General features: G+C 45.6%; 11 protein-coding genes across 13 annotated transcripts; 6 read left to right on the forward strand and 5 right to left on the reverse strand.

The window, feature by feature from the left end:
* Positions 1 to 2,908: 2,908 nt before the first annotated feature.
* Positions 2,909 to 18,011, reverse strand: NitFhit (ntrilase and fragile histidine triad fusion protein NitFhit). The gene is made up of 11 exons (XM_075668989.1): positions 17,861 to 18,011; positions 17,436 to 17,650; positions 16,720 to 16,875; positions 15,912 to 16,115; positions 13,267 to 13,377; positions 10,701 to 10,802; positions 9,488 to 9,662; positions 8,137 to 8,253; positions 6,625 to 6,770; positions 5,572 to 5,670; positions 2,909 to 3,114 (listed from the first exon to the last, which is right to left on the reverse strand). The coding sequence occupies exons 1-11, from the start codon at positions 17,862 to 17,864 to the stop codon at positions 3,022 to 3,024; spliced, it is 1,422 nt and encodes a 473-aa protein (XP_075525104.1). The 5' UTR covers positions 17,865 to 18,011; the 3' UTR covers positions 2,909 to 3,021.
* A 102-nt stretch (positions 18,012 to 18,113) lies between these two features.
* SerRS (Seryl-tRNA synthetase) lies at positions 18,114 to 39,528 on the forward strand. Its single transcript, XM_075668990.1, has 11 exons — positions 18,114 to 18,343; positions 18,555 to 18,625; positions 19,002 to 19,085; positions 20,154 to 20,312; positions 21,490 to 21,630; positions 23,178 to 23,333; positions 27,308 to 27,517; positions 29,642 to 29,771; positions 33,636 to 33,793; positions 34,164 to 34,293; positions 36,412 to 39,528. The coding sequence occupies exons 1-11, from the start codon at positions 18,208 to 18,210 to the stop codon at positions 36,531 to 36,533; spliced, it is 1,497 nt and encodes a 498-aa protein (XP_075525105.1). The 5' UTR covers positions 18,114 to 18,207; the 3' UTR covers positions 36,534 to 39,528.
* Positions 39,236 to 40,871, reverse strand: LOC142557276 (non-selective voltage-gated ion channel VDAC2-like). Its single transcript, XM_075668992.1, has one exon. It carries the CDS (start codon positions 40,582 to 40,584, stop codon positions 39,736 to 39,738), a length of 849 nt encoding a protein of 282 aa, XP_075525107.1. The 5' UTR covers positions 40,585 to 40,871; the 3' UTR covers positions 39,236 to 39,735.
* A 302-nt stretch (positions 40,872 to 41,173) lies between these two features.
* Sec6 (Exocyst complex component Sec6) lies at positions 41,174 to 72,928 on the forward strand. The gene is made up of 9 exons (XM_075668988.1): positions 41,174 to 42,006; positions 45,361 to 45,690; positions 47,501 to 47,632; positions 49,351 to 49,529; positions 50,306 to 50,684; positions 53,296 to 53,565; positions 57,239 to 57,529; positions 67,855 to 67,948; positions 69,773 to 72,928. Exons 1-9 carry the CDS (start codon positions 41,707 to 41,709, stop codon positions 70,066 to 70,068), a joined length of 2,271 nt encoding a protein of 756 aa, XP_075525103.1. The 5' UTR covers positions 41,174 to 41,706; the 3' UTR covers positions 70,069 to 72,928.
* Positions 72,929 to 74,380: 1,452 nt separating this feature from the next.
* On the reverse strand, positions 74,381 to 75,386 carry LOC142557277 (uncharacterized). Its single transcript, XM_075668993.1, has one exon. The coding sequence runs from the start codon at positions 74,810 to 74,812 to the stop codon at positions 74,381 to 74,383; it is 432 nt and encodes a 143-aa protein (XP_075525108.1). The 5' UTR covers positions 74,813 to 75,386.
* A 418-nt stretch (positions 75,387 to 75,804) lies between these two features.
* On the forward strand, positions 75,805 to 105,099 carry GlnRS (Glutaminyl-tRNA synthetase). 2 transcript variants are annotated; one of them, XM_075668994.1, is made up of 17 exons: positions 75,805 to 75,968; positions 76,187 to 76,340; positions 78,268 to 78,453; positions 78,905 to 79,035; positions 80,977 to 81,046; positions 82,100 to 82,150; positions 84,510 to 84,670; positions 86,984 to 87,170; positions 88,293 to 88,480; positions 90,959 to 91,320; positions 93,317 to 93,404; positions 94,710 to 94,795; positions 95,541 to 95,802; positions 97,546 to 97,673; positions 100,760 to 100,826; positions 101,830 to 101,955; positions 103,320 to 105,099. In XM_075668994.1, the coding sequence occupies exons 1-17, from the start codon at positions 75,834 to 75,836 to the stop codon at positions 103,368 to 103,370; spliced, it is 2,433 nt and encodes an 810-aa protein (XP_075525109.1). In that variant the 5' UTR covers positions 75,805 to 75,833; the 3' UTR covers positions 103,371 to 105,099. The 2 variants fall into 2 exon arrangements, with proteins under 2 accessions (XP_075525109.1, XP_075525110.1); XM_075668995.1 differs by lacking the exon at positions 82,100 to 82,150.
* Positions 105,100 to 106,928: 1,829 nt separating this feature from the next.
* On the forward strand, positions 106,929 to 109,564 carry LOC142557279 (RING-type E3 ubiquitin-protein ligase PPIL2). The gene has a single exon (XM_075668996.1). It carries the CDS (start codon positions 107,095 to 107,097, stop codon positions 108,655 to 108,657), a length of 1,563 nt encoding a protein of 520 aa, XP_075525111.1. The 5' UTR covers positions 106,929 to 107,094; the 3' UTR covers positions 108,658 to 109,564.
* A 6,299-nt stretch (positions 109,565 to 115,863) lies between these two features.
* LOC142557280 (uncharacterized) lies at positions 115,864 to 140,836 on the forward strand. Its single transcript, XM_075668997.1, has 10 exons — positions 115,864 to 116,051; positions 120,801 to 121,020; positions 122,102 to 122,250; positions 125,065 to 125,182; positions 131,001 to 131,059; positions 131,774 to 131,890; positions 135,470 to 135,547; positions 136,495 to 136,561; positions 137,417 to 137,503; positions 138,925 to 140,836. Exons 1-10 carry the CDS (start codon positions 115,986 to 115,988, stop codon positions 138,981 to 138,983), a joined length of 1,020 nt encoding a protein of 339 aa, XP_075525112.1. The 5' UTR covers positions 115,864 to 115,985; the 3' UTR covers positions 138,984 to 140,836.
* A 36,153-nt stretch (positions 140,837 to 176,989) lies between these two features.
* Positions 176,990 to 268,146, reverse strand: LOC142557285 (uncharacterized). 2 transcript variants are annotated; one of them, XM_075669008.1, is made up of 2 exons: positions 267,887 to 268,146; positions 176,990 to 180,006 (listed from the first exon to the last, which is right to left on the reverse strand). In XM_075669008.1, the coding sequence occupies exons 1-2, from the start codon at positions 267,966 to 267,968 to the stop codon at positions 179,699 to 179,701; spliced, it is 390 nt and encodes a 129-aa protein (XP_075525123.1). In that variant the 5' UTR covers positions 267,969 to 268,146; the 3' UTR covers positions 176,990 to 179,698. The 2 variants fall into 2 exon arrangements, with proteins under 2 accessions (XP_075525123.1, XP_075525122.1); XM_075669007.1 differs by lacking the exon at positions 267,887 to 268,146 and adding an exon at positions 183,825 to 185,768.
* LOC142557904 (uncharacterized) lies at positions 201,036 to 214,155 on the forward strand. Its single transcript, XM_075670106.1, has 2 exons — positions 201,036 to 202,531; positions 213,376 to 214,155. The coding sequence occupies exons 1-2, from the start codon at positions 201,036 to 201,038 to the stop codon at positions 213,962 to 213,964; spliced, it is 2,085 nt and encodes a 694-aa protein (XP_075526221.1). The 3' UTR covers positions 213,965 to 214,155.
* A 2,298-nt stretch (positions 268,147 to 270,444) lies between the features above and the next one.
* On the reverse strand, positions 270,445 to 278,563 carry LOC142557281 (uncharacterized). Its single transcript, XM_075668998.1, has 2 exons — positions 277,392 to 278,563; positions 270,445 to 273,277 (listed from the first exon to the last, which is right to left on the reverse strand). The coding sequence occupies exons 1-2, from the start codon at positions 278,561 to 278,563 to the stop codon at positions 272,278 to 272,280; spliced, it is 2,172 nt and encodes a 723-aa protein (XP_075525113.1). The 3' UTR covers positions 270,445 to 272,277.
* Positions 278,564 to 288,358: the final 9,795 nt, after the last annotated feature.

Here is a 288,358-nt window from a genome sequence, read left to right on the forward strand (position 1 = left end):
CATTGAAAACAAAACTGTGTGTACTTGTATGCCGTAATGTTTTCCTTTGCCTTTACCTGTTACTAAGGGCTACAAAACACATCTGACATTCTCCATACATCAGATTGTGTCGGCCTGCTCCAGTTCAATCCCCTCATTACAAGCACAGTACCGGCGCAGCACACCCACAGCAGAGAGGGCACCCTGGAGCATCGGGCAAGGCAGTTCTTTACAAACAAGGATCCAACTGCCAGCGGGGGCATCTGCTTGTAGCATTTGCAAAATCTTGGGTAGGTTTGAGGCAGTGGAAAACATAGGACTTCCGAGGAGTGCGAGAGCTCCATTATCTAGCTTAGCCGTCTTTGCTATATAGGGCGTTTTATTTTTTAGCTGCACCAAATCTTTAAATGTTGCCTGTGGCAAATAGCACAATTCTAACCCTTGAACTAAATTACCCAGTGAGGTGGTCACTACAGTCGAACCACTGATAACAATATTCAAGTGCCACGAAAATTCCATTGTTATAACCGATCATTCTTATAACCGGGTTGCATAAAAAATCAAAATAGGGGAATGGCAGAGCAGGTGTGAGAAAACTGTAATGGTGGGTAGGCCAGTGCCCCGCCCCACTGCCTTCCTCCATCTGGCTGTTGATTGCGTTCGCCCGTTTAACTGCCTCCTTGGTGCTCCGATCGCGTGTAACAAGCCGTGGCTGTCGGCGTTAAAGAATGGCACTGCTACAACAACTACAAAGAGGGGTCAAGGGCGGCAAGCGATATGCAAGCGCCACCGAGATCGCTTTCGTGGCCCCAAAAGGGGCCTTTTAAAAAAATGTTAGAAGGTTGCTGTGGCAGCTTGTCAGCTTGAGAAATCCAGAAGAAACGCTGAGGTGAGATCGCCACAAGCACCTCGCTACGTACTTCTCACTGGCTTGCACGAGAAAACTCTGTCCATCAGCCTTGCATGCTTTACGCGAAGCTTGCCGACACCCTTCTCCAAGGCATCCAAGTGCTCCACGGAAGATTCCTTGCGAAAATGAAGCCCCGGAGGGAGGGACTGAATCATCTGCCGGGCCTCCTGTGAGGACAATGTTGAGGCAGCCTGCCCTACTGTGTCATTGCTACCGCCGTCGCCGTCGATATCCGATGCAAGCACATTCTGGACGATCACCTCATTGGTTAGGAGCACTTAGTTTCAAAATCTATAGCCGCGTGCTTCCTTTTCACCGGCAATGTCATGCACTGCTGATGATCAGCGGGCGGATCAGCCATTTGCCATTTTAATGGCGAGTGAAACAATGCTGAGAAACCACATGGCCAGGAACAATCTCGACGCAACCAACAAAAATGAACGCGAGCAATTACAGCTATTTACAGAACTGCGCTGAATGAGGATCCAGCAAGCAATCTGGGACCAGCCCAGTTGGCACAGTCTATTCGTGTTTCAGAGGGGTGGAAGGGCGATGGGAGAGAGGCACGCAGAGAAGGCTGGAAAATGAGCGCGCAGCAGTTGTTCGGGCAGCAGGCCATCGTTCAGTGGTTCAAATTTTTTGTTTTCCTTTTTCTATTTTCAAGGATTTCGTATTTCACTACCTTTCAGTACGGACACCCAGCAGCCAGACTTTATCATTATAACTGATAATGCGGCATCGAGGCATTGTAGTAAGCGGGTTATTTCACCATGGAAAACATACAGAAGTTGATGGTGCAGCAGCTTATCATTGTTATAACCAATATATTGTTAAAACCGGTATCGTTGCGAGTGGATTCGACTGTACTTCTACGAGAAATCAAAATGTCTAATTGATTAAATAACAAAACCACACTGATTATTTTTAATTAATTCTTTTTTAAATTAATTAGTTCACGGCACATATTTCAATTTACACATTTTGGCCAGTGAGCTCGCAAAGTGTACTTAATTAACGAATTCTCAGGTCTACATCAGTTTTCAGATATTGATTTTGAATGTGTCTGATGAAATGCACCGGTCTTCCAGTTACTTTTGTGATGCAATGCATAAAACAACATTTTCTTGAAAAAGTAAATGGAACAGCGCATTCTTGCTGCAAGTCTGACAGCACATATCTTGAAACCAATGCCATCCTCAGAATTAGCTGTAAGTCAATATGCCTTGTATACTCACTATACTCGCGGACAACTTTCTGTGGCAATGAAGGGAAAGCTACAGAAGCGTAACTTCTGCACACGTGTTAACGTGCCAAGTAGTCCGGCAGCGTTTGACAGTGCTGTTGGTTACTCGGAACAGACGCTGAATCGGCACAGCTCCCACATGCGACGGTTTAGTGTTTCCCCAGACGTGGAAGGGGAAAGCCGCAAAATAAGTAAACCTTCACGCTCAGTGGTGTGTTCCGTGTCTTATTTACCTGTTGTCAATAAGGTGTTTATGTTTTCTCTTTCTCAGCCTAAACTAACGCAGATTAATACGCGGGACTCTTTTCACAAGTGCTCTCACTTGTGCCCGCTTTGCCCCTGCAGCTTTCTCTTCATAGCCACAGAAAGGCGTTCACAGGCATAACTACTATTCCAGAAGTAGCTGTTGCTGGGCTAGTAGTAACTAGCAGTAGTATAGTAGTAGCTACAATTTGTAGATCAAAATATGTGCCATAATCTAACTAATGAAAAGGTTAATTACCATATATATATATATATATATATATATATATATATATTCATTATTTGATTAAGCATATTGATTTCTCATAGAACTAATGGCCACCTCATCGAGCTATTTAGATTAAGGGTTTGAATTGTGCTATCAGCCAGAGGCGATTTTTAGAAATTTGGTGCAGCTAAAGAACCTATCCTGAAATTTATTTGCTTTGATATGCATACATGTGCAAACGCTTTTAGCAAATGCTACACACCTGCGTTCACCTATTGTACAACAGAGTCCTGTAGACTGAAAATTATTTTGAAAAGCCTTTAAACCACTTTTATTTACAAGCATCATATATATTTGTACGTTAATGTACAAATGCTTCGGAAATAAAGCACAGATCCTAGAAGTTGCTAATATTGGTCATTGAAATAATGCCCTCAGCAGCCGTGCCTCTTCTGCCATCTCCTCAGCAGACCTTTTTGGCTTCTTGTCGTCCTTGTCGTGTTCTTGAAGCTGCAAGGTTGCACGAGAAACACCGTGAACAAGAAATAACTTGGAGGGGAAGGCTTGTACTGAACAAGCTAACTATACTCGGTGTCCCATTTATTGTGTTTAAAGAAAGCAAGCAAATCCTTCTGTACGGTCGAAACCAACCATACATTGTCGGCAGGCTCGAGGAGAAGCATCCAGTATTGTTTATTCTCATAAGTAGAGTTCTAAAGAGATTTATTTACTGGGAGCTAACAGCTAACACGACGGGAACAGAACTCAGAATACAAGCTCAAGCGGTGATCTTGTGCCTGGTGCCGGTGCTGGTGATTGGACAGCACTCCTTGTGTTTGCTCCAGAGTGGTTAACACTAATTATTAAACTTCTTAATTACCAACTTTACGGCCACAATGAATGTCCATGCGAGGCCTTGTAAAGCACATTTCAAAATATCAATTTCATACATTTGCAACACATTAAAGTTGCAGAGCTTCTTTTTCTATGCCTAAAAGAAAGCCTGAGATGTTATTAAAAACCGCGACAGCCTGCTGCTTGGACACCACATAAGCCTTCAGTATGCAAAAACAAGCTATGCAAACAGAGAGGTGTCATAGGAGTTCATAAGATTTCATATGCAAGAACTTGAGAGAGGAACAGGGAAATGACAATGTCAAGTGGAAGAAAAATTTAAAGAAATTGAGCAGTAACCATCAGAGGATGATTGTCACAATCAAGCAACAGCTTTTCAGTAGCTCTTCTTATATGTGCAAATGGGACAATTATTAACGCTGCTAGTTAATGCTATGAGGCGTGTGGGAATGCTGCAATGCACTCGTCAGGTAGTCTTCAACCTCACCATGAAACGAAACGAGAGATGCACCAATGTACATATTCATTTCTCTTGTACTCATAGTTACCAGGTATACTGAGACGAGCATCTCACAAAGCATTGTCCGAGTTGCAAAGTGCTTTCTTTTAATCCTCTGTTCACATGCCAGTGCTCCAGCAGGGCACATCATGTTCACCAATGTGTGGTCCACACAGAACGGCAATTCTGCGTTTTCCTTTGCTGCTAGAAGCAAGAAGGTGATGCCAAAAGCACATGCACAACTAGAGTGTCTCTATCATTGTTCTTGCAATCCAAAAATCTTTTAGTCCTATGTGCAACCACAAAACAGTAAAAGCAACCCCTGAATCTCCTTATCGGACCCTCGAAACACTAAACTCGTAATCTTGCAAGTAATCTTCCAATATAGTAATCTTGCAGTGACCTCCCAACGACCTTGTTAACCCTTTGATGCCGGGCGTCTTTCTGAAACGCAACCAATTCAATATCTGTCCAAGTAACACATTAGCAAACTTTAAATACAAATGCAATCATAGGTGAGATGCTAGTAAACAACCTACATATATTTTCACAGAAATGACAATTAATTATTTTAACTAAGACGATTAGAATTCCTTGGGCAACAGGGACTTTTTGTTGCTGCCATTGTCTGTCCCTTGAAAACACCTCATACTGAATGTTAAGTCCCCTGATTCAGAGTTGATAAGAATTTCATTGAATTTCTGCATTGTTCAAAAAAATGCACTGGCTTTTCGTGCCGTTCCGCTACGTTAAAAAATGAGAGACGTAAACAACTATTCCAGCTGATAAGCTTAGTTGCACCACCTGTCGCATAAACACAAATCCTCCCATAAAATTCTTGTTTAACCAACTTCTGACTAGACGCTACCAGTCTATGGATGTTTCAAATTCGCGAAATGTCCAGGGAACATTCAGGGGTATGCATCAGAAGCCAAACAAGCATTACTCAGGAAAATTTTGCAGCCCCTTCCGTTTAAGAAAAATCCATCTCCACTTATTTGCATAAGAAGTCAAATTTAAATATAACAAAATTTTGATGTAATGAAGCAACTTGCGTCTTTTACCCATTCTGATTTATTGAGGTTTAGCTGTACTATTGTACCACTATAACATCAATGATTCAATATTTGAGACAATATTGGTTCTACTGAAGAGAGTATTCGTTTGCCTGCAGTTTACGTATGCATTCTGGTGGCAAAAATGTCAAGTACTCAGCACGAGCAACTTGAAACAGCATCTCCTGGATGCACATGCAGGCACTGGCCAGCAACTTGGCTTGACTGGGCTGCAGCTTGGCTTGACTGGCCGGCAGCTGGCAAGCCAATGTGCTGGTCCCATGTGATAACACCGATCACATGACCATGTCCCAACAGCCATGCAAAAGGCGTCAAAGTCGGCTAGTTGGAGGCATCGGGCCTGCGTTTCTTTTGAACATAGTACTTGACGACAATAATTTCTTTTGTCTATATCACCATGCACAATTCTAGTGGATCGGTGAGCACATGTTATCAGATATAATGAGGGGACTTGCATGTCAGGTGCGCTTAACAAGGTTTGACTGTATGAAAATTATGACCGGTTAGAACTAGAATTAGCTTGGCCATGGAACTGACCTTGACATAGACATTGTCATTGTGAGAGAAGTCACCCGGTTTCCTCGGAAGTACGTGCACGTGAATGTGGTTTATTGATCTGCCGGCATCAGGGCCATCCTGAAAAATTAAAGTCATTGTTAAACTTTACACAGTACGTTATATATTTAGTCTACAACCAAACATGCCCTGCAGTATCTGAGTGGACTTTTCCTCTTTTCTTTTTTCTACATTAAATAATTGTCCTGGACCTTGAAATCGAGGAAAGTACACTAGTAAGCCCCAGAGCGTCCTAAATGATTTATTGCAGTAGAAACTCGTTCATACGTTTTGGAAGAAACCGAGAGAAATAACATACTAACCAGGAAAACGTACTATCTGAAGTAACTAAAAAATTTTGTCAGACTCAACTATTGCTGACATCTACGTAATGCGAAGCATCGCGTGGATCGTTGCGACACGAGATGACACACGTTGAGCTGGTGGTGCTCCGGCACCCCGAGACGCGTTTTGTTGTTTTCTTATTGCATGGCATTATAAGAGGGCGGCGGGAAACCGGCACAAAATCGGGCTGGTGGGCGACGCCCGATACCGCCGAAGCGAAACGTGACGCCCACATCGTGCCGCCTGCAGCAGGGAACAACAGCGCATTTGGATTATCGCCTACTAAAAGCATGCAGTACGCTATCAATGGCGCTATGCACCATGCGCTGTGAAGCAGGTAGGTGAAGACACTTATCGCAATAGGTTTGGTGGCGACAGTCGTGAATTCGGCGTGCAACGACCGGAGTGGAGATTTGCTGGTACCGCAATAAGAAACTGTGCACTGTCGCTTTCACGTGAGACGGCGGCTAGATCGCGCGCGCCTCGCATCTTTTTTTTTTTATGGCATCTTGCGACCGAAAAATTTATACGATTGCGGTCTGCAGTAGGGAACGGCAGTGCGTTTCGGTTATCGCTTGCGCTATGCTTCCGACGGCACCACATGCTGTGAAACACGTAGGCGAAGATGCTTATCACAATACGATTGGTGGTGATAGCTGCAAATAGATGCGGTCGTGACAGCCAACTTGCCTGTATGGACACTGTGGAAGAAGAGGCACCAAAGTGCTTCTCTACGGCCCTCTGCACCTTTTGGACCACTAGGAAGAGATCTTGAACTTCTTCGCTCGACAGGTCGCTCAGCCGAAGTGCTGGTCTGAGTGGTGCTACCAAGACGTCTGATGGAGGTAAAATCATGGAAAAAGAAGCTGATGCAATGACATATCTGAAGTGTTGTGAAATGAATAACTAATGTGCAATCGAAGAGGAAGCTAGTGTTAATGTCTCTGTACTTTCGTGACTCGTGTCATAAATGCGAGTGAGTTTTGATAGTCAACATGCCCCTATGTCACAATGCTGTGTGCGCTTTATAAAGTACAAACATGCTTAGTTAAATTAATCAAACACAATAATGGACAGGCTGGATTACATGCAGAGAAAGAGAGAGACATCCAAATGTTCATGCCCATCTGCATACTTGCGATCGTCTGTAGTCGATCACGAACAGACAAACAGAGATACAGACACGGCAAGCATTTATATATACTCACACACAGGTTAACTAATACAATAAAGGCACATTACAAGCATAGCTAACTGTGCTGACGCAGTCCATAACACATGCAAATTATCGAGAAATGTTCCTTCTGACCGTTCTGGCAGTCACTGATGTAATATTCGCCGACGTGACGGTGACACACTGTACCGGCAGTTTGTGACGATCCAGTCTCAAGGTGCCGTCACCATGCAGCTCGTGGCACATAAAGCACCGGAACACTTTAAATACACTATGGCAGTGTAGGCAAGACAGTGCGTGGTCGGCCATGCCCTCAGCAACCCGTTTACACTTAACTAGAATATATGGGCGGTGCACCGACCACAGAGCGCCTCACCTTATCATGCTACTCATAGCAGTGGCGTTATTGATGCTAGCTAGTATTGACCATGTCTAGCCAATCACAGCTCTACCCACTGCTGGTCTAGGCCACATGTCTGCTACGACGCCAGATGCATAGTCCAGATTGACCATGCCCCCGGCGCACTTTGCCGTGATGCCCCTTCAATAGTTGGCAAAAGCAGCGCCACTGCTGTTGGTGGCACAAAATGCATCAGGCAGAGAAGCGTGGTCAGGGTGCTCAAACAGGGTTCTGGTGGTACACTCTAGCCTGGTTGTGCTGGACCCGCTCCCGTACCATCTGGCCTGGTAACACCAGCCTGGTCTGTCGAGTTTCCACAGGCTGAACACTTATATGCCCTAACTAGCCTGGTAGCGTTAGCAGGCTGCCTTGAAACAAGAAGATTATGAGCTTCCCCGGCGGCAAAGGCAGCTCTAAAGTTTCCTAGCGCCACCCTATAAGTCAGGCCACTGCATTCCAGCCTTCTCCTCTTTTTTTCCTGCACACAATTCTTTCTTCCTGGCTTTCCTGGTCTTGGTTGTTAGCTTCACAATGGTTATAATGCAATGCTATGGCACGGCCCTTTGAATGTCTCTCGAAGCAAACACAGCTACGATAAACAACAAGGTAACATGAAGGTCAAGGATACGTCCTGGAAGCACAGGCATTTTGTTGACAAAGGCCATAGACAGGGAAGACTTGTAAAATAGCTGCGATGCCTCCAACGTCACCTGGCCAAACTGGTACTGGTCCTTGTCTGGTACTTCTGTTAAAAGCATAAATAATATTGGAGTGTCTTAGAAAGGAAACGGCAAGCTGCAACTTCTCCAAGTGAGCAGATCGCAAAGCGTGCTTTAGGTCACTGACTCAGAGCTAGCCAGAAAGTGAGAAACAGCCAGCAAAAGCCGAAAGTGCCAGGTCACATGGTAGCCCATGTCTAAGAGGGAGCTGCTCCGTCCACGTTTAAGTTGGTAATCCCTGAATCTCATCTCTCAGAATTCGTCCCACACTAAAAAATGCAAACCAGGAAAATATGGCAAGAACATAAGCCATACGGAGCCTGCTTGCTGCAATACTGTCCATGTTGTGCCATATGTATGCCTGACACCACCTGCAAAACATGCAAGTTGACAATTTATGTCCTGCACATATATTAAGAGGTACTCAGCAGCTGGGTTCTGGGTGAAGAAAGCAAAATGGATGACCTAAAATCATGTTGGAACTGTTCATTACAGCCAAACTTGCCTGTATCAAACTTGCATCTAGCACGGAAATGTTTTTTATATCTGGTATTTGTTATAGGCATATATTTGTCACACAGTAATAACAGAAAGAAAAATGTGATATTTATTCAATTTATAACTAATTATTCATTATATTCATGTTATGTCGCTGTGTAGCTGTGCAAGCAGTTCTAACAGGCACACAAAATTGTAGTGCTGCTCCAAATCTTCTGTTCCATACAGGTAATCCTTCCAAACTATGCTAACACATGCATATAAATCTCCTATTGCGTGCCAACCCCTTCTCTATTTTGCACAAATAAAAACCTTCGAGTTGCAGTTAAAGATGCTTGTAAGTGTGGCTAAAACACCTAGAGTTAGTTTCACAACAATTGTTACGCTATGGTAAAATTCGTGTACTACTTTTGAAGAAAGCTGAAGTGGATGGTTTTTTCAGTTGGAATGTAAACTGCCTTGCACTCTATAGCAAGTTATAATATGGTAGGTGTTGCAGGAATGGCAACTCCTATTTCTAACTCCAAGTTGATGCAGACGCCCAAGTTTGTTGGTGTGTCCAGAATCACCAGAAAGGCTGTCGACAGAGTGCCTTTTTTCACGTTGGAGATTGTGACATGACTCGTTCTTGTACAACTGCAACTGATGCTGAAATCCGGCTTTCTCTCACTCGAGCATTCGGTTCCAAACGACTCAGATGCTCAGAACCGGTATGTTTCAAAATCTCGACAAGCATGTGGACTGATGAGTGCCAGTACTTGCCATTGCTTTTTGCGCTCCAACACGGTGAGAGGTTTCCGTAGAGGTCAGTCCTTCGGTGATCCCAAACGGGAATAGCACGTCGCACCTTCTTGATCAGATCGTGGTTGATCTCAGCCAATGCCAGGCCGACCGTGTCCGAGCATTGAGCCACAACACACCCCCACGGGTCCACCACCTGATGGGGAAAAAAAAGAAACGGATTTGCACGTCATCCCAGCACTAAAGGGGCACACACTAAACAGAAGCACCGAATCGCCTGAGACTGAAGGATCATTCTTCTAGAACTTTATATTATTTGACAAATGTAGACAAAATCTACAATGCCACGAAAAGCCGGTTAGATGGCATCGCCACCGACCTTTCATTTTTAATTTTTTTTGGTGGCCAACCAAGTTTCCACAGTACTTAGCAGGCAAAGCTGCAGAAGCTATGCACATAGCGCAGTCATGGAAGTCTTGCTCAATGCATTTCGCAGTGCAATTTCTTTTTTCTGCAACAATCTACATGCAGTAGCTACAGTAGAACCTTGGCGACATGTTTTCAAGAAAATGCAGCAACAATACGAGACAGCAGGGAAAACATAACCACCAGGACGGCAGCAAATCGCCACACTAATGACAGAAGCAGCTCTGAATGGCTGCCGGCGCTCATACTGAGACAGGGGACCGAGTGCGTGCCTGCATATAATTAAGGGCCACGTACAATGCTCCACGACAGTGGCCCTTTTTCAACTCTTGACATGCTTCACCGCATAACACAACTGTATTGCGGCAAAGATGACTGAAGAGAACCAGCGATTATGCAACACATATGTTCGTGAAGCATATTGTAAAACACAGGAAACGAGTGAAAATTCTGCCATTGCTTTACTCGGGTATGGAAAGAGGTGCGCACAGGCACCCAAGACAAGTTTCCTGGGTCACAGCACTAAACCATGTAAATTGCTCAAACACAGTTGCACATCAAAGAAATTTATAATTTGCTCACCATTTTTTCTAGCCATGGTGAGCACATTTCTCCAAAAAAAGATGTTATTGAAGTGGAAAGTTAATAAGTAATCAATTAATTCTGAATTGGTATGCCTAGCTATCTGCAACGGACAACAACATACCGAAATACAAGTTACAAAAAGAAAATTATACGAGTTATCATAACACAGCGTAACAAAACTCTTCCTTAAATAATCAAAAGCTTTAATGCGACAATAACTCACCAGTGCATGACCATAAGAAGACCGTTTGGAATTGTGCTGCCCAACTTGTGCGGCAGACACAACGTAGCACTGGTTCTCAATTGCACGCGTTCGCATCATTGCCTGCATCCACAAAAACCAACGAACAATAAAAGAACATTTAAATAATACTACAGGCGGCGATTCTTAATTGTTATTAATGATTTCTTTTTAATCCATGCGCTCGTTCCTCAGCATGTGCTCCTTACGAGTGGGCATGCTCAGCAGTCACACACCAAGTAAACAATGGCGACAGAGAACACAACAAGAATAGCACAGAAAAGAAGAATGCAAGAATGGAATGTGTATTCTTATGTAACAAGGAAGCGATGGAAAGAAAGAAAAAAATGAAAATCTTAACATCGCAAGGAAATTATGGAAATGCTCAATAATATGCAAAACTGGAGACAATTGTGCTCAATAGATGAATATAAATAGATTGCAGCTAGTTCTCAGAATTTCTGTTCTAACAAGGAGGCCAGTTACCCCACCAAAGCAAGTGAGCTGATGAAATTGTTCATTTCCTTTAGAGCATCGATAGTGCTACAGAACCCATGAGAAATCAAGCATGTTATATTTTAAAACTCCTCTGCACCTCTTACTAAAGCCGTTTTGCTTCCACTGCATAGTACATCAATTCATGTAGGCAAAAAATGTACACTCCCCAAATGCCTCCTTTCATTAAACAAACTTTTTTCTTTCCCACACATAAGACACGATATGAAATATAAGCACGAACATCATCGCCTTTTCTGCAACGGCAGTTGCAAACTTGAAACCCAGTTTACCACGGCTGTTCGTCCTATCCGTTATGCCTGTTCACCCTATCCATTAAGCCAATGATGAATGTTGTCATCACTGTCAAGTCGCCGTTATCGTATCATCAGTAGGCCAACTCTCCATTCTCAGTTACAGCCTCACCATGAGGTGAAATTATTGCAGGTGAGGGACCTTGTACAACTCTTCCTTCTCAGTTTCAGCCTCGCCATAAGGTGAACTTATTGTAGGTGAGGGACCTTGTAATGGTGGCACCCAAATATATTTCAACTACCTGGGGTCCTCTAAGGTGCGACCTATGTACAGGATTTCCTCATGAGAAACAAATCTACAGAATAAAAATGGGTTAACATGTGCAGGGCAGTACCAAGTAATGACAGGTAGCTTGCTGCAATCTTCAGTGAAAAACAAATGTGTAATCGCTTTCTACCAGTACTAATGTATCAGGCAAGAACTTGAGGTTTTTAACAAAAGAGGCTTGAGAGGAAGTTAAGGACCATGAAACAAGCAATGGAACAAAAAATTCCAGCAGTAACTTTAGGATGCAGGAAAACAGTGGTGTAGATTAGAGAGTAAATGGAAGTAGCCAATATCCTAGTTGACATTAGGAGGAAGAAATCGAGCTGGGCAGGCCATGTTAATGCATGTAGGGCAAACAACTGGTGGTATATCAGTCGCAGAATGGGTGCCGAGAGAAGGGAAGTGCAGTCGAGAATGGCAGAAAACTATAGGCAGTGCAATGAAATTAGAAAATTTCCATGTATAAGATGGGGCCAGCTGGCATGAGAAAGGGTAATGAAAGATCACTGGGACAAACATTTGTTCTACAGTGGACACAGACGGGACAACGATGATGAATGCATATGGTACACGAGCACTTTTGTGTAAGCCATAGCGCAAATAAAAACTATATACTTTTCCCACCACCGACACTGGGTAAAGGCTCCCGTTCCTGCAAAAATGTGCTGTTGAGTGTTGGATGCGCCAACAACTTCACTATTACGTGGCATTGGCGCAATGTACTCTGTAGAGGGTGGCAATACAGGCTTATTGGTTGGTCACCATGGAATGGTATCTGGGTAGCGCAGCAAAACACGGACATAAGAAGAAACAAAGACATGCACTTGTCTTCGTTTCTTCTTGTGTCCGTGTTTTGCTGCATTATTCGGATACCATTTCATGGTAAACCGTAGGGTTCACTGTATAGGAGACTCTGAGAGTGACAGCGTCTGTGCATGTATTTTGGAGGCCAGAACGGGCAATGCTGCCATGGACGAGGGCAAAGTTATGTGCATCACAAGGACGCTGTTACTGAGAAGATGGCAGTGGCTGATGTGAGAGACTGCTGCTGTTGTAGCCAAACAAGTCCAGAGCTAGAGGTATCACTAACATGCTGATATATATATATATTTTTTTTTTCTCAGTAACAAACAGCTAAACCATTGTGAAGGGAAGTGTATGGAAGTGAAGTGTATGTCAATGTCTGCTTCGATTTAAGCATAGGCAGACATTCTGGGTTATGAACAGCTGAGCTGACATTATGTCTCAGTTAATCAGTCCTGATGAATTCACAACTTTACTAAAACCACCAGATGAGTTTGGTCTGACAACACGCGGCAAATACTCCTTCATACATGAAATGTGATATCCAAAAGCAACATTCAAGTAGAATTTGCAAACAGAAAGAAAAGAAAAAGAGAATAAAAAAAAGAAATCATACACATTCACAAGGTTTGAGCAGACACAAAATGCATACAGCAAATAAACCCACCTCCCAGTGAGCCATTCCGGTGGGCACAGTAAATGCTGAAGGGTACGTCAATATCTCAGCACCCATTTTTGTCAAGCTGAGGGAAAATTCTGGAAACCTGAGGTCATAGCAGTGGAGTCAAGTAGTCAAGGAAACCAATACATCCGCAGAATCTCTTCTTGCTGGTTGTTATAAGTTAAAGCTGCACTAGTTTGTCTTAGGTACAGCCAATCTGAAATTGAACATTGCCTGTGAACAGCAGAGACATAACGTGTTTCTACATGGTAAACAGTGGTCAAACAAGGGATGCCTCAGGCCACAGCTGACATAACAACATAGTGACATGTCTTCGTCAGGGCAGTCTGGTGTTTTGCGCTAAAGTAATTATGGATTTGCACCAACTAGCCCGCCAACGCATTGTGTAGTAACTGCACTTTCTACTTTGCTTTTTTTTACTCTTAAAGGGAGACATCTTCATACAACTCAGTTTCTTTCATAGGTCGGCATGCCGCACATGAGTACAGTGACTCATACTTGCTCCCTACTCATTTCACAGGCGTGAGATTGAATGTTAATGAGTGGCAAAAGTGGTGAATGGATGCGAGTATAAACAGGAGTGAGTGCCTGTTAACATGAGTACGAACAAAAGTCAGTGAGGGTGATTTTGAGTGGACTTGAGCTGTCAACGTGAACGACTGTCAGCCATTGTAAGTTGATGTGAGCATTTATGGGAGTGCCAGCAACTGTTTATCGAAGTGACCATAAATCTGAGTGAGTGCTGGTGAACATGGGTGGGAACACAAGTACTTATCCTACGAACATATTGGTGCGTAAGTATCTGCTTATCCTATCAACCTATGGTTTCCTTGAGCCCCCCTTTTCAATATTCTTTTCCCTTTCTTATACTGCTCGTTTTTGAACTGTTTCCTTAGTTTTGGGAAGGCTAAGCCCACTAGATTGACGACGCCCACGTACATGTGAAGAGCGCTCTGCTTTTGTCGCCCCCTGCTTGTTGAAGGAATCTGCAGTGCAACCCCTCGCAGGTGTCTTCTCTGTCCCACCCAAAACCCCCTTTTCAACATGCTGACTTGCCTCACCCTACCGACACCTACATTCTCCTTCTCAATCAAGGTGGAGGAAAGTGAGCTACAAAAACGCTGCCAAGGAAAGCATTTGTTGCTCTGGGTGTCGGTTACTTCCAGGTCTTCACCTGCTTGTGAACCTCTGCCTTATTCGTATTCGTAACTGAATGCAGCAGCAGCGCTTAACCTGTCAACACTTAAAGCAATGGGCAACCATTCAGCATTAACCATACCTACATAAGCGGTGCTCCATATAGCGGCACATGCTGTGCCCAGTGTGGAAGCTGCAACATGGGAGCATGAACACTTCTTTTGGACATGTTTGTAAACTAGCCACAGCTGAGCTCATCAAGCACATGCAATAAAGGGACAGACAACCGCTCAGAACATGACTCACGATAACACCGCTAATGGAAAGATGGCTTATCGTATTGGTTAAAATGAGCCATGTCTTCCTCATAAAACATGAATTTATATTCTTAAGTCTTCACTAAATGTCACAAAAAGTGACCTTTGGCACTCCACGTGGCAAAAACACGAAGATGCATAAGAGGCCTATCACGTGACCTTCTATTAGTGTACGCAGTTCCTGGTCTTCTATTAGTATTAAAATGCAGCACACTTTTTTTTGTTATAATATTTTTCTGACTTAGACTGTACAGATAGTGATAGTGAGTGGAAAAATGCTGCTGCCTTCGCCATAATTTTTGAGGAGTTGGCATGGTTTGTCTATCGACAGAATAATGACGGCGGGGGCCAGCCAGCCATGACATAGGCGTATGCTTGGGAAAAAATGCAGTACAAATGTAAGAAAGGTCGACACAACGACACAAACTTATTGTACCTGCTTTTTATTTTCAAAAGTGGTTGAAAAGGTAAAAATGTAGACAGTTAACCCCAGTTGCACTCACTCCTGTGGAAGCAGAATGACGGGCAGCTTTCACAATTTGCGATGCAGGCTATCGATATCGCTCGAACTTCTCAGCATTGCTGGAGGACTCTTACTTTTTTTAGAGGCTGCTCAGATCGAAAAATTCTGCTTACAAAATATACATGCGCTTTTGGGAGTAACTGCTGCAGGCATAAACACTACCTGGGGTGAGCTTTGTGTTGTGCCATAAAACATAAGGTCCTTGAAAATCAGTTGTCAGTCCCTTTAAACAGGTGCATGCATGCAACACACTTCATTTATAGCTGCTTGTCTCTTGGGAGGAACCCACATCAACTTGCGCTCGTAATTTCGAGCAGAATACTGAAGTTATCCCCACAACCTCCGGCTACAGCAGATTCCCTATGCCACAGTTCTCAGTAGACATACAGTTGGCCAGAAGGGTTTACAGGACGCGGGTCCAGAAATCGGTGGCTGTGTAAAATATAAATTATACATAACAATAACGGCCATCTTGAATTATGAACCTCAGCTACAACAAGTGAAGGAGCGGCAAGCAATTCAAATTGACTGTGGCAAGACAGTAAAGAAAAAAATTTTGAAGCTTTTCAATATAGCTCGGCATGTTAAAAACATACAACGTACGCACAGCTGTGCCGCGGACTGTGCCTCGTTTAACAAAAACAGAAGGATATAATTCCGAGGCCAACTTTTCCAGCAGGTGTTGCGACAGGTACGGGAATCGTTGACCCTGCAATGGTGTAGTCTGACTCCCGGCTCCTGACCGTCCCGACGTCAACATCGAAGAGATGAACCTTGCTGTACGTTCCCACCGTGTCCCCTGTACTGTTGATGACCACATGTGTGTTGTAAATGCGGCTGCTCGGTTCATTTACGTCCTGCAAAGTTTTATTCTTGTCAGAGGAAATTTTTGTTCTTGGAGAAATCCTGTCCTTGCTTCACAGAAGAACATACAAAATGGCTTTTCAAAATTATCTCTTGGAAAGTGAAGATTAACAACTAAAACGAAGAAAAAGGAATGATAGATGCCCAAAGTAGTGTGTGAGCTTGACAATGTATTCCACTCACTGTCATTAAATGGCCAAGCACAAGCTTTCATACATATATTGTAGTGAGAGTATTCGTTCCAAATTGTGCAAAAACTTGTGCACAGAAAACAGTTTTCATTTACAAAATATTCCACTGAGGCTGGTTTGTAAAATGTGTTATAGTTCGTCACAAAGGTGAAATACACTTTTGTAGCCTCATCTACAAATGAATATGTTGAAGCTGCGCAAAACTGCTTCAACAAGAATGGCTTTATTGTGCTTTCTTCTAGACTTCGGCGACCACAGACATTTTGATAGGAAATGTAAATGTCATGCCATGAGGCGCAAAATGCAGACAGAGAGTATGCCATTGTGGATATGCCTATGTATTCATCTTTCAAGCCCTATCTACACAATGCAAGTCCCTTATATCTTTAGAAAGCTTAGAACACACCTTAACATGGACACTGCCAAGTGATAGCCAAACGCCTAGCTTCCGTGCGAGTTCCTTGTACTTGGTAACAATTGGACCATCCAGTGGCTCAGCCAATTCATATGCTTGTGCCTTCTTTTCCGCTATGAAGTCAACTGCTTCCGGTAAAAAGACCACCTAAAAGACAACAATAATGGTTAAGCAAAATCATAGGATGCATGCAGTTATATATGAAAGCTCTACTGTAAAATCACATTGCATATGGTAAATTTCCACCAAGTACCGTGTTCCGTAAGCAAGCAAGCTTAGTAAATGCGGACGCTGTACATTGTTTCGCCGTAGCTGTGACAGATGGCACTACCAATATGTTGCAATGAAATCGACACGTTTTGTCGGTGGCGTCGCCCCAGACAACGCGCACTTTTTATTTGTTGTGAACGAAACAGTCAAGTGATAGATGCAAACTAAATTTACCAGGCAATGCTAACTCTGTGCTAAGTTTCAGCTCGAACAAGCAAACAGTTTTGCCAGAAGAGTCATGTATATTTGGTGCTCCTACCTACGAAACGTCTGAGCAGTAGATGCTAGTGTTTTAATACAAGAGTCCACAATGTGAAGGCAAATATTGTCAAGGCGGCGCTAACGGGCTGTACGGCCGTCGTTACGCAGAAAAATTTTCAAAATCAACAAATATTCCAGCTTCTATTTTGCTGCAATAAATGCTCTCGAGCTCTCACCTGGGCACCTCTCTCCCGAGCTTTTTGGATAAGCGCGGAGCACGTCTCAAAGTTAGCCGCCTTATCCGAAGTGGACGTCACTTGGCACACGGCGATGAGGTTTCCGTTTGAGGAAGTCGTGCTAAACATCTTGCGTGCCGCTGATGGACGTACCAACGATCTCACGATCAGCTCGCTGAGCTTGCCTCGTGCGGTGCGAGATATGGCGGCCAAAGCTGGCGGAGAAACAGAAAGTTGACAGTCAGGACAAAGCGGAAATTACAAGCAATACGGGTGCTCGCAGCGATCCTATCAGCCTGTTCTCTCGGTCGGCGATTGCACGTGCGTAATTGCGCGGTCGCCACAGCTGCGAGCGGCCGAGATCGGACGACAATAAACTCAATGTCCAGTAACAATGCGAAATAGCAGCAGTGAAGCCGACGTACCCATTATCGTAGGACGCTTGGCAGCTCGACAATTTAAGTTCCCACGGTTGTTTTTATAGTTGGTTTCGGGTGCGAACGGCGCATTTCGCGCTCGAAAATAACGCCGACAAGTGATAAAAAGCACCTAGGGACACCTAGAGGTAACAACAAACATAGTTGTAGTTCTCCGATAGAGTAATAAAAGTGGCCAATCCCCAAGTAATAGTGTCTGTGCTGCCCTCGAGCGTTCAAAAACTGCCACGCGTTGCTTCGCAAGCATTGCTCCAAGCCGGCTCTCTGCCTGTGCCTCGCCTTACCAGCCTCGCCAACTTCAGAGTTTACACATCGACCAGCCGGCAAGAAGAAACATGGTTTTGGACCTAGAACTTTTCCGCGCCGACAAGGGTGGGGACCCCGAAAAGATACGGGAGAACCAGCGAAGACGTTTTAAAGATCCCGGACTCGTGGACAAAGTCGTCGATGCCGATACAGTGTGGCGAAAACGTGAGTTGTGTGTGCGGTGCCTTGCGTGCGTGTGACAAGCGGCTGGTAAACCACGTTTGCCGCTTTGCATGCGCGTGGCGTATGCAGCAATCGTGGCCCCTCGTTTCGTCACTCGGTTTCTCGGAGTGTTGCAGAATATAAACTTCGCCGGAAAGAAATTTTTTTTAAATATGAAGTTTGATATTTCGTTGCCGTGCTCCGTTTGTCGCAGTGAGGCATCAACTGGACAACTGGAACAAGTTGAAAAACCTGTGCAGCAAGGAGATTGGCCAGAAAATGAAGGTAAGGCGAGGACAGCTAGTCGAGTGCAAATTGCCGCGTTGCTTGAATGGGGCGACCTGCTACAAATTTCACGCTGAATCGAACCTGAAACGTAACTCAGGTGGGCATGGCTTCAGAAGTTCGTGGTAGGTTGCTGGTGTGTCTTATCACGTGTCGACTTGAGTTTCAACGTCGGACCGATGTCGCCAGCAAGGTTTGCCACGAACATGTGCCGCCTTCAGTGTTTTTTTTTTTTTTGTTCTTTTATAATGTTCCGGAAAACTAGCTATTGTAATACTGTCTCGCAGTATGTTGCTCCCGTTTCATTGTTTTGTCATGTCTTGGCGGCCAGCAGGGCTTGTTCATTGTTATCTCTCGGTATTTCTCCCGGTTTCAGAAAAAGGAGAACGTCGGCGAAGGCGACCACTTACCTGACAGTGTGGTTGAAAAGCTGAGCGAACTTACTTCGGAGGTGCTACAGGTAAATCACAATATCACCTTCCTAATGAGCTTTTCACAAGCTACTGGAAAGAACTTTGCAGTCCACAGCCCACTACATTTCCACACCGACATCCCTAACAGTGAACCTTGGCCTGTTACTGATGAAGTGAAATGAAAGAAAGTTTCATCTCGTAATTATGTGCACCAACAGTTTTGACCCAGTTTTAACCCAGTTTTAAACAGTAGTTTTTAAACGTGCGTGCGATGCTGTCATGCATTGACAAATTTTGTGCCCATTGTTATGACGTATTATGCTCATTCGCACTGATTAGTTGCTTTGCCAAGAAAATTTGACATTAAAATGACATCAACCAGGCAACACAGGCTGAACCTGTTAATGCATGAGGCTGGTCAATCGATCAAATTGTTTTGACATTCTAGAGGTTTTCCTGGGCCATGAGAGATGCTTTACGGACGGATTTGAGGTTATTTTTTGAGCCACATGTGCCTGTTAACTTGCACAAGTTGCCATTGCTCCCCACTGTACTACACCTGTTCTGCACCTCCATCAGAGTACATATACAGCGTCTGGGAGCCAATTGCACCACCATATGTTCAGCAGCTGAATAGCAACATCATGGCAGCTTGGTTGTTTTGATTTTGGTTGTTTCGTGCTGCGCTCATTACTGGGTTATTTGCCTTTAACAAGCACAGGGGTGCACATATTCTCTTATGTAATAAGGTGAAATCGAGTTGGCTGATTGCGTTATTGCAGTTTGTACAGTTGGCTGATGCTCTTGCCTGTTTTGAGGTACAGGCCTGAACTCAAAGCTATGACTAGACTTGCCTGCTACGTGTTTTGCCTTATTCATGTATCTTTGTCCATCTTGTTTGTTCCTCTTTCTTGCCCTGTTACAAAGTAGCTGGCTAGAGGAATGTACTTCAAGCTGACCTCTGCCTTTCTCATCATGAAACTTTTCTCAACCTCACACTTCACTTGGTTTCATAGAAATCACAGCATTTATTAAATTTTGGTGCTTTTCTTTCTTGCCATCTCTGTAGGGAATTTTCAAGCCAGACTTTGGTGCTTCTGCTTCTTTCTTTTCAGAGCCTCACTGTCAATCAGATAAAGCGAATTAGGGTACTCATCGACGAAGCCATAGTTCAGTGCAACAAGGACCTCGACACCTATGAAGCGGAACGAAATGCTGCACTCCGTGAAATGGGCAACTGGCTTCACGAGTCGTGTGTTGTCTCCAATGATGAGGTGTGCGTCCCTTTCCTCCTCCTCTTCTAATACTCTGGTCACACGGGGCACTTTTGGTCGCGATCGAGCCTGATAGAGACTGAATTTTTCAACTGTGATTGACACCTTTCTGCAGCTTGCACCAATGATCACATCATTATTGGTTAAGTTTATCTTGATATTGCTTGTTTGCAAAAGTGACCATATGTCTGGGGTTGTCAGGCTCTGAAGCATTGATCGGATTTAAAAAGATTATAAAACATGGAAAGGTTAGCAGAGAAAGTATACAATACTGTGCAACAAAGTGAGAGCAGTTGCGAGAGCAGCTTAAGGGCTCCAAATTCTGTTTGTCCTTTCTGTTGCGCTGACGATGACAGCCATTGTCGTCATTGGGTTATTGTCAGTCATCTCCCCAACCTCAGCTTTACCCTAGCTATAGGGCAAAACCGAATAAACTTTGTCCACCACTTCCCCTTAGATTCATGCCCAGCTGCAATGGGCACCTGGGAGCTTGACACGCTAACCACTGTGCTATCATGCAGCTTTGACACTTGGCAATTTGTGCAGTGTTGTATGCATCGCATAGACGAGGATATCACCATGTGTATTGCTAATTAAGTGAGTTCTTGAGTAGATAAAGGTTCCAGTTGTGGGAGCCTGCTACTGTTGCAGTAGATGAGTTCAGAGCCAGAGAAGTCTTGGAAATCCACTGTATTTTTGTGTGTATGTGTGTGTTGTGTTCTTTCACTTGCTGATGATGTTTGGTTGTGGACCTTTAACATTACTATAAGAAAGGAATAGATTTCTTTAAATTTTTATGTTGGAGTAGAGCTCTCGAAAGTTTGACGGAAGGGCTAAATGAACAGATCATTCAATCCTATGACATGTCCAACTCATATTTTATTCAAATATGAGAATGTAACCCACATAATTTTGCCATGTCACTTGTGGTATTATTATTATTATTATTATTATTATTATTATTATTATTATTATTATTATTATTATTATTATTATATTGTTGTTGTTGTTGTTGTTGTTGTTGTTGTTGTTGTACATCATTATTCGGAAGCAATCATTTGTCTTTGGTTGTTGTGATCTTGCTGCCGTAAAATACCATACAATTCCAAATTCAGTGGTGGTAGAGGCAGAAATTTCCTCTGCTCTGAGTGACTGTCGATTTCTTGTTTATCTCCAGGATGAAAACGCTGTGATAAAGACCCACGGAGATGTCGAGACAAAAAAGAAGTACTCGCACGTCGACTTGATTGTCATGATCAATGGAATGGATGGTGATCGGGGCTCGGTCACAGCTGGTGGGCGTGGCTACTACCTAATGGTTGGTTTGCAATTACATTTGGAGAGAGTTTGGGGTCACTGTTTGTGGTCGCTGTATCATTCATGCAGGAGAGAGAGAAATAACGTTTGTTTGCACCCGCAAAAATAGCCCCGAGGAGTCAAGAGTCTTCCTGTCTCTTTGGCTTGCTCCTCCCTTTTCAGATGGCTGATGCTCCTTGGAGCTCAGTGGTGTCCAAAGCCATGTGGATGACTTCTGTTTGATCATCTTCCTTCGAGCAGGTCATTAAAGTCTTTCAGGATTGTCTATACCTATCTGGTTTATTGTATCTAGGACACGTCCATATTACGTGGATGCAGGAAATTACCTGAGTGTAGGAGGGGTAGGGAAGCTGCTGGCAATGACAGACTCTGTGTCAGTGCCAGGAGCCACCAGCGTGTTGGACAAATTTTTTGTCTTGTCGTGTTGCAGTTAAGAAGAAGCTTTAGCTCGGGCCCAACTCCGACGCGGCCTATTCAAATACATGTAAAACGCAAAAACGTTTTTCTGAGATAACCCGTCGACCAATTTTAATGAAATTTGTTGCATTTGAGAGAGAAAGTTAAATTCTAGTGACTGTTGGAAGCGGAATTTCAATTTAGTTTCTGAATTTTGTTACAAGAATTTTCAAAAATTAGAAAGTCTGAAAAAAATAGAAGCACGAAATTTACAAATTCATAGCTCTGCACCAAGTACAGATATTACGTTGTTTACAAGGGTTTTGCAAAAGCTGTATTTGCATATTACTAAATTTTTTTAGATTCATGTGTAACATATAAATTTTGTCCGCCTTAGATGCGCTATTAGATGCAATTCACAGAATTGTATTATCATATCTTTATTGCTGAGTTACAGAGTTGTGAACGTGTAGCTTTGTATTGTGAAAATTTTCGATTTTTTCCAATTTTAATAAAATATTTATGACCTAAATAGAAACTACGAAACCTACAGTCACTAGATTTTAAGATTTTAAATGCAACAAGCCTCGTCAAATTTGGTGCAGTGGTTGCCAAGAAAAATGAATTCTCCTTTTACATGTATTTAGATTGGAGCACCCATGCTACAGCTTCTTGACAAAAGGAAAGGCGCCTGGCTAACATGGTTACCTATAAGAGAGAGGTGCTGTGAACAATTAGGGCCTATAACAGAACTAGAACCAAGACAAAAACAACTTAACCATTATGTTTATGAGAATTCCAGCACAAGACTAAAGAGAAGAATGTGCAAATGAGCTGTCAGGCATTTTAGGAACGAAAATCTGGTCTATTTATTGTTAGCCAGAAGGAAAAGAAAGCAACAGTCGGGACTTTTGGGCCCCTCCGACTGGGTCAAGTCAAGACTCGGGGACATTTACTGCCTAAAAAAACAAGACTGTCTTGCTGAATTAAGGATGGTTGGCTACCCTAGTCAGTACTCCTTTAAGGTAGACAAAGTTTACCAAGCATTATGTCACTTTTTACAATGTGAGCTTACCGAAAGACATGTTATGCATAGTTTTGGATATTTACAGTGTGCTTGAGAACAGGTTGCTCCCTTGCTGATGTGTGCAGAATGCAGCTGTGTTCTTGGAGCAAGCCCTTCTGCAGCTGTCGCTGCAGATGCTGCACGCCAAGGGCTACTCGCCCCTGTACACGCCCTTCTGCATGCGCAAGGAAATCATGCAGGAGGTGGCGCAGCTCAGCCAGTTCGACGAGGAGCTCTACAAGGTGGGCGGTTGAAGTGGTGTGCGCACACATACTTATGGCAGCAGCCCCAGTTGAACCTTTTTAGCCCTTTCACTACCGCTGATGAATATAGTCATCACCGAAATTTGTTCCAGTATAGCCGATGACGAGTATTGTTTTGTCACAAGGAACAATACCTTGCAATGTGAACCAATAACGAGCATGATCATCAGCTTACTTCTTGTTGGTGTTTTTTGGCACTAAATGGCAGCTTTTGTTAACATTAGTAGGCTAGTGCTGTGTTTTTTTTGTTGCTGTTTTTTTTTTTTCTCTTTATTATGGGCTGCTTGAATGCTTACATGCAAACATGGTAGCCTGAGTGCCACATTTTTAGGAAGCGTCTGGTAAATTTGGCACAATTTTTGTCATTCTCTGCAAGGTCGATCCAGATAGGTCACGAAGCTTTGGACGAAAAGCAGTTCAGAACAATTTGTCACCGACATCAACTATGGTGGTTATGGTAGCAGCAATTGAAGCGCGACTTTGTTTAGAGGGAACAAACATTGGAAAAGAAAAAAGTGTTTTTTAATTAAAGGAAACGACAATTAAATTCATTCACCGAAAATAAAATTACCATTCAATTTTATACATGTGTGACGAGTAAAGAAAAGACAACTCTATTTAATGTTGTCATTATCAGTAATTACCTTTCTTTATGGCCCATCGTAAGAGGGATTGTTGACTCTGTTATCACTTACACACTCTAAAAACAGTTTGCACCCTTTGGGGTGTATATTTGTCCCACAACAATAATCGTCATCTGCCTTGCTTGCGTTTCCTTTCTTGAAAACTCGGCGCTCGCTACTTTCCTGTCGAGAATGCTGCGTCACACTGATAACGCGCATGCCGTTCGTGACCGGGAAGTACCGGGCTCGCAGCGTTAAAGAAATGCGAGCAAGACAGATGACGATTATTGTTGTAGGACAAATATACACCCCAAAGGGTGCAACTGTTTTTAGAGTGCAGTGCAATGCAGGTCTTGAAGTGTGCAGAAAGGTACGCTTGTAAAGTTCACCTATTACAAGACGCCCCCCTCAGACGTTGTGCTGGTTTGCTTGTTGACGTTTGTCTGAATTTGTTGACGCGGGTAGCTTCATCGTTTCTTAACATGTTCAGTCAAAAGTAGTGAGTTGCGACCACCAGATGATTGTTTACTTTAGTTGTTTTCGCGCGACTGCGCTGGTCGATGGGCTTGGCATCCGACGATAGGACCAGCACTCTACACCTAAAGCTTTCGTCGACCTCCAAAGAAAGTATGTTTCGTGCAGGGGTGTGATTTCGACACCCATACGGCTGACCTTCTGCTGCATCACTTTCCACACTGAAAGCTTGAAACGCCCATAAAGTCGAAGGGCGCGACATTTGAATATACAGCTCTAATGGCAGGCCATCAAAACAAATTTCGTGCCTTTGAGAACAAAATGATGTCACTTCTATTTTTAACGGATCTGGCATTACATTATTTTTCTTCCGCCAGAAGTGTTCCCTCATTATACAGATGGCGCTAAGCCCCATGGACCACCATGTTTTGAATGTATGGGCTTCTATGTAAGCTTTGCTACCAGGTATATTTATATTGTTTTTTGCTGTATGGAAAGGTTGAAGAGGTGCTAAAGTGGGATGTTTGTACCTGTCAACATTTACATTTTTATCATAAAATGTCCAATTTGTAGAGTTTGTTTATGGCTGTTGTATTGTCTGCAAGAATTTAGAGGTTTTTCACTTGTAGTCATTTCAGGCCGAATCTCACTTCAGAAGAATGCAGATACAGTTACCTTCCGATTTTTCAGAGGCTGAGTTTTCGGACCTGCTCGCTTATTAAAATCTACCAGCAGCAGTGCCACGTTTATTTATAACCTATGCATAACAGCAATCGAAATTTCAGGCACAGTTTCAGTAATATTTCATGAATATTTCTTTTGCCTGTGGTGTAGAATATTTCTGCTCTGACTGTGGAACATGTCTGTTCACAGCATCCCTACACAGAAAGAAGTCACTGATTTTTTTTTTTTTTAATCCGCAGCCAACATCTTGAGCATTCAAATAATTTTTAAGGATTTTTCACCAAATTTTATCAACTTTAGCTTCATCTGCAGTTTCTTCACTTCAAACTACTATAGCGTTCCTTTTTAATCTTTTAATTTTTGCAAGTAACAGAGGTAATAACCGTGTAACCGTTCACAGATTGAGGGTTCTTTTATGAAGCTGTGGTATCTGGGCTAGGCCGAAGCATTAGGCCATCGTAACCCTAAATGGTTGGTGCAACCGAGCGTCCATCTGTCACCAGCCATGAACCACCTCAAGTCTTTGCAACCTGCATGCTTCCGCAAAATCGTTATCACGGAGTCAGGACTTCGTAAGTAGATAGTGCCTCAGATTAAAGGGACATTAAAGGCAAATACTGAGTCAATGTGTATTGTTTGGATACCATTCCAAAAACCTCGCAATGCTTGTTTCGTGCCAAAAAAAGACTTTGTTTACAAGAAAAATTGCATCTGAAGGGTCTGAATGCCTTTTTCGAAATTCAAATCTCCCGCCACCCAACTGGTGGAGTGGTCACACTGCATACACCATCACCACCCTTTGCTGTAGTCGGTGAGTAAAGTGGCGCCTGGCAGATGGCGCTACCGAGCCAAAACAGAGTGGTTGATTCGCCGATGCAGCTGCTTTTGGTCAAGTGGCGTAGATCGTTCGGGCATCTCGCATCATCACATGGAAGTTGAATTGTCTGCTACTTGCAGTTTGTGCGTTTCGTGCGCCAGCATAACCATCGCAGCACTACGTGATAACGAAAATAGTGAAACCTGAAGGCGTGGGCGGTGCGGAGTCGAGCGAAAATGAAACCTTTCGACCGCTCACGTGGTTGTCAAGGGTGACTTCAATGAGTTTTTTTGAAAAAATGAAATAGAACTGGACGAGTAGCACATTATTTCGTCTAATAATACAATACAAGGATGTTTTTTGCAATGACTGTCCGAGTACTAGCTGCAAAATTTAACTGAGGAGTGCTTTCGTCATTGGGCCAGCGCTTGAATGTCCTGGGGGAGTCTCTAACCATGTCCTGCATTTACCTCAACTTCTCGATTATTAAGGCCTTGTTCGCGATAATATTGATGCCTTAGAGATTCTCGAGCACGAATCTATCACTTTAGCTTGACTTAATATTTGCCTTTAGTATCCCTTTAAATAGTTTTTTTGCTAATGATCACAATCTTTATTTCAGTTCACATTTCTTACTTTATTCTAACAGTCTAGCTCCCAAAAACTTTCAGACACTATAAACTAATGTGGCCTGACATTCAAGTTCAGTACAGCCATGCTTTCCTTTGGCGGCACTGTTGAACTGCCTGAAGTGCTCACTGACATTCAGAATCAGTCCGCTTCGAATTGCAGGGCTGTGTGGCTGCATGTAGCTGGTCATTGAGTGACCACTGGTGGCCAAAGGCTCCATTGTGTAAACAGTATTCTTTACCCAGTTTGCATTGTGGGTGGTGCAGCACTAGTGTAACACAAGTGGTGAGGGAAGGAGCACCCTGCCCTGTATATAGGTACTGTCTTTTATATTGAATGTGCTGACAGAAGTCATTCGATATAGGCGTAACAGTCGCGACTCTTCTGTGCCATTATGTCAAGTTTTCATGGCCATCCTTTCAAATAAATGGTCCATTCATTGATAAGGACATTTACTGTGTTCACTATTTAATACTTTAAAATATTCACGTGGTTCTTGAGGGACATCTGGTGCAGTGACTCAGTTCCATTTACTGATTGAACAAGGTCTCAGGTTTACTGTGCAAAAACACTTGTGTACCATGCTTTGGGTGGATGTTAAGGGGCCGCCTGAGTCGAAATTAATCTGAAACTCTCCGCTATGATGCTTTCCATAACCCCTGTGCTGTTTTAGGACGTCAAACTCTCAACTATCAATCAGTCAATGCAGTCTCTCTAACAACCAGGTGATTGGAAAGGGTGGCGACGGTGCGGTGGACGAGAAGTACCTGATTGCCACCTCGGAGCAACCCATCGCAGCCTTCCACAGGGACGAGTGGTTGTCGCCAGAAGCTCTGCCCATCCGCTATGCTGGCATCTCCACCTGCTTCCGTCAGGAGGTCGGCTCGCATGGGCGTGACACCCGCGGCATCTTCCGCGTCCACCAGTTTGAGAAGGTCAGTATGAGAAGGTATGGCAGCACATTGGTTGGTGCGCGTCATTTGCAGCTGTGCAGATTAAGATTAAAAGGAGGTAGCCGATATTCTAGTTGACATTAAGAGGGAAAAAAAATGGAGCTGGGCAGGCCATTTAATGCATATGGCAGATAATTGATGGTCTGTATTAGAGTTACCAAATGGGTGCCAAGGCAGAACATTGGGGGGTGCACGTTGTTGGCTGGTGCATGCCTGTACCCAAATGAGTAAAATTGTATCGAATTTGCAGCTGCACAGATTACAGAGCAAATGGGGTAGCCACTATTCTATTTGACATTAAGAGGGTAAAAAATGGAACTGGGCAGGCCATTTAATGCATAGGGCAGATAACCGATCTCCTATTAAAGCTAATAGTGGGTGCCAAGGCAAGATATCGGTTGGTGCCTGTCATTGTCTGGTGCGCGCCTGTATCGAAATGAGTGAAGTTGTATTGTATTGTATATATGCAGCTGTGTAGATTAGAGAGCAACTAGGGTAGCCAATGTTCGAGTTGACATTAAGAGGGAAAAGAATGGAGCTGGGCAGGCCATGTAATGCGTAGGCCAGATAACTGGTGATCTATTAAGAGTTATAGAATGGGTGCCAAGGGAAGGGAAATGCAGTTGAGGACGGCAGAGAACTAGGTAGTGTTATGAAATTAAGAAATTTACAGGCATAACTTGGAATCGGCTAGCACAAGCCAGGGATAGAAGACAGGGAGAGGTCTCCGTGCTGCAGCGGACGTAGTAGATAGGGTGGTCATGATGGTGATTTGTGCCTGTACAGTCGTTAGTGCTTTTATCTAGAGCACTTGAGCACAGGGTTGAAGAGCAAAGGAGTAGTAACGACACAGCAAACAGAGCAACTGTTAGGCTCAAGGTATTGGGCTGTATGTTGCTTTGCCCTAGCGTCCTTGTCTTCAGCTGGTTACAAGCATTGTCTCCGATATAGGCCAGCATCTAGCAGATATCAGTTTCGTTGGATTGCAGGGCATCGGTTTAGCTCTCTAAACAGAGGCTTTTATGACTTTGTGTTAGTTTAGTCTAATACATTGTGATGCACATTCATGTGGACCTTAGCGCATGTGCAGGCGGCCTTGCTCCCATCAAAGGCACACACTCTTGGCAAATTGCACAGGATGCTATGCTAAAGCATCGTATATTAAAGCCAGTGGTTATGATTGCGTGGCATGGCATTAGTTCATGTCATAGACCAGGGGGTTTATATTGTAAGTGTCCAACTAAGTGGACTGTCCATTTCAGCGCATGCTGAATGGATAGAGCTTGAGAGCTGGCGGTGACTATTGGCGCCTGCCTGTGCTGCCAGCTTCAAGCTCCATCCGATCGTCCAATCGGTGCGCACTGAGATGGACAGTCCACTTAATGGGACACTTACAGAATACCCTTCCAGGTCTTTGAAAGCCTCCGTATCGTTATATTCATGATTGCATTATGTTGCAGAATCTCAATGATATGATCATGGTGGATCCAAATTTTGTGGTGGTACAAATATTTAGAAACTCCTGTCTAAAAGCCTTGGAATGACTCCAATGCTCTACTGGGCTGCAATGGGTGATAAGAATTTCTAAGTGGCCAAGAGGCCTGTCAGTGTAAGGGGAGTATGGCCGCTGTATCCAATTGGAAAGTCAACGTACTGAACTTGTGTGTTCCGTGATCTTGGCAGCAGTGTATGTACTTGAAAAGGGCTCGCTGCAGCATGCAATGAGCGCTGGCTATCTAGGCAAAGGAACAAGTGGGAAGTTATGCATTCCAGCAGTGTCTACTCCAAGGTCACCGAGAACTCCTTCAATTAAACGTAATCACTATAAATAAACAGGACTGTCTTACCTTTGCTTTGCTGCTCTGATTGCGGTCTGTTATAGATAATTAGAATTTCAGATGATACAAATATCTTTTGAGGTCTTGAGAAATTCTTGCCACCATTATACTTTATTCGTGCACATGCGTAAATGTTTACATGACTGTTACAGCAAGCCCGATGGCCTATACTTATGGTTTATGAAAGAGGCAGCTTCTTTGCAACTTGCGCCTTGCATCTCCAGCTCGTGACGTCAGCCGATCTCATCACTGAATTGCTTTCCACCAGGTGGAGCAATTCTGCATCACTTCGCCGCACGACAACAAGTCGTGGGAGATGTTTGACGAGATGATTGGCAATGCGGAAGAGTTCTGTCAAAAGCTGGGCATTCCTTACCGTGTGGTCAGCATTGTGTCAGGTGAGAAGCTGTTAATGAGTCGCAGAGTTCTGATATAACATGCTCACTCTGACTTAACATTGCGATGTAGACACTGTGGTCCCGTCACTAGCACCAATGACATGTGTGCTTTGAGAGTGGTGGTGCGATTGGCAATGCGATTGGCGGTGTGATTGGCAGTGCGATTGGCGGTGAGCAACATGGGTACTTGAAAAGCGTGGCTAAGCACTTTCTTAATTATATTGCCTCAGAATGCTCTATGTGTATTCCATGCTGATATTGGCATACTCTGAGTTATGATATGTCATGTTTTTATGCACAGACAGTGGCTTTATGGTCTCAGATTACTTTTCTGCATTTCACAATGCATGGCTAGTGCATTGCAGTTTTACTCATATCAAAGTACTGATTACATTGAAATTCTTTTGTGATTATATGAATTGGAGTTAATGAGAGTTTAGCAAAGATAATTTGTAATAGATAAAGCATTTTATATACTAGGTGATCACATTTTGCAATTTATTTAATGTTAACATCTGGCTTCTTAAGTAATCTATACTCGCAGACAACTTTTTGTGGCAAGAAACGGAGAGCCACTAAGGCAAAGCATGTACAATTAATAGCACTCCTTTAAAAAGTCCCATATTCTCACCTGTATTAGCTGGAGAAAATAAAAAATCAACATTGGCAGAATAAGATAAAATAGATCACAGAGTGTTAAATTTGACTTTTCTGCTTTTCCTCTCACGTATTTGTGCAATTGTAGAATGTCGGATGTGGAAGCTGTGCCGATTCAAAAGTTGACAGTCACTTTGGCATACGCTAAGAGGATAGAAGCGGAAGCCTGCGCACTCGCAAGACATTCATTAAATTAGCTGACATTCTCATTCGAACGCGTTATTCCCTATTACTTCTTTTCTCCCACCAAAGGTCGTGGGTTCGAGTGCCTTAATTAAATGTATCTTAATTAACGCCAACGGTCGTGGATTTGACTCCCGCGAGTGGTCGGGGATTCGACCATCTATGGTGGCACCATTGAATTTTGGTCCCACCTAAGGTCGGAGGTCCGAGTGCCTTAACTAGGCCTTTTTAATTTCACCTTAACTAATACCAAAGGTCATGGGTGTGACTCCCACAAATGTTAATGGGTTCGACCATCAATGGTAGCATCATCAATTTCGGTGCCATGGAATTTTGGTCCCACCAAAAGGTCGAGGGTTCGACTCCCACCGAAGGTCATGGGTTCAAATGCCACCAGTGGTCGTGGGTGGCACCATCGATTTTGGCGCCATTGAATTTCGGTGCCATAATGCCGAATGGTCAGTTTTTCAATAACTCTGGACTACAGATTTTTCAACCTAGGAGCCACTGAACGCTTTCACCTTAATATCCCTTCCAAGAAACTAAAAGCAACGTAATACGCTACCAGAATACTTGGTGCAATAACACGTGCAGAAGCTCCAACCTCACAGCTTTCTCTTAATTGCCATGGAAAGTTATCCACGAATAGAGTGAGCTGTGAAATGAAACCTTTTCGTAATTGTAAAGCTAGCTTTCATTCTATTCAGTTTGCCAGGCTAATAACAGTGGTGCATTCATTGTTGAAATCTGTGCGTATGAGCACAGTTTGTCTTAAAATATGGAAAATGTAGAACTGCTCTTGTGAGGAAACCATGTGCCAGAGGCAAACCCCAGTCTGGACAGCTAACACTTCGACTTCGCTTGAATCACGACTGGTGCTGCAGCTAGTTGGACAAACATGCAACGCAGAGAAGTGTACTTGCAAACTAGGAAAATGGCCTTTGTGTAGCCCAGGCAAGGAACACCCACTTGCCATTAGTAGCAGAAGTTGCATTACCTAAGTTGGACAGCTCCGTTGAAGGCCAGCTGCAACAAAATTTCACTTTGGCTAAATTTATTATATAAGTTACTATTACTACTATACTATTGGAGCAATCTTGGCAAAGTTGCAGGGCTAGTAATTGAGTAATTTTCATCATCATCATCAGCCTATCTTTTTTATGTCCACTGCAGGATGAAGGCTTCTCTTTACGATCTCCAGTTACCCCTGTCTTGCGCTAGCTAACTCCAATTTGTGCTTGCAATTTGCATATTAGTAGCCTTTAAGTGGTTCCTAAGCAGACGACGCATGCAGCTGGTGGTTATTATATACAATCGAATCTCGGTAATTCAAACTCGAAGGGGCCCTAAGGTTTGTCCTAATTAAGGGGAGTTTGAATTAAAGGAAGCTGATTGAATGTAGGACTTATGTGCAGCACCTATATGTAGGTGCACTAAGCTAGCACATTTGTAACGTGTTTCAGAAGTTGTGGCTTCATGGCAGCGCGTCACATACTGCCATGAAGCTGCACTTTTAAGCAAAATTATCGCTGAAGTGAAGTCGCACCCCTGTCTTTACTGTTACATTTTGTGAACTTCTGGTGCCGGCTATATAAGCAAAAATACGGTACTTGCAATGGAAAATGGGAGCAGCAGCCAGAACGCGGCCGCGCTGCCAGTTCGGAAGTGTCACCGCCCGAGTTAGTGTGCCACTGAGAGCGCAGATGGGGCGGCATGGTATGTTCGAATTAACCTTCGCAAGTGCTTACGCATTCAAATTGTTGGGTGTTCTGTCAAATATAAATGCACGTCATTTTGACAGGATCATGGCATTAGTTTGAATAAACCTGAAGTTCTGATTAAGCATGTTTGAATTAATGAGATTCCATTGTATGACGTATGTCTCAGCATGTCACTTCCCAAGTTTTTCAGCATGCCGTGGGCAGCTGTGGGTGTAGCCTTACTTTGGAGGTCATCTTGAGGAGCTGTGCTGCTTCTATATGTTGTGGGTCGTGTATTATCTCTGAGTAGTGAAACTGACAGCATTATCTTATAAGTTTCCGTTATATAAAACGTTTATTTTTGCTAGCATTTTGTGATGCATCTACTCATTTCAAATGTAATATTTTTCGTGGATGCTGCTCAATAGCTATGCTATCTGAAGCTAGAATTTTTATTCAGTCCAGTACCATCAAATTCCGTTAATTCAACTCTGACAGAACCGATGAAATTATTGAATTATATATTGTGTCGAATTAAACAAGTTGCAGAAAGAAAACGCCATTCATTTATGTGGCTGTGTTTACCCAATTCTGAGATTCCTCAAGATGAAATGTGCACTGTTCACTTTCTGTGTGTCCAAAGTAAAAAGTTAACGTAGAAATGACATTAGAGCTCCCAAACAAGTCATAAATCTAATACGCGCCCGATTTTCTTGCAAGAAAAATGGGCAGAGGTCTAACGCGTGTTGCCAGTTTCCTAAAGCCAGCTTCACAACAATATGACTGTGTTATGCTATAAAGTATGCAAATGCCATAAAGGCAGTTATGGTTTTGTATCCAGTTGCACTACGCAGGCAATTCTAGCCCCAATTTTTATGCAAAAAAGAAAGGCACGTGTTATAATCAGGTAACTTATGTAATCGGACATTGTGAGCTACCATAATTGCTCGAAAATCTTACAGGCTAAAAATAGGCGTTTTCAACAAGGGGCGACTTGCGTTCAGCGCATTCACTGTCTCCTAAGCTCAGCTGAGACATGCTGAGACTCACAAGTCCACTGTTAGGATCACCACAGGGTTCATGCGCGCGTGCCGACTGGTCAAGTTTGAATTATCCAGCAAAGACAAATGTTAGGATTGAAATAAGAGAACTTTGGTTCCGTAAAGACGCATTGGGACCTTTGGCCGGCATCAAAATTGACCGGAGTCTAATAAACGGAAGTCTGCTGTATTTCGTTGCAGCCGGCCTCTAAGCCTTACAAAGTGCATGATGGTTTGCACTTCCTGCACGCATGCATCATCTGTCCAACTTCATCGCTTTCCAGGAGCGCTGAACAATGCAGCGGCCAAGAAGCACGACCTGGAAGCGTGGTTTCCCGGATCGGGTGCCTTCCGAGAGCTGGTGTCCTGCTCCAACTGCCTCGACTACCAGGCACGTCGCCTACTAGTCCGTTATGGCCAGACCAAGAAGATGAATGCACAGGTGACGACTTTTTGTTCGGTGCTGTGCAGAATGCACCGAGTTTCCTGCAAAAGTTACTAGCGGCAACTCCGGTGCTGTGATAGTACGGTTACTGTTGGAATGATGATTAGTATGTGTATTTGTCTAATCTTCATGCTTCAGACATCCTTGCAGTGGTTCTTTTGGCACGTGCCCAATCTTTACTGACGACATAATATATAACTAAGTGCCAGTTTTGCCAACCGTTGTGTTGAAATTAAACTGTGCTTGTATGTCCGGCTACGATGCATGAGAATCGGATGTTGCAGTACTTGAGTGGCCTCTACAACACATCCACATTAAGACAGATGACGGTATTGTACATAGATACACTTTACTTTTTTTTTTCTAGACTGAATACGTGCACATGCTCAATGCAACAATGTGTGCCACAACTCGTGTGATCTGTGCTATCCTGGAGAACAACCAGACAGAGGAGGGTGTCGTCGTGCCTGAGGCGTTGCGGCCATTTATGCCACTTGGTGAGTGCTTACATGTCATCACCAGTACTTCAACTGATGCTCCGTGCATGCAACGTGTTCCACGAGCTGTTCTGAAGATCTGAAGCAGTGTACTTTCGGTGATACAGTCGACTCCCGCTAATCTGACTTTGGTCCAAATGACTTGACCAAATCGACCAAGTCTGAAGATTTGGTCGATTTGATCAAAGATGACTAAACCAAATCTTCAGATTTGGTCGAGTCATCCGAAAAGTCAAATTTACAATCAGCGGCAAAATCAGCAGATTCAAATCTTCTTAGATTCAAATCTTCTTTTATTGCTTGAAGTAATCTGTAGCGCCTTTTTGTTCCTTGCTTTTGAAATGCGACTCAACCAGCATGAGACGAAGAGCCTTCTTTAGATTCAAGTTGTCAATCTGAGTTTCCAAGTAATTCGGATTTTTCACAGAATCCCTGGTCTCCGCACAGTTTTGTTAATGGGTGTACAGTTCTCAAAGATTGAAACGTGAAGAGCAACAAACACATTTTGTGTGCAATTACACAACAGTGTGATGTGCAATCACTCTGCTGCCAGTTTCTAAGCATGTAGTAGTTACCGTAAAACCGAACTATAGGTCGGACCGGAATGTAGGTCGATTCCCCAACTAACGAATTATAAAAATGAAAAAAATCTTTTTCAATGGCTAAAGTACCGAAATACACCCTTACCTTGAAACAAATGCGACTCATGCACAATAGTGACAGTATTTATTTAAATGCTGCTTGCATGTGCACCCAGCCAATTTTTAACAGTATCGCGCGACCATCGACCCGCGTGCTTGTCAGCACCTTATTAACGGCGCTGAGCAGCGAAACAAACGAGATACGCGCATGTGTACACGTGCGCTTACTTTCGCTATTTCGCCGCTCTGTGCCATGATGACAAGGTGCTGACAAACATGCGGATCGATGGTCGCGTGATATTGTTAAAAATTGGCCGGGTGTACAGTACACAGAAGGGCACGAAGTGCACAAGCGCTACTCCGAACCAGAGCAACGCCTTTGATCAGAGTCGTCCGAACTAGAGTCGGATGACGAGTGCTTCTTGCTGCCCAGCCCAGAGGTGCGCGCGATCTCTACCGCTTTCAAACGGATGCATTCGGCAGTCACAGGCAGCGATCTTAAACGCAGCTTCCGGACAAACTCAGCAACCTTGTCTTCCAGTTCTGCGGTCAGCCCACGAAATGACGTTTTCTTTTGGTTTGCTGCTTCTGCCTCCGCCAGTACTGAATGCTCTTTTCGGATACTCCAAATTCGCGCTGTGCCGCGAGGTTGCCGTGGGCTTCCGCGCACTCAATCGCCTTTTTCTTGAAGGCGACGGTGAATTGCCGTCGGCTTCCGCTCATTTTGAAACAAAATGTGAAAAAGCAGCCTTTAACCAATATAACTTTGTGACAACGTAAATGCAAATTGGCAGTGCCACAATGTCGCCACGCCACGCTGCTGCTCATGGCGATGGCGAAGGCGGCTCTTTACTTCATCCGCCCATTGTTGCAAGACTTTCGTAGTTTTTCCGCAAATGTCTGGTATAAAAGACGAAGGTTGACTTTTCGCAATGGTTTCTTGAAAAAAGTTCAACTTATATTCCTGTTTTTACGGTAGCCTCAAGTGTATGTTTTGGAGTTCGAATTAAGCCACTGTTACAAATTAAGGGGATCATGGAAATGGTACAATGCATTGGAATAGTTTCCGAATTGTTTGCGTTTAAATTTTTGAAATTGTACGTTCAGCTTTGGCAGGCTTTCTCTGGCTCCAAGCTTGACAAGGCTCTTCAAAGGGCCAGATCCAGGGTACCCTCCATGGGGGAGAGGACTCATTAAAGAATACAGTGAAGGAGGAGTGGGGGAGGGGGGGAAAGAGAGAGCGACTTGTTCCACGCTCATTACTGTCAGCTGGCATGCCTCAAAGGCGGCCCGGGCCACCAGGGCCTCCCTTGTGGATCAGCCAATAGCTCTACATCGCTGAAAACCAAGTTTTAGCGCAGTAGTAACCAGCGAGATGTCAAACCAGTCAACTAAATTTCCTCGTCTGTGACAGGCGCATTCGCCTTTGCCAATCGAATGAGGGCTTTAAATGAGTCATGTTTGCTCATGCTTGCAGAGTACCGGGAACTCATTCCATTTGTGAAGCCGGCTCCAATCGACGAGGCCGAGACGAAGAAGCAGCGGAAGCATCGGGAAGGCATGGAGAAAAAGGGCGGCGAGGACAAGAAAGAGGAATAGAAAAGCATGCTCTCCCACTCTTGACAAACTCTCGTGCTGTCCTCATTGCTTTTCATTTAATGCAATTGGCATTTTGTGAGAACTTCACCCAGTTTGCGATATGTTTGTATCTAACCTCTTTCGCTTAACCAGTGACCCCAGTTGCCAACTAGCTTGGGCCCCCGGTTGTGTATGGTGTGGGTACGTGCCCGTTCTTGGCCGTCCCCCAGAATGAATGTGTCAGGGTGACACGAGGGGTGCGTAGCCTTAAATAGGTTAAAGCTGTAGCACCCCATCTGCAGCAGGCACCTCCGTGTCGAGCGCGGCTGCTTGACGGAGAGTCATTGCAACAAAGTTGCAGGTAGGATGCTGGGGATAGTGGGGGTTGCCATGGAGTTCCTACTCGGATTTCAGCACTGTGGAGTTTCAACGACGACATCAACTGTGTTGTGGTATCATTCGGCATTGTGGTTGGCAGTGCGATCGCTGTTTTCACAGTTCACAGATGGCAAGGGGGGATATAGCATGGAGATGCAATAATCATCGTAACATGCTAAACATCTTAACATGCAAGACATACCATCACCATTTGCACATCCACCATACCAAAGATTGTTAATCGCACAAACATTGCCATTCATCTCCAAAGGAAGGTGAGCCGCCAACTCCTTGCATTAACAGATCCTTAGAAGTAAGACTAGTTCATGAGAGCTGAAACTTGGAGGATGACAAAGAAGCTTGAGGAGTAGCTAATGGGACTGTATCACAAGTGATGGATTGTAAAACAATAGGTGTAAGGTTAAGCAGGCCAGTAGATGGCACATTGTTATTGCTGATATTCTTTGCGAGGTTGATGGAACACTTGATTGCCAGTTTCAAAGAACTGCAGTTGTGCTCCAGAAGTTGATTAGGACAGCAACTAATGCCCCAGTCACAGGAGCCACTTTTGATCACAATCGAATTTCTCCATCTCGATTGGCCTCCTTGTGCAAGCTGCAGATGGGAGCCAATCGCGATAAAAAATTTGATCCCAATGTGGCTCAATCATGATCCGTGACTGCTTCTTGCACAGCTTCTGCTGTGTTGTCTGCTAAGTATGAAAAGAAGTACGATTGGATATTGCTGGCAGGAACCTTCATCCTGCATTGGACATAAAATAGGCTAATGATGATACAATGAAAGAACACATGGAAGGCAAAGCCGTTTTGACATTTATGAAGAGACTCAAAATAGGAACATTAGACAAGCTACATGTCTGTGAACAAACGGGCGTTGTACAAGTGAATATAGGAGATGGCTTTTTTAGTTCTCTACTTCTTAGTTGTTTGCCACTTCGAATAATACTCTTTGTAATAAGTATATCGAACTCTGCCAGACTACTTGGAACCACAACACATGTACAGAAGCTTGCAGCCTTCTGTTCGTTGCCATAAAAAGTTGTCCATAGGTATAGGTTCTTCCTCTCTGCAAAACTGAAAAAACAGTTAACATTGCCCAATATAACAAATAAGCGCTATTAGTTGTGAAACAAATGTAGTTCAACATGGAGACACTGTGTCGTCCTTCTGCTATGTACACTCCTATGTAAGTATTGTTTTGTTTGAAGATTGTACGGTTAAAAGCAAAAATTTGGAGACTATGCCATCAGCAAAAAATAATTTCTTCTAACACATCTTCGCAATGTGTAATTGCTTCAATACATTGCATTGCCCAAACACACACAGGAAAGCTGAACTATTTGATCTCAATTGGCATGCATATATATATATATATATATAAAACAGGCTACAAGGAAACATTTTTTACACCACCATGGTCTCCAAACTTTTTGCTTGAAACTGTACAAGATCAAACCATGCAGAGAAGCCATCGGCTCCATGGGGAAATTCTTCGGCTGAAGTCCAGCAGGTAATTTGCACTATGGGGTCTGAAAGACAGCTCAAGGGTCTGGATGACGCAAGAACAAAGCATGCTTGCCTGACAACTGTGACTGATGAGGTTATTGTAGGACTTTTTTTTTTCCTTAATGCTATTTGCCCATCCTAATAGTACTTCAATACAGTTCTTGTTTCAAGCCTTCCCTGCAAAAATCCTCACATTCTTCGATAAATCATCCATGCTCACAGAATAACATTTTGGTGCCTCGGACACCAGTGATACTTATGCTTTAATGACCAAGGAACACTAGAGCTATAAGATGGGGTGGATTCAATAACCCAAAGTTGCACACAGCGAGCTATGAAGGACACGAGTGATGCAGGCCTTTAAGCAAATTTTAACTGTGCACCCAAGGCACAGGCACATGAGGTTTTGCATTCTATACCCATCTGCCACTGCGACAGGGAATCCAACTTGCGACTTAGTGTCACCATAGCCACCAAGCCAGTTTTCTATGTCATTCCAACACTTTTTTTCTCGCACCTTTAGAGGGATCATGTGCCAGTTGCAACGTGGAGCTCCATGCTAAGCAATCGGGTAAGCTTTTTAGGCTGAGCAGATGTAAAGTGTGGCTCGGGTTAGAATTTCACCTTGCCGATGCCTTGTAGCTTGCTTCTGGATGTGGCACATTGCGACATAAAGTGCAACAAGCATGAAATTTCAAGCAAAGCTTCAGACAGCTTCCACTGCAAGCTCTGACACTGGACACTCAGCTTATGCTGACTGCACCACCAAGCATGTCATTCAGCAGTGAGCAAAGGGAGGTTTTCAAAAGAGCACACAAGTTGTTGCTGAGCTTAGCCAACGGTTTTTATTTGCTTTTTTTTTTCTTTCGGTGCTTCTCCTAGGAGATGCAACAAAATAAATGTAATGAAAGAAAGCACAAAGTGAACACCTAAAGCTTCTTCAGTCACTCAACTAGACTTCACTATACTCACTCGCAAAGACACCTGAAGGAAAAAAAAAAAAAGAACGGTACAGGGTATTACACGTTTACAAGTCCCGATGATACAAGACTGTACACACCCATACGCACTCGCCACGTGACGAGATGCACAAACACTGAAGGAAAGAAAAAGGGGGACGACCCTCAAAATGCAAATAACTGGTTTCGCTATTTCGTAGTCCCAATGGTTACTCGAGAACTTTTACTCTCTCTCCCCAGACTAAAAGAAGAAATGTGGAGGGGTCGGTCGAGACATGCAACGTGGTGCGTTTGTTGGGCCTAAGCAGCAGAAAGTGTTGCACCGGCGTGGCGCGAGAGGTCAAGGAACTGCGGCGTAGATCACGCCGAGAGGTCCAGTCCGAGTCCGAGCTTGTGTCCGCCCTGGTTGAAGTTCTTGCCGTCCAGCATGGTGGACAGGGTCAAGCTGATGCCCGGTCGCAGGCGGTGCGTGAAGCCGAGCCCGATCTGGCCCGAGTTGTTCACCTTGGCGCGCACCGAGGTCTCCTGGTCCAGCTCGTAGACGCAGCCCAGACCGAAGCGGGTCGCGTTCGTGCCGGCGGTCCACGCCAGCTGGACGCCGGTCTGCAGCTGCGGGTTGACGCGCTGGAACACGGAGCCGGTGAACTCCTGGCCGTCGTTGACGCTAGTGTGGAGCACGAAGTCGCCCGTCTGGAATCCGACGGCGAAGTTGGTCTTGCTCAATCGGTTCTTGGTCGTGTCGAAGGAGACCTGGCCGCCGGCGAGCCAGCCCTGGTAGTGCAGCACGGCGGCGCCGTGGACGACGGGTCCCGGGGGTCCGAGGTCGACGTCACCGTTGAGGTGGACGTTTTCGAGCTTGTAGGCCGTTCGCAGGGCACCCGACTTCTTGCCCGTCTGGGGCGCAAAGTTGGCGTGGAAGGCCACCTTTACGCCGCGAGCGAGCTTCTCCTCGGTGCAGATTTCGGTCGAGAGCGTGTTGTCGGTGTTCCATTTCTCTTTGAGCGTGAGGCCGTATTCGGGAACCTTGTACTTGGTCTCGAGCGAGGCGTTCACCTTGCCGGTGTCATTGAGGCTCGTACCGCTCACGTTGAACTCGACGCCAGTCTGGGTGGTGGACCTGCAGTCGAGCTTCACGACGCCAAAGTGGTAGTTCTTGTTGAACAGGTCACGCGCCTGCTTGCCCAAGTCAGCGTAGCACGGTGGAGCCATGGCGATGAGTGAGGTTTTATGCGGCGTGGAAAGCGGCGTGCAGCAGCGAGGCCTGTTCCGCGAGCCGAGATGGCGGTGCGAAAGCTAAAGATGGACGCCGCGGCGAGGAGAGAGAAGAAAGGAGCGACGTTGCGCTTCAGACGCGGCTTCGTACAGGGCGTGATGTGTCTGTCGCCGCGTAGACTCTGGAGACGCGATAAAATGCGGACAAGGCAGCCCACGGCCGTTAAATACCTGGCTAGCAAACGCGCTGTCTAAAGTACTGTTAAAGTGCTACTGGTGAAACGCTTTTGCAAAAGCGAAATAATCGGTTATGTCACGCTTAAAAAAAAGCCCGCAGAGTCGTGTGTTCAGCAACATCATTATTTGGTTGCTGTTCACTTACAAGAAACTCTTATTTGCCGCCCCATATTTGCAGTCTTGCTTAATTTAGGCGAATGTGAACTAAACATGTTTGTGAAGCAGTATTTCATTATCACCATCATTTTACATATAGTGTATAAAAATGTATTGTACAAGAGGTAAAAATGCCAGTCTCCTTGCGAAAAATAGGCTGCGGCGGCGCTTGTGTCGCTTGTTTCGTAAGGTAGCTGAAGTCATTGTAAAGCTTTCTGAAGGAATGGTGATTCTTATGGTATCATACTTTCTAAAAAGAAACTAGTAGGGAATTACAACTAAATGGGATCTACCATTATCAGCCGAATCCAGCAGTACGGTTACAGTATTACGATTCTGCTGTGTAAGCTCAAAATGCGACACGAGCGCCCCTTACGTCAGATATATTTTTGATCCACTTACTAGAGCGCGTTGGATAAACTAAGGTAATCATAGGACGCACCGGCATATACGCTTTGCTGGGGGCGTTGGGCTTGTGCTTGCCGTCGCTTCCTGCTCTTCTATTTATTAACCACGTCGTAACTTTTAAGCTGCGTTATGTCTATCAGGTGACACGAGCGGGAAGTTACGGATTTAGAAAGGCAGCCCGCACAAATGGCGGTTGCCGATAGGACAGCGCGCTGACACCGTTCAACCCCGGAAGAGGGGACGTCGCGAGCAGACGCTCGTTCCATTTCCGAACCAGGGCTACAATACCTAATTGAGTAACGTGGGACTAGGACAGCCATGGACGTGAACGCTTTGGAGGCCGAGGCCAAGGCGACGGCGATCAAGCACATCGTCACGATGCTGCAAGTGCCCGAGCAGCTGGAAAAAGTGCAGCAGTACAAGAAGCGCGTCAGCCGCAAGAAGGCGTCTGTCGAAGCCATGCTCAAAACGGCGCTTCAGTCCCAGCTCGACGGTTTCCGGTCCGCCCTGAATCTGCAGAAGTCCATCCCTGACGACCTGCTCGAAGTTCAGCGCAACCTCAACGAGGATGTCCAGGAGATCTTCAAGTCGTTGCCAGGGCTCACCGAACGACTGCAGGTATACATTGACAGCTGTAAAGTTAGCTTATAAGCGGCCCTGTCACCTTCGCTTATGGTGATAGCTTTCAATCCTCATCATCCTATTCCTTTGCGCGCGCGCGCGCACACATAGCTGAGGATTAAAAGTACGAAAGCACTGTGTGTTGAAAGCAACGCACTGACATCGCGATATAACCGAAAGTGCCTCAAAACGCCTGGTCTGGCTAGAGCACGGCAGCAGGCAAAAATAACGCATAAAGTGACGTTCAAGAATGAAGTTTCTTAAACAAGTATGCACAATTATGTTTTGAATTAAGACAGTGTTGCTTGCTTGCCCCTATTCGTCCTTCCTTTCTTTCTTTTTCTTTTAATGACAAACTATATATAGGTCCTCAAGGTTCATCTGTTGACAGTGGTGCGTAGGATACTGGGTATAAAAAAACAAAATATTTTTGTAACCTTTGGTTGCATTTGATACTGTGTAAAGCATATAATCGCTCTACAAGACATCAAAGCTTCATGTCTGGAAGAGCCTCATGGAGTCTGAAGTCAAGAAAAAAAAAATGAAATCAAGTGATAAGTTCACTCTTGCGAATCTTGCATACAGGAACTTTTATAACTTGGCAATTCATGCTTAAATTTAGGGGTGTGTGAAATTTGACCCAAATATAATTGAACTCTCGTTGAGACGAACTCGGTCAAGCCGAAGTCTCGCATATCCCAAACGAAATGGGAACGTTTGTTTGCTTTGCCGTAGACTCAATGCAAAAAAAAAAAAAAATCCGCTTAAGACATGTTCTTCGATTCAGACGAACATTTGGGATGACCGCTGCCGATCTGCAGGAGAGGGTGCCTCGATGCGCTGAAGACACGTGCATCGAAGCACCCTACTGGAGACCTGCAGCGCACCTCACCCGTGCACAGAGGCAAAAACAAGAGGAGAAAACAGAAAAAGCCAGTGACGTTTCACTTCATGAATGCGGATGATGCACAAAAGTATGGGTGCTACAGCGCACATGAAGCTGTTGGCCTTCAGTGCACATGGACTGTCCACATCGCAGATTGTATTCAAGATGGGGCTTGCACGGCTGCACCATATGGAGCAGCTGCCGGAGCAGAACACCTCTTTCATTTGCTTATTAACTAAATTGACAAGCATGGCGACAGCACACACAGGTAAACATGAACACATCACACTCGATGACCACGAACACTTGCTGTCAAAACGCTGGCGTGAGGAATCGCAGCAGCAGCGAGTGAAGGGACCTTCGGCCTGTCCATCGCTTCAATGCAACCTGAATGACGTGAACACGGCGCATGCAAAGCTACGAGCCATCGGCCTACCTAGACCTTGCCCCAAAGCATTTCGCTTTCAAGCTAAAGCTTACACGACTGCGTGCAGCCGAAGTAAAACACCCCCCTCCCTCCCCTTCCCGGTTCCATGCATGCAACGGAAGATGACGTGCTTCCTCACCCCCATTTCCTCCTTTGCTTACGCGAGATTGACCTGCCATCATTGGCTCACCGTCGCATGCCTTCACTCACACATGGCATGGCATGCGAGGATAATATTACGAGACAAACCCGGTACATCTGTATTGCAAACATAACCTGTAGCAAATGCCAGAGGAGGTCAACCCAGCGCACCTCTGCCTACCCTCTTTCTCGGCAACTCTTCGCCTCATTTCTCCTTCCCCACTTTGCTCAATGTCACCTAGATTTTCCTCTAGCTAGCATTGCTTCGCCATGTGCTCAGCGCGCTCCTTCGTACTTACGCTAGCTCGGAGCCTGCACTGATGACCTGTGAGGCGGCATATGCCTAGTGAACTTTTTCTGGCAGCATGAAGGTCATTAGGCAAGTTGACATTGTTTGTGGCTGCTCGTTGATTTGCGCAGAAGCGCCAAACATCCATCACGGACTGGATGAAACCAAGCAAGCGTACCACTTGAAGACAGTTTTCTATTAAGTTCAGCTAAATAAATGCTTTTTGTCATTTTTTGCCCCCGTTGTAAGTCTTTCATTTACTGTTTTGAAGTAAGATATCTGCACGCACCTAGTCATGTTGCCAATTATTCTTGTGATAAAACAAATTTTCATGGTCCCTTCGAGTTCGCCTTAAAGGGAGTCTGCTGTCCTTGCTGTTCAGTTCGTATTTGAGTAAAGAATTTGACATTTGTAATTTTAACTGTGACCACTGAAAACTATCATTTGGCAGGATCTGCCATGTAGCACAGAAGGATTGCAATTGCTGCCTTCATATCAGCACCGGTGACCAAAAGTCAAGAGAAGGGAGACTAAAGCGGTGCCTCTCACCCTGGTTCGCAGAAGGTGTCTCATGACTTGTTCTGTCGTGTGCAGTTACTTTGACATACAAGGCTCTGAGGAAAGTGGAAAAGAGCTGCGAGTGCTCAAAAAGCAGGTGTTAATATCAATGACTTAAGAGAATTCCAAGATATAAATTAGTCGTTATTTCAGTCGAGCGCCTCTACAATGAGTGCCTCCACAATTAAATTACCTGTGTAACAAAAAAGTAATTCTGTCCTGGTTCTATTGTGAGCAGTGCGGTGTGCAGCCTTTACAACGAAGTGCCATGCATAATGAATGATTTTGGGGGCCCTGAGCACTTCGATATAAAGGTGTTCGACTGATTGTTATTAATGCCTACGACTGCCCCCCAAAAAAGTTTTTAAGATTGTCTAACCACCAGGTAGCGATAACGGGTTTTACTGACTACGCTTTCAATAGACTGCTGGCTGCCTATTCAACTTCAAGTAAGGTTTTGTGTGAGAGTGGCTTTTTGTGCCATCAATAATGCTTCCACAAGCACTATTGGTTGTTATGTATTACCTCATCATGCATTCTTTTTCCATGGTCACCCAAAAAACATGTCAACAAGGTTCTCTAGTTCAGTGTTCCACTAGCTGCTCACAAATGCAAAAATTTGGAGCAACGATGATCGGTTTATCTGAAATGGTTCTTAGAAGTTTGCATGTGGGGAAATCATAGCTGTGAAAGTTACAGTGCGAGAGAGAGACAGAAGAAAGGGGAAAGGCATGCAAGGAGGTTAACCAGAGGGGAAGATCCGGTTTGCTAATTACGCTGGGGAGAGAGCGGAGGGGAGGTAAAGTGAGAGGAAAGTAGAGAGAGAGGGAGGAATAAAGGGAGCACCAATACGCAGTTGCAGTCAGTCATTGTGACCACATACTATCATTGTAGAGAACTGCTTGTTGGCCTAGTTGGTGCTTGCTAAAAGACAGGTCTTTTATCATTGTACAGCACAGTAGCACTTGTGGCCCCATAAACATCAGTGCAAAATTGCAGCTTGTGAAGCGGGCGTTATCTTTTTTGTCTTCCTTCATCCACATCTTGCAGGAGGTGAAAGAAGAGAGCATCCGCCACTCTCAGTACGGAGCGGCCATTGAGAACCTAAAGCACATCTTCAACGTCCCGGGCAGCGTGCAGAAGACGCAGGAGTTGATTGCCAACGACAAGCTGCTGCATGCGCACCAGGCCCTGTCGGAGCTGGAGAACTCGCGTGACGACTTGCTCTACGAGCTGCACAAACTGCCCAGCCAGAGTGTGACAGACCGCAACATGCTGAAGCAGTACTTCGTGGATGTGGAGAAGCTCTCGGATGACTTGGGCAAGCAGATCTGGCTGGTGCTGAAAAGGACACTCAACTCGGTGCGCAAGGAACCGCAGGTGGGTGACTGCGGTTGGCGCTGTACCTGGCACTGCTGGTGCAGTTTATGGTGCAGTTTTCATGAACTCGGGAATTCACAGAGCAAGGCAACAGACGGAGGTCCACCATCTTGGGTGCAGAGTGAACCGAGGTTGTGTGCAAAAGCCGCACACCGCACTTGCAGGGTCAAAGCTTGTTGCACGCCCACCGCAGTAGCTTAGCGGCTATGGCATTATGCTGCTGAGCTTGAGGTCGCAGGTTCAATTCTGGTTGCGGCGGCCACATTTCAACGGGGACAGAATGCAAGAACATTCATGTACTTATATTTAGGTGCACGTCAAGGAACTCCACATGATCAAAATTAATCCAGAGCCTCCAACTACGGCATGCCTCGCTATCAGATCATGGTTCTCACACGTAAAACCTCAAAATTACCTACCTTATTTTTTTTTTTTTTTTAGACTTATCGCACTTGCAGGGTCAAAGCTTGTTGCACGCCCACCGCAGTAGCTTAGCGGCTATGGCATTACGCTGCTGAGTTTGAGGTCGCAGGTTCAATTCTGGTTGCGGCGGCCACATTTAAACGGGGACAGAATGCAAGAACATTGATGTACTTATATTTAGGTGCACGTCAAGGAACTCCACATGGTCAAAATTAATCCAGAGCCTCCAACTACGGCATGCCTCGCTATCGGATCATGGTTCTCACACGTAAAACCTCAAAATTGCCTACCTTTTTTTTTTTTTATACTTATCACAACACCTGTGATGACTGCATAGTCCGCACCTCTTTTTTTATTCTGGGACACTTGAGATCTGCTTTATTGTGAACTAAACACATCTGAGCTGTGGCAGCTGTTTGTTTCCTTCCCACTGAAAAGAAGTAATGCGTTGCTTGTGCTGAAATGCTGTCTGATGCAGAATAATTCACTGCTGTGCATAGAACATTGACACCATTTGTCAAAACAGATGCCAAACAGCAATTCTGCACAAGCAAAATATGATCTGATCTATGCACCAAAAGAAAGAAAAGCAAGAGGGACTAATTTCAGAAGCGATTGTCTGAGCATCGGTCATCAGAGAAGGTGCCAACTGTGGTGATGCAGTAACTCCACCTACTCAAACGTTGCTGGAAAGCGAACAGTGCAAATGACAAGGGACGGTAGAAGGTGACAAAAACAAGCGTGACATGCAACTGAAGTGTATTTTGGAAGAATGGTTGCTGTATAACACAAGAAATTGCTCGTGCGTACTATGAGCTGGTAAAAGAAAAGCAATAAGAATGGAAACACAAAATATAAATCGTGAATCACATTATTCGCAGTCAAGATTCATGCTAACTTTTTTCATGAAGGCTGAAGCTTACTGAAGACTGGTCATTCTTTCTTATGACAAGGTGTGCACTGTTTAAGACCAGAAAGTTCTTTTTGTTTTCGAACAATGGGTTTGCAACCGCACTGCAGTGCATCAGCAACAACCGATTAGACGGGTTTTCAGGCAACAACCTCTTATGTTGATTCAATCTGGTATTGACGCAGCATTGCTTGGCCCTTGTAAGGTTTACCGCATGTGGTAGGAAACTGACACACAGCACTCTTTGCTCACGGCACAAACATGTCCAACTTTGTTTATCTGGGTGTTAGTGGCAGCTCCTTCGCGCTACATAGCTGCTTCTTGACTCACACGACGTACTCGGCGGATAGAAATTTCAACGGGAAACAAACACACAGGTATTCTTGTAGAAATGTGTACAGTCGCTCTGTTGATATCGACCTGTGATGCCTCTTGGCAGAAATATCGTACCAACCCGTGCCGTTTGCCAATGCGCAGGTGGTGGTGACCGCGCTGCGCATTATCGAACGCGAGGAGCGGCGGGACCAAGCGGCGCTGGAGCGTCAGAAGTCCTCGGGCGGTTTCCTGCCACCGAGCAGGCCCAAGCAGTGGAGGAAGCGCTGCTTCGAGGTACGGCTCGTGAATTGCGATGCCTCCATTGATAAGCAGGGTTTGTATGGATCTGGGGAACTCGCATTCCTTGAGACGATGAGCAAAACGAGAACAAGGTGAAAGCAGGAGCCAACGTTTCGACAAGTGGACTTGTCTTCTTCAAGGCGACATATGCTTTGAACTTGCCTTGAAGAAGACAAGTCCACTTGTCGAAACGTTGGCTCCTGCTTTCACCTTGTCCTCATTTTGCTCATCGTCTTGAATTTCCATCTCCCTCCTTCCCCATGTTTCCCCTCATATTCTTTGAGGAAGACGTATCATTCCAGGACAGTGTGGGCGAGAGGGTAGTTTGGTGAGATCTGAATAAGTTTCAGCAGCTAGACATTCAAGAAAGTGAGCAGGTTCCGTTACTTTTTTAGCTCCTCTTAACTCGTTGCTTCTTGATGACTGCCTCACTCGCTGTGGCTTGGAACGTAGCTGAGCAAAGGCTGTCGGTCGCATTGCAAAACATCTTTGCCTTAAAAGGACACTAATGAGACAAAATAACTTGAGCTGTATTAGTAATTTAATGTTATACAATACAAAAAAAAAAGACATGCTTACTGTTTAAGGAGGTGTTTTCAGCCTAAAAAGGAGCAAAAACGAAAGAGCGGATGCAACGCTGCACTGATGTTTTCTCGCCAGCTCGCCATGGCATTGTAGATTTATATGGTGTCTGCTCACGCCTAGTTAATTTTATATTGTCGAAGATGGACAACATAGTATTCTAAAGGAGCCAAAGACCAGCGTTGGAGATCTTCAAGAACTTTTATTGGCCCCACAACGAGCCAAAATACGAGAAGATACTGTGAAATTTGTGACACCGCACTTGTGTGTTGGCTCTGTGGTCCTGGCGTGAAAATTTTCAGAAACCGGAGCTTGGTCTTCATATCTTCTTTTACGAAATAATGAAAATGGAGATCATAAAGGTTTTTCTATCAGTCTAAGCTTATTTGGTGCATCTCTTTCGTGTTCCTTTAAATAATAGAGATCTTTAGCTGAACATTGCTTATGTGGGGGGCAGTTTGCTCGGCTCACAGTTTATGCACTGTGGCACTGCTACGAATTGCGTTGAGCGGACACTTTCGATAAGGTCAGCTTGGCTGCGCAAAAACAAGGAAGCCAAACGGGCACGCTCTCACACGTCGCCAAATCTCTGTAACAGAGCAAGAGCAGCATTTTGCCTTCTGGTGTTTATGTATTAGCATTGTGTACACACGCACTAGTGTATCCATTGAGCACCTGTATGCAAGTTAAGATGCACTGGTCCTAGTGGAGCAGACTATAAATGCTCAGCTAAAACTCTCTCAAGTAAGAGCCACAGCTTCTCTCTGCTTGCTTTACTTTCAGCAAGACATGAGCAGGGCAGGGTTGTTGTTGTTGTTGTCAACGGCCACTGATGGCCAAAGAGCGTGAAGCAATGGTGTGAAGTATTTGATGATGCAGTCAGTGACAAAGGGTAGCTGTAATGGGTTTGCATAGGGGCTTGAAAACAGTCGCTGTAAACTGCGTAAAATGTGTACACATTGAAACAGTGACAATGACTTGCGAGCTGTACTATGAGCATAAAACATCTACTCAAATGGACATGATAAACAAAAAGAATAAATGCATCCTCAGTGGATCCAGCTTTTTCGATGTTCTCACAATTCCAGGCATATTTTATGGAGGCGTGCTAACCCCGTACCTTTGTATAGGTGCTGGAAAGTGCAGTCGAGGACCGCATCGAAGGCAACCAGTTTGAAGACCGGCACGAGAACAAGATGTGGCTGGTGCGGCACCTGGAGGTAACGAGGCAGATCGTCCTGGACGACCTAAGAACCGTCAAGACTGTCTGCGCTCCCTGTTTCCCACCAGAATATGGCATTTTCAACAGGTGCCCACTCACTTCAGACTTTCAAGCAGAATAAGTGTAGGGTAACACTGTAGAGCTCGCTACTGGTGCGCAGTAATGCCATCACGGATGCTGCTAACACATGGCACATACTATGCACATCCATTTAGTAACAGCTCTTTCATGAGTGCTTTAGTGTAATGCATTAAGTGCAAGCATTGGGTCAGTATAGGATGTTGTATAACCCGATTCTCTCTCCCTCTAGAAGTATGTAGTTCTTGCTGAAACAGCTGATGCATGTCACCTCAGTGTAGCTAAGACACTGGCATTCTGCTGCTTACTTTAAAGCTACGAGTTTGATTATCTGCTGCCGTGAAAGCGTTCTGATGGGACAAAATGTGAGAACTCTCATGTGCCTATGTGGATTTAAGTGCATGCTACAGAATCAAAGGTGGTCAGAGTGATTCTTCACAATGGCACCTCTTCACTGTGACATCTCTCATAGCCCGAGTAATACTTTGAAACATTAAACACACATAAATCTACACAGTACCACCCGAGGGTATTGTAAAGCTACAAATTGAAACCCCAATACAAGTTTCTCAGAAAGAAAACTTCACAGCTAAAGAAATGCATCCTGCTCCGGTGCTCAAACTTGCAACTGATGCATTTCCGGGACAGCCACCCTACTATATGATCTCAAAAAGCTAAACATCCTCCTCTTGCAGATTTTTGCACAACTAACTTGCCAATACTCGCTGTCCTCTTCCGAAGTGCCCTGATTTGTCTCTTTCTTTTCTTGCTGTGACGCACGGCAGGTATGTGCGCATGTACCACAGCTGCCTGTCGCGGCACCTGCAGAGCATCATCGCCAATGAATTAGAAGGCAACGAGTACATCACGGTGCTGGGCTGGCTGACGGTGTACACCAGCGAGGAGCTGATGGGCCACCCCGACCTGGCGCTGGACAAGGAGACGCACGCCCTGGAGCCCCTTTTGGGCCGGCAGGACGTGCAGCAGCTGATCGACAAGTACCTGGGCACCCTGGTGGCCAACTACCAGGACTGGCTGCGAAACGCACTCCAGTCTGACGTCAAGGACTGGCACCGCGAGTGCGAGCCGGACATGGACAGCCGGGGCTACTACCACACCTCAGCGCCCATGATCGTCTTCCAGATGGTCGACCAGCACCTGCAGGTGGGCACCCACTCTATAAGTGCAACATAGGTGCTATAATCAATGACGAGTCAAGGATGCAGAAGCTCCTCTAGCAGAAGTGTGCTGAGCCTGCCCTTCTTATTCCTCTGCACTCACACAGAAGTGCTTGTACGTTTCTTGTAGACATGAGGAAAAGCGTCTGCCATTACACATCAGCTTGCTCATTTGTAAGCAGAGTTGACTGTTAAGCTAGTTGGGCATCCATATTTGAAGCAGTAGCTTAGCGCAAATAAAACCACGGACACAAGGAAGATGGACAAAGACAAGTGCTTGTCCTTGTCCGTCTTCCTTGTGTCCGTGGTTTTATTTGCGCTAAGCTACTACTTCATTTGTAAGCAGACCAGCCAGAGCCAGTCAAACTAAGCTAAGCCAGGCACACACACCCAAGAAAGGCAGTAACAAGCAGCATGGACTGAAAACTCGCTTGCACGAACATATGTGCAAAGCGTGGCGAATTGTCGCAGATGTAAGCAGAGGCGGAGGTGCAACACACCAGGACAAGCCATCGAGGCAATGCAAGCATTTTAGTCTGTGCAACAAGCTCGTTGGGACTACGCAATGGGTGAAGGAACAAAAAATGATAGGTGTAACATTAAGGGACAGGAAAACAGCAGTGTGGATTAGAGAGTTAACAGGGGTAGCCAATATTATAGTGGACATGAAAGGGGTTCTGAACCACCGCTCGGGTTTGGTGAATAAACACCGTCCGCGGATAGCATACGCGCCTGTGAGCATCTCAGCCAAGTTTTGCAGTTGTGTGTGGCACATAGAGTTCGCAAGCAGAGCACAAAGTTGCCTTTCTGTCATACGCCTTCTTTTCAACAGAAGTCTGCTCCTCACTCTTTTCTGGGCACTTCATATTGTATTATAGCAGATTCCCATACGCAGCTTCTATTGGCCAATAGCTGACATCAATCAAGAAGGGTGTCTGGATCAGTGTGTTTCTTCCTAATGTTACTGTGTATATTTATTGACGCAGTTTAATAAACAGGCTGTAGTGAATGAAAATCTGCCTTCAAATTTCGGTAAGACTTGCATACTTACGGAGGTAGTTGACCGTTGTTTGCTCACGCTGGGCCACAGCCACCTGTATAGGAGTTGAACTGTGGCCACCCTGCTTATCGGTGTCTAAGCCGTCTGGTCTCGCTAATTTCGACTAGCATTCTTGAACACTCAACTAGCCTCGAACCAAGCGAAACTTGAGGTCAGATTACAGCACACTTGCCAGTGAGTGCCCACTCCTGGCTGCTCCTGGTTAGATGCCTTGGCAGACTTCGCTTCGTATTGAGCTATTGATAGTGCTTCAAAACGCACAAGTTGGATGTGGCTACTATCTGCCATTCAAGCTGGTGCAGGACCATGCCGGTCTGCACCATGCAGCACGGCCAGACTGGAGCATATGAGTGCAAGCACTGTCGAGCACTGATGAAGGCAACCAGTACCTATGCTCCGAGGCAGGGCATGGGTACTGCGGCTGCCACAGGGTGCCACGACAAGTCCACTGGCTGAGCACACTACAGCTCGCTGAGGATCACCACGTTTGGAAACGTTTGGTGCATTGTAAATGTAAAAATCTGAAGTAGTGACGTCTACATGAACATCCAAAATCAAAATTGAACAGCATGCCACGGTGAAGTTCAGTAGGCAGAGCATTGTAAACACGCCCTGCTCCGCTGTAGCCTTAGCAGTGCAAGGCATTGAAGGAGTGACGCGCGCACAGCGAACGGGATCATAGGCGACCTTTGATGGCCAATAATTGTGCTTCTTAACGTATTGAAGAACTCCTTGCGGCAAAGTATTTCTGAAATAGTCTATTTTAACTTTAAATGCATTTCTTGACTTCAATAAAAAGTGGTTCAGGGCCCCTTAACAGGAGACAAATGAAGCTGTGCTGACCATGTCATGCATAGGGCAGATAACCAGGGCTCTATTAGAGTTACAGATAGGGTGCCAGGAGAAGGGAAGTGCAGAATGATGGCGGCGAACTAGGATGAGTGATCAAATTGCGAAACTTGCAGACGTCACCTTCAATCAGCTGGAGCGAGACTGGGGTAATTGTAGATCATTGGAAGGTGCATTTGTCTTGCAGTGGACATAAATATAGGTTGCTGATGATAACTAAATTAATCAGTTCTGAATTACTGTTATGCTTACATAGAATTCATACATTCTGTATGAATTCATACTACAGTATAATCTTGATAAAACGGAAATTGCTTAAACGGGACTGCTGCTTAAGCGGGACAATTTTGTCATGGTTAGTTGGTTTTGTATTCGTGCAGTGCCCTCTGCAATGACTCTCAGTAAATGAAACTCCTGATAAACGGAACCAATTTCCCTGTTCGCTTGAAGTTCCATTTAAAGAGAGTCCACTGTATTACGCTTACGTGGACGCATTACATTGTTTCTACATAGAAGTCAAGCATGCTTCACTTGATTTGCATTCATGTCTTCACTTTATAATGTCTCACATCACTTTGCTACACTGTGTTGGAAGCTCTTTTGAAGCTTCTGACATTCTGCTGGCTTCTTTCGCTTGTACGGATCGTGAGGGCTTTTGAGGTTTAAAGGACTGGTCACTGAACTCCAGGTCGCCAAAACGGTGGGGCCCGACCTGGTGCGCAAAGTGCTGACCATCAGCCTAGAACAGACGACCAAGTTTGTGGCCTCCTACATGGAGGCAGTGACTGAGTTCCGGGACCGTCACTTCGAGAACCGCAATTTGCGCAAGTTCTTCACACACTACGTCATAGGCGTGGCCAACAACTGTCTCCAGTTCCGGCAACTCTTTGAGAAGTCCTACAGCGACTGCTGCAGTGGCCAGGGCGCCCTGGCCAAGGGAGACAACGAGGTGTCTCAGGTGAGCACCCTGCGCTCTTGCCTGTTTTGCGTGCGAGGCGAGGCCAACTTAGGTGACACCTTTCAGAGCGAAATGAAGGGTATATCATAGTGCACAGAACTGAAATGTGCAGGTAGGTAGCATTACTGTAGGAAATAGCCACATAATTTCATTGGAATTTTATAGCTTTAGGAGATGAAAACAATTGTTTTTGGCAGATCAGTCCTGCAGAAATCTGCAAGAGAGAGAGAGAGAGAGAGAGAGAGAGAGAGAGAGAGTGAACTTTAATGAGAAGCAGCAGTTTTGTCGACTGGGCCTAGGCCTCCCTCGATGGGACATCGAGGTCTTGCCTCTTTGCCGCTTCGTAGGCCTGCTGGGTCACCCAGAGTGGGTCGTCGAGATGGGAGCTGCGCAGGGCGGCGTGCCAACTCGACGTGAGCGTCACGGGATTAAGGTGTGGGTATTGATGTTTGCACTCCCATAGCATGTGGGGGAGTGTTGCTGATTGAGTTTTACAGATCTTGCACGTCTGGCTCGGGTAGATGTCGGGGTATATGATGTGATAGCATGCGAGGGAGGGGTATGTATTGGTCTGTAACACACAAAGGGTGGTTGCCTGTGCTCTGTTTAACTTGCGGTGAGGGGTGGGGAAGGTTCATCTTGCGAGGTAGAATGACTTCACAAAGTTGAGGCAGATCTTCTTTTTACGCAAAAATTATCATCCACCCTAGAGTAGCTCTAAGCTACAAGGGAACCTCATACGAGTTTCTCAGAAAGAAAGCTTTGCAGTTAGAGAAGCTACTCTCAGTTGGCTAACAATTTTAAAGTGAAGCTTTCTTTGCCTCTTTTTTTCAACTTTCTTGCTGCCTTCATCTTGCCAAATCACTCGCATACAGGATGGTGCTCCTATTTTTACTACACCTACTTGTGATCGTTCCTCCATTGTCATGTCGTCATGGTCGTTCCATCGTTGTCATTCTGTCGTAGTGTTTCAGACGTCATCATCTTATTGTCATCACATTGTCAATGCATCATTGTCATCCCATCGTAGTCATCCCATTGTTGTCATGCCATCGTCATCATTCTAACTCTATCGTCCCATTGTCGCACAGTCACTGTCATACCAGCATTGGCAAGATGTCATCCTGCCATTGTCATGTTGTCGTGATGGTTCCATTGTCGTCATTTTGTCATAGCGATTGTGTTGTCAAGCCATCATCGTCATTCCATAGTCATTGCATCGTTGTTGATACAGCTGTCATCATGCCGTCGTAGCTGTTTCATCATTATCCTTCTTTTGTTGTCATGCCTGGCATGTGCATAATCTAGTGCCGTAGTTTTATGTTGAACGAGGCACTAACTAGTGAAAATGTTTCGAACCAGGTTGTGTGGTCTCTACTGCAAGTGGCTGCTAAGCCCGAACCGCATTCTTCACTCAAACATCTATGTAGGCTTCACTTAAATCAATTCCCACATCATGTGGGATGCGCAGATTTTTCGCCTTTCACGTTTAATGCCCTTGTGATTGTTTGCCCTATTGTGTTGTTGTTCTTTTGTCCCAAGAGCATTTATTGCACCTTTCATACACTAATGCCTGCTAGCTGACTCACAACACATAGAACATTCCAATGGGCATGCAACAAATCGAGGAAGTCCCACTCACCGCGACCGGATAGGGAGCTAATATGTTTGCCCCCATGCTGGACACCAACTATTTGCATCTACGGTCATGTGAACGATGGCACGTTCGAATGATCGTGTTCGTCCATTCCAGTGTCGCGCGAAGCGGGTCAGTGCATGCGCAAAACACCGCGGTGCATGCACACCGCTCACCGACCCCAAACCCAGGAGGAAGTGCCTCCTCCATGTCGCGCCCCACTAACCCCGCCATCAAGTGGCGTTAGCAGCACAAAACTCGCACCATCTCTCGTGACATATCGCAACCACACCGACCGCCACCGGCGCTTAGCTATGGGGAGAAGCCAGATTACAGGAGATGCGACAGCCATGCGGGGAAAACAACATCACGAGACGCGTGAGAGTCGAGCATCCCCACAAGTTACAGCCCCTGCGGGATAATTGTGCATTTATGCATTCCTCAAATTGCAAAATGGCATCTGTGTCTTCAGGTCACAAATTGTTGCGTGCTGGCTCTGCTCAGCTCATGCCCCAGAGGGTTATAACAAGTGTCAGCAACAAATAAGTGTTGCAACGAACAAAGAAAATGGTGCACAGCATTTATGCTGATTTAATTGTGGCTGCCTTCGTGGAACTAAGTAGACTGCAGAGTCAGAGAAGCCAAGAGAGCAGTGCGAGACCTAATTGCAGAAGACCCCTCCTCCTCGCAGCTTTGCCTTCATAGCCAGAAAATGTAGTCCACATGTGTAGCCACCACACCGTTGTGAAGTCAAAGAAAGCACTATATTTGCGGCTGAGCACACTAATGATAACCGAGCACAGCACTGCAGTGCTATGGTGTTGCACTGCTGAGCACAACGTCCAGTGAATGACCCTGGCTGCGGCAGCCACATTCCAGTGGGGCAGAAGGCAAAAGCGCTCGTGTACCATGCATTGCGTGCGCAGTAATGAACCTCCATGTGGTAAAAATTAAGCCGGAGTGCTCCACCCCTACAGCATCGCTCATAACCTGATGTGCAGTTTTAATATGTCAAACTCTTTAATTTAATAACAAAGAACCAATAGTTATATGTCTTATGCGTTGCATGGCCAAAGTTAACAAAATAGGATCGCTTTATGACAGGACATAAAGCAGATGAGATTTAAGAGCAGGGACATCATTTTTGAGCGGTCGCTTTCGGGGGTATGGTCACGTCTGCAAGATTTCACATGACTCTGCGCCGGACATGTTGACGGATACATGACTGGCAGCACTCCCGGCGCTGTGACAAGCTTGCTAGCCTTGCACGGTGAATGCTATATGGCATACAGCATTCACCGTATACAGGGACACGTCCTGTGGAAGTTTGCGTGAAACCTTGCGAAAGGTAGTTGTAGTATCCCCAAAAGTGCTCACTCAGGAATACTGCCGTGAAAGAGCACCACGCAATGTGTGTCGTCTGCTTCACGTAATCTGCGGTTGAAAAGTACCGTTTTCTTTCGTTCCACCTAAAGAACAAAAAGGTGTTTGATATGTAATCACTCAAGATTTTACATGCAATAGCAATTTATACGTCTAGTCTGAGGGATATGAAATGAATACCAAGAACCACTAACAATAACACCCATTTTAGTCACATTCTGTGCTATTAAAACACAAAGATGAAAATACTTTCACAAATTATACAGATTAAATTTATACACCACTTTACTTTAGGAGACAATCCACTTGTGCCCCTTATCGCACTATATTTGTCCGCTTACAGACATCCTTAAGTCTTTAGACAACACTGGCTCGTTAAATAAGCCTTACAGTAATGCAACTAGAACTGCTTCTATTTTTCGTTTATATTTATCACCCTGTGGTTGGTGCAGCATAGCCTTAGTTGCTTTCGTGCCATTAAGCCGTAAATGAACCAACTAACATCGTGTCTGAGGCCTCTTGTGTGTCATACGCCTTGCAAAGTGTCTGCACCTTCCTTCGCCTCTCTTTCTCATCGGCAGTTAGAACTTTTTGCTACTCGCATCTCGTTCACAAGCCGCATTGCCCACTTGCTTACAACTGCTGTCCTCGCAGGTCTACCACCGGCTGCAGCAGAGCTTGGATCGGCTACAGGAGCGCGCCCTGGACTCGCTGCGCGATGAGCTCTTCCTGGACCTCAACAAGGAGCTGACGGACGTGATGACTCGCAAGTGGCTACTCACGGGTTCCAACATCATCGACACAGTCGCGGCCACACTCGACGACTACTTTCGCGACTACACCCGCCTGCAGCCCAGCAACCTTGAGACGCTGGCCGCGAAGGTGCAGTGGGCATTGGCTCGGTCGTACATGCACGCCATCCTGCAGCGCAAGATCACCTTCAAGGTGGGTGCGTCTCGCCCTTGAGGACTGGCGTGAGCGAGTGGGAAGGGGAAGACAGCTTTACGAAAAAATTCAATGATTGCGACACTTCCTAATACAAAATTTGAATGCAACTCTATACGTGTTATCATTTCGCAATATATTGGCTGGTGCGGACTATCTGGCTTGTGCGGGATATTGCGAATGGAGTGAAGCGTTGCGAAACAGGTAACACTCAAGCACTACAATAGCGGCTAGCAGAGTAGGCGATCGTTGAAAATCTGATCTGTGGGTCAAGCGTGTTGGCTTTTATGCGTGGTTCTTCGATGGTACCAGCTTAATTGCATGGCATCCAGAAAGTACTACATAATTCGCTTCGCACTTACCAATCAGATTACAAATACTATGGTGCCATCTCGTAGTCTTGTGAGGCACTCTGCTTTCCTCCTCACTCTTTTGTCACACACTCATCCTCCACTTTCTGCCTCATGCTTTCACTGTAGCCTCCTCCTCCACTTTCCTCCTCACACTCTCTTCTTTCATCTCCCTCTGCGCTCCACGTTCGTTTTCATTTTTCGCTGTGCCCGTTCGCTCAGTTACGCCAAGGCACGCCAACGCTCAACACGGGAACGGGGGCCTAGAATAGTTTCTGTTAGTGGACAAGTTTCACTCGACGGCCTCCAAACCTTCCACTGCAAGTCTGATGGAGGACCCCAGATGGGTACTTTATTCAAACAAGTCTATAAAGACAATTTTCCTAAAGCAGGCAAAATTGGCAATGGCAAAGTCGTAGATTACTTGTCCATAGCAGTGAGCTGCTGAGGTCGAGGTTGTGGGTGTGATCCCGTCCAAGGCGGCTGCACTTCGATGGGCATGAATTTCTGAAATGGTCATGTACTACTCGGGTGCATGTTAAAGAACCCCAAGTAGTCAGAATTAATCTAGAGCCCTCCACTATGGCTCACTTCATAATTAAGACTGTTGTTTTCACATGTAAGACCCCAGAATTTAATTTTGGTATTGTCAGTCTAACAGCTAAGTCACTGAAAAATTGCTGTATTCTAAAAATAATGTGTTGCTTGTCAGTGCTTGCTGTTTCAAGTTTGCTGTGCCTAACGTAAATCATTAGGAAAGTCCATGTGTACCCCACAAAAGGCGACCTTTAAAGCAATATGAGTGCTATTCCCCCTACCTCTCGTCAACATCATGCACAAGAGATTGTTACGAATTTTGAGCTCACAGGTCGGCAGGTACGCAAACACATCATGAATAGAAAACCATTTCTTTGCTCCATTGCAGGGCGGGCACCAGTGGCCCTTGATTGAAGTAATTGCTGCAATTTAGTAATGCTTATAAAAGGGAATGATTGTCATACACCTGGAAAGCAGCACAAAGCTAAAGGGAAAGCCCATGCGAATTTATCAGAAAGTTATACAGTTGAAGAAAAATTTGACCTGGTGTGGGGATCAATCGGCGATCTAAACTAGAATCAATACCATGCAAGTGTTTTTTTTTTTTTGCTATGAAAGCTGTGTGGGTTTCGTTCGTAGCTTTGTGCTGCTTTCAGGTGATGCGGCCAATTTTGTTGTTGTTGTTTTATTGCAATAGCGATTGTGGGGTCTCTCACACCCGTGCTCTTGGGACAAAGGAACGACAACACAGTAGTGCAAACAATCACAAGGGCATTTATTGCACCTTTCATAGATCAGTGCCTGCTAGCCGAGTTGCTATCCACAAAACATGCCGATGGGCGCGCGACAAATCTAGAAGTCTGACTCACCGCGACCGGAAGCGAGCGAATATGTTCGCCCCATGCTGGATCCCAAGGCCTGGTCGTTCGCGTGTATGGTCACGCGAATCGTGGCGCGTTCGAGGGCGGCCATGCGAGGTGGTCTCGCAGAAGCATGGGTCGGCGCGCACGCGGGATACGTTCCCGCCGCGCGCCGACCGGGCAAGAGGGTCGCTGCACGTGCGGCACGACCGTCCCCTTGCTGTCTCGAACCCAACAGCCCGAGCGCCTTGTCTCCCGACGCCCGAGTAACGCCGCAGCGGCGCGACGCTCGCGCCATCTCTCGCACCGCGCTTCAACCACATTGACCGCCGCTGACGTCACGCAGGCCACGCGGCGAAGTGGGATTACAGGAGACGCGCTATGCGGGAAAAACATCAGGGGACGCGCGAGAGTCGCGCATCCCCACACGATCACACGATCACTTTGCCGTCGTCGGGCTGTGATGGAACCCACACGCATGCGCAGTGCGTTTGGCTCCACAAGCGAAGGAGCCACGTGGACACACCGTCGCACTCGGCTCGGTCGGCTCTGCCAGAGTGAGGGCAGCATCCTGGCTTCCACTGCTGGCACCCCGCAGGGGCGTCTGCGTCAGCAGGCGTTTGGTGTGTTGCGACACCACGGACCCGAGCACACGAGGGTTGGACCCTCCCGCGTGTAGCCGTGCGCGGCTTAGCCGTGTCTGGGGAAAAGGGGATCCTGGGGGTTGAGCCGATGCTGGGTGTTTTGGACCATTAAGGCCCCCCGGCGGAGGCAACACACCTCTTCGGCCTCAGCTTCACATAGACGGCACCTCCAGACTGACCCACCTGGAGGAAATCGGCAGTCGCCTTTTCCTGTCTCTCTCTCCCTACAACCTTCGTCTTTCCCTTACTTTCCACCTTTCCTGTCTCCTTCTCTCTTCTGTTTACTTCCTTTCTCCTTGGCGGCAAGGGTTAACCCTGTGTGGCTACCCAACCTTGGGTACACCATATTTGGTTATAGTGGCGGCGTACGACTGGCGTCGTGCAGACTTGCATGCAAGCTCTGCCGCGTCCCCTCGTTGGGCTCCGTGGTGGGCGGTCGGCGCTGTTGCCGAATTTTTATACATCTTCATGGAAAACTCCTTCCCCAAACTTCCTGATCGCCCTCAGAAACGAGGGCGCACCGAAGATCTGTTTCAATTTTTCGGACGACAAGTCCACAACTTTCCTCGATTCCACGTGATTCACTCAGAAAAGACAGACAAACTAGTGCGATCCATTTCACCATTCCTTGTTTCCAAGTCCTTGACCGAAGTTTTCGGTACAGGATATAAGGTGTCGAGAATGTCAAGTGGTGATCTCCTTTTGGAGCTCCAAAATCAGAAGCAGTATGAGAAGCTGCCGAAACTTGTGTCATTTGGGGAGACCCAAGTAACAGTAACCCCGCACCGTACCATGAACACCACCCGTGGCGTTGTCTCGGATGATGACATGCTAGAGCTCACTGAAGCTGAACTCTTGGAGGGCTTCAGTGAACAGAATGTCATAAATGTTAAGCGAATTAAGATCAGGCGAGACGGTAAAGAGATCAATACGAAACACCTGATACTCACTTTCGGTTCAAGTGTCCTCCCCGAGTCCATCGAGGCCGGTTATATCAAACTTCGTGTTAGGCCATACGTGCCCAATCCTCTCAGATGCTTTAAGTGCCAAAGGTTCGGCCACAGTTCACAGAACTGTCGAGGCCGGCTGACATGTGCCAAGTGTAGTGACACTGAACATTCCTCCGAAACATGCCAGAAGACTCCACATTGTGTCAACTGTGATGGCGAGCACGCCGCATACTCGCGCGCCTGCCCGTCCTGGAAAAGAGAAAAAGAGATTGTGACAATCAAAGTAAAAGAAAATATATCTTTCAAGGAGGCACATAGGCGGGTGTCATACCTGTCTAAGAGCAGCTTTGCCGATGTGGCGCGTAAGGGGGCAGCGTCACAACGGCCTCCGGCGGCTGTCCGACCCACAGGCAGTGAGTCGGCAGTTACGCCATCTGCCCCCGCGGCGGTTGCAGCTAGCGCTGCTCCGTCAACCGAGGAGAAGGGACCATCCACCCCGAAGGTGGGTGCAGCCGAGGCTGCCCCAACCTCCGAGGCCCCTTCCAGCGCTGGCAACGGCCAGCGCAGCCAAATCCCTCAGGGAGCCCCATCGACCTCCGGGCAGGTGGGCGCAGGGGTCTTGCCTTCCGGGGCAGGACTCTCTAGGAAAACCTCTCGCTCGCAAGAGCGCTTGTCCGGCGTCTCACAGGAGCCAATGGACACTACACTTGTCCCCAAGGCGCACCAAACGCCTAAGGAGCGTCGAGAATCGCTCGAGCGCTTCAGAAAGAACAAAACACCTATTACAGGGCCTCGAAAGGGCTCTGTAATATAAGGCATCCACTCCTTTTCCGTAAACACAGCACAAATTTACCTTAAACATGGATACACAAATAATTCAATGGAACATCAGAGGTCTCCTTAGAAACCTTGATGATTTGCAAGAACTCATCCACCAACATAATCCAAAAGTGCTGTGTTTACAGGAGACACACTTAAAATCTAAACACACAAACTTTCTCCGTACGTATGTTACGTTTCGAAAAGATCGCGATGATGCCGTCGCATCATCGGGTGGTGTTGCGATTCTTACTCATAGAAGTATTGCGTGTCAACCTTTACAGCTACAAACGCCCCTTGAAGCAGTGGCGGTTCGAGTTGTCCTACTAAACAAACTCATCACCATTTGCTCCCTTTATATACCCCCACATTACCAACTGAACAAACATGAATTTCACTCCTTGATCGATCAATTGCCAGAACCTTATGCTGTTCTTGGCGATTTCAATGCGCACAGCTCCCTGTGGGGCGACTCGTACAGATGCGCGAGGTCGCCTTGTTGAACAGTTCCTTTTTTCTTCTGGAGCGTGCCTTCTCAATAAGAAAGAACCCACATATTACTCTCTTGCAAACCGATCCTTTTCGTCAATAGATCTTAGTATAGTGTCTCCGTCTGTACTGCCTGAACTTGAATGGGAAGTTACCGACAACCCTTACGGTAGCGACCACTTCCCTATACTGCTAAGATCATATAAAGAAAACGAATATCCACCATACGCTCCTAGGTGGAAGATTGAGACAGCTGATTGGGAGAAATTTCGATCTCTAACTAGTATCTCATGGGCTGACCTGTCTTCGTTAGGAATTGACGCTGCAGTCGAGTTTTTTACAGCATTCATAATAGATGTCGCATTTAAATGCATATCAGAAGTAAAAGGCTTGGCCTGCAAACGGCGTGTCCCATGGTGGAACGACGATTGTAGGATCGCTCGTAAAAAACAGAACAGAGCGTGGGGGTTGCTACGCGCTTCTCCCACTGCAGAGAATCTAGTTAACTTTAAAAAAGTAAAATCCGAAGGCAGGCGAACCCGCCGACAGGCCAGACGAGAAAGCTGGCAGAAGTTTCTATCGAGTATTAACTCGTTCAGAGATGAGGCGAAAGCCTGGAACAGGGTCAATAGGATAAGAGGGCGACAAGCACATGCGCTCCCTTTGGTAAACACACAAGGCGATACCCTACAAGATCAGGCGGACTCACTTGGGGAGCACTTTGAGAGTGTATCAAGCTCAAATCATTATTCGCAATCCTTCCTAAAATATAAACAAATAGAAGAATGCAAGCCACTCATCAATAAATGCCGACAGAATGAACCGTACAATTGCCCTTTTAGTGCTGCCGAGTTGAAAGCTGCCTTGAGCGCATGCAAGAGTTCCGCACCAGGATCTGATAGAATCATGTATGAAATGCTCAAAAACTTACACAATGACACGCAACTTACACTACTCACACTTTTCAACACCATCTGGGATGCAGGGTACCTTCCAACCGCCTGGAAGGAAGCCATTGTAGTCCCTGTTTTGAAACAAGGCAAAGACCCTTCCTCAGTGGCAAGTTACCGCCCGATAGCCCTCACAAGTTGCATTTGTAAGGTGTTCGAAAAAATGATAAATCGGCGACTCATTCATTTCCTTGAACAGAGCAAAATGCTTGATCCTTATCAGTGCGGCTTCCGAGAAGGGCGCTCCACAACCGATCATCTCGTGCGTGTTGAAGGGAATATCCGGGACGCATTTATACATAAACAGTTCTTCCTATCGATATTTCTCGATATGGAAAAGGCGTATGACACAACGTGGCGTTACGGAATCTTAAGAGACCTGTCAGAAATGGGCATCCACGGTAATATGTTTAATATAATAAAAAGCTATCTGTCAAATCGTACCTTCCGGGTAAGTCGGCAATGCACTCTCACGTCCTTTTACGCAAGAAACGGGTGTACCCCAAGGAGGCGTGCTCAGCTGCACGCTATTTATCGTGAAGATGAACACACTTCGTGCTTCACTACCACCCGCCATCTTTTACTCTGTCTACGTGGACGACATTCAAATAGCTTTCAAATCTTGTAACCTCGCAGTCTGCGAGAGACAGGTACAGCATGGCCTGAACAAAGTGTCAATGTGGGCAGACAAGAATGGGTTTAAGATCAATCCTAACAAAAGCTCTTGTGTTCTTTTTACAAGAAAGAGAGGACTTATCCCAGATCCTTGCATAGAACTGCGTGGACAACAGATACCTGTAAACAAAGAACACAAATTTCTAGGTGTCATACTTGACTACAGACTCACTTTCGTCCCCCACATTAAACATCTTAAAGAAAAATGTCTGAAAACAATGAACATAATGAAACTTCTGTCCCAGACTACGTGGGGTAGTGACAGGAAGTGTTTAATGAATCTATATAAAAGCCTCATTCGATCGCGACTAGACTATGGTGCCGTGATTTATCACTCTGCCGCCCCGAGCGCACTAAAGATGCTAGACCCAGTCCACCATCTAGGAATCCGACTGGCCACTGGCGCTTTCAGAACGAGTCCCATACAAAGTTTATATGTAGAATCAAATGAGTGGTCACTTCATCTGCAGAGAACATACATCAGCCATACATATTTTCTGAAAGTCCACTCAAACCCCCAACATCCCTGTTTTAGTACCATTAATGACATGACATGTGCTACACTCTTTCGCAATCGTCCGTCCGTAAGACAGCCTTTCTCGCTGCGTGTGAGGGAGCTTAGCGAAGAAATGCACGTTCCACTCCTCGAGCTTCGCCTAATGCATCCAGCCAAGCTGCTACCTCCTTGGGAGTGGCAGCTCATACAATGTGATATATCGTTCGTGGAAGTCACAAAGCATGCCCCAGAGATTGAAATCAAGATGCATTTCCGGGAACTCCAGCACAAATACTCCTGCACGGAGTTCTACACAGACGCATCAAAGTCACACAACGGGGTATCCTATGCAGCCGTCGGTCCATCCTTCTCGGAATCCGACGTACTGCACCCGGAAACTAGTATCTTTACGGCTGAGGCCTACGCACTTTTGTCGGCTGTGAAGCATATCAGGAAATCAAAACTCCAGAAATCAGTCATATATACGGACTCCCTTAGTGTTGTAAAGGCCTTGATATCATTCTCTAACCACAAAAATCCGGTAATTAACGAACTCTATTCTGCTCTGTGTAAAGCCCATATAGGTAATCAACATGTCATCATATGCTGGGTGCCAGGTCATAGGGGCATCGAGGGAAACGTTCTAGTCGACCAGATGGCCACATCAATTTCATTGCATGCAGTTAACCCTACTGCTTCGGACCTCGTCACAGACCTGAAGCCCTTCTTACGGAGGAAACTACGGAACCACTGGCAACGCCTATGGGACGCGGAAACAAATAATAAGCTCCACGGGATAAAGCCACAGTTAGGATTCTGGCCTTCCGTAACAAAATCACGCCGGACAGATGTCCTATTCTGTCGTCTAAGAATAGGACACACATTTGGCACACATAACTTTTTACTCACCGGAAACGAGCCTCCAACCTGCGGTAGATGCGGGGAGAGGCTCACCGTCCTCCACGTCCTTCTGGAGTGTCCGAAAGCCGAATACGAAAGAAAGAAACATTTTCCCATAGCATACCGGCAGCAGATCCCCCTTCATCCAGTAATGTTACTCGGCCCAGAACCGCTATTTGACACCAACGCGGTCCTAAGTTATCTGAAAGATGTTGTGTTTCATGTTTTTAGCCCCACATGTTCGTAGCGTCTCCTCTCTTCAGAGGATGGCGCTGTGATAACTATTTTGAATAGCACATGCCTCTAGGCCCTTGTGGTTCAAGGGCTCTGGCGAGGCAGCAGTGCTCCAAGAAATTTTACCATCTTATATATTTTATATTTTGCATCATCCTTCTACGATGGATTTTAATGTTCATAGTACTCGTCATTAATCATCGCCATAATTTTATAGCACATAGATTTTACGCACTTTACAGCGACTGTTTTTAGGCCACTATACAGCCAAGTCACATCTTCGTCACAGAACTCATCATTCCACCGCGAAATCACTAACACTGTCTTGGCGCTCTTTGGCCATATCTGGCCCTTGCGCCACTAAACCACATACATTCATTCATTTCATTCCACTGCTGGCATGGGCGTTTTTCCCACGTGCATGAACATTCCTGCCTATGAGCTGTGTGCATACCACACCGCAGTGCATGCACTGGACTGAGAGGAATGGACAGTAAATTTCAATTTAAATCTATCCAATCCCTTCATTCAGAACTGACAAAATGCCGGCTGGTTTTTGTTGGTCTCATCTCGTCCTCCATTGAGGTGCGATGCCTGTGACACCGCTGACGGTGCTCCCTATGGCGCCTTCAGCACAACGCTAAACCTCACTATTGCTTTCAGGGCTTCACCTTCAGGTAAAACTGATAATTTTTATCAAACTTTCTCCGCCTTGTGGATTTCTTCTGTGCTGATTTGCTGTATTCAGTAACGCTTCCTGACAATTTTTTAGCTGTAATTTTATTATCGGTTACATTAAAGACATTTGAGGGGACACTAAGCACAGACGTTAAATCATGGTCGAAGGTGAGCCAATGACCTTGCATAGCTCCACCTCGCCTCAGAGTCAAATTGGATATGATACTTGCAGTCAGCCTCGTTCGTTGAGGTTGAGGTGCTTTTGGTCTTGCCTCAGCTTTCCGCCACAGCCAGTGACCTCGCCTTGACCTATCTCAACCTCGTTATTGAAGTCAGTCAGGTGCTCACCGTCATTTCTCAACATTGTTTCAAGAATTTCTTGACGATTGCAGCACCTGCTGTGAAAGCTTGCGGTTTTCGCAATAATTTCTTCTGATGGAAATATATATGTAGTAGATGGGTTGCCAAGTTGAACATACATTGTTGATTTTACATTATAGCAGTACTATTACAAAGTCATCGCTCATATTAAAGCCTTGTGTGGCTGAATGGGATGGTGAGAAGCATTCATGCCCTTCCAGTGGATCATTGGATTCTCATGTGCTAAACGTTTAGAAAGCATCCGCTGCTTTTACCACCATAATTTAAGACAAAAGCCACAGAGAGAATTGAGATCTCCAGCTCCTCGCTTTTCTCTGCTCTGTTCAAAGCGATGCTGGCAAAGCAAAACCAGTTGACACACTCCAACTGGTTCAGATTCAGAATGTGCCTATGGTACATTTGGCTGATTCCTACTGGTTTCCAACTCAAATTGCAATGCTGTGGAGAACGATCAAGATTGGAGCCAGAGAAGGCGTTTGTTCAGCCACTTCCCAAAGCAATATAAGGCTGGAAGCAATATGAGGCTACAAGCAGTGACACATCACTGCTGCTTCGCTTAAGGAAAACAGTCAGCACCTAAAGCAGCAGAAACCATGTGACTGGTATTCTGGCAGATCTTTAGTTGTGCTCTACGAGGCATTACTCTTGGAACGATCACATTCGAGAATACTTTAACTTTCGCGAGAGATTGCATGACTAGCACAGGATGTGTCTCCGTCCACAAGCAAGGGCGTTCCTGGCACTGTGCTACTTGTGCACTGTGCCTGCTTGGTACTGCGGCAAGAAAACTGCCACTCACAGACGACAATGCATCCGGCGTGAATCACGTGATCTCTCGAAATTGATTGTCCAAGAGTATTGCTCCAGGATGAAGGCGAGAGCGCCTCCAAGTGCTCCGAGTAGACCAGGAGAATGTGTTCAGAGTGGTCAGCTTCGGCCAGTCAACAGTAAAGCAAGCTGCAAGCGCATGGGAGCAATGAGTGAAATGACAGTGCGTCACCCAACTGGCTAGTGGCAACTCTAGAATTGCACGTTATTGGGGTGTTGCTGACGACCTGACACCTTCCAAGAGGAACTAGTGTTTTGTGCCTTGTATTTTTCTTTATTTGTTCTTTCTCTAATTTTTCTTTCTTCTTTTTCCTTTTTTAAGGGATTTGCAATTATTGAGTTAGTTGGTAGGGGTTCATGCTAGAAAGAAAGGTAGGCATGCAGGCACAAATGGGCAACACAACAGGTCATGCTGTCCGCTTCCCACGACTTGTGTCCATGTCTGTGCCCCCACCTTTTTCATAGCGTGAATATTCGCTCCCCTGGTCACCTAGAGGACACCTTATAAGGGTGCCGCAACTCTTAACGTTGCAGGGTTACGAGGAGCGTAAGGATGCAGCCGAGAAGATCAACCGAGAGAGTGACAAACTTGCAGAGTTTTTCAGGAAGGCCACACCACCGTCAGCAGGTGAGAGAGAAAGTATAAACGGCTTATTGTGAACACTTGGAACAAAGCAAGGGCAGCTGAACGTAGACGTAGAAAAGCAGTTAGTGTAAAACACTTGATTTTCTGTCACTGTCCAAATGCGTATGCACTGCACAAAGCTCTTCTTATTTCTCACTTTTTTCTGATGCTTACTTTTTATGCATATATATGTCTTTGTATAGCTAAATATCATTGGGAGTAAGTAAACAGTGGCAGTGACAGAGTGGAGGTGTATATATAAAATATGTAACAAAAGAAAGTACTTGATGCAGGCTTGGGCTTCATTTGATTAATTAATGAATCGAATCATGCCAAATTTCACATACTATACCCAAACGTTTTGCATAGTTTTCTTCAAATGAGCAGTTACTAAAATATGCACTAGTGCCACAGCAAACTCAGCTTTATCAAGGAATGCAGTATCTGCACCCTGCTCTAGCGCGTTTGTCTAGGCACACTGTAGTGGCAATTGGTGAGTGACAGCACATGATTAATAGAGTCTTATAGTGGTAAAATTTGGAGCACAATAAAACTGCACAGTATTTTGAGCCAGTTAGCATGTCATTCTTTTTTCTTCTGAAAAGACCTCTGGACTTACAATACATGTTGGACCTATGGATTGAGCTTAATTTTATGTTAAAATTTTAGTGTTTTTGCCAGCTTACCTGCATATATTATAATATATATATATGTATATATATATATATATATATATATATATATATATATATATATATATATATCTGGAATGAATTTGCCTGTACAACGAAGGAACTTGGCACCCTCGACGACCAATTTGTTGCTTTACTATGAACAGTATGTAGCCTTGCCACCACGTCCTTCCGCAGATGTCGCCAAGGTGTGCTCCGTGCTGACGTCAATGGCAGTGCTAGTGACGTACTTGGAGAGCGTGCCGATATAAGTGCTGGACTGCACTGGGAATCGCTCAACTCATAGTACACTGCGTTTCAGAACACATGAACGGGTGCGATGGCTGACGAATGCATCACAGTTGATGGCGACATGGTGATGCAGTTGTAACTGATGACCAATGTCTTCAAAGCCGTCTGAGGCATAAGATGTGAATGTAAATTAAGGCAACGATGATGAAAAGATTGTGTAAACGAACAAAAAATTTTGATAGCAAGGGAGGTGATGGCGGCATTTGACAATCTGCAGCTTTATCTTGCATGTTTCCGGCGTTTTGCCGCAGCAGATGCTATCAGCCTAGGTGCAGTGAGGTTGGCTGAAGTCGCACAGCACAGAAAAAGTTGCCGACTAATTTTGCCGAGTTTCTTTTCAGTTCATCTCGGAAAGGTTTTCTTTTTGTCGAATGTGCTTAGCCTGCGCTATTGCGAGCGGTACGGTGCATGACTTTTACAATGAAGTGGCCTGAATAACGAAGGAATTTTGAGGTCCCGAGCACTTCGTTATAAAGGCATTTCACTGTGCATATAAATATATATAATTTGCAAGTGGAAGTGCTACGAAGTCAGTAGCAAGACTGCACAGACATAAGCCAAATGCTATGGTATACATATTAAAACAAGGTGAGGTTACATAACAGTTCGTGAAGGCAGTAATGTGAAAATTGTATTGGATTGATAAGTAGCCACATCAGGACATTGAACCAGATATTTTTGCGCAAGATTTTAGTGTTCTCTGATTGAGTGATTGATTGACTGTGGTACTATGTTACAACAACATGTACAACATGTGCAAGAGAGACTTGAACTTTCTGTTGCACGTCCTTTCAGTCACAGTTTTATGCAAACATCTGGTGTCTTTCTTTTCACGCCTGCACAGCGAGTTCGCGTAGGGGTGGCAGCATGGGTTCACACGGTTCCTCGCCACTGGACGCCCTTCCGCTGCTCGCGGAGGTGCTCAAGATGAAGGACACGAGCCTGCTCAGCCTGGAAGTGTCGGGACTCATCAAGCGCTACCCGGACATCTCGGGCGAGCACCTGCAGTCCCTGCTGCTGCTGCGCGGCGACATGTCGCGCAACGAGGCGCGCACCCTCGTGGCAGAGATGCGCTCCGACGACCAGCCCCTAGGGATCGGCGCACCCAAGAGCGTCTTCTCCGACATTGTGCTCACGTAGCCCCTGCACAGGACACATGGGTGGACTTATTTCGGCGCGTCCGCGGGTGCATGTGCTAGCGGAGACCACCTGCGGAGCAACACCTCTGGGCGACGGACTAGATCCTCGCCCCAAGGCAAATGGGAGGCCAACAAGATACTGCTCACAGGATCAGTTCAGTGGAGTAGCAGGACACAAGTATACACATGTGCCCACGTGGGGGGCGTCAGAGAGGGCAAATGCCAACCTCCTGGGCCATGCCCCTCGTATCTGCATCCCCCCCCTTCCCCTTATTCCTGCCTCTGTACGTCACCTTGTTTCATACTAGGTACATGCCGATTAGTTGGATAGTTGTCAAGTATCTCGGATGAAGTCACTGAATAACGTTCCAACTGAAATGATGGTTCAGTATTGGGCTTATTGATTAATCGCTGGGCTCATTATTTAGCACCCTGAGTCTTCACCATGATGTACAGTTGGATGTACAGGTGGCCACAAAAGTTTAATAGACACGGGATTTGCAAGAAAGCTGAATTGCCGCAAAGCCCGGGCACGTAGCCTCAAATCGACGAGTTTTCGTGCGCAGTAGCCTTCGTGACCTACGTAGTTATTTATTAAACTAGAACTGCTATGCCTTAACAGGAACAGCGGTTCATATCTCTCGCGCAGCCCGTGTCCCGCAAACATCTGTGGCCTGCTGTACGGGACGCTGTTATGAATTGCCCGACATAATTATTACCGAGTGATTCATGCGATGAGACAAATCTGCAGCCCCTCCCATGGGCTCTGGGGTGCCTTGCCGCTTTTGCACCCTCGCACCTTGTGTGCCTGCCTATACAGTAATACTGGTAATGATAATAAATGGACGTAATGCAATGCATTGCAGTGCAATAAAGTTACGCTTACACACAAGTTTGTGGGCAGTCTACATGATAGTGCGTCCTATTGCAACATTGGTTACCATGATGCACTATTCATGTTACTGAAAAGCAGTAATGTCAAACATCAATTTAACAAAGTTGATATGACTCAATAAACCCTTTCGCTAAATTGTAAACATTTACACCGTACACTTATTGTAAACCGTACACTTATTGGAGAGGAAGAAAAAAAAATCATTCTTTTGCCTCCTTACGCATTAATCTTGTGGAGCCCACTTAGCATTCTTAGCAGGTCAGGAGCATCCGTCACCTGAACTGCTCCCGACATCAAAATCTGTTGCACCTATGTTTTCCCAATACTTTGTCTAATTGTGCAAGACTTGTCGTTCATTGGTTTGAGCATTTTAATGCATTAGGCTCTACGATTGTGTGTCGTGAAATGAAAAGCACTTCGTAAAATTGTTTCATTAAATGGGAGGTCTGACTGTACTATCAGTAAAAGAAATGGAGAGAGCACGGGTCCTGCAAAAAGAAAAAAGAAACTGTTTTTAGTTAAAGCTGGAAAAAACTGCAACAAAAAGTTATCAAAACCGAGAGTTCTCACTAATTGAGTCGTTCCCAGCCAGCCATGCAGTATTTTTGCGCAGTCTGGCTTTTCAAACTGTGGAAAAAAGAAAGTGACATTGTGTTTGTTGTACATGCTTGCATAGGATGTTACTGTAAATTCCTGCTAGCATTTCTGGGAACCATGGAAATTCAGCTTTCTCCTGAATTTCATCTTTTACAAGCTTTTAACACCAATTGTATGTGGCAGAACACTGGTATAAGTCATGCTTGCTATACCCAAGCAGGAGTGGTTTGCACAAAAGAGCTTAGTGTTACCTTTTGGTGCAAAATTCTGTGTTGGTAAACTAATGCTTTAGGTGGAGGTGTGAGGGGGGCCAGCTATGGAGCTGCGGAAACAAAGCCATGCGTTCAATCACTTGTTCACTGTTTCGGGTGTCTCATTGCCTAAAGATACATTTCAAAGAACAAGGTTGTAGGTTTATGTCTGTGTTACCAGTGGCAAGCTAGATAATCTCTCACGAACAGCTGCACTGCATATAGCTTAACTCAATCACAATGATTCATTGATTTCATAGATGTGCTCGGAATAACCAACTCATAGAACCAAACAGCCTAGTTTGTGCATTCGAACCTAGATATAGCAAAGTAAATAAAAAGATTTTCTAGTTGCCATCAGCATACTATAAGAAACTGCGTATGTGCTTTACAACAGATAATGTAATAGAGCTATTTTCATGTTCGGTGCAATGATGTTTGCTTTTCTTAAAAGCAGCCTTTACGGATGAATTCTGAGTGTGGCCTAAAAGAAGGTAATTTGATTTAAAGCTGCACAAGCTTTCCAAATAAAAGTTTAGTAGACCACATCACTTGACTATCGAGTCATGCGTGAGTGACAATCTAGCATGCTTGTTTGCCACGTGCCATACCTCAGACATTGTTGGACGCTTAGCTATCGACGGATTGCAGGGCGTGCCGAGGTCAAGCATTCAGGCCACAAGCGAAGCAAGACAGAGCTTGTCGGAGTGTCGAGGGTGCTCCTTAGCTGTACTTTGTTGAAGACAAAGCAGCGTCGGCTGTTTCAAATTGCCACACACACCATAACATCGTTTTACAGTGTCCAACAGCTATTCTGTCGCTGCAATCTGTATGTACATGAATTTAGCATTAACATTGCTTGCTTCCTTGAAGCCTCTTCGAAATTTGTGCGTGTGTTGCCGTTTATTTTGCTGTATGTGTGTACAAGACTATGTGTCATGCTTAATATATTGTTCTTGCTCGCCAGAGCACTCCCTGTGCAAATCCTTCTTGACATGCTTCATTAAATGGCACTCTTGAACAGTAGTTTCTCTCTGACATTGCAGCACATTTACCAACAGTCACTATGCTGTGTAATGGAAAGTCGCCTATTAAAAATGTTTTCTCGAAATTTTTCATCTCGCTGTGCTGATGTGTTCTATAAAACTCTACGAAAGCTTTTTTTTTTTTTTTTCTTTAAGTCCATGGCTTACTTGTTGCAATGGCTACATCGCTTTGCTGGTGAGTTCGAGAGTTCAAATCTGTACCCTGGAAGCACTTTTTGCATTCTGCTGGGGATAGAATGCCAAAAGTACTTGTGTTCTTCGATTTAGGTGCACGTTAAGGATCCCCTCGTGGTCGGAATTAATTTGTAGCCCTCCCACTGCGTCCTGCACGGGTCCAGTGTTTTAGGATGCTAAACCCCAGACTTCGATGACAACCACTGGCTTGCTTTGGTGTGAAAAAGCTTGGCCTTGCAACACCCTTTACTGGCTTATGTGTCGTCACAAAACAAATTGCATAAATTGAGCCTTGTTCAGTTTGGCTGTCTGAAGAGGTGGGCATACTTCTGGGGCAAAATGCATTGTCCAGGTGGTGGATTAAGAAATTATATTAACTTTTCAATGGTTCACTTTAGCACATGTGCTGAAATTGAAGCCGAGCCGTCTGCTCATCAGAAGTAAGACTAGCACCACGTTCGAGGCATCCATGCTTAAGATGTGCTATGAAATGCAATGGCGTTCCAGGCGACACTCTAGTGAAAGCTTCCCTCTAGCACTTTGGAATGATATTAACTGGAATGCCAGCAAATCCTTGGGAATTGATATCATGAAAGTGGTATTCTTGCAATATCTGCTAAGCAGTCATGACATCACAACTCCTCAGTTTCTATGTAGAAATTTCAACATGCGCTCTTAGGGGAATATAACAGTTAATAAATACATTCAGTTAGCTATCTGGACATTTCAATTCATCATGGAGGTCATTTCACTTCCAGCAATTTACCTGAAGTGCCAAAGCAGTGCTATCTCAGGCATTTTTTTTTTATCACGTTTAGCGATGCGACTCTTATGCAAAAAACAAGATGCTAATTTAAGGCAATCTACATTTGCCAGGTTTAACGACGTGATTATGCAAAAAGCAAAAGTTGCTTACGGCTGGCAGTAGTTGATATCGTTCAAAACGGGTTTCCAAAAGCCACGATCAAAAAAGCACTATAAGGAAATGAGTGTACACTTGTACTATGCAAACGCCCAGGCAAGTGTGTGTGTTTTTTCTCGAGCACGCCTAACCTGCAAACTTTCGCGTGTCCCCGCAAGCTCCAGCTCTTTGTTCTGCGCCCCAAAGCTCCTCAGCGCAAGCAATTAAAAGGCAGACGTATTTTGTCAACACACTATATATAGCCACCAGACGAGCTATAAACGAGCCGGCAGCATTTTTTTAATAACTTCTGCCGCCTATGAATACACGCGCACGCCAAAACGAGACGCGGACGAAAAGGGGTGGGAGGACCGAACAGTTGTAACGTTGCGACGACCGACACGTTGACACGCACACAAACCACGCACGCTTTTCACTGTCACCGTCTCTCAGACGGGCACGACTCTGACGGGCAAAATGCGACAGTGAACGCCTTCGATGTCGACCTCTCGCTTCCCGATGAGGAAGTCCGCCTCATCCACCGTCCACGTCTTGATAAGATGCACGTAGGCCACCTTCGTCCGGGCCCAGCCGCCGAACTTAACTTCCGGGCAGTGATCGATAAATTTGCACAGCTTGGGCCATATCTCGGGGCAGTCCACGTCGAACTTGAAGATGACCGTCGTCGACCAATCGTAGTCGGCGGGAAACGCCAGCGCCTGGTAGAGCTCGTCGTCGGTCAGGAAGTGCGTGATGACCGAGTCCGACGGCGTCGAGATGTCGCCGTTGAGCCGATACACCCTGTCGATCCACGGGTCCGTCTCGTCCAGCCACGGATCGAAGTCGTCCTCGAGGCAGTCTCCCTGGTACAGGGCTCCCATGCTTCTTATACGTAGAGCGGAGCAATTGAAGGGGTATTTCGGGACCGCACCTGCTGATTGTCTCGCGATTTGCTTTGCACCGGCAAAACGAAGCCAACTAATGCTCTTGTTGTTCAACAACGCCAGCGCAACGCCGCCATACTCTCTCTCTCTTTTTCTTTTTTAACAGCAGACAAACAGCAACAGCTGCAAACTCGACCGAGGCCGTGCTTGCGTAATGACGTTTATCCGTTTATCGACCGCTCTCGCGCTACATCAGAAGGACAACTTCGCTTAAACCGTGCATTAAGAGCTGCAGTCGTTGCAACAAGAGACAAGAGCTTGACATTAGACTTATAAAAGCCTTCGCTAGCAACTTTTTCTTTTTTGGCTTTGCTCTAGTTTTGGTCCCAGCCTGTGAAATTGAGCAAACTTGAAGCAGAGTGTAGAACTGTTGCTGTGCAAAGCTGGGCCGCTATGCTATCCGTGTCGATCACCAGAAGGTGAAACTCCAACATCTAGAGACAGGAAGCTAATCGATAATAATGCGATTGCCTAAACCCATGTCTAAACCGTAACTTGGACGTGAGCACGTGCTGAGCACCTAAATGGGCAAACCTAACATTCACCTATCGTCACCTCGTGGATGAAATGCAAAACAAACACCGAATAAGGAAGTACCAGGAAGTACGTGTGCACTTCGTGTGTATTTCGTTTTATTTCTTTCCCGGTAGATGGGGACTCTGTCTACTGAGATGTGTCGAGTTTTGGCTCTCTCGCTTCTGACAGTCCACAAGCTTTTATACCTAAAATCAATTACGCGCTTAGCGTTCTTTGCATTGTGCAGTTAAATCTGTTGAATTCACGCGTGCACGAGACAATCCCAAATTCAAGGTTAGCTCATGACGTCATTCCCTCTCTGTATCGCCATCGCATCTGCCTGCAGTACGTCTAGGAGTAATTATATAAAAAAAAGAGGAAGCGAAAAGAAAAAGAAACTTTTCGTCGTCTTTCAGCACTTCCGGTTCTTGTTCTGGCCAACATGGCAGCTTCTGCGAACGCGTCGATGAGCGACCGCGAGCTCAAGTTTGTTCAGATCGGGCTCAGCGAGCAGAAGGCGAAGGAGACGGCGAAAAATGCGACGCTTTCGCAGGGCCTCTTTGACGCCATCGTCGCGGTGAGTCCCGAGAACAGAACGTACCCTGCCGAGTTGACAGCTTTCGGGCGATGCCGGCTCGCCGGCACCTAGCTCCGTTCTCGCACCGCGTGCGATTTTGCATCATCCGTGAAACCTGACACTTGTCAATCTGCGATGGTGCCGCGCGCTTTGCTTTCGTCGCCTGTAACTCGACCGTTTTGCGGCAATGTGACGCGTTTCTTCGATTTCTTTTACAGGCCGAGGGAAAAGCGAACAAGCCGATCACGAAAGCGATGGGCAACCTTCTGTACCATGTCGTGACCAAGATGAAGGGACAAATAAAACAGTACGAGCTGCTCCTCGTCGAGTACGTCGCCAAGGAAAAGCTCGACTCCGAGGCCAAGCTGACAGGTATACGCATGCCGCGTCGTGAACGAGCGCCATGTGTTTTCGCCGCTTGTTTTTTATGTCTGTCGATCGTGCGTGGCCGGCAGATATCCATCATCTTGCTTACGTGCGCTTGTCACAGCTCGCAGAGAGCAGTCTTTTCTCTCTCTCTCTCTCTCTCTCTCTCTCATTTTTTTTTCTCGTGTCTTTCTTGGCTTTCGCTCACCAATTAACGTTGCAGGCATGCCGACTGCCAAAGGCGCGTCTACACGACATAACCTGCTTAACTGAGCGAAACCAAAGAAACTCGGAAAAATTAAGAAAGAATGGGAAAAATCCCCTGGAATGACTCCTCGCGTCTCCCAATAGTGTGTCCCTAGTCACCTAATCAATAAATAAATGCTGACAGCGTGTTGTTTCAGCAATCGCATACTATTTGAGGGAAAGTTCCATCATTTTGCTTACGTTCGCTTGTCACAGCTTGCTGGAAACCGTTTCTTCTTCCTTTTTTTTTTTGTGTCCTTCTTTGGTTTAGCTTACCGATTGGTCTTTGTTGAGGCTGCTTAGGTGCTGAAATGTGTTCGAAAATTCCAGGTCGTGTTTAACCAGGACAACCCACCTTTGTACCTTTGGCATGTTAGTACTATGCTGAACCACTGCATCACTCAAGAAGTACTTGTAAGGCAGTGATGGCGTGGTAATTTCGTGATCAAGACTAATGTAAAACGCACCTTAACCCCCAATATGCCCACACAGTATGCTCACCTACTTGTAAGGCCAAGCAGTTAAATTCTACATTGGTGACCGTTGTGAAATTTACTGCCCCGTAAACATTTAAAGATTACGCTCAGAGAAAGAACCAAAAGAGAGTGTGGTAACACAAGTTTACTACTATCACACTTTGAAATTGTTTGCTGATGTGAAAAGGCGGTGTCCATGTGTATGTCTCACACCACGACACCGCCTCAGCTTGGTCATAAAGGTAGGCACAAGAAATCCAGGTTGTACAGGCACCTGCCGCAGTGGGCTGTGGCATTTTGCTGCTTAGTTAAAGGTCGTGAGTTTGATTCCCAGCCACAGTGGCTACATTCTAATGGGGCCAGAACACAGGTAAATGCTTGTGCGCTTAGTTAGAGGCACATTAAAGAAACCGATGTAGTCAAAATAATCTGGAGCCCCCCCCCATCCAACCACAGTATTTCTCATAGCCAATATGTTGCTTTGGAACATTAAACCGTGTAATTGGTTTTGTTTTGATAGAGGTATATGTCCTGCCCAGACAAAAAAGAAAGACTTATGTACCTCATTATGAGCAGTAGCGGACGAGGGCGACAAGAAGTGACAGGACACACTCCTCGCATTTTTCTCGCTTGCAACACACTTGTAATAGATCTCCGACAAGCCCAGACTGTCACCTTAGTGAAGTTATGTGCTCCAGGACTAAAACTAAGCATGAAAACAACACACCAAGAGTTGGAGCGAAAGACTTCCAACAACTTTATTTGGATTAGGGCAATTCAAAATTGCCCATTGGAATACTATACGCCGTATGTCATCATCTGACCTGTTGTCACACATGCCCTGGGGATCATACAGTGGAAAACAGCAAATGAATGCAACCTATAATTCTGCACGGGTTTTGAAGCTCTGTCTCCTTGTGTGTCTTATTTATGTGTGTTCTAGCAGTGCAGTACTAGCAAATCCAAGAATCTGCACTTGTGTGCTCGGTTGCATGGTAGAGAACCGACGTGGTCAAAATTTTTTTCACAGTACCCTTCTGTGGTGCCCCTGATTGCCCACAGGTCAAAACTGGCACCTTGGACCCTATCAATTTTTTATTTCATTCTGCATTGACTGGTGGTGCTGACCTTCTGTGTCACAAGATGAGGCATAGCTGCAGCCAATTCTCCAGCTGATTTGTACTGTTCTCTCTCTCTCCCATCTCGCGCAGCTGCCATGGACTACCTGCTCACCCACCCGGAACCCCCGTTGGACACAAAGGCGTTCGAGACGTACAGTGGCGTTGGTGTTGTTGTCTCGCCTGACCAGATTGAAAAGGCTGTTGAGGACGTCATCAACAAACACCGGGAGAAGCTGGTGGAGGACCGGTACCAGTTCAACGTGGGAACTCTACTTGGTGAGAAGAGAACCCGCTGGTGTGACTCAGTGGCTATGGTGTCATGCTGCTAGTGGCACTTATTAGATTCTGGAGCAATATTCCTGTTGTAGATGGTTCAGCAATCCAGTTACTAATTATTAACTACTGTGCTATTCAACTTGTACTCAATGTTTCGTTTTCTTTTTTTTTTTTCATTTCTTTCTATTTTATGTCTGGACATTTAGTTGTGATCAGTATTACACGCATGCGCCAATGTGTATAAACCTGATTTATTTTTTCCAAGCGGACTTTGCACGAACCTAATATTTCATATTGCTTTAGATAAGAGAAAATCTTTGACCCAATTTGGTGGTCATGTTTCCCGAATATTATTCATATTCAATTTGATTTGGAAATTTCAGCCATTCGAACACTGCTACTGATAAAATTTGACCAACTTTTTCAAATGTGTTCTTTTTCTTTATTGCAGCGGAAGCTCGCTCGAAGCTGCCCTTTGCGGAGGGCAAGTTCATCAAGAACGAGGTGGACTTGCAGGTGCTGCACCTGCTTGGCCCTAAGTCAGACGCTGATCTCCAGAAAGCGTCTCGTCCTAAGACCAAGGTCGGTAGACGTACCACAAATGCAGGGAAAAGGAATTTCGGTCGCTGTCATTCTGGCCCATCCACCAATCATTGAGCGTGCTGGTGTGTTTATGGTGGCTTCATGGATGGTTTTTCTTTGGGATAGAGAAAACTACTATATTGTTGTTACTGCATTCATTTAGAAAGGAGCAGGAAAGTGAGAATTACGAGCTTCAATTTTTCTGTTTCACGTATTAAACGGCAAACACAAAAGATGCATCATATGTGTCGCACTACAGTTCAGTGCAGATTGATTATAGTTGGACTGGTCCAAGATTGCAGGTCAGTAGAATAAACAAAACTCAGTCAGGCTAACATATAGAACATGTCTTTAGCTAAAGCCTTACTTGGACTTTCATTCACTAGATGCTGCCTGGCTCACTCGAACTCGTACTAACCAAACTTGCACCCCACCAAACTTGCTCATCTCCAACTCACTAGAATCAGACTCGTGCAGGCTCGCTCAGAATCACAGATATATACTCCCTCTTGCTCATTCAGGTCTATGAAATCCCCGTCTCACTCAGACATAAGGTATTATCGGATCAACCTCACTGGTGGGTACACAAAGTCAGGCTCACTTGTAATCAGACCAAGTGGACTCAACCTCGCATGAAGTCTGATGTTAAAATCACATGTGTTCCATACTCAGTTGAACTCGCTAAGACTCGCACAAGCTTCAATTCACTTGAACTCAGTCTTACTCGTGCTCTCCCTAACTTGGACTCGCCTCAACTCGCTCACACTCAAGCTCATCATCATCATCAAGCTCATCATCACACTCAAGCTCGCTGGTACTCGCTGAGGCTCAGGCTTGTAGGTGTCCTTGAGTCTGAGTCAGTTGGCTCATGCATGAGTTCAGTGACGAATTCAGTTCAGTAGCTCAGAAGTTCAGTAGCCCAGTCACGTGCTAACAATAATAAGGCAAGCATTTTATTGGCCAACTAGTCTTTGTTCAATGTTAATGAAAGTTTACTGCAGCGAAGTGTATTCATATTTCTGCACATTATTTAAAATAACTTTTTTTGTACCCACGACAGTGGCTTAGTGGCTATGGCATTGTACTGTTGTGCACGTGGTTCTGCGTGTGATTCCGGACTGTCGCTGCTGTGTTCCAGTAGAGGCAGAATGCGACCATGCGTCAGGTGCACAGTAAAGAACTCCGCACGGTCAAGTTTGATCTGGAGCCCTCCACTACAGCATCCCTCATAAGCCACTGTGTAGTTTCGGAATGCTAAGCTCCACAATTTAATTTTTTTTTTTCACATGAATTCTTGAGCACTGAGGACACTAATGCCACAGTTCACAATTTCACAACTTTTCCCTGCACATTCTCATCCACAGTGGGGTTACTTCTTCACAAATAGCTTGTGTTCTTTCATGTGAGACTTGCTCTGATGTGTCTCTGCTCTCTTAGCTAATCAAAGTGCTGAAGCTGAACGAAAGGCTGTTGGAACTGTGTGACATTTAACAGTAATGCATAGATAACAGCTGAACTAGCAGGTGTACAGTCTTATGTGCAGTAGGCAACGAATGAAACATGATTCAAGTGCTTAGTATGTAGCATGGTTTCTGCTGCGATACTGTGTGCATGAGTTTGGTAGTGGCTGAGACAGACAAGTTTCAGATGTGCCTTCGCACCTTTCAGCCTGGATTGACTTCAGCTGAAAAATTTGTCCACATGCCTCGAGGCAGTGGAGAACGTGTCAAAGGCCATGCTTTTATATCACGCCATGCTTCGTTCATTCACATCTCAACCTCGTGTTTGCATTTAATATTTTAACATTTACGCTGCGTTCTTGTTTCCAGTCCAGTCACACTGATGGGGACCTCCTCCTGTAGTATGTTCAGTTTTAGTTAGAATTGCTGCGCTCGAGTAAAATACTTGAAGCTAACGAATCTAATGCATGTCACCTTTTAGGGAGGCAAGGAGCGCCCGAAAGCCTGCACTCCTCGGGATACGCTGTCAGTTGACACTCAAGTGAATAGTGGTGAGAGACCAGCTCCCTCAGTAACTTTTTTGTTTCCTTTCTCTTTCTAAAGTCTGTGTTGCATGTTTGTGTGGAAATTGATGTGGTACTAGCTGTTTTTTTTAATCACTGAAGTCAAACTGTTTCATAATAGACACTGTGATGAGAAAGTAACCCATGTTTCGTTGCACACATTGGCACGCTGGCCAAAGGATCTTCGGCCAACTGCAGTTAGTGCAGAACAACATAGGAAAATAATTTTATTTGTTTGTTTGTTTGTTTCTTTCTTTCTTTGTTTATAAATAAATACTGCAGTCCTCAATGGGGATTTTCGCAGGGAGGTTATGAAAGTTACGAGATCCAACAGATTGGCAAGTTTACAAAAAAATTATAAACTTGGCAGTTTGATTTGACTTGCAGAGATAGGCATTGACAGCTTAGTGCATTGAATCATGCTACCATGCTAACCGAATCTGCATCACTTTATTGCCTGCTGTGTCTTTCAAGGAGGGGTGAATCCAAGTTGAAGGGGGGTCACACCAGGCACATGCTTCTCCCCCCATTTCGTCTAGTCAACTACCCCTAAAGTTCTGCATCACTGCTTTCAAGCATGGCTTCTAATAATCACTCGGCTTCTGACAAAGGGCAGATTTACAGGGTCTATGTATCCTTCGTGTTCTTTGCCATGTTACATGCTGATGTCAGCATCAAACATATTACATTATCTTTGTTATATTCAATAAATCATTATATTGAAGTTCAACTCCCTGGCCAACGGCGGCAGTGACGGCAGCACAGAAAATGTGTGTTTTCCAGGGAAGAGCAAAAAAATATGCATAGAGAAAAGAATTGCGACTAAGCCTTGCCAGCAGCCTCCCTTTTTTTGCAAAAGCGCACTCTTTGCATTGCTCTCACTGGTTGCGCATGCCTGCTTTGCCCGCATATACTGCTTTCTGCCTCACAGCATCACATTTTCATTTTCTCTTCCCTTTTTCCTTCAAACCGCTGTGGTCACGTCGTGCACGTCCGCGAACGCTTTGCTGCATGCTGTCTGACTCTGGTTCGGGCGGGCAGCAAGGTCAAGTATCAGTCATCCCCGAAAGGCACTGCATTCAACTATCTTGGGTGAGAGAGGGCTCTCAAAGTCTTTCTTTCTTTCTTGTGAGGAATGCTGTACCTCGTCTCACCAAATTCATGCAGTACAGCGAAAGCTACAGGTCATGTCAGCCAACTAAAATAGACAATCAGAAGAAAGGCTCCTACATTGTCTGCCTTTGAACAACCATCGCTCTGTTATGTGCATATGGAAAGGGAAGGTTTGTAGTAGGTTTAGGGCTCACTCATGCTTGTGACTCACAAAGGTTGCATGACCGAGTTGGTCACAAATGGTTACTTTGGTCAAAAAGCGACTGTTTTGAGTCACTCGCTTGGCTGCTTGATTTTTCACTTGCATACTACTGAACCAATCAGCGGTGCAGGATGTCTGCATTTACTGGCGCTCATTTTACGGACTAATGGCAGTGTGAGCAGACGGTGAGTGGCATCGATTGCGGGACATCTCTGTGTGGTGACGGGCAGGTCGCACTTGCCGATAGGAACAACCGGTGCCGTGAGTCGCTGCTTGGTTGCCATTGGTGGTCGATTACCAGTCGCGATCGGTTGCGTGACCTCTGTCAGTCACCATTGTGAGTGAGCCCTTAAAGGCGTGCAACAGGCAAAGGCCTTCCTCCCTTCTCACAGCATGCAAATGGCTCTCGTTGCTGATTGACTGGGCTCACTACAAAGCTGGGCTTGTTACACGAACCCGAGTCTATCTAATGAGCCCCACCCAATTTCTAGGGATTCTGAGCTGAAGCATAAAGATAAACATTTAGATTAGCAGATTGTACTGCTTCTACTCCAAATTACATAATTCTTGCTTCATTCATGCAACAAAAAAAAAAAAGAGTAGCACCGGGGGTTACACTGCCTCCTAAATTTCCACAGCAGCTGGCTGCGACGTCACACATTTGGGTGACGTCACTACGCTGAATTCGTATTGTGCATTGTTGTATTCTTATGCCACTCCTGCTAGGGCCCGCTGTGAGGGCCTGCAGTATTCGATAAGTAAAATAAATAAAGTGTATAGCCAAGTCTACTTACCACTTTCTTAACAGAAAAAAATTTATCACACCAGGAAAACAATATTTTTCAACCTGGTAGCTATTTCAGAACATTTCCTTGTGCAAGAAAGAAAAAAAAAAACAGGTACGTAGACATCATTATGAGGTTGTGTGCACCAGTGGTTTTTATTTTCTTCGCCAAAGAGCAGTCCTCTCTTTTGAAGACTTGGCATTGGGCACCCTGAAGTGTATATGGCCCACAGTGCTCTTGGCACTGTGTGTAGATAGTGATCAGCTTGGAACAGCAGCGGAAATACTGTCAGCTGAGCCAGATGTTCACGAGCAAGTTCACTGCCAAGTCACGTGAAATCTCGCAAAAGTGAAATTACCTCTGAAAGGGATCTCTAAAGAACGCTACCCCAGTCGGCAGGTTTCACATTCACGAATTATCATCTCAGGCATGTCCATGGATGTGCGTCAGCAGCCAGACGAGTGTAGTCAAGCACGGCACTTGAAAGGTTAAGTCAATACGCTCGTCAGCAATGTGGAAAAGACCAAGCGTAGGCAATGAATAGAACGAATGTGCAGCATAGACACACACAATTTGGGCCTGCACGGCTCACATATGCTTGCATTTGTTAATTCATTTCTTAAAGTGCTTGCTTGTGGTGACAAAGGCAGAGCCAAATTGCGCTGTAGTCATGCTGGTGTGCAGTAAGGCCCACTGTAAAGGCAACACACAGTTTCATATCCTGCTGTCAGTTATCAATGATATGTGGCATAAAGACCGATGGATGAATTTGTTGTGCATAAATTGTATGTCCATTTGATTAACTAGCCACTTTCTTCTGATAAAGACAAAAAAATGCTCCACTTATATTGGCGTTATTACTGCTTGGCTGTGCCCCTTAACAGTGAACAGTGCTGTACTTCAAAAAAATTTCTTGAGTTCAATGTATCCACTTTCGACACACGGCGCTGCGGCTGATGACACGCTGACATCATGAGTGCCAGGCCATGTCCCATTCATCAGACTCAAGAAAAGTTCAGCAGTCGCTTTCTGCTTAGAAAAATTGATGACTGGCCAACGTATGTATAAGTACAAGAGGAAAAGGTTCCAATTATGATTCACAATCCATCAAACACTGTTGCACATGGCTGCCGACCACCTCTACCCTATAAAGGTGGGAAAGGAGGAGCATCCTCGCCACCCACCTATTCCTGCACAGCCAGCACTGCATAATCAGTTTCACCACAGATGTTGGTCGTTTCTGCGAATATCTTTTCATCGTCTCTGTAGTCAGTGATGGCGGTGCCAGAGCGCTCCCAATTGAGGTTGTCCTACTCGATAGCAACAATGCTGTTGGCTTCGATTTGGCCAGATTGCATATCTGCCGACACTGGGGCCAACACGATGGAGGAACTCTTCCGGACCAAAGTGCACTTCCACAAGCCTGGCGAGAACCACAAGACGGAAGGCTACATAGTCACCCCAGCCACCATGGCGCACCTCAAGAACCACCTCAAGGTCACCGGTGGCAAGGTGTGTGCTTGTGCTCAGTTTGATACTCAAAGCTCTGTTTGAAGCACGGTAAACCTGACTCGTAGTTTATAGTCACCTGGCGGCCATTGCAAGGTGCTAGCAGTGCACTGGTGGTCTGGGCCACCAATGGCGGCTGTAAGAGCAATGGCATCGGATGCAGACGACCGGACGAAGCGCACACGGTTTTTCCGGTGGCTTCTCACTGCGGTTTCCCAGGCCTGATGAACTGGAAGATGCATTTTCGTGTGTCTGCTATTGAGAAAGGTTGCTGCTTGTACGAAGCAGGTCATGTCCATGGAATCAGGTTGTATATATAAAGCTGAAATTGCAATGCAAATGCACCCTGCAAACAGAGCTTACCGTGACAAGCTAGGACGAGGAAATCCAGCAGTTTAGGTAACCTTGCTGTGCACACTAACCTATTCCAGGATTTAATGCTTGTAGATTGGCAAAGCAGCACGAAAATCACAAACAAAAAAGAAAGAATTGTCTCCTTTTCTTTCTGTTGCTTTTTCATTTTTGCTTTGTGGGCGTGTGTGTGTGTTTTGCGTTGTTCGCTGATCATTCATGTGTCAGGACATTCCCATTATCTGTCCATTTTCTCTCTCTCTTTTTCCGCTGCTTCGTTGACCTTAACGCTCTAGCACCTAGCCCAGTCTTCGTTCTTGAGCTGTTTCACGTGTGCATGGCCAGACAATTTTTCTTGATGCAGAACTGTGTTTGCGCAGTATCATCGCCAACCAATAATTCGAATACCGATAATTCGGACTTGATTATTTGGACAACTTCATGGCACCACCACTAGCTTCGTAAACTTCGTGTGCAAGGATGACCGAAATTTCGGACGCCTTACAGCACGCCATGCAACGATTCGGACTCCGACTGCACGACCATGTGCTAATTTGGCCATCTAGTTGAGCAGAAATGGCAATATTTTCGGTTTAATACATGACCGGCATGGTCATTGGCCCTGTTAGCGGTGCCTCCTGAAACCGAAACTAACAAAGATTAATCGATCTAGTAGTCACCAATGAGTATTCTGTGCATGCATTGCCTGTACTTTCGTCTATCTGTAGTGAGAGCATGACAATGGTCGAGATAGGAGCCGCGATTTTGTAGTGATGCCTTCCGCTCGATTTTATGCCACTTTTATCCCCGGTTCATGCCCGGCTGCCTCTATTGATAATCTGGGCATGGTGTCGCACTGGCCACTGATAAAGGGTGAAATTGTGTCAAAAAGAATTGCATAAAAGGCATTGCTAGAAAATCATGCCCACTGAATGTCTATGCCAAAGGCAAGCGCATGTGCATGCAGCAACATGTTGACAAAGTTGTGTTGTATTCTTGGATGGTTACTTTTGAATAGGGGTGTGCAAATACTATCAAAATTTTTGGATAAGAAATCAAATACAAATACTTAGCATCGAATATCGAATAATGATATGAACATGCGTTTATTAGCAAGTTGGTTTACCGTAACATGTTGGAACATTGCAATTGCATCGTCATTGGTAAAAAATTAAGCTAGTAAGCCGTCATACTAAAAGATTGTGTGCTTGGAAAATGAAGTAATTTCTGCTAGTTGTCTGTTCTTGCCAATGTCTTGTTGTACCGCATCGATTTTCCGTAAACTCTGAGGCATTTGACCCTGTACCAGCTATCACTCACCGTCTTTGCTGTCGAGCAATAAGCTCAGGATTGGGGGTGGAACCTGCAAAAGAGTGCACCCTCGCTGTTCGCAAACCCGTGCCCTTTGCCACTGAGAGGCTGGCTTTTTTGCAAAGCTTAGACGTCCAATGGCTAAGCGTGTTTTACAGGCAAAATTTTGCCAGCAGCATGAAATTATCAGAAGATTAAGCACAAAATCAGGCACACTTTCTTAGATCAGATAGAAATAAATGCTAAGAACCATGTTTGCTTCCACGCAGCCAACAATAATTCGATTTGTTTCGAATATTTCACCCCTACTTTTGAAGATACTTTCCCCTTCGTGATATTTTGCATGACTAGCATCGGATGCATCGATGGGCGCCAGCATTTCTGCACTGAATAGCAAGCTTGGCACTCTGCAAAGAATACTGTCACTTGTAGACTCTATTGTGTTTTGCATTGGTCACGCGCAAGATTGCATGTTTGACATAGTGTCAGAATTGCGGTCGCTTGTAGACACCAATTCACCTCACGTTGATAAGTTTTGCACATGTCATACCAAATTGAAGAGCTTACAGTGGAGCTTTTTTTTTTTTTGTATGCAAAGCTGTTTGAGTAAGCTGTCCCTGGAACTCCCTAACGTGTTCTGTGTGATCCACTCAGGTGCGGACACGGTTCCCTCCCGAGCCCAACGGCATCCTGCACATAGGGCATGCCAAGGCCATCAATGTGAACTTTGGATACGCCAAGGCACACGGTGGCGTGTGCTTCCTGCGCTACGACGACACCAACCCCGAGAAGGAGGAGGAGCGCTTCTTTGCGGGGATCCAGGACATGGTGCAGTGGCTAGGTGAGAGAGCTGGAGGTGGCAGTCACGATTCCCATTGCATGTCGCTGGTCTGCTTTCCAATATTTTCATACTATATACTTGTGGACTACATCCTCTGGCACTGACGGTGTTCCAATACTTGCCGTAGACATCTGGATGGGTAGCAAAGAGGGGCAACTGGCAGCTTAAGTCTTGTCCGAATTGGGAGAAATGTGGCAAAGACACCATCGACATCAGGAATGATGCAAGCAACCTCACTGGCTAAACCGGATCGCAGCTTAGCGGCCTGCTTGGAAACCTGACCAGAAGGACACCTGCACAAAAGGATACGTCAAGGTTGTGCACTTTGGCTGCATTCACACTTGGGTAGCGGCAAATGGGCTGAAAGGCCAAGTGGATGGAAAATCTTTTCCCTGCATGTCCAAGTTGTTCACATTTCATTTGCTACCACCACCGCTGCCACTTTTGCTCATATCGATGTAGTCTGCATATGTTTGTCCGCGTGGTGGTGCTCTTCATTGCACTATTTCAAGCGGCACGTTCATTTATTGACCAACCTCTCATCAAAAGCAATCATTTCGTGCAACTATATGTGTCATCTCCTACTTCTGTCTGCCATGGAAGAGGAAGAAGAAATAGTTTTGGTACTTGTAGCTAGTAGTTTCCTAGAAATGGACAATAAGCAGGAGAAATGGTGGTGGGTTTGTCAGGCTTTGTAAAAGCACGAAAAGTTTGATCACACCAACACTTTTTTGCCTCACCTCCTACCTCCTGGTCCACAACATTGAATACTATCGTGAGTATTGTTGACAGTACATTTTAGTACGGCTCTTGTTGTAGAGCACAATGTGGTTCTTGATTGCGTTGATCAGCATCGCAGCCGGCACTTTTGGTGCCATGTTCAACTTTTCGACTGGATGTTTACATGCTAGCGCAGCTTCCAGTGGAGCGGAACAACTTTCTGCTTCGTTGTGGTGAAAACATTGGTCAGAGACTGGTCGAGCTCGCCACCTGTTCTTTTAAAGGCTTATGCTTAGATCAGCTGGCACATGAGAGGGGTCACTAGATATTGCTGGTAAGGCGGTAATTTATTAATGTGCTTAATTGATGTGAGGGTGATCACGACATTGAAAATTCTTGCAGGCTACGAACCATACAAGGTGACCCACGCATCTGACTACTTTGATGACCTCTACGTCTTGGCTGTGCGGCTGATCCAGCGTGGTCTGGCCTACGTCTGTCACCAAACCGCGGAGGAGCTCAAGGGATTCAACCCGCCGCCATCGCCTTACCGGGATCGCACCATCGAGCAAAATCTCCGGTTGTTTGAAGTAAGTGTCCTTTTGTCCTGCTTATCATCTCTCATCAAATGTATCTATCAGGTGTTGTTCTCACCTGAACCACGGCTCATCCACCATGCCCCTCCAAGGTTACCGTTCCCTCCCTGTTGACGAGGTAGCGTTTATTCTTGGGGTGAAAGTCATCAATTGGAATTTGATGATGATGTGTAAGCGGCATTGTGGAAAGGATCCTTTCTTGAATGCGCACTTGAGTGCTCGGTTTTTTAGTCTGTTTTTCTGTTCTCCCACATGTCTCGTTTCGACAGGCTGATTGCAGTGCATTCCTATACTTACTGATCAAGTAGAATACAGTAGACCTTGTTTGTACAGTTTGGAAAAAATGTGGAGGAATACATACTGCCGGGAAAACTTATGATCAAAAATCACAAAAATATTTGGCAAACTCAAGTGTAATTGACATCAGCATAATGTCAAGTGTTGCATGAAGCACGAGATGCCACTGCGTGAGCTGGAGGGAGCCCTAGCAGCTCGAGACTCTCATTTCTGTGGCTTCGGCAAGCTCACGCTTGCTTTCCTTGAATTTGACTCAGCTCACCAGCTCATTAGTGTGAGGCATTTTGGTAGGAAGTTTTGACGTGCTTACTCAGTACTCGTGCTGGCATGAGACACCGGTGCGCATGGAGCCGCTTGGGCCCAAGCTACCTGAGAGCTGCTCTGTTGTTTTCCTATTGTGCTGTGTTTTATCTTTGAAGGCCGCGTCAGGAAACAAACAAAATTGAGTTGGTGGGCAACACTAGTATGTGATGCTGCCAGGACGAAACATGACACTCACTTTTCACCGCCTGCAGCGAGGAACAGCAATGTGTTTGGCTTATCGCCTATTAAAAGCATACAGTAGTAAGTTAAGATGCTTATTGCAGTAGGGTCGGCTGTGATAGCTGTGAATGCGATGACTCGCAAGGAAATTTGTTCTGACCGGAAGAGGAAACTGAGTGGTTTCTGGCATTTGCACATCACACGGGTTGGTGAGTACTGCGGGGAAGCAGTCGTGGCGGCCCCTACTGCTGTCGATCACGCATGCCTCACTTCTTTCCTCGTTGACATGGGATCTAGTGGCTGCAAAACATATCATATGATTGCAGGTTGCCGATATACTGAGCGTTGGTGCTGAAAGATCTGGTTTTCCAGGAACGTATTAACCAGTAACTAAGAAACGTATTGGGTCATTCTTGCGTTCCCGATTGCGAACGTTGGCACCGGAAAGTCGTATGCAATGGGGATCGTATCAATGAGGTTCTTCTGTACGCATTCGTTAGTTTGTGCTTGCCCGCATGTCGTGCATGACCTTTCCGTGCATTCTAGTTGCTCAATAGTGCATTTCAATTCAACATTCGTAACCACTTTGTTGCAATTGTGTTGAAATATTATTATGTTGCTTAAGACACTAGAGAGTTTTAGAATAGGGGCCCCGAACGTTTTGGGGCTCCAAAGAAATAGCGTCGAAGCCACAGCATGTGCGCGAGATGCAAACTGCATTTGGGTTTTGCGTTGGGAACGCTATTTCACCGATTTCGCGGAGCACAAATAGCGGCCCCAAAAACTTTGCGTCAGCAAACATGGCGGCACCCATCGAAGCGACGGCTCTAACCTAGCACCAAATTGGGTTCGATTCGTGGTTACGCTTGAAGTTCGCAAGCTAGGAGAAGCGACTGCGGTTATCGCTTTCTCTCAACTAGCGTGTGTTATGAAGATTGATTCATTAGATGCCACTGATTCCGAATTTGATTGTGGATTTTATGGCTCGTTGGCATAACACGCTAAGCTTGGCTGGTGAAGGACCGTAAAGTTTGTTTGCTCAAAACTAAGCGCAACTAATTCTTTGCTACTTACAGAATAACCTCTAAATTGTAATTAAATACTAATACAAGCAAGTCAAAATGGCTGTTCCTATCATAAAATGGTATATTTTATTTAATTATTTCTAATAGCTTTTCTTTGACGCCGTAGTGGCGCTGTCAGTGCAAGATGCTATCTGCAAACGTAAAGCCCTATTCTAAAACTTTTCACTCCTGCGTGCCCCAATGCTAACACTCGCAAAGCTCTTTGGGGCCCCAAGCTATTGGGGCCCCTATTCTAAAGCTCTCTATTTTTCTGTACAAAACATTATTTGTATTAGTTTTCAATGAGCTCTTATCTTGAAAAACATGAAAGTGTGTGCTTGTACCTGTGTTGTAAGGCCTTTATGTCAACACTTCACACATTTCTGTAACAGTGCACCAGCCTTTCCACTGTTGTCTGGGAGAATGGAGCTTTATCAAGCCGAGTAACTTTTGGGACTTCTTGTGGTACACTATTTTCACCTTGTACTATAGTTTGTGGTAAAAATAAAACCAGATGATGAAAAAGACGTTAGCAGAGTCAGAGCGAAGTTTTGTTGCAGTTGGCCTTTAAATCAAGGTTTGACTGGGATGCTTTTCTCTCTCTCTCTCTCTCTCTCTCTCTCTCTAGGACATGCGCAGGGGAAAGTTCAACGAGGGCGAGGCCACACTGCGGATGAAAGTGACCCTGGAGGAAGGCAAGCAGGACCCCGTGGCGTACCGGGTGCGGTTCGTACCGCACCCGCGCTCGGGTGACAAGTGGTGCATCTACCCGACGTACGACTTCACCCACTGCCTGTGTGACTCGCTCGAGCACATCACCCACTCGCTGTGCACCAAGGAGTTCCAGTCGCGGCGCTCCTCCTACTACTGGCTCTGCAACGCCGTCGACGTCTACTGCCCCGTGCAGTGGGAGTACGGCCGGCTCAACCTCAACTACACCGTCGTCTCCAAGCGCAAGATTGCCAAGCTCATCGAACAGGGCGTCGTCAGGTGAGGCAGGCACAGATTACTTCACATTGACTCCTTCGGGCACTTGTAAACACTGTTGTGCACGCCAAAGTGTCTGGCACTGAAGAGCAATAGCACTGATGAAGATAGTGGTACATTAAGCACCCGTCAACTCGAAGCTGTAAAAGCCAGAACATGTTTCGAGATTTGTGGATTTTCAAGATAAACGAAATCGCAGAATTAGGAGTCCCCTGGCTGCGCCAGGCCACACGGAACCTTTCCAAAATGCCAGCAGTAATATTCTCGGTCAATTTTGCATGCATTGGCACTGTACACTGAGTCAGGACGATTTATCCCTATGCACTATGTAAAGCCAGTCATCAGAGTATAACCTGTTCCAGAATGCAAAAAGCTAACACTTCTACTTTCTGCATCGTAATGAATTCTGAACAGTTTCACTTCAAAAACCGAAATTGAACAGCGGAATGGCACATTTGTCGCACCTTTAGCAGACCCCAACGAGTGATGCTGCATTTGCAGCGTCACGCAAGCATAAAGCAAGCATCGTTATCAAGCGTGATCTCGCTGAAACGCTGTGGGTTCGCATGCTGGCTTCTTTTGAGTGCTGTCCCTAGGCTGATTGCACCTGCTTTCACACTTCCACTATGTCTCGCCTCAGCTCAAAACTAGTGCCCATACACCTCACCATCGCATGTGTTGTGTGGGGAAAACTAACATCAGGGGACTCTGGAGAGTCAACTGCTGCTACAGCTTGCGCTAAATATCAGCAACGTGCCAGGAGGTTACTGTGTACCTGACTGCGTGTAGTTGCTTGGATGACAAGAAATGGACTTGTTTTGCTGTGCAGGCTCTCTATTTCTGTCTAAACAGCTAACCCCCGTGTTCTGGAAAGTTCCTCCGCTCACTGCAACAGCTTGACTCAAGAAAGTGGATGGCAATGCCACCCTTTGACAGAAGTGGTCAGTGCGCTTCGGTGACAGTCCACTGCAATTCTTGAGGAGTGTAGTGTCTTCTTTAGTTGTGGAGCGGCACTGTGCTCAGCTCAGTTGAGTGGAGGAAAAGCTTTTGAGTCAAGGATCGTTGGAGGATATGGAGGCAAACAGTCTAACAAAAAGTACAGTTGACTTTTATTAACTCATCCCTGACGAAATAAATCGAGTTATCCGGCAAGTCGGATTAAACAAGTTGCAGAAAAAAAATCAAGACACACCACTCATTCAGTTGGCAATGTTTGCCCTATTCCAGCAAGCCCCCAATCAAATGCGCGCCCACTTTCTTTGTGTTTGAAATAAAACCGAACGTATAAATTACATTGAACCTCCTAAACAATGTAAACGTCTAACGTGCGCCTGCTCTTTTGGCAAGAAAAATGGGCAAGGGTCTAATGTGTGTTGCACATTGGCGGATGGTTTGCCCAAGTTAGTTTCTACGCATGTTTTACGGTCAACTTTGCCGCAATACGTACGTGCTACGCGGTAAAGCGCGCGCACGCTGCGAAGCTGGGTTTCAGTTTTGCATCAAATTGCACCGCGCACGCAATTTTCGCCCCAATTGTCTTGGAAAACAAGAAAGGTGCGTGTTGGATCGGGTAAATACCGTAAACATGCATTGTTAGCTGCGGTTTTTCCTTGAAAATCTTCCTTGGGTGGCAGGCCCGAAAATAGGCATTTTCAGTGGGAGATGGCACGTGTTCAACGCATCCACTGCCCCATAACCTCAGTTGAGACAGACACTGCTACTATTGGAGTCATCATAGGGGTCACGGGCATAGGCACTAACTGGCCACGTTCGAATTACCCGGTGAAGGCCTGCTTCAGGATCAAATTAACGAAGGTTTGGACCCGTAAAAACGCATGGGCGTCGACCGGGGACTTTCAGCCAAAATCAAATTAACTGAAAAATTGAAATAACCGGAGTCAAATTAAAGTCTACTGTGCTAGTTAATGATTTGAATGGTTTACGGCTTTCCAATGAAATTGGTTTTGTCTTTATCCTGTCTCTTTATTTTTTTTTCCAGGGACTGGGATGACCCACGCCTGTACACACTGACAGCACTGAGGCGGCGTGGGTTTCCTCCGGACGCCATCAATAACTTTTGTGCCAAGGTAAGGCTAGTGCAAGTGGTTTAGTTTAACCACATTAACTAACTGCCATGCCCATAATCTCAATAAACAGCATGTGACTGTTTTGCATGTATATACATTTGGGTGCCTCTACAACGAATGCCTCTAATAATGAAATTACCTGTATAACGAAGGAATAGTTCTGTCCCAGTTCTGTTGTGAGCTTTGCGGTGCGCTACTTTTAAAAAGAGGTGACCTGTATAACAAGTGATTTTGTAGGCCCCAACCACTTCGTTATAAAGACGTTTGACTGTAACATAATGTAATGTGAACTCAGAGATTTAGAGGGTGGAAACATAAAAAAAAGGAATGTATCGTAATCACAAGGCGGACCTGATGTTGCATGCATGACCAACACCAGGATCCTAAAGGAATGAAAACCGCACGTTTGTAAAAACTTCATTTGTAGAAAGAGTTGTTTGTGTTATGCTTCGTTTCTGCTTGGCCCCATACCTCCTGCATGCCGTGTGAAGTCGACCGATCCCCCTTGCCAACCTTGCCTCCTTTGCATTGCGTTGCACCACTCTGCATACTCTGTGTGTGGGAAAGGCCACTTACAGAACAATGCATGACGTTTAGGTGACTGCGGAGAATATATCTGGTTACTTTTGTAGTTTCGCATTGAATGTATTGCAAAGCACTACATTCAAATGGAGAAAGCAAAAGCCTTATAGAGTAATATGTAGTATTGCTAGTGAGCTATTGTTCCTGTAGTTAAAGAAAAACAAGAGGCTTCTGGTCCTTAAGCAAGTCAAGTTTAAATTACATTTTGGATCAGCTACAAACTGGTATTGTGTCGTTCGGAACAAGGAATGCGTGTGGGTTCGAAAACAGCAATTAACCATTGACTTGGTCAGTTACCAGAAGCGTTTGTTTTTTCTTATATGCCATTTGGCCAGATGAGTTTTTGTAAAACTCTTTACTATGTTTCACTTCTGGTTATTATTTTCCTTTAGTGTTTGAGCACGAGGGACTAGTAAAAGCAGGTATGATCGTAGCGCAATCTAACACTTACATTCGTCTTGCATATTGAGCTTGATACAGTCTTGCAGGAAATAATTTCATTTAAGCATAATTGTCCCGCTTCTTCTTGTGCCGTAAATCCATGTATCATTACAGCAGTTGCATGCATAAATGAATGTAAGTGTATTGTTTGTCATTCGCTTTGCAGGTAAAGGGTCAAAAGGTTTTGAAAAAGCTACTGTGTGTTTGGCACAAATGTGGTACTCACTTCATATTGGGGTGTTCGCACACAAAACTCACTTTTCAGTTTCTTTACCTTTGCAGCTGGGCCTGACGGGGTCCCTCTCAGCTGTAGACCCTCAGCTGCTGGAAGCCTGCGTTAGGGATTCGCTAAACCTGACAGCACCGCGGTGAGTCACGGCTATAGACTGAACAAGTAGACAGTGCATACCTGCCAACTATCCAGAATTTCTTGTGAAGATTGCTAATTTGTGCTCGTTCTACAATCTTACATTTAAATGTTGTGTCAATTTTTTTACAAAAAATTAATTCTGTTCTTGAAAAATGTTTAAGGATGTCGAAAGATGAGGCAGCGAAAGATTGCGAAAGTTGTGACAGTGCCTGCGCCACTTTCTTTTTTCTCCGCAAGGCACCACTTAATGCGAACATAGCCTCCTGTATACCTTTCCATCCTGCGCTATGGCCCAAGAGACGTGGTCATTGAAAACTGCCAGCACACACCGCTGGGGCCGAAATGTACAGTGATAACAAAAGCTTAAAAGATAAGCGCAGTTAAAGCCAAAAGCAAACTTTGTAGTGATTTGAATCCATGACTTGCACCAGTTCATAACTTATATGACCGTGTTAGTCTTTGTGATAAAGTCGCTCTGTTCACTTTGGAATCGGATAATATTGTCGCAATGTGGAACAGGACGTGCAGACAAGAGACCACAACGAAGAAGTGTTGTTGCTGGGGCGCTTCGGCCGCCATGTTATAGTGTCAGCTGGTGCCTTCAGCATTCGCCTTGCATAAACAACATTTGTGCTTGTCTCCACCTCGCAACAATATTATTAGGTGGTGTTTGACAAACTCCTCATACATGCACTATTGCATGTGAAACATTTGTGTGATGCTGTCCCACTGCACTAACCCAGGGTGATGTGCGTGGTGGAGCCACTCAAAGTGACCATCACAAACTTCCCGCACGGTCAGGATGCCGAGGTGCCAGTCACAGTGCCCGACTTCCCAGCCTCGCCTGAGCGAGGCTCACACACGGTCACGTTTGCCAGCGTGGTGTACATTGAGATGGCCGACTTCAGGGAGACCGCCGACAAGTCCTTTCGCCGCCTCACGCTCAAACAGTCTGTTGGCCTACGGCATACTGGGCTGGTCATCTCGGTCAGCAAGGTCATCAAGGTCAGTAAGGAGGAAAACCGCATTAGTTTCAGCTTATTTGAATTTCGATATAGATTAAAATTGCTGAAAGTGGAGTGAGGGCGGCGTACCATATTTTTGTGCATATAAGCCGCCACCGCATATATTCCGCCCCCCCAATTACAACAACCCGGAAAGAAAAAAAAAATATCCCTGCGTATAATCCGCGCAAGTAACTGCATACAACACTGCTCAAATCTTAGCAAAAACAGTTTCCATTTGCGGATGCACCACTCATCTATGTCGCATCTTCAGCCAGTCGCTCTGCTCCTCTGTTCCTCGGCGATGCTGAGAAAGGTGGATTCACAAGTTGGATGTTATCGCGGACGAATCAGTCACATGATATCTGACGTGAATCGGATCACTTCATAGCTAGCACTCGCACGACAGTGGATGACAGCTCGGATGGAGAAGCCTTTGCATCGGCAATGGCGATAGAGCAAACGCAACCAAGCCGAAAATCCCAACGGTGATTTGGCTCACTGCTGTATCGCGAAGCACTTTGCGCATACTGAGGGAGCGCCATAGCAACTGGTCACAAATGAGCGCCACGTGCGCTATTCGCTTGCTACTAAACGCAAAATGGCGACCCGTAAAGCAGAGAAAAATAGGCGGCCGTGAAAGATGGATGAAGGGAGGTTCAAAACGCAAGGGTGGGGAGGAGGTGGGGTTCCTTGGGAGATAACGAAACTTTGAATGGCAGAGAACCTTGCCTTGAGGTGTGGCTTAATGGTGAAATTCGCACATAATCCGCATCCCCACTTTGCTGTTAAAACTTTTTGAAATTTTAGTGCTGGTTATACGCACAAAAATTCGCGAATAGTTGTTTGTGGACTAGCTTGGCGGTGTAACTGGTCCCATTGAAGCATTCTGACATATTCAGAATGCTGAAAAACAAGCAAATACACAACATGAAGAAGACAGCATACGTGCTGGCCTGTTTTGTGCAGTGCCCATCATGTCTTTTTCAAACTGTTTCTGTGTTGCATTTTCTTCTCTTTCTTTCTTCTTCTTTTTTTCCAGCACTGTATGTACCTATGTCAGAATACTCAAACTAAACTAGCCCAACTTTTTGCCTTAACATTGCAAGGTTTTACTGTTTAAGAGTAATGTACGAGAAGGGACATAAGAAATCTAGTTGTTCAACTTTTCCTAATAAAAAAAAGCTATGTGATCATTCCGTGAAACTTGCTGTTTGTCAGAGAAATAAACTTTGTTAAAGAGATGGATAAATGGCGCATAGGCAGGACACGGAGCAACAAAGCGATGCATGCTTGCTGTGTCTCATCCTTGTACTGTTTATCCATTATGTAGCTCTGCACCAAACGAGCCATATGTATGCCATCCTGTTCCTAATGAGAGGCTGTTTGACATGGTAGCTTGCAACCGTTCAAGCTAATAATGGAAGAGGACAACATCTTTGTTTCTGGAACACTTACTGTAATGCACACAGTGCTGCGGAGGATGCACTGGACATCACTGCTTTTGCAACTCGTTTCTGCATTGAAGTTTGTCTTACAGGGGGTTATCAGTGAATGGACTGAAATGTCGGGCAGATTATGCTTAATCTTGTGATAACAGAGGATGGTAAAAAGATTATGGCAAGGGACTATTTCCTAATAGCCTTCTCTTTGCATTTTTTTATGATTGAGATTCAAAATTATCCCATGATACTTTGATCCTAGTCATTTTCCTTCCCACATGCAATGTTTTCCCCATGTGCAGGATGCCGCTGGTGACGTTCAGGCGTTGGAGGTGACATGCCAAAAAGCCGAAGACGTCGAAAAGCCTCGCGCATTCATCCACTGGGTCTCCAAACCAGTCACCTGCGAAGTGCGGTTGTACGACCGGCTGTAAGTTTGGAGTTTGACCTGGAACCTTCCAAACCCCGTGAAAACATACAAGAGCAGCTTTTAAACTGATGGTGTGGCATTGGGGGAGGAAACGTTCGCGCTCTATTTCATACGTAACAGGCAGCACGTGAATGGTAGAGAGGGCTTCTGTTACAGCTCACATTTGTGACTAAAACATTGAGTGCATCACACACGAAAGAAAGACATATGTATGCATCATGTAACTCGATGTAACATATTATATTTGATACTTTTATGTCACAAAACATGTCAGGGTGTGCAGATGCGAAATTTTCAAATTCAAAACGAGTTTGAACGATTAGAAACAAGTGCGAACCGAATTAAATATGTATCGACTATTGGTCTTGCAAAATTTCAATTTTTTTCACCAACTAGAGGCGGCCGCTGGTTGATACATGGAAGTCAGTTCAACGAATTTGTCAACCATAACTGGCACAGTCAAGAGAAATGCACTGATGCACACACACACAGACACCACCAGCGTCTCTCACACCGAGGCGGAGAAGGTGCGAAGGCACACACAAAGTGTAACCATCTCACTCACTGAAGGCAGACAGCAGTGACGCACACATACAGACATCACAGTGTTGCGGGCATCAAGGAGAAAGAGGCGTGAATGCATGCACAAAGGCATGCATGTCTTTTAGCCCTTGCGACCTCCTAGGCTTCTTGCAACGGTTGCGAGCGGCTGGGCATATTTTAAACGTCCAGGCTTTCACCGTTCCATTTTTTCATTCAGCCTTTTCTCTCATTTTTAATGCCCAAGGCTCTCTCTGGCAGGATAACTGCATCTAGATTGGAAACTGTGGGATCGGGAACTTTGATATATTTTTTATGTGCATTTTCACTTGCTTGCTAGTTTAGATCTTTGAAATCTCGTGGTGCATAAATGCAATTTGACCTGTTCAGATTAATTACCTGAAGAGTCGGACAATGCACGCACAATGAATTGCAGGGGCCAGGTAGCTAATCAAAAAGGAAAATAGAAACCATTTAACAATTTCTTAAGACCCTGCTTCTGAAGATATTAGCTGCAACAGCAATGCGTTCTTTAGTAGTTTTTCGTAAGATTGTACAAATATTCAATATTCTTTAGTATCTGGTAGAATATTATCTTATTCAGTATTCATTCCAGCTTTAATTTTAGTATTCAAAACGAATGAATATACATACTCTTCTGGATATAAGCTGCACCCTGAAATAGAACACCCCAAAAGAAAGAAAAATCTACACAAATAACATGCAGAAATCATTGTATGCAGCGGCCAAATCTTTATGAAAGCAGCCTCCATTTGTTGATGCATGAGTCGTCCACATCTTTCCATCATCCAGCAGCCCTGTTCCCCACTCTTCGGTGACACTGATGGTAGAGAACTTTGCCTTAAAGGATCTTTCATGTCGGTGCAGCTCGTGCTGCCATGAAACCACACTTCAAGAGAAAATTTGCATATAATTTGCACACCATTTTTCGCTGCTAAATTTTAAAAAATGTTTGGTGCATCTTATACATGCAAAGAAATTGTAAATTTTAAAACATGTATAATCGACAGCTTTAGTTTGGCTGAGCAAGTCCCATTGCATTGCTCATAGCCAAGACAAGGCAAAGTCAAATTTGTTTACAGTCCTATACTAATTTCTGCACCTTCTCAATTCTTCAGGTACTTTGTTCTCCGTGGCCGTACGGTCACTGTGAATAGATTTGTGCCGACGCAGCAGTAAACTGTAACTTTGGTGCCTGACACCCGGCAAAACAGCGCTGGTTAGGCCTAACAGCTAAGGCGGGCACAGCGGCAGGAAGTTCGCCTCTCATTGATGACCGGTCCCCAGATAATGTGCACAGGCTAAAATGAGGACCACAAAAGTGGCGAGCATGCCTGCAAGGGTCGTCTGTGCAAATGCAGAATGGAACAGGTTAAGCAACACAGCATAAACTGCCTGCATTGCGCAGTCAAGACCACACTTCACAGCATCACGGCAATGCACGACAGGTGAACGCGAAAAGTTCCCATGGCCTGTGCTGGAGTTGTGAGAAAATGTCTTAATAGCGGCGCTTTGAATGTAAACTGGCTCCAGAGATGAACCTGTCTTTTACTAGGAAGCAACCAATTTTCTTAGATTCATCAGATTCACCATGGTTGCTTAGTGGTTATGGTGTTGGGCTGCTAAGCACAAGGTCATGGGATCGAATCCCAGCCCTGGCGGCCGCATTTCGATGGGGGTGAAATGCGAAGAACACCGGTGTACTTAGATTTAGATGCACATTAAAGAATCCTAGGTGGTCAAAATTATTCCGGAGTCCCCCATCATTGCGTGCCTCATAATCAGATCGTGGTTTTAGCACGTAAAACCCTATAATATTTATTTCATTTTAGATTCATCAGCATCTGACTTTAGGTCAAGATTTTATGCAAATCTCACAACTCTAAGAACTATTTACTTTGAAATTGATGCTAATGACTGTTTGCTTCAACATCACTTCAAACCAAAAAATTTCTAAGCTTATTGAAAATAAATATTTCAAAAGTGATGCTAGTCAAATTTTCACTAAGCAATCATCTCTGCTACTCAATTTGGGTCTCGTAACTTTGGTATGTGTCATAAACTGAATAATTAATTGCATTCTTGAATCTTTTTAAAATGTTACCTGGACATGACATTACCTCGCGTCAATAATTTCTGCCTCATTTAGAAAGCCCACTGAAAAAGGTGAAAGAGCACTGTCACAGGCAATTTATTGAAGCGAGCTAACTTTAAAAAAAAAAAAAAAACAGGAAGGAAACAGCTGGTGTATTCTCTGTGGTGAGGCCTTAGTTTCCCCCTCTAGCAAGTGACCAACAAATGTGAACTCTTCTTCACAAGAAGGTGGCACTTTCAATCTCCTGAACTTAAAAGTGTGGCTACACTTAAAATCTGTGAACGTATCACTTGTAGATATTGTAAGTTTTGGATGCAGCTCACTCTGGTTCTAGTGGGGCAGAAGTCTTTGAGTGCTTTTTGTTGTTAGTTTGTCGACTTTTCTGAATTACAGCTGTGTGTTAAGGATTTCCTTTTGCAACCTTTTTCAGATTCTTCCATAAGAACCCCGAAGACACAAGCGAGGCAGCCGGTGGCTTTCTCAGCGATGTCAATCGCGTAAGTTTTTCGTCCCTGTAAGCTGGTGAGATCTGGGCCCGTATATTTGCGAGAAGTGCTCCCGCATAGATGACTTCCATGGCTGATTATCACCATGCTGATAATATACCTATGACGCTGACTGTTGCCATAAATGGCAGACGTCCGAATGCTTGCCAATGAGGAGATGCTTTTACGGAGGAGCTGTTTATTAAATGCAGGGACAGACACTTAACAAGACACCAATTTCTTTCCCCTTTCAGCACAGATTTGTGCTTGTCTTTGACATTCTTGAAGAAACAAATGCTCCACAGCTGTCAATCCTAAGTCGACAAGCACAAAAGCAGGTTAACAGTACCCTTAGTTAGTCGCAAGGCATCATTTATGAGGCATGTGTGTGTGTGCATGTGTGTGTGTCTTGAATACTTCAACGCTGGATCTTACAACCCCTGGTGGATGGAGATATTGAAGCATGGTGTCAGGCATCAAAGACAGCACATCTCGGCAAAGTTGAGATGTGAAGTTTTTAGAGGTGCCTGGACCTTTCACTGTGGGCCTTATTTTGGTGTCTTACACACCAAAATAAATAACAGTGGCACCTACGTGAACATCCAAATCAAATTTGAACTGCGCGCCACTGTTCAATAGGCAGAGCATTGTGGACATGCCCCGTCCCACCATAGCCTTCACAGTGCAAGCCATTGAAGGAACGAAAGCGTCGCTAACGCGATGTTTTTTTGCCAATAACTCCAATTCTGCTGAACGCATGGAAGTACTTTATGTGGCAAAGTATTTCCGAAATTGCCTAATTTACATACAAATGCATTTCTCAACTTCACTAAAAAGTGGTTCAGGGCCCCTTTAAAGATTCTTTTTGATGGGCTTTTCATTTTGCATGTTTCATTGTCGGCCGTTATAATGTGCTTGCCCGAAAGGACTGCGGGTAATTTTTCATTATGCCTTCTGTCATCTAAATGGTAAGAAAGAAGTCTTGGAGTAATAACTTTGCACTTTCCATCTCCAGGAGGCCATGACAATCTGCAACGACTCGCTCATTGACCAATCACTGGCTAGCTGTTCCGTCTTGGATAAGTTCCAGTTCGAGCGCCTCGGATACTTTTGCGTCGACCAGGACAGTGCTCCAGAGAAGGTGAGACTCCAACTAAGGTGTAATGGATGCTGTCTTTACGCAAGGACACCTCCAGTCATTGTATGTGAATGTTGTAGTGGCTAATTTTTGATGAAGGCAATAACCAGTGTGGCTAAAATGACAGATCGGAAGGTGTTGAGGTATACTGACATGGCAATAGGTTGCAGCGAGCATCGAAGCACTCTTACGTAATGTAGTACTTGTTTCCACAAACCAGGTTGCTTCCGTGCCCAGGAGGCAGATGCACCCTCATGTCACGACACATTGGCCGTACTTTGACTATTTTCGGTACATTCAGAGGAAAAGCTGTGTTCAGGCGGTAATAATTAAAATGGAATCTCATTAATTCGAGGCAGCTTAATTCGAACCTCCGATTTATTGTAACTGACGATGTGGTCCCGTCAAAATTTTGTGTATTTCAAGGTGCGAAACCGCTCGGTAAATGAAACTCGTAATCGTTTGTGACGGTTAATTCGAACATACCGCGCTGCCGATCGTGCTCTCTAAAGTGCGCCAACTCATTCGGTGGCGCTTCCGATCCAGCAGTTTGGCAACAGGCTGACTGCTGCTTTCACCTCCCGTTGCAAGTATCGTACTTTGCCACGTATACTGGCACCAGAAATAAAAAATATCTCACAGTAAAGTCTGGGTGAAGGCTATGTGCGAATTTTGCCTTGAGGTGCGGCTTCAAAGCAGTGAAAATTTTGCCTAAAAGTGTGGCTTCACGGTAGCACGGTGCGTGCTGCCGTGAAGCCACACTTCTGGAACTCCTCACTCCTTTGTTAGCCCAGTACACATGCGCGGCCTAACGCAGCATTGCAAGCAAGTCCTCTACTCAATTAGCTTCCTTAATTCAAATCCATTTCTTTTTTAAACCAATTTTCGGGCCCCTTTAAGTCTAAGTTATCGAGATTTAATTGTACGATGTTCAGTCAGTACAGCTCTCAATCTATTCAACATTGTAACGTTGGTGTTAGTTAAGTGTTGTGTTTACTCAAGAAGTGGCAAGGGTATGTTAGAGGTCCGCACAGCCCAGTGTCCAAATTAATTTGATTAATAATACCTGGTTTGTTGTTCTAGCTGAAATAAACATTGCGTGATCATTCTCACTATTAGCTTACCTTTGGTAACTGTTCCAATGACACTAACCAGTATTAGGTGTGTATCAAATATATTTGGCATTTGGTCAAGCTTAGTAGGCAGGCGGGGTGTGTCAAACAAAAAACTGATTATGCGCAGCATTCCGTGGCCAGTCCTCAAATTGTGCCACGATCTAACACACATAGCTGAAGTCTCTTTGAATGGCGCTTAATTTCAAGTAAATATTGCATTTCTTTTTCTATCTTCATTTTTCCCTCTTCCAGATCGTGTTCAACCGGACGGTCACACTAAAAGAGGATTCTGGGAAGAACTGACACCGTCGACACTGTCATCCTTAGGTGCTCCTATTCTTCAAAGTGTTGTGAATCACATGCAACGACGCACAAGGATTCTATTTTTTCAAATTTTTTTGTACAGTCGACAGTTGTTGATGACTTCTATGTGCTTCTTCCCGGCCCCTGCCAAACCTGCCAAAGCCTCATTCACTCTACACAGCGATTGAAGCAAGCGCCAAATGAAACACATCACTGATAACGGCTCCACTCTATGCACTGGGCTTCGGCACTCCTCGTGCAAATAACTCCGGCACGAATGAGAAGAAAAACAATTGATGGGTGCAGTGATGCTGTAGCCCAAGTTCTATGCCTTGCCGAGGATATTTTCTTAGTTACTCGCCTTTTAGTATTGCAGAAAGGCAACTTCTGACAGGACTGGCATACAACTTTGTGTAAAGTGGCGTGTCAATAAATTAATTTAAATGTGTTTTGGGAGGGGGGGGGTCCTCTGTGATGTTTGTTTAATGACGGAGCTTATGCATAAATGATTTCTGTCTAAGCATTATGCCATGGCATATGAATAAATTAACTTGAAATGTGTTCCGTGAGGGGTTTTCTTGGTGATGTTTGTATGTTGAAGCTTGCACATAAAGGCTTTCTACCAGGAAATTTTGCCCTGCAAGGTGTTTTGTGCATGTATGTTATACGCAAAAGTGGTGCAATCATGTGTTTCGCTGCTCAGACGAGATATAAACCATGGTTGTGGTAGGTTTCTGATAGTTGGTGCAATCTTTCTTAGCTAAATATACAATTTTCCGGATGTTAACTTGTGTTCCTTGTTTTCCTTTGGTTAAAGATAATTATTTGTCTGTATATTTCTTGGTATACCTGTAACCTGTCTTTTTTTTAATTCATGCAAATTCTTTCGAAATTTGCCTCCACCCTTTCAGTGGAATATTAGGAAAAGGCAAAAGTCACTGACATACGGAAGTGAAGTGTACAGGTAGTGAAAAGGGTTCTCTAACTTTTTTTTATTGTTTACTTTAGGGCACAAATGAAAAGCTAAACCTAAACTTCGTGAAATTGTGTCTGCTTAGCCTAACACTAGTAACACTTCTGAGACTTCCTTAAAATGTTGCGAGTAGTGCATTGGGATTCCAGTTAAGATGATCCCAAACTGCTTGTGAGACGCTTTTGGAAAACTTGACTGGAAAGCTGCAAATGTATGTTGTAGCACATATTGAGGGCTGGTATCTTGAAAGGTGTGCCGGCCTTAAGATTTCTGCTAAGCAGACATGATCTCACGAGTACTGTCCAGCTTTAATTTTTAGCGTGTTGCCTAAAAAGAAATATTAAAAATTGAAGGAGCACTTAGTTATCCCTTCGTGAATGAATGTGAAAGCATTCAAACTACCGCACGATGTCTATACTCTTTCAATCGTCTTAGCTTCGCCTTAACACCAAAGGTCGTGGTTTCGATTCCCACCAAAGTTTGTACGTTTGAGTGTCTTAATTAACTGTCCTAAATAACTTCACCTTATTTCACACGAAAGGTTGAGGGTTGGACTCCCACCAATGGTCGTGGGTTTGAGTGCCTTAACTTTTCCTCAGTTAACTTTGCCTTAATCCCGAAGGTCGTGGGTTAAACTCCCACCAAAGGTCAAGGGTTCGTAGCCTTTTTGGACCATCCTGTGGTCATGCCAACACTGGATTTTTTTCCTCATGAGCCATATGATGCTTTTGCATTAAAAGTTAGTCTTTTTAATTAGCTACCTGGCTGTTGCAATTCATTATGGAAGTGATGCCCACCCCTCCATGCTCCAGGCATTTTAATCTGTTCAGAAAAAGGGGGAAGAAAACTAGATACTGTTGTGCCTTATCATGCTTATCACTTATCAAAGTAGGAAGTGAATGCAAGATTGAACATATATGCCAGCTAAGTCCAGCATCCTTAGCGAGACCTAAATCTATGTTAAACTACACTGTGAAGCTCATTTTAGTGCAAATTGTTCAGGAAGGATGTAGTTTGGCAACCTGTTAATCAATTGTTAATACAGTTGTTGTTGGCATCAATAGAAAGCTGGTATTGTGTAGACACCTCGCCAAGGAAAATAATGCCATGCCAACGTACATGCATTCACTTATTTCTATACTCTTACTAGAACGAAACAAAATATATTTATTGACATATGCTTTTGCATAAATTGTATGCACAAAATGCTTCTGTTATCGGTTATGAATTATTACCATCCACTGGAGAGAAAAGGAGTGCTCATCCAGTTGCTTCAGGTCAGTTGGCTGAAGCGAGAAACCACAAGCATCAATAAATTACACAAACATTTGATTACAGTGACTATGTGTGTAGTGCTCATAACTGGGAATCTGCTCAGTGACCATTTGCATCGAGATCACTTGACTGCCAACCAAACCAATTTCGCTACACCGCATGCTTAGGTGTAGCCTTCTGCACATGTATTAGGTCGGTAAACTTGGCGTACGACGCGTGCTGAGTAAAAAGGCTTGCCCACGGGAACTATCCGCCTGCAACGTGCAGCCTGCTTAATGGCTCTGCAGGCGTTGGAGATCATACATTGCAGTTGCGCATACGAGTTTTGTTGTTTAAATTACTTCTCACTTGACCTGGCATATCGCCAGGCTAAGCACCAAAATCTAAGAAATGCCTAGGGTAATTTTTTATTAGTGGCATGAACGTCGAGTGACACTCTTGTTTCTTGCGCAGCACTTCCGGTTCACCTCCTGAGATGACCGGGGATGAAATTCAAAGTAAATCAGGAAAAAAATTAGAACAAAGAAAATAACAGTACAAAATTCATGGGTTTCATTATAGATATGATATCGAAGCATAAGTTTAGTTACAAGTTGAGTTACTGAAGTGTGTTGAATAATTAGAATTAATTAGTAATCACTGATTACCGCACACCAAAGCACAGAATTGTAGACTTTAGAAGCCCACCACGTGAGCATGACTATGGCGAAGTTCCTGGAAACCCGGAAATAGAAAGTGGGGCTAATGACGTCACACACAAGAAGGTTGCATGAATTTAACCAGCTAATCAATGGAAAACAGTTGCCTGGCATACACTGAACATCTGCCTAGCAGAGCAGATGTGACGTCACTCCCTCCCCTGTTCTCGCCCGGCGCGCACGTTACATGCCCTGACGTCAGCACCAGAGAGGGCGCAAAACGTGCGCTTCTTGCACCACTCGCTAGGGGGCGACGCCTCGCTAGCGCGCTGCGCTTCCTCTTTCTTTAACTTGGGTAGGACATTAAGCAGTATAATTGCAAGAGCTTGGAGCGCAACCCACCGCCCCGTTTCCAAAGGGGACGCTCATAACATCCATCCACACTCGCTCTCTTGCCGCCTCCATGTCGTACCAGGGGAGAGACGTTCGCCCGCTTAACCTAAAAAACACCAACGCCGAAGACACACCTAAGTCAAATATTATGGTCACCTACAATTTTTTTTCACTCGTAAACCAGACTAAACCTTAGAATTAAAACCTTAGACACGCGATACAACTCGATAGCAAACCGAAACAAGCGTCGCTCCGTAGACAAAGGCAGCAGCGGCGGGCGCAGCGACATCACGTCATGGCCGCTCGCAGGAGTGTTTTGCGACGCGACAGCTTTCTACAGTTTCTGATCTAGTTCTGCGACGATTTCTTTTCTTGGCGTGCGTGCTTCACGTCCCACTTGTGTCCTTTCTTTTTTTTCGAAGTGTGAGACAGACACAGCCACAAGATGGGCAAACGACAGCATCAGAAGGACAAGCTCTATCTCACGACTACGGAATGGTCGACGATCTACGGCGGTCGACGACCCAATGCGACGCGCCAGGCCGAAGGCTCCGAATTCAAGCGACTGCCGTTCGACCACTGCGCACTTTCGTTACAGCCTTTCGAGCACCCGCTATGCACACCCGAAGGAATCATCTACGACATCATGAACATCGTCCCCTTCGTCAAGAAGTACGGCATCGACCCCGCCAGCGGCAAGCCCATCGACGCCAAAAAGTTGATTCGGCTCAACTTCGCCAAGAACGCCGACGGCAAGTACCACTGCCCCGTCTTGTACAAGGTGTTCAACGAAAACACACACATCGTCGCCATCAAGACGACCGGAAACGTCTTCTCGTACGACGCCGTCGACCAGCTGAACCTTCGGGCCAAGAACTTCAAGGACTTGCTCACGGACGAGCCGTTCACGAGGCAGGACATCATCACCCTGCAGGACCCGAGCGACCTCGAGAAGTTCAACCTCTCCCGGTTTCACCACCTCAAGCACAACCTCAAGGTGATCGACCCCGAAGAAGAGAAGATGAAGTCCGACCCCAAGTACACCCTGCGAAAGATGAATGCCGAAACGCGCACCATCCTCGACACGTTGGACAAGGAGTACAAGCCGCCCACGGAGGCGGAGAAGACGGAGAAAGTTGTCCGGAAGGCGGACAAGTTCAACGCCGCGCACTACTCCACCGGAGCCGTGGCCGCCTCGTTCACGTCCACTGTCATGGAGGTCACCACTGCGCACGAACCGGCCGTGCTGGCGGACGACGTGGTGCGTTACTCCATGGTGAAGAAGAAGGGCTACGTCCAGCTCCAGACGACGCACGGCAACCTCAACTTCGAGCTGTACTGCGACGCCGTGCCCAAGACGTGCGAGAACTTCGTGGGCCTCTGCAAGAAGGGCTACTACGACAACACCAAGTTCCACCGGTCCATACGCCACTTTATGATACAGGGCGGAGACCCCACGGGAACCGGGAAAGGAGGAGATTCCCTTTGGGGGAAACCGTTCAAGGACGAGTTCAAGCCTAATCTCGTCCACCAAGGCAGAGGCATGCTGAGCATGGCAAACGAAGGGCCAAACATGAACAAGTCGCAGTTCTTCGTGACATACCGGTCTTGCCGCCATTTGGATTCAAAGCACACCGTGTTTGGCAAGCTGGTTGGTGGTCTGGATGCACTGAACACGATCGAATCTGTCGAGACCGACAATAAGGATCGTCCCATCGAAGACATTGTCATTCTAAAGGCTGTCGTCTTTGTGGATCCTTTTGAGGAGGTAGACGAGGAGCTGAAAAAGAAGAGAGAAGACGAGGCAACGAAAAAGAGACAAGGCGACAGTGAGCAAATGGAAAAGAAGCTGAAAGCCAAGAGGGTTCTCAAAGAGTTCCACAAGGGAGTTGGCAAGTACATTGATCCCGAAACTGCAAAGGCAGCTACCAAGGAGACGGAAGCTGAAGTACCAGTGAAGAAAGTGAAGGCAGTGACTGGAAAGTTTGGGGACTTCAGTTGCTGGTGACAAAACTGGAAATATTGTTTTCATTTTTAAGAATGTTCATTTTGTCTTTTAGATACATTGAAATGCCACACATGCGCCATTTCAGTTGACAGAACTTTTCATGTGGGCATGTTTGGAACACGGTCAGTGGTACAGCCATCTTTCTTGGCATGGGATGGCTTTATCATATGATTGCTGAAGCCCAGTTAATTCCCTGGCCCTTCCCTCTGAATGTGACATGGTTTGTTTAAAAATGATCTCTACTGCCTTATAGCATAACTGCTGTATGATAAGGTATTTGTTGTTAGGAGGAAAACTCCTGCCCTCCTTCTAAATACATGTGAAATTGGAATTATTCAGAAAACTGTGGAACTGATTTGAATGTAAATGAAAAAGTAGATTCGAGTGAATATAGGGAGCACAGTTTTCACAAATATCCTAATATTTTGTCAAAATTTACGTGTCAATCTTAAGAAGCCTTAACTCTGCTACGAGAAATGGGCATGATAATCCTGTAGAAACCGCCTTATACAGGGTTTAAAATGATCAGGATTTGTGTATTGCACATTACGGTGAAAAGTATTCTTATTATCAAGACTTTTTCAGAAGTCACAGAAAATTTATGTAAAGCATGAACTAATATGCTAAATTAGTCTACTTCGAACTCTGTATCACTTGATATTTATCGCATTGCAATATAAGTTTTCTTGTATTGATTTGAGCATTATAAGCAGGCTTCAATTTTTAGTAAGCCTCTAATCTTAAATATGACGGCCTTCAGGAAAATGTCCGCTTCCAACAATAACTAGAATTAACTTTCCTTTCAAGGCCAACAAATATTATTCAGATCTGTTCAGCGCCTAAAAAGGGCATTTCCGCATTTCTGATATATTTGAATGAAGGGCGAATAAAGTTTTCAAATGATGTGCATGATGAAAGCACTAGTATGGCATCTTAGTTGAAGCAGAACAAGGTGTCATAAGGCTGAGCTGCTTGTGGTGCTCTGAGAGCACCTCCAACATGGTATAGCTGTAAACTAAGTTTCAGAAGCTTGTGTGAAGAAATTTGTATGTCTGCAACAATTCTGTCATCCGTGTATCTAAAACATTGTACATAAAACTTTGTACATAAGACAAACCATGCTTCATGTTTCATTCCCTGCATTGCGTGTAAGGATATTGACTGAATTGTGCCTCATAATCATACCACCTTTTTGGTGTGTAAAATACCAGATCTTCTTTTATTGGCAGAATTGCACTCTACTGATGTAACAGCAAATGCTGTAGAAAGGAAATGCATAATAGTGGGCACTGTAGCACGGTGAACAGAAGAACCAAAGGCTTACACACCTGTTTTTTTGGCCTGCAGTTAGTCGTCCTCACGGCCGGCATTTCGGTGGTTGGCCTTCGGCATAAACTTCCACCCTTGGACGAAATTTGTGATGCCGCCCTTGCTTCAGACCCACACCTGCTGGCAACAGCTTGCGTGGACCTGACCGAACGCATCGAGCGCCATCTGCTGTGCCGCCAGTGCGCAGCTGCGACGTCAACGTCATCACCCCTAGAAGGGTTCAAACCAAGCATTGAACAGTATCTCTCCAGTGGGCACGGAGGCACGATGAATGGAAGAACCAAAGACTTTCACACCCGTTTTTTTCGTCCTGCAGGTTAGTTGCCTTTGCAAATTACCTTGTCGTAGCTTCAGATCAGATTATCCTTTTATTATCGCGCTTCCGTGCCCTGAAGCACTCATATTGGCCTTTTGCTCCTTGCTACTTCTTCGCGGGGATGTTGAAAGCAACCTGGGTCCTGATAATCTTGCAGAAGTTCTGCAAGTGATGAAGGACTTGTATGAGCGCACAAAAAGAATTGAATCGGCGCAAAAATCAATATTGGAAACAGTATCTGAGTTAAAGCAACACCAGCAGTCTGTTTCAGAAGCGATGTCCGAAATAAAGGACAGTCTAATGGAAGTTGAAAATCAGACTTCCGTTTTTGAACAGTGGCAACAAGATATGAAAGAGCAGCATGCGACAGTACAGTGCGTGAAGAAAGACACGTGCCTTTCACTCACATCTTGATGACACAGAAGAATGGTCTGAACGAAATAATCTGGTCTTTTACGGAATACCGGACGCTGCAGATAAAACTTTATCCGAATCAGAAAACAAGGTACTAAATCTGCTGAATGATTATCTGAAGGTTTAAATCGCAAGTTCCGACATATGCCGCGCGCAGAGAATAAGGCGCTTCAATTCAGCGAAAAATCGACCACTCATAACTAAATTTGAAACGAACGACACGAGGGAGCTCCTCTCCTCAAAGTGAGGTTTGTTAAAAAACACGGACACAGCAATGAGCGAAGATTTCTGCCAAACGACACGTAACGTAAAGAAAATATGAATAGAATATGGCAAATCGAAAGCCGTGTTTTTCAAACTTCGGTTTGAAAAACTCGCCTTTGATGGGAAATGTTATGGATATGATGAAGCTAAAGACAGCATTTATGAAATATGCAGAAAAGAGCATACACGTGGCGCAACTCTTTGTTCTGGCCGCACATTACTGGCAAGCTAGGGCCATCCGAGGAGACGTGCGAGTGTTCAGTTCTTTGTACTAACATTCGGAGTTTCTTTTCTAAGAAAGACGTATCATGTGCCATTATTAACGACTGCAATTCTGACATTATTGTACTCACAGAAACATGGCTAAATAGCAAAATAAAAAACCCCAAACTGTTTGAGTGTGAGAACCATTATGTTGTTTACCAAAGTGACCGAACGGGTAGAATTGGTGGTGGCGTCTTGCTCGCTATTAAAGAATCTATTCATTGTTTTTCTGTGCCCATTAATACTAATTTAGAGCTAATTTGGTGTTGGGGGGGCCTAACTATTAGTTTTTAAAAAATAAGTACTATGTGTGTGCTATCGATCCTCATCAAGCAACTCGTCCTGTTGCGATGACTTATGTGATTGTTTAAATTAGATTACCATGCGTTTCTCTGGAACTGAAATTATACTCTTAGGCGATTTTAGTTTTCCTAAAATTGTCTGGTCACATGCCAATCCCTTTTCTAATCCTTTGTCGGCCAAGGCCAATCAGTTCATTTCCATTGCTCTGACTTTGGCTTATCGCAGATCGTTAAGACTTCCAACACGTGCAACACAAAACACATCATCACTCCTGAACCTCATTCTAACATCATCGCCTGATAACATTTCTGCGGTTACGCACATGCCCGGGCTGAGCGACCATGATATGCATTTTACATTTACAACAACACAAGAAAAAACACGCCGACAGCGAAAAAAGTTCCATGATTATAAAAATGTTAGCTATCAGGGCATCAACAGAAAACTCAGCAAATTTCTAGGCACTTTCCTATCACTTCATCTGCAACGCTTCTTAGAAACTAAGTGACATGACTAAGTGGTCCATTTTCAAAAATAAAGTCTCTGAGCTAACCACCAAACATGTCCCCCTTAGAACCGTCTGCATTAACATAAAAGCACCATGGTATAACACATATCTGAATCGGTTATCGAACAAGAAAAATGTTTATTCCGTACAGTGAAACATTCTGCAAAAGTGACGCATTGGCTAGCATATAAAAATGCTGCAAACTCATATCTTAGGGCCGTAAGGTCAGCGAAATTTTCATTCCTTAATTGCACACTTCCAGATTTATTAAAAACTAATCCAAAGCGCTTTTGGCAAACTATACAAGCAAATTGCAACAAAACTAAAATATCATTGCTGAAAAGTTCTGGGGAACCAGTACCTGCTCTTTTGTGCTTTACTGTGCTTAACAATGCCTTTGTTCAATCATTCTCATCACCTAAGATCCCTGACCCGATGCCTGAGATTAATTTTACTTACTACCTACCACTTAATAGATCCCATCGTTTTTTACTCAACCGGGTATCAGAGCCATAATACAGGAATCAAGACCTAAAGCATCATGTGGGGTAGACGAAATCAATAGTAAGTTCTTGCAAAACACTCTTGAATACTGTTCAATCATACCAGAATGTATTTACTCGCAATCTTACAACCCTGGCACCTTACCATATGATTGGAAAACGGGCAAAATAATCCCCATTCACAAAACTGGACCAACCCATTATCCACAGAACTACAGGCCTATTTCACTTACATCAGTACGATGCAAAGTTATGGAACATATAGTGTACATGCATCTAGTTAATTTGAAAATAACAATTTCTTCACAGTTGCGCAGCATAGATTCTGTAAAAATTTATCCTGTGACACTCAACTCACCCTCTTCATTAATTGCCTACATGACAATTTAGATTCTGGTTTTTTAATATACTATATTTCTGGACCTTTCCAAAGCATTTGACAAAGTGAACCATGCATTGCTTCTTCATGAATTAAACATTCTAAACATAGACCCTACCGTAATTGATTAAATTTGCACCTTTTTGATATCACATGTTCAATTTGTAACCTCTAATGACGCCTAACTCGCCTTTAGCTCCAGCTGCCTCCGGTGTGCCGCAAGGGTCCGTGCTCGGTCCTTTATTATTCCTAATATAAACGACTTGCCCACTCACGTTTCATTGAATATTTGTCTGTTTGCAGATGATTGCGTCTCATATACTAGTAAAATAACTAATCCCTCAGATATTCTAGCAATTCAGGAGGATCTCAATAAAACCAATAAGTGGCGTTGTGTGTGGCGCATGAAATTAAGCATTAAGAAGTGTAAGACTATGAGGATCGCCCATACTAACGCGATATGCCGCACATATACTCTTAATAATATTCCACTAGAAAATGAAACATCATACCAATATTCGGGGATTCGCATTGCCAGCAACATATCCTGGAAAACTCACATTGACCACGTAACCTGTAAGGCCACTCGTTCACTGGGATACTTTCGCCGGAAATTTCCCTACCACCATCATCACTAAAACTATTATTGTACACAACTTACACTTGCCCACAGCTTGAGTACGCATCATCAGTATGGGAACCTGGACATGACACCCTCATACAGTCCCTAGAGGCAATACAAAATCGCTCAGCCCATTTCTTCCTAAACAACTACCAAAGAACTGCGAGTGTCACTAACATTAAAGCTCTCCTACACCTTCCGCTGCTATCAGCCTGCAGAAATCTATCTTGCCTATGCCTTTTCCATAAAATCTACTGTTATAACTCATATTTACTTTCTGTATATGTTCAACTGCCACCATACATTTCATCTCACATTAACCACCGCCAAAAAGTAAACATTCCGCGCTGCAACACCGTCGGCTTTTCATATTCATTTCTTCCACAAACGAGCGAGGATTGGAATGACTTACCCGCATCACTTACAAGCATGTCTAACATTGATAACTTTAAAACAACACTTCAAAGCCTCATTTTATAAGATTGACAGATTTTTGTGCATACCTGTTGCTATGCCATATTTCGTTTTAGGTTATTCCTTGTATTTTATGATATATGTTGTCTGTTTTTCTATGTCAAGCCATGTATTGCTTTTTTTATTTATTTATTTTTCAGTTATACCATGTATCTCTTTTACGCTTGCCGTATTTCTGTTTACCATTCTTATCATTCTTCATGCCATGTTTGTAATGCATAGGCTACTTACCTACCACTACCGGTCTAATTCGTTTTTTTCTTTTTTGTTCTTTTTACGTTTCATCTCTCTCTCCTTCTTCTCTTTCATTCTTTCATTAATGATTGACTTCAACATGTTTGATCCTGAACTTTTTTTTCATAGTTTCTTTTTTATATCTATAATCAAGTATGCATATTTTGCCCTCGTCTCTACCTTTGCCCCTTCCTCTTTGCAATGTACAACTGTATCTTGAGGGTATAATAAATAAATAAAATAAAAATAAATAAATAGCACTATTGTGAGTGAATAACAAATAGTGCAGCACTTATTTGGTTATGCAGGATGCTAATAGATGAACATGTAGATGAACATGTACATCACAGGTATCAATTTGTGGTGGTTTCTTTTTCTGGTTGCAACCATCAATTTTCTATGGTTGCAACACAGATATTGGTCGACCCCTATGTATCAAACTTGCCGAGAAATAAAATATGATAATTCGAATGTAGGTTGACCCATATTTCTTTAGAAAAACAAAAAAAACTTGAAGCATGACACACCTTCATGTACCCTAAGCTGAGGTACTAAATCTCGCTAGGCAATGCCACAAGCTGCATCCTTGTCCGAACGGCCAGTAAAGTCATCCTTGCTGGATGCTTCACAGCCTAGGCTTCCTCGGCAGTACTATTCCTAGTTTTGTTCATGAATATAGGTCAAGATTCCTTGGTCATGAATTTAAGTCTATAGCTCATATTGGTTAACATTTTTGGAAAAAAAGAAAGCTTGAGTAAATGTGGTAGTCTACAGCACATTGGTAATTATGACAGTGGCCATGGTGTTCTAGTACTGAGGGCAAGGTCATTTTGTTGCAGTTTTGTGCCAGCCATGGCTGGCTGGCAGGCTGGTTGTCTGCTGCAAGGACATTACAGAATGGTTCAATTTAGGCAGATTATTAGTTCAAAATTTTCTACTCAGAAAAGAAATATTTCTTGCCAAGAATGTGAAGAATGAACTTGGATTTCGCGTCTAATAGACGCGTCATAAATTTCATTGTATTTTCACGCATTCGGCTCCTAAAACTTGTGCACGAAAAGCCTATGTTATGTGCAGCTGCACGTTGCCGAGTGCAGCGTTCTATGTTTCGTGTATGATTAAACGATCGCCGCCAGAATCTGTGATGTCACGAGGGATTGGTGCGGGAAGTTCAAGTTGGTGTCGCCACCCGTATTTCAGGCATTCAGCGCTCACAGTCACCAAGTGTACCGCATACCTCCAAAGTACTATATAGGTGTGGTCTTGGTACGCGAAACCCTTCAATTATTTAAATTTTTTTAGACCTTGTCTCCCCTTCAACCGCGGTGCCGTGGGCGCTAGACCGCACACGCCTCGTGACGGCTCTCTCGGACGAATGGAAAGAAATCTCGAAGACCGTGCTTTTGATGTACAGCGGGAGCCGAAAACAACCGTCTCGACGGCTCTCTCAGACTAATAAAAACTGACCTCGAAGGCTGTGCTTCTAAAATACTGTGAGCAAAAAAAAAAAACACTATGACGTCACGGTCGCCATGTTTTGGACATGTTTGACATAGGTGTCATCATCATGAGAGAAGGCGTGGAGCGTGGAGAGAGATATGAAGGTGCGAAACACGAACAAAACAAGAAAGCACGTGCTTCCCACTAGCGTAGGCAGTACACCACGCATGCGAGTTCTCCGATGACAGTAGTTATGTGCATGGCGATAAGAGGCGGAAATGCCTCGCGTAGACTTCTTGCCAGCATACGACAATTCAGGCTCTTATACAAGGCACTACCGTGGCGTAAGTAAACATCGGTCCACCCGAGATAAAACTTAAGCATCGTCGATTGATAGTAGCTGATTTGATTGGACACTTGTTGATGTGTTCGCGCTCTTGATAGAGCAACCGGCGTCGTGCTATAGAGAAACATGCTGTGCGTCTTAAGCCTTCCTAGCTTTTCGAAGTCGTAGGACTAAGGAATTCGTGGAACTTGTGTCGAAAAGAGACCGACTCACGAAAGTTTGAACGGGCTTAAAACGGCGTATCATCCGGGAGGTGTTAACGTGGTTTAGAAAATTATTGTTGCGTACGCTACTGATGCCTACTTGCCATCCTGGTTGATACGCGCTGCGCGGTGAACGGAATGAATAATAAAATACTGCAAGCCTAGTATAGTTTAACGGCAATGTGTTAACTACATAATTTGTATACGAATATGCTTCCGTTTTGCTGTTAAGGCGTTGTGCTTTATACTGCGCATTCGTTTGTAGTGGAAATAAAGCTGCAAAGTTGCAGTAAGAACAGCGGAAAATTAACGGTAAACTTAATTTTAACGGTGCTGTATGAAACGTCACGGTTATTTTACGTTTTTTTTTTCTTATGCAGCGCATATGTAAATAGCGATAGCGTATGTCAGGTGATTAGAAGACGTATTGCTTAAGGTAACGAGGGCGGGCACGCCCATGCCGGTTGGTGGGTAACTATTAAGATGAGTAATTACCTTGTCTGGTATTCGTTGCATTAACGAGGCCAAACAAGGCCATTCTGAAAAGGAACGCAAAAGCAAGCAAACCTGTGTACTTGCAGCTTATTCGTCAAATGCAACTTATGCTTTTCATGCATATTCGATTGTATTTCCTCACTGGGCGTGGCAGTATGCAAGAAAATGGTGTACAGAGAACTGTTTTGCTGCTGAGATGCATCTACATTCTAGTAAAGTAGCAATGTATATGTAACGCCTTTCACTAGGTGTTACATATACATTGCGTGTCAAAGAATTGAAGGTTGACTCGAGTGCATATGTTAAGCACATTTACCATGAGATTCATTCTCATCATATCCTTAGGGTGCAAATATGTGTATTGATGCTTGTCTTGTTCATAAAATTGTCATAATTTTGTTCAGAATGAAGCCGCATTATGTATGTATGAGACCTGCGCACACAATCTGGTATGTGTCTTAGGCGACAGAATCTTGACTTGTGCCAATTGGTGCTTGCTGAGACTGGTATTAATTAGCACAAAAGCAGTGAACTGCGAACACACACGAATAACACTAACACAGAGGACGATGTGCTACTTCCAGATGTGGTTTTATTGAAACATCAACTGTGGCTTTATACGTATGCACGTACATCGTCATCACTTCCACCAGCATTATCTTGCAGGAGGTTAATCTCTTTATCCTGGATGGCTATAAAAGTTGTGCTTACACACTTTCCCCTGCCTGACTGATAAAGTAAGTTTCTGGTATCTGGTGTATTTTGCTCTTCAGTTTATCGAGGGATTTTCTCAGAAACATTGTTTGCTTCAGCAGCAGCGTGCATTGGCACCTCGTACAATGGTTGGCTAGTGCCGACTGGGCTGATTCTCCACATTCAAGTTATGTTCTCGTGCTCTTTCGTTATGACACTGGCCCATCTGCCATATGTACACCCTTTCGCAAACCTGATAAAAATTTGTAATACTACGCCTTCCTTGCGCGCACTCGGTGTATTCTACCTTGGGATTCTTTGAACAGTTGATTTTCTACCTTTACTGATCATATTGCAGATGTTTGACAACCGACAAGGCACTGAAAAAAACTATGCTTAGGTTATGCTTTTAGACAATGTTCTTGATGTGCAATTATTTTTTGTTTTCGGTTATTACTTGCATACCTGGAAAGAACCAAGCACCAGTACCACGTTGTTCCCTGTTTTGGTCATATCTCTAAGCTTCCCTTTGTCCCTGCCCTTTTATTTCCAGCCTTCTACCATCTTCTGTCTGTCTGTCTGTCTGTCTGTCTGTCTGTCTGTCTGTCTGTCTGTCTGTCTGTCTGTCTGTCTGTCTGTCTGTCTGTCTGTCTGTCTGTCTGTCTGTCTGTCTGTCTGTCTGTCTGTCTGTCTGTCTGTCTGTCTGTCTGTCTGTCTGTCTGTCTGTCTGTCTGTCTGTCTGTCTGTCTGTCTGTCTGTCTGTCTGTCTGTCTGTCTGTCTGTCTGTCTGTCTGTCTGTCTGTCTGTCTGTCTGTCTGTCTGTCTGTCTGTCTGTCTGTCTGTCTGTCTGTCTGTCTGTCTGTCTGTCTGTCTGTCTGTCTGTCTGTCTGTCTGTCTGTCTGTCTGTCTGTCTGTCTGTCTGTCTGTCTGTCTGTCTGTCTGTCTGTCTGTCTGTCTGTCTGTCTGTCTGTCTGTCTGTCTGTCTGTCTGTCTGTCTGTCTGTCTGTCTGTCTGTCTGTCTGTCTGTCTGTCTGTCTGTCTGTCTGTCTGTCTGTCTGTCTGTCTGTCTGTCTGTCTGTCTGTCTGTCTGTCTGTCTGTCTGTCTGTCTGTCTGTCTGTCTGTCTGTCTGTCTGTCTGTCTGTCTGTCTGTCTGTCTGTCTGTCTGTCTGTCTGTCTGTCTGTCTGTCTGTCTGTCTGTCTGTCTGTCTGTCTGTCTGTCTGTCTGTCTGTCTGTCTGTCTGTCTGTCTGTCTGTCTGTCTGTCTGTCTGTCTGTCTGTCTGTCTGTCTGTCTGTCTGTCTGTCTGTCTGTCTGTCTGTCTGTCTGTCTGTCTGTCTGTCTGTCTGTCTGTCTGTCTGTCTGTCTGTCTGTCTGTCTGTCTGTCTGTCTGTCTGTCTGTCTGTCTGTCTGTCTGTCTGTCTGTCTGTCTGTCTGTCTGTCTGTCTGTCTGTCTGTCTGTCTGTCTGTCTGTCTGTCTGTCTGTCTGTCTGTCTGTCTGTCTGTCTGTCTGTCTGTCTGTCTGTCTGTCTGTCTGTCTGTCTGTCTGTCTGTCTGTCTGTCTGTCTGTCTGTCTGTCTGTCTGTCTGTCTGTCTGTCTGTCTGTCTGTCTGTCTGTCTGTCTGTCTGTCTGTCTGTCTGTCTGTCTGTCTGTCTGTCTGTCTGTCTGTCTGTCTGTCTGTCTGTCTGTCTGTCTGTCTGTCTGTCTGTCTGTCTGTCTGTCTGTCTGTCTGTCTGTCTGTCTGTCTGTCTGTCTGTCTGTCTGTCTGTCTGTCTGTCTGTCTGTCTGTCTGTCTGTCTGTCTGTCTGTCTGTCTGTCTGTCTGTCTGTCTGTCTGTCTGTCTGTCTGTCTGTCTGTCTGTCTGTCTGTCTGTCTGTCTGTCTGTCTGTCTGTCTGTCTGTCTGTCTGTCTGTCTGTCTGTCTGTCTGTCTGTCTGTCTGTCTGTCTGTCTGTCTGTCTGTCTGTCTGTCTGTCTGTCTGTCTGTCTGTCTGTCTGTCTGTCTGTCTGTCTGTCTGTCTGTCTGTCTGTCTGTCTGTCTGTCTGTCTGTCTGTCTGTCTGTCTGTCTGTCTGTCTGTCTGTCTGTCTGTCTGTCTGTCTGTCTGTCTGTCTGTCTGTCTGTCTGTCTGTCTGTCTGTCTGTCTGTCTGTCTGTCTGTCTGTCTGTCTGTCTGTCTGTCTGTCTGTCTGTCTGTCTGTCTGTCTGTCTGTCTGTCTGTCTGTCTGTCTGTCTGTCTGTCTGTCTGTCTGTCTCTCTCTCTCTCTCTCTCTCTCTCTCTCTCTCTCTCTCTCTCTCTCTCTCTCTCTCTTGACATTGGTTACCCCATACCGCTCACCGGCTAATTATCCTCCTGCTCCCCCATTGAGGGTGGAAGACAGTGAGCTACAGGTACATAAATGTGCCGCCAAGGAAAGCAGTTGTCGCCTTGAAGAAAAGCCTCCTTTTCAAAATCTTGGCTCCAGCAACACTTCTTGTTCCAACTACTGATAATGACTTATATGTATAAGGAATCACTTGCACTTTCGGAGGCAGCTGCTGCGATTGCAGGAACAAAGTGGACCAATGTAGAAAGTCGTCATAAGCATCGATCTCCTGGATACCACAACTGAAACTGTTTGAAAACATAAGTATTATAGGCAAATATTTAGACTGCTCTGATGCTTGCCTTGGTATTTTCTTTGACCTTCATTTGATTAATTGAAGCAAAAAATGTGTCAGTACTACTTCAGCGTCTGCTGCCTCGAGTGGCTTATTTCGGTCATTAGGGTTGTGCTATCTGCCACATGTGATTTTTGATAAAGGTACTGTTATGATTGAAAAAAAAAAAAGATTGGTAGATTACATGCACATCTGTGGATCGGTAATAAGCCAAACTTACTTTAGTGTTTACTGAAATGTCCTCACTTCACTTATCTTTCTTATTGACTTCTGTTAGCTCAGTGCTCCGCATTCAATGTACTGTCTGGCGCCATTTTGATCCTTTCACTTTGCTTCCACGCCCAGCTGCTTTTGTTGCCTACTTCTCCACCCGTTTTTTACCGACTCATTCACTTCTTGCCTCTTGTTCAGCTTGTCTATTCAGGCACCTACCCTGCTGCGCATGTCCGTTCTGGTCAAGAACATTCGCGCACCCAGTGGAACATGCTCATTTGCCCATACCCAGTGTCGTGAATTCTGTATTCGGGCGAATTCCGAGTGACCCAAGTTGTATATGTGTACTTGGCAAGGCAGCTTCAGCCACCACTTGCAAAGTGGGGGCAGCAGGCAAATAAAGATACACCTTATAATCACCGCGTGTGTAAAAGAAAGTATGTGACACATTTGTTTACATTAATACGGCCCTTCCCTTTCAACTGCAGAGTGTGCTGTTCCTTAAGTACACCTGGCACGAGCTGCTGCTGCTCTTCTGCAATGTCGTCAACGTGTTTGTTCAACTCGGCATGGGCCTCCCACTGCTCATCAAGTCAGCGCAAGAAACGCTCATCATGCCCATCAACACCACCACGATTGAAAGCAGTGAGCTTGTGGTGCAGCCCTACAACCCGTTTGCCTTCGATGTCATCGTTCTCCTTGCCGTGGGTCAGTTGATACCCTTGTGTTGCATGCATAAACGGCATTGCGAAGGCGGTGCTGATTGATAGGTTTAGGCCAGGCACCTTTAGTCGCGAAAGGAAAACATTGTTAAGATAAGCGTCACTGGACATTTGTTCTCCTGTAGCAGTGATTTGGGCTTTCTTTCTTTCTTTTTTAGTGCAACCAAAAATTTGATGCACCAGAAGGTAGCGTAAATGCAGGGAAGAACTTGTGCCTAACAGAAGTGCTGTATAGTGAGCTTGTTAGTGCATCTCTATGAGAACGCCTAGAGACGACAGAAAGAGACAGACAAGGCTAACAACAACTTTATTTGAAAAGACACACCAATATATGTACACTAGTTGAAGATACAAATTTGGCTGTTTGTGCATTCACCTGGTGTGTGTAAGTTATATGTCTTTCCAAATGGATGTTGATCCCAGTATGGGCACATGTCTAATTTTGTTCCGTCTTCTCTTGCTGCCTGCAAATATTTTCATAACTTGTGCATATGCAATGAGGCCACGGCTTTCTGCTGCTTAACACAATACTCGGCCTCTTCTTGGCATTCACCTGCCGGGGGGTCTTAGCCGTCATGGCCTTACTTTGATGAGAACCTAATGCAGAAATTGTCATCTAGTTGGGATTAAGTCCACATTGAGGAATCCTAGGAGGCAAAAATAATTTGGAGACCTCCCCTCTGTGGCATCTCATAACCCACGAGTTGCTTTAGAGTGTTGAACCCAGTAATTTGATTTGATCACAATCGGGCCGCTGTTATTGTCATAATCATGTTTTCAGTACCTCATACAATTGGAGAAGCTTGCATAAAGTGCAGCATTAGGAGTGGTACAGCAGTGCAAAGGGTGCAGAATAAAGAAAGACGTAAAACTCTCACGCGTGCTGGATGTGCGTTACGAGTGTTGAACCAACTAGCCATAGTGTCCATCCTACGTCAACAGCACTGTAGATGTGTAAAGTTTGGGGTTTTTGGAGAGAGTTGGGGGCCGTCGCTGTTGGTGTAGTCGAGTTCTGGGCCAGATGAATGGCTTGAGTTTGCCAATTTGTTTTTCTTCTCGATCGACAGCATTTGGAGCATGGTTCGGCATCTCCGGGGTCCTTTTGGAGCACCAATACGAGTTAGCACTGCACGTAGCCTGCATGGTGCTGGCGTCCGTGTACAGTGTCACAGAGTACCTTGTGTGCGGAAATGACGGCAGCTCTCTGCTCCTTATGGTAAGGAATTTCGCCCGACCAGGTGCCATTCATGACTAAATTGGTCACCAAGCAGATTGTCCATGAAGACCATCATGAATCTTTGCTCGTTGTGTTGAATGTGTTATCATCTGTGCAGCAATCCGTATTCCCTTTACGCACCAATTCATTCTGTTCGTAAAAAATTCAGTTTCGCACATTCCTTGCTTCATCACATTACTGAAAAGTGTGCTGTCGCGGAACGGTTTAAGAATTGTGAATTCTTCGGCGAGGTCGGTAAGGTCTGGGTACGCTCCATGCGAGAACCCTTTTCAGGAACATCATATATGAGAACACCAACTATTTTGTATCTACCACACTTGGAAAGCACCTGTCAAACAACCTAAAAAATTTGCCTGATGTAAACATCGCAAAAAAATAAAGCAGGAAACTCAGTGTATGATGATGTGCTGACTCTGAGACTAAACACCCAGCCATCCGCCTTGTTTTGCTAAGCTTTTGCTAATACGTTTTGCACATATTGTTCAAACTGGCAACACAGGTCAAATCAGAAGTGTTTGAAAATGCTTGTGACACTTTTAAACATCATAATTTTCATTGGTGCTATTGCTTTTAGTTTCCTATCTTGGCACATACAACTGTGCAGGCAGTACCAAACGGGACATAAAACTGAACTGTTCATCAAGTTATCTCTGGAGGCTGTCATGACTCTTTGCTTGTTATGGTAAGGGCTGTTTGTTTTCCAAACAGCAGTTATTAGATAAGGCTCCTGTCTCAATACAGTAAGCAGACCACTCGCCCATACATTATTTTTTTCAGATAGAGCTGACTTAAAGAATGTAAGTTAATCTTAACTTGCTTGGCACTCTTTGGCCATATCTGGCCCTTGCATCACAAGACCCCAAACCCAAAGACTCCAAAGAAGCGGTACCTTGTGGGTACCGCTTCTTTCGTCAAGCTTGATGTCAAGTTTAAATTGTAACTTCAGTCATGTTTCTGTAACATCTTGAAATTAATTAAGGGAAAATGAGAGATCCACGCAAATGTAGCCATTGCTGCCATTGGGGGTGGATGTCTCATTTTGCTTTAATTGCTTCTCTCCACCTTGCGGGTTTCCGCAGAACTATTACGTCAAACATATTGAAATATTCAATCACGAAAATTGTGCTCACATTACAGGGTGAAAATAGCTTCTGTTGCATTTTGTCATTTACATTATATCCTAAATATATCAAACTTATCCCACAGGATGCTTGCTTTGTACTAATCACTTTGCATATGTGTATCTTAACCAAAGTTTTCATTGAAATGTTTGCTATAGAAACTTGTAATTACGATTGGAAGGCATGTGTTAGCCAGAATTCACTCTGGAAATAAGAAACCTCTAATCAAAATAAGTAAAATAATGAATATTGCTAGCACATTGTGTTATCGGCCACACTGCTTTCATGCTGCTTGCGGCAAGTAAGTAGGCAGCCTTATCACCCGTCACTTCGTAATAATTTTTGTTTATTGTGATGCCTATTTCAACTATCGCCCACACTTGTGGCAAAGCTTGAAGTTTCTGTATTTGCCAGCTATTTAGTGTTGACCATGCTATCCTTAATGATATACTGGCACCGTCCATAAAATGTACCATATGAAGTATATGTCAGTATTGTTATTACTCCTTGTACAGTTGCCTTTTATTTTTCTCATGGACTTACTGACCTTGTTACCCGCTGCGGTGGCTTAACAGCTATGGCATTGTGCGGCTAAGCCTGACGTTGGGGGATCAAATCGCAGCGGTTGCATTTTGATAGCAGTAAAATGCAGAAACACCCGTGCGCCATGCTTCGGGTGCATGCATGTTAAAGATCCTCAGGTGGTCAGAATTAATCCGGATTCCCCTACTACAGTGTGCCTCATAATCAGGTTGTGAGTTCTTTGAATAAAACCCCTGAATTCAATTTTTTAATTACTGACCTTATTGCGTGCTGCATTACTGTTATTTCATTCGCCGTACGTGATGATGGCAAGCTGCCTGTACTGTCTTCTGCACTGGCATTTTCTTTCGATCCCACAAATCCTTGCTGAGCATAGTCGTGCGAGCCTCATTGTTTGCTTTGACATGTCTGATAGTTATTTGCATATTTATTCAAACAGACTGCCGATTCCATAAGGAATTCTTGCTAGCAGGGCAAAAAAATTTTCCTGCACAAAACAGTAGATGCAAAAGAAGTCAAGGATACAATCTGGAGTAGTTTAAGTGGAGTACGGGTGTGGTGTACAAGTGGGTAAAAAAGTGTGTGCTAATCTAATGAATACATGGTAGCAGAACAAGATATCTTAGAATACAGTACTTAGTAGCTGACAAGTTTATTAATGAATAATGAAACACTAAGACTGAACACTATTACTGGTATTATGCTTCGACACTCTGATAAACACAGGTCATACAATTGAAAAAAAAAAAATTTTTATTTCTTTAGCAGGTAAATAGTAGCAGTGCAAGTTTGATATCACATTATCAAACCCCCTCCTCCCCTAAAAAACAGAGCACAAATGCATAATATAATTACTGCTATAAAAAGAGAAACGCTAATAATCGTACTGTGTTACCACCTGTGGTTTTTGCATGAAGCTTGTTTGTATTTGTTCACAATGTCTGACATATACTACACTGCAAGATGATGAGAATTATTATTGGTTAATGCCTCCTTGGCTGTGTCACTTTTTCTTGAAATGAGTCTGGCGCAATCTTCGCACCCCAAAGGGACTGCAATTACCTGTGCAGTGTGTTTCGGACAACCTGTGGCGCAGATGAATTTTTTATTTTTAAATTTTTTTTTTCAGTATCGAGCGCTAGTGTCCGCAACGCTGACAAGCATATCAGCAATCCTTGCCATCAAGGCTGTGTTTCACCCGACTTGGACAGAATTTGTGCTTGTCGGAGTCGCTGAAGGAATGATAGGTGAGGCCTTCCTTTTCCTGTTGTGTTCTTTTTTTCACTCGGGTATAATAACAGTACACTATTTGCTGTATTTGTGCTAGAGCAGTGCAGAAGACTCCTTTAGAAAGCATGCAAAAGGAGTTTGTTGCAGTGCAAAAGACAGTTCAGAAGGTGTGAAAAAAGAAATAGAGTAACGGGCTTGATTTCTGTACATTTACTGCAGGCACCTTTGATTGAGCTATAATGTAGCCTTGCGCAATAACATATCCAGTCTTTGAATACCAAGCATAGATACATGGGTTTATTATGTTATGCTAAATCTACACTCAAATTACACTCAAAATATACCTCCGTTACAACTCCTGAGCCCGTAGAGAGACCGTAGGGCAATAATGCATGAAACATAAAGAGACCTGCATTTTCCCACAAACATACAAAATAGAGAGATGAAGAAGAAAAAGAAAAAAAGCACTTAGTGTTTCTCTGTTCTTGCTAAAATTTTGCTGTAAGATTACCTTTTATGGTCTGGATCATTCAATGTAACACTTGGTACTGCACTCTAATAAACGTTATTGTTGCTTAGTAGACAAATCCGCCACAGTGGCTCTGTGACTATGGCGTACCAGTGCTGAGCCCAAGGTCGTGGGCTCGATTCCCAGCTGCCATTACAATTCTGCCCCCCATTATAATGGGGGCAGAATTTAAAAAAAAGCTTGTGTACGTCGATTTTTTTGTGTATTCAAGAACGTTAGGAAGTTTGAAAGCAGGCCACTCCACACTGGTGTTCCCTATGTAGCCTGTGTGTCTCTTTGAGATTTTATACCCCATGGTTTGGTTTGATTTATTAATAATGCAGACAACATCGCTGCCATGTAGTATCCCAGTTCCATTTTAGCTGCAAACTTGATGAAGCAGATACATCAAGGAGTGAGATAAAGGAAAGAGTGTGTGACAGCCATTGCAGTGCTCTTGCATTTATTGCTGCTGCATTGAGTGCCTGAAAAATTATGGTCAGCACTCTGCACATCACTGCGAAAGCTCTTCAGTCTATTGCACATCATATTTAGTGCACATCACTAAAGAAAGCTCTTGAGTCTATTGCAAGCTCTTAAACATGTTTAATGCGATTGCACTTTTCGCACATAGGATATGCTGGCATGTACTTGTGCGGTTTGGATTTTAGCACATTTGACATTTCGAGGTCAATTTGTGGGGGGCCTGAGCCGCGATTTCGTAGCGACGCCTCTTTGTGGCACTAATTCCTTTCAGCGCTTTTCGTGTTTGCGATCGGCCTCGACCTCTTGACCACTCACGAATGCGAAAAGCACAGAGTGGCATTAGTATTGCAAGTTCTTAAACATGTTTAATGCGATCGCACTTTTCGCACATAGGATATGCTGGCATGTACTTGTGCGGTTTGGATTTGAGCACATTTGACATCTCGAGGTCAAGTTGTGGGGGGCCTGAGCCGCGATTTTGTAGCGATGCCTCTTTGTGTCACTAATTCCTTTCAGCGCTTTTCGTGTTTGCGATTGGCCTCGACCTCTTGACCACTCACGAATGCGAAAAGCACAGAGTGGCATTACTATCAGGAAAGGCATCAGTACAAAATTGGGCCCTGGCATCTCGCAGAAGTGCCGACCGCTGCGGGTTTGGGCTTGGCGAGCCACAGGGCTGCATCGGCTTTCACCTCGTGTAACCTGGCGCGCCACTGTGCGCTACGTTATTTCTTATTTTGGGCTACCCTATTCTTGCACCATTCTGTATGTGGCATGAGTATGTTCCATTGTGACAAGGCGCATAGAAGTCTTAAATGTGTATTTAGATACGTGCCATACTTATCCGTGCATACAAACCTCTCATCACAAATTTTCTCTCGACAAGCATCACACACCGCCTTCGTCCTCTTCACATCACTGCGTCGACATCTCAGGGCTGTTTCACATGGTGCAGTTTTCACTCAGTGACACAGCGATTTCCGTCGCTCTGTGACTGCCGTGATCGTCACAGCTCTCTGCGACTGGGTTCCGTGAAGTCGCTGTGATCAGCACAATTTTTAGCGAGCTGAGAGCTAAATAACGCTTTTGTCAAGATCTAAATAAGAGCCCTTGAAGTGAGGCTTTTCTGCTGACGTCTATTTTACAATGTGCTGTGTTGGCTTCTCTGCAATTGAGCAATAAGTAATCGTAAATGTAGGATGCCTACAAAGCCTACAGCATATTCTATAGTTAAATGAGTAGCAACATTCAAATGTATTAATGGCTTCCGTGTTGTTTTATTGTAACAGTAGAGGGGGTGAATACATTGAAAGCAGATTGGGCGTCGCTCTGATGAAAATTGCGCCGTCGCCGACGCACGTGAAAGCTGCCTGCAACAATCGCTCAGGACGTGCACGGCAGCAACAAATTTTTTCTCTCCAGCCACTGCATGTGAAACTGCCTTCACACTGCGCATATGCCTGATTTGATGTTGCATTTCGGCATAGCTTGTGAACAGTGTAGTTTATAAACATTGCATGGGATTACATGTTGAATGCCATGTCATTAAACACAATGTTACACATTGCCGTTGGTTGTACAGTTGAAACCCACTTATAATGATACCGGTTTTAACAATATGTTGGTTACAACAATGAGAAGCTGCTGCACCATTAACTTTTGTACGTTTGCTGTGGTGAAATAACCTGCTTAGTACAGTGCCCCAATGCCGCATTATCGGTTACAGCGACGAAGTCTGGCTGCTGGGTGTTCATGCTGAAAGGTAATGCAACGTGAAATACTTGAAAAATAGAAATTCGAGCTGCTGCACCCTCGCCCGCTGCCCTGATGGCCGCCACATGCTCATACAATAAAATCTATTTTCCATTCTTCTCCTCATTGCCAGCCTCATGCGCCTCTCTACCGTCACCCTTCCACCCCTTCGAACGTCCATCGGCTGTGCCCATAGCTCTATGCCATGCCACCCTCCGAAACACAAATGGACTGTGCCACCTGCGCTGACAGTGCTACTCCCAGTTTGTGCTCTGGCCCCTCATTCTGCACAGTTCTGCCAACAGATTAAGTCTCTCGTGCTCATCTGTGTTGGTTGCATCGAAGTCATTCCTGGCCACTTGGTTTCTCCACCTTGTCTGACTCACCACTGAAACGGAACATGGCTGATCCACCTGCTAATCATCGGCAATGCACAATGTTGCTGGTGAAAAGAAAGCGCACTGCTATATATTTGGAAACAAAGTGCAGTATTGTGAAGGGCTTCAGAGACGGAATGTGTGACTTGGTGAAGAAGTACGGACTATTGCAGTTGGCAGTGTCAACAATTATCCACTCCGCAGAGAAGTTCGACAAAGAAAACTGCTTGGTAAACAACAGGTGCAAACGCGTTCGACAAGGTGCCTATAAGGAGGTAGGAGAGGCCCTCTACGAATAGTTTCTCAGTGCTCTTGCCATGAGCTTGCCCATCGCTGGGCCAATTCTGGCCACAAAGGCGAAGCAGTTTGCCCTGCTGATTAATGATGTGCACTTCCAGCCAGGTGGAGGCTGGGTACAGCGCTTAAAGAGAGGCATGGCATTGCTTACAAAGCCGCCACGGGCGAGGGAGCTTTGCTTGACATGGAGGCAAAGCAGAAGTGGGTGGAGAAAACGCTGCCCTGGATTCTTGACAACTAACTTGACACCGGTGCATATTATGGCGACGAAACCGGACTGTTCTTCCAGATGTTGCTGTCCAGGACACATGCCCTGAAAGGAGACATGTGTAAGGGCGGCAAACACCACATGCTGCGCCTCACTGTTTTTGTGCATCAACATGAACAGGAGCGACAAGTGGCTCGCATTTGTCATTGGGAAATCAAAAAATTCCTTGCGTCTGCAGTGCTGTCAAGATACCGGTATGCTACTGTCACAACCGCAAGGCATGAATGATGCAAGAACTTTTTCGTGAGTGGATTTTGGAGTTCGATCAACAAATCGAGCGATCATAGGCCGCGTAGGCCTGTAACTTTTTATCCTGCTACCGAATGCAATGGCAGGCTTGCAGCCCATGAACAGCATGATTGCCAAAGTTAAGGTCATGTTAACATTGCCGCGTCCTGAATAAGTTAGTCTTGTTGATGGACATGGGCACGCGGACAAGCAGGGAGCAACCAGACTTGAAGATCACTCTTTTGATGACTGTGCAGTTTATGTTTGGTGCTGGTCTGAAGTAAGCACTGCTGCAGTGTAGAACTGCTTCAGGAAACTGCGCTTTGTCCAAGGCAGCGGTGAGATATACGAAGCCTGTGAAGCTTGTGGAGTTCTCCTCCGTGCTCTTGGGACAAAGGAATGACAGCACAGTAGTGCAAACAATCACAAGGGCATTTATTGCACCTTTCATAGATCAATGCCTGCTAGCCGAGTTGCTATCCACAAAACATGCCGATGCGTGCGCGACAAATCTAGGAAGTCCGACTCACCGCGACCAGATAGCAAGCGAATATGTTCACCCCATGCTGGATCCCAACGCCTAGTCGTTCGCGTGTACAGTCACGCGAACGGTGGCGCGTTCGAAGGCGGCCACGCGAGACGGTCTCGCAGAAGCATGGATCGACGCACGAGCGGCACGGCACGTCCGCACTGCTTGTTGTCGCGAACCAAAGAGGAGCGCCTTGCCTTGCCCGCACCCAAGTTACCCCGCAGCAGCGCGACACTTGCGCCATCTCTCGCACTGCGCTTGTACCACTCCGACCGCCGTGGGCGCCAGGCCACGCGGCGAAGCCGCACTGCAGGAGCTATGCGGGAAAACAAGATATCAGGGGACGCGCGAGAGTCGCGCATCCCCACAAGCTGCCTCTGACTAAGTGGTGCCAGAGCTGTAGTCTGCAGTCAATGAGGATGCTTCAGGACTCGGAGAATTTTTACATGCGAACGTGCATTAGAAACAGCAGAATTTCTAACCTGGTGAGGTGATTGTCGCAAACAGGCTTGCATGGGATAGTCACAACGACAGTGATGGCGGCGATAGAAGCAATGACACAGTAGGGCACGCTGCCTCAACGTTGTCCTCGCAGGAGACCCTGCGAATGATTTAGTCCCTCCAGGGCTTCATTTTCACGAAGGACCTTCCACCGCACTACGTTGAGCACCTGGATGCCTTGGAGAAGGATGTCGGCAAGCTTTGCGTAAAGCAAGCAAGGCTGACGGACAAGGTTCTTTTTTTTTTTTGTGTGTGTGTGAAAACTAGTGAGAAGTACGTGGTGAGAAACGTGTGGTGATCTTGCCCCAGCATTTCTTCTGGATTTCTCAAGCTGAAAGGCTGCCACAGCAACCTTCTCGCATTTTTAAAAGAACCTTTTGCGGCCACCACAGCAATTTGCTGCCCGTGACCCCTCTGTGCAGTTATTATAGCAGTGTCTTTATTGAAAGCCGATAGTCGCGGCTTGTTAAATGAGATCGGAGTGCGCAGGAAGCAGAGGTAAACAGTTAAACGAGTTCCTCCATCAGCAGCCAGATGGTTGAAGGTGGTGGGGAGGGGTACTGGCCTCCTTGCCATATGTAGTTTTCTCACAACAGCTCTGCTATCCCCCTATTTTGCTTTGTTTCATGCAAACCGCTTATAACGATGGAATTTTCGTGGCACTTGAATATTGTTATAAGTGGGTTTGACTGTAGTGCATAATTAGCAGCATCATATACATTTCAGCATGTACAGACATGTTGAATCTACATGAAAATTTTTAACTTCTTTCACCTCTACATATGCCCAAGCTGTATTTAAACAAAATCCCTGTGCTACTGACTTGCTTTGTATGTTGGTCCTGGAATGTGAGGCAATGCTTGAGTGTATTTCTTTCTCTTTTCTCCAGAGATGTACAGATCGTTCTGCAAGTTTCTTGCCATGCTGAAGCTGGAGTTCATGTCATATGTAAGTAGCCCCATTGATATCTGCCAACATTTACGATTTCATTATAGAATACTCAATTCTTTTAGCTTGTTTATGGTTGTTGTAGTGACACCAATAACTTTGATTTTCACTTTTTGCTTTCAAGACAAAACTGGTTTGAAAAGAACATCAATCTACATTCGCCACTGACAAAATTTGCAGAGCCGGATTTTTCAGACTCTCATGAATGTTCAAACCTAGCCATAACACCACTACCACAGCATAATGTAATGGTAGCCAAAATTTCGGCTGCCTCGGCGCGGCAATGGTCTTGATTGTTAATTAAATATGCTGTAGCTGCACTACAGAGGAGTGGAAGCCAAAGACACTTCGCTGTGTTGGAAGCAGAAGCTTAAAAAAAACGTTTCTATGAATATTTTATGAATAAACTTTAAATATTTCTGTCTGCTGATATTTCTGTTTTCTGATTGCTGAATAAACAGTCAACATCTTGAGCAACAAAACACTTTTGTAGTATTCTTCACAATACTGAAAAAAATTTTTTAGGCTTCGACAATAGTATTTTTCACATTCTAAGGTGCGCATGTCTGTGCATTCCATGCAAGGAATGACTGAACTCTTAATAACTGTATACTTAAGATTGTCCTCTTTCATTTAAGGCATCACAATGGCTTAATGGCTACAATGTTATGCTGCTGAACATGACATTCTATGTTTGATTGTTGTTTTACGCAGGCAATATTTGGGATCCTGGTGCTGAATGCCGGTGTTAATAGCACCTTGTGGCAGTTCACGACTCTGGCGATCATTCTTGCATACAGTCTCGCCCTGTGGTGGATTGGGTCAATGGGGGTATGTGTTCTTGTGATGCTTTACTGAATCCTCTACATCTTTTTTTCCTTTCGGACAAAATTGTTCTCGCTGTTGCATAGTTTGCTGTGGTGGTGGTTGTTGTCATCATTGCTCATTGAAGCCCGCCTGATCAGTTCTACTAAAGCCAGCGTTCGGAAGCACAAGTGCATCATTATGAAAAAATGTAGTTGAGCTGAAGAAAAAAAAAAAATCTATATGTATTATAAAGATCTTTTATTTGCACAGAAGCAAGATATCATCGCTACAGTTCATGATCCTGCTAAAGAGAATGCTGTTTCAGTCATTTGATTTGGTTATCATTATTTGTTGCTTTCGTTTGTCGACTTCATCAGTGTTGTGCTGCTGGATTGCGAGTTAGATCACTTCTCAATAACTTACTATTAAATCGATAATGCATCATCAGACTGCCCACAAGGAACCAGTATTGTATGTGTTCATTCATTCATTCATTCATTCATTCATTCATTCATTCATTCATTCATTCATTCATTGTTTGTTAAGACAATTACCATGCAATAAGAAAGACTTGTATTGTCTAGGAAACTGATAAAAAATATGAATGCTTGAGGCTGTAGCACTCATGAGCTGCCATTTTGTTCTGCCGTGTTACAGTAGCTGCATGTTCGTTAAGCCTACATCAGATTAGTCAGATTTCTCCCACTTTGCATTTGTTTAACATTCTTTTTGCTGCTTTCGAGATGCAAAAGCATTGGTTGACATGGTGTATGTTGTTTTAACCATGTGGCACAATGGCTCAGTGGTTCTAGCATTCCGCTTCTGAGGTTTGAACAAGGTTGAGGATGCAATTTCCGGACACTGTTGTGGCGTTTCTGTGGGAGTGCAATGCAAAAAATCTACACATGCTTTAGAGAGCGATAGAGAAATGAGATAGGAAAAGCATGGAGGCTAAATGAAAAAGAAGCTTCTGGTTTGCTTCCCTACACTAGGGACAAGGTGAAGGGGGAAAGATAGACGAAAAAAATAGCAAAGAAAAAAGCAAACACTTCAAAAATATAGAGGGGTTGGAGAACGCCTCTAGTATGCCTCTAATAGGATCAAAGTCTCTCTAATGGGCCACAAGAAAGTAAAAACTTCAGTAACGCGTTGACCAACTTCTGGTGTGATGACCATATAAACTGGCACCCCAGGATTGTCTGTGGGCAGTTGTCGAGACAGGCCAATATGGTTGCGAGTGACTGCCTTTATGTGCTGTAGCAAAGACAGTGACAAAGAACATGTTTTAAAGCGAAGCTTTTTTTGCCTCTTCCTTCAACTTCCCCACTGCTGCTGCTGCTGCTGCTGCTGCACCGCCGCCGCACAGCGTTAAGGAGTGGTTCACAGCATGTGTATACATGACGGGAGTGCGGCAAAGAGGAAAGACAACGCTAAAAGCTCGTTTGGACCTTTGTACTGCATCGAATGCGCACAGTGCCCTCTGGAGATCCCTGGGCATCGCCACATCAGCCTCTTGACAGCTGTAATTATCCGTGACCCCGCAGAAGCATTGCAGAAATTGCAGCGTTTCCCTATCTACTAAAGTGCAAGTGCACAGGGAAGCTAGATGGAATAGCAGAGAGGAGGCTGGGTAGAGAGAGAGGAGAATGGGTGGAACTAAGGCAGTCATGAAACAAGTGAATAACAGCCTTGCTACTCATTGCTCGCAGTTACCATACAGGGGAGGGGGAGATGATGTGGGGACACGACAGCGGTTGTAAGCAAACAGGATAAACTTAAGTTCAAGGCACAATACAGTAAGTTTCTGCTATTGGAGTGGCAGCTCTTAGGCACCCGTTCCTGCGGTGAGCATCGATGTTGGCATAACTGAGTGAACGAGCGCACCAAAGGATGAAAGAGCGACCGCGGAGTGTAGCGGGGGTAAACGATGGGAGGAGGAAAGCGGAGTAGAAGGGCATGGTGTAAACGTGAGAAGAAAAGTGGAGTGAGGCGATGATGGCTACAAGATGGCGCCAGAGTAGCGTGTCTCATCTGGGAGATTGGTCTGCGGCAGTTGCTGTGAATTGCACCCACGCAATACCCACATGTTGCCTCTCGCTGTCTTTCCCGATTAGCGAGGCAGTCGCGCCTCATTTCGCATCGTTTGCAACGTGCCTCACGAGACAGATTATCCGCACCAGCCAATATATCGCAAATTTAAAACACAAGTAGGGCAATTTCACATTAGAGAGTATCGTAATCGTCAGTTAATTTTTTTCTGAAAAAATAAACGTCATGCAAATATGTCAAGCAGACAACTTGTGCAGGGTGTGTAGAAGCATAGCCAGATTAAAGCTCACCGTAGGGTCTAGGCGAAACTATGGAAGCGGGCACACGTCAAATCAACGCTTCCATGCCCACGGCAGTAGCTTCGCAGCTATAGCATTGCTCGTGGTCGTGGGTTTGATCCCGACCACAGAAGCCACATTTCGACGGGGGTGAAATAAAAAACTTGTGCACTCAGATTTAGGGACGCGTTAAAGACACGGTGTCAGAATTAATCCGGAGTCCGCCACTACGGCGTGCCTCATAATTGGATTGTGGCTTTGGCATGTACAGGCCCATAATCCAATTCAAGTTTAATACTTCTGCCACGATGCGATGCGCCATGTGAGGCAATGAATATGCCCTCTCAGAGGCTATAAAGAACGGTGCACAACAACACCTCTAGCAGACACCTCCCCCTGTGTGTTCTGTGGACTACGCAGACTAACAGCAGCGGTGCATGCAAGCTAATGTTTAACACCAACTCATCACTCTCGTGTTGGACCAAGCATTGAAGAAATTAAACATTCACCATCAACATCACCACTAATTATTGTCAGTCAAAGCAAACGGCACAGAAAGCTTCGCTTACATAGATTCCCACAGTGTGTCGGACCTGTATAATTTTTTATTCGTTTTAAATTTTACATGCACAGTATACATACATACAGCAGTCTCAGGAGATGTAGCTAAAGGCATCTATTTGCCAGACTGGGCGGCATCACCCACATATATTTCACACTGCACACGATCAAGGTTGAAAAGTGCAGACAAAATACAAAGGTGTCTTTAAAATAGAATTACAAATATTGGCAAATAGCAAGGCTGAAAAGTTTCTACAAAATGCAAAACACAGTGGTTACGAATTCCACCAGTATTTTAGAAAAGTGCTCTGTCCTGCGCGCACAGTAAGAGAACAATTTGATACGGTGGAATCTCGATAAACGGAAATCGCTTAAAAGGAACTGCTTCTTAAACGGAACACCATCCTCATGGTTGGTTGGTTTTGTATTCATGCAATTGTATTCAGCTTTGTCTCTCAGTAAGTGGAACTCCTGATAAATGGAAGCTATTTCCCTAGTCCCTTGAGGTTCCGTTTTAAGAGAGTCCACTGTAGTTTCTCTGCATGGTTGTCACAAGCAGCATTGTTGTTCCTTTTGATGTGGAAGGGTGCACAATAAAGAACCCCAGACGGTTGAAATCAATCCAACACTTCGGCACCTCTCACAGCTTGTGTGTTGTTTTGGGGTGTGAAACCCCAGAATTCGATTTCATGCTTCTTTGACGTCTCTGTTACAGGTGAGAAAAGAACGTCCAATCATGGTGTACACATATGTTGCACTTAGCATGATAGCACCACTGTTTCTTGTTTTAGAGGTGAGTGATAACATTGCAGATGTAATACCGTAAAGCTTTACTTGAACAAGCTTTAAGGGGCATCATGAAGGCTACTAGTTTAGGTGATTTAGGTTTAGTTGATTCATGTGAAACTTAAATACGTGGGCTCACTGTTGGTAGTGGCTGTTGATTGCTAACCCCATTGAGGAAAGTGTTGCTCTGTTATTTGCGTTTCTTAGTAATAAAAATAATAAAATAAAAAGTAGAACCTCAACAATGTATTTGACCCCATCACACCTGAAAGGTTTTGCTTGGTTTGTTGTTTGCTGTGGGTAATTATGTAATTGGTAATCTGTGAGGGAGAGAGTGATGCAAGTATTTACTGTTAAATGTCTAAATAGCTGTTTCTTTCCATCAATATTTAATTTGTGCTTGATATAAATACTGCACTGTGTACTCTTTGTGAACGAATTAGTAATCAAGTACATGTGTTTTGTAGACTGCATGAATAGACAATGTCTAGTGACTCTTTAAGTGCCGTTGGGGCATTTGAAACACCAAGCAGGTGTTTACAGTGACTGTTGCTTTGTTTTTCAGTGCTATCAAGTATTAACAATGACGGTCTCCTTTAGCACTCTTGTGTTGTTGGATGTGCGCATAGCTTTCAGGCAGCATGACTAGTCAAGCATAATGGTTAGGAGGCTCTGGTATAGTTACTAATAGTGGTTCTATATCATGATCTGGTGGAGCACTATGGCTTCATCTTCCCACTTGATTGGATAGGACTGGCTAGCTTTTGCTTAATATTGGATAATATTGCACAGGATTAGGTGATAAAACAGTAATTAGCTGTGTACGACTCTGTATGCACTGGTGTGAGCAGATCTGCTTTTTAAATCCTATTGTTACTGCAGCGTTCGGAACCGAGGCGCAAGTTGATGTGGTATGCCGCAATGTGTGCAAGGTTTCTCATCCTTCCATTTCAGATCAGTGCCAGGTTTCCGAACAAAACCATTCAGATCGCTGACATACCCGTCGTGCATGTTGTTGCAGGTGAGCTTTTTTGCATTCGCATATTCACTTCACATAAAATTTCCTGTGCATGTATAGCAAGGGAAGCACAATTGCAGATGCATTTTACATGTGTGCGTTCCACAGAAAATGTGCTGGCGTGCAGTATGACAGGGCTGTTGTTGGTCAATGTGTTGACTCGAGATGACTGTGGGAGATCGATTTCTTGCTTATGAGACTTTTTTTGTTAACACTTTGTTCCTCCTCGGGGTACGAAATTATTTAAATGGCTGGTACGTAAAACATTGGATGCAGCTGTTAGTTGGACCACTGCAGTAGTGCTTGTCATAGTACAGTAGAACCTTGTTAAACCGTACCCGCTTAAACAGTAGTTTCGTTTTAAAAGTAGTAAAGTCAGATCCCTGACTCAGTGGCCACTGAACATAATGCATTTTGTGTCCGCATAAACCGTACAAGCCTATTGCATACTTATCGGTTAACACGTAGTGCTTCCACTTTTCATCGCGAAATCGCGGCGGTACGTGGGCCCGGCAGAACAATGAGCCTCAGAGATCGGGAAGGCCTCCAAGTGCAAACGCAGAGGGCAATGTCTTGCCGTTGTCTGGCAATGGCAAGAGACACTTGCCGTTGACAACATGACAACATGAAATAACTGCAGGTGTGATGCTGTACATTATTTGCTGTGCAATAAACTTTTTTTTTTTCGTACCTCTGATTGGTGAAAAAAAAATTGCATTTTGCAAAACCAATAGTATTTGTATTAAAAGAATATTCGATTCGCACTTCATTTTCATTATTCGAATTTGCTTTTAAATTGAAAATTTGGTATTTGTGTGCCCCTAGTTTACATGCTTGGTGCAACTTTGCTTCTTTTAGGTGGCTTCTGCATTCTCATGAGAGTCTATCTCCACATTGAATTGCTTCACGTCTTCAAGAACTTCAATTGCGGACTCGTTAACCAAGGTGAGCAATACCCTTATTAATAGTGCATCCCCATCTTCCTTGATGAGCGGTTGTCATCAATATGTCAAAAAAAGTCCCGCACCCCGAGACCCCTACCCGAACTGAAATGACAGAGTTGTCACCCTCCAGAAAAGGGGGTACTTGATTAATCAGTTTTGCAAGTTTTTACATCACCGATAATCCTCGAACTAAGGAATTCCCCTGCTTGTTGCTATGAAAAGCTACCTTTGTTAAGAATTGCATATCAGAACTGTAAATTGCGGTCTTCTGTTTATAGTATGGAAATAAGGATATCAGAATATTCTTGAAATTTTGATTAGAAAATGAAAGTGACAGTGCACAAATTTTTGTTTGTCTGAATATTTATGAAAACTTTAAGAGGGCAAGCATTAACTTGCCAGTAGCTTAGTGGCTATGGCATTGTGATATCGAGATTAAGGTCGCCGGCTCATTCTCGGCTATGGCGGCCACATTTCGATGCAAAACTCATCAAAAAGAAATGCAAAAACGCTTGTGTACTAGGATTTAAGTGCACATGAAAAAACACCAGGCAGTCGCAATATATCCGAACTCCCCCACTACGGCATGCCTCATAATCAGATCATGGTTTTGCCAACTAGAGCGTCACAGTTATATTTTAGCTAAACACATTGAAATCTGTAACCGTACTTGACCTGGCTCTAATAAAAAAATATGTTACCTTATGGCTATTTCTTTCTGATATGACTGTCACCCTCCCATTCCTTTTGACATATTGGGTGCAAAACACAGACGTCATCTGTGAACTCGACCTTCACAGGACCTAATTATTTGTCTACATTGTTCAGAAGCTGTAACTGACCCTGAAAAGCCTAAACGCTATTCTACATCGTGGACAATTATGCCTTGTTCACCTTTACATTTGGCTATGACGAGTACGTTATATTAAAGAAAGAAAGTTGGTAAAAGTTAGTATAGGAATATTATTGCTTTCCTCAACTACCCACAGCCGAAGACTCGCTCTAAGATATAAATCACACTGGTTATTGATATTGCATTAGGTTTGCCATGCTTATCTCAGAATTACGAGTTGTCAGAATGAGCATACCAAAAAATGATATGCATTGGTCATATGGACATGCTTGAAAAAACATGGATGCCATCTGGGAGTTTCAACCACAGTTGAATTAAAGGTTGGTTGTGTTAACTGTTGCCAAATTAACAGAAGTTAACTGTACACTACACAAGTGTGTGATGATACTGTTACTTGGTTTGAGTTAATACACAAACAGTGTAGACAGGGCAGGCTATGTAGTCTGCTTCAGTTGTCTTTGTCATCTGCACTGTTGGTATAATTTTGACGCATTGTTCGTTTGACAAATCACAAAATGGCTTTCTGGCCAACATTTTATCTTTTAAACTTTTTTTCCTTTTTCTTTAAGAATTCCTAGGTCTTCTAACACCAGAGACCACTGGCCTGCTGTCTGGGAGGAGACATTGAATTGATGGTGGTGCCAGATGGTCATTGTCACAAAAGAGCCTTGGTGTGCGCATTACACCTAGGCAAACATGGGAGGACTACTTTGAATGCAACATCATTTAAGAGGTGCGAGGAGAACTAGGAAATTATTAATCCTCTGTGCTTGTTGTGTAAACTGACCGAGCTAACATGGCTTGTCATCTTCAGGCCACACATAACCAGTGGGACTTCCTGTATAGAAATCTGCTGTACAGATGGCTATCTTGCTGTTGTTAATGCCTTTTTTACACTAACCTGTGTACTCGGAAGATGTGCTAGCCGACTTTTGAGATGGTTGGAATCTGTTTGGTGATTTTTTAACAGCTCTAATTAGCATTGCTTATACTAAGTTATTCACTTATCCTCTCGTTTGACTGCGGTTTTAAGACATAATTATTTTTGTACAATTTTATACTTACATGTTTACTTAGTTTCTAGTGATGGCACTATGCATGTATGTGTTGCATGAAAACTATCAGAGGTCCCATTACTCAGTGTTTCTGTTGGAGTGATTTAGGAGACATTTTGACGATGCGATGAAATGCTAGTGGCATTGAGCCCAAAAAATTCATTTATTTCATTCTTATGCTGGAAAAGGCACAACACTGTAGATGTGAAAGGTGTATTGATGAATCGCTAAGCTTGGATGAATTAACGAGTGTTTTTGTCTAGTAGTTGCAGAGTAACAGAAGAATCACTGAATTGTGGTTGTTTTGAAATTAATACTCCTGTTATGCACTTTACCTGATGATCTGCCCTAGAAGATCCTGAAGCATGGATCTATATTTACTAATCAGTGTTTGTGCTTCCAGACTAGAAGAGCCGTTACATTTCACAGCTGTTAAATATATCCTGTTATCCTAGTACTAGATTTTACTTTACAGCCGATTAAGTGTGAAAGGTGGCCCCCGAGTTCATTGTTGTCACCACTCGCACAGTGATAGTAGAGCTTGATGGAAAGTTATTGGTACCCTTCAAATAAATGTCATTAAGAAATTTTGCCTGCAGCAAGTTGCCCTGAATCTCAATTTTTGTGCAGCTACGAAAAAAAATATAGAATAGCGCGAAAGTTGAATTTTTATTTAGGGACGAAGTAGACATTGCATGTTCCTGTATTCATTCTGCAAGTTCATGCTTCAGTTTAGCCTGTTTTGTGGCTGTTGTACTGTTGATTGTTCAATTCATGAATCAACTCGTCAACAACTCATAGATGAAACAAGACCAAAAAAAAATTTACTTCGTGACCTGTGCAAAATAAACTGTTAGAACTTCGAAACAGCTCACATCATGTTAAGCAGCCTGCTTGTTTGAGACTTCTGCGTGCTGAAGGTCAACACAACCACTCATTCTAAAGTTACAACAAGTTCGGCTCATGAATAACGTATGTCTGCAGTGTTTCTTCCTTAATTCTCATTCACTTAATTAACGCTGCTTTTGGGACACAAGGCAATGTCATGGTAACCTAAGAGCTTACGTGTGAAGTGTACTGTATGTTTGGAATGATGCAATGTGTGCCTGGAGACAAACACAACAATAAATTATATGTGAATCAAGATCGTCCATAAAAACATAATTCTAGCTGAAAGAATTGGTCGATAATGAACAATTCTTTTCAGTCTAGTCACTACCACTTGTTACATTACATTTGTTGATCTCTTTATTATTATCATTCCAACAAGTTCGGATTTAAGATGTAGAAAGTCTGCTTTACACTTCTATGTGACAAATCGAAGCTCTTTTCATTCTCTGTAAGAAGTTCATGACGGATGTTTGTGGCAGCCTGTTTACCCGATGGCATGTTCCAGCAGAAATAAATGGATTTATGTAATTTTTTACCTTGCCTGCTTGTGTTTGTTATGTTTTGACTAACAAGCACAAAAACATTGTTCTATTTTCACACCTCACAATACCGTTACAACTCTGAATGTGCATGACAGTGAGGCATTCCAGGGAAGTGCCATGCCTGATGGAAACATAAAGTAAAACGTCGCTGCAAAACGAGAGTCAAGTTTTCCATACATTTGCAGCGTGATCCCTTTACTCACAGCATGTTTCTGACAGCTCTTGCACATTTTGGCCTTCCTCTAGAGCCCCTCAAGTTTCCCAGTCTGTCACTTTATATCTGTCCTCTTTATGTGCAAATTAAATCTGTCAGTCATACATTTCTTTTTAACACGTGTATGTGTTGCAATGCTGTGTATGTCTCTTTCTTGGACCCTGTCGTATTGCGCTGCTCCCTGTCTATAATAAACAAATTAAGAATTTAAATTTTGCACATAAGTTTCTTCTGTCTATAGATGTGAATGCGACATCTGAACAGGATAATCTTACCTTCACTGACCTTGGAAAGCGCTCGTCCATTTTTAAGAAAATGCATGACAATATTTAGTTTAAAGCTTTTTTCCGTCAGGTGAGGCTGCTCGGCCTCGAAAACCCAGAAAAAATATATGCAGGTCTCGCAGCTCCCTAAATACTTTATTGCCGGGAGGTATATGTGCCATAACATCGTGAGGCGCACACCTCATGGTACTATATGTTTTACGTAAATTGGCATACATTTCATCTAGCAAGGTTATCACATAAAAAATTTTTTCTTTTTTTTTTGCTGCTAACATCTACCTAGTCATGTAGCCTAGCTGCAAAAACGCCAGGGGTTGGGGTCAAACAAAGCACTTCAAATTTTTGAAGTGCTCGACAGTTGCATGTGGTGCAGTCAGCGTGCTCTTATAGTTCATTGTAGCTTTGCCTCATAATACACAAAACGAACATGTTTTATTGCACTAACATCTCTTCAGGTGCCATTAACTCGTAGCCACCTGATGTCCCCTTTCGGATCACCTTTACTACAATGACAATGCCTACGAAACAGATGTGGAAGCAAGCTACGCAGCAATGGCAATATGCGTTACGTCGAAATTAGTATGCTTGCGCAAAGATTAGTCATGGCTACTCCTGTTGATTTACGCGGCTTAACCCATGCTGAAAACTGTTAAAGTTGTGTAAGGTGGAAAGCTTTATGGTATCGCCTTCAGGTGCATGGAGAACAGCAATGAAAGGACCCATAGGATATGCTGTATTTAAGAGGCCCCTCCATCCGGCTCTGTCTGAAAACTTTTTATGCATTAGAAGTTCTAAAGCACTGTGCAGGAAGTGGGGCGGGGTGAATAGTAGATTTTTAATTGAATATTTGTCAACATCGAATCCAGAAGAAAGCCGAATATCGAATATCAGAAACTTTATCACAGAGTTTAATGTGTGCAAATCTTGGACAAGAAAACATGGTGCTGTACATTCTTGTGGTCACCTAGCATTTCATGACAAAAAGAGTTGCAAACTGTTGGTAGCTTGGGAATAAAGATGCGCAGTGTGGTCTACTCTTTATAAAGAAGGCACCAAATTACCATAGTATACCAGCACTGATTACAGCTCAGTTCTAGTATATGAAGTTCTAGAAAATGTTTTTTTTTATCAATACAATGTTGAATAGAATCAAGTTGTATTTTCCTTCTGAGGTTAAAGAATTAGTAATGTTGTGCTGTACTTAATATCAGTGAGGCTCTCAGTTTAGCAGCGGAACTGTGTTTTATGGCGATCCTCTATTTAGATAAAGTCTTGCTCACCAGATTTTTCTCCAAAATACAGAAGTCTGGTTTTCCCATGTTCACAGCAGGTGTGTTGTCGGGAAGCCAATTTGTGCAACAGACAAACACAGGAACAACACATTTAAATTAACTTAATTTAAATCATTTGCCACCTGTCAAGGATTCTGAAATCGGAAGGGCGAGAGCGGCACCTTCCCGCCACACCACTGGCATGCGCCTACAAACGGCGTGAGGAACGAGAGGCTGCCGTAGGTGTCTCTCAAAGATGGGTGGATGACAGCTTTCCGTTTTATTTCCAGAGGCATTTCAGTGCATGCTGCATTTTATGAGAATCGCCGAATTGTTTGGGCTACAACAGGCTTTCTTGCGCCGTAGGCAATGCGCATGTTACAAGGTAGTTACGGTGCTTTTGATGGCACTTACTTGCCGTCCCAATGGTTTCTTCTAAAAGAGAATTCAGGCTTTTGTTTGGATTTTCAGTTGCTTTTGCAATGCACACCAGTGTAATACTACGCAAACACAGTCATCATGGTGCGATCTATGTTGCACAGCGTTGATCAGAATGTGAATTGGAATGCTATGTGCTACATTTGTTTTCAATGCCCATACCTGGTTAGAACTTCAAGGTCTTCGCATCTCCACTTATTTAGGTCTTTCACACTAATGGCACATCTTTCCAGGGATTCCAGGACGTCTGGACATCCTGTAGCAGATGCACTCTGTAGTGTTGCTTTTGTTGCAGGTGATGAAAGAACTAACACAACTTCACAGTGCAAATTTATTACTTTAACGTGTAACTGAAACACAAGTTCCACTTCTTACATAGTTCAGTGCGAGTAAGTTGTAAGTCAGTAATAAAACATCTAATGTTCACAGCACAGTGTTTAGTCTCACATTCAATTGAGAACAGTGATAACTCCAACAATGGAAAAAAGTAAAGCGCGCAACCCACAAACATGTACTTCGAGAAGCTTTGTTGGCAGTTCTCTTTATAATAGAAAAATGCGCACATAAAGAGATGTGCTAGTAAAGATAAGTGTACTCAAAAATATGTGGCACTTTGTCAAGAAGTCAAAGCTTGAGTTTTGTTTTCTGCCAAGGAACGTTGCCAATAGCTAGTGTGAAAAATAAATTTGAAGTTCCCAGTCACATCTTTAGGACATACTTGACCAAAAGTGTCTATACAAACTTGAAACGTAACAGTGTTCTCTAAAACAGACAAACAAAGATTGAATAATGTAAATGAAAGCACAATATACATAAACGAAGCCATTGGCCTGCACTTGTTCTCAGCTAAACATGAAAAGGCCGAGCATAAAAATGTGTTGTGCGTTAAATAACAAGTAAAAAAACACATTATTGTGGGAGACATTTCATCTCAAAACTTCTCAGCAGCATTTGATCACTCTGAAATAGTGCTTGCTAGTCAAAAACTTTCAGCAACACTTGGAAATACTTTGTTCTGTTTTGGCAAGTGGAGTGAATGAGTAACCAAAAACATAAATAACAAATAAATAATAATCCAAGTTTGCAGGACTAACAAGAAGCTGCCATTAGGCTTTTAAGGCCAAGCTGCAACGAGATAGCATTTCTTTAATATTTAAAGTCAGCTGCCACAACAGAATCTTCCAGCTTTCTTTCAGGTGGCCTTGGCAAAGACCCCTGTGGTCGCATCTTACAAACAGAAGCCCACAGTTTTTTTTGCTAGAACCGATGGAAAGTGTAAGTCCGGCTGCCACAACAAAACATATTCACTGCTGCAATTCATTGGCACACAATTATGAAATAACTATAAGGTACTTGCTTCACGTCATCAGTTAAGCTGAGATTCTCCAGTAACGAAAAAAAAAGAACAAAGTTGCTTCAACTCTTGTCACGCGCACGCGTCAAACACAACAAAACGCTAAAATGTAGCTACTGGTTTCCAACAATGAAACCAGAGTAAGTAGCTCTTGGAGTATGATAACATAAGTGAAAAGAGGAGAGAATCATTGTTAGCACTGCAATGTGGTGTGTTTAGTCATTTGCAAACCGGGCTGGCCACACTGGCCAGGGACACTGCCTTGGAGAAAATAATAGCCCTTCACTGTTTCCTCCTAAAACCAACCGAGTAGGCAGCTTCCAATATTCTGGGCTCTGCCTTGCGATAAGCATTGGCATTACCAGCAAATGACATGCATTAACTGTGAAGGCTGGCTTGGCTGTTCATCCACATACACGTTCATGTTGCCGTTACTAAAACAGCAGACCACTTGTGAATTTAGACAAGGTTATTAACATTTACGAGTTCTGAACCGTTATAATGTAAGGTTTCCTTTCACTTTATTATATTATTTATCATCCTCTACTGATTACTAGCTCATCCTGGTGATAACATGAGTGTAGTGCTCCGTGGACTATTGAAGGCAGCAGAAGGAAAATAATTGGAATATAATCATTGCATTATCTGGGCCCTGTACATCCTTCGTCCAATCGAAATTTTGGATGGCTTACTCAAATCTAGGATGAGACACAGCTCAGAGCCATGTACTGAGCTTCAGATTTAATTGAGTGCTCCACCCGGAATTTCGGAGAGTGAGGGAAAAAAATCTTGTCATTCGTTGTTCTCCCAAAACTGAAAACAGTAAAAACGACTCCGTCTCACTTTTACTCTTCTTTAAACCCTTTCGTGAACATTTCAATTTTCCGATTCTAACCAATCACATGAGGGCAAGCGAACAGTCGGCTTGCACCACCGAGCTCGAGATCAGGGTTTGACCCTTGGCTGTGTGCCTCAAAACTCACTCTGTAGTTTTGGGAAGCTAAGCCCATGGTCTGATTAACAGCTAGCTGCCTGTTCAGCCTCTTTGTTGGTTCACTGGCAGATCCTAGTAGTTGTAGACTATGGGACCTCTTCCTGTACTTTTTATTTGTCAAAACGTGCAACTAGTATGAGAAGCAATAAACTGAAATTGACTAACTCCAGCTAAACAGGTGTGCCAGATTGAATTCCTGGACTGGGGGCCAAATCTTGCAACCATTTTCCAATTCTCTTTGTGTTACCTCCAGTCACTGGCTTGCATACCACTTCCACAATTGTTATCGCCAGGATAAGCAACTGAGCACAACACATAATTATAAAAGAATTAAAATTGAAGAAGACATGGGGGGGTTGAACTTTTCTTCAGCAGGGAAGCTTCCCTACTGAGGCACCAAATATGTGTTCCTTAGTAGCTTGCATAATGTCGTGTTCTGGCGAAATACAAGTTCCTCTGTCACCGATTCATCTGTCACTTTGCTGCCATTACCGCTGTCTGCGCAGTCAGTCATAGGATAGGAATCGAATCGAAGGAAAAGAGTTGTTCTGGTATTTGGATTCGCAGCTTTGTAGCACTTCAAGTGTGACAGGAACTGGGTTGCACAGCTTGAAGCTGGCTTTTGTCACGTGCCAAACGGAGCATAGTTTTAAGAAGCACAAGACTTGCGTGACCTTTCTATTTGCACATAATCAGGTTTCTGTTTCGCAATTTTTTGCTGTCTGCACACATCCTACATTGCTCGTAACTGCCAAAGAATAAAGAAAAACATATATTACTACAAGTGCCTCAGCATTTAAGCTTCACGGGTTAAAAGTGCCATTTTTGTGATTGTAACATAGTGGTTCTGCTAAAAATTCACTTTCATAGCTGTCAGCAACATTTAGAGTGAAGAATTTACATATTTAGTCTACTAACATTTGCTTGAAGCCCCAAGAGATGTTTGTTTGTTTATAAAAAAATGTCACCATGACCTCACTTCCGAGCATGTGGTATCTGTACATAAGAATGTCAGACAAGTTGGATAAGGTAAAGATTCGGCTCCTTGGCACATGCAGCAATTAGGCTTTTTTTTTTTTTTTAAACGCAGCTGGGTATGATACACAGCTTGCACCAGAATGCTTTGTTTACTGACCCGTGACAATTTGTCCCACAATACATACTCCTTTCACTTTAGCCATGTGTCCCGTCTGATTGGATGTGACATTTGTCCCACAATACGTACTCCTTTCACTTTAGCCATGTGTCCTGTCTGATTGGATGTGAGTGAAACATGTATAACATATATGCAAGCTCAATTTAAGCACCTAAGTGCCTATGGCCACTAGGGGCACTGGTTGTCAGTATCTTCAATTCCAGGACTTGCATGCAAAGTGGGCTGTACTGCCATTCTGCCCCAGATGAGACTGCAACAAATATTTAAAAATGGCAAATTTTGAATTTACGTGACTGTTTAAACAAGGTTCTAAAGTATGCTGCGGGAAATCTGCCACATTTGGTCACAAAGGTGTTTGAGCGACACTAGAGTTTGCATGCCATGAATTGAATATAGGGGTAGTAGTACAGAGGCGCAACAGAATACCTGCATGCCATTTAAAAGCCATGCAGCAACTATTCTATAAAAATAAGTGCTACCACAAGCAACTGCATTAGCAAGGTCGCTTTGAGTCTCGGAGCATCAGTATCCAGAGGGGGTACTCAGGACAAGTTTACTTTCGCGAGATATGACGTGACTAGCACTGAATGTGTCAGCATTCCTGACACAGTGCCAAGAAGGCTATTGCCTGGAGATGCCAACCTGTCTGGTGCTAGCAATGCAAAATCTTGTGAAAGCAATTGTATACCCAAAGATGAACAACGGAGGAATATCTATCCTGATGGACTCTAGCCTCAGATCAGTTGGACTTCTGTGACTCATGCTTGAACACAGTGTGCAGCATCAACAATAATGGCAGCATTGTGAGCAGAAGCTTGCATTCGTGATTAGGGTGCAATGACAGCAGTTCGTGGTTCTCAACTATATGCGACACGTACTATGTGCCTTAAACAAGGATAGAAAAATTCAACACTAGCTGCCTATAACAATGCAAACTTGAAAGTATGCCCCCAGCTAGACAAGCACTGAGGCTGCAAAGTGTACCTTGGAGGCGTACGCTGTTTTAGCGATTGTGCACAGCAATTCCCAGCAGCAGCAATCATGCCTCGTAAAGGCCAACGACCCTGAAGACGGTCGCACTAGTACATGTCTCTCCTTGTCCTAAGTCTGTTTTACACAGTATCTTTTCCTGGAGCAGGGTGTAGGTTTGGGCGAGTTGACATTCTATACTTTTATGATACATTGGGTAGACGACTACGCGAAAACAAGATAAACCAAATGCACAGAACGCTGTTGTCTACCGCACGTATCATTTCCTAGACTGAGTCTGGGCATGTGTCTGCACTAGTGTACATGTCTCGGGATCTATACAAATCTGACTCGTTGCAGAAGCACACAAAAGCAAACGCTAATCAAAACATGTAGATGTGTAACAGTATTTAACAATGTCCCATGGGGAAGCTCCGATTGTTCAGAATAACACTGGCTCGACAAAAACAAGCTGATGCAGACACGCAGCCAGACAAACACACCATACCTCCATGTGGTAGCGCTTCACACATCTGCTCGTACCTCTGTTCCACATGTTCAAGTGAACAGCAGTGAACACACTAGCTCTACAAAAGAGGTTTACGTTTATCAGATAAAGCGAACATTATTAATTATAAAATACTACAGCACTTTCGCCATGACATCTTGGAGAGTTCACTGTGAATGTTGGCAACTGTGAACAGGAGGACAGTTTAAAGCTGTGCTGCTTGAAAATTTCTGTGCCTTATTCTTGGGCTATTTGACCTAGATTTGTAAAAGCTTAATAAGCACTTATTTACGCAAGCAACATTCCTACTGCTGGGCTGTGCTAAAGTATGTGCTGCAAACATGCGGCATTGCGCAGTTGACCCAAGTGTCCCTTTGCAACATAAACGAAAGTTGTTGACAAATAGCTGCGCCATAAAACTTACAGACATTAAAAGAACGCAGAAATGCCCTATCACACATCAGCAAAACCACTGCACTGTGCTACGGGGCCACACGCACATTACCTATACACTTAATCAAGACAACATAAAGAGTTGCCATTGACACGTAATGCCAGACACTGGCTGTTTCACAGGTTTGCATGACAGGCATGAAGAAACGATGCCAGGATTCCTGTTGGGCCACAGCACATGAGCCTGCATGACATGTCAAGGTCGTGCAGCGCTGCTTGCGTCACGACATTGCCTATACATACGCTTTCTGCTACCACTTATTGGAGTTGAACACACATTGCTGCACTGTTACGGTTGGTTGTCCAGCTGATACAAGTCACTGAAAGGCAGCTAAGTAAGTTGTAGACTCCGTCTCTTAGTCAGCAGAAGTGATGCCAAGTCCTGGCAGCGATCCTTGCAGTACCACGCAGGATTTTATCAGACCATCAAACGATCGCTTGCTAGTAGAGGCTACAAATTTGTGACCGGCTATCTGCGTGCGTGAAAATGTGCCCTGAGATGGCTTGCCTGGACGAGACTTCGTGATGGGAACACTTCGAGCTGTGGAATGTGACTGGCTAGCAGTGGCTGACATTTTCGTGCGCCAAAAACAGTTCAAAGCAGAGCGCGAGCGGCACTGGCTTGAGAGTGTGCGTGAGATGAAGGATGCACAATAAAATTCGAGCAATGAAAACAAGCCTACCAATTCATGAAATTATGCCACCAGCAGCTGCTGTCAGGTCCAGCCATACACATGTTGGCCTGCAAATGCTTTCTGCAGTCACCGTGCCTGTCCAGGACATGCAGCCGTATACCACTCGGCATATCGAGTGTCGAAGAGAAATTGGTAAAGCACTCATGCGTCACATGATGGCAGTGCCCTGTTCTTAAAGATGCCACTACAACACATCAGCCATGGTCAAGTGTTCGAAGAAGTGTGCTGGATTACCCGTCTCTTCGTCGATGGCAATGGACCACCTCTTTGAGGGCAACGCCGGAGTAGACCATGTGCCAATCAAGTGGCGAAGGCTCTGAAGCATCTGTACTTCTGCTGACAGTGATGCTCTTGAAGACTCCTTAGGAACACTCCAGCAGTAGTCACAAGAGTGAGAAAATGTGCTGAAGCACCTGTCTCCTCTCTCCTCCTCTCCTGTCTCCACAGCCTGTGAAGGCAGTGCTAGAGCAGACACTGTGGCAGTCAGGTGTCCCTGTGAAGATGCTGAAGCGTGCGCTCCTCAGCTGACGGCGATGCCCTGCTCTTGGAGGTGCTTCTTGCGGTGTCGCACCAGGATGGACCTCTGGATGAAGGTGCGCAGGCAGAAGTCGCACTTGTGCGGCTTTTCGCCCGTGTGGGTCAGGATGTGCCGCGAGAGGGTTTGCTTGAGGGCAAACGAGGCACCGCAGTAGAGGCACCTGAAGGGCCGATCCCCGGTGTGGATGAGCGCGTGCCGCTCAAGGCTGCTGCGCCGGGTGAACATACGGGAGCACCGGTGGCACCGGAACTGGTTCGGCCGCAAGAAGTGGGAGTTCAGCTGAATGTGCCAGTCCTGGCTGGCACGTCCTGGTGTCAAACAGAACAACAGCAAGGCACTAATAAATCAGCAAGGAGCTAGTCGCTTTCATTTTTTGTTGCTGCTGCTAACTGTTTGTAGAAGAAAAACTACTGTGAAGCCCTGCAAAAAGTCCTTATGCAAAGAAAAAAGATAATAGTTATAGCCTGTGCTTCAATGAACTATTAACATTAACATGGAGCACTGGTAGCACTAACTTGTGCTGTTGACTTCAATTAGAGAGCATACAAGACTAAAATTACAATGACCTGCAGTTTCGCTTAGCTACTATTGGAAAGACATAGGCAGCAATCTTTGACATATAGTAACCCTTTCTTTTGGGGGAGAACATTCGTGCGACACAAGAAAGTTTCTAAGAAACAATGCGTTACTACACTGAGAACACTCGTGCAACTTAAGTTTCTAAAGATGTCTGGTTGAAATCACTAGGTGTCGGTGAGAACATCCACACAAGGTAACAAGCTTCCAAACAAGTTGTGGTTGAACAAAATTCCACTAGGTGTCACTACTGGTGTTCTGTAAATAAAAGTGGTTATATTGTTATACTTGCCACACCCTGAACAAAAGTCATGTAAACAAGCACGGTTTTCAGTGAATAAGATTGTGTTGAACCCAATTAATTATAATTTACTTTGGCAGAAAAAGATACCAAGTAACTGACACGGCAAAAATTTAACAGCCATTAAACAACAGAAATAGTGCTAAACTGGCAAACAAAAGCAAAGTTACTTATTAGAAAGATACAACCTATGCAATGTTGGTCTAAGTTCTCAGGCCGAGTGTTATATCTCAATTTGTATACTGCAGCTTTGCCCGCTAACTGAGAAATGGTACACTGCGGTACAGCACAGAGGTCCTGGGCCAACACGGTAATAACTTGCTGTTTCACAAGTGGGCTGCTGACAGTTCTTGCATGAGTTAAACAACAAAGAAGAATGTTTTCTTGTGAGAAGTCTGCTCACAAATGAAAGGAAGTCACCACCATCTTAACTGCACATAGCTTCCTTTTGTCCTGATTTATAAGTGCCGGTTACATTGCTTCAAGAATGGTTGGTTGCTCACCTATCATAAATGCACAAAAATACTCCGCTTACTTCTATGGTCAGCAAATATAACGTGAAAGAATGGGTGGAAAACTGTTGCACACGGCATAAAGAGAACCCCGGCAAACATTTTTGTGTGCAAGCACTCATGCTCACTCACGAGTCTTTTTAACTCTGTGTGGCATCATCATATAACAAATGTCAACTTGTAGTAAGCAGCATTACTCTCATATATTTAATGAAAAGCAAGCTGCCAAGAAAGCAACATTCTAACAAAACCAAATAATCCTCAAGTTGACTAGTCTCGCAGCAGGTACAACCTTCGTTGCAGGCTACAAAGCCATTAGAAGCACGAAGCAGTACCTAGCCCTGGCAGTGTCCTGTGATGGCATCAACGTTCAAGATATTTGAAATCTTGGGGTTGAGAGCTTGCCTCAGTCACCACAGCGCTCCAGCATCATCTATGTATTGTCCCAAAATTATCTGCAGTAATACCCTTCTCGATGCCTCGGTACCCAGTCGAGTACCTTGCCTTTGATGCTTTTCCAAGTGAACTTGGAAAAAATTACGTAAGATATTAATCCAAAATATAAAGTAGAATGTATGCTTGCGGCCATGCTTTATTTTTGCACATGAGAAAACCAGCCAATTGTGACTTTTATCATCAGCAACTCTACAGAAGGTATCGTAACAGTGCGACAGGAACAAGCACGTTGACCTGAATAGTTTTTCATTGGAAAGTGTATTGCCATGTGTAAAATTTTCAGAATTGCACATACTAAAATCCAGATATACCAGAAGCACATAAACACAGGAGTTATTAAAACATCATGAACAGTCAACAGTCCAAACAAATTTCATGCATCTGTGGCAGAGACATGAACAGTTCTGAGGGCAATTTTTTGTCAGTGACGAAATGGTAGCAGAACAGTAACTGCTTCCAGTTTCTTCATCAAAGGCACAAAATGGGCTTTCTTGAAGTCCTGAAACAAAGTAATTTGGTTATGTCAGACAAACCAAGGTTACACACCACACAGAAAGTGCATGTCATTGGCACAACATGAAATGGACCACAGCTGTCTCTTTTTCTTAACAAATGATGGTATGAAAGAATGAAAAACGATAACACACTTCCTGCAGCTCTTCTTTCTTTCTTTTTTTTTAGTTTTCAGACTGTATGCTGCTAGCCAGAAAATTGTGCAGAATGGTTGTAAATTGGGCTTGTTAGTATATATCTACAACAATACTTGCAGAAGAATACTTTACGAGTATATTTCGGCCTGGTCGTGTCTACTAATCATGTCCCATCTTCTTGTGCTGTGCCGAAGTATTCTTGCAACCAGATGATATTAATACCAAAAGCATACTGCCATCCACTTTAGATTTGTTGAGCCTATTACCCCTCGAAGTTCTTTTTCCTTAATTAACTTCTAAACATTTATGGCTTTTCAATTTAAGAATAAACCAAGGTGCTTATTTAGCCAAAACAGGGTTGGTGTAGTGTAGGAATTGCTTTTTCAGAATTGTTATTCTTTTCATTTAACCCACCGCTCATGACTGGCCAATCCTGATGACATATGTAGCTGGAGAGCTGCTCTGACCAGTGATAGCGTGTGGGAAAAAACAAATAGAACCATTATATCCCAGGCTTGCATAAGCACCACGTTTCCATGAGAAAAAATTGTCGTCATTGATTTTAGCTTTAACAGCTCTAGCTGGGGTGTTATACGAGAGGCGGGAGGGGGTGCAATTAAAGAAAACGAGAATGGACAATTTTTTCTCTTTTTTTTAACATTAGTAAATGTCGTCAGTAAAAGATATGGTGCAATAAACAAACCAATGCGAAAGAAGCAGTGTTTTGTATTGCACATAAAAAAAATATGACAAAAGAAAGCACTACGAAAGGCACCACAGAATGAGTTACGGCAGTTGCTAGTAACAAAAACATGTAGTTAGCAATTCTATAAATTTTACAGCAGCACACTGAATTGCACTTTGATAAGTACATAGATGAAGAGAACTGGAGGTGAAAGCAGTAAACAGATACGGTACAATTACAAGCTTTCATATTTTACAGAGTCTGCCTAGGTGTGAATATTGTACTGACACTATGGTACATAAAGAAAGAAGTGTTAAAAAGCTTTTAGTTTGCCCTTATTAATTACTTGTTTCACAGTTGAACACTACATTCTTGCACATTGCTGCTTGGTCAACCTGTACATGCGAAACATGTGCGAATCCACTTGAAAGACAATGCGGTGACAAAGAGTGCAAAAGACAAGGAAACAATGTGTGAATACATAACGAGTTCATGCTAGAATAAAACAAACACAACAGCTGAGCACGCAGTAAAAAAGCCCAGTGGTTTAGAAATAATATGTAATATATTGAGCGTGACATAATAACAAAAAAAAAGTACTCCCCAAAGAAACAACGGAAACCTGAAGTGATTGATGAACAGTGGTCAAATAAGAGATGGCCCACATTAAAGCTAACATTTCGATAAGGGCGCTTGTCAGGGTCCTGACAATAAATGTTTTAAATGTTCGCTCCAACCTGGCATCTCTTGTTCAACCATTGTTCATCACTTCATGTGTCGCATCTTACCATAAACCTCCGTCTTGGAATGGAAACCTGAGAAACACAAGCACTGCATTTGTCTTAGTTGCAAATGGGTAGTTATAGCTTAGTGCACCACTTGAAGACATTGCATGTTTGCAGGAACATTCTACCTTGGGGGAAAGTTAATTTCCTGGCCAAAATATCTCTCACATTGCCGAGAGTCGTTTAAGTATGTTTAATGTCGCAAGCCATGCATGCAACGTCTGGTAGAGTGTCTGTCGCGGATGCGGTCGCACAACTACGCGGATGTCCGTTCTACAACTTGAAGCTTGGAACTGATTTTCTAGAGGACGCAGTCTAGCACGGTCTATTGTGGTCTTTCACCCAACAGCCATGAATGCTAATAGGAAAGGTTTCACTGACACAGGGCATGGGTTGTTTCAGGAAACACTGAACTATTTGTCCACAGGCTGACGCAAGGTCACACCACTTTTTGTTCAACACCAGCTGAAAGGTTCACGCCGTCATTCGATTAATTACAGATGTCGAGTTAAATTTAGCCATTCTGGGCAACTTTAAGTTCTCGCTCATGCTAAGCAATTGTTCGTGCGTAGAGAGACACGACGCGTGTGACAAAGCCCAACATTGTCATTTAAACGGTTGCGCGGTTTCGTTCAATGCGGCCAATAACGAGATTGTGCATCGCGCGCTTTAAACGAAAGCCGTTACTTTACGTAGCGGAATGTTTTGACTGATCGCGTGAGAAGTAACGTACGGACTTGCAGTGTGTTACACTCATCGAGCTCTTTAACGTTATCTTCTCGAAAAGCTGCTCCGAGTAATCGCAAACACGAAGAGCGCTCGATTTCGGGGAGCTCCGCTGCTCTTCGGAGTAGTGACCACAAAGAAATCGTATGGTGTGGCTTGAAAGCGCAACTCTAGCGGGTCGTGTTTAAGAGAGCGACAAAATAAGGCGACCCGTCCGAAAGCCAGCATGACAAAGAAGCGGCGATCGACTGAAAACATTTCGTGCAAGACGACATGACGCGAAAGCGAGCAATGGTCCGGGCCCCTAGCCGAAGGCTGACCTCGATCGAACACCTGGCTTTGTTTAGCGCCGGCGGCATAAAGCATCCAGCGGAGCAGATGTCACTTACCTCGGCGGCGTCGGCTGCAAGACTTACCTTCTCACGGCAGCTGACTGAGCTTGCAATGTTTACAAACACAACCGATTAATCGTCGGCTATTAAGAACACGGGCTGCTTGCCCCACAGCTCGAGGCCGCTGGAGAAAAAAAAATGGCACACATTGTAAAACGTTAAAAATAAAAACGCGCACCAGGACGCCTCGTATCTCCTCAACGCGGGACAGCCGTGGTCTTTTGAGAAAGCGCAGGTGAAAAGCGCTTTCAAGCAACAACAAGAAACCGAAGAAACTCTGCCATGTGCATGCTGGCGATAGCGATGGCGTCGCTTTAAGCAGTCTTTGGTTTCGGTTGCGATTTTGCCGATGCGGATAGTTTTACAATGCGGCAGGATAATTTGGCCGAAAGTGTACTGCTGCGGGTGAACTACGCATGGAAGTGCATTTAATTTATTTTTGTTCGCTACGCGCCCCGATTAAGCACGTTTAATACGGGTGAGCAAAACGAGAACAAAGTGAAAGCAGGAGCCAACGTTTCGACAAGTGGACTTCTGTTCTTCAAGGCGACATATCCTCGCCACAGTGGGTTCTTCTAAAGCGGAGAGGGCGTAAAGTGGGTAGGTGCGGCAACGAGCGAAGGTGTGTTGGCGGTGAGGGTGTAGAACAGAGGCACAAGGCCAGCAACAAGGCCGCCTGTCAATCACGTGTCAACGGCGTGAACAACAGCCCTCTATTACCTGTTTCGCTGGTGGTCGTGGGCTATCGTGTCTCTGAAAGAGATAGTAGAAGGAGAGGCAGAAACCGGTACTCGTGAAAAAAAGAAAAAGTAATATAAATACTGAAATGGAATAAATAAAGGGAAAGAAATAACGGGAGGGGGCACTAAGCAAGCAAACCAAGTGTTCTTGCCTATAGCTTGAAATTTAGCATAGCAAATTGATTCTAAAGCTCCCTTTCAAACGTTTGTGCCTATTGGTTGCAATGTCTTGAACTTATGGATAAGGTATGATTCTCTGTATTTTCTTTCGTTCAGAATGGAAATTTGCCAGTAAGATGTAGAGATTAAGTTCATCAAAATTGTGATGTGGTTGGCTGAAATGCTCGGCAATGGCTTTGGGAAGCTTTCTAGCTACGCCCACGCGATGTCCGTTTAATCCGACGTTCATTTATTGCCCGATTTCACCTATATATTGTTTCTTACAGAAGGAACGTTCAAGCACATAAATTACATACAAACTTGTACAAGTGAAGCTGCATTTGACTTCGTGTATATGACTACATTTGCAGTGCTTTTAATTTTAATGTCACTTTGAAGGTGCCTGCAGGTTTTGCACCTGGGGCGACAGCAAGCTTTTATTACGGGGGAATGATGTTGGCTGAATCTTCACGGCAGATTCTTGTTACGATTAAGACCATGATTATATCCCTCACCTCATCATCATCATCATCAGCCTGGTTACGCCCACTGCAGTCCAAAGGCCTCTCCCATACTTCTCCAAAACCCCGGTCATGTACTAATTGTGGCCATCTCGTCCCTGCAAACTTCTTAATCTCATCCGCCCACCTAACTTTCTGCCGCCCCCTGCTACGCTTCCCTTCCCTTGGAATCCAGTCCGTAACCCTTAATGACCATCGATTATCTTCCCTCCTCATTACATGTCCTGCCCATGCCCATTTCTTTTTCTTGATTTCAACTAAGATGTCATTAACTCGCATTTAATTGTTCCCTCACCCAATCTGCTCTTTTCTTATCCCTTAACGTTACACCCATCAGCTTTAGAATCTATTCGCTATGCTAAACTTCAAGCTATAGGCAACAACACTTACTTTGGCTGCTTAGTGTTACCCCCACCACTCCCTCGTCTTCTTTCCTTTTGTTTATTTATTCCATTTAAGTATTTTCTTTTCTATTTTTTATTTATTTTTTTCCCACGAACACCGCCTTTTGCCGCTCCTTCTATTATCTCTTTCAGAGACATGATAGCCCACGACCACCAGCGAAACAGGTAATAGAGGGCTGCTGTGCGCGCCGCTGACACACCGGCGTTGACACATGATTGACAGATGGCCGTGTCACTGGCCTTGTGCACAGCACTCCTTTATTCTCGATTCTACACCCTCGCCGCTGACACACCTTCGCTCATTGTACTCACCCACCTTGCGCCCTCTCCCCTTTAGAAGAACCCCACCTACTATATATACTGTGGTGAGGAAAACGTGTCGCCTTGAAGAAGACAAGCCCACTTGTCGAATCGTTGGCTCCTTCTTTCACCTTGTTCCCGTTTCATTAATTGTCTTGAATTTCCATCTCCCGACTTCCCCCTGTTTTCCCCGTCTGATGCGGGTGCTGCACAGTGACGGCACCCTTGCGACAGAGCCTGGTAGGGATTGAACTTCTCGATCGCAATCGGCTCCCTTGCACAACTTGCAGGAGGAAGCCAATCTCAGTCGGGAATTTTGATCCAGATAAAGCTTGATCGCGATTGAAAGTGGCCTTGTGATGCCGATATAATACGCTTAAATGGTTCATTTCCCGAACCTGGATGCATTCTCTAGTGCTGTAGTGTCCACGTAGTGGACATGTATACATTTCATCTGTTGTTGAAGTGCTGATTGACTGAGGCCACCTGCCTCATTCTCACACATACCCCAACCCAGCCAATAAGAACTTAACAGCAGACGAAACGGACATGTCCACTAGGTGGACACTTACACTGATGGTGCAGTTCAGTCATCGGAAATCATTAAAGTGTGTGTGCAGACCGAGACATGCGATTCCTTGTATTAGCTTTAATGAATACTCACATTTTTAATGTTACCTTCTAAACATTGTGCCAATGTTTAAAAATAATGTGTTGCTTGCATGTTGCAGTAAATGCCAGTAAAAAAATAAGAAAGAAAACATTTCGTTTGTGGGACATCCACTGGACGTCTCGTCAGATATCCTACCAAGGACGTCTCAAAGGATATTACAACCAGTACTGCCTTTCGATATTTATGACGTCTAATATAGGGCAAAATATAAGTAAAAAAAACTGCAACATCGTCACAATGTTACCTAATTGGGACACTAACTGCACTTCACGAGTCCTTAGGATTTTTTTTTTCTTTGCATGGTGGTTTTTAATAAAGTTAACTTTCAACAATTAGTGGGCTGTAGTATGATTACATGTTTCCCGTAACAGAAAAGAAATTAAAGCAATAAAGATAGACACAAGTACCTGTTGTCAAGCTTGGCTGCACAAACAATGCATATCCACTTTATTGGCTGGTTCGTTGGCACAGAAGATCAGCTTAGAGAACAGGCACACACACTGTGAAATTATGTACAATGCTTACTGGTGGTCCAGTATTACTTAAAGCAAGACCACTGGACTTTCGCCAGCTCAGAGCTGTGCCGCAGGATCCTTAGCTGCCAGGTCTTAAACCACAATTATAATGGCACAAATGCGTACATTTCAAAGATGTAGAATTAAAATTGCATTTCTTCCGCTATGCTGACAAAGTAAAACAATAAAGAAAGAACACTTTACTTTCCTTGCCAAGTAAATGAAAGAAACGTTTGAAAGATGCACTATAAGCGAGGGAACAAGGACAGAGGGCTTGATCAGTATTGTCTCTGCCTTTGTAAATAAAGCAGTCACAAGAGAATTATAAAATGCAATAGTTCACTACAGAAGGCTGCTATACATTTGCTATTTACAAAATAGTTTTCACACCCTTCCGGGGAAAACAGTGCAGCAACAGGCACCCCCCCCCCCCTCCGCAATAAAAAAAAATAAACAAAAGCGCCTGTGTAGCTATGTCTTTCTTCAGTCGTGTTGCTGCGCAGTTTTTTTTTTTTTTTAATGGGGTTGAACCAAGTAGCCTAACTTGGCACTCTTGTACAGTTTTCACACCAGCATGCTAAAAATAATAATGAGTGACACTTAGAGCAGGCAGCGACTACCTGACTGGTAATCGGCAGACACGCATTCTCTTAAGATTCAGGGACCAGTTGAGATCAAGTCTAGTTTCACAGTTTGCTTAAAACAGGAGAGAGAGATAAGGTGGTCCTTCAGACAGTCATCAAATAAGGTTCACCTAAACAGAGTAACACAAACAATGTGTGTCGAAAACCTGAAAGCTACATGCATGGCTGCAGACAGTCAATGAGTGCCAAACTGTTGATCCGGTGCAGGGCACATTGAAATATCCCGAAATTTCGGAACGTTATCTCAGCAGCTGCCGTAAGAAATCCTGCGCTCATTACTTCAGGAATCGCCACTGAATCAAACAGACACAAGGTAAAAAACTCAGCAACACAGAATCAGTTTGTTCAAAAATAGCAATGACCCTATTCTTGACAGCCAACTGCAATGAAATTTCATTTTGGTGAAATGTTTTACAAATGGGCAGTATATACTATTGACACAATCTTGGCTAAGCCAACAAGTGTCAAATTCTTTGAACAGCGTTTAAATAGCAGCTGAGAAGACACGTGCATCTGGTGGTTAAAGGATATGACAGAAATCCCAGCCCAGAACCTCCGAGATTATCAGTGCGCCAGGGGTACCGCATAATTTCAGATGTCATGCCACGGCACCATACTGGTTCCACTTTCTTTCCAGTGAGTGGTAATGGCAGCATTCCTTTTTTTTTCGTTTTGGTATCAAAAACTCCTATCTTTTCAAGCTCTTCATGATACATACACTCATGTTTCAAGCACAAAGCTTTGCTCAAAGTGTTATCGTAAGGCTTACGTTATGTTAAACTAAGGTTCTTAACATTATGTTAAGTGGTGCAGCACGAAGCAGGAGAGAGAGACAAGGAAAGCACGAGGAAGAGTGCTTACTGCCAACTGAAACTTTATTGTTTGAGACAGAAGTTTACATAGAAAAAACAAAACAAAGAAAACTTACTTTCACTGATTTCTGTATAATTTCACCAGATCAACGCTCCAGACACAAGCACAGTTTATACATACACCCGCCAGTTACACGGAATGATATATTCAAGTACAGTTTCTTTCCTAGGGCGATCAAAGAATGGAATGAATTACCCAATCCACTAGTCACATGTTCCTCTGTCAGTGCTTTTACTGCTGGTTTGGAGAATCTCATTTTCCCGGATATGACTGCATCATAGCATTTGTTTCTGATGCGCATATTGCGAGTTTTTTCTCTTTGATCACTGCATGTCACTTTTTACAGATAATGCTATTGTATTGTTCTTTGCCCTACATGTACCGATATTTTGTATATATTTTTTGTTGTATTTCTATTCACTCCTGTAATGGTCCATCCTTGGATTGACAGTATAAATAAACAAACAAACAAACAAGATGCGGACATATGACAAAAGAGAAACACCATCATTGCCCACTGTTCGTGCCGACGCTGTCTAGAAATGCCAACGCCCTTTGCGATAAGGCCAGGGATAGCTTACTTGTGCATGGGCATTCTTCACGTGCCATGCTAGCTGTTTTTTCTTCTGTTTCTTCTATAGAAACTTCTCTATCAGACCATAAAATTTCAGTCGGCAGTCAGCACTCCTCCTCGTCCTTTCTGTGTCCCTCTGTCCTGCTTCGTGCTGCACCACTTAACATGATGGAAAACCAAATAGTCAAAACCACTAGCCTCCTTAAACAGCCTGAAATTTCGTTGCAGTTGGCCTTTAACAGAGGCCCAAAAGAGCAATCACTGCATGAGCATGCTGTCCAGCCAACCACACGTCACATAGAGAAACTTTATCCCCGTCAGTCACTCAAAATATCACACCCAACGTCACGTGACATCATTGGACTAAGCGTATTACTGGTGCTAGTTTCTTGGCATAATGTCACACCTTCTCTCACCTTCTGCTTCGCGCTGGAACCACTTTGTTCCTCATAGTTTCTGTGAAGGCTGTGACCGACAGTATTCACCTCTCCGCAGTGTCGAGTGGCTCCTTGCTCAACCTTTAGACGCTTGGCATGGCCACACGGACTAAATGCTTGTACATACTGGGCTGTTGTATATTTAGTTTCTGTTTCATTTTTATTGCGTCCTCATTCATACCTTGACTCACCAAAATAAACTTACAACAGGTTCACTCAGAATCATGGGGACAGACTCATACTTGCTTTGGCTGATCAAATTCACCCAATCACAGCTTCGGCTCTGCTCCACAATACACAACATTATGTAGACTAACCCATGTATTCTAGAATGTTTCCCCACTTGATGCTCCACCTAAACTTAAGAAAGTGTGTCAAACTGCCACCTGTTAGCTGCAACAATCACTGCACTTTAATGGCACCCCTAACGCTAGTTCCAGGCGAAAAGTTTTGCAACCAGCTGGTCTCGGTGTGTACTCAGATGTACTGGCGTTAAGGTGTGTTTGCCAAGCAACTCCGCGTCATAGGAAATGACAGAGGAGCATTACTGAAGCCTTCTTCAGTCGAGGTGTGACTCACTAACGTCAAGGAACAGCTGTGAGTCGAGGATCATTTCTGACTACATGGTTCGGCCTTACAGAAAGTCTTGTAGACTCAAGATCGTTCAGAATCGCATGCAATTTAAACTTGCACAAACTCGCTCAGATCCGCTCAAGCCACAGTTCACTGGAACTCGCTCCAACTCACTCGTGCCCTCTTCAATTCACCTCGAGTCGTTCAGTCTCACGAGCGGTTCAGAGTGAAGTCCGCCTGTGCCTACACATGTGTATCGTATCCCTCAGCTGCACCATTACCCGCTGGTGAGTCGAGCATCTTAGAACTTTCCCAGAGCTCCAGAGAGATGGTGCCACCGTGATCGCAAACAAAAGCAGCAAGAATTTTTGGGGCGTGCGGTACAGAAAAGACATGCATTTTCACAGCCACACAGAGAAAATAATCACTGTCACCTGCCACTGACCCACACATCTATAAACATGTTAATAGAGCATAGACACCAATTTTAGAGGCTGAATTGACTATAACATAAGCTTGGCATGCTTATGAGAAACGCTTTCTTGACATGTAACTGACAGCTAATGGTTACAAAGTAATTTCACTTTTGAATTCTAGAAATTAAAGACAGTTCTCTTGTTCAAAATCACCGCAATAGCCACCGTGAAAACATCATTCTTACAAGCAAGACAATGCGATGTTAAAGACGCTGATGGGGATGACATTCTCACAACTACACGTGCACTTGCCGAAACACAGCTGGGAGACACAGGTGAGCACCTCCCACTTAGCTCTGGCACCAACAAACATGAGCACACGTGTGAAATCGAGCAGACGATGGATGAGTTCGTGGTGGTCAACACTTTGGTGGTTCACACAAACACTGTGACCTCAGGCAGTTCTGATTTACGTCACTCAAAGGTTATCGACCCCAGCTTGCGGTAATGTTAAAATCTAGAACTGTGTGATGGAAATCGCACTATGTTAAATTACTGGTGACACGATTCTTCATATGCCGGACGTTATCATGGTCCCCTAGATGCTGCGTATTACCCAAGAGAAAAAAAAAAATCATCCCCAGAAAAATTTGGTGCCTGCACTTCTTTACAGTACATCAGCAAAAAAAAAAAAAAAAAAAAAAAAAAAAAAAGCAGACTAAGGTAAATGAAGAACTAAAAATAGTAATTACCATAGAATTTTCTTCCCACTATGATGCTGCGACGTGGTTTATAAATATTATGCAGGATTTGTAATGTCCTTACTTTGCTTTCAACAGGCCTTCAACCTTTCAGTGCAGTGTTTGCAGAGGACCAGTTAATGCCACATAGAGCCAAGTGCAAAGGAGGCGCATCTGGTGGCATTTGATGTAACCATGGTTCTCACACTGACCATGGTCATAAGATAGCACTATTGGCTTTTTCTTTTCAGCTGCTAAAAGGGGCTATCACTTAAAGGACACTGCGATACCTCGATGCCGGCATTGCCACAAAAGGCGGAGACAGGACCAGAATCGTGTTGCTTGACATTGACAGTGGTTCTAAGGAATACTCAATATACACTACATAGCAAAATTAGTTATGAAATGCTGGCAAGTGTCGAAAGCTCAAACAAAGAAAAAAAGGAAGCGCGCAAGTTGGGCAATGCAAGCACATATAATTTCATGCTTCTCTTATTGTTTTCTTTCTTGGGTACATTGTTCTTCTGGTGCATGCAAGGTTGCGTCTTATACCATTCAGGCTCCTTTGTCTTCGATAGATTTTCATATTATTAAAAATAGATGTCTCCTCTTAGTCTGCACTCGTGCTGTCTGGTTGTAACTATGTTCTTTGTGCACCTCCCACGTAACGTCACCTTTGCAATAATCCTATTCTGCACCAACGGCAACGGTATCTTGAAACATTGGTTCAATTTGGCACAATACATAATCGCCATTTACAGAGACATGCTAGTGAGGAACACAAAACCGGTGCTAAGTATCCCAAAAGAATGAGTGATACTAGGTGTCCCCACTAAGCAGCCGAGTTTCTTCGTTTTAGTACGCATGTAAAGTAACCACAGGAAGGTACAGCTTCTCCATTTTTGTAACAGTATCATTAGAGTGCCTTAGAATGGTGAGAAGCAGCGAGATTATTGATAGAATGCACAAGCACACAAAGCATTCTCTGCTGTGAGCGCCGTCTGCTACACAGTTCCCTTCGAGAGTGCAAATGCCCCGCCTTTGTTATCCCTGAAGCCTCATCAAGCAGAGTAACAAATAGCCAGGCCACACAGCTACACAAATTGGCAATCATCACTTGTGCTTTTATTTTATGACAATACCTCACACAAGGCTGATAATTTTTTTTGTAAATTTTGGTTCCCTTGCGCATGGGCAGGCTCCGATAATATGAAGGAAGGATAGAAAGCACATCGCAGGTGGCATATCTTATCTTAGTCATACGCTCGTTCTTACATTCTTGTTGAAGTGAAACAAATACTCGCCAAATAAGAATATATATGTGTAATACTGATTCGACTTTTAGGGGCCCATACAGGTCCCTTGTTGAACAAGAGACCTATATGGGACACATAACATAGAATCAATATTATATTTTATTTCACTAGCGCAAGTTTTACGTCAGTTATGCTCCTTACATGGATTTCTGTCGAACACTGGACTGCGTACTTATATAATTTTCTCATAAACAGAACTGCAAAGATAACCCTGGCAGACGATGTCTACACTAGAAAGTGCTTCGCATATTTGCACAAACTGTCACCGATCTTACTGCCTCTTTTCATTCCGAGGCACTGACATGCCCTGTGGACAGTGATCACGTGATAATGGAGATTGGGAGGCTGTACCTCCGAGTCGTCAAAGGCTCTATAGCACCTCAAAATTATTCCAATCTGAGCAGTCATTTGGAATGTGCCACGACATTATAAAGTTGCAAGGATCAACAGCCATACAACCATGAGTATTGGCAGTAAATGTGTTCAGGAAGAAAAGGTCTACGTAAGCCCTACTTCTTATCACAGATATACACACATCGGTTCTCAGCACGGGCAAAAGCTAATGTAAGCTAAGTGAATTCTCTCAATAATGCTGCAGCAGTAAACATCACGAAAAGCGCAACATCCTTTTTGATAAAGCCTGGAATTAGGCTTCCGCAGCACGCTTTGTAAGGACTAAATTAGGCACACTAACACTAATGGAATGAAACTTGTAAAAAAAAACATGTTCTTACAATTTTTACACCAGTGGTAAAATGAGCAAAAGCTGTCACACACACACACAGGTCTCACATAAACTACTCCAGGGCTCAGGCTTGTTGCAGTGCCCTCAGAGAATTCAAGCTACTGTCAAAAAGGTAAAAAAAAGAAAAGAAAGCAAGTTTGACCTTAAAATAGCTGCATAGAATTTCAGAACTTGTCTTTCTACAGATTTATCAGCTACTAATGTAAGGCTGCCATAACATTATAAACCCAAAACAAAAGGTTTAAAAAAGTTATTTGGAAAGCTGGTCATTCGGTACATCTGTAGTCCTGATTATAAACAACCGTCACATCACAAATGCAAGTGACGAAGATCAGAAGAGAAACAAAAAAACTTGGCCATAATGATCAAATGCACAAAACAAAGTTGGCACAAAGGCAGGCACTGTTATTTTGTCCTGGCGACACCTGCCATTCCCGACAAAATCTAAACCAGCACAACTGCACATGGCCAAATCTTTCACACCATTCAGAGATGATGACTCGCGAGTGGGGCACTGACAAATACAAAAATCTATTGGGCTTACACCCTCAACTCATTTCCACATCATACAGTACAGTCGGATTATGAGGATTGTGAAAAGCAGATTTGTGGCCTAGCTTTGAGCTACGCATAGTTGTTCAGAGCAATAGGTTGTAGCAATGAGCCAAGCAGGAGTACAGCTTCTACTGTTAATGGTGGCACTCAGGTCCTGTTTCAGTGGCGCTCTGTAAGTTTCTTTCGCATGTAAACTGCCCGGGTGAAGCCATGGAGGAAGGAAAAAAGTCTGCAGATTCCACAAGCTGTGCAAATAAGTTTAAGCAAATCTTTCTATCACGGTTTAGTGGCTATTTGGAAGTATAGCCCACAATGACAAAGTTGAACATGTTTTCACCAGAAACACCTCACTCAACGTAAATTTGTGGTGCTCCAACACTGCAGACACGTCCGACAGAAATGAAAGTCTACGCGCATCAAACCAAGCTCACCCTGCACGAGGTCTTTCTAAAAGTGCTTGTCTGCGCTAGTGATACAACACTATCCATACCAATAGTTTAGTCATTATCAAGCTGTTGATAGTACCATTAGTAGCACACCACTGATAGCACCATCGATAGTGCCTTATTGATATTGATTGTGCTATCGAGCGCACTGCCAATAATGTGACACCATGTGACGTGCTGCACGTAAACATTGGGACATAAAACTGGTGACATTTCCCCGTTCCCAATTGCATGAACTGGGCGTTAACGATGGTCAGTTAGTGTAAGATATCTTGTAACATCCCTAGCCAAGTATTGAAAGCTATCGACCGCACTGTCAACAGAGAACTATCGCAGACATACCGATAGTCCTTTTTACACTATCGATAGTTTACCATCGCTAGTATGCGCCCAACCAAGTGGCGGAATCACGGTCAACTATCTACGCGCTGGAGAGGAGCGAGAGGAAAGCAGTCAAGAAGGGCCCTGGGACAAGTCCACCAAAGGTGGGCTGGGCGTAGCAGCTCTCAAACTCTTCTTCGCCTTCTTCCACTGCCACCAACGTCCCAACCCTTACAGTATGCACACACAGTACCCATGTACCCATGCACGTACCCATACACGTACCCATGCAGGGCAGGTACCTCTCACAAATAACTTTGCTACCACGGCCCAGGTACAGGAAATGATTAATGACATAGCCCAAATGCTTAGGCAAGAGATGCGAACGTTAGTAAATGACATGACAATAACTCTTCGACAGGAATTATGCCAGTTAAAACACTTGTTTCAACAAGATAGAGAGCGCCTGAGGAACAAAATGCAATGGCATAGACAGTAACTCAAGGAGAGTTTCATGCAAGATAGGCAGGAACTAAAGGAAGAAATCAAAACCACGTTGCAACAGATGTTCACTGAGCTAACCCAGGAATTTAGACAGCAAATTCGCCGCGAAGTTACTCAAACGGTGACCCACAACGCCACCCCCAGCTGTACCCGTATTAGCCCGCTCAAGGCAAAAGACGATATCCGGACACATCCATACGCCCGCCCCTCCATTTCAGGCCAGCTCACTATAAATCATGGCTAGACAACAAAATGTAGCACACACACAACCCATCAAAATTTGGCAATGGAACTGCCGCAGTTTCCACTGGAAATCTTATGCAGTTCATAGACGCACAAACACACACACCAGACACATTGGCACTAGAAGAAACATACATTGAACCTAAACTGACTGGATACAATACTTTTGCGTACAAAGAACACCAGAATGGGCCAACTAAAACTGCAACATTAGTGTCAAAGAGATTAAACGCATTCAACCACACACTCGGCTCTGAATGCATACCGCACATACTCACCGAAATCATTCCCGTAGACAGGAAAGAGCCTAGCTTCCTTGTCCTCAACATCTGTAGTGCCCCTAAAGAATGGGCAAACTATTTTGAAGGACTCTTCAAACACACACTGAAGGAAGCAAAGCAACAGTTACTACCGTAAGGGACTCTAATGCTGCACACCCAACGGGGGGCTGTGAGACAAATAATCCAAAGCGTCGACGCCCAGCACTGACGATCCATTCCTAATCTAACCATTCTGACAGACGTAACCCACCCAACGAGAATAGCGACGCTGTCAGTCCAGACACAAGCCCGGACTATATGTTGATCAAAGACCTCAGGTACCAGGGATGGTACAACTTTGATGATACCTTCAATAGTGACCACAATAGAAACGTATCTAATAACACCGCAAACAAAAATCAAAGAACATAAAATACACATGACAGATTGGGACAAGCTCCAGAAGTGGCGAAAGCAACAAAGCACCAACCTACGAAGGCGACTTGAAGCCAGAAACTCTGCAGGAATGGATCCAACAAATTCAGACAGACTTCCGTGCGACAATGAAAATCATCGACACGTCACCAGAGTATCCAGATGTCTACAGAGACCTATTACAACTTTGGGAGGCTTGCCACTGCCTGTTAAAAAGGTGGAAGAAGCACAAACGCAATTGCTAGTTCAGGGAACGGATAGCTACCTTAACAGCCCAAGCAGAAAGTTATGCAACCAAACTAATGCAAAACAATTGGAAGAACCTATGCAATCAAATGCAGGGCACGTTGGGCACCACCAAAACGTGGCTACCGCTTAGAAATCTCATCGACCCCAATCAAAGCAAAGCGACGAGCAGCAAAACCCTTCGAGAAATCTTAGACAGACATCTGGGGAGAATGTGGCCATAATAGAACAGCTAAAGACACTTACATAAGAGGCCCCACACCAGCTTACATAGATTATCCGCATGCGGAGCCTTCATAATTAGATAAAGACATCACACAACATGAAGTTAGAGCGACATTGCATCGAACAGTATGCAACACTGCCCCGGGAGCAGACGGAATACAGTACCAGCTCTTGAAAAACCTCGATGACAGATCGATAAGAGAACTTGTGGATTACTTTCAATACCTCTGGCTAGAGGGCACGCTGCCGCAAGAATGGCGGCACGCCGATATTACAATGATGCCAAAACAAGGCAAGCAGCCGTCTCTAAACCAATTGAGACCCATCTCGCTAACATTGTGCATAGGAAATTTATTCGAAAACGTCGTCCTGACAAGCTTCAGCCGTATCTAGAAGAGCAAGCCTTATTGCCGCATCCAATGTTCGCTTTCCGACCAGGGCTATCTACTCAAGACATACTGCTCCAAATTAAGAAAGAGATAACTGACCATATCGATCAGCACCCAACAAAGCAAAGCCATCCTTGCATTATACCTCAAAGGCGCATTTGATAACGCAGCTTGTGACCTCATACTCTCCAATCTAGTGGCAACCAAATGTGGCGAACGATTATACAGTTACGTCCAGGCATTTCCGAAAGATCACACTGCAACAATAAGTACATAGGAAATACAGATTCAGACTCCATCCCTCTTGTGGGAAAAGGCGCGCCACGAGGGTCAGTGCTTTCCCCTGTGCTATTTAACATAGCTATGAGCAGACTACCTCCACAACTAGATGCTATACCGGGAGTTAGGCATGCGTATTATGCTGATAATATCACCATCTGGGCCACTGGTGGCTCAGATGGTAAAATACAGGATGCACTACAAGCAGCAGTGGATGTTACCCAGCAATATGCACGAGCAGGGCGACTTACATGCGCAGCTCAAAATTAAGAACTGATTATAGTAGAAAAACTCCAAAGGAAACATCACCTACCGCCTGACATCATGGTGACTATCGAGGGTGAACCTGTAAATTAGGTATAGGTAAACAAATTACGGCTACTGGGACTACACGCCCAAGCTAACGCGAAGGCAACATATACCCTGACACTACTGAAGAAACAAATTAATCAGGTAGTCCACATGATATGTATGGTCACCAACTGTTGCCACGGCCTAAAAGAATTCAACGTCATGTGCATCGTACATGCCTTAATCGTAAGCCACATTACCTGTCGCGCACCTTACCACCGACTCACCCAAAAACAAACCAGTTAGACATCCTCATATGCACAGTCGTGAAAACGGCGACAGACCTTCCTATCTATGCCACAACAGCCAGACTATTACAGCTTTGCTTGCACAACACCATGGCTTCAAATTAATCAAAGCTCAGAAAGTCAATCGGATCGAACGACTGAAACGTACATCGACTGGAAGGCACGTACTCGGACAATTACGATACCCAACATCAGAGTTTGCCCCCACACGAGCCCCTCTCAATTGCATCAAACATTGGAGAAAACATTACAGTGGCCCCCGCAGCTCAGAATATGCAACCCGAACACCATAAAGGCAGGCACACTGCTTGTGCAATGGCACTGCGCTCGGCATACAGCAACGACCTTGACAGCTTCTATACAGACGCCGCGCGCTACCCCGACGTTCCAGCTAAAGTGGTAGCGACGGCCGACTGGAGGGGCGAAGCAGTATTATCAGCCACAATACATGCCGACAACTGCACGGAAGCTGAAGAATGTGCTGCCACAGCCTTTGCCATCAGCGCTCAACCCCCAGATAGTACATGTTCTTACAGATTCCCAGCAAGCATGTCGAAACTGTGCACAACGCTGGATTTGCCGAATGGCTCATAAATTGCTACTTAAGAAACAACATATCCCACTGGTTCACTTAGTTTGGACACCTGGGCATGCGCCTCTCCCTGGCAATGAGCGCGTTCATGCGACAGCCCGAGGCCTCATCCTCTGGGCACCGGTGGGAGGGCAGTCCAACCCAGACAAGGTGGAAAGATACCACTTACACACACGCATATACTACAATACTACAGAGTATCCTGCGGAATGTCCTCTCCACCACATGTGGAACTAAACCATGCAGATGCAGCTGCTCGGTGCTAGGCGTTGGTCTCCACCATACTTTTTACCCTTCCCAGTACCCTGACAAATGTCCTTTCTGTGGAGGAGACCCAAACCTCTGCCATTCTATGTGGGAATGCTCCAAATCACCCGGCCTTCCTAGAATATTCAACGCCTCCCGATCCCAGAGGGAAGTCACTCTTTCCAGCACAGCCTTGGGCAACCAGTGATACCTGATTGACTGGGTCAGCCGGCTAGCAGCAGAAAATGGGGCCCTGGACACAGGGCTCCACCCTCTGGGACTTCATTACAAAACAACCCCCCCCCCCCCCCCCCAACTAAAGTTTTCTACTACTACTAGTCTGCGTCCGTAAACAATACAGACCATTCATTTTAAACAGCGCCAAAAAATACAGACAAGGAAGAGCACAGGACCTTTGCTGTCCCAAGCTCTTCCTTGTCCGTGCCTTCTGGTGCTGCTTAAAACGAATAATCCATATCAACTAGCTCGCGCCCAAACCCTTCTGAATATGGACCAGTTCCACAGCTGTCTCGTCAGTGCGCATCGAAGCTGCCTAGCTTTGTCCAAGCCATTTATTGCTGCACATCGACATTGCTCTGCTTCATGTTTTTAGGCAAAATGTTCGCTGTGCTCTCCTTGGCACTCATCGCTGCTACTCAACGCTGCTTTACTTTGCGATTACGAGCCAACATGTGCACACGCTCCAAAGCGCACATTTTAAACCACTGTGCTGAACCAGGACCTCCAGCCAACCATTGCTGCCGCATGGCCAACATGAATAGTTCGAGTCTTGACCTTTCGTGACTCCTCGTGCAAGACAGCAGGCAGCATCCACAAAGTTGGGGCAGGAGGCAAAAAAAAAAAAGAAAAAGCTTCACTTTAAAGAGGCCCTTCACCAGGCCCCCGTCGGAAATATTGCTTGTACACCAAAAGTTGTAAAGTGCCATTGGTGGAGCACTTTAACAAAATTAATTTTGAAATGGTTCATGATTGGAGGAGATAGGAGAAAGTGAAATGCTGTGTAGGAGGCTACCTTCACTGCCAACATAGACACTCTCTCCCTTTGCCTCAGCAAGCGTCCACATGCGACATTTTTTTCCCTGCCATCTCCCATACTGGATCTGATGAACCGTACCACGTTTTTGTCGTGAGCTCTACTTCTTTTTTTTTTTTTTTCTCCTCTTCCTTTCTTTCTGCACAGCACACTTCCAGTGGCAAATTCACGTGTTCTCCATTCTGACGTTGCATGCCATAATTGATGACATTGCAGGCTCATATAGAGGGGTTTACGCATGTGATGTTGAATCTGTCAGGGAGCAGGGGTGCCTTTAGAGGAAAGGCGCACAGGCTTTCAGTTGAAAAATTTAGTTGCTTTTGCCGTAGAGCAATTTTATACTTTGAAGATGCAATCATCAGCTTATGATCTATTCACTACACCTGTCAGTTTACAATGCCCAAACATGGTGAGGGGCTCTTTGTAAGCTGTCTAGAAGCATTGATATTCGCAAATGCTTCGCGAAAATTGTGGCAGAAGTCGCCTTAATTTTTGGCTTTGTTTTCCTGGTTTCCATCAAATGGCAATGGTTACTGAGGAGGCCAGTTGCTTTATGCTGCTGGCATGGTCAGAGTAGAGAGGCACTCTCAGCTCCAAGATGAGAAAGGGTAAGTGAAGAAAAGGAGCCACAAGTTGGAAGTGTGGTCCGAGAAGGCATTGCCCATAGTGACGTCACGGTCTCTCAGTAGTTTATTTTTTGCCACATGCAGAAAACCATCGTGCAACTGTTCTCAATGCAATATTCAGCACATCTTTCCAGACTTCGTTAAACCAGTTGAACTCTGGAGCATTTTCTGAATACCTAGAGTATTGGGATCATCACCACATCTATCACTGGCGCTTGAATGGCAAACTCCCTGCCTTTCCTTTCCTTTCTCTATATCCTTCCTCCATGGGAGACTCCACCCTGGTATTGCTGCTCTCACGTACTGACACAATTATTTTTTCATTCAAATTATGGTGTTGAGCGCCTTAACGGGAAAGCGAGCATTTTTCTTTTCTGGTTTCGTAACATGCACCTTAAGCCAAATGCACAAGCATTCTTGCATTCCGCACCCGTCGGACCTGTGGCTTCATGCTTGGCAGCAGAATGTACTGACGCACTCCTACGACGTCAGGTGCACATTGACATGTTGGTCAAGCGCCGACTTGACGTTGAATGTGAGGGGGCAGAAGCGGCACTGAAACTTCCGGTCCCGCTCGTGCAGTTGCAGGTGGTTGGCCAGCGTGGCCCGTCGGCTGAACGCCATGGGGCACAGGTGGCACTCGAAGGGTCGCTGGCCCGAGTGCACCGACATGTGCTGGTTCAGGTGGCCCCGGTGGCGGGTGGTGTAGCTGCATTGCTTGCACATCCAGTAGCTCACTCCTTTGGCGCGCTTCGTCATGACGCCGTTCTCAACCTGCTCCGAATCTGGGAAATGGAAGGAAAAAAAAAAGGTTGCTATAGTTGGGGACAACTTAAGCATGCAGTGGCATACGTGCCGATGTGCTACTCGAACAAATTTTGTATATATGAGACAGTGCCTGTTTCCATTACGTCACGGTGGAGGCTGAACTTCTCTCACTATAGGCCTGTCTCAGTAACTGTGCTTCATAACACGGGGGTGCAAAGCTGACTCAATGGTGCAGGTGCAGTGTGGCTTTATGGGCAGAGCTCTCACTGAATTCTTAGCTTTTCATCGACTGCAGCAGCAGGTGGTCTAACTTTGTTCTTAGGACTCGAGGGCTAACCTAACCTAACCACCCAGCCTCTTGGAACAGGTTAATTTTGCAGTGCAGATGTCAGAGGAACAAGAAAAAGCAACACAAGCACTGGCTCTCAATGTCCTCTCGTGCTCAGCATACGTCACCACTGAGAAACAGAAAAGAATCGCCAGTCAAGCAGTGTTATCAAGGCAGAGCAGTTAAAAGTTTCAACCAGGCTTGTGGCCTGACTACTTTAACAGTGCGGGCAACGCAGGGACTGGAGAAGTACATCTAAAAACACTAGCAGTGAAATACCCTTCTCACATTGCCAATGCTCTTTCCTTATCTGTATGTCATCCAAGCTGTGGAAGTGCAATAATAACTGCCAATAAGCCCCTCTTTACATCTTGAAAAGATGTTCTTAAATGCTGCAGTGCTTACTACATACATTGGTAAACAGCAGGTGTGACACTTGTTTTATGCACTTTTTCTTTTCAGACCTTGAATACATTCTAAGAAATCGACAGGCAACAGGCAGGCACACACAGGTAGATAAAAGCCTAAAGAGGTATGTAAGTGCTTCCATGTCATTTAGTTTATAAGAAAAACTTCATTAGTTAAAGTTTAATACTAATGTATGTTTAATGTATGTAAACATTTGTTATGCATAGAATGGTAGATAATACTTCTGTAGTGCACATGGGTCTGCACAACATAGGAGTTTGGTGCGACAGTGCAACGTACAACAACGAAAGCATGTGCTTAAAATTTTTCTAGAAAAGCAATATGTGCATTGCAGTGACACATGTAAGCTTAAGCAAAAACACTTTTTTTTTTTAGAACTTGAATCATTAATTTTTGATTACATATTGAAAGCATAGCATAAGACGTTTACAATGTCAATGCCAAATCGTTTGCATGAGTGTGCTTACATGGCTTACATGAGTGTGCAAGCATGCAAATGGACATGGGTAGGAAAAAATGGAAGAAAATGCGCGACATGGACACTCTCCGTACGCAGTTCCTCTCTTTCATGTGTAGGTACGAAATATTTGCTCCATCACAGCTTCTCCCTGTTCATTTTTTTCTTCCGCAATGTGACATAAACAGAATTCTGCTACATGAGCTTGAAGTCACATGCGAAACTTTATGCTTAGAGCATGGGAAACTGTCTTGCATTTCAGTTAAAGGAGCATGTCTTTTCTTTTTCTCTTAAGGTCACGTCATGATTAATCACGTGATTATGTAAACAATCATTCAAGAAGGCCGTATTCCTCCAATTGAAGTACACAACACTTTCCTATCCCCTTTGTAAAAATTTTACGCAAGGGCACATCGATTTCAACATCCAGAAAGCTTAGCCAATTTGGAAGTATATATGCGACGCTTAATGATGGCTCTTTGTTTAGCACAGAAAGAGTGTGGCTACACAGAAAACAAAACTGTGATGCATTGGGCTCACATCTTTGAACAAATACACAGGAAATGACAATAAGCTAATGTAAACAGCATTCTGCAAAACTTGTATGGTCTAACACACGCACACAAACACACATACAAACACTTTGTTACATAATCGTCAAAACACATTGCAAGATGTTCTCATAAAAGGTAGTGTCAACGAAAGACATTCAAGAAACACATTTAAGATTCCAAAAAGAGTCATAAGGATTTGTTCCATTTATACAGCACACTGTACTGTTAAAGCAAACATTAAATTAATATGCATTTCAAAGCTGAATACAACTCTGTTTAGCCATAAATGCTTCCGTAACATTTCTTTATCTACCTAGCAAGTCACATCAAACACTTTATTCCCTTCGGAGTTTCTTAGTTCAAACTATGTTGTTTTGAATACTAATTAGCAACATAAAATACCATAAACTTAAAATTAACCATTCATAGTGTCAGACACCTTGGGGCAGCATTCTCAATCGATCACATTTAGGAACACTTTTACTTTTGCAAGGCTTTGCATGAATAGCACTGGATGCATTGGCAGCAACAGGCAGCAGAGTTTATGACATTTTGTAAAGACTAGGCATCGTGCCAGGAATGGCATCACCTGTAAATGTCAGTGCATCCGCTGCTGTTCACGCGAATCTCGTGATGGGGAAGTATCTCCAAAAGTGACTGACCGAAAATATCGCACCCGAATGTGCACATACTGCCTCTCTGCAAAAGGATAGACAGTTGGGCGAGTTGGTACGGTAACATGATTTTGGCTTCTAGCGTGAAGTGAAACACGGACACAGAAAGGAGCAGACAGGACGAGCGCTATTTTTTTCACACTGAAAAGCGCACTGTGTACAAGAAATGTAATGCAAAAGGATAGACAGTTGGGCGAGTTGGTACGGTAACGTGATTTTGGCTTCTAGCGCGAAGTGAAACACGGACACAGAAAGGAGCAGACAGGACGAGCGCTATTTTTTTCACACTGAAAAGAGCACTGTGTACAAGAAATGTAATGCAAAAGGATAGACAGTTGGGCGAGTTGGTACGGTAACATGATTTTGGCTTCTAGCGTGAAGTGAAACACGGACACAGAAAGGAGCAGACAGGACGAGCGCCATGCTACCATGCTCTCTGGCCATGCTACCAGGTGTCGACATTACGCAACTGCATCCCGCAAAATTTTAATTGTGAATTACCTCTACGACTACCGCATCACACGGACACAACAAACTCCCTACACACCCGAAACATTAAATAGAGGCACGACTGCTACAGACAAGGTGGACTCATTTAAACGCAGAGTGGGTCAACAAGCAGAGCGGACAGGTGCAGCACAGCTGTGGTTATGCAGGCCACCTCTGAGCATTGGATACGTTTTTGAATGGAGGGGGCAAACAAGGTTGCACAGATGCTGGAGCTCTATAGAAATGCAGTAATTGATCAGAGTACTAAGTAAATCGCTAATTGATCAGAGTACTAGTGCACTCGCACACAATGCAATACAGTTACAGTCAAGTATCAAATGGCCCCAGTAGCCTGTAGGCTGTTTCGTGACCGAAGCCCTCAGTCTTCAGGTGGTCGATGAAATTACATCAATGCTTCGGCATTATTTGCAGCTGGCTAGTATGGTGGCAGTTGCTACATACGCACCTGTCGCAGACTGAGGGAGAGAAAAAAAAAGAATCATGTTAGTAGAGAGTACACAGGTGAAAAATACCTAGGTGTCAAATGTCCCATGCAGTGCTGCTATGAGACGGTGCAAGCACACTGTTCAGCAGTCACCAAATGGAGTGTGATAATTTGATCCGGAACTTCAGGCACGAAACATATTTTCGAGATAGTTTTGGCATAGCATCGTCTGGCATCGGCGTGTCAATTTCAGGCATTGTGATAACCACATATTGTTTGTTGTTGTTCTTCTGGGGTTTTATGTGCAAAAGCCACAATATGACTATGAGGCATGCTGTAGTGGGAGACTCTGAAAATTTTGACTAACTGGGTGTCTTTAAAGTGCACTCAATGCACCGGCGTTTTTTGCATTCAACGAAATGCGGTGCTGTGGCTGGGATTTGATCTCGCGACTTCATGCTTAGCAGCGCCACGGCAGGTAACCGCACTCCCGTCACGACCAGACGAGTACCACACATCCCTATTTAATAACAATGTGGAACCCATATTGGTTTCAGTTATAGAGTAGTTATCATGCACCATATAATAGATGCACTCTCACTGAGCTTGTGTCTCGCTAGGTATGTTTGACAAGCGAATTCCACGTGCCTGTCATTTGAGGTGTGTTGAGCCCGCTGTGGCAATCTTCTGGGAATCCATGACACAGACGTAATTGCACTTTATACATTGCTGATTGCACAAGCTTTGCTACAAAGCAGAGTGTGCACTCATGACTCACTCATGACTGCATGCATGGGTCACCAAGACAACGCCACCACTGCTGCCATTGTGAGCTTCCCAACATCACGAGAGGACAAAAGCATGTCACTGCTAAAGCCACTGTGTACGAGACAATGTGCACTTGAATCCATCGTGCCCCTAAAGCTTTTCATAAAGCTGCAACACAGTACACAAGCACCCGAGGCCATTCAAATTTTGTCCCGTACAATGCACTGAGATCACTGTGTTGAATTTTCTAGAAAGATATGACAATCCCAATCCCCGAATGGCTACAACGATAACATGCCAGTCTCCAGTAGCAAGGAAAACAACATAAGTTATGGGTAATAACTGCGAGTTGCTCCCATTTGATTTTATTTTATTCATGCGCACATGTATGCAAAGGCAACATGCGAAAAGGCGCAATGCCCAAGGCACACAAGCAAGAATGTCTGAGAAAGAGATGTTCACCTAGAAGGGTGTGCGCAGAAATCAGCGGCCGAGTTGCTGGACCAAGGCAAGGCAGCGCGATTCGAATATAGTTCAGCCGTCCGGAGTGGCGACCTATCCAGTGCTTGCAAACTTCCTGATTACGTGTTTTCAATAACAGAAAGGAAATTGAAGAAAATGCCTTGATTGAACAAATTATGCATATCCACTTTATTGCCTGATTTGTTGCCACAGAAAATAAGGTGAGAGAACGCACACACTCCCTCTAAATATGTACAATGTTTACTGTTGGTCCAACTAAGCAAGACCACCGGATTGCAGCTATTTGTCACCAGCACAGAGCTGCATGTTAGGATGCTTAGCTGCAAAGATCTTAATCACAATTTAATGGAACAGATGTGTACATTTTAAGGATGCAGAATTAAAATCGTGTTTCTTCTGCTATACTGAAGGGGTGCTATAACATGTAAAGAAACACTCTGCTTCCCTTTGACAAATAAAAGGAACATTCGAAGGACGCACAATGCAAGTGATCAAAGATAAATGGCTGGATTAATATTGTCAGCTTTTGTACATAAAGCAGTCACAAGAGAATGATAAAATGCAATGCTTCTCAATAAAAGGCTGCTAAGCGCTTGCTATCTACAAAAGCTTTCACACCACCATGTTGAATATAATAATGAGTGACACGTAGAGCAGGCAGTGACTACATCACCGATGATCAGCAGAAACACATTCGCCTAACCGTCACCAATTGAGATCCAGTCTAGTTTTACCATATGCTTAAAATAAGAGCAGTATTAACTTCACTTCACATCTAGGTAATGCAAAGCATGCTTGATTTGGTTAAGGATGGTTGTTATGAATCAAACAACTGTTCTGCAGCAAGCAGTTTAATGCTTTTGCGGCATGCGTATCCTATGGATATATGTACACACGGTATGTTTTCATTAGACCATACAGAATTTTAAAAAAGTTTGTGGTGCAGATAGCGTAATGTAATCCGTAAGCTGGATTGCTCGAAGCGGCGGACAGTATTCACACGAGAAATCGAAATGCACAATCGACTACGTACCAAAAAATTACTAATTAACTTTTTAATTACTTCAACCTCTCCAGTCCCATACCCATTTGGGCATGTTGCTTTTCTTCTTCCTTTAGATTAGCCTCAGCAGCGATTGTGTAAAAAAAAAAACGCCTCCATTCCACCCTGTAAAAGTGAATGTGCAGTGAGGCTGTTGCAGATGTTAGACATGCATGACAGATGTTAGACAAGAACCACCATCACAAGTGACATACGTCATGCATGCACGTGTGTGGTAGTGCAGCATACATGCTCATTCCTCCAGGCCCTCCATCAAGTGCAAGTGTATTACTGAACTAACTGAATTTCTCAAAGTAAATCGCACTAAAAAATTCATAAAGCACGACTTGCACACGAGCTGCAGACACGACAGCTTTGCACTGCAATTCGAATATACGAGAAAACAGCATCGTCGTGTGACAACATTGCCCGTTTTCGTAATCTGATGATTTCATCAGGCCAGACATGACATTTTTTGTGTTTGTGAGCAACACACACAGGGCCGTGAAAAATCCCGACCAACTACAGGCTAACAGCTTCGCTGTAACATTTCTCCTCAATATAAAGGGTGAGGCATGCAAAACTGTGTGAAAACGGTTCAGGTGCAATATTGCTGTGAGCTTTTTTTGAATGTTCCCGCCAATTTAGTCTAGGCCGTTGTGTTGTCACAGATGACAAAAAGCAGCCATGAAGTGCTTTTGAATTATGGCCAGTTGACATGAAAATAGAGGATGTTGCCTCAGCATGCCAACATACTACGCAGTGTTAGATCTTAATCTCAGTGTATTGGCCAAAGAAAAGTTTTTACAACAAGAACCACGAGGAGATAATTACCTTGTCCATTCATACAGAGACGCTGTTTTCATCATCTAGCCAGGGTACTTGAACAAAAAATTAGTTTTTCATGTTGCTAGTTTGCCAGTCGGCAATAAGAACCAGCTTGCAAAGCAATTATGCCCCTGAGTGCGCTACAGGCCTGAGGAGAATAAGGTACCTATTGCAGTTTAGGAATGGTAGCCGGTGAGTTTACAAGGTACACGCACTTGGAGCGAATCCAATGGATGGCATTGGTTTGGAGATATGCACCACTAAACTTGTAGTAAAAGTGCACTATTGCCCCACTTACTTTTTCAACAAACTGCCATTTTATGCACTGAGGCATAAAGGTAACTAGAATGCCCACGCATTTCCTTGCAGACTTTGGGAATTCCTTCCAAGTGAATACACCTTGCGAACTCGGAGGCTGCAACTTGTACATTGCAGTATGTGCCGCAAAATAAATATTTAAGAAGCTTATGAGCATGTTTTTGTGAATTGATCATGCAATTCTATTTCTCCTGCGAGTAATGTCTTCAAGTAATCTAGCTCAATGACCAGAATTATGCTATCTGGCACCAGAAATTTTTAAAAATTCTGTATGGTGTAAAAAAAGAAGAAATACCCGGTATATACATGCTACGTACGGTGTATATACGGTGTATACATAGGGTGTATACATATGTACGGTGTATATGTATGGGCGTATAACTCGCTGATACATGCCATGTGGCACATCTAGAGCCAACTGAACGCTCGGCCGGTTGACTTCTGTCCTTACTCCATGGGAGACCCCATGTATTGCTGCTTTTACATACTGACACAACTAATTTAAATTCAAATGCAACACAAGCTTTCTTTTTTTCTTCTTGTTCTTTAACGTGTGCCGTAATCCAAGTACACAAGCATCCTTGAACTTCACACCCATTGGAATGTCACCGCGGCAGCAAGGACTCAGAGCCGTGTGCTCTGCAGCAAAACGTGCCGACACAATTCTACGGCGTGAAGTGCATTACAGTGAAGTGCCGCCAGAGTGCAGACCGGTCGGTGAATGTGACGGGGCAGTAGCGGCACTGGAACTTGTTGCTGCGGCTGTGCGTTTGCACGTGATCGGCCAGGCTGGCTTGGCGGCTGAACGCCATGGGGCACAGGTGACACCCGAAGGGGCGCTTGCCCGTGTGCACCACCATGTGCCGGTTCATGTGGCCTCGTTGGCGGGTGGTGTAGTTGCACTGTTGGCACTTCAGCAGGTTCTTCTCTCTGGGGCGCTTCCACGTGAGGGCGTTCTCAACCTGCATCATTGCTGGAAAACAGGAAGGAAAAAAAATGTTACTATAGTCACCGACAACTGAAGAATGCAGTAGCACAGGCATACATGCCAACTCTCCCGATCTGTCCAGGAGACTCCCCAATTCCAAGCTGTTCTGTTGATTGCACAACCGTGGACACAAACCTACTGAAAAATTGCCTAAGCCCCACCGCTACAAAACATGTTAATGCAGCACAGCTGCATCGCAACTGAAATTATGCACTAGCTAGCTAGCCAAAGTCTGATTCAAATCCACACCATTTGTGTAGACAATGTAAGCCTAACTCGGTTCGCATTAGGTTGAGACATGCGTTTAAGAGTGTGCATGAAGCAAAGGTTTAGTACGAGTTGCACAATGGGAGATTATCTTTGGTCAGTTTCGTCGCTATAGAGACTTGTTGTGTGGGGAAACATATTAAGCATGGAAAAGGAGCACTCTCATGGGATACAGTATGCATTCCTTAATTATTATGTGCACCTGCAGTCGCCACCTCCAGTCAGAATACAAAGTCCGAGATGTCTAGTAACCACACTGGTAGGCATTAAAAAAAAAGTTTTTTTTTCTTTTGTCATTCCCCCTTTTGTTGGATATCCCGAAATGTGAGAGCCCTAGGTTGGCAGGTATGCATATCTACCACAGTCAAACTTGAAGAGAATTTGTATAGATGCGCCAGCCAATTATTACATTTAATTATTTCCATGGTGTCGGGGAGATCATGCGACCAAGCTCTCAAGTGGTCATGATGATCACATGACCTTGAGATGTGACACTATCATGGGAGAAAAAGCCACACTCCTGCAAGTGCAAGACGGTTTCCCATGCTCTACATATAAATCTCCCCAAGACTTGGTCGATTTCAACATCCAGTAAGCTTTGTCGATGGTAGCCGATGTGAAATGGTTAATGACAACTCTGTGTCTAATATAGAACGGACTGTCATGTGGTTATATGGCAGACAGAATTGTGCAGTGTTGGGCTTGCACCATCAAGCTATATAAGTGGCAAGAAGCTACTGTAAACAACATTGTGCAGTGGTTACAGTAGGATCACATACTCAAAAAAACAATTTGTCACATAAGTATCAAAACATGCTGCAAGATGTTCTTGCAAGAAGGCAGCATTAGCAAAAGACACTTAGTAAAAGGAAGCATTAAGACTGAAAACTCGACTTCCATAGTGACAGGATTCAACGAAAATATGTAGAATTTGAATACTGTTGATGTTCATCGCATCCAGATGGATGAAAGTTGCAAAAGAATAACTGCATATATTGTTTCATGAGAAGCCAACAAAGGCACCAAGGATAACATAGGGGAAATTACTTGTACATACTAATTGAATTAAAGAAATGATAAATTAATGGCAATGAAAGTGGATGAAAAAACAACTTGCCACAGGTGGGGAACGATTACAAAGCATGGAATTATACGTGCAATGCTTTGCGTAATGCGAAGACGTGGGATCGTTCCCGACCTGCAGCAAGTTGTTTTTTCATCCACTTTCATTGCCATTAACTTATAATTTCTTTAATTCAATTAGTAAGTGCAAGTAATTTCCCCTATGTTGTCCTTGGTGTCTTTGTTGGCTCATGATATGATAAATAAAAATCGAGTTTCTCGGTTAACCCCCTTTCTTCTCGTTCTTACATATATTGTTGACACTTGGTGCAGTGCATCAAAATATACATTTGCACATGATTTTGCATTCAAAATACAAGTGGATGTGTCATGAAAAGCTTGTAAACATAGATGTTATTGACACCCAAAAACAAGGAAACACTACCATTACCACTCTGACGCTGGAATGGTGAGATAGATTTATTATGAGAGAAAAGCTGAGAGCTTCGCCTAAACTATTATTTTCTAGCCTGCATCTCAATGTTGGAGAAGGGGAAAAGAGAAGCAACAGGAGGAGGAGAAAGCGATGATGATAATAATTCAAAAACAAAAGTCATGACTCAAGAAATTAGCTAATAACTGGAAACACTTATCACTTATTCAGTTCAGTGCCTCTCAAAAACACCTACAATGGCCTTCACGGCCTGGCCTACAGAGTATTTTGGCCATGAACATAAAAGAAGGTTCTGAGAAAGTGAACAATACATAAAGCCTATTTGGGTGCCCACTGCACCTAAAATGAGTTTTTATGTGCCTGGCATCTAAAACCCACATTTTAGTGGCTGCAAATATGGTCTCTATCAGTCACTTTCTGCACTGTGTGAAGACAATGTCCTTGGCATTGTGTCAGGACTGTCGCCTATCACGTTAATTTTGAAATAGTGGCAGTGCCCCCAAAAGTGAGTGATCGAGAACGCCGCTCCTGAATGCACACATACCGCCCATATGCAGTGCTACTCTACCAGGCGACGACATTCATTTTGCAAAAATTTCATTCTCAATTGTGCTACTCGCACAGTATGGTGCCACCATCTACGATTACCGCACGACAGGTACAGGCGCCGACAAAAGTGGTATACTCCACGTAGCGGGAGCCGGAGCAACAGCAAACTGCAACGCAACGCCATCTACAGGCAGCATCTGGAGACGTCTGCCGATAATAACGGGCACCCGTCGGCTGTCTCAGTCCCAGATGCCGCCTGTAGATGGCGTCGCGATGCAGTGTGCCGCTGCTTCGGCTCCCGCTGCGTGGAGTATAGCACTTTTGCCGGCGCCTGTACACAGCAAGCCCTGCACATCTGAAACATTAAATAGAGGCATGGTCATTGCAGATAAGGTGTACTCGCATGAATGGTCATGCATAAAATTGCGAGGGCAAGCTGAGTTTGTCCAAATGCAGAGTGGTCAAACACAGGCATGCGCCACACAGCTGCGGTCACATAGGCCACCTGCAAACTCTGGCTACGTTTATATGTGTGGGCAAACACGATCAGTGATTGACGAGGCTACCAGTGCACTTCAACGCGATGCAATACAGTTACATTCAAGTGTCACATGGCCGCAACAGCTTGCAAGCTGCTTCATGATCACTAAACACTCAATAAAACACTCAGGTCTCCAGGTAGCCGGCGCATTGCAGCAATGATTCAGTGTTAGCTGCACCTGCCTAGTATGGTAGCAGTACCCATGTACGCACCTGTCACAGATAAAAGAGAGAAAAAAAGGAAAATAAACATGTAAATAGAGAGCACACAGCTGGAAGATACCTAGCTGTCAAATGTCCCATGCAGGGCTGCTGCAAAACGGCGCAAGCACATTGTTTAGTGGGCAATGAATGAAAAGCAACAATTTGAGCAGGAACAGCATGAAACATATCTCAGACATATGTTCAGCACAGGACCTCCTGTCATCAGTACATCAACCAGGTTAAAAAAGTTCAATTATGGGGTTTTATGTGCCAAAACCACTTTCTCATTATGAGGCACGCCGTAGTAGGGGACTCCGGAAATTTCAACCACCTGGGGTTCTTTAACGTGCACCTAAATGTAAGTACATGGGTGTTTTCGCATTTCGCCCCCATCGAAATGAGGCCGCCGTGGCCGGGATTCAATCCCGCGACCTCATGCTCAGCAACCCAACACCATAGCCACTGAGCAACCACAGCGGGTATCAACCAGGTTCCTAACACGAGCAACATGCATACTATAAATCACCCCACTTATTCAATATTTATACTGAATACATTTTGGTTGCAGTTACAGTATAGTTATCAGGGAGCATGCCACGCATGCCACGCATGCCACGGTGAAAATATGTTACAAGTGCACGCTGCACATTTGCCATTTCGAGCATAGAATGTTTGCTTGTGGTAATCATCCGGGAAACTGCGACAAAGACATGGTCACCCTTCATACAATGCTGTTGCAATCGGACCGCTGGCACGAGTTTTTGCAGATGGGTTGCAAGCCCCAAGGGTAGCGTTGGCCTGGCGGCCTGGGGCACAGCTGGAAGCATCCGAAGGTCCTGGCAAAGCATGAGTCGACTGCTAACAGAACAACTTGTTTATTCTAGCATCGCAAAAGAGCGGCCGGTCAGGTCGACCGAAGTGGAGAGACGGGAGAGCACGCTACTCAACGGAAGAATTCGGAGCCTCTCACTTGGCGTACGGGGGCAGCTGCTTTTATACTCTCGCAGTTGAGGGCAAGAAGGAACGTCTCGTCAGAAGCGCACGTGACGCGGGGGCACGGACATGCTGAGAGACACGTTGAGACGAGTAGGTGACGCATCCGCCGGGCCGGCGCCGATCAGACTTCCTCGCTTCACAGTTGGGGGAGCTCCTCTCCCCGGCTGCCGCGCTTCGACAAGCGTGGGTACCAACATGCACACACACGCACACACGAAGACACGTGGCATTGGAACATGCTTGGACGCGCTTGGCGGGGAGGCGTAGCGGCGGCGCCGAACGGGCCAAAATGTCCGCCGCTTTGAACGAAGCCCCGGCGTCCGTTGCATCCGCGCCGGCTATACCGCGCGTCGTAGGCGAAACGTAACAATGCTGATTGCACAAGACTTGATACAGAGGAAAATAGACACATTTGAGCCGTTACAACAGCAGCATAGAAAAATTCATGTTCTATAATATACAGGGTAGGTATGCATTTATAAGATTGTACAAGTTTACTTTTTGTCACTACAAAGTGGCCTTAAGCCACATTGTGGCCAGTTCTGTAGCAATAGTGGGTCTGCCTATACTACTTTAAAGAATATAATAAGTTAGCCACATTAATGCTTTACCATTTAGAACTCCCATGAGCCGTGGCCAAACTCTAGAATTCACGCACGAATCACTAGAGCAACGTCACCTCCGTTGTCACTGCGAGTTTCCCCAACATCTTCAAAGCACAAAACCATGTTACTGCAAAAGTCACTGTCCGTGATACACAAAGTGTATTTGATGTCTACGAAGATCTTCCTATAATTGCCGCACACACGCAAACGGCAAACAAAAATTTACCGCGTAAAATACATTGGCGATTCAGTGTTGCATTTTCCAGGAAAGAAAAAAGAAAATAAAGATCTCGATCTTTGAATGTGACTACAGTAATATAATGCCGATTCCCAGTAGCAAAGCAAACAGCCATGACTATGTCTCCCAACCGATTTTCTTTTATTCATGCGCGTATGTAAGCAAATAAACACGCGAAAAGGCGACATGCTTGCGGGCATGCGAGCAAGAACGTCTGCGCATGTGCTCTGAAATCGGCGGGCGAGGTTCTCAACCAATGCAAGGAAGCGCGACTCAGGCGTAGTTCGACCGTCTCAAGTGACGATCTGCCCAGGCCTGCAAACTGTATCATATACGTCCATCCGCTGGTGCCGCAATAAGTACGATTTTTTTTTTTTAAGACCGCTTTTTTTTTCTTCGCATATGCGGTTGACATATCGCGCTGTCAACGAGCCACTCAACTAGGGCACCAGCCGAGAGCCTCGAGCTTTCTCCGATTTACCTGCGGTATACCAGACTTACCCGTGACGCAGGGCCCTCTCAGCAAACAACAATCACAAAATCAAGAACAAATTGGCACAAACAATGTCAGTGTAGCGATTGCCTGCGAAGCGTCGCGCGTTGTGCCAGTGGAAGAGCCCGTGTAATACGAAAACTTCCTGTCCCCTTCCATTCGCGACGTGGTGACGTATTGTATGCCGTGTTCCACACAATCGAAGCAGAGCGAACTTGGATGCAGGTGTACCGCGACCGCGTCAAATCACCCAGGAAGACAAAGCCGGCTTCCGACATCGAAAGGGGATCGGCCGCTCGCTGCCATAGAATAAAGAACAACTTCGCTGCCATGACCGCGGCGGCACAACGTTGGCTTTGGATAATCTTCGACTAGTATGCGGTTTCGGTAGCGTCCTTCCAAATCCTCCTTTACTAGATGCCCGCCGCGTTGCTCGCTTTCCCACTGTAGCGGCTGTTCCCTTAGTTGGAGTTAGTTCAGCATAAATTCCGCGAGGCGGCGCTCGTTGCCTTTTCAACTTCTGGCGGATGTGGTAGCGGCGGCTGAATGCATCCGCCGGCGCGTTATATGCGCGGGCGTCTTTTAGCGAGCGTTATCGCGGGCCTCCGAGACTGTAATAGATGCCACGTTAATCTCAGAGGCCGCAGCACGTGATTGCAAGTTGCAGGCGTTCGCCAATGGAGGCGCTCGTTGCCTTTTCGCGGAGGAGAGAAAAGGGAGAGTCGCTTAAGCTTACTGATTTATTCAGTTTATAATTAATATATATAGCAATGAAACAAGAATCTAAAATAGCTGTTGACGGCTCATCAATGCGAATCGCCAGTTTCTAAGTTTGGTCTGCCCGGTTCTAATTATGCGGTTTTACGTGCCAGAACCACGACCTGATTATGAGGCACGCTGTAGATGGACCACTTGGGGTTCCTTACCGCACCCCTAAAGTTAATACATGCGCATCTGAAGCTAAGTATACGGGTGTTCTGCCAATGTCTCGCTTGTTAACGTCGTGACAATATTAAAGATGTCTTCTGGACCGAGCCCGAGCAAGAAAAAAAAACAGACAAAAGAAACGGAAAGGAAGGCGTGCGACTTGACGTTCTGCAGACGTAGCTCTCGGACATTCGGATGTCCGTGGGATGTTAAAACCTGTACTATTTTTCTTTGGTTGCGATAACCATTATATGGACACTCCAGGTGTACTTGCTCCGACGTTCCGTACAGAGTGCAAGTGCGATAACGTGGTGGCCGAGCGCCATCTGCTGTGTGTGCAAATAAAAACGTGCGAGGGTGAGCCGAGGCCGGTGGCTCGATACACGGCCGCTGGATAAAAAGCTGGATAAAAAAAAAAGAGGTGCGGCTGCCGCGTGCATCGAAAACGCCGTCACCGACGCGGCGCTGCCAGTCGGGGACTGTTGTCTCGGATCGGCATAGAAAGTGCGTGAGGAACGCGCTTCGAACGCCGTCGCCCGTGGAAACCGACGCGTCCCGTTTCCGAGAGCTAGCGCCGTCTAGCTCTCGGAAACGGGACGCTGCGCCGAGGGCTGATTGATAGCTTCGTGTGCGCTGTGTTCGCGTGGCTTCGTTTGCGTTGAGGCAACAGGTTAGCAGGAAGGTCGATTCGCTCGCTGCTGCTGCCGCTCTTCCTAACGCCAGCGTTTCGACAAGCGAATGTCTGCTGTCATCCAGTAAGGTGTGTTTGTTTGCCCGTGCGCGCGCGTAACACCATGCTTGTTAATTGAGTTAGTAAGCGAATGTTTACAAGTTTACTCGGCCGATAAAGCTACCATCCTTACTTTGTATAGCTGTCTACTAATATGCTATTGCAATCGATGCGTCGCTTATCGGGCGAAGCTGCGACTTTTTTTTTTGCACTTAGATCACATATCTTTAATCCTCGCTTCCCGAGCTATCTCTGAAGAAGAAAGTTTCCAAAATGCCAATTTTTAGGCACTTGTGTGCCTAAAATCGGCACAATAAATAAATGCCGGAAATACACTGGGAATAATATATTTATTGGCAGAGCTCCCATAAAAATTTGTTTAGTTCGAGACAAAGTTGGCTTCACTACACTTGCTTGAAATTGGCTTTCTTAGGGCCACTAAAGTAAAAAAAAAGTTAACGTCCGAAGGAGGAGGAGACAAAGGAGAGGAAAGACAGGGAGGTTAGCCAGTGTAAGTACCGGCTGGCTACCCTGTGCTGGGGAAAGGGGTAAAGGGAATAAAAGGAGAAAGAGGGAAAAAAATGGAAAAAAAATTCACACAGTAACGCGAAACTACGCGCTACAACGTTCAAAGGCGGTCGCACAAATCGCATGTCCTTAAAAACTTCAACAAAGCCCTTAAGGCCTTGAGTGCCGAAGCCCGTCTGGACCAATGGCCTAGAGCTTTTTCCTCTGTAAAGGGGCGATTGTCCAGTTTTGCGAGAGCAGTCGCGAGCACTTTTCTTCGCACTGCGTAACGGGGAAAGTCACACAGGAGGTGTTCAATCGTCTCCTCGCAGCCGCAGGTGTCACAAGTAGGGCTGTCGGCCATTCCAATGCGGAATGAATAGGAGTTCGTGAATGCCACGCCGAGCCACAGGCGGCACAGAAGTGTTGCTTCCGCTCGTGGCAACCCTGGTGGTAGGCGGAGTTGCAGACGTGGATCCGATTTGTGGAGACGTGCGTTCGTGAAATCACTGGTGTTCCACAGATTCTGTGTAAGCTCGCGGGCGAGGGAGCGAAGACTTGTGGCTGCATCTGTTCTTGACAGCGGTATGGGTATAATCTGGGCACCATCATGAGCCGACAGGGCAGCGTCATCCGCACTGTCATTTCCTGAGATTCCACAGTGACCCGGTATCCACTGGTAGATGATGATGTGTCCCTTGTTGATTGCGTGATGGTGGAGCAGTCGGATGTCTGCGACTAGTTGCTCATTTGGTCCATGGTTGAAAGGGGACATCAGACACTGAAGAGCTGCCTTTGAGTCACATAAGATGGACCATGAATGTGATGATTTGTGAACAATAAACTCCAGAGCAGCACGGATAGCTGCGAGTTCTGCAGCCGTCGATGATGTAATGTGAGATGTCTTGAACTTGAGGGTGACGCACTCTGCGGGAATCACCACTGCTCCAGCTGAAGTATTAGAGGATACAGAACCGTCTGTGTAAACGTGGATGCGTCCTCTGTGCTGTTCATGTAGCACTGAAAGCACGGTTTGTTTGAGGGCGAAAGTTGACATCTCCGTTTTCCTTTTGATACCGGGAATAACAAGAAGAGCCTGGAGTGGATGGAGGCGCCACAGCGGTTGAGATGGTCGTGCTGCAGGCGTGAAGTTTGACGGTAAAGTTCCATGGTTGGCGGCAATAATCTTGCTAAACGCTGAACGAGGTCGAGCGGCGGGAAGGGAGGCGAGATGATGCGATGGAAGTCGGGCGAAGTGCCCGAAACACAACTTCTGCGGCCTTTGAGAGGCGTGACGAAACCGACTGTCGCGTAGAATCGCATTTAGTCATGTAGGAATGCCCTGGTACGTGGCACACGGAAGACAGCTAGCGTTACTGACGTTCGGCAGGTGCGTGGGCCTGCCTTCATCGGAGTAATCACTCTGACGACCAAATTTTCGGCGTTTGCGTAACACCAGGGCCTGTTACGTTATAAAAAGCATCGATTGCGTCTAAAGCGAGAGGTATGCGGTGAAACTATAGGGGCTTGAATTTTCACTAATTACCACGTTCATCTAGCGAACAAACAATGAGTGGACGAAAGCAAAAGGGAAAGTGAATGTTCTTTTTAAAATCGAACGCCTATACAACGAATGACCTGTATAACGAAGGAATAATTCTGCCCCCCTGTTCTATTACGAGATGCGCGCTGCATCGCGAATGAAATCGGAGTCCCTAAGCGCTTCGTTGTAAAGCCGTTCGGCTGTAATTTAGTCGTATAAGTAATAGGGTAAAAAAAGAAATGAAAGAGGACGAGAAGACAGATTGTCCGCAAATGGCAGCCTAACTTACATCTTCAGCGCTACGAGTGCGATGCGGATCATGCGTGTTTGCGCGCCTGGTACGGATTTCCACGCTTTCACACGTGACAAGTAGTCTATTCGCCCCCTTTATTTGTTCTTATTTGCTTATTATTTCTTCATACTTACACAAAACAGGAACAGGTAATTTTTATACGCATTTCTTGACATCATTAATCAAGGGAAAATGAGACATCCACCCAAACGGAGCAAATTGCTACCAAGGAAACCCATTCGGGTCTCTCGAAAGAAAAGCCTCGCTGTTGAAGAAAAATTCGTCCTGGTCCGGGACTCGAACCCGGGACCACCGCCTTTCCGGGGCAGCTTTCCGAGGATTTTCTTTCGAGGAACGCTATGGGTTTCCTTTGTAGCAATTTTCCACATTTGGGTGGACGTGTAATTTTCCCTTGATTAATCACTTCTCTCCACCTTGCGGGTTTCCGAAGAACTATTACGTCAAACTCTTGCCTTTGCTTCGAGTTGTTTACAAATTCGACTTCGCCCTGCCATCTCCTATCACCTGGTTAGCCCAGATGGTAGAGCGGCTGCCCCGGAAAGGCGATAGTTCCGGGTTCGAGTACCGGAAGAGGACGAATTTTTCTTCAACTGCGAGCCTTTTCTTTCGAGGAACCCGTATGGGTTTCCTTTGTAGCAATTTTCCACGTTTGGGTGGATGTCTCATTTTCCCTTGATTAATTACTTCTCTCCACATTTCGGGCTTCCGCAGAAGTATTACGTCATTTCTTGACATCATCGCGTGTATACCCTTCAATTGCATGTAAAGCAGTTCACGCTGAAAACTAATCAAGAATACACTAAACGACTTCACGTTGTTATTCACATTTAACTACTTCAGGTGGTTAAATTACTTTCTCTTCCAAGTTAACACATTTCGGTTGGTAACCATCTCTAACACGAGAAACCGCACCCTGACTATCTGAAAGGCCGAACAGTCAGAGAATACGCGGATATACGTCATTTATTGCACAACATTGCCATTTCAGTTCTTCTTTTTTTTTCAGAACAAGCTCACGAATTTCATGACAAATAATGTGAAACGAATTTCGGGCGCTCTAAACTTACATTCAAATATTTTTCAATTATAATTCCAACTTATTTATTTGTAACAATGACGATAGAAGCCTGTTAACATCCTCACGCGGCCGACTGCATGAAACACAGATGGAGCATAAGCGAGTTTTGATGCAACCGCATTGTGGATATCATAGCTGGGCCGGTGGCATGTGATCTGTGTTGGTAGCACTGGCAGATAACTGAGGCAGTGTATTCAAAGCCCTGAACGCGCCGATCATAAGGGCACTACGCGTTTCGTAGCAAGAACTGTAAGGCGATTGCATTATACAGCCCAAAACTTCGCCTTCGACAGTGTAGGTTGACGTGTCCCCCGCAGAGCAACTCTCTGGGTGAGAGTGACATGAGCAGGGAGAAGGAGCAGTGATGTGACGTAGAGAGACACGTGACAGAAGGACTAGCGGCGGTAGCCCCGTAAGGCAATAATAGTGAGTTCAACAGCGATAGCTGCGATGTGCTTGTACCATTTTTAAGAGCGGCATACAAAACCGTTCGCTTTGCTGAAATTGTGTTTCCGCTGACCTTACAGCTGGCGATGTGAATTCGCGTGCACAGCATCAGAAGATCTTCCAGACGACCACAATGTAAGATGCAGTGCGGATGTTGATTCGTAATCAGTGAATGACAGTACCTTGTAATAGCGTTGTCTCGTCTTTTTTTTTTTTTTTTTTGCAAATGCACACTCCCGCAAAGTACCATATTCCTGGCGTCACCCGCAACTGATTATTGTGTCCGTGGCATCCGTGACGTTTGCTTTCACGTCTGCAGTCGTGAATACCCACCTGTACGGACCGTGCGGCGTGCCATCTGCCTCGAACGAAGAAGCTCTGACGTTCAAGTACCCCTCCTGGCGCCCCATCGCGCGTCCACCGTTGTACGTTGGCAAGAACTTCCATGTGGCCTACGTAGTATTGACGCGGTCGGCTAGAGGCTGGAACGCGACTTGGGCAGCCAAAAGTGAGTGCAGACTTATTAATGTTGCTAGCCTTCTTTGAGCACTACAAGCACTTTTCGCTCTGCCAGTATCTATTTAACTGCTTCCACGGCACTGCCTAACAAAGGGCGTGACTTGACACGGCGCGCATTTTATGGCCGGACACCCGACTAGTAAAAAATGAGAATGCGAGCAATAAGGGTTTCACGTCTGGACAGTTGCGGCCTAGTTCATTCGAATTCAAAGATGTTGAACACGAAGTATTCGATGCCGGAGGCAGAAAACTGGATGTGGTTTGGATGCCGCTTTTAGTGGAGCTTTTTTGTTGTGGCGTCCGAAGGTGTAGCCGCTGTTATGTGTGGATGTGTTACTGCGATTAATATTCTCAGCCTACATCCCCCACTGCAGCTTTTAAATAAAGGTGTCCTTAGCAATACGGTGTGCCCCTACTTTGCTTTGATGCGAGTCGTACTAACGTCGACACTCATCGCGATGATGGGCTCTGCCATAATTTTTACTATTGCCCCCCCCCCCTCTCTCTCTCTCTCTCTCTCTCTCTGTGTGTGTGTGTGTGTGTGTGTGTGTGTGTGTGTGTGTGTGTGTTTCTGTGTGTGTGTGTGTGTGTGTGTGTGTGTGCTCGCAGCACGCCTTGAAAGCTGGCTTTTCCGCTATAATACTATACCTAAGGAAAAGCTCACTTTTACTGTCCGTCCGTCTGTCTGTCTGTCTGTCTGTCTGTCTGTCTGTCTGTCTGTCTGTCTGTCTGTCTGTCTGTCTGTCTGTCTGTCCGTCCGTCCGTCCGTCCGTCCGTCCCTCCGTCCGTCCGTCCGTCCGTCCGTCTGTCTGTCTGTCTGTCTGTCTGTCTGTCTGTCTGTCTGTCTGTCTGTCTGTCTGTCTGTCTGTCTGTCTGTCTGTCTGTCTGTCTGTCTGTCTGTCTGCCTATCTGTCTATCTCGCTCCCTCTCTCTCTCTTTCCCAGCTCTCACTGACTTCTAGAACACCCACGCTCTTGTAAGCTCTCCCATTGGTAAGCTCCAGTAAGCTCTCCAGTCGCCTCTTTATCTCTGCCACTTTACCGGCTTCACACACGTCTCGGACCAGCTTCAAACACACATGCGCTCACTTTTACTGTTCCCCGCTATTTTACAGGCGTCGGGTAATACGCGGTGCATTAGTGGCATCAGAGGCGTAGCCATAGAGATGCGGGGGGGGGGGGGGAGGTCAAGCACGTTTCCCCTCTCCCCATTCCTCCACCCATCTGTCCCCGGTCAAGCGCATGCACTCACTCTACCTCCCGAAAAAGATTTCTTGCTACGCCACTGAGTGGTATCTCTGCATGCGTTTAACGAATGGCGCTACCTTGACAACCCAGATCACAGTCAGTGTAGTGGATAACTCATTTATTGGTTGATGGACAGTAGTTCGTGTGCAATGCTATTTCTTACGCGCATACGTAGATGTATAATGCGAAAAACAGATGGGTGGTGGTGCGTTACATCGATGGCGAAAGAAGGTTAGATAGTATTGTGAGACTCAGAAACTGGCAAACACTCCTGTCTGTCTGTCTGTCTGTCTGTCTGTCTGTCTGTCTGTCTGTCTGTCTGTCTGTCTGTCTGTCTGTCTGTCTGTCTGTCTGTCTGTCCGTCCGTCCGTCCGTCCGTCCGTCCGTCCGTCCGTCCGTCCGTCCGTCCGTCCGTCCGTCCGTCCGTCTGTCTGTCTGTCTGTCTGTCTGTCTGTCTGTCTGTCTGTCTGTCTGTCTGTCTGTCTGTCTGTCTGTCTGTCTGTCTGTCTGTCTGTCTGTCTGTCTATCTGTCTATCTCGCTCCCTCTCTCTCTCTTTCCCAGCTCTCACTGACTTCTAGAACACCCACGCTCTTGTAAGCTCTCCCATTGGTAAGCTCCAGTAAGCTCTCCAGTCGCCTCTTTATCTCTGCCACTTTACCGGCTTCACACACGTCTCGGACCAGCTTCAAACACACATGCGCTCACTTTTACTGTTCCCCGCTATTTTACAGGCGTCGGGTAATACGCGGTGCATTAGTGGCATCAGAGGCGTAGCCATAGAGATGCGGGGGGGGGGGGGGAGGTCAAGCACGTTTCCCCTCTCCCCATTCCTCCACCCATCTGTCCCCGGTCAAGCGCATGCACTCACTCTACCTCCCGAAAAAGATTTCTTGCTACGCCACTGAGTGGTATCTCTGCATGCGTTTAACGAATGGCGCTACCTTGACAACCCAGATCACAGTCAGTGTAGTGGATAACTCATTTATTGGTTGATGGACAGTAGTTCGTGTGCAATGCTATTTCTTACGCGCATACGTAGATGTATAATGCGAAAAACAGATGGGTGGTGGTGCGTTACATCGATGGCGAAAGAAGGTTAGATAGTATTGTGAGACTCAGAAACTGGCAAACACTCCATGTAGTCAGTTGATGCCGAGCAGGAATATATATGGAGATCGCTGGCTTTCTTAAGAAAAAGGAGTCAGATTAATTGATATTGGAAGAAAAAAAACATATTTGCGATTATGATGATTACATGGAAGGAGCTCTCGATTATATATTTGTAATTTGGAAAACGACGAAAATTACAGAAGTGCATTCGTCAGAACGAGGCTTGCCGCCCGTAGAACTTCTTCCTCCTGACATGCAATTCCAAGTTCTCCAATGAAAGATGTTTCAAAGAATGCGTTTGGAATTTCTTAAACATTAAGAAAATTTCCTAATTAAGCAATTGCCTTTGAATTTTCTAAGTGCAATGGTATACTTCAAAAATCACTCGAAGTAGTGCAGTAAATATAAAAGCTGAAAAATTGCAAATTAGTTAGTTAGTTAGTTAGTTAGTTAGTTAGTTAGCTAGTTAGTTAGTTAGTTAGTTAGTAAGTTAGTTAGTTAGTTAGTTAGTTAGTTAGTTAGTTAGTTAGTTAGTTAGTTAGTTAGTTAGTTAGTTAGTTAGGATACAAATTGGGCACAAGGCGCCCTGCTCTCTGCAAGGGCGCAAGCTCGCTTGCGAGAGGCTCCGCTAACCCTTCCACTGGCCCCTTTCCGAACAACTGCAACTTGCGGAGGTAGTATCGCCCTAAGTGTTGGTAGTGCTCGTGTTTGTCTCTATTCTTCGTCCGTGTTTTTAGTGCGCGCTGTGTGTAATAATTATGTGGCTCAGATGTCAGCCTTGCACCGGAGCACGCCGTGACAATCTTCTGCGAAGTGGAACGCACGACTAATATAAGCGCTCATCGCAGCCTTGGGCTGCAAAACATGTCGGACGAGCGAAAGTATATCTCTCTCTCTCTCTCTCTCTCTCTCTCTCTCTCTCTCTCTCTCTCTCTCTCTCTCTCTCTCTCTCTCTCTCTCTCTCTCTCTCTCTCTCTCTCTCAATTTTTTAAATTAAGGATTGAAACTGTTTTTTATTTACTACTCAACCGAAATAAAGAATATTATCACATATTTTGCTCGCAGGAAACACCAAATTTATTCCTGTTGCGAACGCACCTACTGCAAGGATTCTGGCTATAGCCTTCGCGTGCTATTTGCTCGTGCGTGTTTCTTCATCCATGTATGCCGTCTTATTTTGGTTTGTTGTGTCGCGATAACCTGCGACTGATGGTAGCTACAGTGAAGAGTAACGTGCACGTCTTCTAGGGTGTTGCGGTTTTCGATAGGTGGATCATAACACATGTTACATGCCATCCTTTAAAAGCTACTTGCCTGTATTTGACAACGATACTTCTTTTTTTTTTACACCGACCACTGTTTGTAGGGTAAAGACGCTTGCTGCCAAGCAGCCGACCGTTGTCCTTGCAAGGGCAGAAGGGCCACAAATAAATGGTCTTTATTTTGTCTGCATCGTCCTCTGACTTCATGCGCATGTGCTGAACATGACACTGTATGTGTGACGCGACGTACAACGCTCTCGTTTTTGTAAGCAGCGTGTTCCTACGCAAAGTAACGCAAGTAAAACAAAAAACCGTAATGGTCACGTTTCGTTCCTGCGTGTATAGTCTAATTAAAAGCACACGCTTTCGCTTCGTTTTTTTTTACTCTTCAAAATATTGCTGCTATGCGACGGGACGCATGCGCACCGATCGCATGAAAGCGCTACAGTTGGCGTTGGCACGAGAGGAGTGTGCATCTGTTTGTCGTGTAACGAACTTCCGTGCTGGCCAACCTTAGTCGAATCCCACCGTCGGAGAAGTAATTCTGAAGCGTGAACCTTATTTGAAGTTTGTTTACTTTCATGTTAATTCATGGTAAGGGACCTGAGAACGAAAAGCCACAAAAAGGTTGTCTCGAAACTTTTCGGGACCCGACAGCAGACGCTTTCGCGCAAGCGTGCGGTGCACCGTGGCAGATCTTACATTGTCTTGTATTTCTTACTCTAAAGAAATACATTTATAGGTTTCACGTGCCAAAACCACGATATAATCATGTCACATTTATTATTTCTGTGTTAAGTTTTTCGCATTTCATCATTGAAACAAGAATTTTGTCATTTTGCGAAAACATTACCTTACACTGGTGAGATTTGTAAATTGGAGCGAAGTGTGAAGAAAACTTCATGAAAAAGTTCATTAACCAAACCAGAACCATGAGGCACGCCGCAGAGGCAGAGCAGAACAGCAGACGCTCCGGAGGTATAAAGTACGACGCCATTTTGAAAACGTCGCATGACGACGACTTTGTTAGCTTCTGGGATTGGCTAGCGGAGTAACACAACGCCGCGCGGTCCATGTGCCTCGGTTGCCAAATGCTGTTTCTTTAAGTTCATCCTACTATAGAGAAGCAATTACAGGCGTTATATTACAGTTACAGTCTGGCTTGCCTGAGCATCAGTGATCGTCATGTGTCCACTTTTTTTTTTAAGACAAGGTCTTAGCTAACTGCACGGGTTTGGTGCATCTGAGATCCGAGTATCTTATAACCACTTCCAGAAAAAGAACAGCCCTTCCGCTTCTTCAGAGCGTCGTGTCAAGTCGCAAGAGGCATTAAAATGTAGATCTCAATGTGAAAAAAAGCGAGAATTAGTCGCTGAGTACGTAGAATTAACGATAAAGGTGTAATTACCGCCAATACGGTAAACAATTAACCACGTCTGCCATACTCCTGTAAAGGGTGCACCGCCGTACTGTAAGGCAGGTTGAGGCAAAGCCTCCATACGGCACACACATTCTTTTTTTTTTTTTTAAATGGGCGAGTTAGTTCGGACTAAGCAAGGCCCGCACTGGGCAATGCTAACTGGAAGGCAGCTACTACGGTGCCCGCTAGAGGCGTGAATTAGTCGCAGAAGAGGAAAAAATAACGGTACTGGTGTAATTAGCGCCAGTAGAGTAACAAGTCAGTGGCGATTTAGCGGTAAAGGCGAGATAAATGCGCTAGCATTTCATCGCACCATCGCAGCTTCGCAGATAATTTTAGCTCACTCGACGCATGCCCTGCCTCTTCGAGGATCGAAGTGCAACTGACGATGGTCAGTAGCTGACTGAGGCGATGGTGCTTCAGCGCCGCCGCCCTTTCCCTTTCTCGAGCGCCCATTCGCAGCTGTACTGTGCTGCTGCTCTCTCTCTCTCTCTCTCTCTCTCTCTCTTTGTCTGTCTGTCTGTCTGTCTGTCTGTCTGTCTGTCTGTCTGTCTGTCTGTCTGTCTGTCTGTCTGTCCCGTCCGTCCGTCCGTCCGTCCGTCCGTCCGTCCGTCCGTCCGTCCGTCTGTCTGTCTGTCTGTCTGTCTGTCTGTCTGTCTGTCTGTCTGTCTGTCTGTCTGTCCGTCCCTCCGTCCGTCCGTCCGTCCGTCCGTCCGTCTGTCTGTCTGTCTGTCTGTCTGTCTGTCTGTCTGTCTGTCTGTCTGTCTGTCTGTCTGTCTGTCTGTCTGTCTGTCTGTCTATCTCGCTCCCTCTCTCTCTCTTTCCCAGCTCTCACTGACTTCTAGAACACCCACGCTCTTGTAAGCTCTCCCATTGGTAAGCTCCAGTAAGCTCTCCAGTCGCCTCTTTATCTCTGCCACTTTACCGGCTTCACACACGTCTCGGACCAGCTTCAAACACACATGCGCTTTTAACGTGATAGCGTTAAGAAGCCCGTGTTGCAGAAAATCAGGCGTCGGCGTCCCGCGTCGGCGTTGGACGTCGCTTCGGGAAAATGAATTTCGAACCAAATTCCGAACCACGCATACCCAACTACTTCTCTACCAGGAAAATTGCTCGTACCTTGTCGAAGTTATTCCTCGGAATTGGCAGCCCATAAACAACGGCAGAACGGCAGCCCACAGAAGGGCAGCCCACAAACAAATGTAATGAAAAAAAAAAACACACCGACAGCGTATGTCCTTTATGTTAGCGCTTCTCAGGCTAAAGCATTAAAAGTGCGAAACAATAACACGAGATCGAGCCATGCAAGAGGCCGCGTTTCTACGCGGCCTCGGTTTCTACGCGGCCTCAGAAAGTTCGCCTTCGTGCATAACGTTCGCAGCCAGCGTTTCCCGGTAAACGTTACGGTTACATAAGCTGCAGTTGCCGGGAAGCATGAAAATCAGTAAGGGGTCTTCTAACGCTATCGCGTTCCGCCCTTAAAGGCGAAGCTTAAGCGTCCTCCAATTTTTTTTTTCGCTTCGATACTTCTAATTCTACCACATTTCACTATACCCCTGTAAAAGATGCACCGCCGCAGTTATAGACATGTTGCAGCAAAGCCATCGTACGGCACACTTTTGGGAAATGGAGCGAGTTGACGCCAGGCAACGGGGACCGAAAAGCGGCCTCGGTGGTGCCCACAAGAATTAGCGCCAATATAGTTGAAAATCAACCACATTGCCGCATAGACTTCAGTCAGTTCACTATCTCCAGAATCGGCCTACTTGGCCTCTTGAACAATAAAGAAAGAAAGAAAGGGTTTAAGTTTCAGTTTATTATTCCTTAACATACAGAGAATGGGTTACAGATAATATACAAGCTAGGGTCCCAAAGTCAGACTGCAACGAGACCCTCGGTTAATTATAAAAATCTGCACACGAGTGAGAAGATAAGCAAGCTAAAAAAACATCAAGTAAAGATATCTAAAAAGAAACAAGCACAACGGCGTGAAATACAACATCAGGAAAGTTGAACGAATTAAATAAAATGTCAGTGTACAATGTTATAGCATACAAATATACTGGCAATACATACAAATGCCACAAGGTAGCATAATGAGCGATGTAAACTTAGTTATACATGTCAACATGTTTCAGGACATGTTTAAATACGTACACATACGTGACCTGACATATTAATGAGCCAGTTGAAATTTGCGCACCATTCCTGTGTTCGTCTTTTTCTGACCCGGTCTTTTCGTACTACTTAGCACAAGGAGCATGAAAGTTAAACCTCCCAATAATATTTGAGTAGTTGGTCACGTGGCAGAAGACCATCGTGGCGTCTTGGAACTCGCGCGGGATCTCTCGGTCGTCTGCTACGCTGCTACATAGGACCGCATAACGAGTTATCTCGTCAGGTTGCCAGTACCCGCCCACGTTCCTATATATCATAGACCGTAGAGCTTCTAGCAGACAGCCTTTTTTTTTTTTTCGCCTGGGAATGCGGGAACTGGCAGAAAGAAAAACCATGATAATATTTGATCTACTTGAATCGCATGCTTCGTGGGAGTGGGCCTCTTCCGTTATACGTCCCTGACAGTCCTCAACTGCCAGAGGCGGTGCTTTCAGCCAATGAGCGTTGCGTCTGCAGTATCTCGGGCAGTCCCGGACAGTCCCGGGACGACAAATTGAAGAGGCTCAGTGTTTGCTAGCTATAGAGCTTTGTCGTTAGTGCCCCGTCAAACCTAGCGTAGTATTCTGGGCGTTGTCAAACTGACGCCACATCGTCGAATTTGTCATTACGTGAGTTGCGTTGGGCTCAAAGGACTACTGCGGCCTCTCTGACTGGCTCGAAACGCCGCCGTTGCAGTATTTGGCAGTATGGTGGAATTTGAGAGCGAATAACACGGCAGGCATTCCGAGATCATGAACAGCAGATTTCCATTATCCCTCAAAAGAAAAGTTTATAACAGCTGTGTCTTACCAGTACTCACGTACGGGGCAGAAACCTGGAGGCTCACGAAAAGGGTTCTACTTAAATTGAGGAGGACGCAACGAGCTATGGAAAGAAGAATGATAGGTGTGACGTTAAGGGATAAGAAAAGGGCAGATTGGGTGAGGGAAATTAAGAAACGCGAGTTAATGATATCTTAGTTGAAATCAAGAAAAATAAATGGGCATGGGCAGGACACGTAATGAGGAGGGAAGATAACCGATGGTCATTAAGAGTTACGGAGTGGATTCCAAGGGAAGGGAAGCGTAGCAGAGGGCGACAGAAAGTTAGGTGGGTGGATAAGATTAAGAAGTTTGCAGGGACAACATGGCCACAATTAGTACATGACCGGGGTAGTTGGAGAAGTATGGGAGAGGCCTTTGCCCTGCAGTGGGCGTAACCAGGCTGATGATGACGACGACGACGACGACGACGATGATGATGATGATGATGATGATGATGATGATGATGAATACCCCGAACCCCTGCACGGGCTGCGCCGACACCTGGTGACAGGGTGTAGTGTCCTTCTTGGAACGAGTGTGTAGAAGTACGAAAAGAAAAAGGACCGCCGAAAATGACGTGTCGGCGACGATCTGGTTGCGTACACACTGGCTACTACTTCACACATTGCGGACACGGGATGAAATAATGACAGGGCAAGGCCAAATGAAAGCCGTGAAAATGACTTAACGTACAATTAACAACACTAACAGAAATGAGCGAATCAAATAAAGAGTGAACGTTTGCGTTAGATAAGCAGGAATACACTTTTAAAATTTTATTTTACATCCGAAAGCATTCTGTAATATTTTTGTCCCACTTTATTGAGTCGCGCATACAAACACACAAAACGAGTAGATAAAGTTTACGTGGGCAGCCGTGAGTGATTCAAGTGCTGCAGCAATGACTTTGCGCATCTAGTGCCCGTTTTCTAACGGGTATACTCCTTTAAACAGGAGGCTTGAGTTTGGCCACCGTTGAGCAAATTGTCCTAAAATGCCTAGCGCTGACATCCGTCAAAACGAAAAAAAAAAAAGAAACTGAACAAGGTTAGTTGGTGGTTGGTTCCAAGAGAAGTTTGGCACAGCCCAGTACAGCGGATTGACCAAGAATTGGGCGAGAGTAAGGCACATAAAAAACAAAACAACAAGAATTGATGTCACGCAATGTGCTGAAGAAGAAGAAAACGAGGTACAGAGTCGCCGTAGCTAAATCATTCAGGGAGCGTTTTCGTTTCTTTATTAACCTGTTCATCTGGTTCAAATTTCTTCTTAAAATTTTCAACTTTACTAATTATCCATTCGTTCCTATCAATACCAGTGCGTTCAAACGCCCCACTTCTCGGCCCACCCCCGAGTGTGGGTACGTGCTATATCTTGACGGATCATCACCATCACCAGCACAACCACAACCACCACCACCAGCTTCAGAGCAAAGGTGGACGCGAATTCCTCAAGGCCCGTGCAAGCAAGACTGTTCCGTATAGTGAGCCTACCTCAGCGGAATTTGATTGCGCCGGGATGGACTCTAATGACAACGACTACGATTTCTGGCCGCCAGCCAAGGGCGAAGCTGAAGGCATTCGAGTCGATGTCCCACCGCTGGCAAGCGCACAGGTTGCCATTGTCGAGTGTCCAGAGACGGGAATTTTAACTGCCCAGAAAGATTTGCGACTCCAGGACTGCGGATTTTCTGGAACCCCACAAGGCGTTTCTACATTGGCAAAGGACTCACCATCGCCGAGAGGACGGCAATATGAAACAGTAGATGCGACAAAACCAATACCGAACTGCCATTCTCTAGTCGCACCGGTAGCTCGCCATTCGGTGCCGGCAACCGTCGGTTACAGATCCCTGTCTCGCCAGGTTTCACCAGCAAGGCGAGACCAACCGAAAACAATATCGAGGTCGAAGCCTTCCAACTCAACTTTGCGACCGCGTTCTCCAAGCCTCCGGCGAGTTTCCTCGATGTCGGAGTGCCAGGATACGCCGCTACTTGTTACGGAATTCTCGGATCCCTTCGGCGATGTCACGTGGCCCGCGAGTCCCCGGAACGACGCGAGGCAGCCGCAGCTCGCCGAAGTGTCTCCATCACCGGCGATAAGGAACACGCAGTGCGGAAACGCAGCAACCTTCTCCGCAGCTGCCGATCTGATAAATGGGGCCGAGTCCGCGATTAAGCAGTTCGACGAACCGGCTGTGCCGGTTCTGGAATCACGTGGTACGCTCGTTCCGAGGTCACTGGGGCCGCGGCGCGAAACCCCTAGGCCACCGCTCGACGAGACACCGGAGGCCACCGCAGACGCGTCGTCTGCCGAGCGATCCGACTCGGTTCTCACCGCCGGATCGGTAGCCGCCGACCGGCCTCCCAGACAAGACGACGCCCGCCACACGTCCTTGCTGGCCGAGGCCTACGCCGAAGACCCGTACGCCGCTGCTCGCGTACCGTGGGCCACTCTCGCCGTGATCTGGATGCAGGCGCTGACCCACTGGAACTTCCTGCACCAGCACCATCCCGAACGGTGCGCCAGCGTCAACACCATCCTGCTCGAAGGACAGTGGGGGCGCGTGGCCTACGCGGCCTTCCACCACGCCGACGTCGATCAGCTCTCGTTCGGCGCGCTCTTCTTCTTCTTCAAGGGTCTCTTACTCGAGGCCGCCCTCGGTCCGGCGCACTTCGTCGCACTCCTGGCCGTTGTCGTGGTACTCGTGGGACTCGTCAACACGTCCTATCTCTTTGTCGTCTGCCAACTGACCGACGAGCCTTCGGTTTGCGCGACGTGCATGCACACGTTGGCCGGCGTCGTCGTGGCGCTGGACATGGTCATTCGGAGTTACCTCGACGACTCGACGGTCTACTACGGAGACCGCCAGTTCGGGATGAGGCCATTCCTGTACTCTCTGTTCGAACTTGTGCTGCTGTCCTTCTGTTCAGAGAAAAACTCGATCCCGATAATGAGCGGATATTTGGTGGGCATCTTCTTATGTGACACAAGGCTGGGAGGCCTCATAGTCAGGTGAGATTTTTTTGTTGTCATCTGAAAGATCAGCGTGTGTAACGTGTTCTTTCTCACGATTATACCATTTAGTGCAGCTGCGAGAATAGAGTGTATTGTATTATGTGCTGAAAATGCATAAGAAACGCGAACATTATTATGAAAATTAGCGATGTATTACGCTTGGCAACAGCGCGACCAGTTTGCGACCGGCGCAGTGTATAGGGTCTCGCTCGGCTTTTACTGGCCATTGACAGACGTGTACACGTACATTACAGAAAGAAGTAACCAATTACAGTTAGTTTATCAAAACATGTAATTCATTACAATGACCAATTACTGCTCTATGGAAAGTAAGTGAACAATTACGAAAACGTATCCGATTACTCATTATACCTTGCTGGCGAAGCAGCGCATTGGCACGGACACGGTGAGGTCACACAGGACGACACTCGCTGCACTCGCAACTATCTTGTAACGTCTTTTGTGTCGAGTGTCGTCTTTTCTTGTGTGTCTTCTCCGTGTCCGTGTGAGTGCGCTGTTTCACCAGCAAGGTATGATGATTAATCACCAACTAGCCCAACTTCCCATATTAGTGAACTTCGTATCCGATTACATTTGCGCAACTTTTTTTACCCACGTTTAAGATTGCGCAAATCCAATGACTAGAACGAGCTGGCCTGGCTCTTTTCAGTGCGTGTCTTCTGCAGCCGTTCACACGTTGTTTGTCTTCACTAACAATAACTTTTCGAAGCTTTTGACGGTCGACTTTCCACGTTCATTTGTGAGGATATCGGCAGCGACACTAAACACTCACGAAACACTAAAAACTCGAGGGTGGTGTTACAACGTGCGAGCGCACAGGACATGTGGTTATCGAGTGCCGCGACGAACGCGTCGGATAATTGCTGGGGTTCGCAGGAGAATCTCCCGCTAGGGCCAACGAAACCCTATGAAAACATCATTCGCAGGTGATTTCCTGCATCAACGTCCAAAGTGGCTGTCACTACGGAGCACTAGCAGTACCAGTTACATTCGTCATCGCAACATTAAAGGAAACGTCAAGATGACTAAACGAATACTGAGCATCCGGGTTTGCCTGTCTGAATATGCACATCGGCGAGGCTGCTGCGGTACGATCCACAGAGAGAGAGAGAGAGAGAGAGAGAGAGAGAGAGAGAAAGAAAACAAGGATAGGAAAGGCAGGGAGGTCAACCAGAACATCATCCGGTTTGCTACCCTGGACTGGGGTGGGGGAAAGGGGAATAGAAAGAGGAATAAAGGGAGAGAGCAAGCACTGAGTACGTGTGGGAGGGACACCATATACACAAGGACGCTACAAACGGTCTGTAGAATAATTAAAGGCTACGACCAACGCTCTATGGAGGTCACTTCGCGAGTGCGACTACAAAAAACTGCTGCTGCGTGAGACTCTTTCGGGCGGCTGCGTATACAGCGGCCGCGCACGCAGGAGCCTCGAAGGAACGATTCTCACTCGTCGGGGTTCGCTTCAAGACTGAACGTTTATTTTACAAAAGACATCGCAGTGACTAGAAAAGGAAGAGAAAAGAAAATACAAAATACGAGTTGTCCGTTGGCCGCACCGACGCCTTCGTCCTTCTCGGAAGCGCCGGCCATTCGTGCCCAGCAGGCGGTCCACCGAAAACACGGGGCACGGATCAGGTTGCGGGTCGAGGCGCCGGTCGGGACACCAGCCCAGCGGGGCGCCCCCTCGTCCGTTCGCCGGCTCCCTCTTGGTGCGTCGCCGGGCCCCCAACCACGGTTGCACGAAACGCGCGACGGTCGCTACCAATTCTCAACAACCTCCCCCGCAATGAGCGTCGGCTCATTCCTCCCCTAGTTCAAGCGGGTAGAGGGCTTGGACCGGTCGTCTCAGCAGCTTTCGGTCCGGCAGAGAAATCTTGCATGCTCGAACTCGGCCGTCCCTTCCAGGAAACGTCTCGACAACCCGGCACAGCTTCCACATCTGTCGCGGGTCCTTCTCTTCCCCGAGTAGGACAATGTCCCCTTCCTTTATGCTTCTCTCTTTGCGCTGAGCGGTAACATAAGCAGAGCGAAGCTCTAGTAGGTATTCCTGCCTCCATCGTCTCCAGAATGAATCGACAAGTGTCATACGGTGTTGCCAACGTTTTGTGAGCGCAGCCTTCGTAGATTCGCTGGAGACCGTTTCTCTAGTGCTAGGCAAACTTGTCATTCGGCGCCCTATTAAGAAATGCGATGGCGTTAGGGGCAGAAGCACCCCCGCGTCCGAGTGAAGGAACGTGAGCGGGCGGGAGTTCACAACCGCCTCGATCTGAGTGAGGACGGTAGTCAAGCTGTCATAAGGTAAGGCACTTCTTCCGAGGGCCTTTCGCAGCGCTGTCTTAACAGTTCGCACCATGCGTTCCCAAAAACCGCCCCACCACGGTGCTCTTTCTACGATGAACTTCCAGGCTATGTGGTTGTCGCCCAAGTAAGCCTGCATCTCGCCTCCTTTTATAGCGTAGAATAGCTTTTCCAAGTCTCTCGACGCTCGCTTGAACGTTAGAGCGTTGTTTGAATAAATTTTCCTGGGCATTCCCCGCCGGGCCACGAACCTCTTGAAAGACATAAGGAAAGATTGTGTTGTCAAGTCCCTGACGAGTTCCAAATGCACAGCTCGCGTGGTGGCACATGTGAACAGGGCTATATAGGCCTTGTAAGAATTTCCAAGCTCGATATAAAATATCGGCCCTGCGAAGTCCACTCCAGTAATTTCAAATGGCTCTGATTCGCGGATACGGTCGTATGGGAGCGGTGCAAACGGCTCATCCGCGGGGCGGCTGCTTTGTCTTTGACACGGAACACAATGACGAATGATTTTCTTCACGGCCTGCCTTGCTCGCAGGATCCAATATCTTTCGCGAAGTTGAGTCAGAGTGTCCCTTACTCCAGCGTGTAAAAGCCGCCATGCTCCCAGGCCACCAATAAGCGTGTAAACGGACGCACAGCGGACAAAATAACTGGGTGCCGCGTCTCTTCTTTATGCGCGCTATTCTGTAGCCTGCCTCCAACTCTCAATAGGCCATCGCTGTCAATGAATGGAGTCAGACCCGCGATGGCGGACTTACGATTAAGTGTCCCGGTAGAGATTAGAGAATGGATGTCCTTCCCAAAGGTTTCTCTTTGTGATACTTTCAGCCAGTAACTCTCGGCCTGTGCTAACTCTTCCGCTGACAGGCTTCCCCTTCGCTTCTCTGACGCGTTTCGTGCGTTATGAAGAAAGCGCATAACCCATGCGGTGACACGGAGTACCCGTGTCATTGAGCTCTTGTGCTCAAGATCCATGAGAGGCATTTTGTCTACCAGCGTCACGGTGTTCAGCACGTGAACTTTACGGAGCTCTTCGGTGCGACATTCAGCTTCAGGGACGTGTGAAGGCATCGCGTCGTACGTTTGAAACACCTTTTAGCCATTTCGGTCCCGTCCACCAGCTCTCGCTGATAACCAAAGGGGAGGGCAGCATGCCCCATGTGAACAGATCTGCTGGATTTTCTCTCCCCGGGCAATGTTTCCAAACAGCGGGATGAGTTAGTGCTTGTACCTCCTGTACTCTGTTGCTCACAAATTTTGTCGTCAACGACCGGAGCCTACTGAAAGCCGTGGCTTTGTTGTCTGCCGAATCGCCAGCATTCTCTTTCCAGGGAAGGGAAACTTGATATCGGCAGTTGTTCCTGGAGACGTTCTCCCTAAATTCCCGCAAAACTTGGTTGTCTTCCACGTCCGCCTCTCCTTCGTCGACAATGCCAATGTGCTCGAGCTGCCAAAACGATTTCAGTTGAGCAGCAGTGTCGTCTTGGTCTTCCTCGCCGATGACAGCCACGCGCAACACTCCCACAGTGGACACGTACGCTGCTGTTGATTCTGTGGTGTGCGTTGTCCCCTGCAGGGTCCAGCCAAAAATGGTCTCCACGGCTACGAGACCGCTGTCCAGGCGCCTGACACTACCGGTTGTGACCTCCCAGTAGAAATCGGATCCCAGCAGCAGCCCTATCTCTGCTCCATCTTGCGTACTGTCGGCGAGTTCGAGGCCTTGCTCTTCGAGGTAGGTGACGGTGGACGCTTCAGGTGCTGGCACGATGTCGCAGCAGATTTGTGGGATCTCGAGCGCTTCAACGCGGATCTTTTTTTTCGTTGTGTCGACTGCACAGCCATAACTCCACTCGGCGGCACTTCATTCCTGAAGACGGCTTGTCGTTTCCAAATGTCATTATTTTCAGGGTCTCCTCTCCCATCACACGCAGTCCCATCTTCTGTGAAACCTCTTTCTTGACAAAGGTACGCTGACTTCCGCCGTCAATCATCAGCCTGACCATCGCTCGCTTCTCCCTACCCTGAACCCACGCTTGAGCCGTCTGCAGAAGGACACGGGTTCTCTTCTTGGTGCCTTCGACTTGCAGCGAAGACTGTACGATTGTCTCAGTGAGTACAGTCTTCTTTTCCGACTTTCCCGTTGCTGGTGGTCGATTCAGGTTACACAGGGCTGTAACGTGGCGGCCGGAGCATCTCTTACATTTAAGCCATCTTGCTGTGCGGCATTCGTATGCTCGATGACCTGCCTTGGCGCACCTAAAGCAGAGTCTTTCCCGCTGCACAATTGTCCTCTTCTGATCCGCAGTCAAATCAACATCACAGTCGGCGGTTAAGTGGCTGCTCGCTTCGCAAAATTTGCACAGTGTTTCAGCTTTCAAGACGGCAGTTAAAACCGATGCGGACGCCTTCTTTTCAGGAATATCCTTGCGGATCGAGCGACTCAGCCTGTCGGTGCTCAGCTGTTGACGGGTTCCACATTCGGCCCTCTCTCGACTTTCTACTTCGGTCTTGAGGAAACTGAGGAAATTTTGAAGATCATCTCCTGGCGCGACTGCACATGTTGTCTTTTGTCTGCAGTAACCGAGGCAAAGCTCATCCGGGATGTTCTTCCGTAGGACTGTCAATAAAAGCACTCCATAAGTGCTCGACGCCACACCCAATGCCTCGAGACTCCGAACCCCCGTCTGCACCTCATCATAAAGGGTCCGCAGCCTCTCGGTGTCGAGGATGTTATGGACAGGTCGGATGTTGAGCAACCTCGACAGATGTTCTTCAATGATAACGTCGTCCTTTCCGAATCTTTCGACTAATGTCTTCACTGCAATTTCATAATTTCGGCCACTGAGTGGTAGCCCGTCGATAGCGGCTGCTGCTTTGCCGGTGAGATAGCTCGTCAAGTACTGAAACTTGTCAATTGGAGGTAGAGCTGGATTCTTGTGGATGGTAGACTCGAACTGATTCCAGAATCTGTGCCATGAGCGCAGGTTTCCGTCGAATTTGGGGATCTCTAGCTTCGGAAGTCTTGTCGTTGTCGACGGTAGCTGAAGAGTCGTCGTAACTGCATGCTGGACGGAACCTGACTGTGCGACGTGGCCATAGTTATTTCCTGTTTCTGATGGCGTACTTGACCTCGTTTCGCTCGCGGCTCCACCTCTCAGGGCCCTTTTTATCCTTGTTTTCAAGGTGCAAATTCTCAAGCTGTACGCAGCGCACTCTGTTAATACGGTGTCGAGCTCCTGTAGGTCCACTTTCTTTTCTATAGCGTCGTTGACTGCTTTAAGCTCTTCAGCTTGCTCAAGAAGGATGTCCAAATGTTCTTCGAGCTCAACGGTTGGTGCTTCTGTCGCTTGAAGTAAGGTGCTGGCTGCTGCGATGGTGGTGTCGATGGCTTGTCGCAGGGCCGCTTGCTTCCTTTGTAGTCGCTCCATGATGCAGCAGGCGAAGTTATTCCAGATGTAGCACTCCCGGGTTTCGGCACCAGAAAATGTAGAATAATTAAAGGCTACGACCAACGCTCTGTGGAGGTCACTTCGCGAGTGCGACTACAAAAAACTGCTGCTGCGTGAGACTCTTTCGGGCGGCTGCGTATACAGCGGCCGCGCACGCAGGAGCCTCGAAGGAACGATTCTCACTCGTCGGGGTTCGCTTCAAGACTGAACGTTTATTTTACAAAAGACATCGCAGTGACTAGAAAAGGAAGAGAAAAGAAAATACAAAATAGGAGTTTTGGCCGCACCGACGCCTTCGTCCTTCTCGGAAGCGCCGGCCATTCGTGCCCAGCAGGCGGTCCACCGAAAACACGGGGCACGGATCAGGTTGCGGGTCGAGGCGCCGGTCGGGACACCAGCCCAGCGGGGCGCCCCCTCGTCCGTTCGCCGGCTCCCTCTTGGTGCGTCGCCGGGCCCCCAACCACGGTTGCACGAAACGCGCGACGGTCGCTACCAATTCTCAACACGGTCTCTTAAGCCGGTGCACTTCAAGTACTGCACTAGTGCACGAATCGCTTTTCGAGCCAGTGACGGGTGTGGCCACGGTCCGAGTATCTTTGACTCGGTGTACGGTCTCGAGTCTAGTCGGCGTAAAGTTGCCCGCAGAGAGAGGCGTTGGACATCGTATCGAGGGCAGGTACACAATAGGTGCTCGATGGTCTCCTCGCACCCACAGGAGTCGCACATCGGGCTCTCGGCCATTCCCATACGGTAGGAGTATGCGTTCGTGAACGCCACTCCCAGCCACAAGCGACACAACAAGGTTGTTTCGTCGCGGGAAAGGCTCCATAGAACGATAAGCGCTTATCCACAGAACGATCCACAGGTTTTCTGCTGTAGTTCCCGGCAAATTCAATTGAGTGCTCAAAGCTGCCTCGCCTGTTACAGCTTGTGTCATCAGTAAAGTAACTGGTTACATGTTGCCGGAAAAAAAAAAGTAATTGAATTACACTTGACTTTACCGTGTAAAAAGGTAATCAACCAATTACCAAACTACCCTAACATGTAGATAATTACCCGTATAATTAATTACGCGCAATTCGTTACGGACGAGTCTGGCCGTCATGGTCATAAATAGTTCAAGCTCTGACGGTAAGTGGTTGCAATTGATGCAAGAGGTCAGCCTGTAAACGAAACGCGGAAGGCGGATGCTCTGCGCTAAGCAGCCATCAGTCCATAACTCCGATGGTGAGCTTCTCCAGGCCCTTCTCAACGTAGTCCACCAAAGTATCTTCGGTGGCACCGGGTAACGGCGAGAATTATGCGCCAGTTCAGTGTGTGTGTGTGTGTGTGTGTGTGTGTGTGTGTGTGTGTGAGAGAGAGAGAGAGCGCAGCGCAGTACAGCTGTGAATGGGCGCTCGAGAAAGGGAAAGGGCGGCGGCGCTGAAGCACCGACGCCTCAGTCAGCTACTGACCATCGCCAGTTGCACTTCGATCCTCGAAGAGGTAGGGCATGTTTCGAGTGAGTTGTTGGGGGGAGGGGGGGGTGAACGAACTCCAGAAAGAAGGGAGGAGAGCGAGACGGGGTAGCACAACCATAAAATGTGGTGCTGGTCTGAGTAACAGTATCGTGCACCGATCGACAGGATTGCACATGTGTGTTGCACCGCGGGTTGTGCAAGTACACGGAGCGGTTTATCGGTCCAGTACACGGTGCCACGAAACTCGCACTAGGTTAACCACAAGGTCCGTCATCGTAAAATAATCGCAGGTTTACTACCGAATAAGTAAGCGTCTCAATCGAGTTGCCGCATTCTGTTGTGACCATGCACTCCTTCGACTAGCTGCGACTGTTTGCCGGTAATGCAGAGACTGTGGGACTTCTTTCTCTGTTTGCAGGATTCCGAACCCTCGGAGGCAGATATACCTCTGCGTCGTTCCCAACGCACCAGTCACGTATCTGTTCGTCGTGGCGCTCGTCTTCGCCTTCTTGTGCGGGCCCTACCCGGACACTTGGGCCGCGGCCGAGTCGACATTGACTTTTCGCTACCCCGTCTGGAAACCGCCCCTTCTATCGGCGCTGTACCTTGAAAACGTCTACCAGGTGACCTACATCGGCCTGTCTCTTTTGGCGGTGGGCACAGACCTCGAACGTGACCTTGGCCACTTCAGGTCAGCACTGTACGACGCTTCCGTTGTAGAAATGTCACGGTAGCGTCGAGCATTCGAGGCGACGTTTTGTGATGCCAAGTTAAGCTAGAGCGCACAAAACTCAAAATACGACGACCGCGATCTGTAAACGCATCAATAATTCGCGTACTATTTTCTTTTTTCTTTCTCTTGCGGCAAGGTAAGCCATTCAACTAAAGAAGGTTTCTAACACTTTCCGTTTAAACAAAGCGTTGCGTACGAGATGGCGCTGTTAGCGCTTCCGCCATAGGGTGCCTTAATTGACGCGCTCGTTCTTCGCTTATCGATGCACACTATTACGTTAGCCACCGTAAAACTATGCTGCTGTCCGGTTTTCCGGCACTCACGTTAACGAAAGTAGTAAACAAAGAGGCTAAAATTCTATTAAATGTCGCGTTGACCGGAATCTGGAAAAGGAACGTCTGAGTGGACCTTGTCGTATGCGATGCGTAGAAGACGTAAATAACCGGTGGTCTATCAGCATATCAATGGCTGGCATGGGAGGGGAGCGCACGGCCTATGACGGCTGATGATTGTATGTGACGATTTAAATCGGCTCAATGAGTCGACACTCGCTCATAATCACTGACCAATATTAAAGGAGCCCTGAACCACTTTTTAGTGGAGAAAGACACGTACTTGAAGTGAAGATAGGTTATTTCAGAACCACTTTAATTGCCGCGAAAAGTACTTCAATGCGTTCAGCAGAAACGGAGTTATCGGCAATCAAACACCGCCTCAGCTGTGCTCCCTTTCCTCCTCTAATGCCGTGCACTGCGAAGGCTACGGCGGAGACGTCACCGTGGCGCGCAGTTCGAATTTCCGATTTGGTGCCTATGCCGCACTAAACGTAAGCCAGACGCGGCTGTCCTCAGAGAGCCGCAGTGCGCTTAGCCACTGGGCTCGTGCCCGCACCTCGCGGCGACCGCGGTGTAGCCGAGCGCAGCGACCAATAGCAGCCGCGTATTGGAGTGTGCTTTATGACGAGATAAAGCACACAGAAGAGAGCGAGGAGCATGGGGTTTTTGAAACGAGAGCGTTTGAGAAAAAGGTGACCTCGCGCTCCGCTTGCGAGCTCCACGGACCGCGTACGACAGCAGAACTTGGCCCAGATGTACACAACAGCGTATGCTACCCGCGGACTATGTTATTTCACCAAGCCCGAGGGGTGGTTCAGGGCCCCTTTAAGAGCGAATCTTTCTTTTCTCTTCCTTCAACTCACCCGCTGCTGCGCTGCTGTTGCTGGCTGCTGTCTCGACGGAAAGCTCTTGCGGAATGCGCGTTGGTCATATTGAATGTAACGTCGTCGTCATACGATTGCCATCCTTGCTAGCCGCTGGCTAGAGTCTTGGACGATTGGCTGGTCGCCACTGTACACAGCGCAAACACACACCAAATACAGTGCGTACCGAGGCTTGCATGGCCTGACCAACTATAGATGTATTCCTCTCAATCTCGAACGAATAATAATTTAATTATGGGGTTTTACGTGCCAAAACCACTTTCTGATTATGAGGCAAGCCGTAGTGGAGGACTCCGGAAATTTTGACCACCTGGGGTTCTTTAACGTGCACCTAAATCTAAGTACACGGGTGTTTTTGCATTTCGCCCCCATCGAAATGCGGCCGCCGTGGCCGGGATTCGATCCCGCGACCTCGTGGAATCTCGAACGAAGTGTCGGCTGCACTAATTTGCTCTATTTTAGGCAACGCCGTATGCCTTCCTGTCTCTCGACGTCACGCTTTTCATGTCGTTGTGGTAGCAATTAAATACAGGTTACCAACTTTTTAAAGTAAATAGCACAATTCTAACCCCTGAATTACTCGACGCGCCCATTTGTACGATAAATCAAAATACATAATTAAAAAGAATTAACATATTTACACTAACTGCTTTATAATTACTTATTCTTCGGCACATATATATCTTTTTTTTATCTGCGAAATGAATCTGGTGAGTTCGCAAGGCGTATACACTTGGAACAAATTCTCTGAACGCGATATTAATTTTCAGTGTCTGACGAAATGCGTTGGTGTTCCGGTTACACTTTTGTGCTAAAACGGAGATTTTTTTTAAATTTCGAAACTGGTACAGTCCTGAGAATTCGTTACAAATTGATACGCCTTGCAGACTTAGCGGCTATCATTCGTAGACTGAAATACGCGCCGTACAGCGATTACTTTATATGTTAATTAGCGTAATTATGGTACATATTCAATTAAACTTTTTTGTTTCTCGTAGAAGTAATGGCTGCCTAATCGAGTAATTTAGAAAAAGGGTTAAAATCGTGCTATCTGCCATAGGGTTTTTTTTTTTTTAATTTGGTGCAACTAAAAAAAAACCTATATGAGCAATTCATGCGAATTATTGTCGTCGCCATCACCGTGATGTTCTGTATGAAGTCAAATTGCGATACGAATGAGCGGCCTCCCGCACGCATGCGCTTTATCGGGGCCTTCAGTTCATTGTATCAAATCATCCCTAATGACACATTAACCGACAGGAAGCGGCACGCTGTCGGTACTAGCTTTCGCTGATAGCGAACTGCGTGAGATGACCGCAGCGCACACGTGTTGCGCAGGTGTTTGTCGAATCAGGCCATACAATGAAGTTGCGCTCTCCAAATTACCTTCGTTATATCGAGTATTTGTTATAAACACATATTTTGTACTTACGCGCACTGAGAAGTGGGCAAGAAGAAAAATTTACATGTACTTACTTATATGGGACACTTTCGATACATTCGCGTTCTCTAGGTCGTGGTCAGACCACGTGTAGGTCACATCAGTGTTCAATACAATGACCAGCGGTGCAAACTGGTGCGACGTCTCTGTTACAAGCGTCTACTTAAAGAACACTCGCACTGCGCTTCGCGTCAACTTATTGGCCGCGCAGTTTTCTCTTCCTGGCTTCCGGGTTGCTGAGCGCCGGGCACCTCCTCCCGCGCGGCCTGTCCTGGATCGCGTGCAAGTACGCGGCGATCGCCTCCGGAGGAGGCGTCGTCCCAGCCCCGGCGCCGTACCTGTCCGTCTCGTCCGGCTGCACTCTGATCGGCACCCTGCTGGCCCTGAAGACCATCCACTACAGGAAGCACCGCGACAGCCGCGGCTACCAGATGGCGTCGTTTGACATCCCGGTGCCCTTCTGGACGGGCGTGCTGCTGGAGTTGGCGCACTTGCGTTTGTTCGTCGCGGGCAGTTCCACCGCCGCCCACGTCTCGGGAATCCTCGCGGGCCTCGTCGTGGCGCACTGCGGCGACGGCTGTGGCCTCTTGAGTCGCGTTCGGAAGGCGGGTCGGCGCCCTTCGACCCGCAGCGTCGTTTCGGACGAGGAAGACCGTCCGACGCCGCCGTTTGGCCTGTGGTGTCAACTCTGCGACGCCCGCACCGCTTCGCCAACCGCTTACCGGGTGCCCGAGACGAATTCGCACCGAGATCCCGAAGTCCTCGCGGAAGACGACACTGCCTTCGAAGACGAAATGTAGCTCTGTACGTCGACGCCACGGTGTAACCGTCGTTCACGTCCGATCTATGCGTTAGGCCGTGCAAGGTTTTTCAGCGGTGTAAACAGCGCAGGAACACCTTGGCGCGCGCGCGTCTGATGCACCATAGCTCGTGTACCGCAGTGGTATTGAACGCTTGCTACAAAGCTGTAACAGGTTGCAGTGTGTTTCTCTCCAACATTTCCTTTTCTTCTTTTTACAGAAATAATATGTTGATTTCATTCGACCATACTGGCTTCTTATTTTATTTTTGGTGTGACAGTGTTGAGAATTGGTCGCCTGACGTAACATTATCTCAGTGCCATGCAGCTCAGTGATCTTGAGAGCACTCTACCGCATGTGCCAGCTAACGTTAGCCAATTAAACTGTTCAACGAAAATGGAGATTTCACGGGCGCAGTGCACGATACAGTCATAATACCTATACGGTGTTCGATCGTCATAGGCCTGACTGACGGAACAGCGTAGGCCTTAAAATCGTATCTTGCATCATGCTTTAGAGCGTGGCTCTTAAGGGGTAACCACATGGAGCGTATTTCCGACGTATATATCTTCGGAGTTGTGTCGTCTGCCGTCGACACCCGCATTTTGCTGCTTGTGAAAATGACGCATTTACCACGACTGATACGATCTGGATTGGGGGGATGGGGGGAGTACTCACTTCAATTTGCATTAACCAAGAACACCTTACGGCTGAGATAACAGTGCGATCGCCACGCGCGATACAGGTGCGCCAACGCCAAAAGAAGCCATGCGCTCCAAGAAGCGCAGGAGGTACGTTCCATGTGGTTGGCGCATTGGGCGCGCGCTCCTGCGATGAGCGTCGGCGTCATCGTAACCGAACGAACGATCACAGCGAAAGATCAAAAAGCGAACGCGGAGTGCAGCGGGGGATGGAAGGCGCGAGGAGGAAAGCGGAGGGGAAGAGTATGGCGAACGGGTGAGAAGAAAAGCGTGGTGCGGCGACGACTGCTACGAGATGGCACCAGAGTAGCGCGCGTCGCCTGGGGGTTCTGTTGGCGTCGTCTGCTGCGAGTCGCGCCCACGCGTCACCCCCACGCGCTGGCTCTCACGATCTCCAGATTAGCGAGGCAGTCGTGCCACGCTTCGCTCCGTCGTTTGCCGATATATCGCGAAATGAAAACATGTGCAGAGCTACGCTCAAATTTCGCATTAAGGAGTATATCGTAATGGTTGGCGAATTTTTATAAATATTTGTTTTATTTGAACTGCTTAGCTAACGTTAGCTGGGACACCACACACACACACACACACACACACACACACATATATATATATATATATATATATGTATATATATATATATATATATATATATATATATATATATATATATATATATATATATATATATATCGCGTGCGATGCTCTACCACAACCTTCGCGAAATGCGAAGGTTGTGGTAGAGCCCTTATACAGTAGGTCGTGCTCGTAACCTACAACCCCTTAAACTTCGTAAAGTAGGGACACTCCTCTCCTCCGCCTTCCCTCATCCTCGTTTCTCCTTTCTTTCACGCTCCCTCCTCGACCGTGGCGCCGCCTACACTGCTCGAGGGTAGCAAGGGCGCCAACATGCGCTCCTCGCGACTCCGTAGACGCTTCCCGAGCAAAAATGGCGCTGATGCACGGCTTGAGGGCCCACGTGAGGCTATTAGGCCAATAGCGACGCGGCAACAGCCTCGGCCAGAGCGCGCAAGGATGAGGCGGCATTCTTCAAAGCGTGGCACTACTTTACGAAGTTTAAGGGGCTTTATCGCAACCGAACGAACGAGCACAGCGAATTATGAAAGAGCGCGAGAAGAAAAGATTAGTGCCGCGCATGACGCGTTTTGCGGTGACGACGGCTACGAGACGGCGCCAGAGTAGCGCGTGTCTTCTGTTCACCGATGACGCCACCGATACCAAATACGGAAACAAAGAGCTGCATGAGGGGCGGTCTGTCTGCCGCGGCTGCTGTGAATCGTGCCCACGCGTCACCCACTGGCTGCATCTCGCGATCTCCCGATTAACGAGACAGTGGCGCCACACTTCGCTTTGTTTGCAATGGGTGCCGCACTAGACAGATTGTCCGCGCCAGCCAATATATCGCGAAATGAAAAGACGTATACAGCTGCGTTCTGTAATCGTAAACAGCGCTTAACCCTTCGAGGGTCGATGCCGTAAATATACGGCACCGCGAACAGGTCCGAAAATGGTCGACGCCGTATATTTACGGCGCCGTCTGTACGTTTAAAACGCGCGCTAATTTCCTAACTTTTTTTGTCTGGCATGTACTGCCACTATGTGGGAATACATGGAATTTTTTTCTCGCGTCTCTCTCTTTCGGTTTTCGTTGTATAGTTCTTTTTTTGCTCCGGAGCGTCTGCTACCGCTCGCGTATTGGCGCTCTCGCGGGCGCGCGGCGGTTAGTTTCGGTTTTGTTCCGCATGCGGTTTCAGCTTCTTTCGCTCACAAAACTCAAAGGGTGACCGCCTGTTACTCGCTCGTTTGTTGCTCACAGGGGTCCGCATACGAAGGATGCCGCCGTGCATGCGTTTCCTTTTTTGGCACTTTATTCAGAAGTTTCCTCCCACGGCTACTGAGGGCACCAGTACCCAGAGGAGGTGCCACGTCTGCGCCAACACCACTCGGCAGCAAAAACGTCGCAAGGACACAAAATACATGTGCGCTGAGTGCAACAAACCGCTCTGTGTGGAGCCACGCCTCAAGGACTACCACACGCTGAAGAAATATTAGTGCAAGAGGAACATTTGAGACTTGCGAAAAATTTTCGTGTGCGCATTCTTCTTGTGTATTTTTCTCGTGTGGACATTGTATATAACAATGCGCCAATTTTTTTTAAATTCTTATAACTTTATTTGCTATTTTTTGCTGTTTTTCATGAATAAACAGTACATATATGCCAACGCAAAACATTCTTTTCTCACTTTACGGTCACCCTAGAAAAATTACGGTAATTTTTTTTCGAAATAGGTCCCTCTGAAGAATTTAAATGTGCAATAAAAAAAATCGACCCTGAGTGATCGCATATGGTAAAAAATATCGACCCTCAAAGGGTTAAAACCATGACCTTAGAGTTCGGGATTGATTTTATTTTACTTGTTACGAAATAATGAGGTGCGTTTGGCTTATCATAGCAGAAGGGTAGCATGCTCAGAGGAAACCTTTGCTGGTTTGTGGCCTTAGACACCGCCTGTCAAAACCCGACGCATTATGACGTGCTCCCGCAATCGCTTTCGCCGCATACAAGTAGAAGCATAGCCTTCAGGATCAGCGTTTGGATGGATGGATGGATGGATGGATGGATGGATGGATGGATGGATGGATGGATGGATGGATGGATGGATGGATGGATGGATGGATGGATGGATGGATGGATGGATGGATGGATGGATGGATGGATGGATGGATGGATGGATGGATGGATGGATGGATGGATGGATGGATGGATGGATGGATGGATGGATGGATGGATGGATGGATGGATGGATGGATGGATGGATGGATGGATGGATGGATGGATGGATGGATGGATGGATGGATGGATGGATGGATGGATGGATGGATGGATGGATGGATGGATGGATGGATGGATGGATGGATGGATGGATGGATGGATGGATGGATGGATGGATGGATGGATGGATGGATGGATGGATGGATGGATGGATGGATGGATGGATGGATGGATGGATGGATGGATGGATGGATGGATGGATGGATGGATGGATGGATGGATGGATGGATGGATGGATGGATGGATGGATGGATGGATGGATGGATGGATGGATGGATGGATGGATGGATGGATGGATGGATGGATGGATGGATGGATGGATGGATGGATGGATGGATGGATGGATGGATGGATGGATGGATGGATGGATGGATGGATGGATGGATGGATGGATGGATGGATGGATGGATGGATGGATGGATGGATGGATGGATGGATGGATGGATGGATGGATGGATGGATGGATGGATGGATGGATGGATGGATGGATGGATGGATGGATGGATGGATGGATGGATGGATGGATGGATGGATGGATGGATGGATGGATGGATGGATGGATGGATGGATGGATGGATGGATGGATGGATGGATGGATGGATGGATGGATGGATGGATGGATGGATGGATGGATGGATGGATGGATGGATGGATGGATGGATGGATGGATGGATGGATGGATGGATGGATGGATGGATGGATGGATGGATGGATGGATGGATGGATGGATGGATGGATGGATGGATGGATGGATGGATGGATGGATGGATGGATGGATGGATGGATGGATGGATGGATGGATGGATGGATGGATGGATGGATGGATGGATGGATGGATGGATGGATGGATGGATGGATGGATGGATGGATGGATGGATGGATGGATGGATGGATGGATGGATGGATGGATGGATGGATGGATGGATGGATGGATGGATGGATGGATGGATGGATGGATGGATGGATGGATGGATGGATGGATGGATGGATGGATGGATGGATGGATGGATGGATGGATGGATGGATGGATGGATGGATGGATGGATGGATGGATGGATGGATGGATGGATGGATGGATGGATGGATGGATGGATGGATGGATGGATGGATGGATGGATGGATGGATGGATGGATGGATGGATGGATGGATGGATGGATGGATGGATGGATGGATGGATGGATGGATGGATGGATGGATGGATGGATGGATGGATGGATGGATGGATGGATGGATGGATGGATGGATGGATGGATGGATGGATGGATGGATGGATGGATGGATGGATGGATGGATGGATGGATGGATGGATGGATGGATGGATGGATGGATGGATGGATGGATGGATGGATGGATGGATGGATGGATGGATGGATGGATGGATGGATGGATGGATGGATGGATGGATGGATGGATGGATGGATGGATGGATGGATGGATGGATGGATGGATGGATGGATGGATGGATGGATGGATGGATGGATGGATGGATGGATGGATGGATGGATGGATGGATGGATGGATGGATGGATGGATGGATGGATGGATGGATGGATGGATGGATGGATGGATGGATGGATGGATGGATGGATGGATGGATGGATGGATGGATGGATGGATGGATGGATGGATGGATGGATGGATGGATGGATGGATGGATGGATGGATGGATGGATGGATGGATGGATGGATGGATGGATGGATGGATGGATGGATGGATGGATGGATGGATGGATGGATGGATGGATGGATGGATGGATGGATGGATGGATGGATGGATGGATGGATGGATGGATGGATGGATGGATGGATGGATGGATGGATGGATGGATGGATGGATGGATGGATGGATGGATGGATGGATGGATGGATGGATGGATGGATGGATGGATGGATGGATGGATGGATGGATGGATGGATGGATGGATGGATGGATGGATGGATGGATGGATGGATGGATGGATGGATGGATGGATGGATGGATGGATGGATGGATGGATGGATGGATGGATGGATGGATGGATGGATGGATGGATGGATGGATGGATGGATGGATGGATGGATGGATGGATGGATGGATGGATGGATGGATGGATGGATGGATGGATGGATGGATGGATGGATGGATGGATGGATGGATGGATGGATGGATGGATGGATGGATGGATGGATGGATGGATGGATGGATGGATGGATGGATGGATGGATGGATGGATGGATGGATGGATGGATGGATGGATGGATGGATGGATGGATGGATGGATGGATGGATGGATGGATGGATGGATGGAGCGTCCCCTTTGGAACGGGGTGATGGCAGTTGCCACCATGCTCAGCTTTTTATTTTGCCTTTTATTTTTACTTACCTGTGCTGTGTGTTATTAAAATTCTCGATTTTCTTTAAATACGTCTTCCTACCCTTTTAACCTTATGTCACCTCTCTGCTTTTGAGCCACCAATCTTCCAATCGCCTTTTGCTAATTTACACCGCATATTTATTTACATGACTACTATTATCTCTGAACCGTAGGGCCTCAGGAAGCGTGACTGTGGCCGCATCGATATCGGGATTGATACCATCACATTTTAGTATGAGGTGTTCTATTGTTTCTACAGATTTACCACACATAGTACATGTGTCCTCTTCTTTGTTTAATTTCTTTTTATAGTTCCGCGTTCTAAGACATCCTGACCTAGCTTGAAAGAGAAGGGCACTGCCTCTTGAGTTATCATAAAATGCTTCCTTCCTGATCTGCTGTTTCCATTCTCGATATAGTTCAACACTATGCTTCTTTTCCATTGAATTTATCCAATTTTTACCTTCCGCGTTTGTAACCTGTCGTTTAATGCTCTGTCTTTCTTCGTCCTCGTGTCTGGCATACTTACTGGTTAGCTTCCTAGTTCTTTTCCACCATTGTGAGTCAACGCTCTTTCTGTATAGGTATTTAAATACCTTAGCTGCCCACCTGTTATCGTCCAATTTCCTCTGACGTTTTTCGTATAGGATTTTACTCTGAGCTTCCCGGGCTTCGAACGATGCCCAGCCCATATCCCCCTGTACTGCTTCGTTTGTGGTTTTCCCGTGGGCACCTAGTGCTAATGATTTAATTTCTTCTAGTCTCGACTGAACCTCTGCCCTTAAACACAGTACCGCATTCCCGAAAGTAAGCCCCGGCACCATTACTCCCTTCCAAATACCTATCAGTACCTCATACCTGTTGTACCCCCACAATGCTCTATGCTTCATTCAGATGGCGTCTATTCAGATGGCGCCACCATAAGAGGCGTGGAATAATGGTAGGCATTATGTTCGCAAGTTGTATCCTATGCTGGATTGCCGTCTTTCACGCTATAATAACAGATGTCTAAGAACAATGATGATAACGTTGTTTATGGTAGCTTCTGCCTCATTATTTATGTCAGAGCATGTTGCCTCAGAGCGCTATCTTCATGGACACCAACGGACGTCGTCTGCTACTTCGATTTCGGTTGTGTTGCATGCTAGGAATAGTTGTGTAGGCTATAGCGCATATGAACAACGTACAAAATACAGCCTCAAGTTTTCACAATTTTGTTCGAATGCCACTATGTATAGCTAGATACAGTGGATGCTATAGAATCGACAGCACAAGTGCCGTACTTGGTCGATACAAACGCTCATTCAGAAGGAAGTGGGACTGTGCCTTTAACGCTGAAGACTGTCAAGTGCAGCACTGCGTAGTATACGTTGCTGGAAACTTTAGTTGAATTCATCTGCCTGGCAACTCAACGGATGCCGGTACCCAAGCGCGCAAATCTTAGCAATAACGACATATACCGAAAAGATTGTGGAGCGCCTGACAGCTCGCGGTCTGGACCTCGACCGTCACTGTCAGTACGAACCCGACGACGACGACTGCTGGCTCTGTCGTGGCTTGCTCCGATGGAACAAGGTCCTGCATCCGGCGAGCCTCGAACTAAGAGATGTTACACCCGGCAGGCTCGCCTTCCTTACGCTGCCGACGAACAGGCGTCCGTGTATACGGCGACGTCGAGGAGCTGTACGATGCCGCTTACGTCCTCTCTTGGCTTCCAAAGGTTCACCGATGCGTGCAGTCTGTGTCGCTCGAAGGGACGCCAACTGTTCCACTGAGCAGGCCGGCGTCGGCGCTCGCCCCGACTTTGGGCCGGAGTTGCAACCTCCGGCGTCTGGTGCTTCGGGGCGCCTTCGACACGCCCGTTAGCGATGGCGAGCTCGGCGAAGGATCGGCGGCCCTCGCCGTACTCGAAAAGTTTGAATTCGCGCAACCGCCCGTTAGTGCGGCCCTTTCCCGGCGCCATGGTGGAGCTGATAAACCGCAACGCGGGCCATATCTTGCCTCCATCGTCTTCGAGAGTAACGACATGTCACAGAACACCACCAACAGGCTGCTCCGAGCCATGCGCCGTTGCCGTGTTCTCAGCGAGCTGTGCATCGTCAAGAACGTTCTCGGTAACGACTGTCTGGCGTCTGTGGCGATACTTGTGCGATACGCCAAGCTGCTGCGCAAGTTGGATCTGAGCGACAGCCTTCAAAGTGGGGCGAATCTCGGCGGCATTTCAAGAGCTCTGGAAGTCAGTACATCGCTTGAAGAACTGCACTTTTTCCAGTGCGAACTGGACGCTACTCAGAACGAAGCGGACATTCGCCGCGTGTTTGAAGCCTTGGCTGTGAACGGAACCCTGAGGCATCTGGACCTGTGTGGTTGCAGTGTCGACGGCAACAATGCAGCGTCACTTGCAAAGGCACTGCGGGTGAGCACGGGACTGCGAAGGTTGGAGATGATGTACTCGCAACTTGATGACGGCTGCGCCGTACAACTTGCAGCAGCGCTGGAAATCAACTGTACCCTCGAAGTGCTGAACGTGAAGGAAAACTTCTTCACTGTGCGTGCGGTCGCAGCGTTCTGCACAGCGCTGCTTTAAAACACAACTTTGAAGCGTGTGTCGTGTTCAGTCATGTTCAAGGCTCTGAAGAGGAAAGGTAACTGTTCTTTTTTTAATCAAGCAAAGTAGCTCAAACGTTTACCTTGTATGCGGTAAACATGTTGTTGAAGGTCGTAGAGAGGAACTTGGGAGGAACTAGGTGAACATGATTTATTTACAGTATTTAAATTTTAAACAACAGATACATCGACAGTCTAGCGTATCTCCCAAATGGAGCACGCAAGACGAGCATACAGCACACAGCTTACGAGCACACAGCTCACGAGTACGATCACGAGTACATTGATGAGCACAGACGAGCACGATCACCGCATACTGACGAGCACGCTGACGAGAACACCCTAGCAGCCGACAAACAGCCGTTTATAAACACTCCTTTCTCCCTAAATCCCTAGGTGAATGAAACGGCTGTGCAATCGGACTGTCCATAGTCGTTGGGGCGTAGTCGACCCGACTTGGAGTAGGAGGGCTCACACACACGCGTACGCACTTTGGATTTCCAGAACCCGAGTTTAGCGCGTCCCCGTAGCCAAGTGGCCACGCCTGATTCCAGCCGGCGCCTCTAAATTCCAGAGCTGCCTTTCTCCCGTAGTCGCCACGAGTGTCAGCAGACTGTGACGAATCCTGGGGCCCACGTACCGCAAAGCACCCTTTTGTTAGGGAAACTCTTCTTGCTGCAGAGAGAGACCATGAAGACCCGGCAAATCAACCAACAATACGCGGGGCGCCAAACGTGGCCAGCCCTGCTGCCGTCGCCGATCCTCCGAACGAGGTGCATGGTGGATTAACGCTTAACGCTTCCGTAGACTTTCAGTTCTCCGAAGGATGTTCATGGTTGATTAGCGCTGTCGTCCTCGCTGGTTCTCTGAGGGGCGCCACCACTGCGGATCGACGAATCACCTGCAGCGGGCTGATATAGTTTTGCTGAGCTGTACCCCTGCAGGCCAATCCTAACAGCTCCTCCATGGCCCGGAAAATCTCGCCTGGCCAGTGCTGACAACCGCTGGGCAGGAGCAAAATGGCTGGCCAGCAAGAATACTGCTTTGCTCTCTGCAATCCCTGCGCACTTGGAATGCCTTAAACCATCTCACAACAACCGGCACAGAAGAGTCGATCCCGGCAACACAATACCACTCAGCGTGCAAACGCCCGGAATCAGCTGTTAAACCACCAGGCTTCCTATCAAAATTTCAATGCAAGCCACTCAACTGGGAACCCCAAATATTGCCCCAAAATTTCATGCCGCCAAAGCGAGCGTTCACGTTCCCCCTGAGTTCGACCAAACCTGACCGTCGCGCTGCACAAGAGTAAATGTTTACGCAGAACCAAACCGAAGGCTCTCGACCACCAATGCCCGAACATAACTTAAGCAGCCTAAGTTCACGAACAGCCTGTTCTTACCCTATCGCAGTGGCGTACTTACCGCATTACTGGTGCCACTGAGCAGTCTGGTCAACTCCACAGGCACGTAATCACAATCTCGCTACCTTTGTGGTCCCTATTCCGAACACGTGCTTGCGTCACACGCAAACTTTCCGTCACGCTTACGTTTCTTCCTCTGGTCCATACTGGACGCGTTCCTTAAACGAACAACTACCTTTGCGTAACTTACGCACTCCGCAGAGCCATTAAAAATGCGTCTTCTAACAACTAGTTGCACGCACGCTCACTAGAGAAGTCAGAACACGGCTGCCCTAAACACACACGAGCAACCCAGTCATAAACATTCTGCTTCCTTCCGTCCGCACAGGACACGCGCTAATGGAACTAAGAGCTCTTCTCAGTGCAAATGATGCACAATTGAAAATGTACGCGCCTAAGCTTAGAAAATTCAAAGAACACTGACAAAATAAAGAAGGTTAACTAATAAACACGCGCACCCACCGTGGTTGCTCAGTGGCTATGGTGTTGGGCTGCTGAGCACGAGGTCGCGGGATTGAGTCCTGGCCACGGCGGCCGCATTTCGATGGGGGCGAAATGCGAAAACATCCGTGTACTTAGATTTAGGTGCACATTAAAAAAGCCCAGGTGGTCAAAATTTCCGGAGTCCCCCACTACGGCGTGCCTCATAATCAGAAAGTGGTTTTGGCACGTAAAACCCCAAATAGAACTAATACACACGCGCGTTACCATAGGCCTCTCACCGATAACCTTGACGTTCAGGTTACTCACACACAAAAAAGAAAGCCTATCTACTCATTAACACCTCGCGAAACTAAATGTTTACCTTAAACGCATCTTTCAAATCTCGGAGCTTTTTGAACGAAAAGGCAAAGCTCATACCTTACTTATTGAAGGAAATACTAGCCTCAAATCGCGAAAATTTTCAATATACTCAAAAATAAAACAAAACAGCACGTTCCCCTTCTACGGAAGCTCTCTTGGCCGACCGTTCCAAATGTTTACGTCTGACTCATACTTTTGAGCCGTGCTCGAGGTGTGTGTGTGTGTGAAAACTTTTATTGTAATGAGGTCCGGAGGCTCGACTCCTTAAGCCAAGGCGGGCCGCTCCCACGTTGGCACTGTCAGGCCAAGCCTTTCAGCGACATCATGGGCCCTCTGGGCTGCCCTTAGTTGCTCTTGAAAAAATGGGCTTTAATCCTTTTCTGCCACTGTTTCCATTCTTCAACGAGGTTGGGGAGAGTCGCGGGACACCCCGCCAGCATATGTCTGATTCCAATGATGCCATTACAATCGTTGCAGTCCATCTTAATCTCCCTCTCTGGATATATTTTAATAATGCTGTATGGTGTGGGACATGTACCCGTTTGCAATAAGTGCAGTGACACTGCGTGAACCCTGTTCAGTTTTGAATGTGGCAATGGGAATTGTCTGCGTCCTAAATAGTAATGTTTGGTAACGTCATTGTATGTTGTTACATGATCTCTAGATTCCCTGGCTTGATGGTGAACGGCTCGGTTGTGACTGTCACGGTTAGCAAGTCCTCGTGCCAAGTCATGAGCAACCTCATTGAGGTTTACCCGAGTCTCGTCCACTTTCCCCATATGCGCAGGAAACCATCGGATTTCAGTTCTCATAATCCCAATGTTTTCAAGAAGTTTAGCGGCAACTCCAGCTACGTAGCCTTTATGAAAACACTTTACAGCGTATTTCGAATCGCTGTAAATGAAGGCCCACTTATTACTCCTGATGGCTAGAGCAATGGCCGCTTGTTCCGTCACCATGGGTCCTTGGTAAAAATAGTGAGAGCGTCTGGCACCTTCCCTTGATAATTTGATACAATGGCCGTATATGCTTCTTTACCTTTCACCCAGGCAGCGTCAACTATAGCTGCCAGTTGGTTCTGCTGCTCTATTTTCTGCAAGAGTGCTTTAGCTCTTGCCTTTCTCCTTTCGACATTATATTCTCGATGCATGTTGCTGGGGAGAGGGTTGGTTCTGATCTTGTTCCTAACTTCAGTCCTTAATTCTACGTCAGCCTCTATTGGGCTCCTTGATGTATTCAGTTCTGCACCTATTGCCTGTAATATGTTCCTGCCAGCTCGTGGCTTTGTCAATCTTTCGTGTTGCGCTAGCTGTTGGGCCTCCGTGATTTCTTCCATTGTGTTGTGCACCCTAGACTAATGAGTTTGTCGGTCGCAGCGTTACTGGGTATCCCTAGGGCTACTTTAACGAGCTTCCTGAGCATCACATTAAGTTTGTTATGTTCTGCCTGCTTCCATTTGAATAATCCAGCCACTCAAGTGACGTGACAGAGAGCAAAGGCGTGTATTAGCCTCAAAGCGCTGTCTTCTCCTAAGCCTCGGTGCCTATTGGCAATTCTCCTTAGTAACCTAATGACTTTATCTGTTTTATTCGAGATATGTTGTATTGTTCTATAGTTAGCACTGTTTCCATCTATGTGATACCCAACAACCTTGATTTTTTTCAACTAGCCTGATTGCGGATCCTTCATGAGTGTATAAGCACACTCTTGGCTCATCTTGCGGAATGTAACCTCTGGGTTTACGACCTTTTCTGCGATGTTTAATGACTAAGAGTTCTGATTTGGCTGCCGAGCATTTCAACCCCTTGTCTTTCAGTGTGTTCTCTACAAGATATAAACTTTCCTGTAATCTGGTCTCTGTCTGTCCTACATTACCCTTGGCACTCCGTATGGTTATGTCGTCGGCATACATCACAGAATGTATACCCTCAATTTTCTCCACATTTCTTGCAACCTTGGACAATGCTAAATTGAATAGCATGGAAGAGAGCACAGCCCCTTGTGGAGTGCCCCTATTTCCTAAATTCTTAGCTTCTGATTTAAGCTCACCCAGCATGAATTGCGCAGTTCTATTTATAAGAAAGTCCTTAGTCATGTTAAAAAGTGTCTTACCTAAACTCATCTCCGAGAGAACGTCAAGTATTGCCTTATGCTTTATACGATCAAAAGCTTTTTCCACATCCAATCTCAAAAGAGCTTTCGTATGGACTGGGCTGGCCTGTATAAGTTGGTGTTTGATCAGCAGCATAGCATCCTGAGTTGACAGCCCGTGACGAAAGCCGATGAAGTTGTATGGGAGGATGTCATTCTGCTCAACGTATTTCGTGAGTCGATTTAGGATGACATGTTCCATAGCTTTGCCTAGACATGACGTTAAGGAAATAGGACGGATGTTGTCCAGAGTGAGTTGTTTGCCTGGCTTTGGTATGAGGATAGTATTGGCCACCCTCCATTCCTTTGTGTATACCGCTTTTCTCCAACACTCATTAAAGTGTTCAGTTAGATAAGAGATTGATTCATCATCTAGATTTCTTAATATCTTGTTAGTTATTCCGTCAGGACTAGCCGCCGATCTACCATTAAGACTGTGAAGACTGCGTATGGTTATGTGTGAAGAGCTGCCCTCACTTCACTCTCAGTGAAGTCCCAGTCAAGTTCTTCACATATGCCTCCCGTATATTCGGGGCTCTCGTCTCCTTCGTTAGGTTGTTTAAGTTGGAGATATTTGGCTGCGAGACTATCCATGATATCCCTCTAGGTTTTATCTTGGCTTTCCTGATGAACCAACTTAGCTATAGCTGTTCTCTTGCTTGTCCTAGTTTCATTCTCGTTGAGCAAGCGCTTGAGGAAGTTCCAGCTACCTCCGTGTTTGAGTCTACCATCAGCCGAATTACAGATCTCATCCCACTGTTGCTTCACGAGGGTCTTCGAATGATAATCAATTTCTCTGTTTAATTGCGCTATTTTATTCCTTAGCCTTCTGTTAAGTCTCTGCGTTTTCCATCTCTGTAATATAGCCTGTTTGGCCTCAATCAGATGCGCCAGCCTGCTGTCCATAGCTTCAATATTTTCCTCTGTCCTGATTTCTTTAGTGGCCTCTTTGACGTCCTCTCTGAGCGGGATGACTCATGCCTGAAGAGGCTCCTGCTCGTCATCTAGAGGCCCCACTTTCCTCCTGTTCGCCCTAATTTTTCTGAACTGATTCCAATCAATGAATTTAAAGATTCTAGTTTCCTGTCTCGGTATGCGTATGGTTATGTGTATGATGTAATGATCGCTGCCGAGATCCAAGTTTGAATTTTCCCAATTGACTCCTCTTGAATTGTTTACAAAAGTAAGATCTGGTATGGGGTCCCTGCTTGTGGACGTGGATGATAAATTGGTTACTGTAACCAATTTATCATCGAGGAAGCTCACAAGTGAAGAAACTTCAATCCTGGCAAAAGGTCACAAATTCAATGTTACCACAGATAACCCACCCCTCCCCAAGATGATCGCCGCCCTTGAGAGCGGCATCCAGCAACTAGACCCCAAAGTTCGGGAAGAGGTCAGACTGAAAGCAATCGGCATAATAAGGTCTAATAACAACCGCAGAAGAGAACGCAACTTAACTTCCGACGAAATAAGAGCAGTGAGAACGCTGAAAGAAGATACAAGCATTGTGATCCTACCGGCGGACAAGGGGAATTCAACCGTTGTTTTGAACATAAAGGACTACGAGGATAAGGCGTCCGCCCTACTCGACAGCCAAGATTACGAGAGACTAAAGAAGGACCCCACTACGAGAACCCAGTCTGTGCTGAACAGGACGCTGATTGAAATATTCCGCAGCCATCCAAATTCTCGAAAGCTCTACCTAAAATTAATGTGTAGGAACGGATCCGCCCCAGCTTTCTACGGCTTGCCAAAACTCCATAAACCCGGAATCCCCCCTTACGACCAATCGTAGAGTTTTCGTGTTCCCCACTACGAGCACTATCCACTTACTTGCATCAGATCATAGCACCACTCACCGGAAGGTCAGCATCGCACGTGCGCGACTCCGAGAATTTCATCAAACTCACATCAAAAGTACGTATCGAAGATGATGAATGTCTGGTCTCTTTTGATGTAATCTCTCTGTTCACAAGAGTACCCATTAAGTTGGCTGTTTCCGCAACTAGGGATGCCCTGGAACGTGACGATATGCTCAATGAGAGAACCCCTTTGAGTGTAGACGAGATCTGCCGCCTTCTCGAACTGTGCCTGTCCAACACCTATTTCACCTTCCGAGGCAGCTACTACAAACAGGTTAAAGGAACTCCTATGGGGGCCTCAATTTCTGTTGCCATGGCAAACTTGACCATGGAGAGCATCGAGGAGAGAGCTTTAAATACCTTTTCCCCGAAACCAAAAGTCTTCCTCAGGTACGTGGATGATTGTTTTTGCATCGTGAAGACGAGCCAAGTCGAAAACTTGCAGAAACACTTCAACTCCATAGACCCGGATATACAGTTCACGTATGAGCGCGAACAGAACGGATCACTCCCATTCTTAGACGTACAAGTTACACGGAAAGAGGACACTCTAAAATTCTCAGTCTACCGAAAACCAACCCACACAGGCCGCTATCTTCATTTCCAATCCGAGCATCCGGCAAACCACAAGGCGTCTGTTGTAAATTCTTTATTCAAACGAGCCGAAACGCATTCCTCATCGGAATCGGATCTAAAGAAAGAAAAGAAAACGGTTCTCAACGAACTTAAGAGGAATGGCTACACAGATGACTTCATTCGAAAAACAACCAGACCACAAAAAAGAAGAAGCGAAATGCGGGACCTTCAGCCATTGACCTCTCCCCAACCCCAGAAGCGAGTGTCCATCCCGTACGTCAGAGGTATCAGCGAAGCGCTCAGCCGAATATTAAAAAAAGAAGGCCTCAAAGTGGCGCACAAACCAACAAACACTTTCAATATCCTCCTCCCTAAACCAAAAGATCGTCCACCTAAAGAAAAAGCTCAAGGCGTCGTCTACAAAATCAGTTGTGCCGACTGTCCGGCGTCGTACATCGGGGAAACCAAAAATCTAAAAGAAAGGATTAGACAACACGAGAATGACGTCAGGACATTCAACCGTATTCGCAGTGCCGTCGCCGAACACTCTGAAGACGCCGACCACAAAATTGCTTTCCAGGAAACTGAAATCATTCAAACAGAAACGAACTGGCGAAAGAGACTACTACTGGAGTCATGGCACATTCAGAATACGGGGAATAATATAAACCGCGTGAAGGGCAACCTACCCTCGGTGTATGTCCATAGCCTTGGCGACATGACGAAAAGAAGAAAAGGAGGCACAGCTAGGTAGACTCGCCGCTTGTTTCACCAACACAAAAACGTCAGCGCGACCCTGTAACCTCCCCCCCCCCCAGCCTCCCATCAAGGGCACCCTCGCGAGCACTCCCCCCAGCGCCGGTCATCCCAGCACCATGGAAGCCGTCAACAACGCCCCCCCCCTTTCCTTTTGTTCCCCCCACCTTTCCGTCTGTGAAGTGTCTCCCCACCTCCCGTGCTCCCCCCTCCTTTCTTCAAAAAAGACGCTTTAAAAGCGGCGCACTGCCACCCCCCGAAGTACAACCCCCTGAAGAAGGAGCCGAATGGGCTCCGAAACGTCGGGCTAATAAAATTCAGTTATTTGGTTGGAGTCAGTCTCAAGTCCTAGGTCGATCTCTACTCTAGTAGGGCTCGACTGCTCTTTTTTACGAAGCTCTAGTACCTGCCTGGTCAATTCTTCATCTGCTTTTCTTAAATATGTTACTTCTTTATTTAATTGCTCTATTCTGGCATCATTGTCATCACCCACAGCCGCCGAGGCGCCCCCAGCAACCCTCGCCATAACTTTGACTTTGTCAGCCCAGGTGCTTCCTGGCGTCGTCTTCTCGCCAGGTATTGAGGCCCTTTGCACGAAGCGCACCTGCGCTTCCCTCAACTTGGAGCGCCTTCTCTCCCTGGATAGTGAACGATGCCTGGATCTGGTGCGATTCCTGGAGCGTGAGTGCTCCCTATTCTGGGGGCGATGGTTGTGCGCCAGCTGTTGAGCCTCCGACTGCGCTCTTGTTGACGACCGAGTCCTGTTGCGCTCTCTTCGACGTAGTCGTACGATGTAAGGGACTTGAAATCTTTGCTTACAAAACTTGTCGCCGGTAGGGGGATCGCCTTCACAAGATTTACTCCTAGGTACACACACATGTTCATCTCCTGGGTTGCGAGTTCCACATCTCCTGCATTGAACAAAGTCAGGTGTTGGACACACATCAGAGCGGTGCCCGACCCTACCGCAGGTGAAGCCGACGTCGAATTGCTTCCTGTAAAGGTGGCATCTCACTAGTGTGGATCCATGCCTGACAAAATTGGGCACTTTGAGTCCATCGAAAAGTACAATGACCGATCCCGACGTCTTGATGCGCTTAGCAGCCAGCGCAAGCGGGTTCAAGTCATGCACGATATTTCTTGTTATCATAGCTTGGGAGTCTATGATGTCCACTCTTCGGATGACGCCTTTGCATGTGGCATGTGGTGCCGCTTCGTATGCATTAACCTCGTATTCCACTTCCATTATCTTGAAAGATTTCATTGTAACGTGCTTCGCAGTGTGTTCGGGCTTAGGTGTGCTGACTACGATGATATTTTGAGTGAAGTTTGGGCAGACATCTTCACGGGCCTCCTCTTCCGTTAGGCCGGACGCCTCGATGACTGCAGAACCAATCTTGGTGGTGCTCACCTTGTTCAAATTGAACCCTCCTCTAGGCCGTATAATGATCTTTCTGTGCTCCTCAGGCAGTTGAGGCATCCTCGAAGCTTTGATAATCCGATTCTTAACCATTCCACATACGGCAGTTTTCTTGATGTCATGCTCTCGCTGATTACGTGCAATGTGCTCTCCTTATCCACAGCCTTTGTGCTAGCTCGTGATCTTCGGCCAGCCACGACTTGCCAGCCGAAGTCGTCCTGAGCATTGTTTCCTTCATTTTCAGCGAAATCTTCATCTTCCATGTTTGTATCCGCCATACCTCCGGGCAGGTGGGCTTACTAGGCCCAACAGAGGCCCTACTCCTTACTAAGCTTAGCTCCGCTAAGCTCAATTCGGCGTGTAGGAGCGGAAAAAGTCACGTAAAATTGTGAAAATACAAGCCCCACCTCGAATCTTGGTGTCAGTCGATTCGCCGTCGCTTCGCGGATGCAGTGGTATGCTTCTTTTCGTTGTACTCGCAAAATTAGCGAGCGGAGCATGGAAAAAAAGACGGAGCCGATGCTTCCACGTCTGCACTGCTCGGCGCTTCTTCTTCCGTAGTCGAGGTGGTCGCAGTTCGAAAGCTATTCTGACTATCCAGGAACAACAAAAAGGCTGACACACTATCAGCTCCTTCAAGACGTTACAGTCTCCTGTCAATTTGCACCCTGGCGCCACGCTTTCAACACGAACTCGACTGACCGCGTCGCGACTCCCTATCACCTGGTCTCGTCTTGCCACCTTGCGTTCTTTCGCCCTACATGCTGCACTCCGAAAAGAACGGCGGAACGACGAGGAACGTAACTGCCCCGTGCCTTTTGTCCGCGTCCGTGCAGAACATGCTTCTCGGTCTCTTTTTGACCGGTGGCTCGAACGTCTTCGATGCGCCAACATCGTCAACGATGACCGCATCTTTCTTTTCCTCGCGCCCTGGCTTTTTGCCTCTATCGCCGTGTTTGGCTGCGCTACCTTATTCGCCGCATTCCGATCTTTACGGCGTTTTTTTCTGCTGCGCTTTCTCTTCGAACTCGCTTTCATGGCGCTCTCTCACGCCTCATGCTGGCCGGTACACATATCTTCGGCCCGGATCGGTCTCCTACCCGCACAGTCTGAGTGATTATCATTTAAATCAACTCTTTCTCTGCCTCGACTGGCGGAGAGCTGCACCGATCCCTGGACAATGCAGTTGTCTTCTCTTGAGCTACGCAGCTCGCAATCCTGAGAACTATCCTCAACTGCATCGTCCAGCTCGCACTTCACTTCGGCACACAGATTTGACTCGACATGGGTGCTCGCGTCTGTCGAGTCAGCAGTACTCTCTACTTCGGTAACAACCTCGCTAACATTACAAGCGACGCACACACGCGATAACTGTGCCAATTCATTCGCAGCTGGCGTAGCTGTCTCTACAGTGCTCTGTTGGCACAGCACATCGTCACTCTCACTCTGACCTTTAACGGCCTCTGCTGCCACTAAGGCATGGTTAGCTGCTAGCACTTCGAGTTCACTTATGAACGTGCTGCTAATCCCGCAGGTGCTACTACTTCGGCTTTCGACCAAAATCTGTTATCGACTTCATCTCACTTTCGCTGCGTCCAGCCTACAGATTTCTCAAGCCGCTGTTGACTTAGTTCGATTGACTGCTCAAAAGCTTGGATCTCATTGTTCAATGTAGCAGCGTACTGCCTCGTTACTTCTCTTAGGCCTTCTTCCTGCGAAATCCCTTTCAGTTTCTGCCAAGCTTCTTCCTGTTTCTGCCTAAGTTCTTCCTGTTCTTGCCTAATTGCTTCCTGTTCCCCTTTTTTGCTTAGAATTCGTTTACCCGTTTGTTCTATGAATTTCAAATCATTGCCACTTTGAAGAATGGTCTTACGAATTTCTTATTCCGTCAAGTCGTCCTCTACGTCTACCTCGACCTCTTCACACAACCACAACAGGTCAGCTCTCGTCAAACACATCAGGACCGTGGTCGCTACTTTAAGCTTAGGCTCTGCTGTCACACAATACTTGCTGCGATACCCACGCAAATCAGAATACAATAGATCTAGTAATAGATACAAGTAATTGAAGCCTGGTAAATCTTACAGCCAAAACCAAACGCTTACCCACTGAAGCAGCACCATATCACCAGTCCTTCTCCGCCGTATCCAGTCAGTTGCAAGAAGCGGCCAATCTCAAGTCGCCTCCAACTTGATCAGGATACCGGTCGGTCACCATGTGCCAAAGTCCGTGAGCTGCCGTTGCCGTCTCCCGAGTCGTAGGCCGATCTACGAGCCGTAGGCCGATCCCACCGCTGCCACCAGTTATTAGAGTTGTCGGAAGATCCCACCATTGCCACCAGTTGTAAGGGTTGAAGGTCGTAGAGAGGAACTTGGGAGGAACTAGGTGAACAGGGTTTATTTACAGTATTTACATTTTAAACAAGAGATACATCGATAATCTAGCGTGGCTCCCAAATGGAGCACGCAAGACGAGCATACAGCACACAGCTCACGATACGATCACGAGTACATTGACGAGCACAGTTGAGCACGATCACCGCATACTGACGAGCACGATGACGAGCACACCCTAGCAGCCGACAAACAGCCGCTATAAACACTCCGTTCTCCCTAAATCCATAGGTGAGGGAAACGGCTGTCCAATCGGACTGTCCATAGTCGTTGGGGCGTAGTCGACCCGACTTGGAGGAGGAGGGCTCACACACACACGTACGCACCTTGGATTCCCAGAACCCGAGTTGAGCGCGTCCCCATAGCCAAGTGGTCACTCCTGACCTCAGCCGGCGCCCCTAAATTCCAGAGCTGCCTTTCTCCTGTAGTCGCCACGAGTGTCAGCAGACTGACGAATCCTGGGGCCCACGTACCGCAAAGCACCCTTTTGTTAGGGAAACTCTTCTTGCTGCAGAGAGAGACCATGAAGAACCGGCAAATCAACCAACAATACACAGGGTGCCAAACGTGGCCAGCCCTGCTGCCGTCGCCGTTTCTCCAAACGAGGCGCATGGTGGATTAACGCTTCCGTAGACTTCCAGTTCTCCGAAGGATGTTCATGGTCGGTTAGCGCTGTCGTCCTCGCTGGTTCTCCGAAGGGTGCCACCACCGCGAATCGATCGAAGCACGTGCGGCGGGCTGAGATAGTTTTGCAGAGCAGTGCCCCTGCAGGCCGATCCTAACAGTGGGTGCAAGACACAGGGAATGTAAACACTGTGGAAAGGGCGGCTGAATTAGCCGAATAGTACGCAACGCGTAGAAAGCTGTACGCCGACGGAAATTGGCACGGTCGAAATGGACCGGGGAAACCATTTCCGTTCAAAAAGGGTTCGCAGATTAAACGACCGGAGCCTGTAGACGTGGAGGAAAAGCCTTAATAAAAAAAGCGAGGAGAAACTTAACCGAGAAACCGCACAAAAAGAACAGAAAAGAAAATTCGAATCTTTTAGACCAACTCGCTGTTACAAATGCCACAAACTGGGACATATAGCTGCAAACTGAAGGAAGCCTAGCGCAATTTTCTCCTACGTAGAGGGAAAAGACGAGAATATGGAACTTTTAAGCCCATATCTTCACGACCTGCAAGTTAATGGCAAACCATACCGGGTGCTGCGAGACAGTGCCGCCACTATGGACTTTGTCCATCTGTCTTATGTGACGGTAGATGACTTCACTGGAGAAGTAGCATGGATTAAACAGATTTTAGAAGAACACAGCGTGCGTCTGCCCATGGCCTAAGTCAAAATCAGTGGAGGTTCGGGGAGCTAGTGACCGAGGTTGCAGTTTCCAAAATTTTGTCGCTGCAGTACCCTTACGTTCTTTCGAATCGTTCGGATCATTTACTACGTGACAAAGGGCTTAAACTGGGAGAGGGTGTAGTACAGGCGTTGACGCGAGGCCAAGTTCGTAAAATCGCGTCGCTTTCGGCTGAAAATGCGGAAGCTACTCCAGCGGAAGTAGCAAAAGAGGTAACTTCAGTAACCGAATCCGAGCTACGCTGGAGGAACAAAAAAACGGTTGAGGAAAGCCTGCCAGCTGATCAGCTCAATGAGAGCGTATCACTAGGGTGTCAAAGTTCACGCCTGCAGGAAGAGCCAGCTGACGCAATCGCAAGCGAGACAGGGTCGTTGCTATCACCGGCCTCAAAGAACTTTGATCAGCTCTTACGTGTGGACAGAGAGTCACTGGCAGCTGAGCAAAAGAATGATGACAGCTTAGCTAAATTGCATCACACACCTAAAGAAGGCATTGGTGGCGTAACGTGACGATACAAGAGAGAGGAGGATTGTTGTATCGGCACTAAAGAGACCGAAAGGGCAGGATTCTAGATCAGTTAGTCGTACCTACGAAGTACAGGGAGGACCTTTTGAGTCTCTGTCATGGAAGTGGGTGGTCTGGCTACCTAGGCACAAACATATCGAAGGAAAGATTGCTTATGGAATTCTACTGGCCTGGCTATTTCAAAGACGTAGAAAACTTTCTAAGATCATGCGACGCCTGCCAGCGCTCGGGTAAACTAGGATGAACCTGGAAAGCTCCACCAAAAGTAGTGACCTTGATAACAGAACCTTTCAGACGACTTCGGATGGTCACGGTAGGGCCTCTATCAAAGAGAAAGTTGGATTACCGGTACTTGTTTACCATGCTGTGTCTGGCTAAAAAGTTTCCAGAAGCAATCCCTCTGAAAGAGCTCAGCTTCACCGAAGTAGTAGACGCGCTTTTGACAGTATTCGCACGAGTTGGGTTTCCAGCCGAAATTCAGGCAGATCAAGGGTCAGTATTCACCAGCGCACTGACTCACATTCTTACAAAAATGCGGGGTAAAGTTGATACACAGTTCCGTCTATCACCCTCAGTCAAATAGTACAGAGAGGTCGCATTCAGTGCTTAAGCGAGTTTTCCGGCGCTGTGTTACGAGCACAAGGAGGACAGCGAGAATCGTCTTCCGGCCACTTTGTTTGTTTTGCGAACGGTTCCTCATGAGGTTACAGGGTTCTCGCCAGCAGAATTAGTGCATGGGAGGACACTCCGTTCTCCACTGAGAATGTTAAGAGAGATGTGGGAGGAACGAGAAGAGAGTCCAACAGTGGTAGAATACGTGCAAAATCTGCTGTAACGGCTAAATTCAACTGAAGAACTAGTCGAAAAGAACATGGGAGTAGCTCAAAAGAACGCCAAGTTCTATTACGACAAGAATGCGAGGCTTCGTACGTTTAACGCCGGAGACTAGGTAATAATCCTCAAACCTTCAAGAAAGAAGAAGCTTAAGTACTCTGGGACAGGCCCTTTAAAGTATTGCATAAACATTCAGATACTATGCTCTGAAAATGCCCGGTCGCAGGAAGGAGGTGAGGATATACCGCAGCAATTTTATGAAGCCGTACGTAGAGCAGAGCGGAGTCGTTAACTGTACCATAAAAGAGCAGGATGACACTAGTACCAAGTTTAATGAGTATAAGGCGACCTCTAACTCTGAAATCAGCCTGGAAAAAGTGTAAAGCATTCGGTAAGCTCGCACGCTCTTAGACCCGAGCAGCTAGATGAGCTAAAAGGGATGTTAGGGGAATATCTCGACAGATTCAGTAATCGGCCAAGTAGAACCGAACTAATAACGCATGAAATAGCGCTCACATCAACCGAACCCGTAAGATCAAAGCGTTACAGGATGTCTCCACGACAGAGAGAAATTATGGAGGCAGAGATACAGCGCATGCCAGAGTTGGGAGTTATTGAGCCTGCTTAGAGTGGCTACACGTCACCGCTAATACTTGTAGATACCCCTAACAAAGACCTTCGTCCGTGTGTTGACTACAGGAAAAATAATGCCATCACTAGGGATCAGCTGTACCCGATACCCAACATTGAGGAACGAATTGAAAGAGTTAGCGCTGCTAAATACATTTCAACTATAGATCTCGTGCGGGGATACTGGCAATTAAGTTCCCCTTTCAGAAAGTTCCAGCCCACCATGCCGCATTTATCTCACCTGCAGGTACTTTTCGCCCTCTCGCCCTCAGCTTCAGGCTGAAGAACGCGCCGTTTAGCTTCTCTAAGTTAATGAATGTTGTCCTAAAGGACTTGCAGGAGTTCGCCTTGCCATATCTTGATCATGTAGCGTTTCTTTCGGACAGCTGGGAACAACACGTATCGCACCTAAAACAGGTGTTCTCACGGTTGAAGGAAGCCGGCTTGACGATGAAGGCGGAAAAGTGTAGATTTGGCTGTTCGCAGGTTACCTATGTGGGCCATGTTGTCGGTCAGGGCACGAGACGGCCGGCCGAGCTGTAAATAGCTACGAGTGCAGATTTTACTCAGCCGCGCACGAAAACAGACATTCGTTCATTTTTGGGACTTGTGGGGTACTGCCAACGGTACATTCGGAATTACACGCAAATGACAAGTGCATTAACCGACGCCCTCCGAAAGGGAGCACAGAGTTTCCAAAGTTTGAAAACGCTATTGGTTTCTCGTTGTGTGTTTCGCGCGCCAGACTACCCAAAGGAATTCATAGTTCATTGCGACGCAAGTGACAGAGGTATGGGCGTGGTACTTAGTCAGGTCGGCGACGATAACGAGGACCATCCTATCCTCTATGCCAGCCGTAAACTAAATGTAATAGAGGAAGCCTACAGGGCTTCAGAGAAGGAATGCGCTTATTTAGTTTGGGCCGCCAAGAAGTTGTCGTGTTACTTGTACGGAGCGAAGTTCATCTTCAAGACCGACCACTGTCCTCTGACAAGGCTCAATCAAATGTCACACAAAAATGGCCGCTTGCTTCGATGGAGCCTCACTCTCCAAGAGTACAACTCCTCCGTTAGATATAAGAAGGGAAAGTTGCATAGCAATGCGGATGGTTTGAGCAGGCTCCTTTGAACTCTGCGTTGAAGGATCCTGCCTAAATTTTGGGGTTGGTATTGTTAATTTTGTTCACTTTGCGGTTGGCTGTCCTTATTGGATGTTTTGGGGCGGTGCCATCATTTCACAGCTGGTCGCTGCAAGCCAAGGCAGCCCCCTCGCCACCAGCCATTCTCTTCCTGCCCAGCGCTTATCACCACTGGCCAGTCGAGATTTTCCGGGCGATGGAGGAGGTGTGACGAACGGCCTGCAATGGCACCGAGCTAAAATATTTTCCCAGCCATCTGCTGCTGCGGAGGTGGCGTGCTTCCCAGAAGCGACCGTGGAACTCTTCCCCACCTGCTGCGGCGACTCGCTTTGTAGGGGCGTATCAACACCCCCTCGGCGCCGCTATGACTAAACGCGGTCGGCGAACCAAGTATTCTTAGTGGATTTGCCGTCGCCGTCATGCCTTGTTTGGAGCGGTGGAAATCCTAGGTCTAGGGAGGACAGTGTGTATTAAAGGAGCCATTGGCGGCTCCTCAGTGTGCATTCCGCTTTCAGTCACGTTAGACTGATGAACTGTAACGTTCTCATGTAAATACTGAAAGTGAATCCCATATTCCTCGTTTTAGATGAGAACAAATCTCTCCCTTCAACACCGTCCTCCGCGTGGATAAGTTAGACGACGGCATGGGCCAGCTACCGTCTATTTCGTGCCCTACCCCAACCAAGGCAGCGTCACATATTAAAGGAACAAAAGCCCCAAGATCTTCTCTCTCGCGCCTGCTCTTACTCGCGCCTGCGCATAAACGGATGGCGATCCCTCAAATGAACGTCTCGTAGCTTCTGATTGGACGATCCAGGAGACATCGCGCATACGCAACCACAATTTTCAATATCGCCGACGTCACGCGAAAAGGCATTGGCATAAAAAAGGCATTTTAACAAAATCGCACCGCTAGCTGCTCCTTGAATATATGACTCTGCTTAAGCACTACAGAGGAGGTTTCCTAGCGCTCGTTGTATTCGTTTGTGCCCAGACATGCCAGCATTGCAGAGTGCGGTCGAGTTTGTTTACGCTGCGCTGCTGGCTACCCGCGCAGTGAGGCAGTGGGCGCGGACGCTCCATTTGGTGATCGCTGTGTCTGAAGGGGCAATGTTCTGACTGGCGTTGCATAAGTGGCGGGCCGCTTTTTTTCGTCGTGACAATGGATTGGATTTTTTACAAGCACTGCTCCAGGAGGGCACATGTAACCGGCAAACGGAGGCCTCACGAGAGCACCTGAGGTTATAATAACTCAGGCGGCGCAGGATCTCCAGGACACCCAAGGGGTAGCGGGGGACCAAATCTGGAAGCAGCGCGGCCCGTGGGTTGGGGCCGCGGAGGCCGCAGAGTGCCAGGGGTGTTCGCATAAAAAAATTGCGCTATCCGTGATAGCGGACGGCCGATCTACAACCCTAATAATAATAATAATATTTGGGGTTTTACGTGCCAAAACCACTTTCTGATTATGAGGCACGCCGTAGTAGAGGACTCCGGAAATTTTGACCACCTGGGGTTCTTTAACGTGCACCTAAATCTAAGCACACGGGTGTTTTCGCCTTTCGCCCCCATCGAAATGCGGCCGCCGTGGCCGGGATACGATCCCGCGACCTCGTGCTCAGCAGCCCAACACCATAGCCACTGAGCAACCACGGCGGGTGATCTACAACCCTGGCACGCGATCTACAACCCTGGCACTAATGATACGTTGTTATAATTAGTAAAAAGCACGATTGAATAAATATAACCACGTCCAACCGCGAACTTGTGCCGCTAAGTTCAGCAATATTGCGGCCCGCGACTTTCTTCAATATACGCGGCCCGCGGGCTCTGCTACGGTCGCTACTGCTCCCAGAGAAACATCTGTTGTGCTATTTGCAAGGCAAAACGCCGTAAGGCACGACAAAGCTATGATCCGGCACGACTGACTTAGCACGGGCGCCGCAGGTGCGAGACAGTCTGTCCGACACAGCGGCTGCCGAATCGGGCGTCAGTGCCCGCTGCTTCACCTATTTTGCAGCGCCGGCAGCCAGCGTCCGAGAGTAAAATAACTCGACCCCACTACGCGATGCCGGCACGCCTAGGGACAAACGCCTACCACACGCGCTAGGAAACCACAGAAGGAACCTCCTCCGTAGTGCCTATAGGTAGCGTCATATATTCAAGGAGCAAACGCCCCCAGATTTTCTCTCTCACGCCCGCCTGCGGGCAGCCACAAGTGTAAAATTGAAGAGACCCACTCTGAGACTCAATTTGGCAATAGGTTCACTGAAGACCGGAATATAGGCAGTCCTTACACGGTGAAACTCGCTAAACTGTTGGAGTAAAAAGCATTATGCATAGCGAAACACACCCATACATTCGCGGCACAACCTACTTATGCGTCCAGTTGCTGCCCTTCAGGAATGTTTTTGACGTGGGTTCGATACGGCTCCGCATCCGAGAAATTCATTGGGTAGTTTTCATCACTGTTGGGCGGCACGTACCTATAGTTACTCAAGTTGTCGTCACATAAGTGCATTGAAGAGCGGCATACGCCTACTGGCAGTAACACAAGTTGGCATCAAAGATGTTCCTTGAAGGCCAGCACGGACCGATATGCAGACAGCCGGTGTTCCAAGTCGGCGTGAAAATGTCTAATTGGAGAATGGTATACACCCAGCCCCGCATTTACCTTGACCCATGTTGCCGAAAAAATTAAGAGGCTCTTTGAAGAGCGGTACGTAAGTTCACTTTGGCTGATACTCAATAACAAGTTTGTTCCACGGTTGGTTTAGAAACCTGTCTTTTTAGAACAGCTGCCCGAAGCTCTAACCGCTCGACCATGGGCTACACCAACGTTAACAGCATCTGTTCTAGTAAGGTTGGGCTATACACGGGGACCAAGCATGGCGGGAAAATGGATACATAGAAACAAACATACATAGAGGCATATATGGAAACGTAGCCGCGGAAACTGCGTCAAATATCCCAAAAATGCCAACGCATGAAAACACTGCTAGATTAGCACCAGCGCTGTGTGAAGGCGACACTTTAGTGGAAAAACAAAACGACCTTGAAGACATATATAAGAAATGATTGAGTCTTCGACACATGACCATGCCGTGGCCAAGCAATGCGACTTCGACAGCGGTGTTGGTAGGCGGCGAGTTTCAAGTGTCTTCACTGCCGGTGGTTGTTAGTGGCCCAAGTTGGCCGAGCTTCCTGCAGCGGATCGGCCAGGGATGCGGTGATGCTTCGAAATGCAAGCTGTGCGCACTTGCGTAAATAACACGGGAGGCCTTGCAGGGGCCTCGACCGTATACTTCGACAAGCAGCGGCAACTGCGGCGCTACGATTCTGGTTGAACTACAGGACTGGCGGGAAGACGCGAGTTCTTTGTAACCCGAGACGTAACGAATTTATGGGGCTGATTAAATTCCCCTCCACCTTTCTCGCGTCGGCGGGATTCTTGTTGAGAATAATGTGAGTCCCGAAGCTGCCAGCAACACAAACCATTTGTCTTGTTAATATCTTCGGTTATACGCTGGATACGTGCCGTCTAGGGAGCTTTCGGCGCAATAATTTTTCAAACTTGTTCATTAATTGCCCAGATAGAAATATTTCAGTGCCGCGAACCAATATTGCATTTTGGAAGCGAAATTACCTTTTGGCACAACTTGACGATCGCGTGACAGATGTGCCACGTGCCCCGCCTTCTTTTTTCTCTCTGGCTTTCTTGATACGCGGCGCACTTTCGCTGATGGCCTCGCGCGTGACCTGTTTTGACTCGTTCCGCGCACTGCGCCCGTGAATAGCTCACTGGCGGTATAAGTCAGTGCTACACGAACACTGAGGCAGAAGCAACGGGATCACAGAGCATGATCACGTGCTGGCACCCGGTAGAAAATGACAGTTTCACTCTCTACGCGCGCAACTGCATGGCACGGGAACAAGCAGACGAAATGGAAATACGTGTCTCTTGATGCGCTACCAAGGAAAACAAAAGTACACAGACATCGCGTTTTTAGGTTTTGTTATTTCTCGAAACATTACTTCCTCTATTGAAGCAACAAATTCTGCATATAACTTCATGATGTTGCCTCAAATAGCTCTTACAGTCACACGTAAATATGAGCGATGTCACGGCCCTGTCAATCCTTCTGGGTTAAAGTGATTTTCTAGAAACGTAACACCGTGTTTTCCTTGTAGCACTGAGAGTGCGTAGCTTTGTGCGTCCATGCTTTCCTTAGGCGCTGCAAATATATTGCAAGCTCTTCACTACCAGTGCAAATCATTTTGACTATGGTTAGTAGGCTTTCTCCGCTTCGCCGTCTCGGCAGGATAAAGTGGTGCTTGTTGGCTCATCCATATTGACTTGGAACTGCGTAAAGGGCGAAGTGCTCATTGATGGAAACCATTTGTATGTGTAACGTTCGTCCTTGCATACGCTTTGTTCAGAAATGAAGCACAGGTTTCACTGTGATGTTTGCGCTTCAGAGCCAACCGCACCATCAAATAAAATCAAAATTTATTCAACTTCATTTGTTACATAGGTTTCATTTCCTGCCCAAGCTAAGCACAGCTTGCTTGTTCGTTGTTCAGGCAGCACGGTGAATCACCGAATGTTTACCACAAAACAATGAAGGCATACTAGTACATACTATGCGTATTATACAAAAGTATAGAGACATAATGAGCATTTATTAGTACAACTCGAGCAAAATTTAAACAGCGTAAATAAATAAATAAAGCACATCATAATAGTTTGAAATAAGCCATATCACAACTCACGGAACATCTAAGGTGGAAAACAAAGAAGTCAACCTTCAACATGTAAGAGGCCAACAGTGATTTATCTGCAAAGATAAGAACCATTTCCTTATTGATTTAGTCATTTTTCCTTTAGTTTTGAATGTTCCAAACGCTTCTCGAAGTTCATTAAATATCTGTGGCACGTAATACCCCCTTATCCTTTTCCAATAATGTGTAAAGCATCGTGGCTTAATGTATATTTCGGTCTTTCTTATGGCGATGTTTTTTGTGACAGGTACTTTGAAATCCTTTGCATAGTAGCGACGTGTGAGCACAGTGTAATAAAATAGTTCACGTATTTTCAGTATGCCTAGCCTATTGGATTGGTCCTCCTTGTCAGCCTGTTGTAGCATAGTTCCGTAGCTTACAGTTTACTGTTCTTTTAATTATGTGGTTTAAGGCGCCCGTTTTGTGATCAGAACAAGTTCCATACAATGTAATAGGGTAGGTTATAACAGATTCAGAAAGTGCCGCGTATATGGTTTGCCTCAAGTGTATCGAAGTTTACCTCTTTGGTTGTACATCATCGCAGACACAGCTCTAAGCCTGTTACATGTTGTGTTCCTGTATATGCTCCCGCAGGGAGCAGAGTTGCGCATAACTCTTCCAGCGCTGCTCGAACCACTATTTGCCGAGCGCGATGACGTGGTGCAAAATGACGTCAAATGATCAACTGCGCGCTCCGAAGCCATCTTTACGGAAACGGCGTCGACTCGTTTCTGTCAGTGCCATCCAAATTGCAATCAGGGGACCACGATCGGCTCCCGGTTGCAGGTACGGTATTCGAGGATATTAAGTTAATGACTTTGGTTAAGTGCTACGAAGCAGATCATTTTGACACTTGTATCCTAGTATGACCGGTTGCAGCGCACCGAACTGCGCAAATTGCTCGGAAGGTGGCAAAGCTTTTTACGCGGTGCCGTGCGGGCGGACGAGGCAGGCCGGTTCCGAAAGGGACCAGGATATGCGAGGTATACGTTCACGTTGTTTACACTAAAGCGGCATTTATTTCGAGTAACACTCCTGTGCACGCTGAAATGCGTATACGCCTGGTATGAGAGGTTTTTTTGGTGTATATGTGCGGCGCGACACAGACGCGGTACAAAGAAAGGACAACACTTCTGTGTCGCACTGCACATATATACGCCAAGAATGTTAACTTACCAACTCCCTCAATTCGCTTTGTTGCTTGTGCGATTGTTCTGACTATGCGGCTCCAAAAGATTATGTTCAGAACAGAGTAAATACTAGCAGGTAGAATTTGCCCGCTGCACCCTGGCATTTCTCTGCTCCGTTTTTTGTATTTTTTGTCGGCGTTCTGATTTTTCATCTAATGTCGATTGTTGTGCTGGTGTTCATTTGTTTGTAGTAAGCGAAAACACCGCGCGCTTGCGCTTATGAGACATCTGCGACAGCTTCAGCATTCACCGCCCGCAATGTGTTGCTTGTTCGATCAGCCTTAGTCGACGTGAGGAACGTGAAATTATTTTCGTACGTCTAATAAGCGCTGTGTTACAGTAAATTAACCTGAGTAGTATGAACAGATGAAGAAAAATGTGCTGTCATATTACAGTCTGCAATGTGTGAATAATTACTTTGCCCTTTTGTCATCTTATGTGATTAGTAAATTGGAGCTCTCTGGGTCTGAGAATGGCAGAAACTAATCGCATTTTAGATTTTATGTTCACATTTAGCCTTAAACAACATATCCTAACGCCTACTCGTATTCAGGGAAGCTCCAGCTCTGTCTTAGATTTAGTTTTTGTCACTGATAATTTCGTGACAACGGATACCCATGCAGAAGTGTTAGACGGCTTTTCGGACCACAAACTTGTCCTGTGTACTTTGTCCATGGCATGTGTTATTCGGAAGAAGGGCCCTGTCAAATATATATTTGCCTTTAATAGGGCAAATGATGCTGCTATCATGACGTATCTTACCCATGAATACCATGACTTCTATAATCTTTGTACTGACGAGCAGTCACATATTGACGATGTCTGGCTGAAATTTCGGGCACATATTATGTACTGCATTAACTGTTTTGTTCCGAAAATACCAAAGGTGACGAGAAAACACAATCCGTGGATTGCACGCGATATAATCCATTTAAAGCGTAGAATCAAAAGGCTAAGGAAAACTAAAAAGTTATGCACGTACTCTGATTACAGCTCGCGTTTACATTCTCTTACAACCTTATTAAAAGGCAGAATTCGTGGTGCTAAAGAGCATTTCAGTAGCACCACTCTAAAACATTTCATCCAGGACTCGCCCCATAAATTTTGGCGTTACATCCACTCTCAAAACTGCAACCGCGAAGCATCCCCAGTGGAAAATAAAGACAGAGCAAATGCCTTTAATAGCTACTTTCAATCGGTGTTTACGTGTGACGCAGATGTCTCAACATACCCATACCCATTTACCTTTGGTTCTCAACAGAGCAAACTAGCTGGCTCTCCAACTATATCCGAAACTTGTATACTTTCTATGTTACTAAATATCGACGTAAGAAAATGTAGCGACCCTGATGAAATTCCGAACGAATTCTTAAAACGGTATGCAGAACCTATCAGCAAGTACTTGCATCTGATATACTCAAAATCAATACGTGAAAGTAGCCTCCCAGCAGAGTGGAAAATTGCTAAAATTATTCCAGTGCATAAATCGGGAGCAGCTTCATCGCCAGCAAACTACCGGCCTATATCTTTGACTTGTACTTGTTGTAAAATGCTTGAGCATATTATCTTGAAATTTATTACAGAACTTGTAGAAATTAATCGAATCCTTCATCCAAACCAGCACGGCTTCCGTAGTAGGCTATCCACTGTTAAGAAACTAATGGAAATATCCCATGGCCTTGCACAAGCTCTTAAACACCAGTCTCAAATCGATATGCTCTTTCTAGACTTATCAAAAGCCTTTGAGCGGGTCTCTCACGCGAAACTAATTTTCAAACTTAAGAACATACTCGGAGATGGGCCAGTGACTTGCTGGGTAAGTGATTATTTGTCCAATAGGAAACAGTTTATGAGTTGCTGGGTAAGTGATTATTTGTCCAATAGGAAACAGTTTATGCATCTTGGAGACCATTCTTCTGATTCAGTTCCAATTGTTTCCGGTGTACCTCACGGCACTGTTCTGACTCCCCTCCTATTCTTACTCTACATAAAGGATATCGCGAAAGAAGTTAATAGAGAGTTTTAGAATAGGGGCCCCAAACGTTCTGGGGCCCCAAAGAAATAGCGTCGAAGCCACTGCGCATGCGCGAGACGCAAACTGCGTTTGGGTTTTGCGTTGGGAACGCTATTTCACCGATTTAGCGGGAGCTCAAATAGCGTTCCCAAAAGCTTTGCATCAACGAACATGGCGGCACCCATCGAAGCGACGGCTCTAACCTAGCACCAAACCTGGTTCGATTCGCGGTAACGCGTGAAGTTCGCAAGCTAGGAGAAGTGACTACAGTTATCGCTTTCTCTCAACTAACCTGTGTTAGAAGATTGATTCATTAGACGCCGCCGATTCCGAATTCGAGTGTGTACTTTATGGCTCGTAGGCCTAACACAGCTAAGCTTGGCTGGTGAAGGAACGTAAAGTTGGTTTTGTTGCTCAAAACTAAGCACAACTAATTGTTTGCTGCTTGAAGAATAACCTCTAAATTGTAATTAAACGCGAATACACGCAAGTCAAATTTACTATTCATATCATAAAATGGTATATTTTATTTAATTATTTCTAATAGCTTTTCTTTGACGCCGTAGTGGCGCTGTCAGCGCAAGACGCTATCCGCAAACGTAAAACCCTATGCTAAAGCTCTTCACTCCTGCGTGCCCCAACGCTAACACCCGCAAAGCTCTTTGGCGCCCCCAAAAATTGGGGCCCCTATTCTAAAACTCTCTAATATTAAAATCCGGCTGTTTGCAGATGACTGCGTGCTTTACCAAGAAGTCCTGAACATTGATGGCCAAATTAAACTCAATAACGCATTAGGTCACATTGGGCAATGGTGCAAGGATTGGCAGATGTCCATCAATTCTGAAAAAATGGTTTCAATGACGATTACAAAGAAAAAACGAAAATTAGATTTTCCTCATTCCATTAATAATGCCATCATCCCAAGTGTTTCCGGGCATCGTTACTTAGGACTCATCATTTCTTCTGACTTGACATGGACTGCGCATATCCAACGGGTAACCAGGAAAGCAATGCAGAAACTGTTCTTTCTCAAGAGAGTCTTGTGTCCCTCTACATTTAAAACTAAATACCTTGCCTATGTCACACTTATTCGGCCGATCTTAGAATTGAAATTGAAATTGATTTTTATTCATTATAGATTACAGGTTGTAAAAACAAATAATATACAGAAGGAGGTCGAAGGAGGTCGAAGAAGGAGGACTGTATCGGGACCTCCTGTTATTTATAAAAATGCGCTTTCTAAAGCAACGAATTCAACTACATTAAAATCATATATAAGCAAACATGGAAGAAAGTAAGTACTGGAGAATGCAAAACAAGATTACGAGTTAGTTACAAGAAATCTAACGAAGGAAATTATACAATTGCAAGGAGCAAATGCAGTAAAACCAAATGAGCTAAACGAATTGAACAGTAAAGGTAATTTTACCCAAACGTGCAAGACACACACAAAAAAAAAAAGAATTTCAAATATACATGACCATAAATGCAACAGTAGAAACAACAACAAAACAACTTTGAAATACACATGACTATTAATAAAAAAGAAAGGTATCAGAATAGCAGAATATTTGAAGTAATAAGGGTGAAGAAAAAGAGAAAAAAAAGAAGAAAAAAAAGAAGTTAACGTTAAATATTTTCTGTTAGAAGAAAGTTCTTGAGGTGTTTTTTAAATACGGATGTTGAACGCGAAGTTTTGACACAAAGTGGTATGGAATTCCAAAATGAAAAGGCAGAAAAATGAACTGATTGTTTGCCATAGTTGGTGCGCACTTGAGGTAAAATTAGATTATTGTGCAAAGCAAATCTAGTGACATTAGTGTTGATCAGGCAGGTTTTAGGAAATATACATGCAGGAACTTCATTATTCAATAACTTAAAAATAAATATACCCAGATTATACATTACAGTTTTTTTGACAGACAGAATGTTATTACGGTGTAGCAATGGGAGAGCGCTAGTATTATAGGGACTAGAGGTGACTATTCTAATTGCTTGGTTTTGCAAAGTTTGAAGTGAACTGAGGTGAGTATTGTATGTATTTCCCCAACATATTAACGAGTAGTTAATGTGTGAGTGTATAAAAGCGTAATATAGTGACACAAGTGTAGAACAGTTAAAAAATTGGCGGGCTCTAATTAATAACCGAATGCCGTAAGCAACTTTCTTTTTGATATTCGAGATATGATGATGAAACTTGAGGTTAGAATCTAGTTCTACCCCTAAGAATGAGCAATGAGTGCTAGAAGGGATTAAATGGGAACCAAGAATCAGCAATGGAACTGAACAAAGTGGTTTCTGGGGGGAATTAAATACAATAAACTTGGTTTTCGAGGGATTAATGACTAGATTATTATCTATACACCAGTTTGTAACCTTAGCCAAGTCATTATTTAGTTAAGTAACTAAGGACGAAATATTTTTATCGTAGTTAATTATGGTTGTGTCGTCGGCGTACAACACACATTGTGAGGATGTTAGACAGTCAGGCAGATCGTTAATGTAAATTAAAAATAATAAAGGTCCCAGAATAGAACCCTGCGGTACCCCGAGGTTAGTAACCTTGGCTTCCGAAAAAACATTAGAAATTTTAACTATGTTATGTCTATCCTGCAGGTAGGTTCGTAGTAACATTAGCGCTGGCCCAGTTATGCCTAGAGCTTCCAACTTTAAAAACAAAATGTGATGGTTAATAGTGTCAAAAGCTTTCGTAAAATCAATAAGAACTGAACCAGCAAAAAACCCTTTATCAATAGCTTCTTTTAAGCGATCCGTTAGGAAGATAAGTGCAAGGTCGGTTGAATAGCCAGGACGAAAACCATACTGAGAATTGGAAAGAATATTAAATTTAGACAGGTAATTGGTTAATCGAGTAACAGTCAACTTTTCAATCACTTTACTAAAGAATGGAAGTATACATATTGGGCGGTAATTTGTTAGTAAAGAACGATCGCCTCTCTTAAAAACTGGAATTACCTTTGCTCGTTTCAGGCCAGATGGAAAAATGCCGGTCCTGAATATTAAATTGATAATAAAACATAAAACATCACATATGAGATGAGCAATTAGTTTTATGTTACTAGGATGAATATTATCAAGACCGGCACTGGTTACTTTCAGCTTGCGAATGACATCAAGAACCTCATGGGGAGTTGTAGGGTAAAGAAAAAATGAATGCGGCACACGATTCAGTGACAAAGGACGGCTACTGATGACTGGTTTGTCCGGAAAAAAGGCATCACTGAACGCTCTTGCTATCTGAAATGGTTGATCATATGTAATGTGATCGTTTGTGATGGTATCGATGAATGAGAGTTGTTCATTTCTGCGCAAAAATGAATTTAAAACTTGCCACTTTTGCCTCGAGTTGCTGCCAGACTGACCAAGTTTGTGCTCATAGTAGGTCTTCCTCGCATTCTTTATTTTGCTGTTGAGTGCGTTGCAAAATTTTTTGTATCGTGCAGAGAGGGCGACATTAAAAGGTTGCCTTTTAGTTTTTTTATATAGGTTGTCACGTTTCCGCATATTGGCTAGTATGCTAGCATTTAACCAAGGGTTTTGAGGAAGGGAGAGGATTTTCTTGCATTTTTTCTTGACGGTATGTGAATCGATTAATGATAACAAAATTGCGGAGAACTGAGAAAAGGCTTCTTGCGGATCATTATTTTCAAGGACAGCAGACCAGTCAGTTGTAGTCACAGATTCCAAAAAGGCATCTTTGTTCAGTACGTAGCTGAAGTATGAAATAGTGGGTGACTGCGGCTCTGAGTTGAGGAAAATAAAGATAGGATAATGGTCTGTTATGTCGACATCAAGGATACCAGCCTCTGGCGGTGACGTCATGTTGCTTAGCGCATGATCTAGTAGTGTGCCCTCATTTATCTTATTACAACGAGTAGGTAGCGTTACCAAACATTCAAAACCGTAACTCTGAAAACAGTTGCTATAAAGGGAGCAGGTAGGGGAAGTGTCATCCAGAAGGTTTATATTGATATCGCCCATAATAACTACATTCTTGTTATTAAATGATAGTTTCTCTAGGGATTGATCGAGGGCAGAACAAAAGTCAATGTAAGATGAAGACGGTGATCTGTAAATGCAACCAAAAATAAAGTTTCTGTTATCAGCCTGAAGAAAAGGATGATTGAATTCTAACCAAACAGATTCACAGTTAGTTAGCTTTAAGTCGAGGTCATGACGACGTTTATAGCTAAGATGTGATGATACGTAAACGGCCACACCACCATGACTGCTAGTTTGTCTATGACAGTATTCGGCTGAGTAAGAAGGGAAGGAAAATAAGTTTTTGTCGTCATTGCAGAGCCAAGTCTCAGTAAAGCTAATGATGGTAAATCGAAAAGAGAGCGTTGACAGAAGGGAATTAAAGTCGTCATAGTGTTTCCGCAAACTTCGTGCGTTGAAATGAACGGCCGAGCATGAACTATTAGTTTTTAGTTCATTTAATTGGTTAGTTGAAAAATACGCGGACATGTTTGTTTTTGTTATTAGCGAGGGTTTCTGAAAAGTTTCCCAAGGTATAGAGCTGTATTAAGTAAATACAGCCAAGTCATATTCGTTAGCAATGCGAAACACCCTACTACCGATGCTCTTGCGGGCTTTAATCTGGCAGTTATCTGTCCAGAGGAAATTCCATTTCTTAGCCTTCTTTAATGACAGGGCTTTAGATAATAGTGCTTTGTTCTGCGATGTCAAGTGATCGTTGACATACACTTTAGTGTCCTGAACTAGTCCAGAGAAGCCGATGTCACTGAGGCAAAGCTTCGCTTTTCGCGCCTTGCTGACGAAGTCTGCTTTCTTTGTTCGAGAGTAAAACCGGGTGATCACGTTTTTTTTGTTTTCATCTTTGGTTGGAACGCGGTGAACGACTTCCAGATCGATGGGTGAGACAGGACAGCCAATTTTATCTCCGATTGTCTGAATGATTATGTTGCAATCTTCACCTTGAGTGCACGGAATGCCTTTGATCTCTACGTTGTTTATCCTTGAATACTGCTCTAAATCAGACAGTTTGCGAGAGAGAGTACTGTTTTCCAACTTGATTTCATGGCATTCAGTAGTGAGTGAGGTGTTTTGCAGTTTCAGCTCTTTGTTTTCACTAACGAGCAAGGCGTTTTCTGAGCGCAGTTTTTCAACCATGTCGTTGAGAAATTCAACGCTCGAGACCAGGTTACGGATCTGTTCTTTCATTTCATCAAAATCTATGCCAGCAGCCTTAAATCTTACCATTAGCTTGACTGCTATGTCTTCTTCAAGTTTACCGATCCCATTTCCTAATTTTGATTCGAGTTCATCGATTCTTTTCGCGAGCTCAGCACAAGTGGGCATAGTGAAAACAGCCTTGAAACACGCGTGCAAGAAAACAGAACCTTCCTAAAACTGCGTTTACACAAGGCACGGAATATATGTGGCAGCAGCGACAGCAAAGCAACAAAACCAAAGATAAAGTGCTCAAGCACAGAAATACTGACCTGCACAAGCAGAAAAACGCGCTTAATAGGTGTTCACTGTGCCGTCGCCGCTGCCAATGATGCCGCCTGTCGAAGCTTCCACGCCTTAAGTAGCGACGAACTCTGGTGTCCGCCTCAGCCGCTAGGGTCGCAGGTACCGCGATGACTCAGGTGACGTTTTTCTTGCACGTGTTGCGATGTCAGGCGGCCAGCATCGAAAACTTGATGACTCAGGTGACCTTGTTCCTCTTGCACGTGTCGCGATGTCAGGTGGCCAGCATCGAAAGCTGCACAAGCAGAAAAACGCGCTTAATAGGTGTTCACTGTGCCGTCGCCGCTGCCAATGAATATGCGAATATAGTCTGGTTTCCGCACACGAGAAATAACATCCACACACTGGAAATGATTCAAAGGAAAGCCGTCCGTTTTCTTTATAACCGCTATAAGCGTACCGACTCACCAATTGAGCTATCACAATGCGCTGGCCTTCACACTCTGGCAAGCCGAGTGAAACTACAGCGTTTGAAGTTTTTGGATATGTTACTCCACAACTCATTAAATCTTGACTACTCGGACTTTATAAACCTTAAATCCACTCGCCAGACTCGACAGATGCACCCGCATAGACTAGAAGAGTTCTCTGGCAATAATAACGCGTTTTTGTTTTCCTACTTCCCGCAAGCTATGCGAGAATGGAATGAACTGAACCCGTGTGTTACCGCGCAAACAACGTTGTTCAAATTTGTTGAGCTTGCCGAGAAGGCATTCCTCTCTTTTATTTATTGATATTATTTGCGTCTCTATATGTGTTCCCACCTATCCTGTATTTTCTTAAGCCAGGATTGCAAATGTACATATGTGTCAAAATTGTTTACCCACTCCTGTAATAACCCCCATGGGGTTGACAGTTTGTTGAAATAAATAAATTGTAGTGGGTAATATGCATGTGGCGCTGTGCGGACTGCCACCGCTGCGGCGCGAGACCCGAGCTCGGGCTGCTGATGCGAGCGCCTAGGACTCGCGATCAAGCGCTAATTGCGATCCCGCGTACGAGCTGCAATAAACCCCCTTTCATTTGGTGGAGGTGCGGGGTAGACCTCGGAAACTGGAACTCCGAAGCCGGACGCTACCTACTGCTCCGACCATGCCTGACGAAATCACCCAGGAAGATGCACCACAGCCTCCGGCGGTCATTGTTTCCGGTGTGTTGCGCCAGCGTAATCCTGCCCTCTTTAGCGGCACCGATGATCATGACGTGGAGGAATGGTTGTCATCTTACGAACGGGTGAGCCAGCATAACAAGTGGGACCAGGTCACCAAGTTGCACAACGTGCTGTTTTACTTAACCGGCGTCGCGAACCTCTGGTTCCGAAACCACGAAAACGATTACGCAACATGGAGCAGATTCAAAACAAGTTTCGCAGAAGTGTTCGGGCGCACCGCTGCGCGCAAGCTTCGCGCAGAACAATGCTTACGGGGGCGTGCGCAACATCACGGTGAAACTTTCACAAGTTACATCGAAGATGTCATTGACCTGTGTAAGCGCGTGATTCCGTCAATGTCAGAACAGGACAAGATAAAACACATTATGAAAGGCATTGATGAGGACGCCTTTCACATGTTGTTAGCGAAGGATCCGCGTACCGCGGCTGAAGTTATGAATTTGTGCCAAAGTTTTGACGAGCTACGGAAACAATGCATCTTAGCTCGGCGCCCACCGCCTACGGAAGATTCGTTAGCAGCATTAATTATTGGCGACAACCACACAATTTTGCTGACGCAAATAAAAGAATTTGTGCGCGTGGAGGTTGCACGACAGCTCTCGATTTTGCCGACCACGGAGAATCCTTCTCAATGTTTGGCTCCAGCGATCCGACAGATAATTCAAGAGCAAGTGACCGAAGCTCTTCCACCTCCATGTCAGCCGGCTCCCGTGGCCGCGCCTCTGACGTATGCTGAAGCCTTTGCACGGGCGCCTCGTCTGCCGGGGTTCTCTCCTCCGCATTCAGCGCCTCGCCCGCCGGTGTTCTCTCCTCCACCTTCGCCTCGCCAGCCGGCAAATCCCTTTTTCAGTGCACAGCAGCACGGTACAAATCCTTGGCGCACTGCTGACAACCGCCCAATATGCTATGCCTGCGGTACCTGCAGTGCGGTACCTGCGGTACCTACAGGTACCTGCGGTACCTGTAGTGCGCTTCTGCCGCCGGCGCTTGCCGGCCTTCGTGGGCACCCCGCGACGACCCAGCTCCGACTTCCGACCTTTCCGTATGCCTCAACGACCACCACCGAAGTCTACGCTGCTGATGACATACCGGCACCGCAGTCACAGCTCTACGGCACTCGTCGCTCGCCTTCCCCTCGTCGGCGCTCACTCTCACCCATGCGTCGTAGACCCAGTGCCAGTACTACTGAGGCGGAAAACTGATTTTCGCAGTTCCTTAGGCACGAACTGCGTCATCGTCAGAACCTCAAAGTCCTCGTTTTTCCCCCGCTAACGTTATTGCTCAAGAGTCCGTTGATGGCATCAAATGTCTTGCGCTCGTCGATACAGGTGCTGCTGTATCCGTGATTAGTGAGAAGCTTTGTCGTGCATTACGGAAAGTGACCATGAAGCCGTCGGTACCATTGCTTAGAACAGCCAGTGCGCAAGTACAGCCAGTCGCTATGTGCACTGCCAGGGTGCTGATTCGACACATCTTGTATTCGATTGATTTCTTTGTGTTAACTTGTTGCTCCCACGACGTGATTCACGGTTGGGATTTTCTGTCACGCCATCCTGCCGTCATTGACTGTGCACGTGCTGAGGTTCAGTTCTCCGTTCTGTGCGATTTGCCATATCACGACTTTCAAGTTCAGGATCTTAGCAAGATCTGTGTAGCTTCAGATACTGACCTTCCTCATCACAGTGCTGTATTTGTCCCTCTTTCATGCGCATCGCTTGCCGAAGCGACGGTCATGTTTACACCCGCTGCCGTCTTCATTCGCCGCCAGCCTATATTATTGCCTTTCGCCCTCCTCACGGTGCACCACGGTGCTGCAGAAATACTGATTTCAAACCCAAATTCGTACACTTTGGCTTTGCACTGTGGCGAGACTATTGGTACCATCGAGTCTGTGGACGCTGACGTTATTGTGCATTTCCCTATTGCCGATGACGTAGACACTGCCAACGTAACAGCACTGACACCCCATGTGCCTTCTAACCGAGTACCACCGGATGTTTTTTGTCGCTCCATTGCCGATGACCTCGAACCGATACAACGTGAGCAGCTAATAACTCTTTTAAATGATTTTCACGCCTCTTTTGACTGGAACCAAGCATCATTAGGCCGCACAAGTACCGTCTCTCACCACATTGATACGGAACATCACGCACCCTTACGCCAGTGTCCGTACCGCGTGACATCCACCGAGCGTCGTGTCATCACCGAGCAAATTGAAGACATGCTTGACCATGCTGTTATCAAGCCATCCTGCAGCCCTTGGTCGTCCATTAAGAAAGAAGATGGCTCGATTCGTTTCTGTGTGGACTATCGTCGCCTCAACAAGATTACACGAAAAGATGTCTATCCTCTACCGCGCATAGATGACGCCCTGGATTGTCTACATAGTGCTGAATTCTTTTCTTCGTTGGACTTGCGATCGGACTGTTGGCAAGTGCCAGTGGATGAATCCGACCGCTCGAAGACAGCTTTCATTACGCCTGGTGGCCTGTATGAGTTTACTGTAATGCCATTTGGACTCTGCAATGCACCCGCGACATTCGAAAGGATGATGGATAACATTCTGCGAGGCCTCAAACGGAAGACGTGCCCGTGTTATTTAGACGACGTGGTGGTTTTCTCCCCTGATTTCACCACTCACCTGTCTCGTCTACGCGAAGTCCTTACTTGCCTTGCCACCGCCGGCCTTCAATTTAACTTGAAAAAGTGCCGCTTCCGAGCCCGCCAGCTGACCATATTTGGCCATGTCGTTTCCAAAGACGGCGTCCTTCCGGACCCTGACAAACTTCGTGCTGTCGCAGAATTTCTGCGGCCGACTACACTGTAAGAGCTCCGAAGTTTTGTCGGCCTTTGCCCTTGTTTTCGACGCACTGTGCGCAATTTTGCCTGCATCATCGCTCCCCTGACGAAGCTCCTGGCTGGCCCTGGTGACCTTAGCGATTGGACTCCGGCATGTGACCACGCCTTCACCAATTTGCGTCGTCTGCTTACGTCACCACCTGTTCTACGCCACTATGACCCGACTGCACCGACCGAAGTTCATAGGGAGGCCAGCGGCGTTGGTCTTGGAGCCGTCCTTGCGCAACGCAAGCCTGGCTTTCCGGAATATGTGGTTGCGTATGCGAGTCGTGCCCTCACGAAGGCAGAAACCAATTATTCTGTCAGAAAAAGACTGTTTGGCTATAGTTTGCGCGTTAAACAAATTTCGACCTTATTTGTATGGCCCTCCGTAAGATGTTGTGACAGACCACCACGCGCTGTGCTGGCTTGCGTCACTGAAAGACCCATCAGGCTGTCTTGTACGTTGGGCTCTTCAGCTCCAAGAATTTGACATTCGAGTCATCTATCGATCCGGGCGCCAACATTCTGATGCAGATGCACTCTCCCGATCGCCGATGCGATCCGACGAAACGCCACCCTCATCCATAGAGTGCCCGGTTGCTACACTTGCTGTTACTGACATGCCGTCTGAACAGAGGAAAGATCCGTGGATTGTGTCTCTCATTGACATTCTTCACAGTTCTTCAACGGCTACATGCCCTGGAGTCCTTCGTCGCCAAGCCACCCATTTCGTGCTACGGGACGCCATCTTGTACAGCCAAAACTAGCAGCCGGACGGTCACAAATGGCTGCTAGTCATCCCTCGCCATTTGCGCTCCGACATATGCACGTATTTCCACGCCGACCCCCAACAAGCTCATGCTGGCGTCCTGAAAACCTATGAGAGGCTCCGCCAGCACTACTACTGGAGCGGCATGTATTCTTAGGTCCGCAAATAAATTCGGTCATGTGTAGCCTGTCAGCGACGCAAGACATCTCCTCATACGACAGGCCCTCTGCAACCTTTACCGTGTCTTGCACGTCCTTTTGATCGGATTGGCATTGACCTTTATGGGCCTCTTCCATGCACTGCTAAAGGAAATCGTTGGATAATTGTCGCAGTAGACCACCTCACAAGATATGCCGAAACTGCTGCACTTGCTTCGGCTGCTGCTCGCGACGTCGCCGCATTCGCCTTACGGCATTTCATCTTACGGCGTGGCGCACCGCGAGAACTGCTCAGCGACAGAGGCCGTGTCTTCTTGTCCGAAGTTATTAATGAGCTACTCGCCGCTTGCCGCACTATTCACCGCACCACTACGGCGTATCACCCACAGACTAATGGTCTAACGGAATGGTTCAACCGCAGTCTTGGTGACCTGCTCACCATGTATGTTGCGTTTGATCATTCCAATTGGGACGATGTCCTCCCTTTTGTGACGTACGCGTATAATACCACTGTTCAGGCTACCACAGGCTTCTCACCATTTTTCCTTCTTTATGGACGTGAACCATCCACTACCCTCGACACCGTGCTACTATATCATCCGGATGCCTCTGAATTCACCCCTCTTTCCGACGTTGCTCGCCATGCTGAAGAGTGCCGCCAACTGGCTCGCTCGTTCATGTCGGCTACCCAAGTAATTCACAAAGATCGCCACGACAACGGGCAGCCCACACAGTCCTTCGCCGTGGACTCTCACGTCTGGCATCAGCTGCCCTTCCGATCTCCGGGCCTTAGCCCAAAGCTTGCTCCGAAATATCAGGGTCCGTACCAGGTCGTCGAGTGTACATCGCCTGTGAATTTTGCGGTCGAACCGGTGACGTCATCTTCGGACAAACGCCGCCATGGCCGCGAGACGGTTCACGTCAGCCGCCTGAAGCCGTACCACGGCCCCCTTATTGTGTCTTCACCTTAGGTCGCCAGGATGGCTCCTCTTCGCCGCGGAGGCAATTGCAGTGGGTGATATGCATGCGGCGCTGTGCGGACTGCCACAGCTGCGGCGCGAGACCCGAGCTCGGGCTGCTGATGCGAGCGCCTAGGACTCGCTATCAAGCGCTAATTGCGATTCCGCGTACGAGCTGCAATAAACCCCCTTCCAAAATAAATAAATAGTCCAATAAAAATAACCTGTTGTTACTGTTGATAACTTGTTGCTTTTCCACTGGCTTTGAATTCTGCCCCCCAAGGCTCCAAGAACCAGCACTCATTCCCTGCTGCCACCAGCCATTGCTCATCCATTCCCTTGCACGAAATAGATTTGATCTAGAAGTTCGTGCAACTTGAATCTTTTTCCACTTGCAGATTTGCTGCTACGAAGCAGCTGTTAAGTTTGCGGTATGAATTGTAAAAGTAAGGTTTGCATAAGATGTGCGCATGTGAACACTTGAAATGCGCTTAAATTTACGTGTCTGGACCGCGTGCATCGAAAATGCGCAGCTGATGTGAACGACGTTTAGTGATGAATGACGGTCAACGGTCACTGACATAATTGCAGGCACAATAGTTCTGCTGGCGACATTCATTATTTGTCTCGTCTCGGCAGCCAAAATGTGCTCACATAATTGTCTACCACACGTGTGTGAAGTTTTCTTTAAACACCCTTTAAAACATTTCTTACCATCCGCCTGCGTGAGAAAACTTCATATGCATGCTGAAAAACATTGCACCGCGTTTTTTTGCAACGTAATGCGCGTTCGCACGCGAACTTCTGAGCTCTTCGAGCCACGGGCGTAGTCAGGATTTTATTTCGAGGGATCGAGGGGATCCTATTCCTTATATGTACATTCTTGCGTGTGCTTGTATATGTGCATGTATATATATGTACACAAGAACTAAACATTTCGGGGGGTCGGCACCTCTCCGGCTACGCCAATCGTTCGAGCTTAGCCTGCATTAAAAAGTATCATCTTGCTCAGTGCTTCTGTACAGTTGCCGCATGTAGCTCGCGACCAGCTGACAAAAAAGCAAATGGAACACCGCGCGGCATTTGCTTGGACGTCCAGCCAGGTCGCTGCCCTCTGCCAAGAGCCACTTGCCCTGCACGAGCTCCACGCGGCTGCGAGGCGACGAAAACGCCGCAGCGCACCAGGAGCAGACGGTGTAACGCCACAGATGCTCCGTAACCTGGGCACCAGCGAGCGACAGCGCCTGCTTGAGTGCTTCAGTGAGATTTGGCAGTCAGGGCAGGTGCCAGAGGCATGGCGCACAGCCATTATGGCACCCATCCTCAAGCCCAGAAAACCGGCTTGGGAACTGTCATCCTATCGACCGGTCTCTCTCACCTCCGCTGCTTGCAAGGTGATGGAGGCCATGGGTCTGGCACGACTGGACCGCAGAACAAACTGTACCTTCCACAGTGCTACGGAAATAAGCGTAACGGTGGCGTCGTGAACTAAAGTATGTGACCACGAGTGGCGCTGTACAACAGGAAACGGAAACGGTGTTTTGCACAGTTTACCAGGTGTTCTGTGGCTTGGGTTTCTGGCTGCTGCGCCTCGATCGTGCTACCGCCAGTTTAGTTGCTGTGTGGCAAACGTAGCGCCTACATATTTATGTAGGCGCTACGTTTGCCTCACAGCAACCAAACTGGCGGGAGCACGATCGAGGCGCAGCAGAATACATGTAGCGCTGAGTCATATCGAGTTAAGACACACTCTGAACTGATTTTTAAGGGCATCCCGAGCGGTTTTTCGTTTTTCGGCGGCACAACTCGGGGCACCCCGAGTTGTGCCGCCACGCTCCAGCTGTTGCATTTCGTGTACACTCTAAAAACAGTTGCACCCTTTGGGGTGTAAATTTGTCCAACAACAATAATCGTCATCTGTCTTGCCCGTGTTTCCTTTCTTTAACGCTGCGAGCCCGGTACTTCCCAGTCACGAACGGCATGCGCGTTATCAGTGTGACGCAGCATTCTCGACAGGAAAGTAGCGAGCGCCGAGTTTTCAAGAAAGGAAACGCAAGCAAGGCAGATGACGATTATCGTTGTGGGACAAATATACACCCCAAAGGGTGCAAACTGTTTTTAGAGTGTAGGGCTACTGACAGAATGCGGTTTCCAGATGGCACGATGGCCTCAACTGGAATGAACGCACACGACACCAAAGATTGAGTAAGCCTGAAAATATTTTATTTGCATCTTACAAGTACAACAAAAAGCACACGTCTGCGCATCCACAAAACGCGGTTACATAGTCAAGAACATAGTCAAGAAATGGCAATAAGGGTAGCACAAACGCACAAGAAAGAAGACCTAAGCTACAAAACGTACGGTCGGCTGCTAAGTATAATAATTTCCCTGTCACCGCGTGTCACTTTTATACAGCATCTTTACAGCACTACCAGGCCGGTTAGTTTAGCGGAAAGAACGCAACAGCTTACGGCCGTCAGCTGCCTCTTCCTTACGGGCGTCATAATTATCCTAATCTCCGCATCAACGTCGTGCAAGTCCGCATACAGGTATCTATATCTGAACCATATGCTAGCTTAATAGATGTGTAGTGAAATTATGATAACCACTGCGTCTTATCAAACTTATTGGTTTTGCAAATGTGCATTACAGCTGACGGAACGACATACTGTAAGTGAAGCACAAGAGAACAAGGACAAAAGGAGGATACAACACTTGAAGAAGAAATGAAGAATTAGTAGGCGTACAGCAAACAAGCGATGACGGAGAACACACAATGATGCATCGGGTGTTCTGTTACATCGGTTTGCGTACTTACGGTGTTATGGAGATCAACGGCATAAAAACGTACCTTCAAGCGTACTCCCTCAACCTCCGCCGCATTCATTATGATAACGCCTAAACAAAATGAGGCACTATTCTTTGCCAAGAGTAGACCTTTTTACAGCAAGTCTATGTAATGACTCGCAGACAAAACCAGCATGCTTTCGAAAATGTTTTACCGCCGTAGTATTCGAACGCCAACGGCCAGGAAACACATCGATTGACGGTGGTTAATCAAGCACAAAAACCTTGACGCTATGACTAAAAAGCAGCTTCAACAATCAAATTTTAAAAAAATCAACTGCCTATTTGCTTGAGGTAAAAAAGCATCCTTAGACACCTCGATTGTTCATGTCAATGGTTTGTGTAAATTAAAAAATTCAGCATGTTCAGCGCCCCTGGCAGAGAAAGCACAAATTAAAGTATTCGACCAAATTACAGTAGCTCCACTTGCGCGCTTACGCTGAAACGCGCCTCGATTGATTTTTCGCCCTCTGTGGCCATTTGTTGAACTTGAGAGAGTGCGCGGCCCACTCCAGTTCTATCGCAGCGCCGCCACAGTATGCACGGCGCTGCGATCAAACATGCGCCACGATGTGCCCCAGTCGCTCGTCCCACTCAACCTTCTACCACTACACTCTATTGCAGTGCGAGAGAGTGGCCTCTGCTGGATTCGGATGGTTGAATCCATAGAGTTTCTCACTACATTACCTAGAGGGAAATCTGGCGCTGCTGCGCTGTGGCGTGCATGGGAATGCCGGTATATTGTGGATTCGGATTGGCATCGTTCTCTTAGAGACAGGACACCTTGAAGACGCGCTTGGCAAGTACCGTTCCGTCTGTCACAATATTTCATTTTCTACTAGAACAGCACGTGAAAAGCTGTTTTAGCTTTATTATTACGCAAAAACATGTTTTGTTTAACTATGAGAACTTGTTATTGTGTGTACGACTACATGTTACGTAAAAAGCACGACCTGCTGAACTCCAGACCTGCACATATCTCCCTCCTCCAGCACGCCTGGTCTAGTTCGCCCCTTTTGCCGCTAGGGAAAGAACGTACGGGCAGAGTGGCGCTAGTTATAACCTGTTCGCTGTCGTCTGCTTCTGCGATGTGTTCAGCGCTCGTGCTGCCATTTCGGCAGGCACAAAGCGCTTGTATTGGCGTAAACGAATAAATTAACAAATATACAAAAGAAAACATATTGGCGAATGCTTTGCGTTTGAATAGTGAAACTAGAAGAAGCGGAGCGGTGCAAGAAATGTAAACAACGAGCATAGGTGGCAGCTGCAATGCTAGATCGACGGCATAAATTTCCCTTTCCTAGCCTCCGTAAGAGACTGCAAAATATTTTTGAAAGATTCATAGGATAATCTAGCTTTTTTTAGTTGATTACAGATAGCCTAATGTTTTAGATGACATTAGGAAGTACTGCTGTGTGCCGTAGTGAAATACAGATGGTCTGGTAAAAGTATAGTAAAAGTATTCACGAGTAAGCTTCCTCCGCCTGATATGTGCAATAGGTTGATCGATTCTGTTTCAAGGAAAGGTGCGTGAGCATATCTTGTTTTTAATGTCGTTGAATGTCTAGCTCAGTAGAAAGCTTGCAAAAGCGGTCCCAGTGCTTTAAAACGTGCTGCACTGCAGGCCTTAAATCATGTCACGGAACTCTTTTCAAACTGTAAAGCTAGCTTTTCTGCGTGGTACGGCGGCAGCATAACGGTGGTGCTTAAGATACGTACGCAGTGAAGCTGTGTGCGTAATTCACTTTTTGAACTCGCGACGCATTCACGGACAACTTTTAAGAGTTAAAACGAGTGGTAATCGTTCTGTCGTCGAACATTACGGTGGTTTCAAGTTTCTAAAGAGCGCAGCAGAAGTGAATTTTACAACGCGTGTACAATGAAACTGTTGTGTACGTTGCGAACTCTATACACAATGTGATTTAAAATAATCTGCTTGAAAAGGGCAATAGGAGCGGCTATTTAATGCTATTTTGGAGATCAGCGGACTACACGCTCCGACTTTTTTTAGGTTCGGGCAGTCAACTTTTGGAGCCAAGTGACCGATCAAAGCCTTGTGACATCACTGTCGCTGTGTTAGCAAAAATCAACTAGACAAGCAGTTCATCACAACAGCTGCCGTACTAATTACAACGCCGCACAGCCGCCCACCGCGTGGCAGACGATGGATGGATGGATGTTATGAGCGTCCCCTTTGGAACGGGGCGGTGGCTTGCGCCACCAAGCTCTTGCTACTATGCTGCCTAATATCCTACCTAGGTTAACCAATGAAAAAAAAAACACTATGAATTACCACGTCCAAATTTTCTGATACCCTATTGCGAACTGTGCTTTTGTACGTCTCCGTCTTTTGTCGTTTCCCTACTTTTCTTCCACCAATCCTCCAATCTCCTCTTACTGATGTCTATTGCGGACCTGTTTGCTTTACCACTGCTCCCGCTGAACCCAAGGGCTTCAAGGAGGCCAGTGGTGCTTAAATCGACCGCTGGATAGACGTCTTCACATTCTAATAAAATATGCTCCGTCGTTTCCCTAGCTTTACCGCAGCAAGCACATGCTTCTTCTTCCTTCTTATATCTCGCTTTATAGGTGCGTGTTCTAAGGCATCCCGATCTCGCTTCGAAAAGTAATGAGCTTCCCTTTGAGTTATCATAAATGGTTTCTTTCCTAATTTCGTTTTTTCCCCTTATGTAGTTACTCATGGCAGGTTTCTTTTCCATTGCCGCCACCCATGAGATTAATTCAGCCTCTCTGACTTTCCGCTTGACCTTCTTTGTTGCTGTGTTGCCCACCCCACAGGCCGCATACTTGCTGGTAAGCTTCCTAGTTCTTTTCCTCCACTGTGAATCAATGTTTTGCCTGTACAGATACCTGAACACTCTCCCAGCCCATTTACTTTCCTCCATATTCCTCAGCCGTTCTTCATACTCAATTTTACTGCGAGCTTCCCTCACTTCAAAACTAGTCCAGCCCATATCCCCTTGCACAGCTTCATTTGTAGTCTTCCCGTGAGCGCCCAATGCGAGGCGACCCACTGACCTTTGGTTCCCGTCGAGTCCTGATTGTACCCCTGATTTAAAGCAAACAACCGCATTTCCAAAAGTAAGTCCTGGAACCATTACCCCTTTCCACATACCTCGGAGGACCTCGTACCTATTGTATCCCCATAGCGCTCTGTGCTTCATTATGGCTGCATTTCTCTTCCCCTTGACTGTTATGGTTTTTTCCTGTGTTTCCATATATCCGTTGCTTCGTTTATCCATATACCAAGGTATTTATATCCTGTTACCCGAGGTATTTCTTCGCCCTGTATCTCCACTGTCTGTTCACTGTTTTCATTGAATACAGTAACACCTGATTTTCTAACACTGAATTTCAAACCTAAATTGTTTCCTTCCTGTCCACAGATATTAGCCAGACGTTGCAAATCACTTTGCTTGTTTGCGAGCAACACAATGTCGTCCGCATAAAATAAACCTGGGAGTTGCTGCTCTATTACTGTACCTGCCTGTTTGTATGAGAGATTAAACCCGATATTACTTCCTTCTAGCGCCCTCTCCATCCTCACCATGTACATCATAAACAGCAGCGGGGATAAAGGGCACCCCTGCCTGAGTCCCTTGTTGATATGAACTTTCTCCGCGCTCCTCATCCCTTCCCATTCAACGCAAACAGTATTTTCTAGGTAAATCTCTCTCAAAAGCTGTATACAATCGTTACCTAAGCCTTCCCCTTCCAGAATATCCCACAAAATGCTGCAGTCTACGTTGTCGTATGCTCCTGTAATGTCCAAAAACGCCACATACAACGGTCTGCTTTCTGCTTTTGATATTTCAATACACTGAGTAAGAACAAACAAGTTATCATCCAAACGCCTACCTATTCTAAAGCCATTCTGAAGCTCTCCCAAAATGCCATTATTTTCTGCCCATGCTTGAAGCTTTAATTTGATTGCCTGCATTGCTGGCCTGTATATTACCGATGTAATGGTCAACGGTCTATACGAGTGAATTCTGTCTTTCTCCCCCTTACCTTTATAAATTAAATTCATTCTACTTTGTCGCCAACTGTCTGGTATTCGTCTATCTTTTAAAGTTTTTTCAACTGCTTTCACGAGAGCTTCCTTACTTTTTGGTCCCAGTTCATTTATCAGCCTAACGGGAACCTCGTCTAACCCTGTGGCTGTGCGCTTAGGAATTTTCTCTTCCGCTTTCTTCCAGTTTAAATTTGTAAGCACTAGCTCCTGTCCCCCTTGGGTCTCTTTCATGCTCTTTTTTTCTTCAAGTACAACCTCGTCCTTGCGTTGGAAAGATTCGGCTGTTACTTTTTGGATGTAATTTATTGCTGCTTCTCCTTCCAGTCTGTTTTCATCTTCGTCTAGGATATGTTGTTGTATTGTTGTTGCCTTCCTGCCTAATAATTTTATGTGATTCCAAAATATTCTAGGTGCGGCCTTCTTTTTCTCACGTATTTCTGACAACCAACGTTCACTTTCACCTTTTAATTTTGCTTGCACCAGTATTTGAACCATAGACTTTTTCTCCCGGTATATTTCCCATTTACTGGTTACTTCATCCTGTGGCAACTGCGCCTTCTTTGCCTGCCTGTGCTCTCGAGATGCTTTCTGTCGTTCGGCGATGGCTTCTCGTATCTCCTTGTTCCACCAGCTTTTCGGTTTCTTTTTTCCTTTCCAATGAACATGTTGTTTCTCTTTCCGTATTTCTGTCGTTACTACACTTAGAAGCTCACCATATTCCCACCCCTTACTTGGCGACTTGCCAATTTCTTCCTCCACTCTAGTGACTATATTTGCTATTTGTTCAGCGTTCAAATTTGGTCTGGCCATTTTGCTTTCGTTGCTCTCTTTCCCAACTACATATCCCATTTTCAAAATGATGCGTTTATGGTCACTCCCTATGCTGCTAAACCCTTCCTCATCGATGACCATTTCTCTCAACTTATCATGAATTCCTTCTGTCATCAGACAGTAATCAATGGTCGATTGCCGGTTTCCCACTTCCCACGTGATCTGTCCTTCACACTTAGGCCCTGTATTCACGATCACGAGGTTATGTTGCTCGCAAAGGTCTAGCATTGACTTCCCGGTATTGTCGGTATAGCCATCTAAATCCTGTATGTGGGCATTCATGTCACCTAATAGGACTATCTCAGCACCATTCCCGAAACCCCTAATATCAGCGCTTATGCATTCCACTAACTCTTTATTCTTCTCTGTGCAATTTATTCCGGTCCACAAATACGTAACTCCAAGCCAAGTTTCTTTCCCACTCATTGTACCTGATAACCAAAGATGCTCTTGACATTGTGAATTTACTCTATTCCATTTGGCTCCCTGGTGGATGAGCATTCCGACTCCCCTTCCCTTTCTTTCCGACTTAGTTCTGTTGCACCCTTCCCATACATAATTCTCAATAACTGGCGGCTCTTCTGAGTCTCTAAGGTGCGTTTCTGTAACCGCATACACCCCTATTTGTTCTCTATGTAACTGCTCCTCAATCTCTGCCCACTTTTCCTTTCTGCCCACTTCTTGGATGGATGGATGGATGGATGTTATAAGCGTCCCCTTTGGAACGGGGCGGTGGCTTGCGCCACCAAGCTCTTGCTACTATGCTGCCTAATATCCTACCTAGGTTAACCAATGAGAAACAAAAAAAAAGACACTATGAACTACCACGTCCAAATTTTCTGATACCCTATTGCGAACTGTGCTTTTGTACGTCTCCGTCTTTTGTCGTTTCCCTACTTTTCTTCCACCAATTTTCTTCTTCTTCAGGTTATAAAAGCGCCACCTACGGCCGTCGGTTGAACGAAAGTGGGCGCAAGCTGCTGATATCTGTGCAGGTCTGGAGTTCCAGTAGGTCGTGGTAAAAAGTATCAGCGGGCCGCTAAAGTTGGAGGACAGACGACAAGGTTCGCGCTCGCTTTGAAACAGCTGGTCGTCTGTTCTTGCTTTTCTTCGCTTGGTCATGCATCTTAGGTGAGTAAAGATGTAATATGCGTGAATAGAAACATTTTATGAAGATTTTTCTTTGAGAACGCGTTATTTGCGTAGCCATATCCACGTTTTAGACGAACCCTCTTACAACACCAGCCAACACGAGCCTCGCAGACATATATGGGGCATAGCTAGCATAGCATAGGGGCATAGAGTTTCCTACAAATTTTGTAGGAAACTCTATGATATGGGGAACCAGCGCTGGATAGGCGGCGCGTCGATGGATGGATGGATGGATGATTGTGGCTCAACCCTTTGAATCGGGCGGCGGCGGCGCGCGCCACCTAGCCTAGAGTGCGTTGCACGATAAATATTGCACGAGTGCGTTGCACGCCGCCCTGGCGACGAAACGCGGCGTATCCCAGCTGCTCGACCAGACTACACACACATGACACACACGTGCGCGGCCGTATTATAGTTCGTATGTTTCCGTTTTCGCGCCGCTTCAAGTGGACAGTTTTCCTAAAGAAGCTGGCGCCATCAAGTGAAGAAATGACGAAAGAAGCTTTTTAAGCTTTATATATTTTTCACAGTGTGTCGCGGCGAGCACGTGTTTTATTAATGGTTGCGCGTGTGCCGTTGCCATGCGTGCGGGGCAGCCTGCCTCGCCAATCCAGCAGCTATGGCTCCGGTCGTGCTGCGCTATGGTTTCGGAAGTATTAGTTGGCCTGAAGACTCCATATTTCTCTGGCTAGACATAAAAAATTGTGATGTTACTTCGCCACAGCAGTCAATGGAGAAAAAAGCTTTATCGCATCAGCTGACTCGCGCAAGCAAGGGTTTGAGTGCTCCGCTGCTGGATCCGTAACAACGCTGGCTACATTTAGCACTAATTACATAAATTTACCGGATGCATCTCAGCGCCGAGTCCTCATCCGCATGCACATATTAAAAAACACATAGGCGGCTTAGTCGCGCGTGCGCCGGCAGTATGCGCACACAACTCGTATTACAAGGCAGCTTCCCTCCCACGTAATTCTTGGCAATGAATGGATAATATTTACTTTTCGTATCGTTCGCTTCGTGCGGTAGCATTGGAAGGGGCTTGGCGGTGGTATTGCAAGGGAAAAATGGTTGGTACATATGCCGGATGGTGCATGCTATTGCTCATTTTGTTTCCGACGAAATGCCGACTGCACATTCTGCTGTTTGGTACTGGCTGCCACGGCTGACCGTCTTCACTATCGAATAAAACAAGCACACACGCGAAATTCGGTTTAGAAACCAGCCCGACACCACTTGACAGGGCGACAAGACAGGAACTTACTCCGCTCGCATGACTTCTTGTATCCAACACCGCCTCCGTTCTTGTTCGTAGGGTTTAGATGGAAAGGCGCAGAAGGATACATCCTCCCTCATCCCGACGTAGTTGTGGCTCTTGTATACGCAACAGTACCGTCGGCGTCCTTTTGTTTTCCTTCGACTTCAGCGCACGCAACGCCACTACCAGTAGCAATTTTTGTCCGCGGGAGCGGCTGAGTTGTGAACGCTCTGACCGCCAGGGCGGCGCTGTAGGTGTCGTGAAAACTCCAGCGCTGGTTCCCCATACCTTCATTCCCATGACGGCACGGTGCCCCCTTAAGGAACTCCCATAGACGGTGGCGCCAGATTACCCTCTAGGTGTTATAGTGAGAAACTTTATGGTTGAATCAAGTAATCATGTGCAGTGCCTAGGCGCTGAGCCTGATCTCGGGATGTGTAATTCACTTACTGAAAAAAAAAAATAACATTGTTTTTATAGTTACTTCGAAGATTTGCGCACGCAAACGAAAACTTTTATAGATGGTTTCGACTTTTTTTCTTTTCCTTTTTTTAATTTCCGGAGCGGAACCGGAATGAAACTTTTCCGAGTGGAACTGAAACAACAAGCACCGAAGAAGGCGGCTGGCAGAATGGCTGCTGGGTTAAGTCAAAAGAAAACGTTGACATTCCTGCTGCAGTTTCAGAAATCAGCGGTGTTCTCGTGTACCAGCCTAGGATCAAACACAGAGCTCTCCTTCAGGTGGAAGGATGGCAGTACAGCTACAACACACTGGTCTTCACTACGTAGCTATTTAGCCTTAAGCCAAGCACCCACCTTAAATCTTGTAGTTATTCACCATCAACACAGGAACAGTTCAGTAACAGAAAGATGAAAGTTCCATATCTGAAAATGTGGACATGTACAGTTGCGGACAGAATAAAATGGACCACGGGATCTCCGAAAACGTTCAATTCCGGAGCAGCCTATAGCAGTAACCAGTAAAACTGCCCACGACAACGTTGTTAGCATATTCTAGTCGAGGTCCAAAATGCAAATACCAGATTGCGTTGTGAGTGTCACGGATCTCCTCCGGAGAACACTCTGGCCGAAAGAATGGACTAGGCGACAGGCGTACCCACACAGATACACATTTAATACCACCCACGCGACACGAACAACAGCACACAAACCTAACAAATCTAACACACAAGATACAAAAACTATCAGTACACACGAACCGGTAACACTGCCACTAGCGTTCTATTGAGAGTGGTTGGCGTTCGTGCTCACGTCTGGTTCGGTGCGGATGTGGCGTGATGTGGGTCCCGTAGCCGGCGTCGGAGTGGTGTTCGACGTTCGAGGGCAGGCGTCGTTGGTTGCGTCGTACACGCTCCCGGTCCAAGCACCCGTGGAGGTGTGGCCGATGATGTTGGCGTTGGGGCACCACCCGGAAGAAAGGTGACAGCGGTAGAGACACCCCTGGCCGTAGCAGGTGGTGGCGTCCTCCGTGGACTCCCCGGAACGGGCTCAGGAACGGCAGGAAGTCTGCGGTGCAAAGCCGTAGAACACGAGCACGCCGAAGCAGTAGCCGGCGTCGCTCTCTTCCGGTCGAACCGTCCCTCACCCGCCGAGTCTCCGCTGCTTTCTTCTCCCCCTGTGTCTCGCCCTTCCTCGCCCTTTTATAGCCTTCTTGTTAGTCCACGTAATCCTTCTCTTAGTCTTCTTCTCTTCTCCACCAATCGTCGCTTTCCATCTTACCGGATACTTCTCCACCAATCATCTCTTGTCACCTCACTGGAAACTTCTTCTTTATCTTCTTTCGTCTTCGGTTAATCCACGTCATTCTTAACGTCATCCTCGTCGTCTTCTTGAAACCTTTCTTCGTCTACCATTTTATTTCATCTTCCCTCTTATATGTGACAGTGAGGTTGCGGAGATATTCAGCTTTTTCTTAGATTTCATGGTCCGTAATATTCTGTTCGCGACTGTACATTCATTTCTTCAAACTTTGCAGATAAAAAGCACCAGGTTGGCATGTTACGATACCTGCTGTCCATGTCACGAACACATAGGTATTGACCTGGGCCTGATGACTTGATAGAATCTAATCTATCACGCATACCTGCTAACTAGCGAACATAAAATTGGTAAAAATCCCACAGATTACACCATTAAGAGGGGAAGGGGGAGAGCACATGCAGCACGTCACACAAGTACTTTTTGGGAGAAACGTGCACTTTATCGATGGTTTATCTTTAGACGCAGCAAAAAAAAAAAACCTAAATCAGCCGAGATTTGCAAGCAAGAAATTGATTTTAGATGACGAAACTTTTTCAACGATTGCTGCTGCCAAGTTTGCCTATATTTAGAAACATGTTTGAATAACTTCCTTCAAGCATGTAGTTGTCTAGGATCCTCCAACCATTAGAAGAGGTCCAGGGGTGTATGTACAGTGAAACCTCGTTAAACCGTAGTTGACCGCAGCTTGGAAAAAGTATGTACTAAACGGTAGTACTGCATAACCGAAATAGCATGAGATCGGCCACTTACCTGTCAAAAACGGAACTCAAGAGAGAGTGCGATGAAAAGGGAAAAAAAAATATGCAGTATTTATTCACTTCGTGCGACAAAGGTGTTATTTTCGTTTGATGCCGCGGCGGCATAGCAGCGACGACAGCGGCCTCAAACTTGCTGAAGCTGTGAGCCAGCTTTTCAGCCAGCCCCTTCTTCTCGGCAAACACTCACATGGCAGATTCCTTGTTGGCATTGCATATTCTCTGCGCACAGGCGCGGTAGTGTTGCAGAAGTCACGGGGCACCTTTTCATTGCGGGGTGCTGTTCTTGTTGCAACGATTGCATTCATGAGGCTGAGTAATGCGCAGATTCTGCCACTGTCGGTATCGAGCCTGAATAGCCTGTGATGTCGCTTTCCGTATTGTCCTCATCACTGTCGCTAGTCCACACTTCGGCAACAACAAAGGCAACGATGGCGAAAAGTCGAACCTGGTGGCCAACATCTCTTTGCGGTCGGCAGCAGCGCTGCCGAGCAACTTCACATTCCAAATGCCACACACCGTAGTCAACAGCAGATCCCTGTCGCATGCCAGCACCGACTTCTTCGTGTCATGTTCGACAGCACGAACGATGTCTAACTTCTATGCTGAACACCTTGCGTCTTATTTATCCGAGCTTCGGCATGACGCAAGTCCTCGATTGCACGACGCCACAACCTTGCCACAACGCTCTCTGGTACGGTGCTGAAATGATGTTGATGTGGCTTCACGAGCAAACGCACAGGGCGCTTGGAGGCCGTTGTTCCAATCTCCGAGGCTTGCTGTTCTGCTGAGCCGCCCAATGGAGACGACGCACCGCTATGTTTGCCGGATGAAAAGTGGAAACACTACGTGTTAACCGATACGTACGCAATAAGCTGGTACGGTTTATGCGGATACAAAACATATTATCCTCAATGGCCGCTGAGTCAGGGATTTGACTTTACTGCTTTTCAAACAAAACTACTGTTTAAATGGGTACGGTTTAACAAGGTTTTACTGTAATGTTTTATCAGCAGACATTTCTCATGCTTGGCGATGTGCAGTGCATTGAGCAACACACACAGGAGGCCCAGTGGAGCAACTCATTCAAAGCATACTCATCGGTATTTACAATATGACACAGGACAAACTAAAACATACTCCGGCACAAAGCATGCTCATGAAACAAGCACGACAAACCAACACCTCAAGTCTTATGCGTTTCTACACGACTGCTAGAGAACTGTGGCACACTAGTTGCTAAACAGAAGGCTCAACACATTCACCTACGTCAGTTCACGTGAACTAAGACAGGCAGGTGCAGCGGCATGAGGTGGCAGGCGGGGAAGACACATGCTAGGGTCAGCATTGCCTAGTGGTTGCCGAGGCAACCATGAAAGCCCAGGCTCGGCACCGAGCACTCGTCACTTGCGCAGGCACCCTCGATCTCTGGTAGTCCCAGAACGGCGGGCGGCCTAGGAACTCTTTCTTAGCAGTGCCCATTTGGCTGCCTTGTCACTTGCTCCGGGTCGTTGGGGGGTCTCCAGTGATGTCCACCGCAATCTCCTTGGCTTATGGTGCACGTCTCGCTTCTCTTGTATCCCGACCTCCTCTTCATACCTTTCTGGGCGTACGCTCCAGACACTTGGCCCTATAGTAGCACACCGCACCTTCAGAGAACCACAAGACAATCACTCATTGGCTTAGTCACGTGCATACACAGGCCCAATCATGATGCACCGAGTCGCCACACATCGGCACAGTCATTCTCTTTGTCTTCTATTGCCTTTTATTTTTTTCACCATGTGCCTGAATACGGTTGCTCCTACACTTCTTTTTCTTCACTCTACAGTATAGTCGTAGATGGATAAGTTAAACTCCTTAGTGGACAGAATTTTTCAAACCGTAGTAAGAGCCTGAATTTGCAAATGTGGGCCCTTTTTCAAGCACATCGAACACGCTTAGATACTGCCCAATGACCAGCCAGCAGTCGCTGTTCAGGCTGTCCACCTGAGTCCTCTGATGAGGATGACAAGTGACACCTCGACATACCACTTCAGTTACTAAAAGGTAGTTTCTTGCAATGAAACGCTCGGCCGATCTGACCAGTCTCGACGCATCTTCCGATGACTTTCCTGCGGCAGCCGCAATGCGTGGGAGAAAACAAGGCTTTTTTTGCAGTGACTCAAATGCCTCTGCCCAGCACTTGTTGATGCGAGGTTCAAGAACAAATTGAAGCGCGCAGTTCCACTTTCTCCGATTCTTATCTACACTGTCCTTGACTTCAGCAACTACACATTCAATGCGGCGTCTCTCTTCGAAGATGTAAAAACCTGTTAGTGTACCGTTGTGCTTCAGCGAAAAAGAAATGCTGCGTAGGTGGTCCATAAACCACGGTGCTGATGTGATGCAGTTTAGCGACACTTTTTCCAAGACATCACTGCCAGTAGCCACTGACGAGAGATATTTTACATTTCTCTCATTTAGGTTGTTGATGCTGAAGGAAATTTCGGTCACTGTTCTGTTTTTCTCCAGGGCTTCTGCCACAACAAAACACACGTCGGTAGCGATGCTGTCCTCCTGCAATGCAAGCGTCTTGATGGAGCAGTTGGCAATGACTGCATCACGCAACTGCATCGCCGGATTGAAGTCGCAGTTGGAGAATTTCGCAGAGAGGTGCTTTATGGTACTGGAGCCAAGAGCTGCGCACAGCCACGCAAAAGATGTGTCGGAAAACCCGGAGGTGCTGATGTGCAGCTCTGGCGGGCACAGCGCAGGCGTTTTCATGGCTCTTGCGAGATTCCCCACACATACCTCGGGCCAAGTTGTGACCACACGAGTGAAGCATCGAGCAGCCAGCAGCTTTCCAGACAAACCAATCCTGTAAAGAAAAGATATCTGTATTGTTGCACTTTTTTGACCAACCACACATGTTAGGACGTGAATGCCACCGCTATTTTGTAATGAAGGGCAAATATTGGTTGCACTGCTATAGAATCTTCAAAGGGACTGACAACTGGCCAGAATGTGTTGTGAGATGCTAATGGAAATGAAGTGACCATGATTTACAGTGATAGAACCCAGCACGCTGTTTGCGATATAAGTAGTAATTACAATTTTAAATTGGCAAAGGAAGTCTCAAAAACCAGTAAGTGGAGAGGCCTGGCGTTAAAATCTTGGTGCTTTGGATGTAGTCTACAAGATTACTGTGTCTACGTTGGCCGTTACTAAGTACAACACAATTATTGCTTACAATTGCAGTTGCTATATTATTAGACACTTGCGCATTACTCTATGCTTCAGAAATCAAAAGCGCACGCATCGCTACAGGAACACGCTGAACTGCGTATCCCATGTAAAAGCGTCGTTTCATTTTCAATCCGATTGGTTTTGTTTTGACTGGTTAAATACCAAAGCAGTTCAACAGGAAACCACGAAAACACAGACCTATCATCACAGAAATACTAACACTTCGGAAAACATGAATCGCAGGAACATTGACTTGATAAATAAAATAATACTTTCTCCCTGTAATAGCCACACTTGTAGTCTGCCTGCCACTAATGCCAGCGTATAATCGCTATTGTGCTCACCTATCACTACTTTCAGCCTGCTTCCTGTGAATGATTACATCCTCAATGCAGATAGAAAAACTCAGATAAAAAAACATTCCACAGCGTTTTCTGTGTTGACAATTCATGATTAGACATTCTGACCGGTAAGCTTTCCAATGCATTAAAAAAAGAAAGGTGCCATGACTATTGGTTGTCAGTCCCTTTAAAGCATAAACACTCTCCCTCTCAAAGACGGGCATATTGCAAGGCATGACTTTTAAGGCTGACCACGGGGAGCCCTTGCAAAAATCACTAGCTGCTTCAAGTTGGGCACCACCAACCTCTTCGCTAGCAGACTGCTAAACATGCACAGTGCGGCTCACACATTTCTGGCACTCTAGCAGCATGTTCCAGCAGAAGTCGCGTCGATTAACTGTACGAGGGTATCGAAAGATGCCAACGCCACCACGCACACTTCTGTCTGCTATGAAGCTGAGCAAATGCCCGCTTGCAACAGGAACGAATTCTCCAGGCGCTCTACTCTCCTGTGTTTCTTGTAACACAATACTGAACAATACTGCACACGAGTTACACATAGTGAAAATTCAGCAACCCTTCCATCTCATTGTACTTCTAATGCCAGTGGAGCACTCTTGTGAGAGAGGACAAGCTGTGACAGCTTGAATGCCGGCACAAAAGGCTCCACGTCTAGCTACAGGATGAGTGAGTGATTACGACTCACTGTGGTCATCCTGAGCTACCCATCTAGCCGATATCTTTCCCTACATTCGTGATGACCTTAGACTGCTTTACTCACATGTCCACATGTCCTATCTTATTACAAATCTACATACCCACTTCTCTTTTGCCCACTTGTAGGCATGGCAAATGAAGTGAACTAATATTTCCATAGAAGAAGGTTGACTACATGGCTTCAGCATAAGTTTTGAAAACCAGGGAGGAGTCACTCAGGGCTGCTTCATATAAGCCAACATAGCCCCATGAACACTATAGTCCAGAACACAATGTTCAGAGGGCAGTTCCGTAAAATTTTTCACAGTGGGTGTTTTATGGCTTGGTCTTATGTGCTCAGCTAGGGCAAGAAAAACAAGGGTAGAGGGGTGGCTTGTTAATACTCTGCTTCATACATAGCAGGCAACATTGCAGAAACTATGCAAATAGTGCAGTCATAAAAGTGTGTCAAAAGTGTGGTCATAAAGTGTGCCAAAATTGCTCTTATTTTTGTTCTACAACCCTTTCTCTATATGAACTAGCTATGTACTTCACACATAACTACAGCTTATGGGCATAAGGTTATGTCAGATCACATATTAATGCATAGCATTATATGATGAATCGGTCGAACAATTCCATCTGAAGCTAGAAGACCCCTTGCCAAATACAGGAAATTAATGCGCAGTTAAGCACATTTTTTGCGCAGTTGATATCTGCCATCAAGAGCACAGAGACAAACAGCCCTTTGTCTGCGATAACAACAGGCGCGCTTAGGCAAAACATTCTACGAGCCTTGCCCGCTTTCACCATGCCCCATACGGACAACGAGGCGTGAAACCTGGACCAGAAATGCCCAAGCTTATACTAATAGGGGGATAGCAAGCAGCATGAGACACCCTGGTAAACACCAAACCAGTGAGGATGGAAGCTGACTAAAGGGGACCCAAAACAAGAGGATATGCCAGTTGTGCATTATATAATTACGCATGCATGTGTAGCCTGCATTTGTGTTCTGATAGCGCTACGGCAAGGCCACGCATAGTTGGAACTCCCAAAGAGCAGCGTGAACACGATGAGCAGCGACAGGAACAGTGATATCAATATACACAGCAACGTCGTGCTCGGGCTAGGTAAGACGCAGCAGTTCCTGCCCAAAGCAAGTCACACAAAGTTAGGATGCCTAAAGAGCAGCGAGAATACAATAAGTGACGAAAGGAACGGCGACGTCAATATGCACAACAGCGGCGTTCTCGGGCTACACAGGACCCAGTTCAAGACTATAACACACCAGTCTATCGAATCAGGTGACACCACAGTTTTGCTGGCCAACCACCTTCACAGTGTGTCAAATGGCTGTGGTGGCACCCCAGTCAGGCAGCCACCTCTCTTCGAAGAAAGAGCAAGGTGCAATGAGCCCCACGTGGAGGCAAGGCGAGGTAACCGGATTCCCAGAAGTGGGGACAACATATAGGGATGGACAGTCGCTACAGTATCATGTGACTATCAGTGCTGTTCAGACTCTTATTATAAAAGAGTACTGGAACTACACTTCTGACATCATTTGTTTGTGTGAATGCCCAAAACTTTGGACCACAGAAAAAATAGTTCTGTGCATCGAAGCACCTCAAGTAACCCTTTTAAGGTGCTGCGTACACAATTGCGCGCACAAAGAGCGTGTATCAAAAGCAAAAGCACTGATGGAAATACTATTCAAAATGCCCCGCATATATCCTGAAACACTTCTTACTGGACTTTCGAGATGAGTTGGAAGGTAGACAGCTAGGTGTTTGCTCTCAATGTCAATGTCATCAAGTAGTGGGCTCACTTATTTCAGTGTTTTTCACCGTGTTTTATGTCAAGCATATTTTTTAAGTGGCTGAGTATGGGTATGCTAAGCATGAAATAGTTGAGGTTCTTGCATCTGATGCTCCTGTAAAGAATTCTCGTGTGGTGTTTTTAACCTATAAGCCTTGACGACTCACTGAATTTAATATGTTTACTCCATTCTAGAGCTGCACTTTTTTTTAAAATTATTCTCAACATACAAGTGTACTGAAATTAAATTTTCAATGAACAGAATTAGTTGCCACATGAAGAGAATGGTATAATACTAGTTTAAATAAGCCAGTTTCAGTGTTGGTACGCAGGGTGTTGACGTGCCATGATGTCATAATAAACTGGCTCGCTTCATTCCCGTGATCACTAATGCTGCCACATCCCATTTCAGGCAGAACACAAGCAGCACTCTTGTTTATTTTTCTTATAAGCTGCATCATCGTAGCTAGCCTTAGTGGCACACATCAGCAAATTTTGCTGTGTCATTATGTCACAATGATGCTGAAGACACCATTCCCGGCATTTTCACACCAACTTTAGTGTCACATTAACATATCTTGTGTTCATTATTCTTCGCAATTGCCAAGTGCCACTGTTTATAAGCAAGGCGCACATGGTAGAGCTTCTACAAACCGAAAACATGTGTTAGCATTCCTTTAGTTTCTTAAAATTTGTTGGAATGAAACCTCCATCTCAAAACCCATAACAGCCACAGCAAGTCAGTAGTCGGTTGCACTAAGTTTTGGGGAATATTTAGCCGGATCATCAAAGTTGGTTCATGCTGCCATACAATTGTCATTCATAAATATTGTTTGCTACTACTGGCAGTTTACGTTTGCTCTAACAGTTTCAATTAATTTTCATACTTACGGTGCAGGCAAGAATTTCTCATCGGGATGAAACATAAGCCGCTTCAAAGTATCATTGGTCTCAAGTCCACTGCACAATGTCATCACTGTGTTTAAGTCCATGTGACACTGAGAAAGGTCAAAACGCTCCAGGGAGCCATTAAGCGATATCCCGGAAGCAACTTCTTCAGCGGCATCAAGCGTCCAAGTGCAGTGTCGAACTGCCAAGCTGCGAAGTTCGGCATTGTGCGCCAAAAGCATGTTCAACGCCATGCCATGATGTTTTCCGAACGTTCCCGGTTTGCACTTGTCGCCGCTCAAAACCAGATGCTTCAGCACTCGGCTGGGCGTGAGTAGCTTAAGCAGCTCTCCGAAGTTCAAATTGGCACATTCATATTGTAGCTCTGTGGGTGAGAAGTTCAAGCTAAGCCCAGCGCAGAGCGCACTTAAAAACGCTTGGTTTTGTTTTCTATCTCGCAGAGAAAGCTTCTGGATGCACTTATTTGACTGGAGAAGTCGTTCCAAGGCAGTGGTAGCCTCTAACGCCAGATGGCCATCAAGTGACAGCTCAGTCAGGGCTTCACACTGGTCGATGGCACAAATCAGCTGCCTGGGTATGTCAGGGACCGCCTCGCTTGCGGAAATGACAAGTTCCTGCAGACGTCCTCTATCTGCCGCAAAAAGTTCGGCGAGCCTCCATACCAGGCTACTGTCGATGACAGCGTCTTCGATACGCAGGCTCCTTAAAGCGGCAACGCTACCGACAGCATTCAGCAATGAATTCCAGTAACGGGTTGCGCCTCCGGAAATCTCTATGCACTCAACAGCGCTCTCTGGTCCTAGTGCTTCGACTACGGTTTCGACTTGAGATGGAGTTCCCCGAGATTCGAACACGTGATGGCCAAGGCTCAGCCTTTTGATACATCTGTGCTGACGGGTAAGGCACGCCAGAGCATAGGTCGTGCTGTAACCTACGCCGTTTACTACGTCAAACGTATCGTTACCGTATCGCCAGGCGTTGCTCAAAGTCCGCAGACACAAGTTTCCGGCCTCTTCCTCCTCCAGTTTAAGACAGAAGGGGCGTAAGAAGAAATTCCACTGCGTCACCTCTTCGCAGAGCCAACAGTCCTTCCTCGCTGACGATGAACAAGTGTCGGTGATGCCAGGTAGCAACGTAGAAATCATCAAAGACATCGTCGCAACGCTGCACCTTCAACGTTGTTGAATTTCCTGAAATTAAGCAGCATAACATATGCACAACACATATGCACAAAGAACACAGCGGGCTCCTTCGATTATGCAGTCACGGACCGTCCGCTCTTCCAGTCCAACTAGCTACTAGCATCATAGAATAAAGAACAACTGCTAGCATCATATAGGTGTTCTGTGCTAGCATAGCATGCCCTCATAGAAGAAAGAACCAATGCCCTGACCGACGCCCAACGGCCCGACTCCCTTACATAGGCAGGCATTGACATGGCCCTGACCAATTTCCTGACCACCCTGACAGATTCACAGCAGTTGTCGGAGAAGGAAGCGCATAGGCATGGATTATATGGGCATGGATGAATTTTTTTACATTCCTCCATGCATAGAGTTTCTCACTATATTGAGAAACTTTATGCCTCCATGCGCATAGGATTACGGGATGTAGTTAGTTTATGGGGTTCGCAGTCCGAGAGACGGGCTACGAAACTGGTCGAAACTTCTACCGAAAACGCGGGAAAATTCGAAATCTGTTGAACGGGTTCGCGTTCGGCGAAAACCTTAACAGCGAATTCTCTGCAAAAAGCGGATGAATCCTCTATGCAGCCAATAAATCCAATAAACATCCAAAAGGAACAAGGAGCTGTCAGTGTCGTAACATAATCGTAGGGTCGTAGTAGAGGTCGCAGTAGCCCGTGGCGACCCCGCCAACCCCGCCACAACATACAATCGGACGGTGACGAGCTCCGACATCGCGAGTGAGTAAGGAGGGTGCCTGTCTAAATTCTCCGAAGCAAGACTGACTCTCGCCTTGTGAATACCTTCGAGGGAAGCGACGGTATAGAGAGTGGATTGCCCACTGCTATGAAGTGGGTGGTACGGCGATCGTGTGAAGTGGGCAGTACGTCGACAAGCATGCGACCATGCGACCATGGTCGCATGCTTGTCTGCCTGCTTGGATATGCTCTCTCAGCTGGTGTGGTAGCTAGCCACCCGTAACTGGGTTCTCTTCCACGTGCAAATGTCGTGCTGATCTCAAACACGTGTTGGGAGTGCCCCCTCTACATATCCCACCTACGCTTCGTGCGCCAGCTGGCCATCATAAAGCGGGGACCCTGGCCTTCTTCTCTCCAGACTTAGGCCTGTCCGGATCCCACGCCTCCGTACCATGCAATCTAGCTCTGGCGAGCACTGCTGCTGTTCTTCCAGGGCCTGGCGGCACCACCGGTCGGCGATCGGCTCCGAGACAGCCATAGGGGTCATGCATGCGGCCCCCGCTTAGCTGCCTCCAGGACATTCGTTAACAAAACAGAAACAGCCTTGCCCTTCCCCTTTTGCACCTGCCTTTCCACCGCAGCGCTCTCGGCGCATTTTAATTTAATTTTAATGTGGAATAAACGTGGTTTCATTCATTCATTCTGCGACATCGCTACGAACGCAACCTTGCATGGATACCATATTTAAAAGACGCCGGAGCACGAGAGGGTCAGAAAACGGTGCAGGCGCAACTGGCACAGCGCGATACGTGAAACGAATTGCCAGGTGTAGATGCGGTCCGCGTACGACTTCATGTAGTAATTTCCTTCCCTTCCTTTATTTATGTAGCTGTTTATATAAATAAAAAAAAACTTCCACGTAGACTTGAGAAGCGGGGTAAAAGCCTCGTGCGACTGCAGCTTTGATGATGATGGATGGATGGATGGATATATAAGGCTGAACCCCTTGAATCGGGCGGCGGCACACGCCACCTAGCCGTGACTAGTAATATATTTTGCACTTAGTGGAGGGTGAAATGTCACTCTTGCCTTGATTTTAGCCACCAATCGGATAACCTCCATTTGGTTATTTCTACCCACTGAAAGTCTATTTTTCCTCCACCGACCTCAGTGGCGTAGCCTATGGGCGTAGCTAGGTCGTCTGGCACCCGGGGCCCCTAGGTCTTCTGTCACCTCTCTCTCTCTCTCTCTCTCTCTCTCTCTCTCTCTCTCTCTCTCTCTCTCTCTCTCTGGGTGTAGTCAGAAAGGCGAGGATATCGAAAATTTCCGGGGAGTGTGTTTGTGGGGGGGGGGGGGGGGGGGTGATGTTTCAGCACCAGCACAGCCGCCTTGGACCCTCCATTCGCGTTCGTTCCCAGAGATCGCTAATGTAGCAGGTATACAGGCTGTTTTATATTCTGCACCAAATAACACAGGGTGGTCTTTGATAGATTGTGTTAAGCGCATTTGCACATCTGCTATCAGACTGTAAAGCTTGGCAGCCAATACAGATAAAGTCTTAATTAGCAATTTTAGAGGCGACATTTCATTAGCAAAATTGAAGCCCGACAGTCATATGTTGCCCAACAACAACTTCACAAAAATCGTTGTAGGTACTAAGGCGTGCACTATTTTTGCTGTGGCCAGCCCTGAAGCCAATGAAAATTAAATAGCGTATCAGTGACACTGATCTCCACACCCTATCAGAAAACGCCACCTGCTTCCTTGCTGCGCGGGTGCCAAGACCATGACAATTATTTTTATTTATTTATTTATTTACTTATTTATTTATTACATACTGCAGACCGATCTGGTCCAAGCGGGACGGGCAATACAACTTACAGAATATCTGTTTTACACAAAAGGGGAACAACAACAACAACAAAAAAAAGAAACACGATAGTACCAGAGGAAAGAACATAAAAAGACATAATCATCTAGTCATATAGTGCGTCATAAGGTTCTGTTAGGCTATTCCAGTTGGACACAGAATGCGGAAAAAAGGAAAATTTATAAGTGTCTGTTCCTGCAAAGTAAAGGGTTAAAAAGTGTGTTTGGTAATGTCGCGTAGGTCTTGTGGCCAAAGGGGAAAGAAACTGTGTCTGATCAATAGCCATTTTACCATTAAGAAGTAAGTTTTAAAAATTCAAACAACATTTTTTTGTTCTCGATTCAAGTAGCTCAATGTTGTTAGCTTTCATGAGCTCAGAAGGAGAATCAGTATACTTGAATTTGGAATAGATAAACCTGACAGCTTTTCACTGAATCCTTTCTAACTTCTTTATATTAGGCTTAGTATAAGGTTCCCAAACAATAGAGCGATATTCAAGCTTAGGTCGAATGAATGCGAAATAGCTAAGAAGTCTGACATTAGGAGGAGAATTACGAAGTTTATGTCTTAAGTAACAAAGATTGTGGAAAGCTGAAGAGCAAATGTTATCAATGTGCAAATTCCAAGACAGGTTATTAGTGATTGTCACTCCTAGGTACTTGTAACTGGTAACCTGTTTCAAAGGAAGAGATGTCACATTATAAAAGTATTTGAGAGGAGTTTTCTTAAGCATTACACAAAGATAAACAGTTTCATCGGTATTAACAGTCATGCCAAAAGCTGTGCACCACTTAGATACATTAATGAGATTAGAATTCAAGTCAACCTGATCATGTACACCTCTGATTTCACGAAATAAGACAACATCATCTGCAAGTAACCTAATTTGAGTTCCAGGAGCAATTACAGAGACAATGTCATTTATATATAAAAGAAACAGCAAGGGTATCAGAACACTTCCTTGAGGCACACCTGATGTTACAGGAAGACTGCAGGAATCAAAACCGTCAATTGAAACAAACTGCGTTCAGTTATTTAAGTAATCGGAAACCCAAGAGACCAAAATGTCAGGAAGGTTAATATTTACGAGTTTATTGAGAAATTTATCCTGAATATAACTCTGTCAAATGCTTTACTAAAATCTAATAATATCGCATCAATTTGTCCACAATTATCTGTGCATGCTGCAAATGAATGTACTACTGTGACCAATTGTGTTGCAGTAGAAAAATTTCTTCTAAATCCTTGTTGAAAGCTTGAGAGTATAGAGTTTTCCTCAAGAAATTGAGTGATGCATTTTGCTACAACGTGTTCCAATAATTTACAACAAGAAGATGTTAAGGATATTGGGCGATAATTTTCTAATAACAAACGGTCACCTTTTTTATAGACGGGTATAGCTTGAGCTGGTCTGCCATTCATCAGGTAGCCTCGCACTTAATAGTGAACATCGAAACAAGATCACAAAAAAATTAGCGATAGTTTCGGCATAACGATGAAGAAAAATATTGGGCAAACCATCAGGACCGCAAGTCGATTTTGATTTCAGATTTAACAGCATTGCGACTACACCGTGACATGAAATAAAATCAACCTGGGGTGATAAAAATGCCCCGTGATGCAGATTCACGGTTGTACTTGCCTTTGAAAACACTCCAGTAAAATAAGTATTAAAATACTCAGCGATGACTTGTGGATCTGTAATAGAGAAGCCATCAACCGAAACCTGCGTCACATGCCTGTCAGCATCGCTCAAGTAATCCCAAAATTTTCTTGGTTCATTATTCATAAAGTTGGGCAAAGTTGTGGTGAAAAAGAAGTCCTTAGACTCGTGAATCGCATGTGTGAAATCGTTTTTGATACCATTAATGATAATAGGATTGGGAGTAGACCTTTTAGCTTGTTTTAGTTTCCGTTTCAAATGAGTAATTTTTCACATTACCCAGGGTGTACGTTTATGCACTTTCTTTCGCTTGTTTGGTACGAACGAATTCAAACAATAACTGCACATATCAGCAACCTTTTTCCATAGCAAGCATACATTATGATTCTCTTCAGCAAAATCAATCAGGCAATTTTCCATATGTGCAATCACAGAAGCATCATTAGCTCTGTCGTAATCTCTAAAATAGTGCATGCTGCTAGTTTTATGAGAAGCAAATTTCATTAGTGAAATTGAGATATATACAAGACAGTGGTCTGATAAACCTTCTTCAACTATGACATTGTGTTCAGTAAAATCCCGGTTTATAAAGGCCAAATCTAATATCGAGCAAGATGAACCCTGGATGCGAGTGGGCTGTTTGACAATTTGAACCAGGTCATGAGTGAACATAATATCAAAGACAATATTCATATTTTTGTTGAACTTGCTAGTTCCTTGCAGTCGCTCCCAGTCGACGCTGGGCAAATTAAAATCACCCAGCAATAAAACTTTCTTATTGCAACAGAAGTACATACACTCTTGCAACTTAATTAGGTAATCAGTAGTACAATCAGGTGGCATGTAGCGTGCTATCAGGATGAAGCTATGACCCAGCAAGATATTTTTAAGCATAAACACTCAAGATCGGGGAAGCAGTCGAGTACCACTGCCTCAATTGAAGATTTATCAAGGATTGCTATGCCCCCGCCCCTCGTTTCTCTGTCTCTGCGAAAAACTTTATAAGAAGAAGGAAAGATGAAGTCGTCTGCTATGTCGCCGTGCAACCAAGTTTCAGTAAGGACTGAAATGTGTGGGTCATGTTCAATTAACTTTAATTCCAGGCTATCTTTCTTGTTATTAATGCTCCAGGCATTAATATTTAAAAGTCTCAGGTACTTTCTCTTTGGCTTAGCACAAGTAACATGACTAATGGTTTCATTGTAGAAGTGTGATGAAGTGCTGCTTTGAATACTACTGCTCAAGTTTTGTGCTGCATTTGCATGCAACTGTGCGTCAAAGGGCGATTTGGTTTGTTGTTTTCGTTTTTTTGCATAAGTACTTTATCATTTTTGTTGTCATCCCACACATAGGCCATGTTATTGATATACAGTTTATCAAAAGCCAAAGAAACCTTATCAGGCTTTTCACGGTTTGTTTTTGCACTTGCCCATAACTTTCTTTTGACCTCACATACTCTAAACAAAAAATCTTTGCCAATAGAATATTCAGTATTCTTTAGTTTATAACCTTTCTTTAGAATTTTTGCTTTATTACGCGAGTCCGTTAACTTGAGAATCACTGGCCTTAACTTTCTAGTGTTTGGTCGGCCCAACCTGTGAATGCGCTCTATATCAATGTCATTAATTTTAAGAATTTTCTTAAAAATACCTTCATTGACGGCCTTTTCAAGTGATTCGGTATCCTCTTTCTCAGATTTCGGAAGACCATAAATGATTAAATTGGATCCCTAAATCGTCAATTCGCACCTCAAGTGACTGAATTTTGTTACTTGTGTGCTCAGTCTGATTCTGGCATGAATAAATTTTCTCTTCCAAGACAGCCAGAGCGTCTAATTTAATATCAATAGCGGATAATCTTATGTCTTTGATTTCTTTGATGTCGGACGCCATCAATTTCAGTTGATTCGCAATTTGTGATAGGTAAGGACCAGGATTTGAATCAATATTCCCTCCAAGTAACAACAACAGTCGGAGTGAATAAAGTACCACATGCGAGATAAAACTCATCAATGGGCTTCATTCTAATCCATAATGCCTTTCTTTATTTGCTGCCAACGTGCTCAACCGAGCTATGGTACTGCCACAAGACTGGAAACTGAACAGAGCACATTCTGCGTCGATTCCTGGCGTCACCATGCAAAATACGAGAAGACCACGATGAAGCCTGTGCCAGCGAAAGCTTGCATTACTCTTGGTCTGCACTCGCAGTGGAGACGGTAGAGATATCAGCATCACTGGTGCACTACTCAATGTTTCTCTCGGTACTGCCATACTGGGTCACCCACAGTGCCAAAGTACTGCAGGTTCTAGCACCCAAGACGATTTGTTTAGAGAAGTTTTTGTTGAGTTAATAATATGACTTTGGGTCCTCAATTCCCAAATTGCAATGTTTTCTCTATAATTGCTAATAACGCAGTTATTTAAGACATCCTTAATAATTATCTGCCATATTATTTTGCATGATACCAAGATCCTAGTGATCACAATGACACATAACCTGATAGAATATCGGGAAATATCCTCACAATATTCACTCTTTTGCAAAGATATGTGCAGCTGAAACAGGACACAACAACAACAGGATGAGGAAGAGGAGGAGGAAAAGAAAGAAGGAAAAGTAGGAAGGTTAACCAGAAGTACGTCCAGTTTGCTACCCTACACAGGGGGAAGGGTTTAAGGGAAGAAAGCAAAGGAGAGGCAGGCAAGAAGATACTAGCAGTGGGAATACGTGCATTTGTCCATAACTTCACGTCTATAATCGGTCACTGAGGCCAGTCGATTTCATGAAATGTAGCAGTGCCCGGGTTGCTTTGTAAGCCTGCGACGCATGGGGCCATGGTCTGAGAATCTTAGTGAAAATAAAGGAAAATGGGACGTCCACCCAATCGTAGCAATTGCTACAGAGGAAACCCATATGGGTACCTCGAAAGAAAAGCCTCGCAGTTGAAGAAAAATTCATCCTGATCTGGGACTCAAACCCAGTACCACTATCTTTCCGGGGCAGCCCCTTGACCATCTGAGCTAACAAAGTCGAATTTGTCAACAACTCGAAGTAAAGGTAAGAGTTTGACGTAACAGTTCTGCGGAAACCGGCAAGGTGGAGAGAAGTAATCAAGTCTCTGAATATGGTTGGCCATCTAATCTGTTTAACACCTTCCAAAGAACATTGGCTTCAATCTCATAGAAATTACAAAAACACAACACATGCTCGATCGTCTCTTAACATTTGCACGAGTCACAAATCGATGTCGGACATTCCAACAAGGAATGAGTAGGCTTCGATAAAGCCACTCCTAACCAGAGGCAGCACAGTAACGTTGCATCACAGCAGGAGAAGTTCGATGGAATCTGCAGCAATCCAGCTAGCGGAGACGGCAGTTGGAGAAAATCGGGGTGTTCCACAAAGTTTTCGTCTTGGTATGAGCAAGTAAATGAAGATACTTCGCACTGTCCATCGTTGATAAGGGTATAGGAGGTGTCAGGGCTCCTTCATGGACTGACCGAGCGGCATCACCAACAAGGTCATTTCTGACAATGCCACAGTGTCCCGGAAGCCATTGAAAGATGATGTCCTGTCTGTTTATGAGGGCTTGATGGAGAATCTCTCTGGCCTCAAACACCAGTTGTTGATAGGTCTTGAGTCATAAGGCTGACTGCAGACTCTGAAGGGCTGCCTTGGAGTCACAAAAAATGACTCACCTTTGAGGTTTGGCTTGTGCGATGTAATTAACAGTGGCAAGTTCTGTTGCCATAGGGGTTCTTATATCGGGCACTTTGTACGTAATTGTGACTTGTAAGGCCGGTATGATAACAGCACCTGTGTAGCTGGTGGCTGAGACAGATCCATCGGTTTAAATATGCATTCTTTGTTCATATGCCTCGTTCAGCTAGTAATCACAGTGTGAACTGACGTGAATCCACTGTTGAATGATGGGTCTTCTTCGTAATTCCTGGAATTGTAAGGTGTACTTGTGGCTGTCGTAGGCACCACTGGGGTAACAGTGGTCTTGCTGGTGGTGTATAGCCCAATGGAAGGTAACCTTGATGTGTCACAACAAGTTTGGAAAATGTGGCTTGAGGTCTTTGTGCTGACAAAGCAGCAATATGGTGACTGGGTACGCGACACAGATGTCGAATGTGTCCTCTAAGTTTGTCAGTCATTATATGTTGGAACCAAGTAGTCTCTAGCAATCATGATTGTTGCATGAGTCGAGGTGCATTGTGGTTGTCCAAGACATGTCCGTAGAGCCTGGCCTTGCAAACTTTTGAGGGTACGAATCTTTGTTTCACGTGCGTTTGCCAAAACCAGCAAGCTGTGCTGTAAAAATCCCAAGAACAGTGCTCTGTACAACTGCAGCATGGACTCTACTGATGTGACCAAGGTTTTTCTGCACAGGAACATCAATACATGTATGATTGAAATTAGTCTTTGATTCAGGTAGACACACAAGAAGTGGTGAGACTTCTGGTATCTGATACCCTGACCATTGAGGGAAACAGGGTGCGGCGTCATGGGTTTGTACGTAAGCGCGATTAACACCTATTCTTCAATGGACACACTAAGGTCTTGTTTGCGGAGATACGAACAAGTTCGGGTGGCTGCCCATTGAATTTTTGCGCACACTTGAAGATGAGTCACCACAGAAGACTAAAGACAAATATCAGCATACATTGATAGGTGAATTGTCTCGTGTGATACTTCAGCAAGGACAACCATAACTAAGTTAAGGAGAATAGGGCCCAATACCCCGCCCTGTGGGACGCCACCGTGACAACAACAAAATGACAAAGAGACGGTTAGCTATGACTAGGAGGCAGTGTTTCTATTGAACACTGCGAAACTGATACAAAACTAATACAAACAGTACAAACTGATAAATGGAACACTGTATACATACTGATGACACACAAAACATGGTGGGACATGAGCGCACCGCATGGGCGCACTGCACATGAAACGTTTCGCTAAGGCGAGTAGTTCAGCGACCACTTAGCGAATTAAATTTTTTAGCACCTACATTCGTGCAATTATTACATAGAATGTTCATAAAGCTGCAGCCGACAATTCTGCGGCACCAAGTATCTGGTACAGGGTGGTCCTTTATGGAAGGGAACACACGAGCGCGTGGCCTGTGCTCTGCGGAGGCTGCTTAGAGCGCCAGCAAGTGGCAGCAAGGAGAAGCACGTCTGCTTGTGGCGTCATCTGTTGGTGGCCAGAATAATCAGGCATGGCTGATAGGCAAGCACCTGCTAGAATTAAGTGGAACCCCCCTACCACCCCCTCCTCGTATGACCGTTGCTCAAGGAGTGGAGCCTGCAGCACAACGCCTGCTGCTAGCAAACTGCGTTGGATATGCTAGCACACTAGAAATGTGGAAGTGCCAACGCAAGCCCAGTAGTTATTAGGTACTCTTGGCATACCTATATTAATGTTTAAGCATTCTAGGGCTTCTTCCCTCGGAACTTTGTCCATCCATCCGTCACTCCGTCCGTCCATTTTTCTGTCTGTAATATGTGACACGATGCACTTCA

This window comes from Dermacentor variabilis, chromosome 9, assembly GCF_050947875.1.
Source record: "Dermacentor variabilis isolate Ectoservices chromosome 9, ASM5094787v1, whole genome shotgun sequence".
In the NCBI taxonomy this organism is placed as follows: Eukaryota; Metazoa; Arthropoda; class Arachnida; order Ixodida; family Ixodidae; genus Dermacentor; species Dermacentor variabilis.

What these genes read in the sequence shown, in the direction of transcription:
- NitFhit (XM_075668989.1), bottom strand. An exon ending in CCGGAATGGCTCACTGGGAG is followed by an intron (nt 10,803 to 13,266) that starts GTGGGTTTATTT and finishes TTGTGGATGCAG; the next exon opens with GCAATGATGCGAACGCGTGC. An exon ending in CTTCCACAGTGTCCATACAG is followed by an intron (nt 5,671 to 6,624) that starts GCAAGTTGGCTG and finishes TTAATTTTTCAG; the next exon opens with GATGGCCCTGATGCCGGCAG.
- SerRS (XM_075668990.1), top strand. Translation starts at nt 18,208, where the DNA reads ATGGTTTTGGACCTAGAACTTTTCCGCGCCGACAAGGGTGGGGACCCC. An exon ending in TCGACGAGGAGCTCTACAAG is followed by an intron (nt 23,334 to 27,307) that starts GTGGGCGGTTGA and finishes TCTAACAACCAG; the next exon opens with GTGATTGGAAAGGGTGGCGA. An exon ending in CCAAGAAGATGAATGCACAG is followed by an intron (nt 33,794 to 34,163) that starts GTGACGACTTTT and finishes TTTTTTTTCTAG; the next exon opens with ACTGAATACGTGCACATGCT.
- LOC142557276 (XM_075668992.1), bottom strand. Translation starts at nt 40,584, where the DNA reads ATGGCTCCACCGTGCTACGCTGACTTGGGCAAGCAGGCGCGTGACCTG.
- Sec6 (XM_075668988.1), top strand. Translation starts at nt 41,707, where the DNA reads ATGGACGTGAACGCTTTGGAGGCCGAGGCCAAGGCGACGGCGATCAAG. An exon ending in GGCTCACCGAACGACTGCAG is followed by an intron (nt 42,007 to 45,360) that starts GTATACATTGAC and finishes CACATCTTGCAG; the next exon opens with GAGGTGAAAGAAGAGAGCAT. An exon ending in GAATATGGCATTTTCAACAG is followed by an intron (nt 49,530 to 50,305) that starts GTGCCCACTCAC and finishes GACGCACGGCAG; the next exon opens with GTATGTGCGCATGTACCACA.
- LOC142557277 (XM_075668993.1), bottom strand. Translation starts at nt 74,812, where the DNA reads ATGGGAGCCCTGTACCAGGGAGACTGCCTCGAGGACGACTTCGATCCG.
- GlnRS (XM_075668994.1), top strand. Translation starts at nt 75,834, where the DNA reads ATGGCAGCTTCTGCGAACGCGTCGATGAGCGACCGCGAGCTCAAGTTT. An exon ending in CAACGTGGGAACTCTACTTG is followed by an intron (nt 78,454 to 78,904) that starts GTGAGAAGAGAA and finishes TCTTTATTGCAG; the next exon opens with CGGAAGCTCGCTCGAAGCTG. An exon ending in TCAATAACTTTTGTGCCAAG is followed by an intron (nt 93,405 to 94,709) that starts GTAAGGCTAGTG and finishes TTACCTTTGCAG; the next exon opens with CTGGGCCTGACGGGGTCCCT.
- LOC142557279 (XM_075668996.1), top strand. Translation starts at nt 107,095, where the DNA reads ATGGGCAAACGACAGCATCAGAAGGACAAGCTCTATCTCACGACTACG.
- LOC142557280 (XM_075668997.1), top strand. Translation starts at nt 115,986, where the DNA reads ATGCCTCGCGTAGACTTCTTGCCAGCATACGACAATTCAGGCTCTTAT. An exon ending in GCAGCTCTCTGCTCCTTATG is followed by an intron (nt 122,251 to 125,064) that starts GTAAGGAATTTC and finishes TTTTTTTTTCAG; the next exon opens with TATCGAGCGCTAGTGTCCGC. An exon ending in CGTCGTGCATGTTGTTGCAG is followed by an intron (nt 136,562 to 137,416) that starts GTGAGCTTTTTT and finishes TGCTTCTTTTAG; the next exon opens with GTGGCTTCTGCATTCTCATG.
- LOC142557285 (XM_075669007.1), bottom strand. Translation starts at nt 183,945, where the DNA reads ATGCTTTGCCAGGACCTTCGGATGCTTCCAGCTGTGCCCCAGGCCGCC. An exon ending in GGTCCGATTGCAACAGCATT is followed by an intron (nt 180,007 to 183,824) that starts GTATGAAGGGTG and finishes CCTGTTTTCCAG; the next exon opens with CAATGATGCAGGTTGAGAAC.
- LOC142557904 (XM_075670106.1), top strand. Translation starts at nt 201,036, where the DNA reads ATGGACTCTAATGACAACGACTACGATTTCTGGCCGCCAGCCAAGGGC. An exon ending in CTGGGAGGCCTCATAGTCAG is followed by an intron (nt 202,532 to 213,375) that starts GTGAGATTTTTT and finishes TTGGCCGCGCAG; the next exon opens with TTTTCTCTTCCTGGCTTCCG.
- LOC142557281 (XM_075668998.1), bottom strand. Translation starts at nt 278,563, where the DNA reads ATGTCTTTGATGATTTCTACGTTGCTACCTGGCATCACCGACACTTGT. An exon ending in GAGAAATTCTTGCCTGCACC is followed by an intron (nt 273,278 to 277,391) that starts GTAAGTATGAAA and finishes TTTTCTTTACAG; the next exon opens with GATTGGTTTGTCTGGAAAGC.